Source organism: Syngnathus typhle, linkage group LG8 (genome assembly GCF_033458585.1).
Source record: "Syngnathus typhle isolate RoL2023-S1 ecotype Sweden linkage group LG8, RoL_Styp_1.0, whole genome shotgun sequence".
Taxonomy (NCBI): domain Eukaryota; kingdom Metazoa; phylum Chordata; class Actinopteri; order Syngnathiformes; family Syngnathidae; genus Syngnathus; species Syngnathus typhle.
This window is the reverse complement of record NC_083745.1, coordinates 8,698,299-8,978,160: the sequence shown is the minus strand read 5'-3', so window position 1 is coordinate 8,978,160 and position 279,862 is coordinate 8,698,299. Positions and strand designations below refer to the sequence as shown.

Genomic DNA, 279,862 nt, shown 5'->3' with positions numbered 1-279,862 from the left:
TTATATTTGTATAAGATTATATATAATCTATGAATATAAGTATACATATATATTATAAGATTTTTTACACAGAAGATTATATATATAATCTATAAATAATTATGTAAATACATATATACACTACCGTTCAAAAGTTTGGGGTCACCCAAACAATTTTCTGACCCCAAACTTTTGAACGGTAGTGTATATGTGAAAGAACTTTGAGACTGGCATATAGATTTGAGTCCTTAAAAATGACTCAACGGTGACATCTCACTGGTGACATCGACTTCATCAGTGCTATTGTTGAACAGCACGAGCTCGAATCACAGAGTCGGGCTAAATTACAGTGTATCATCGTGTTCAGTCTTCAGTCCCGGCTGAGGCTCAGTGGTTCAGTCAATGCAGAAAACATTGCTTGAACAATGGAACAAAACAACCGGAGTGCCTCAAGCACATCAGCGATTACTGCAGTGAAGATGCATTCGTGAGCTGACAACATCATGCTGGGACGCTAACAGATGTAATGGTTAGCCACTAAAAATTAGTTATTAGCCACGTCTGGTCGTTCTAGCGCACATGGTGTGTTCTGACACAATTATTGACGCTTTTTCTGCCTTACAAACAATGATGCATTTTAGTAGTATATTGGATATTATAGAGACTGTATATTCAACAGAATATATTCATAAAACCCTTAAACCTTATACAGTAAATGTGAAAAGGTTCATTTTAATTTGCTCATGCAAACCAACAGTTATAATTAAAAAAAGAAGTCGTGCGGGCTGCAGCTACTGTATTCAAATGAGTACTGGCGTAAGTGGCTGCATGTGTTATAAAGCCAACCACTCAGTATGAGTTCTTGGCAGCCATCACTGAGCAATATTGCCAAAAACAATGACACCAACTTGGTAAAAACTCTGCTGATATTCAACACTGATTCCTGTGTGAGACATTTGTCACCTTTTAAGTTTGATTGTTGACCGTGCCAGGAAGTTTTACATCAAGGGGATTATTTCCCACACGCACAAAAAAAAAAAAAAAGAGATCCCATGACAAGAAAACAGATAAGCTTGATTGCATTTCAGCATCTTGGCTGTGAACACTGACTGACGGCACCAAGCATCTGCAGTACTCCAGTGTGACTGAGAATTGTAGCCATAGCAACAGGCTGGATGGTAAATGAGGGCATTCACAATCAGTTGAACGGGTTTTAAAGGATTGCTCATTTTTTACCTCAAGCCACTGTCAACTCTGCTGCTTCTCATCAGTTCTTTTAAAAATAGGAAAATCTAACAATGCATAATTACAGGATAATTGGCTTGGAATCCAAAAGCTAAATCAACCCATTCTGTCTTGTACTGTGACATATTCTTACCTCCAGGCCACCGTACTCACTCCAAAGGGATCCATTATATTCATCCATCACCTTTCCCTTAACAATGAGGAACAATTATCAAGCTTTATTAAATGTGTCGCATTGTATGTGCCATGGACCATAAATATTGTTCGGTGCCTAGGTGTATGTGTTATTCATTCACACGAGTGTTCTGTTCCTTCCCTCCAGGAGTCATTATTTTCTGCAGCCAACTCCTACTGGTTATGTTAATATGTGAAATTTCCGTAAACGAACAGGTCAGGTCAGAGGACCTCCACTAAAGGAGGAATAAAGGTGATCCTCAATAGTATATGATATCCAGTCTTTGGCATCTGTGGCTTTTCGTCACATTGAGTATGAGTTCAAACAATGAATAGTGGAATTATTGGGGTCTACATGGTCGCGAGACGCCTGACGGTGCTTGGAGCAAACAGACAAGCAATATTTCTCAAGTTAGAAGAATGCTCTGGTTTGACAAATGTTCTAATTTAAAATGCAATTAGTATCTTAGATGATTAAAAGTCACAGCAAACTTCACTTCCTGAGAAGTAGCATCATTGCGATGTTGAAGATGAATAACTGCTATCAACCATTGTATAGTTTCTAAAAATGCTATCTTTTCATTTTTGCGCTGTACAAAATATACGCTTCAATGAAAACCCTGAACTTGAAGGGATATAATCAACAGATAAACGATGCGCTAAACAAAATCTTCAAACTTATCGGAAGAATCTTTTACTTGAGCTAAAAAATAGCTGAAATTTATATTGCATTGTAGAGTGACGCTCACAAAGCATCAATATTTTTCACCTATATACCAGCACTTCAATGACTTGACCATTTTCAGTATGATGACTATTTCTACAGTGTAGCAATATATAAGTTCTTCTGTGGTGTCCCATGAAAAGATATAATAATAATAGAGGCACTTTTGTCAGATACTGTACAGTTGTCTTGGTTTACATATATTCTAACCATGGCTTGTGAGATAAAAACATACATTTATACTTAGCACAGCATCTTAAATGCAAATTACAACGTGCAGTTGTATTGGGGGAGCCGAACAAAATCTTAAATAGTTGAAGTAATCCCGCATTCCTCCGACCACTCTGCAGCTTGACCGATTTGTGGAGCAAGATTTAAATAGTAGAGGCCATCCACAGAAAATGAACCGTTTATTTTGCCAAGCTCCTGAGTCCAAAACAGCATTGGAGACCGCAACACAGTGCAGCATCGGTGTGTGTCCAGACATAGGGGTATGTCCCAAACCACTGTTCCCAAAAAGTATGCCCATCAGCTTGGCATGTTTATAGACATGAGAAGCTTCCGATTGTCGCGTGCTGGAGCGTGACACGATTGGAGAGGAAGAGGATGGGAGAACGCAGGGGGTCGCCCAGCTGGCGGCTGCTTCTAATTGGGCTAAGCAGGTTTTCATGGCTCCAAAAAGAGAGAAGGCCACAAGCAAAGTAGCAGTGCAGACCAGGCTGCAGCGAGGGTAAGGGAGGGTGGGGGTGTACTGGAAGGCCGGCAGGCGGCCTAGAGGCTGGTCACACTCCAGCAGCTCTTTGGAACAACGAGAGGCAGAGAGAAGCAGCTGTCACCCCCTGACAGGAGCGCACACTGCCTCCAGCCTCATGGAAAACACAAACAGGCACACAACTTAAAAAAAAAAAAAAACATTAAAGAAATCCACTTAAACAAGAACTAGTTTAATCAAGGCCCTCGCAGAAGGAGGGCGGGGTGGGCAATGTAAATATACACAACGTAAAGGGGACAAGAGGAGCTGATTAAAAGTGCCAGCGGGTATACGTTCAATGCATTATTCTGTCTGGATGTTTATTGTGCGGCGTTGGAAATAATTAGAAGTGATTAAAACTGAGGTAAATTGACTGGGGGTGTGCTGTGAATTCCAGCATCGTCAATGCCCCACAATGGCTTTGTACGATGGGGGTGTCAGTGCATGCCATGCTTCAGGGTTGAATTGATTTACTTTACACTCAGAAACATTAATTAATGATCTGTTGTCTGTATTGTATAATGACTTCTGTTGTCATTTTCTTTCATATAGCTTCATCCTCACATTTCTTTCCTTGAATGACCTTTTTCCCCCCCAAGATTTAATGGCCTATGAGCTGACATGAACAATAAGTGTACCAATAAGGATTATAGAACTGAAACTGAAGATATGTTTACATGGAACATAAATTATTGGTGCTTCATTCACATTGCTTTGTTTTTATTTATCCATTGCCTTTACAACCAACCAGATGTCTGGAGGACATGCCACAATCCTATTATGAAACAAGGAAAGATCACAGAATTGGAGAAAGTAAGGTTATGACCAAGCAGCTCATCGCTGCCCCCTGCCGTCCAAATATCAGTATGCAGCGTTACCCTTCAAGCTTTTAATGTCACAAGAGCAAAAAATGTGCTGTTTTCTTGTAGCCTGGGGTCTTAATTTTGGGTCTAAATGCATCAACACACATCAGTATCATTATGCATTGTCACAAGGCTCTTGGACTTGATAGCCTGTTATTCCTTGAAGCTCATGCTAAGACACAAACAAATGTGTTGTAGAATTACAATCATCACCAATTTGAACTACAAAAAAAAAAAAAAAGCCTCATTCGCATTCTATAAATATCACGTTATGTATATGACATTACAGGCAAGTCCACTCCCATTGCCATGCTCGTGTCGGTCGGTTGTGGAGCGATGAGAGTGACCACGGGAGGCACCCAAGGGGGCTGATAGAGCCTGTAAGCGAAGCCGTGAGAAAAATCAGATCGCCTTGAATTTGCATAAACAGCCTTCAAATAGCTATGCAGAGGGTATAAGTGTGAGCCATCCAAGCCTAAAAATCTCCCAGCCGTGTACTAGTATTGGGTTCATCCAGGTCATTTAACACTTAAAGACAGTCTCCAGGGAGCCTCCTCGTGTTGGACAAATTGTTTTGCCTTAACAGTGGCTCGGTACTGCACGGGAGTGTGTGCTTAGTTCGGAGGAGTAATTTGCCGCCTGTAGTGAGGGAAACTTTGCACTGTGCCCCCTTTCCTTCAGGAGCATGGGCTCTATTAAAATACTAAATGGCAGCAGAAGCAACGTCAGCAGCAATTGGGAGAAAATACGCCCTCTCTGGGTTGAGGTCCCACGGATAGGCTAAAGATATAGAAAGTAATGAGGGAGTTCGCTTCTTTCTTATATTTAAGGCAGTTGTGGCATCTCATAACAATCAGATGCAATATGGAGCACGGGCTATGTCAACCTATGGAAATGCGAAACCCTTTCAAAAGTTCATTATGTTGTCTGAGTTATGAAAGAAATGCGCAAGGTTATAGAGGGAGAGCATGGTATACAGGAAATAGCTTTGGCGGAGCTGTACGGAGCATCCCGGCGGGATTCTCGAGTATTTTGGACTCTCTAACATCACACGTGGGAGCCACTTCCTTGAGTCGGAAGCAGTGATTACAATTCCAACCAGAAACAAACTACAGCATGTAGCTGTATTTGTTGCTGACAGATTCTGTATTTCCCATATAATTTACAGCAAGGCGATGTCTCCTGTTAACACTTAACTTCTAAGTTTTGATTAATAGCACCAATAGGATGCGGTAAGGCCCGACACAGGAGGGGTGGAGAAGGCGCTTGCAATGCCCGCATCAGCAGTCTGATGCTGTCACGGCTCTCCACAACTTCCCATAAAAGTAAAATGCAGCAGGTTTGGGGAAACAGCCTTGTCCTGTTTGTATAGGGATGGTCGTAAATAATATGCCCGCCGGCCTCTTGAGGAGAGCTGTGGAGCGCACTCATCACCGCTGTACACTTCATTTGCTGGAGCCCCTCACGCTGTGCCAGATCAGCATGATTTACTGGTAAGACATATTACTTTTCTATGTGCCATCTATGCTCATTCTTATTTTACAATGCAAAATAGCAATGGCATTTTGCAATGGATTACAATGTTCATGGGCATTTGTTTAATTATTCTTAAAGTCATTAACGAAGATATCTTGTGGAGGATTTAGCCTTTTAGTTGAAGTGATATTGTGAGGCAACATTTGACATTTTAAGCTTTGGCTATTTGACTAAATGAGTTGATTATAGCTCTATGCAGGAACTAAAATGAACTCGTGATACTGTTCATCCACACTTTATTCTGAGCTGATTTTTTGCGTGTGATTTTACTGAGATTGATTTTTGAAATAAGCCTCTGTGAAACGTGATTTGAAGTCACAAGCTTGTAGTTGATTTTGCAACGGACTCTTCATTCACCAGCCAATCATTGCTGTTGCTATTATGATGCAGTATGTCTATTTTTTTTCATAAATCAGACAAGGCATCATTTCTTGTAGAAGAATAATTTCGTTTGTGTTGTGATTTGTTTGTCTGGATGATTGCAATGCTTTTGCTTTTTGACTTTGTTTTCTTTCACAGAAACAGAGGGCCAAAGCTGACAATTATTTTGAGGCCATTTATTTTCAAATCTCTTGGATCCTTATTAAAATCCAAATTCAATCACTACTCGACAACATCTGACGTGTCCCAAATCTTAACACTCGTACAGAACAGCCAATTATTTAAACAACCTGCTGTGCATCAGTTTCATCTCTTCTCTCAAAGTCGCTTGTGATAGCTTGAATGTTTTTCTTGATTCAAAACTCTGAAAAATACAAATGACAATAGAACTAGAGGGGCACACACAAGAGAGCAGTACCAAGGTAGAAGAATTGTTGCCTGCATAATCACCACTCAAGGTTCCAAGCAAAGAAAGCAAATGTGTTTATTCACATTATATATGTATACAATTAAAATTAAGTTCAATGAGAAAAATGAATAAAGGTCTCCTGCAGAGCGTCAAGGGGGGGGTTTGAGTGTGAGTTTGAGTTTATTCACGCAATATCCAAGACATACAACATGATACAAAAAACAGTATTACACAGTCTGATGCGTGAAAGGTCACCCCAAGCAAGCTATTTAAAGCTTTTAATAGAAATTCTACACATTTTTATCTGAGATACACCAACTTTTGTACTTAGAAAAAAATATTGATTGTGTCTACAGACACTCGCTAAAAGGGAGCTTGTTATAAGAGCAACTTTAAAACTGAGTTGCCCAAATCTGCCACATCCATGGCGATGAATGCAAAATGGTGCTCTCTGCGGCTTGTGCGGGAAAAGATGACGTCCAATAAGAAAATGACACCATTAGACAAGTTCATCTTTTTATTGGACAGAAATATATTCCCAAATGAGGCCAGCTCAAGGATGAAAGTGACATTTAAATCACAAGAGCATCTCCTTTGAGATTAATGTTTCCTTTTAGGCTTGGGAAGAATCAGTCGCTGTCAAATTGAACTATTCAAGTTGGGCATTTCACTAGAATTAGTCAAAAGAGGCACAAGTTCCACACTCATTTCAATTTGACCTGAGCTTTGTGATCAGTAGAGGCAATATTTTTTGCAATGGACAGTCAGATTACCATAGCCCTGTGTCTGAATACATTGATTTCTTGATCCTCAACCTAGCCACAATAGGAAATAAACGGCTCATCGGCATTCTGATGCAGCATTGGAATTAACTAGACGTTCATTATCTTTCTCCCAGCATACTTTTACGTGGTTAAAATACCAATGTATTGGTATTTTTGGTGTGATGTTGCACACGACGAATGTGTTAGATCTCCTTAATGTCCAATACAGCTGAAATTTTGATTGCTTCAAAAGTGCCACAAACAAATGTCACGCTAACAATCGCAGCACAATATATATTTGTCCTTGTAATCCAGGGGTGTCAAACACTTTTTTTTCGCGGGCCGCATTGTAGTCATAGCTTCTTTTGGAGGGCCATTATGAGTGAATGTATGCGCACCTCATATTAGAAACAGTAAAAGCTACAAAAGAAACTGACAAATAACACGGATTCAAATCAGACGTGTAAAAACTGGTCAAATATTAAAAAATATTCTTATAAATACATATTAAAAGTGAAGACAGTTTGCAATTCTAGTAATGACACACGAATCTGATGAACAATGTCTTTGCGGGCCACATGAAATGATGTGGCGGGCCGGATCTGGGCCACGGGCCTCGAGTTTGACACCTGTGTTGTAATCCATTAGCAATTCATTTAGCCTGTACAGCAAGTCCATAAATATAGATGAATCACTTTTATTTCTTTTACAGATACAAGCAGAATTTTATTGTTGGATCTGATGACAAAGCCCATAGTGGAGCTGCCGCACGCTATTGGCCATTTACAGTAAATTGCAATACATGGTTGGCACAGTACCTCGTGAGTGTGACATGAGGCTTGACTTCACATGAAGCAAAATACTAGAAAATAATCTCTTAAAACAAAACGCATTATCCACCAAAGAGCTTAGCTTGTATAAACAGCTTTAAACTAGGCAGACACGTTACAATTCAGAAGTTATTCTTAATACAGCACTACATAATTCAAAAGCATGAGGACATCAAACAAAAAGCCACATGCATAAAACACAACAGGGGAGCTGCATGAGAGAGCAACCAGTATAGTCAGTGCGCCATATTATGCAGCCCACTCGGAGATTCACTGCAGCAATAAGAGTGTCAGCGGCACAGTGATTTAAACATCCTCAGCGAGGATAAGCCAGCACATCTTGTCAGAACATGGACCACACTGGTAGGGGATGTACAAACGAGTCCACTTGTTGCCTTCACTACTCCACAATGACATTTAGAACATGACGTCCAAGAGTCACAAATGACATTTCTGGCTTGAAGTATCAGACGTAACAGCGCAAATAGAAATAATACGTAAATACGTTCAAATATTTTAATTAGCCTTTGTTTTCTTTGCTCTTCACATTTGTAAGTCAATACCCTGTAGCATTAATGGGAGGGAATGCAATGTTGGCATTTAGCCTATATTTTATCTATTCGTTTGAATGTAAAAAAAAAAAAAAGCATGCTCAATCACTTGATCACCATTTTGAAACACATGCCAAACCACATTCTAAATAAGCAAACGCTTTGGAAAAGTCTAAAACACCTCTGCTGAAAAAGTAAATCATTAAATCACTTTGGCCATTGCAGGCAGGCAGAAAGATTAAGATTGGCTCAAAAAGATTTATCCCATCAACAACTAAGCAGTGAGAGAACTGTCTGGGTCATGTTCACATGCTTCCAAAGTAGACGGTAAACAAATTATCCTGTTATGGGGTGTCAATGATGGCTTGTCTTGGGACCAGAGAGCCCGTTGGGAAGTCATAAGGTGTGATTAGAAAATCAGTGCCCACCAGTGTCTAGGCGCTGGATCAACCGTCCATCTTAGAACTAACATTTCCTTTTCACAAATGTAAGCCCAGCAAGCGACCAGGGCCACCTCGTGGTCAAACCAGTCGATGAACTCCACTTGAATTTCGGTTAAGTAATGTCTTTAGTACCCTTTTTTATTTGTTAGTCTTGTTCTGGCTGGCTCTAAATGGCCAGGAAACAGGTTGATAGGTTCAACATAAAACATTAAAATGGTGTAAATGCCAAACGCGAACAATGAAAAGGTCAAAGCATTCACAGGCCCAGAACTAAGAGAGATTTTCAGTTGTGATTTAAGAGTTCCCTGCAATAGATTGCTACATTTTTTTTTTTAACAGTACAACATCAGTGAAGTTGTTTTTGTGCGTAAAAGGGTGTTTGGGTTTTTTGCTCTCTGTGTGCATCCTGGTTGAATTCGGCAAAGCTGTGACTGAGAGCAAGTGATTTGGAACATGAATGAGTCGATGATTTGGCATTTTGATGTGCTACCTACTTCAAAATACAAAATTGAGGGTTAGGGGTTTTGCTGCGTAATTGAGTTTCAGACAATTTGTGCCAGCAGTCTAAGATTTTAGACATTTATTTTAGGAAATAAGATAGATTTGCAGTACGTAAGTGGCCATGCACTCCAGATACCCCACTTGGTATACAAGCCATGAAGTTCAGTTTTCCACCAAATTCTTTAAAGCATTCAGAAACTGTTTTTACTGTTTATTTTCTTTAAAATTGTATTAGTAAATTAATGGATCATTAAAATTAAACCTTTAAGATCAGGTTTGGAGTTACATTTACAGTGTGACAATGACAATTTGATCAAATTTGAAATGAATAAAGTTGGAGAAAGTCAAATGAAATGCAAATAAATGTCACATAAGCATGGGGTAACATTTATTGGTAAAGTCAAACATTAAAAATGTGTTCACATAAATAGTATACATAACTTGACAAGTACATAATGACAACATTAACATGTATTTGAAATGATTAAAATACTTAAAATTAGAAAATCTATCAAACTAACTGAACTGGAACACTCAAGTATTTCACCTCAAGCATCACTGCATAATCTGGTAAAACAAGTGGGCGGTGGTAGGTAAAACAAAATGCGGGCTTTAAATTTTTACAAGCTACTAGTCAGGTGGTATAAAATGTCAATTTCATGAAAAGAATAAACCAGACACCAAAAGTGGGTGTAGTGTTCCTTGCAATTCTCCACGTGTCTTCAAGCTGATCAGCTCATTACTGTCTGCCAGTTGTTGATCAGACACTTGACAAATAATTAATCAGGCATGCTGCCTCGGTGGAGCAAGGGAAAGTTAATTTCCACACCTCTGCATGTGGAGATGAATTCAAAGCAATTGCGGACAGGGTGGCTACTTTGGTCACACTTTCAGGGTGACCTCGAGCGCTCATATTCGCAAAGATTAAATCCACACTGACATCTCCATTCTTGTCTTCATGTAACACCACGCAGCGTACATCCGCAAGCTGACGAAGAGTCAAGTTGTGGAATTGACGATGGCAGGGACTAATGGTGACTGAGCACGGGGTTGGATAAAAGACAACATCTTCCTGCACCAGACCAATATGCGTTTCAGTAAGTAAAAGCTGGCACACACTTTCAATGCAACTACTGGAGTTTAAGAAGACCTTTACGCTTGTGTACAATAAAAGCTGCAACTCCCCAATGGTAACGGACGTTCCTTCTTCCATGTTACAATAAAGAAAGTAAATCAGATCTGCAAGACTCTTCTGAAACTGGCAGCAAACCCTCAGACCGGCATCCAACAGAAGGTCAGGTACGACACAAGCCTGTGAGTCCAATGATAATCTGTTCCCGACTGTCGTCCAGTCATCATTAAACAGCAGATACTCAGTGACCCGGCTGTCTCCAGGGCACAGGACTTCGAGTATGGCCCAGCACACCTCTTGGGTAAGAGTCTTGCTGTGAGTGTAAAGACCTAGGATGCTTTCCTCTGTAGCTCCCATCAAACGCAAGCCATGGCCTGAAAAGCTTACGTGTAGCTCCTTCAAATGAGAGTAAGGAAGTTGGTGGAACAATAGTAGCTGCTCAGATTGTGCAGTCAATGTCAAAAATTCCGTTTCCAAGAGGACGAGGAGAGCAGGACAGGGTGTAGGTTGACTAATTTTAGCTACATTTAACCAAAAGAGAGCTAAAATCTTTTCAGAAGCCAACGCTGTGCTGGATAGGACTGACTGTAAAGATGTTTTTAAGTGTTGAAATGAGAGATTTTGAAGGTTCACAAGGGCAGCGGGAAAATCTATCAGCGGTTGACAAAAACTTTTCATCTTATTTCTTTCCAGAATGACAGCCACATCTGGTGTCGGATCCTTGTTTGTTGGTGTATGGGTAATCGTGTCATCCAGTGGGAACATCTCAGCATGTGTTTCTTTCTCCTGTACTAAATCAACATGAACTATTTCTTGCTCATGAAAGTCATCTGGGTTCCACACCGCTTTAATGATTTTCGGTGTAGACAACATGAGTGGTGTGGCATGTTGAGCATTGTAGTCTTTGGCCCAAAGGTGTTCCATTATTTCCATCTGGACCTGTTTTATCAGTGGTAGGTCTTTGACCATTGAATAAATACCACTATTCTTGAAACACGAAAAGACATAGTTACTTTTTACTAGGGAGAGGACTTGGCTATCAATTACAGACATGATCTTGCTTCCATTGACTTTAGAAATGAGATGATTGAACCAGTGGCTCACAAAATGCTTATATCTTTCCTCTTCCAACTGCTGCAATAGCATAGATGGGCTCCAAAGGAATCGCCCTGCATCTTTAACAATCCAACTCACTCTATTGACCAAGGCACTCAGTCTTGAGCTTTGAACTCCATCCCCTACACAGACTTTAGCCTGCGTTAAAGACTTGTCCAAATAGCCACAATCATTTGTGTCTCCAAAGATCAACTGTGCCTCCAAGACCGCTTCCTCAGCTGGACAGCAGAATTCTGGATTCGTAGAGGCATTTTCCTCGAGTTGAAGGGTGTTGGTTTGTTGGGGGACAGACACGGAGCTCGTTTCCCCTGTATGCTGAAGGTGGGACACGTTGCCTAATGAGCTCCCACTAGAGCCAGGTCTCCCCTTGCAGCAGTGAGCCACAACACCTTGGATCTCGTTAGCATTCCCCTCTGGCTTCATGACACATCCATCACCTAGGCCCAGGACACTTGTCTGCTGGAGGCTGGCATCCCCTGACCACACTTGCGCTCTTGTATAACTTGATACTTCAGCAGCGTTCTCAGCTTGCCTCCAAGGGTGCTCAGACATCAGCTCTGGCCGTGATTTATGACACAGAACTATCTCCTGCTCCAGGTCACCCCTGGTGCTTACCCCATTCTGTTGTGTGCCTCCATCCAAATTGAAACTAGAGTGAGGGACGGGACCTTTTCCAGGTATTGCCTAGTTTATATTGCAGGTGGGGGAAAAAAAGAGAAAATCAGACATGGTTCTTTTATTCTACAATCATTTACTTCCAAAGTTGTTCCTCAATACTGCAGACAGTTGGCTGACAAAATGCATTTCATCTCAATGTAATGCATAACATCTGTAGAGGTAAAGAAAAGAAAAAATGTTTTACTTACGGTCATTGTGAAATTATCTGCTGCTGCCAAGGTAGAAGAGCGGGTCATGAGTTTGGAGTCCACAGTCTTTGACGTAAGATCAAACTCACTAAAATTAATTTGAATAGACGCAAATACACAATTAATATTTCACGATGCATGCTTCCATTTTTTTACAATCAGTTGGCTTAAGGCAGAACATACGGTTGCAACACTCTGAACTCTACTATCCAAAAAGCAGCCATTTAGTTTCAAAGGCTGGATAAAATTACAGCCACCCTACTAACTGTGAAATTAGAAAGACATGTTGATATGAGATTTACACATATGCAGCACTCCCTTTGATGTGTATGTTGTCATCGATGTTGGCAAGAGTGAATTTGCTTCGGCCTATCATATTTAATATTTTATTTAGGCAAAGATTATTTATGCTAAATCACAGGGGAACTAAACCTGATCTCAAAACATTTTCAATGTGCATGCAGTGGAACCCCAACTTGCACCAAAGATTTTTGTAAAAAAAAAAAAAAAAAGCTACGAGAGATTCAATGGGAAACAAAAAAGCCCAAGCCTAAATAAGGTTACTAAGACAGTAATTGTCGAATTGTTCTATCTAAAAGTTCTGCCTCAAATACTTGAGTGTGCACTGCATAGTTCTGATGGCAGATCTGAAATGCAATTCATTTTTACAGCGTACATCCTGCAGCCTTTGAGAAGATAAAAGCACAAGACTGAGCTCTGGCTCATAATCATAGTAGCCCTTTCTGACCTCATGTTTACAAATAGCCATGTTGCAAGCTAAAAGCTCAGGGCCAAGCAATAATTTATTTCCTCAAATTGCTAGTCAGGACAGAGTAGTCAAATAAGCAAAAATACATTCCAAATAAGTGAGTAAAAATGTTTACAGAGAGAAATCATTCTACTCAACTTTCAAAGTTTCAATACCACTTATCCCATTCAGGATCGTGGGGTCAACACAACCTTCACATTAATTTAAAAACCGATGAGAGAAAACGCTGGTGGGTTTGAAATTTTTTCAATATGCATTTCAACAATGAAGAAATTCACTCTATTTGCTACTGTAACCAAAAGCTCTAGTTGTTAATGGTTCCTTTATTTTATTTTTTTCCCCCAATATCAAAGATCTGTATATTCAATCAATGTTGCAGCTAGTATGGAGCGTGTCTTGTGGGGCTTTTGGGCAGTGAAAAAATGTTTAAGCAAGCCACACAGTATGCACAGGTCCTTATACTAATTATCAAATGTAATTGGGCAATAGGTTCTGGCTCCTCAAATGAAATACTATAAGCTCTTTACTTTTTTTCTGCCATCACACTTTGTGCTCCCAAATGCAGAAATATCTTCCCTTGTCACAATGCCCTAGCTCATCTCTGATCATCAATGTAACAAAAGATGTTCTCTACATCCGCCCTGAAGTTGCTTGTGCCTGTGCGCATGTTGGAGTGCATATAGTGATTCAGTGAGTTTTTTTATTTATTTTTTTCCTTCTTTTTAGTAAGGACACGGTGGTTCGCTAGCAACTGAAATACGGAAGCCAACCTGCGACAGCCTCTGAGCTGTCTAGACCAGCTGTGATTTACATTGGCAGAGTATAAAATACTTTAGACTGGAATGTCCATTTGCATGATCATAGAGAGTCAAGAACCGGTAAGGAGCTAAGAGATCTTACCTTGGAGGGCCAAGTGTGATCTTGCTCAGATTGTTCACTTTTGATTTTGGTGACAAGGTGATCAATGACAGCGCACTCTGCAGAGAATAAAAGAAAAGAAAACTGAAATGAACAATTCAATAAGAAAATGTTTTATTCGTATCATTTGCTTCATAAAAATAGATAAGGTTTTTTTTTTATTTTGTACATCTAAAATGTATCCTAGTTAAAAATGTGATGTACTGCAATGACCTTTATGAGTTGAGTAGCTACCTATAAAGCTCAAGCTGTTTGTGTATTTGTCAACCAGCCTAGTTTTGCTCGCATAAAAGGGGTTCAGCTTCTTTGAAAGATTAAATATAAACTAGGCATTGGTTAATTTGTGTATTTTAATGAATTTCTTAGCCAATATGTATGGGACAATACAAAACATAATGGTGGGGAGGGCGATGCCTGTATTGTATTAGAAGAAAGCAATTGAGTGAAAGCAATTAAGATAAAGCACAAAGTTGTTGAAAGATGTTTGGCAAAAAGTCATTAGACAGGCAGTACTGTATGTCAGGCTCTACTTCACCTGCTGTTTCACTTTGAGATAGGCCGCTTCAGTGGGGTGGTTAAAGCGTAATATGGTCCTTCTCCCAAGGTGTATGATGGCACCTGGAGGGAAAGTGAGGAAACAGAGCGACAAATTACTGAGATACCTGCAAGGGCAAAGTGTTTGTAGTTAGTAATAATGCAAGTCCTACTAAGACAGACAAGGATTTGACGCTCTCAACAAATGTTATTATAAACAGACCTGGCCAATAGAAACCTCCCTGCCCATGGTTCAAGTATCTTCACTAAAAACCTGCTGACATAAATTGGGAGTTGGCCTGCATTCCACAGACGAGCATAAGGGAATGACTTGCAACCAAGAAAGCAATTTCTAACAAGAATGGCAGTGGCCTTAACCAAGGGATAATCTATGGGAGAAAACGGTCAAGGAAGGCTTGGTAATCCTCAAAAAGTGATAGAATGGAAGTGATATTAGTGTTTATACGTCAGGCTCTGCTGTGCAAGCTCTGGCTCCAACAAATTGTAATCTTGCAACAACAAATGACTTAGAGAAGTGACAAAGGACCTACAAGGGCACCCTCTGATAGATTTCAGCTGCTGTTGGATGGAAAATTGCAAACAATTATTCAAGAAAACGCCTTCAGGTACAGCTGTTTATGAAGGTGATATGGGAAATGGTTATAAAAGAAGGCTAGCAGAATGCTGTTATGCACTGTTGAGTTGTTATCTCGAAAAGCCAAGCCCTGATGAAGAGGCGGCAGTAAGCCGAAAGGCTCCGAGCCCCGGCGAGCAGTGTCTGTTTGGACAAGAGAGGTTAAGAGTCTTAACACTGTTTGACTTTGTTCTTTGAAAGAGTAATGCTTCGCTCCCACTCCAAACCCGCGGGCCCTATCAACTCCATCTACCAATTAAAGAAAATGGACGGAGGCTTTGTCGGCCTCAATGATGTCTAAGAGATCTGTTTTATGAAAAGATTTATTTACAATGCACCCATGCCAAAAAAAGGATGAGCCAAGAACAACATGGATTTCATGAGATGAAACAGCTTAATAACCAAATATGCAAAACAACTCATTGCTTTCGAAAGATTATGAGGCAAGTTTACCCTGAGTCAGCTGGCAGGGATGAGTTACTACGGTGCCATTGACTGAGCACATTGCACCCTCCTGAGGGATGAGCGTCACAGTCCCAGCGTGGTTTTCAAACACACAATGTTCACCGTCGAGCCTGGAATGACCATCTTCTGAGAAACAAAAATACAGTTTAGTCGGTAAATCAACAGATGATGCAACAATGGCCTAGCTAATTTAGTAACCCTGACTCACCAATATTGAAACCATAGGATCCTTTGTTAGTGTTTATCATGGTTCTGCCTTCCTACGGTAGTGATTAATCAGAAGACAATATGTAAGGTATGTTTTATAATAATATTGGCTTTTGCTGGTGATTAATAAACAGAAAATGCCGAATGAATGCAAATTAGGTTATGATAAAGCGTTGCATTTACTTTCAAATAATACAGAACGACGCCAGTGCTGAGCAAGTCTTCATCAATGCCTATGAGATGGGGGAAGTGGCAGTCCAAAACCACAGTGTTTCCTTCCTTTTTCAGAGCCACCGCCTCCTCCTATGGGACACATGAGAACGACAGAGACGGTCTCAATTGCCCGTAGCTGAAATGGCATACAATAATAATGAAAAAAAAGCTGACAGACATTTAATGACAACCAGCAGAAAACTAAATTCTTTATGACTGCTCTTCCTTGCCTGAAGGCCAAGCAGAATAACAGAGTTTTGGCCATGTGTTGCTATGAAGCAGTCGAGTGGCTGACGGGGAGAGAGACGTAATAAATCATTTAGATTACCATGGTGAGAGTCAAACTGTACGCTGTGTTCGCCGAGCGAAAAAGACGCAGAGCCAGCAGACACACACGTGCATTGTCTAACATGCACCATTGCCACCAGTGATATACAGAACCATCAAGGTTAGGGTGCTTTTAACATTCCCAAGCTTGTACATCAGAATAGCAAACTGATTCCACATGATTGAGAATTTGTTTGTATGGAAGGTAAAAAGCCAGACATCGACTTACACTTGAGTCGTAAAGTTTTGAGTACAAAATTCTCAGAAAAAAACTGCCTCAAAGTCACACTAACAAAAAGTAAGCATCCAAAGGATGAAGTTCACAATCGTGTCTTCTGTTTTTTTGCTCCTCCACAGGCGATAAAGAGGTTGCTTGCTGCCATCAAGCCAGTTAATGGTAAATACAAAAGCGTTTACTGGACAGCGGTTGATGATTGAGAAAATCTTCATGAATCAATCTTCAGTGGTCTTCTGCTCACTCAGCCTACGTCAGGAGTCAATGGGTGAGTCATTTTATTTAAGCAATTAATTTTCGAATGATAATTAACTTTCAGTTTAAGGGTGCATCTCAAATAATTAGAGTATAAAAAAAAAAATCAAGAGATTTTTTAAAAAACTACATAGGAAATCATTTCTAATAAAGAAACGGCGTTCTGAAAAATGTGTTCATTCAATACTTGGTGGGAGCACCTTTTGGCATTAATTATTGCTTCAATAAGATGTAGCATGACGAATATCCGCCTGAGACTCTTAAGGTGTTATGGAAGCCCAGGTTGCTATGATAGCAGCCTCCCCCTCGTTTGCTACCATTTCTCAGCTTCCTCTTGGCATTAAGCATTTGGGATTCTTAGTTTATAGCTAAGCGCAAGTGCTCCTCAAAGAGGTATGATCCTTTTAAGGCTGTGGACCCATGCCTCAGATTGTTAGGGTTCATCACGACTACCTCCCCAAGCGGCACAGTGGAAAATCTTGCAGAACTGTATAACCACCACTCTATAAACACCAGCCTTCGCCTACTCACTTTGGCATGGATTGGATGGTGACAAGAAATGTCCACAACCACTGCCTCACTCAGTGGCAGTTGAGAGATTGAAGAAATCCTCCCCACCAACTCTCTAATGAAGCGGGAGAGGTATCGACCAGGGCCTGTGACTTAATTAAAAGGGAATCTTCACAGACTTCATTAGAAGTTGGAAGAGGCCTGGCAGATTAATGCACTGTGTCACATTCTTCTCACATCAGGGACAGATGAAATCCTTTGAGAGTCTCCTCACAGGCACATATGTGGCAGCAGTGAAGGCTGATCTCCATTTCAGCTGATCACTCAGTCAGTGTGCCATGTTGACCAAAGACAAAACTAAAATCGCTTTTCCACTTGACAGATGGTGAACAGACTGTAATTAATGTTGAGATTGGCTAAAGTAGCATTTAATTTTCCAATAAATACCATCATCAGCAAAATTTTGGGGGGGGGGGGGTCTCTGAAATGGCAGATCTATTTTACTCGTATGAATTCCAAATCAGCAAACATATCCCTCTTAACACCCATCAAACATGTCACGTGGACCAATGAGTCAACTGAGCAGATACAGGTTTGCAATTAATTTTGCTGCAGAGGAAAATACATTCTTTCCTAAAACATTCCATATTAATGTGGATTCTCCTGGGGGAAAAAAAAAAAAACATGATTTGATCGCCCATAAAATTGTAATTAGTTTTTTACGCACCACCTAGGGCAAAACCACAATTTGCCATTTGGTATTTTCCTCGTATTACAGCACTAATTGCGCCCTATTTGAACACAAAGATGCAAAAATAAGTACTTGTGTTTTGCATTCAGGTAATTTGCCCAGGATGTGCCAAATTTCAAACGACATTTGGGATGATAAAAAAACTGGTGGTGGTGGTATGAGAGATTCAGCTTTTTAGAAGAACGCAATAGAAATACTCAAATATGCGAGTGGCAGTATTATTAACGTTCTTTCTGAGAAACTGATTGTGATCTACTTAATTAGTTTTTCCTTCCCACATGCCCTGTAACCAACCTGGGGAGCTCATGATTCATAATGCCAATCTAAACTAAAAAAAAAAAAAAAAAGAAAAGTGTTAGTTTACATGACAAAGTATGCCATTTGTGGTGCCCACCTGCTCATTTTGATTTTCTCATATTGTCAGCTTGAATGAATATTGAGTGAATATTTAGAAATATGAATACTGGCGTACATTTATAAAAATGAATAGTGTCGCATAGTGATAAGGTTTCTAATTATTGTGAGAAAGTATTGTGATTTTTATCACTAGTAAATTTGATTAAGAAAATTCGTTATTTCAGACACGTGTATCAAACTGGTTTCCTTTGCATCAATGTAGTAACTCTAGGTTTCAAAAGGTTTGATGACCTCTGGTGTAAAGCACCACTTGGGCATATTGAAGCAGAGTGTTTTGTAAAAACAAAACAAAAAAAACTCGTTCCACAAACGGTACAAAGCTTGACAAGTAATATTCCACTCAAAGTACTAAGCCTAACTCTGTTGTCTCCAAAAGTATTCCATGACAGTATCCCACTTATTTTGTGCCCAGAAAAAAAATGCAAAATGTACTGAGAGACAAATGTCAAATCCGAAAACTTGTTAAAATGCTTCTCGTTTTGGAATCACTAGAGCGCCTGCTGTTCTCCACTACAATGGCCTTTTGCCCAGATGCCATAACGTGTCCACAGGAATAGAAACGGCTATAATACCTATTTGCTTTAGTCAAATGGACAATGTTTACCCCAAAATAGATTAAGACAAAGCAGCCTTATTAATACCGCATGCTCACTTGTGTAAGATTAAAGTGCCATATGTCAATAATCAAGATTTCATCATTAGGAGCTGTGACAGCTGCTAATGAGTTCCAGTAGCATTGTTTTGAATAAAGATCTATTGAAGCTGCAAATGTCATCTGCCAACTAACTTGCAGCATAGAATATTAATACCTCAACATATGTACCTGAATAGCCACTTTAAGATATGAAATATCAACATGTATGATTTGAACCCAAAATCAAATGAATTGTTAAACATTGTCTTGGAATATAAAATATTTCTTTTAATATCAGAAGTAGAGGAGCAACAAAACCTGCAGATATACTCAAGTATATCATCTAGCATGCATTGTTTAGTTATAATTCCACCACTACTTCTTATGACAGGCACGATCTCGCTTCATGCATAATGGAACAGGCGACTTGGCTAACTATGATGAGGGCCCAAAACAATGACATTTGGTGTGATTTGGGATTGTCTGGAAAACATTCAGATAGTAATTGCTCAGCAGTCACTGTAGTGGATTTTTCCTCTCTTTTCAACAACCTTAGGGTTTTGCAAGCTCTCAGTCTCTGCAGCAATATTGTTGCAAGAGAGTGAATGACAGTTTGGTTTCTCTACCCCAGACTCCCAAACGCTGTCACATTCTCACCTGAAGTGTATTTCAACAACTCCGCGTTTGAGGTGCCATTTGAATCTTAATAGATGCAAAGTTATATTTCATGCCAGGTTGACTTTCTTTTTCTCTCCCCCTACCGACTAACCACTGCTAACATGTCTGGATATTTATAGGAGCTGCAGGGACACCAACTGGTGAGATGGTTTCATTGCAAGCACAAGTGTCAAAACCGCTTCTAGGCCGAAATGTAAAAATTCTCAATACAATTGTTTGGTTTAAAATAAATGCAGGAGAAACTGATGACAAAAGTAACACTTGCCATACCTGCAAAATACCTCGAGTCTCCTCCCATTTGCAGGTCCACTCTTTGGTTAGAGTATAAACCTGCAGAAATGGAAAGGATTGCAAGGGATGACAAATACAGTAAGCACCCTCAAGCTATTCATTTGGCAGTAGAAGAGTGACCTTTTCTTCATTTTCATGCAGCTCCTCTTCCATCCTCAGAGAAGAAGACAGCTTTCTATGAGACACCTGTAGCAATACACAGAGAAATACATGCCCATGTTAATGAACTCTGCAAAAAAACATCTTTGAATATTGTGAGACGGGAACAATACAGGACCGGTTTGCATTCCAGTAGCCTTTTCAGCCTGGTAACCTCTGCCTGGAGATCCTTGATCAACTTCACACTGCGGTCTTCATTCACTGTGGGGTTGTTCAGGATGTTTCGAGCGCGGTTGGCATAGCGCAATGTGCTCAAGGTCTCGGCATAGTTCACATTAGCTGGAGAAATGGCTGCAACATCATGGAGAAAGGCCCAAATAAGTGATACAGTACAAAGCGTTGTGCTGCTTTAAGAAGAGATTCAAATGTACAATGCATACTTGCAATCATTGTAGTCTTGGAGTTTCCACCAAGACTGTCTTTAAGCAGCCATGTAAGAACAGAGTCTCTGTAAGGGATGAAGGTCATCTTTTTGGTTGTCGGTTGTCCTACACTGAGCTCAGCTGGAAGGTCAAACAAAAACACACATGCATTTAAAAGGTGCCAATTCTAATCCGTTAGTAATCTGTTGCAAACTGTAATTTGTCACATACCAAAATAGTACCTTGAACTTTCCATACTTGTGGTGAAACTAAATAGTAATAAAATCTATCCAGCCCTCATAAAATTCACTTTCACTCTAGATTTTTTTTTAGAGTGTGAGTAATTTGGTGCTGCAACGGTTGTTTTTCTATCAATGGGCCAATTGGCATAACAGTAAACATGGTGTCCCAGTCTGCTCGTCCTGCTTTGAGCGCCATTTACCCAGAGCTGAGATGACAGTGCCCAGGGTGACGAGTGATTTGTTGATGTTGGCGCCCTCCTTCAGTCGGATGCCTGAAGTCTGCATGATGTCTGCCCTCTCACTGCCAGCCAGGTCCACCAGGTGGATCTTACTCAGCATCTCGCGTGGCGACTCGGCATCAAACCATGTCTGTGGCAAGGTTCGCAGAGGAATACGACTTACGAGCACAACACGGCATGACATTAGATTAGAGCTCCTGAGGCATTCAGTAGCATTTATAAACCTCCCAAAAATGTAAGGCGACTTCAACATGTATACCACACTTTCCTTACCTGAGAAAAGCTGATAGAGAAGATAGCATGCGACCGGCTGCTTAAGTCATTCATCCGTGTGCTGGCAGTGATACGGTTGGCGTTCCCAGCAGCAATCAGCTCTTCCATGTCGCTGTAGCTATGTACCAAATGCTTGGTCAGATCTAAGGACAGAACAAGTTTTGAGTCAGTTTTTTCTTTTAAGAAATATTTATGTCAAGTGTGTTTCAGGGTGGGGTGAGTTCAAATCTCTCACTCTCAACATATGGTCCATGCCTCGGGTGTTCTCGCACTCTTAAGCCTCCACTCTCTGTGACGACAGTCCTCTTTTTAAGAAGGTCATACACACGTTCATTGTAGATTTCCATAAAGCTGGTGCCCAAAAGGATTTCAGTGTTAGTTTTTTGTAAATGACAGCACATCATCAAAAGCCCCCAAACATTATCACGAGTATACTTATACAATCCAAACTGAAGTTGAGCCTGATCTGAGCCCTGACAAAATACACTGAGAAAAAAGGAATGTAACATTGGATTTTCTACAGTAAACCCAACTTGCTTTAAACCCCATATAAATATTGGCTTATAAAAGAGTCCAAGTAGTTCTTAACTCTAAAATTCTAGATAGAGAAAATCAAAACCTGTCCAGACGTAGGTTTACTATAAACAAAACGGTACCATTTTCTTTTCTTTTTTTTTTTTATACATGGCTGTGAGGAAAGGGAAGCAAATAGACACAATACTAAAATGCATTTTTTTCAATCAGTATAAAGTTATCTAAAACATAAATAAATAAGAACACGGTTGAATACAGTCAAAGCAGGAGTTACCAATGCACCCCAAGCACCAAAATGTGGATTCCTCAATTCAGCAGACCACAAAAGAAAATGCTTGTTTTGCAAGTTCTTTCTTTGTCAGCAAAATGGGGGCATGAAGTAGGGCAAGGTGCACTCTAAGGGTAAGCAGCAGGTAGTATGGTGTAAAGTGGAGCAATCTTTTTTTTTTAACAAACAAAAGTAAGACAAACCTTCAGAATATTGTGCTTAACTTGATTAGTGCAGTGCAGAATAAATGGAGGCCATTTAGTAATGCAACTGAGAAGTGTTTTTTTTTTTTTTTTTAGAGGGGGCTTATATTTGCAGGTTTGAGACCAATATTTGGAGGTTAGGAGCAGGGATGCATATTAAATTTAGAAAAATCTAGATTATAAATATAATATCCTGAAGAATAGAGTAACATCACATACCTGACCTCTGTACGAAATGACACTGCATTGCTCGTGTTCCACTCTGAGATTTTGGCGATCAAGCCGTCGCAGATCCGTGGGATTAAGCCTTTTTCTTCCTGGAAAATTAAACACTTAAAAATTCTGAAACGACGTTTTATTGTTTCAATGTGAGTGTCTGTTAACAAAACAACAAGCAGCGACAGTGGAACAAGTGGCGCAAAAAGTTAGTGAAGCATTAAAGCAATCTCTTGATTCCTTGTTTTAATTACACTGCAGTAGATAGCAAGCATTAAAGACGTTATATGTAATTATCAAGTATGTTGAATGGAACAGTGATGGTGTCCTGGTAGACGTTCATTTACCCCTTGGTAGAGTGAAATTTACATTTGAGTGCAAGATGGGAAATGGAAAAGCTACGCGCTGCTGCACTCATCATGTTTTCTGATTAGTGCAGGAAAACGCGGAGACAAATGAAGAGAAAAGGAACGATGCCTGATGAGGTCACATTCTAATTGTAAGATGTGTCAACATTACATTCACGCTGGGTAAGCGCAACTAAAATGTTTTGCTGTCTAAGCTCCTCTGTGCTGATTATTTTGGGGCAGTAGTAGTGTCTTAGGTGAATGACAAATTTCCATTATAGTTTCATCAATTTCTGTCTTTTTTTTTTTTCAAATGGCATGGTTAGAAAAAAGTGTGTGAGCCCTTTAAATTGCCAGAATTTCTGCATAAATTAGTGCAAAATGTGATCTAACTTTCATCTCATCATCAATGTCTGGTAATTCCAAGTGGCTCACATACATTTTGAAACTGCATCTCAGGCCCCACTCATTTTTTTGACTGACAACTTTCATCTGGTGCAAGGCTCTATTGTCAACCCTTCGGTTTACAAATCCACCTAACACTTCATTCTCTTCCTAAATTTCTGAGACTCAAGTCACAAGTTGTTATATTTTGCCTCTCTGAGGTCCTCCACTGGATATTTAAGTTCTCCTCAATTACTTCTACTATAGTAAAAGAGTCAAAACAGAACCTTATCTTTGGAATCATCTCATACAACTCTTGCAGATGCACGTGTTCCCATTATTCTTGGTAAGTGAGTGACTGACACATTTTACATGGATTAAAACGTATTTTAAAGTGCTGGAAAATGTAGAAACCTTACTGCATGACCCATCATGGTGTAGGATTTGCCTGATCCAGTTTGGCCATAGGCAAACACACAGGCATTGAAACCTTCAAATGCAGCTTTTAAGACATCTTGCCCCAGATCATTGAATATCTATAAAATAAAGTAGACCAAGAATGTTTAAAACTATTTAACATACTATAAAGCAATAACGCAAAATCTGCAAATACACAAGAGATTGGATACCTTCTCCTGAGATGCAAACGAGGGACTTTGGTCAATTGAGTCATATGAGAAGTCATAAGTAAATATCTTTGTGTTCTTTTCGTCTCCTCGAACTGATGATGGCTAAAGAATTTCAAAAAGGTCAATCACTGTGCATGAAGCTGGCTCACGGTGCATTGCCGTTATAGACGCTGTACCTTATTTAAATATATATTGTTTCCTTCCAAACGCGTCACCACCTTGGATGATAATCGTTGTTCTCTGTGGAGAAGTAAACAACAGTGTGACTAAATAAACAATGATCAAGTCATGCATTTTGTTTTAATTGTATTTCTTAGTACCTTTTGTTTAGTGGACGGACTCGAACTGCGACGCGTACTGAGGCCATCATGGAGAAACCAACTGCAGCTATTGCGCAGGCCGAGCATGCTGAGCGTCTATTAATACTCAGTCAATTAATTCACCTGTGGTGCCTGAGTGAGTGATTTGCCCCTTTTCTCCAGCAGAGGTCGCTATTTACAAGCGCAGACGGTCCATAACGCAGTTTTGATATCTTTAAATTACTAATTATTTTTTACAGGTAGTTGTCACGGACATCCATAGTTTCTTAATAGGTAACGTACTCAAAATGATTCTTTGAACATGTAGAGATTTGTAGTTGTGTTTTAAATATTCATATGCTGCACATGTTTCCACAGGCTATTTTTAAAACACATTTTATTATTGTTATTGCTCTTCAATTCTATAAAACCGGGGTGCGACAACAGGAAAATGCGGACCCGATGGTGAAGACATTTGATGACCAGACTTCACAAATTGATTTTCAGAATTCCAACGTTTCCGTGAGCGTTTGAATGCATCGTAGGCCATAATTTCCCCATAATGCCTTGGGGTAGTGGAAGTCACTCACTCGGCGGTAACTTTTAAATTTGCGTTTACCCAAACCCGATCAAACTAAAAGCAAAACAGAAAACAATCGCAAGCGTCGAAGGCAATAATGAAGCAGCCAATCCCGTCTTCAAAAAAACTAGCAGACGCTGAAATGATGATCGCACCAAGGTTACTGAATGTTCCCGACGATTCAAATACAGGAGAAAATGTCGGCGCGGCTGATGGCAAACCAGAAGTGGGTGAAAAAGAATGTAAATGTTCTGAAGTCGAAAGCCAGGATCAAGTCAACAGCGCCCAACAGAACGACAACATCACTGTGTCTTCAAGCAACTCGCTTGGTAAGTCCAGATCTGATTTGATTAATTATTTGAATCATTCCATATGTACTGTCGGACGTTTTCTGATCAAAACCTTCCAGAACTTTTCTAATGTTGTGAGCTACAGAGCAAGATTGGTAAATTGGTCAATTATAACATCTACTAAAGTACTACTGTTGGTTATGTCCTGTATTTCTAACCACTGTTCAAAGATGAGTTTGTTTATATCTTCCAAACAAGCAAATTTCATTCACCATGCAACAAGCTCAGATTGACACACTTAGTTAATTGCTTATTCATTTTCTGCTTGCATTGCCAGAAAACACAAAAGTAGGAGTCTGCAGCGTGACAACCGAGAAACATCAATTTAACACAGCCGAGAGTGACGCAGAGATGGCGAGAAGAGCAAAGGAGGAGGGAATTGTCAATGTGGTTTTCCCCGGCACTGTAACTCAAGAAGGCTGTTGCCGTTTTGTCAGCGAAATCCTCAAGTGCATTTTGTATCAGCGGCAACAGCTGCCCATGACCTATGACCAACTCGTGTACTCCCAGAAGAAATGGCAAGACTCAAAAGTGGTAAATGTTCAGTCCCATTGCACAAACATCTTCATCATAGATGTCCAGTATATTTTTATTCTGCTTGAGTCTAAATACACCTTTTCTGGTTGGTTGTTTGCATCTGTAGAATAAAGACGTTTGTGGAAGGAAAGTGAATATGGCAGACGTAAATGGACGTAAACGTCAGAAGACGCTTCAGGACCTGGAGGAGCTGCTGCATCAGCTGGAGGTGATGTTCACTGTTAGCAAGGTACCCCGGGTTCTGCTGCTCATGGGTGGTTCGCTCATCCTCCCCAAAGAGATCTACGAGATCAACCTGGAGGCGCTGGTCATAGAAAGTGGCGAACGATGTCTCCGCATGTCGTCATGTTTACGACAACTCTTCCGCACACTTTTTGTAGCTGACCTTTTGTCTGATAGTAGACCTGGCCGTTTAATGCCCACCACGGTCTTGGCGCTGGCCCACAGAGACTGTGGGGTTGGTTGGTTCCACCCTAAACTCCAGTTTAAAGTGCCAACTTCAGTCAACAAACAAACGATTGCTCTTTGTACTGATCTGTGCAGTTTTAGTAACAAAAGCACAGACGTAGTGGACTGGAAGGAATATGTGTGGTTTCAAGCACCTACGACCATCAAAGGCTTTCGGGATTGAGTGTAATATTTTTTAATTTTTACTTGTATATTTTTAATGAAACATTGCAATATTAATTGTTATTAAAATTAATATGATTTACACAAGCGGGATGTATGATTTTGTTTTTTGTTCTTAATTTTTCCAGGTAGAATACTATGCGCGATTGAAATTTTGCGGCCCAATGGTAGTTAGTTTAACTAAACCGATCCGATTACAAAATTGAGCAACATATAAATTACTTGTTTTTATACTTGTATATGGTTTACAATCAAACAAAGCATTTTTTCCCAGTATTTAACAATATTTGCTATGCCCCAAGGAAGGAGTGAGAAAAATGGGATTTGAAAATAAAATCAATACATACAATACAAGGACAATTAAATACTTAAGTTGCAACATTTTAACGAAGAACTTAAAACTTGCATTGATCTATCAAGTCAAATGTTTGTTTTTACAATGTACTATTTATCTACTTTTAATGAATATGTGAGAATTAAGTTGCAACCTTTTTGTAACATTTTAACGAAGAACTTGTGAAGTCATAATCCCCAGTAAATCTTGTAGTGATAAATGTAATCAATTGTTTGTTTTTACAATATACTATTTCTCTACTTTTTATGAATATGTGAGAATTAAGGATGATTATAGACTCAAGAGATATATTGTGCATAGTATGGGGTATTCAGACTACAGGTGTGTTTTCAAAGCTCCACCCTTCTAACAAACTGGATTAGATCATTGGCCAACAGATGAGGCTCCTCAAAGGCAGCAAAGTGACCACCTCGAGGCATCATTGTGTATGAGACAATGTTTTGAAACCTATTTTGGGCCCACGATTTAGGACAGTGCATCAGCTCTCCAGGGAAGGCAGCCAATCCTGTCGGTACAAATATTCTTGTCCTACAACAAAAGATTATTGTTGTCACGGGGGTCCAAAAACACATGGCCTCAAATAGAGATATTAATTGACATACCTTGAGTCAATCCTGTTTTCAATATTCTCCTTAAGGTTCTCTTTGTAGAAACGCATGGAGGAGACGATGGAGCCTGTGGTCCAGTAGATCATGACATTTGTCAAGAGGTCATCCAGGCTAAATTTCCTGTGCAAATCAACAACAGTTATGAGCAACCCCAGAAATAATGCTGATAGATGGAGAAAAAAAAATACTCTCAGACCTTTCCAGCCCACCATCCTCCAGGTGTATGTTCTCCATGTCAGTCCAGGTGGAGAACTTCTCCAGAATGTAAGCAGCCAAGCCTACCGGGGAGTCATTCATCGCACAACCTGTTGAACCAGTGGAGGCAGAGAGACTGAAATACTTTGGAACACCAAAAGGTAAATGTCTCAAAAGTTGCAAAATGATGTTCCTACCTACCTACAGTGTCTGGTTTGGTAGCCTGAATGTGTAAGTAGCCTGATTCCCTCAAGATGGTCCACACTTGCTTTTTAAAAAATGGGAACAAGCGGCGGACATCTTCCCGACTCAGGCTCACCAAGCAGGGCAGATAGGGGCCAATCAAGAGGGACAACATCACTTTAGACCCTTTTCTTGACATAAAACTGTTTAAGTGGAGACCTTTCACACACCTGTATGAGATTTTTTAAAAAGTTAGTTTGGATCAGCTTTTGGTGTGACAAAAAATGTAAACATGATTTTTACTCAAGACTCTAGTCGTATTGAAATTTACACGGTAATTCTGCATATATGCTCAACTTGTGTGCAGAGTAAAAACATCCTGAAGCATTTATCACTGAATGTGGCTAAATGTCATTCAGATGACTGTCAATAAGATGACACAGCAAGTGCTTAACCCTATTGTGGAATTTGCAGCAATTGCACAATTATTGCACAATGCACTGACACACACTAAGGCTCTGTATTGTTAGCGTGGGAGTAACCAAGTGTGAGGAGACAATTTCAGTATGGTGAGCACCAGATTATCAATTGCTGAATCTTGTTTTTCAGACTGTCTTACTGAGGCTTCATCTGTGCCATATTGGTGGTGATCAAAGAGCCCCAGTCTCCTCCCTGCAGGTAGAACTGCAAGAACCCTAAAAGCTCCATTAATTTCAGGAAAATTCTGGCAGCAGCAAAAGTGTTGAAACCTACAAAGAAGGTCAGGAAGTATGAAGGTAAATACCAACAACATGCCCTGAATCATCTTTCTACCACGGAGAAATATACCTTGTTTATGAGGGGCCTCCGAGAAACCATATCCAGGTATAGACGGGCATATGACCTCGAAGGCGAGATCATTGTGGCTCTCAGTGAGAAGTGGCAAGATCTTGTAGAATTCAAAGAAGGAGCCTGGCCAGCCATGAACAAGCATAAGTGGGACCACTTTTTGATTCTTTTGTGGAGTTGGCCGAACATGGATGAAATGCACATCTAATCCTGTTGAAAAGGACAAAAGTTTGGAGTTGCAATGGAGTTAAAATATGCACATTTTTAGTGCCATGCTGAAAATGTTGGCTCTTCAGTTATATTTTGATAAGGATATTTAGCAAAGAAATCTATCCTACAAAATCATTGGGAAGAAATAATTATGAAAACAATTTCAGTTACAGTTGCATAGACCTTTTGTTGGGAATTTCAACATTACCACATCTAAAACTAATGTAATATTAACTTTACAAATTTTCGTTATAATTTTCGGGGGTGTCTATTTGGGCTCTTTTAATCCATCCTTTGGGGTACTGGTAGATCAAATGAATACCTTCGATTTTTGTTTTGAAGTGTGGATACTTGTTCAGCATTGCCACTTGTTTTTTCCAGTCATACTGGTGTCTCCAATAGGAAACCACTTGCTTGAGATAAGTGGAATTGAATCCATACTCAAATGTGCTATCTTCCAGAGGGTCACTGTAGCGGGTATTGTCAATGCGCTCTTGAAGGACCTGGGGAATTGGCATTTGGTACATGATTGCACATATCTCCACAATAAAGGCCAAGTTTTGATATATTTCTCAAAAAGGGATATTTTCAATTCCATTAAATTGACCATCCAATTCACCTTGATTTCATCATCTGAGGTTTGCACCTCAAAAGAGTAGATCTTGTCATCTTCTGATTGTGGTTTCTCGCCTGCTCCCCACCACCCATCACCTTGGGGAATAGTTTGAACTTTGGAACATCTTCTGTGCTGAACGTACAGCAATGCGACGCCTGCTGCTACCGCTGTGCCGATCACGATCTGCTTGTGGAAAGTATCCAAGTTCAGGAAGCAGTCTCTGCACCATTGAACACATATTAGTTTATTCCTCAGTGAATCAAATGAAACATGAATGCTGACTGTATATACTTACTTCAAAAAATGTACTCTTTGCATTGTGTTCCTCAGGTGAACGTCCACGTATTTCACAATTGTGCACTAAACAAAGGAGGAAAATCACTTAGATGTTGTCAAATAAAAGCAAATATTGTTATAGAGTACCGTTTAGCTAAATACAAAGCGTTAAAAATGTACAGAATACGAATGTTGGACGGGGTTACTCCGGGACAAATCCGTCGCCAGTGGAAGGAGCGACAGAGCAACTTCAACAGACGATTTTGATTGGTCCAGAAATGACCCAATCACATCGCTCGACTTGAACGTGACGTAGTTGTTTTGTTTATATAACAAAGCAAAGGAACGGTGTGGTGGTCTTGACTATAGAAACTGAGCCATGATTTCGAGGGTAGCCTTCGTTTTTCTCGGCGTAGTTTGCGCCGTAGGCTTCGGCGCGTTAATCGGAGGATTCAGCAATGCAGACCCCAACGAGGAAGGGGCGAGGAATGCTCTCAACTTCGCCATTGCTCAACATAATGCGGCCACGAACGACATGTACCGCAGAGTCGGCAAAGAAGTGATCGAGTCTAAAAAACAGGTTAGTGACGACGTCATTGCAGCAAATTGGTGCATATCTGTTCATATGTAATGTTTGTATAACGTAAACTACTTGGTGTGTGTGTTTAAGATTGTCGCCGGCGTCAAGTACGTATTCACTGTTAAAATGGTGAAGACTAACTGCAGGAAGGACGCTTCTGATGAGTGCGCCGTGCCAGCCGACGCCCAGGTAGGATTAGTAGTCATCGATTTTGATTTCAGCACATCCTAGCGGCCACTGGTCAGGGTTGCCTAAATGTTGTACTTTAAAGCGATCTGGTTGCATGTAAGTGACCTTGTAAATAAAAATATAAGTCACAGCATAAATGCGTGCTGATTACTGGACCAAGTTTGTAGTCAAATTTGGGAAAGGCCTGTCAGAGTAATCTTTCCTCCGCGTCTGCTAGAAAAATTGTCAGGGCCAAAAATTAAAAGTCAACCAAGTCATTGACTACAATGAAAATCTATGTAAGTGTGGGTGCCCCCACCACACACACTCATTAAAAATATATATATATATCATTTGGGTGCCATGTCATAATCACACATATGATACATTGTCTTTCATTTTTCCATCTGTTGCAGTTTGTCACATACAGTAACCGTTTAATAAGTATTCTGAACTGTTTCCTCAGCCTTACCAGTGCACTTTCACCGTGTGGAGCCGCCCATGGCTGCCAGACATCCGGCTGGTCGGGGAAACAAATTGCTAGGAAATTGAACACATGGGAAACATCATTGTAAGCATATTATTAACATACATACATACATACCATGTATGCATGCATGCATATTAATAACACCTCAATGTTCTCTATCAGCAGAAAATTATTCATTTCTACTAAGTCAATTGTACACAAAGCATGCAAATAACTACTGATAGAGTGGTTCTGATTGTGGTTGGATGAGAAAAATAACAACAGAATAAATTGTTTATTCCCAGATACTTTGTGTTTAGTCTATTTGAAGCTTCTATTTGTATCATTGACGGTTTTTCATGAAGCGACCTGAATAGTGTCGTCACCCATACTGCTGAGGAATTGGTTAGGTTTTTCCAAAGTGTTCCTGTCATTGACACAAAACACCTCTCAACAATCCAATGAAAAAACAACTTTTTTGCCAAACATTGACATATTGCCTCATCGCCACGCAAACAAATCGCTCACACGCTGTTAATAACCTGTCATATGTTACTCTCGTAACAAACCAAGGACATCCTGTTGAAAAATACACACCACTTTAAAAAGTTGGTTATGTGTTTATTTGTCAGAAAACACATGCACAATTTTCACTTTCATTGGTGTGCACTCATTTTCAGGGGAGGGAGTTTGTCAGTACTAACTTAAGGTCTATCAATCCGTTACTGATGGACCGTTTAGCTGATGACTGATGGAAATACGTGCTGTGTCTCCTGTTTGTTGGCCGGATTGATGAGTGGACGGCATTGACACATTTTCTCAAAAGCAAAAAGTGAAGCCCACTTGACATGAGCAAGCACAATGCCGGTCAATAAAGCCAACATAAGTAAGCAACCTATGCACCTGCAACACAGTCAACAGAGATGAGCTACATTGGACTCACGCATATTTGCATTTCGGCATTCAAGGATTCACCTATGATCGGAATTTTGCGTGGAGGAACACAGCCACTGTTCCCCATTGTTGTTCTGGTACTCAGTCATGACATTTTGAAAAAAAAAAGTTTTTTGGGTGCAATTTAAATTTTGGGTGTAAAGAATGTTGAAACAGCTACAACCCCCCCCCCCCCCCCGCCCCCCCCCCCCCCAAAAAAAACAACAACTTGTGGGCTGGATTTACTACCATAAAGCAGACTGACTTTTTTGACTTTGATAGAATTGCCACACAGGAGAGCTTTTATTTTGAAAACGGTATTGCATTGCTTCAAGCCTCCGACTGGAGATTATTTCCTGCCCCCTCCTTCGTAAGCAAAGAAGACTTTCATGATTTCATCAGAGGGTGAGTTGAAGATACTAAAAACTATTTTTCCTGCAATGTTGCACGACAGAGTGGCGCCGATAAAACAATAGACAACCCAGACGTCGCACATTAACTTATCAAGGACTGTTTTTTCAGAGATTCTTCCTTTTCGTTTTATCTATCGTTTATATCAATCGAATACATTAACGTTCTCGAATAACCGTATGCAATATAGCAAAACGACTAGAAAAACTAAACTGTTTGTATTTACATTGTTACTTCTTTCTGCAGATACTCCTTCAGCATTAGTAGTCAAGTTTGTTTGGTAAGTTAGAATCTATTCAGAGCAAATCCTGCATCTTGTGAGAACTCCAGTGGTACAGCACCCTATGTGACACTAATATTTTAAAACCTGTAGATCACGATTATTACTGGCAATAATGTGTGTGGTGTGTTGGTCAACTCAAGTACACTACATAGAACATGAAGCACACTCTGTTCTTTGTTACTTGTTGGGTGCCTCGAATTTGAAATACCTCGAGATGTGTAGTGTGCTCAGATTAAGATTTTTTTGCAGGATATTTTGTTTTTCTTTTTAGTTATTTTATTTTACCTTCTCCTATCAGCATGCTTAAAAGTGCATGTCTGTGATTTTCACAGGAGTTGGGTAATAACCAGCATAGTCATCCAGCTCAATAATAAAAAATAAAAAAAAAACACATTACCACGTGTCGCTTGCCACGTCTCTCTTGGAAAGATCATATTTTATTTGTTAGAAAATGACAAAACAGTATGAAAATGAGTAGCAATGATGTATTGTCAATGATTAATAACATTTCGACTTTTGAACTCCTTTAAGGAGGAAAGCGCAGTAAAGCTTGCTTTAAAAAACACATTGGAGTCAAGCAAGCAAATATGAAGGTCCTCCAAAGAGATGAGCAAATGACTGCTGAGACTGTTCTGCTGAAACACTTACCCAAGAGTTATCAGGTAGACCTGCAACCTTTTTAACCTTCTCATAAAATCTTAAATCTTGAGTTGAAGTAACTCAAATATTTTTTGGGTGTAACGTTTACAAAGTAAAGTAAACAGTAAACTTGTGCTGAGCCTTTACTGTCTTTGTAGGTCTATGGACTCTTACATGCTTGTAACAGAAACCCAACTTGCATACAGTTCATTGTTGATACTTGGCCCGATTTTAAGGTCATTCTTTGTCGTCCTGACCCGCACGTGAGTTTGTAAACCGATTTAGAGATTTGGTAGTTTTCTTTGCCTACACCTTAACATTTTGTTTTTGTGTCACAGAACAAACAAGCCTCAGACTGGGGAAAAAGGTTAATGTTCTACACCTCAGATGAGAAGGTATTGAGGAAAATGTTATTAGAAGAGGATTTAATCGACTGGAGCAATTATGTTATTATTGGAGGTAATTTAATAGAATTTGCATATGTTGCCTTATTGAAACTGACACACCACATTTCTATTTTTAAAAGTCCGCTAAAAGTCAACAAATTTAAAAAAGTTGCGTGAACTCAAACATTCAAGACAAGAAACTTAGAAAAAAGAAATAAAATATTTTAAGAAATGTTTACTGAACTAATTCTCTTGCATTGTCCTCAAACTGAAAGATATGCGTAAAGACAACTCGATAATTTCTTTTGGAGTAAATAAATTGATTGCTTTGTTGAGCTAATATGTTTAAAGGTTGTTTCAATTTAAATGTTAACTGTTTTAGCCCCAATAAGTTGTGTTTTTTTGCAGTGTGTTGTCATTACACGTTTTTTTTTACCATTGGATGAAAATTATTCTGTGCATATTCATTGCAGGCTTTGAAAGTTCTCACACCTCCATGGTCAAAGAGGTTTTCACACAGAGACGAGTCAACTACGAACTTCTGGCTTGTGCACATCTTTTTTATTTACCGGATAGTAGCCATCTGGTCACACCAGCTTTTGACAGGTTAAAACTTTTTCTTGTAATTTAATATTCTTTTTGCAGTATGGGAATAATACTTCTTCATATGAATCTGGTATGAAACAAAATAACGTAAAAAAAGTCTCTAAACTATTTCTACTTAAAGCCCTGCATTGATGCATTTGTTTTACAGTCACTTTTTAATGGTTTCCCTTTTTTTGTTAACAGTGATATTAAATCAAGGATTTCATCCCTCGATCTTTCTCATGCTCATCTGGTGAATCAAACCTGGAAATTTGGCGGGGGTGAAATAGGCTACAAGAAGATTGTACGACAAATCAGCAACTTCCCTTCTTATTGCATCACTGATGACCAGGCTCAGCCTGTATCGTGGCTGCTTTTGCACGAATACATGGCAATGGGCATGTTGTATACTGCACCTGAGCACAGACGAAAAGGCTACGCCTCTGTCCTGCTCTACACTATGGCCCAGAGACTCCTTGCTGAGGGCCACCCAGTGTTCTGCTATGTAGAGGAAAACAACACAGTCCCATTTAAGCTAGTTAAAAGCCTGGGTTTCATCGAGGATCCCTCTTACAGAGACATATGGGCTAGGTTTGACGCATGATTTTAACAAGCAACTTTCATATGATCAGATAAACAAAACTTGTGATTTCACTTGCTTGTACGCAATGAACCTGTGGCATTTATATGATTTATTTCTGATAAGCTGCTTCGTGAGATGGGCTAACTCACCTGCTTGGCTATTTGATTTGAAAACAAAGACATTTCAGAAACAATGATCTTACATGACCTGCTTACCTGACTGCTTAAGTTACAAGTTATACTTTTACTGTTTAACCACAGACAATGTAAAAAAAACAATCAAAAATATTTCAGCTCTTCATATCAAGAAATATTGTATCCTATTGCCTGTATGTATGCAGAGTTTATAACTGTTCTTGACCAATGTTAAAATACCTTAACTATCTGTATACAAAAACTGTGCATAAATCTTTTAACCAGCCTCTTGTGGCTCACTGAATGTGAATGACAATGACAACATTATTTCCTATCCTGATTTGCATTTATTGAGAAGACAGTGAGTGATGTTCTTCCCAACTGTTCTGTGTCAAGTATATTTTAAGGTCCCATTTGTATGCGCAGCAATTTTCACGAGACTATTCCAACATTACTGTTCTTGAAATCTGGTGCGGAATTCTCCTTGTCCTTCCGTGGGTTTTCTCCAGATATTCTAATGACAAACAAAAATATATCACCTTTCACTGGATCTGAAATGAAAACAACAAATATGAATATAATGGTAAATCATCTTGTATCAATGACATGTTACTAAAGCCTGTAACAGTTAGCAGTTTCCAACCATTTCTGTGACTTTTCACAACTTTTGAACAAGTAGAAACAAGTACATAGTAATAACTCGTTTGAAGACAAAGACAAATGTGTTGGAAAAAAATGTGATGAGTGACAACTTTCTTTCACCTATGTTCTCTGAATTTTTCTAAGCGAATCAGCCACTTTTCCCAATACTCTAACATCAGCTCTTGGTTTAGTTGGTGAGCATGGCCAGGTGAGCCATCCTTGTAAGCTACAACAATAAGGCCGTTCTCCACCTGCAAAAACAAGGAGTTGGTCATGAGCGGTGGTCTTCATGTCACTAAACACGATCATGCATAACTAAATAGAGTACCTGGTATTTGTATCTGCCATCACTGTTCAAAGCCCCAGCGTAGGCCGCTACCTGGATAGGGTTGTCATACGTGTTGCTCAGGAATGGTTTAGGTTTTTCTGAAGTCTTCCAGTCAATAGCACACAGAACACCTCTGGACAATCAAATAAAAAACAGGAAAGAAAAATGCACTTTATTGCTTTTTTTTGCAAATACTAGCACAAGTTGGACATTTTCGCATGAAAATTACAGGCCAACATTTGTGCGAGTAAAATGTTGATTCTGAAAGTAAAGTTTCCAACAAATTAATTAGCATGTACGTATTTATGTTGAGAATTATACTTGCCTGTAGCGGGCCACACAGTCCACGATGCCCAAGTAATTGAGAGTGTCATGCTGCACACTGCTCTCTATTACTTTTACAGCGCTGACATCTTCCAGAATGTAAGCGATGCTCTTCAAGCATCCGATCACTTCAGGTGGATGCGGTTCATGTTCTTCGTCTTGTCTTGTTACCCCTGACATGAGAACTTCCTCCAAGGCTGAATGGAAAAGTTTCCCTTGTCTAAACAAATCTGATGAAGATCAATTGTCATTTAATGAAGAAGATTACTTAATAACATGTGACATGCTGCGAAACCTACTCATTGTGTATTCTTTGAAGCCTTCCTCCCCCAGTTCTGCAATCATCTTCCTCTTCCATCTCTCCAAATAGAAGTGCTGCTCTGGTGAAAGTGTTGCCTGAAGAATTCTGGTCACACTCGGTATAGACGACCGATTTTGCTCCCGGTTGAATACAATCCGGACTGGAGGTTTTGACTCGGGCTCCTCTGTTTCCTCGCGATGTAAAAAGGGATGCATGACTTTGGGGGACATCGTCTCTTGTTTTGACTGAGTATGAGCTTTGACAACTGGTCCAAACATGTGCTCATCCTCAGCTTGAATGGTGTCGGGCGTTTGAGAACTAACTCTCGAAGACATGACAGACTTTACAAGAGACGAGTAGCGCTCACGGTCCACTGAGTTATACAGACTCGCACCTTTGCGGGTGTTTGAACGGTGACAGGCGATGAAAAAGCCGAAGGGGAGGGAGGTGTTTTGAAGCATCCCAACAGAAATACCTCGGGCGAAAGGCAGACTTTTTAAAATCAACATATTTACTTTGCAACAGTATTATAAAACAGCTTGTTTGTTGCTTATTTCGCACACATAATTGAAATACAGACCAAATATTTGCGATTAAGTATAAGAACTTGCCCCGACACCTTCCGTGGCGCTACTACTTATTTCCTCATATCAATTCAAGTTTCTTCTTCTTTAGTTATGCGGATAACAAGCAATGTTTTCCCGATTTGCTGCCACCGTCTGGTAAAGGAGTGCAATCGCTATAGGCGGCACAACTTGCATATCTGGGAATTGAAGTCCTGTGTGTCATCATACCGCGCAATTCACGGAGTGGGGTAACTACATTACCCACAATCCACTGCAGGCGGTGTCGCGTTACAACTACGACTACTTTGCGATCGCAAAATAAGAGTAATGTTTATGCCAATGGATGGAAAATAAATTAATTAGCATCTGTATACACAGACATGACTGTGATATAGTTGAATCTGCGGTAAATATTTGGTCAATCTTGATAGTGCAGAGTAAAATAAATAAGTGACAGCTCGTCAAATCGCTAGCTGCCCACTTCACAGACAGCAGCGCTTCCTTTTCTCACTGCCTCCACACACTTCTGCTCTTTACCCAACTTCGGTCCAGTAATGACAGCTACTTTAGACGAAAGCGACAAGGAAAAGGTAAAGCAAAACAAGCCTAACCTCTACTTTTTTCTTTTTTTTTTTTTTAGCGTTACGGCGAAAACATTCGAGGTGCTAAAATAAGTTCGGCGGTTTAGCTAGTTTGATCGCTAACTTCATTTAACGTTAGCCTCTGGCTATCATCTTGCAAATGTAATGAAGGCGTCGTTTTAATCTACTAATCGACCGTCATTAGAATTTAATAATGGGTAGTGGGTATTCATCAAGGCTGCTCGATGCCAAGTATTCAGTTAGTCAGTCAGCTCGCAATGGCCAATTGATTGATAACCATAGACGTCTGTCTATGTTGTGGCTTTTATTCAATCACTTTGAGCAACGTGCACGTGCAATTTTCATTTTTTGCGAATGTGTGCTTGGTTGTCATTTTTTTAAATCAGTACTACTGAGTCAAATGGGATGTATCACTTCATTCAAATACTAATCTGATTTATCATTGGCTTTAAACTAGTCACTGCCATTCATTTAGTGTTAATATTGAGATTTATTGATGATTTTGACTTTTGTTGAAAGCCACTTCCAAACAAAATGTGTTATTATTGTACCCTTGCTTACACATTATATTACAAGGCAGACCATAATTGTGATTTTTACTGACAAAGTCTGTGAACTACAGGTCCATGAAGTCTTTCAACTTGCAGTCTGTTCTTTCTCCTTAGATGCGCTCTGTGTCTGTTGACCTCAATAATGACACATCTCTGCTTATTGACATTCCTGATGCACTCTGTGAAAGAGACAAAGTCAAGTTTACGGTCCACACAAAGGTAAAACCTTATTTCAGGAAACGTTTTTGTCATAGTGAAATAATTTCCATGACTGACTGACAAATTACTTCATTATTTTCCCAGACTACACTTCATAGTTTCCAGAAGCCAGAAGTCTCTGTTCCCCGGCAGCATGAAGATTTCATTTGGTTACATGACACGCTGGTGGAGACGGAAGACTACGCTGGCCTAATAGTAATAATATATGCTTGTATACTAAATTTGGGGGAGATTGATTCCTCTATACAATCTTCCTGCTTTTGTTTATCATTTCTAGATCCCACCAGCACCCCCAAAGCCTGACTTTGAAAGCCCAAGAGAGAAGATGCACAAATTGGGAGAAGGTGAAGCCACTATGACCAAGGAAGAGTACACTAAAATGAAGCAAGAGCTGGAAGCGTGAGTGTCAAATGAATGGAATCCAAATTAAACCACCAGTGCTTGGTGCAATAGGTTTGTCTTGTTTATTTTCAGTGAGTACCTGGCTGTGTTCAAGAAAACTGTCCAAGTCCATGAGGTTTTCTTGCAGAGACTCTCTTCTCATCCCATTCTAAGCAAAGACAGAAACTTTCAGATTTTCCTCGAGTATGACCAGGATGTGAGTTCTGCATAATGCTGACTTCCTTTCTTTAGTTGTCTGTTGGAAAGAGGGGAAGTATTTTTTTTTTTTTTTAAATGTGGCTTCCATCCTGCTGTGATCAGCAAAACAGTATCATTTTGTGTCAGTGGTGTCTTTATGTTATAATGCCTTCTACATAAATTATTCATGGTTCTTAATTCATATGTTTTGTTATCTTTTGTAGTTTTTTGTTTTCCCCGTCAGTTCACTCTCAAGGTTCAGTGAATTAACAATTTGCATTTTTTAATTTCAGCTCAGTGTCAGAAGAAAGAATGCCAAGGAGATGTTTGGAGGATTCTTTAAGAACATGGTGAAGTCAGCTGATGAAGTCCTTATCTCAGGAATAAAGGTGTTGCTTCCGTGTGATCGTCTTGAATCAATGGAAGCTTTGTAGGCAAAGTCCCTTAACTGCTCTTTTCCCGCCACAGGAAGTCGATGACTTTTTTGAGCAGGAGAAGATGTTCCTTCTCGACTATTACAGCAAGATTAAAGATTCCACTGCCAAAGCAGAAAAAATGACCCGCACGCACAAAAGTAGTTCATATGAACTTGATTGCACATCCCCACATATTTGTTGTGTTTTAGGTTATTTTTTTCTTCATTTGCTTTTTTTGGTCTTTTCAGATATCGCAGAAGATTACATTCAGATCTCATCCACTCTGAATGCTCTTTCAGCAGAAGATAGCACAACTAATAGGAAGTAATTGCAACATTTAATTGTATAGAGAATGAACAAAATATATGAATAAGTATAACTAAAACACCCAGATGTGTGTGTGACAATCATTGGGTCTTTACCTTTAATTTATTTGCTGCCATCATCACAACTAGGGAAGGGGGAGTTTGAGTTTTATGATGCAAGCACCTGTGTATAAGTTGCATGACAAGCCAAAGTATAAAAAAAAGTGCGACTCATAGTCCGAAATACATGGTAAATGATTTCATGTCTATCTGTATTCTGCTGAGCAACAAAATGCATCTAAATTTCATGTCTATTTTGTTTATTTCCTTTCAGGCATATGGAGAAGCTCTCAGATCTCTTTGAGAAGCTCAGAGTGAGTTTTCGTCAACAGAAACAGTTGTCTTTGGGAACGTGAGTTCAATTTTAAACAAACTTTGTTCCCCTGCAGAAAGTGGAGGGAAGAGTAGCATCTGATCAAGAGCTCAAGCTCACCGAGTTGCTAAGATATTACATGCGAGATATCCAGGCAGCAAAGGTGAGTGAGTGCCACCAGTTGTTCTACAGACTGAGATGGGTGGAGTAGCTAAACATTACTGTCAAGTTCTTTTATATATTTTATTTAAATAAGGCCACAATCGTCATATAGGCAAAATGTAATTGTACGAATCAGAATGTTCTCTTTGTGGAATAATATAAATTATGACAGATTCTGCTCCAATAAATGTTTACTTAAATTTCCTTACCACTTTAACTTAACATTGTTGGCTCACAAAGGAGGGATTACATTGAAAAATAGGACCAGAGTTCTAAAATAGATCATTGTGTTAAACATTAATAAAAACAGAATACAATGATAAATGAATACACTACAAAGATGAGATTTTTTATATTGAAATTGATCAATTTTGTTTTTAGCAAATAATCATCAACTTAGAAATTGATGGCTGAAAGAAAAAGCTTAGCCAGGAGGGAAAAAGAAAGACTGACAAAAGTTTAGGAATGCTAATCAAACACCATCAAACAATTGTTGCAATCAACATTCAAATTGTGACATATTTTCTTTCTCTTTTTCATCCCTGGCACTCTCATATTTCAGGATCTTCTCTACCGACGAGCTCGCGCATTAGCTGACTATGAGAACTCCAACAAGGCCTTAGATAAGGCTCGACTGAAAAGCAAGGACATTCCCCAGGCTGAGGAACACCAGCAGCTGTGTCTACAAAAATTTGACAAGCTTTCTGAGTCTGGAAAGAAAGGTTTGTGCATCCATATGGAATGGATTTAAACAATTGCATTTGCTGAATGCCTCTGTTTGTATGTAAACCACCTTGAACTTCTCAACCAAATAATGTAACTCAAATATTCAGTATGGTCCACAGTAACACATTATTGATATTAGGCATACTATTATGAAATGTGTACCCAGATGGTACAACTCTGCATTCATTATCTTTGAAAAATTGGGTGGATAATGAAATAATACTTCATTAGAGTGTGTAGGCAAGTGTAATGTTGTGGCCGGTAAGTGTATGTATATGAATCTTTGCTGCACGTTATATCTCAAAGGGATCGTTGTGTTTCTCCTAGAGCTCACCAGTTTCAAAGGCAGGCGAGTTGTGGCATTTAGAAAGAATCTCATTGAGATGGCCGAACTGGAGATTAAACATGCCAAGGTGAGTAATGCGAGTTTGTGATAGTCCATCTTCCTTTGGCACTCTCAAATTAGCATGAACGAAACTGACAAATACACCAGAGACAAGCCAGGTGGATTTCTGAGTTCTAAGAAAATCACTGCCTAACTTTTTGAGAGACAAAGGCAGTAATGCACTTTTGTATCGCGTTAAAATATTTTTACAGGGACATCCCTATTGTAGCTTGCATGTATTGTTTTGAAATTCAGATTCCATTTCTTTTCCAATGCCATCGCTGCAGAATAAGCAGCCTCCTCTTGCCCAAAGGGAGGAATGCAGCTTACTTGCATCCCTAATGAGCAGCTAGTAATCTAGTATTAAAGGCGAGTAAAAGGCAACCGTACTATCTGTTTTGATTTCAAGAATGACTGTAGTCTTGGGTGGCTAGTTACTCACTCTCAGGATTGTTTACGCACCCTGTAAAAAAAATGTTCTCATTTATTTTCTTCAACTTCCACAGAACAATGTGACACTATTGCAAGGCTGCATTGAGCTGCTTAGGAACTGAGAGGATGGCAAGTATTCTTGACCTGCTTTCAAGTGACTGGTGGCAGCCAATGAAATCCCGATGTCCCTTCCATCTCACACAGAGCCAAGCCACATCGTTGCTTCCACTCACCTATCTGGTGCCTCTTAACCAACAGCTTTGTTAGCACGGTTTTCTTGTATTTGCTCAGTCCACAGCCCATACACCCCCACAATATATGGAAGTCTAACCCATAATTTTTGACTCCACTGGTAAGGTCTATCTTTTGTTTTTCTCGTAACATCTTATTTTCATACTATGCTCACAATAGAAAACCCCAACTTTTTTGGTGTACTTTTCAGCACGATACTTCTTAATCTCCCCAGTGAGTTGAGTTTGCCACTCATCACAGGCTCTATACATGAGATTCTGCTTTACAATACTTAAAAAGATTTTCTATTTCCATTGATACTCTCATTCTTGTGTCTTTTGTGTTGGTATCTGGTTTAAAGCATCAGCACCAAAAGCCAAACATTTATTTTTTTGAAATTACATCACACATCAAGCAACAATTCTTAATGATGCACATACAGTTTGACAATATCGAGATTCAATTAGTTGAGCTAAGACAAATTATGTATAAGAACAAACGTATGGTTTACCTTATACTTTTGTGTGTACAAGTCACTCTATCGCACTACCTCCTCATCAAGTATTATCCCATCGCCTTCCTCCCTACCTCCAATTGACTGCCCTGCATTCTTCTCCTTTCCAATCTATCTGGTATGTTACTTTATTCTGCCCTGAATTGCCTAAATTCTGATCTGATGTGTTACAATAGGCTCACAAGTATCAGAACAATTACAAATATAATGCACTATGATGACAAAAAAGTTTCACAATCATCACCAAGCACAGTGGTGTGTTTAATACAATATAGTTTTCTAAAAGAATGTATTTCTGATTCCAACAGTGTGATTTCCTTTTTACTTTTCTTACACAACAATAGCGTTTTATAAATTTGTAACAATACTGAATAAATCCTACTTTCCCATGTTTGGTCCAATGTCAAAGTCTGTAAACAGATGAAAGTACATTGACATTAACTGCAATTCATTACCGGTCATACCTTAACTAAGCTGCTCTTTGATTTATTTATCAAAATACAATAGTTTACTGTATCACTTTGCACTCGGTTATTCAGCTGTCATCTGGAATACATTCTCCTGTTGTAAAATGAAAACTGGGAAATTCTGCCTATTAATTGAGGGCTGTTTATATCCATAGAATCCAGCAAAACTCCAGTCAGAGTGACCTGAAAGTTTCTGATTGGCTGAAACTGCGGCAATGGAATTTTGCCAACTCATCAATGCAAACAGATAAGTTTGGCAACGAGATTAGAGCAAACAGATAGCTTGGGAGTACGGTCCAAAGACCAGGACTCGTTTTCTCCAATATCCGGAGAATTGTGTTGATAGATTTGCAAGTGTAAAGAAGACCCATTGTGGAAAATTTACTTCTTAATTGTTTGCAAAAACTTTCAGGGGCCTCTCGAGTGGTTGCTCAAATATGAAGCGTAAAATCATACAACAAAGTCAATCTTTATTGTATTGCCTAATGCCTATTTCTAAAGGAGTTTTGAAATTTGATTAATTGTGACGTAAAATGTCTAATTTACATAATTTCCCTGTGATTTACGGCTAAACTGGACAAAGAGTTCAGATCCGCACTGAGGTTCTGTCCTATAGTTCAACAACCTTTTAAAGTAGTTTAGCAAACCACAGGTTTGTGTATTTGTGATAAATTGTGCAGACATTTATAGCAAAACTGCTGTGAAACTAATTGCAAAAAGAATAGTTTTAGTAGAAAAACCTTTGACAGACAGGTGGACTTCAATGGAGATTTGAGTGATAGTTTACCAACCCTCGAGGTGCACAGTATGCAACATTGTCTCTAAAGTACAACCTATGTCTTGCCAAAAATAATACGTTGATGTCTAAAATCAATATTTGACCTTTCCGAATGTCAGTGTGCCCTGGCCAGCCCGGTATTTGCTGTCAAACACAACTAACAAAGCCGCCCACTTTTTGAATGATTCTTATGATAACAAGGCAAATGCTTTCATTGCATAATATTTGTATACCTAGATTATAACTTCATATTTAATACTAGATTGATTTAAGGCCAACCCACATGAGAAATTCTTGAGTAACATGACCAGTGCAATAACAAGTATTTGAAGGAGGAATTGTTGTCTTATTTATTTACAAACATTTCAACACTTTCATGCTCCCATTTGAGCTAAAAAATCTAAGAAAAGCTATTAGGTACGCTTCCCAAGTCCGTCTCAATCCGTTAGTGAGCAATTCTACTTCGCTGATGGAATTGTACTGTCGTGGCATATCAAGATGCAGATTAGACAGCACAATTATTGCACAAGTGTGCCCGAGGCTATCCACAAGGATTTTTTTTCTCTAAAATGCACAGTTTTAAAGTATCGGAGTGGTCAAAAAAGCCCGTCTATCAGGTATGACCATCTTTTGCCTCATGGAATGCAACACATCCTTCAGGTTGATTTGTGGCCTGTGGATTTGGCGGTCCACTCCTACTCAATTTCTGTGATAGTTGATTACGAATATGTGCTGATGTGCCATAAATTCAGTTTCTCTGCGTCATGAAGACAGTTTACCAAAGAGGACATTGCATTCTGTGTTTGAGAGTTGATAATTATTTTCTTTAACTAAAAAAACAAAACAAATCACAGTGTGAAATGTAAATACACTTATTTCAGTAAGCAACGGTACACAATATTAAAATTAGATTTTAAATTGTGCAAATATAAATATATATATATATATATGTTTTTTTTTTTTTGACAGAACCGTCCTTTGACAGGAAAAAATACATATAGAACCCACGGCAAGTAAAGTAAAAACTACAACTCCCGGCCATCCCATTTCCTGTGAGAATGCATTCCAGCCAATCAGAGTTTCCCAGGATTAACGCTAGCTTTCTGGGGCACGGGGCCAGCACGTCTAGCCAGATAGAAGTGCCACGACTTCACACAGTAGTCCAGCGATTGCCCGGCGTAGTAAGGGAGAAGATTTCTGAGAAAACGCAACTAAGCTAAACAGCTGCAAATACAGAGGAACGGCCGATCGCAATTGTTACGTCTACAACTGAAAGCTCTCGGCAGTGCCTCATTTTTTTCTCTGACCCAAGCAGACACAATCTCATCAATAGCGAGGTAAGTAGAGTGGGAATAGGCATTTTCAGATTCATAAAGACAGGAGAGCACTAGCTTGGCAAGCTACCGCCTGCTAAAACCAAATCTGCCTACTCCTGCACATAAACTTCACTGTTAGTTAATTTTGCGTCATTTGCGTTTCGTCTGGACATATTCTAGCGTTTTGGCTGCAGTTCTCTTGACACGTCATTCTAAAAAGTTCACATCGCTAGCCAAGTTCATTGATTCCGACTGTTAGCTTAGGTGCTACCGTGAAAATGAGCGATTTAATGCATAATTATATGCACGAGTAATTTCACAATTATGCCTTACATTTGCTAGTACGCCTGTTTGACAGATAGTTTTTTAATGCCTCTTTGTATTGTAGTATTAGCCGGGGCAGTACACCAGTAATAAAATCGCCCACATCAACTGAATACACGGAAGTTTGTTCAGAGTTATAAATAGATGGAATTGTGCTTTAAAAAGCAATAAAGGTAATGATTTCATAGGTGTGAGTGTTTGAGTGCGTGCTTTCGCACGTACGCGCGCCCTTATGAAACTCTGCTGCTGTGCAATGTACACGTCTTGACTTTACTCGACACCCGTAGAGTTTTACCTGCGTGTTTAACTTTATTTTCCATTGAGCATATTTTTCACTTCATACAGCACATCATCTATCAAAATACTTATTTATGTGAGAGTTTGTGTGTGTGTGGGGGGGGGGGGGTCTATTTTTTGCTGTATAATAGTTAAATAAAACTGTAAATGTTTTTAATCTGTATACAGTAGAATTTCTTTGAGATTATACCATTGGGGTCTTTATTCAAAGGAGTGCAAATCTGCAAGAAATGGGGGACAGTCATCAGAAGAGTGCGAGCGCAGATGTCCTGATGTGTGACGTGACATTCTATCTCTGCCAATTTTTAGACCCTGATACGAAAAGTCTCTTTTCTCTGTGAGCTTTCAGTTTAGTCTAGTTTTTCTGAAAATAGTAAAAATACGAAACGCACTCGTGTTAAAAAAAAGTCCATATGTGTCATGCATTTAAGATTAAAAGTTTAATGTCACAAATATGTAACTATAACAAGTATCACAAGTAAGCACATTTCATTCCAGTGTTGCAAAAATTAAAGATCATGAAAAAGACTGAATTCAAATAAATTTCTTTGCACACTTATTTGGGGAGTTAGATTTACCTGCTTCATGATTTTTAGCCTGAGGCTAGAGTTTTTGAAAGTGCACAACAGTGACATCTTGAGGCAGTTACGGGTATAAAAGACTATCTTGAAAAACTTCGCAATGATTAGGCACAGGAAACTTTTTATAAACTCCAGTCATTCCGCATGTTCACAACAAATATATCGATTTATTTGAGTTTTTTCTGCATTGTTTTAAACAATAGCTTATTTTAAATTTCGGGGGATTCAAGAGAAAATAAAGATACAGTGGAACAAAAAGGCAAGCCCCATACAGTTCTGATTCAGGAAGTAGTGGAAATAAAAAAAAAATCCCTGTTTAAACTGTCATGGTTATAAAACTGCATTGCTTATTTTAAGTAACATGTCACCATGCTTGATCCCCATGTAATACTAAAATGTAACATCCACCAATCCATCCATATTCTGTAATGGCTGTACTCCTTCGGGTTGCAGGTGATCTAAAGCCCAGCTGGCTTTGTTGCGTTCGGCGATGTACATCTTGTACTGGTCTCCAGACAATCACAGGGCATGTAAAGATAGACAGTTAATTCAGAGTCTTCATTTTGTCTTTTGACAGAAGTTTTTTTTGTCAGTTTAGAGCCACTTGACTGGGGGTCCTTAGCACCACAACATAGCTTGAATTTGTACGCAAAGAAACTATTGGCCATAAATGTAAAAAAACAGTAAGTACAGAAGCGCTTTCTTGTGCCACTTGGTGGTATTATGCATACGCTTGCAATCTCTTATGTTTGGACCCCAGGGTCCCCCTTCATTCATTTTGTTTGCACAAATCCATGTTAAAAGATGTGTTTCTCTCTTTTTAGGTGAACTAACATTGAACAATGGATATCTATGACCCCCAGACCCTTGGTATATTGGTTTTTGGTGGATTCATGGTGATCTCTGCAGTTGGGATCGCTCTTGTGTCTACCTTCTCAATGAAGGAGACCTCTTATGAAGAGGCTCTGGCGAAACAACGTAGGGAGTTAGGTAAGACACCGTCAGGTAGCACAGAGAAAAAGAAAAAGGACAAAACAGCTGACAAAAAGAACCGTGGAAAGAAAAAGGAAGAAAAGCCCAATGGAATGATCCCAGAAGCTAAAAAAACCATTGAGAAAGGTCAAGCTGGTCAAGTCCCCGAGCCTGTTGCTTCATCAATTGTGGCTACTGCTCCTGCCTCTAAATCATTACCGCCTAAGCCAAAAGCTGTCAAACAATGCCCAACTCCTGCTGAATCCTCACCTGTGCCCGACTCCTCACCCGTACCTTCGCCTAAAGACAAAAAGAAGAAGAAGTCAGCCAAGATTGAGGAAACCTCCACACAGCCTCAACCGGGCAAATCCTCATCAGTTCCTTCAGTCCAGGCCACGGAACCTGCCAAGGCCAAAACTGTAGCTGCCTCTGCTCCAACCAAAGTAGTTCCCTCAACTTCTGCACCTTCCAAGGCTTCCCCTGCTTCACCGTCAACCAAATCTACTTCTAAGTCTCCTCCGCCCTCGGCTAAATCGGGTTCGCCTTCTACCAAATCTGGTAACGTTGCCCCCGCCTCAGGCAAGTCTACACCAGCTTCACCCAAGTCCGCCCCGGCCAAAGATAAATCCGCCCCGGCCAAAGATAAGTCCGCCCCGGCCAAAGATAAGTCTGCCCCGGCCAAAGATAAGTCCGCCCCGGCCAAAGATAAGTCCGCCCCGGCCAAAGATAAGTCCGCCCCGGCCAAGGATAAGTCCGCCCCGGCCAAGGATAAGTCCGCCCCGGCCAAAGATAAGTCCGCCCCGGCCAAAGACAAGTCCGCCCCGGTCAACGACAAGCCCGCCCCGGCCAACGACAAGCCCGCCCCGGCCAAAGATAAGTCCGCCCCGGCCAAAGACAAGTCCGCCCCGGCCAAAGACAAGTCCGCCCCGGCCAAAGACAAGTTCGCCCCGGCCAAAGACAAATCCGCTCCGGCCAAAGACAAATCCGCTCCGGCCAAAGACAAATCCGCTCCGGCTAAAGACAAATCCGTTCCCGCCAAAGACAAATCTGCTCCGGCCAAAGAGAGGTCCGACCCAGCCAAGGACAAGTCTACCGAGGACAAGTCCGCCCCAGCCAAGGACAAGTCGGCCAAGGAAAAGTCCGCCCCGGCCAAGGAAAAGTCCGCCCCGGCCAAGGAAAAGTCCGCCCCGGCCAAGGAAAAGTCCGCCCCGGCCAAAGACAAGTCCACTCCGTCCACGGACAAGTCCGCCCCGGTTAAAGACAAGTCCGCTGGGGCAAAAGACAAGTCCGCTGGGGCAAAAGACAAGTCCGCTGGGGCAAAAGACAAGTCTGCCGAGGCCAAAGACAATTCCACCGCGTCCACAGAGAAGTCCACCGCTTCCACAGACAAGTCCGCCCCGGCCAAAGACAAGTCAGCCGCCTCAACCAAATCAGGAAAGTCTACCACGGCTGTATCCAAGTCTGCTGCTGCTCCAACCAAGTCTTCAGCGGTACCCGCCAAGTCTGCCCCACTTCTTGAATCTGTCATTAAAGCTGTTCCCGTCATGGCTGTACCTCCAGTTGGGTCTAGTGGACCAAAACCACAGGAGCCCAAGAAGAAGGCCTCCAAGAAAAAATCTGAGAGTGGTAAGTCGAGGAAGACCACTTGTTCTGTTTCCCATCCTGTTTAAACTATTGTTATATTGTATAGTTGACTATAGTTAAAAATTCAAAATTAGTTCAACATTTATGCGGTTTGTTGTCTACCTGCCATAACCTAACATTTTTTAAATCATATTGTGTTAGATTTTAGAGCAAGTTTGTTTGTTTATATTTTTGTCAATTTAGTTTAGTTGTGTTGAGTATGAGGTAAGAAACCCCCAAAAGGTCACCAAATATAGTGTATATCAGTCAACTAAAAGTCTCGAATGAGTTTTTGAAGATTTACAATTTCATAACATCTGGGTTTGGAAAAAATCAATACATTTGATTGGAAAATACAAAAAAAAGTAGCATAAAAACCCTGGTCATTGTGAGTCTGCTTTCTTCTTGTAACTGAGCCATAGACTCGCTTTCTTCAAATGCAATGCTGTGTCAGTGCAGCCTACAGCTCTTGCTGTGGAAAGTAGCGCCAGCAGTGGCACTTGGGAGAGCAGAGAGCATGACAAGTTTGTTTAAACATGACTGTCCTGATTTGCCTCAACAAAGACTATCAGTGCCCTGAACAATAGGTTGGGAGGCGGGTGTGATTCTCAGGTTCCTTGGGCTTCTCTTTGCCCTGGTGCCACAATGCACTCATTTCACCTTGAGCCTCCTTTCAACAGCCATCTGGGAACAGTTAATAATTTCTGCCACTTTATTACTTGTTTGAACTGTACTGTTTCCCCTCTACAGTGGAAGTTGGGGATTCCGCTGACACTCCACTGTATCTACCCTACAAGACTTTGGTGTCCACCATCAGCAGCATGGTCTTCAGTGAGAGAGAAGCTCACAGCCTCATTGAGATGTTGTCCGAGAAAGGCGGCATCATCCAGGACACCTGGCACATAGTATGGAATAAGACCTTGTGTACTCGCTAGAGATGCGAGTGTTAATGTGCTTGCTGTGCATTTACAGGCCACTCAGAAAGGAGACCCAGTGGCCATGCTAAAGAAACAATTGGAGGAGAAGGCGAAACAGCTGGGGGCTCAGCAAGAAGACTCCTCTGCAGCTAAGAACCGTCTGAGAGAGCTGACTAAGGTTAGAACATCTCATTGTCAAACCAAAATCCAGCTGTAGTCCCTGAATCCAGCTGCCGAAATGCAAATCATAAATTTAGCAATATGTTAGGATGGCCTTCAAATGTACTTTTGAATGACTTGAATTCCGCTAATGAATTTTCCATGCAAATTCTTAATTGTTGAGGCTGTGCTGTCATTGAATATATATAATGTAATAATATAATTAATCGACATGATATTTGAACATTATTAGCTTCAATTCAGTCATCAGAAAATATTAACCCAGATGGCAATTATCGTAAAATTGGAAGAATACTGAATGACCCTATGCTCATCTCTGATTAGGAGCTGGCTGCTGAGAAATCCAAGGTGGCTAGTGTTGAGACCAGGCTGAGCTCTCAGCTAAGCAAGAGGGAGCAGGAAATGATTGCTTTGCAAGCGCGCATGCAGGCCAGCTACCAGGACCATGTAGCACAATCCCAGAAGCTCACTGCCAAGGTATTTTAATAGTCAGGATTGGTTTTAGCCTGTGATTCACACCAAGTTTTTCTGCTAAGCAGTTTTGCTTTATCAGCCAGTTGCACACAATACCGTTTCTAATGTGACTCATTTAAAACAAAAATGTGAAACTCTTGTTAGATTGTCAGCCTGCAAGATCAGATAGAAAAAGGTCCCAATGCCCAGCTGGCCCGTCTCCAGCAGGAGAACTCTATCCTCCGTGATGCTCTCAACCAAGCTACCAGTCAGGCTGAGAGCAAGTAAGTTTACATTCAGCACATTGTCAACACGTCTGCTTTTTAAAAGCATGCGTGTTGTCCAAAAATGCTCTTCTCTGACTTTATCCTGTCCTCAGACAAAATGCGGAGCTAGCCAAACTGCGTCAGGAATGTGCAAAGCTAACCAAGGAACTTGGAGAGAAGACTGAAATTCTGCATACTGACGAACATGTGAGGAGAGGGTTGGAGGCCAAGGTCTCTGCCACAGAGAAGCAACTGTCTTTGCTGCAGGTTAGATTGGCCATTTAATTTATTTTTCAACATCTAGTAAGATAAAGTTCATTGATTTTCAACAAACTTAGGTCTTGCCTAATTGAGAAGTTAATTTTGTGACATCACAAACTAAGTTGGTATGTAGGCACACAAAAATGCTAGAGTTTGTATGTTTTAAGTGTCTCTCTCCTCCAACTTTGATTAAAAATAAATAAATAAATAAAATGCAGCAACCAATGACTTTGGTACATATACGTTTTGTATCTTGAGTACTCTGGTCATCTAATTTGTCACTTCTGGCATGCTGTTTCTTTTCTGTTTATGGGTAGCAATTGACTCAGAGTTTCTTGGAAGTCAGCTGTCTAGTTTCTTTAATCATTAACTCAACCTGCTCCAGTTTAAGGTCTAAACCTGACTTAACTGCACACATTAATTGATTTACTAATAAAAAACAATATAAATATGTGGATATAATCACAAACCATCTTTCTAAACCATTTCTTTTAAATGTTAAGTATTTTTGTGGTTGGACTTTGACTTCGGAAAGGATCACATACTTTGTTCTTCCTGCAGTTTGACCTGTGCAAATTATTTTTGACACTGTCAGGCCAACCATGCAGAGAGCCAGCGAGGGTTGCAAAGGAAACTGGAGGAGGTATGTGAGGAGCTGAGAACTACCCAAACTGCAAAAAACACCCTGCAGGACTCTTTGAAGAAGGCCCAGCAGGACACCAGTGCACTCTCAGGTCAGGATTTATTATTATTATTATTATTATTGCTATTATTATATTATTGTTGTAATTATATTATTGTTGTAATTATTATTATATTATTATTTTAGTTATATGTGTATCAAAGATTATAATTGCTGTTTTGAATAGTCTGTACTGACAATGCTGATCCTCTTTGTAGAGTTTCAGGTGCAAATGGGAAATCTTGAAGCTCAGGTCAAGGAACGCGCCGCTCAGGTGGACGCTCTCACTGCTCAGCTCGAGGGAACACAGGTTGAGAAACAACAGCTTGTGCAACAGTTGGCGTCCATCAACTCTTTGCTTGAGGCCAGTAAGAGTGAAAAGCAACAGGCTTCTGAGCAGGTGACTTTTTGTTTTGTCAGCTTGGCTTTTCCGATCATTGACCGCCTATCCTGTTTAACAGTGTATTTTTATTTATTTTTTTACGCAGCAGATGAATGCTGCAGAACTGCAGCAATTAAAGCTCAGGTAAATGTTTATTTTTTAGTATTTAGTGAGCTCAGGTAAATGTTTATTTTTTTTTATAGATATATTTAGGGAGCTCCAGAACTCATTTGAGGAATGCCAGTTTTGTTGTTTTTGTAGTTCCACACAATAACACTAATTCAATCCTACATAATTTTTACTACTTTGAAACACTGTCCAAATATGCCTGAATCAAACTGTATGTGCTTTGTGTAGCTTGCAGGAGAGGGATAACCAGTTGAACACTCTTCAAGAGGAACTGAAGCAATTTCAGATAAAGAAGGCAGCAGCGGTGAGTTTTAAAAACAAGTCAAATCCATTTTGGTTTTCTAGCATAAGTTCACAATCAAAGTTAGGTGTCTTAAAGCTTGGCGAATGGAGGCAAGGAAAAACTACCCTCTAAGGAAGAGACCTCAAACAGAACCCATGCTCTGTGAGCCAACAGTCAGCCTCGATACTCCAGCACCTCCTTCCCCAGCCAGTAGATAAATATGAAGGGGCAATGGCGGCGCCGCTGCCAGTTGCATTTCCAGAAGTAGGGCACGACAGCCGCAGGGAAGAATGAGAGAAAGAAAAAGAAATGCAGGTCAGTAATACTACAAGTGACAAACAAGTTGGGATAAATAGGTAAGAAGGATATAGGAAGGAGAAAGGGAAGCCGAGTGCAGTCTCGGATTCTGGAAGCATAGCTAATAGACATAATCATGCAGTGCTTTGTGTTTTTACATTCACTTAACACATCTACTGTGTTAAATAAAATCTGCTCATTGTGAATGGCCTGGCAATTTACGACCTGCAATTCTTACAGGAGAACACAATTTCTGAGCTAGAACAGAGACTCAAGAGGTATGTAGCTGGTTGACTTGGCACTGTTTATTTTGGTCACATTTACGCTCTTATTGTTTTGACTTAATCCTCGTCTCTTTAGTGAGGATGCCGGCCTCATCGCCTCGCTTCAAGATGAACTTAAAAACCTTAAAGAGATGGTACAAGTGAAGGACACTACAGTGAGTATGCCTCACTTCCATTCCTTGCAGAATAACAGGATTTTTTGTTGTTGTTTATGTCACGCCTTCTGCCTTACAGCAATCAGATGTCTCTGCAGAACAGATAAAGAGCAGGTAAAAGCAGCTTCGGACAAAAGTGCGTTCTATTTTTTGGGCGTGAGAGAATTAAGTTTATCTTTTATGGTTGTGTTTAGTTTGACAGAGAAGGAGGCCCTTGTCGCATCACTACAAGAGCAGCTGAAGGAGTCAAAGCAAGATGAAGTGAGTATGTTTTGAATTTTGAGAACACGTTGTATTCCTATCACTCTGCTGATGGTCTTGTCCATTTTCAGACTGCAATGATCCAGCTAAAAGCTTTTGAAAGTGAAACCAAAGAATCTCTCCAAAAACTCTTCCCACTTGTATCTTTAGAAACACAACAGGTTTGGAAACTGTCCCTAATATGTTTTTAATTCTGATCGCAACGTTCCTTTAAAAGCCATCTGGTGCCTGCTTTTTCTGTGCACTTCAGCCAAATTGGTTGCAGGGTTTTACGATCAAAGCTCAGGACGTTCTTAAACAGCACAACCAACAATCCAAGTCAAGTCAGGAATCACCCCCTGTAAGCAACATTTTTATTTATTTTTTTAAGTTTCACATACTGATTAAACATGAGTCCATACGTCACAAGTGAATTTCTTTTAGGAGTTGTTTGAAAAGCTGAAGGAGGCTGAGGAGAACAACACGACCCTGCAGGCAGAGTGTGAACAGTACAGGACAGTTTTAGCTGAAACGGTAAATGAATGATTGTTTTCTATAGAAGTACACAAACACTTGAAAATGCCTGAAATGTGGAATGAGCATGTCGGCTGAGTGTGTCTTTAAATGGTGCGTTCGGGTTTACTGTTGTCTCATTTTTTTTCTGCAGGAAGGAATGCTGAAACATCTGCAGAAGAGTGTGGAGGAGGAGGAGTCGGTGTGGAGGTCTAAATTGTCGAGCTCCGAGGAGCAATTGAAAGCGGTAAGTGATATCTACCTGTCTTAAATCTTCGTTCAGGCAGCTGCGACACTTAAATCCCTCCGTGCTTTTTCTCTGACATACAGTATTTCTTTTGTCACCAGGCTTTAGAAGAAGTACAAACATTGGAGTCAGAGAAACAAAGTATAAAGCAGGTTTGTTAGTCACCCACCCTTCCACCACAGACCTCCATTTTGAGAATCAAAATAATGTTGAAACTGTTTTATGTTTTGCAGCTGAAAGAGCAGATGATGCTTCTGGAAGCACAGCTGGAGAAGCAGTCAGATAATCATTGCATCGCTGAGGAGATGGAACAGGTAGTTGCAAAAAAAAAAAAAAAAAGCTTCTTTATACATTTTATCCACGCAATGTATTCTGTGTTCAGCTAAGATTGCAGCTGTCTGGCAGTCAGAAGCAGCTGGACTTGGCCCACAAGGAGGTCCAGGCACACAAGGAGGAACTTGCTAAGGTTTGATGGGGGTCAACCCCACTTTCACTGCTGGAATCCTATTTGCTCATTCATGATGTGTTCACATTTGAAATAATTTACTTCCCTGGTTTGGATAAAAGCAAAATATAATACATTTTACACCACACATTTTCCCCTGCTTCATTTAGCTTTTACACTATTTTTAGCGCCTTTCCTGCAACGATTTTGTGACGTAACAACAGACCAAAGAATTTCTCACTGTAAAGCACCTGCACAGGAATCTACCAGGGTGCTGGTATCAGATAAAATTTAAAGAAACTCTCAAGCCCAGTGTGAAGATTTAAAATGCCTCCTGTAAACAAGCAATTGCGGAAGGGTCACTGATGTAAAAGACAAGCAGTGTCACAGTTGTTATTCTGTGTGAGCTTAGTTTTTTTGTGTGTGATTAGCCACAACTTCCCATTTCAGGTCAAAGAGCAGCTGAGCCAAGTCGCGTTGAGCGGCCAGCCCGAACAGAACGGCCCCACAGTGGCTCATCCGAGTCAGGTCAGGGTGCAGCCGGCACAAGGCACCCTTGGGGCACCAGGCACTTCTTGCCAGAGCATACAGGACAATAACTCCCGCCAACAATACTTTTGATCCAGGCTAATAATAATAATAATAATAAAAAAAAAAAAGATATAATATATAAAAAAAAAAAAAAAGAAATATACACACACACACACACACAAAGCGGATACACACCCGGATCACAATAAAACAAGTATTGTTTGCGGTCTGTCCAGTCCTGCTCTGACATTACTAGTGTTTATGCTAACATGTGTTAGTGTATTTTAATGTGCTCTCACAACTAACCACTCGCCTCTTATATGGCATGCAAGCTTACTCTGCACTTGGACCTGAGAATGACTGGGTAGCATTGTTGACTAGAGCCTTATGCCGAAAGACAACTTGCAGGTGGAGTAGCTTCTGTATGCGGATGTGTGGCGCTAGTTTGACACAAGAGTGGTTGCTGAAACGCACACACCTATATTAACAGTGTTTGTGTGTCACCAGGTATTGTCAGAGTTCAATCAGACAAGTGAGGAGACGGCTGCGAGAAAGAAGTTGTCTGAAGAGTTTCAGCAGGTAGAAACCAGTGTCAGTTTATGTCTCACAATAAAATGCTGCAGCGCTCCTGCTATTTGAGGGGGCGAAAAGACCGTTTTGGGGAATTATTTTTTTTTTATTATTAAATAAGATAAAAAAATGACTGTTACTTTTTGCAGATAGTTTATTTTGATGACGTCTTGTGTACTGACACTCCTTGTAGGCCCAGGAAACCATCACAGAGCTTCAAGCTCAACTGGATCTTCTGAGAGATTCAGCAGAGTCACAGCAAGGTGACTCTGAAGATGTTGCTCAGCTCAAGGTATGGTCACGTTCCAGTTTCCAACAATGTCGCCATCTTACTTATTTCACAAAGTTCACTTTGAAATCCAAGGTTCGTACTTTTTCTGCTTTTGAATTATCTGCCAGTTACCGATTGAAAGGTACACAGGTGCAGTGTTAACCCAACATTATCTTTTCAGACAATCTGAAACATTTCAGAGTGGCCTACAATATGCCTGTATAAAATGTAATCTGATATGATGACCACTTGCGAGATGTCATCCTTGACGGCGTTCTTTGGTGTTGCAAAAAAAAAAACTAAAGAAAAATCTAAACACTGCTGCAGTCTCTTAAGCGGTTGCAACTATGAAGTTTATTATATAAAGGCACATATGTCTAGATTTTTTATGGATTCCAAATAGTTTGACCTTTAGGGCATTTGAAATTTTACTTTTGCAGTAAGTTTTCCTTTGGTGTTGGTTCAGGAGCGTCTGGAGAAGGAGAAGAAGTTGTCCAAAGACCTAGGGCAGGCAGCCACCAAGCTCCAGCATCTTCTCAAAGCAACACAGGAGCAGCTGAGTAAAGAACGAGAGACGGTTGTTACACTACAGGAGCACCTAGATACCAAGGTGAACCATCGCAAAGCTTCACACATTTTTACAGTACATGCAATGACACTCTTCTTGGTTTGACTCACTTTTTTTGCGTTCTCTTGTCAAGGGAGAGTATGTGGAATTAAAGGAGGGAACATCCGTCTGAGATGAAGCTCACTGTGTGGACATCAAGCCAAATATGCCTTATGATTACCGTAGTTATGCATTCCAAAATTATTTCTTTTTTGTACTGTAGTGTTTTTTTTTTTTTTTTTAATGAGATGCCAGTAATCAAATGTTTGATATAAGCATTTCAAAGTATAGGAGGAAAACATGCTGCAATCTTGACTTAAAACTCACATTCCATCAACAATTCTGACTATGTCAGATGTGTATCCCTCTGCCTTTTAATCCAAATATTTCCCCATGGTTCAGTGTTAAAAGGGAAACCGGGTGTACGTTAAACGTACATTAACCTGTGCAATTACTTTGTATGTTTTTTTTCTAATGTGCTTGACTGATGGAAACACTTCAATGACAGTACAAGTGCTTTGTGCCTGATTCGCTCCAAAGCAGGCCACCAACTTGTGTTGAATTTGTATTAATGAATAAACTACAGTCTAACTATAATAATTTGGATTATTGTTCTGACTGCTGCACCAACACGACTATTGTAAATATTTTCAAATCAACTAAGGTGGGAACAAGGTTTGCACACTCAAAAATTACTTATTATTCAACAAATAATGTATGAATTGTATTGACAAAACTGTGAAATGCAGGAAGTGGGTATCAATGCATATTAAAGTATTTAGAAACGATTTACTCAGTCCTCCTATGTATTAATCAAGCCCCATTTATCCCCATGTAGAGAAAAAAACAAAGTTTGTTGAGTTGTCATCATTGCAATGGTTAACTGAGTCTTAAACGTGCAACTCCCAAAAAATCTTTATTGAACAAACAGAATTTATGATGGATTATTTTGTAGAACAATCATTCCCTTAACTGACAGATTAAGTAACACACCATATCCAAAGAAATCCAACTGCATTCAAAACAGAGCAAATATTCATTTAAGGGAGGAGTTTGCATTCAAAGAAATCTTGTTCATACTTTAATTTGTCATATTTGTTAACGGTCAGTATAAAGCTGGGAGTAATTAATTATTTAGTAACATGATCTGAAAAACTAAAACATTCCTCCCCATTTTGTAGCTTATTTCAGAAACCACCGCACCTGACAAAGAACAACCAATGACGGAAAGTTTAACCAACAACAAGTCAATCATTTGTTGTGACAACCATGAACAATGAAATCAAGAAGCAGTGAAATGATAATTCAACAAATGGACTCTATTTGCACATCAATGATGGGAAACTCTCCCCGTAGGCTAAACCTAAACTCTGTCGGTCACAATTCACAATAACTGCGAACATGTACTCTTGTGAGGTTTTAATAGTAAAGTAAGGCTACATCTAAATTTTGCATGTGTTTTTTTTAAACTGCAAACTCCCCATTTAAGTGATGATTGTTCTTTTCTTCTTCTTTTAAAGAGTATAAGCAGCCCCTCTATAACATGGACAATTCCAGCCACTGGGAAGAAAAACAAACGGCAAAGCAATGTTATTGTCAAGTATAACTTCATATTTTCACTCCACCTCATACCTGCAAGTAAGTCAACTCAATAACACCAGAACCATTGTCTATGGACTGGAATGCATCTGTTGGGAAGAAAGGTTGCAAATATTTTTTGAAATTTGTTCATACAGTACAAATCAAAAGTTTTGAAACAGCTTCACGTCAATGTTAGACAAACTCACGGAAAAGTGACTCCAAGCGGATAAGGCAGCACACAAAGTTGTCAAAGTCTATGGAGTACTCTGGTTCCCTGTAGCGAGCAACGACTATCTGATGCAACTGGTTGTTGAGTGAGAAACCTGCAAACCAAATTTCAAATAACAAAAAAGTTTCACCCACAGATTACACATGTCCCTAAAGTGAGTCGAAGTCAAATTCTAATCAAAACATCATCTGACATTATTTGAAATGGACTCACCAGCGTCTTCTACTGCTAACCGCATCTCAGAAGAGCTCATGCAGCCACTATTGTCTGCATCTTTGTCTTTGTAAATGTCCTAATGGGAGAACCAAACTGCTCATTATCTGCAATCACCAATCGAACTGAATACGTAAAATAGTCACCGGCCACAGCATTAGTCGGCAAAACAGATTTAAAGCCGTGATCAAAAACTTACCAAAAACTTTTCAATCTTGCTCCACAAAATCTTAAATTCCACCAGTCCTAGTTTGCCGCTTCCATCTTTCTTTGAAGGGATTGTTAAAGGTAATGTAAAGTTCATTTAATGCAGACAAATTCACAACTAATTGGGTGTTAAGTTAACTAATTGTACACACATCAACAATCATATATATATATTTTTTTTTGCAGGGTGGTTTATACCGTGTTTATCTTATGATGTCATATTTTTCTGTAACTGACTTCTAAGAGGTGAAATCAAGCCACATCCAGATATATTTATTTGAACTGCCTTCTGGCAGTGTGTTGGAATCGAGGCTCAAAGGATACGTCAAGCAGGTTGACCATGTTGCGACACGTGGTCAAGCTGAACCCATCAGTTTTGATGTCCCCTCCTGAAAAAGGGACAAGGATCAAGTTATTTGTGGATCAATAACTGTTACTGGAGGTAACTGCTCATATTGAATTAGCTTGATAAATTTTCTCTTACGGTTTTTAACCACTCTGTTGAGGATTCTCTGCAGCTCAAATGCAGAAATCTCCACATCCTAAAAGTCAAATCAAAATGATTACACATTTAAACTTAAATTTAAAAAAAAGTGTTTCAATCAAGTACTTGAAGAGAAAACATTCAAGAATTGATGACTCACATGTCCGGCCAGCTGTCCAAACAGTCTCTTGAACCTGTCATCAATATCGCCTTCATCGATGTCAATCTAAAGAGTAAAAATTGAAGAGAAAAAAAATCTGGATGATTTGCCACTCCACCCGGCTGCATTTTGACCAAGCAAAATGATTTTACCTGTTCAACATGGCAATCAACGAGATCGTCAATTTCACTGACAACAGACAAAGATAATTGCTTTACATTTTAATCAAATCACACTGCTCAATATTACACCCTGTAATACATACTGAAAATCCGCTGGTTTCTCGGAGAACACCCGGATATAAAAGTCTCCATTCTTGTTGGGCTCAAATGTGGAGGGAATGATGAGGTACTCCCCAGGAGGCAGATGGTGACGGCTGCTCACTTCTCGGAGATTGATGAAGGTCTCAGAGCGTGCTGCTGAGCGGTTACGCAAGAAGAAATTTTTCTTCAGGTGCACTTGCGTGGCGCCATAATACTGGAAAATGACACATAGAAAAGTCACATGAGAATATGTCGAAACATTGTGGTGGGAAAATGTAACATCAATGCAGTATTTTAAACATAGATAGCGTGTTCCAGAGAAACAAATGTCTGCTTTTTCCACTCCCACCTCCTCAGGCAGCTGGGGAAAAGAAGACAAAAACAAAACCACAATAAGAAAAGAGGGTCGGTGATATGTAGCGTCAGTATTTTATTTTGACTTCCAGTGTTGTTCACCTCATACATGAGGAAGCCGATGGTCTCCATATCCTCCCCCATGTTTCTCTTGCGACGTTTGTTCTTCTGCATCAATCCTACGATGAATGTGCAGCCGTCTTCTCCATCATAGGGGTCATCATCCACTTGGTCAAGTTTTATGACAAACTGAGGATTCGTCCAGAAGGTTTCTAAGCAAATGAAGAACAACAGCGTTTTGGCAGCAACATATTCAATTCAATTAAAAAAATAAATAAATTCTTACTTTATGAATCATCAACAAAAAAACAAATCAGGAAAAATAAGTTATGTCAAGTACCAGGATAGTTTCTGCAGCCACCAGCAGAAACTCCAGTTCTCCAGGTTTCTTCAAACTCTATCTCCGCCCACTTCCTGTACTCTGATGTTAGGGCATCGGGTGTGAGGTTGCAGATCTCTATACGAGAATATTCTCTCAGGAAGTCAGAAAATGACATCCTATTGGAGAGCAGTGAGAGGATGAGCACAAAAATAATTAATTCTAGTGAAAGAAACAGTATAAACATTCAAATCTACACTTCTTCTTTTACTTGGATTTACTTGGCTCATGACCGTAAACAGCTATAAGGTCTTGCTTCTTTACCATTTTCATGTGTGTGTGAGTATCTGTGCATGTGCATGTGTGCGACTGTGATCAATTACCAGAATTCCCCATCTTCCTGGCGGTTAGTCAGCCTCTGGCGGTCATCATCGCTTACATATCTCCACTCAGAGGAGCTACAAAAATAGATTTCATTCAAATTTTGCAGGGGGGGGGGTGCATGTATATGAATGAACACTACCAACCACACGCCATCGTGAGAGGTGAAGCCACTGGTGGCCATCTTACGTTGCTATTTGCTATTTATAAATTACCGTGCATTGATTTAGCACTGTTTACTACTCACTTGTCACTCCAGGCTCCATTCCACTCCACCTGACCCCATGGATTTCTGATTCTGATCAGCTCCTCCATGCCTCCTCTGTACTCCACCTAACATTTAATACAGAAATGAAACCACTTATCTAGTGGTTATCTAGACAACTTTAGTTGTCTTTGTTGTCATGAGTATAAGCAATCCTGTGAGGCTGACTTTACCCGCTCAGCTGCTGTCACAGAGTAGGCGTGGCCCTTCACCAGCTTGCGATGCGTAATAGCTTCAGAGTCGGCTGCATTGGTGATCTGGGATGAACAGAAGTGTCAGTAACTATGGCGACAGATCGTGACCAATGTAATTATGAGTGCAGCAAGAAGTTCAAACTGACATCAATGGAGCATCCCAGAAGGGAGCCTCTTTCCAGGGCCTTCCTTAAGATATTAAAGAGGTGAGGATCGGGGTTGGATAGGTCATGGCTCTCAGCGATGCCTCCAGTGAAGTCCTCGAACCCTTCGGTGGTGCTTCCTCCTGAGAGAGCCTCGTAGCATCCATTTAACCTGTAGCAGCCAACGGAAGAAGGTGTAGAAGAATTCAGAAGCAACCCAGACTCAGATCAGATGCTTCAGTCATACTTGGCGTAGGCCTTCTCCAGCAGGGCACTCCAAAACTCAGATCCATCCTCTGAGTGGAGAAACAGCAGTTCTCCATCTCTGGTGGGTAAGCGGTCATCAACCACCACGTCCACCCAGTCACCAAACTGCCAGAACTAAAAATGCAAGAAGAAGTGCTGAAGCTAATCATCTAATGTGCAAATTCAGTTCCAGTTAGTCATATGCAAATTCAAGCCAGATTCTTTCAAATTCTCTTGGGTGGCTAGCTCAGCTCACTTAAGGTGGACAAACAGGCTCGCCCACTCTTAACACCATCTCGGGACTGTTCCTCTTTGCTTCACATTATTTAAATTTTGTGTGTGTGTGTGTGTGTGTGTTCAATTTATATATATATATATATATATATAAATATACCTCAAAATGGAAGATTCCAGCATAGTCCTCATCAAAACTTTGGTCATGCGGAACAACACGGGACAAAATCTGCTTGTTGAGTGTCAAGGACGCAATAGCCGCCAGGAGCCAGCAGTCACCTGACCACAAATTTGATTGTTTTACCAGAGAGCAAGAGCCGTTGGAAATTATGCTTCATATATGTACTATGTCATAATTAAACCACAGTAACTTGTCTTGTCTTGTCTGTTACCTAAAGCGCTCACCGCTGAGCCCTACCTATGTTTGGTCCAGACAGGGTGTAGACAGAGAGATCCTTGAAAAGCCAGTTCAACACATTTTGTACAAAGACTGCACGTGTACTATCTTTAGGCATTATACAGACCAGAGGAGTAAAAGCCATAATTTACAAGTATGCAAAGTATTTTTAAAAGAATTTTAGGTGTTGTGTGTGCATGTCTCACCAAGTGCTCCCTGACAAATGTCAGTCCTGGTGGCATCGCTCAGAATAAATTTGGGATTAGAAACAATTTCCTAAAAAAAAAAAAAGTCATTAATGAGTGAAACATGTAACAGTACTTTTTTTTTAGTTCAGACAGAGGAAAATGTACCGCTGCCACATGATTTGAGATTTTGTCAGTATCATTGTGAAGTGCATAGCTTTATTTAGGTAGCATATTATGTCATAATGAGTTAGCATGGTTTAAGATGCAATAGAGCAGGGAGGCAAGGTAGAGTATTTACTCCCGGAAACAAAATAAAAAGACACTTTAAATAAATAAAGATCCATAGGAACAAACAAACACAACGATACAACAAGGACTGGAAGAAACTAAGGAACGAAGCAAACAGGGAAGACAGAGGAACACCTGGGCAAGATGCAAATTGCAGAGGAAGCAATGAGAATGCATAAGGGACAGTTGCAGAATGCAAACAAAAGTGGAAACGCCCCAAGATATATAACACGCAAAACAGGATACAAATGACAAGAAATCAAAACTTTAATTATATATACAGGACTGTCTCAGAAAATTATAATATTGTGATAAAGTTTTTTATTTTCTGTAATGCAATTAAAAAAAAACAAAAATGTCATACGTTCTGGATTCATTACAAATCAGCTGAAATATTGCAAGCCTTTTATTAATTAAATTTTTGTTTTTTAATAGCATTACAGAAAATAAAGAACTTTATCACAATATTCTAATTTTCTGAGAAAGTCCTGTAAATGCAATAGTACCTCCCTTTAAAATACAAACTGTAAAGCCCTAGAAAGTCAGAAAAATTAGTATTTGCGTCATCACTGCTGTACTCACCGTGGGTCTCAACCACTTGATGCCTCGAACTTTATAGGATCCGGGTCCAAGTTCATTGAAGCCCAAGGATGCTGGAAGTGGCTCAAAGCTTTCATCCTCAAATAGGCGTCCTCTTTCCAGGCAGCTTCGCTTCAAAGCCTCATAGTCCTGGTTGAGGTATGGCACTGCCTTATCGTGAGTTCCGGTGCCTTGCAATTTGTCTCGGTTGTGCTGAAGCTTTTGTACAATGCCAGACATTTTCAGCGTCTTCTCAGTGACCCGTGCTGTTTGGTACTCTTCACTTAATGTCTGTGATGTGTTGCTACACAACAATGTTGACTCAGGTGTGACCACGCCTTGTTTCTCAGACTGTTTAACTACGTGGCATTTGTGAGAATGTCAAAATAAAATACATAAGCAGGAAGGTTCCTGAGTCATCAGTACTATTAAATGGTGGTTTCTTACTGCCCCCTGATTTATATATTTAAAACACATTTGCATAGCTTTGTGATATGGGGGTCGGTAGTCCAAAATGTTTATTTAACTCTTCAGTTTTTCCCATCTCACAAATACATTGACACTCTCAATCATTTTCGAAATATCATTCTGTTTCCCTAAAAAACAACACACGTTCCTTGCTTGTGTGGTCCAGTTCTCCCGCTAGTAGAGATTACCAGGCACGGCCGTTGCAGAAAAACAAGACAAAACAATTCAAGAGAATTTAATTTGTACAATATACACATAGTGACAACCAACTCGCAGATGCAGCCGTACTACCTGATGTATATCCACCTAGATTTTTCTGGAGTTTTAAACATTTCTGATTGAGGGAAAAAAAACAGACTAAGAATACACAACTAAGATGAATGTGTATTTGCATGCTTACTGAATAGCATTTCCACTTTAACGAGACAGCCAACAATGCTGTCAAAGTCGATTGCATAGTGAACATCAGCATTGCAATCGAGCAACCTGCAGTATAGCACTGTTGACGTAAAGACCTGTGGACAAACATCACTTGTCATTATTTTTTCAAAGGTACTGAGGTCATTGTCAACGCTTAGGGATTATTTGAGATCCGCCAGGGTGTCGCATAAAACCGGCATTAAATTTCACAGCCTCTCCCATGCTTGTTTTGTTCTTGTGGCGAGTGAATGAAGTTGACACGATCCACCCCCGTTTGACCGGTTTATCCAGTTTACTGTTAACTGCTCCACTGCACAAATGAGTCAGAACACTGTTGAGCCCATCAAATGAAGGGTAAAATAGCATCGACCCACCCACTAACACAATAAAAACGGGTGTGGTGCCTTTTTTAAGTCAGTCAAGATAAAAATAAAAAGTGGTATGGGAATACGATTAGAGATGGCGGCCAGTAAGTAACAGCAAGGTGTGACCTTAGCGTTACTACATTAATGGGAAGGAAACATTCAGTCCATTCAATAGTACAGATAGTTTGTTTGTTTTGGTTTTATTGCGTATAGTCAAATATTACAAATAATACAAAGCCTCCTGTTTGTTTTCAGACAAAAAAGTATTGCATAAAACCATTTGCAGATTAAATTGAAGGAGCAGAATAAACACAAAGAGAGAGAAAAAAGCCATTTGAAAAGAAGTGAAAAGAAACATAGCTTATTAGCTCTCACCCCTTTATTGAAAAGTAATTATATGGACATATAATATATAATATATAGAATAACATAATATACATACTTATCTATTCACAGGCAAAAATATCTATACTCCTATACACATGGCATAAGTATACATATCCATGGCTACATACTCATCCATTCATCCATTCATCCATTCATCCATTCATCCATTCATCCATTCATCCATCCATCCATTCATCCATCCATCCATTCATCCATCCATCCATTCATCCATCCATCCATCCATCCATCCATCCATCTACACGCCCACACGCACTGCAGCAGTATGCACTGAAAGATTAAATCACATAAAATCAATTTTAGTTTTTTGTTTACTTTTAATTCAGCCTCAATTAAACTCTTGCAGTCTTGGTTTGAGAGGAACTTGCTCCAGTGCTGCATCGACTGCACCTTCTAGCCGCTAGAATCTAGCGTGTGTGCGCATGAACGCTCGCTCGTAAATGGGCAGTGTTAGCTACGCTACTGACAGCCGTTCAGATTGTGCTCGGACTATTCACAATCTGAAGAGTAAATGGCCAATCTGTCATTTAAAGAGCGGCTGTCTTCTCTGTTATTTCAGAAGGTGGGCGAGTCATTGAGCAACTAAGAAGGCTATTCCGCTTGGACGTGGGAGAGGAAAACAATATAGCAGGAAAGGAATACGTATGTTAGCTAGCTAATGTTAGCTTGCCAGTGCAATGGTGAGTGAGGTTTTAGCTTCTTGTAAACTAATCTACTTGTCAGTACAACGCGGACTGACACTAGCGATTGTTACGCCGGTATCAGCTATTTGACGTTTGTGTGCGCTGTTGCGAGATGATTTGTTGACCCCACTTGACATGTTGTGGGCCCTCAAGCGAATCCTTAGCAAGAGTCACTCCCCACTTGAAACAGCAAGACACCATTGCTGAGTTTAGGAGTCTGCCAGTTTGGGACTAGTAGTCTCTACCCTACTAGTGCAGCACTTTGCGATGCAGTTACACCTCCAAGCTTTTCTTTATGGGTAACAAATTGAGACAAATCTGTTTTGGTCTTCTTACATACGATAAGCTTAATCTTGAACTTAACCTGCAGAGTTATTTTCGCCAACTGTCCTACTTTCGTGTGTGTTACAATTTAAAAATACACAAGCGAAGCACATTTATTTATACTGTACATACGAGTGGTCGGAAATGTTTTGCACAAGTAATGCATTGGCGGAAACAACCAGTCAACAATCTGTTTATTTTCTTATTTGCATAATATTTGTAAAACACTGTAATTCATTTGAATAATTCATTCTAAATGTTATTATTGAAATTAATCCGGTTAATTATTCCATTTAATTGCTATTAATAATAATTATTATTATCAACGAATCAATTACTAAGTAAATAAAAACTATGCATCTACTGTATATCGTCATCGCCTTCCTAAGGCACAAAAAAGTTGAGTCAGATTGTGAGTGTATAATAATTATTAATCATTTATAGGGGGTAGTGCAATGACCCTTGACGGGGATGACGCTAAAGCTATTCATCACTCAACTCTCGTTTATTTGATTCATATTCATACTTCTCTTTGTAATAACTGTTATATGTATCTGTTTTCTTTAGCCAGTCCCAGATGATGTGAGGCAACTCAGAGTGTAGGCACCACCATGACTGAAGTTCAGGCCACGGTGGAGTTCTCAGTGGAGCTCCACAAGTTTTACAATGTGGACCTGTTCCAAAGAGGGTGAGTTAGACTTGATCGTGTTAAACCTTGGGGTCTCAGCAAGCTAATTATATTGGTGCAATCACCAAGGGATATGCCAAAGGTCGTGGTGCATACATTTGTTCAGTTCACATTGGGTGTAGTGATAAGTGAATGAAATGTTAAATGAACTTTGAGTTTAGTGGCGAGGAACAGCTTTAATGGCTTTTAAAATTAAATATCAGCAACATATTACAAATAGATAAAATCAATAATTTGTCTTTTCCAGAACCAAATGATACAGACAAGTTCAATACTAACAGTTTGAACATGGAAAATTATTGTGCTTTAAAAAGTACATATTTTATTTAGTTGTAGGTAATTTTGAACTCCAGCAAAACACTTCAACTCATGTAGATGAGTGACTGCAAAAGAAAATGGTTATTATTTATTCAGAAAGGGTTTGCTCTCATTTTACAAATCAAGCCACTGGGAGGTAGTGGTGGTTTATTCATTTATTAGTGACACTCGAGACTGCACAAACATTCTGTAAGTCACGTCACATCAGTGTGTGTTTTTCTTTAATATTTTAATTTTCAGGTTCTACCAGATTCGTGCCAGTCTGAAGATTCCTCCTCGGGTGCCGCATAAAATTGAAGCCAGTCTTCTTCACCCAAGCGGTAATTACACATTATTTGTGAGGATGATTAAAATGTTTTTATACACTGAGTTTTATGTAGTTAGGATTGTAAAGAAGACATTCATGTGCATCACTGGGTCCACAAATGGTCTTCTTTGTCTAGGCTCTGATCTCGCATTTCCCGCTTCAGTCCAAGATGACGTCATCTCCAGCAAAACCTTTCAGATTCTGTACAAGAATGAAGAGGTTGTCGTCAACGATGTGCTCATCTTTAAAGTCATGTTGCTTCTGGATGAGAAGAAGGTTTTTGTTTTCAACTGTACTTTTGTGGAATATTGCATTGCATGCTTTTAACTGTTCTCTAAAAACATTGTAAAACAGGTGGAGGATTTCCTCTCTGATTTGGATTTCCAGCTCCTGTTAGATTTGTATTTCACTGATGGTGATTACACGTAAGTGTTGCTTGGTTTCTCACGTCTTAGTGGTAGTCTCAAAATAATTTTATGCGAGTGTGATAAAGCTAATGAATTATGTTTGTTCTTTTTGTTTCATATTTACAGACCAGATGAGCCAAGCTCATTACAGAATATCAGCAGCCGCACACTCCGTTTGCACTTGAGCCTTCAGCGAGGCATCCACCAGCACATTAACGTCATGTTTGACTACTTCCACCTTTCGGTCATGTCCGTCGCTATTCACGCCTCCCTTGTGGCGCTACATCAACCACTTATCAGGTAAAACCGCTTCACACCTCAGCAAAGTCTTCCAGTCACATTTTGGCAAACCTGATATTTGACTTTTATTGCTACACAAACAACTACACACTTCACATTCACAGATTTTACAGTAATATATGCTGAATTTTGTATACTTGTATGTACTTTGCTGCCTAGTTTTCCTCGGCCAGTGAAGACAACATGGCTTAATCGCAATGCCCCGGCACAGAGCAAGGACTCAGTTATCCCGCCTCTAGAGAACGTGGTGTTTGGCAGCAGTTATGTCAAGCAGGTGTCAGCAGATGTAAGTTATCACACTAGTTCAATATTAAATTGAGATTTGTTATTTACAGTAATATTGGAATCATATTTCATGTAAGACTTGAACAGGAAACCTCGTTTTGAAATATTGGGAATACTGGAATACTAAATTTTATTACAATTTTATAATAATGTAAAAAAAAGAAAAATGTAGTAAATTCAGTCATTTATTTATCTCCTCATTTTTTCTCTTCTTAATCCCTCAGGGCAGATCATTCCTGGTATCCGACCACTGTGTGCAGCATGCCCTCACCCTCCACCATAACATGTGCTCCAGTCTCTTACTTGCCTACCAGGGCCTGTTTGACTACTTCACCAATGTCACTAAGGACCTGCCATCTTCCCATCGTATGGAATTAGGTAAACAGCATCCTTGTTCATTCATTCAAAGCAAACTGTACATGCAATAGAATGCATGCTTGTCTGTAGTCTTTATCATTGATATTTCTGAAGCATTACACGCAAGTTATATTTCATATTCTCATGTCATTTCATCCGAATGAAAATGTTGGACCCATCAAAGAATTTCCAAATTAATTTGGAATGATTACATCTATTAGCCCCACACACCAAATCCTAATCATTAGATTGCCCAGGCGCAACTCAATATTATGTTGATGACTTACCAAAACTAATATGCACCGGTGGACAAATACTAAACCATCCCAAAAGGACGAATTAATAAAAAGGTTAAACATGACTATATGTGGAATCCTACTAGCCAAGCCCAGCATGCAAGTCCTATATGAGCGAGTACTAAGAAGACCCTATCCCCGAAGTCAAAGGCACGTCTACATAGGTATGTCCTGCCCCTTACTATGCATACCTCGAATCAGCCTGCCTTTCTCTCCTTTTTCCCCCTCTTCACTCCACTTATCTTGTATCTATACAGAAAATGGCACACTCCTATTGCGACCATGTACTGAGCAGATGCAACTAAACTGCTGCCAACTTTTTCCTCCCTGTCTCTGTTGCACACTTTTGAAGTCGTGGTAGTAGCCACCGACTTGAATAACGTTCATTCTTTTCTGATCTTATCGTCTTGTCCTAGAATAATGATTACTTTCCCCACACGAGTACTCTCTAACACTGCACTGTTGTTCAGTCTTTCTCAGACATATCCATGTAGTCATCAGGTAAAGTACACAAGTAAGTCACAGGGGCAACAATGTTCTCTTTCTTTTCAGAAAAACATGACTTGGAGGCCCGTCTCACTGAGTTATGTGAACAAGTGAAGGTAGGACCTGTTGAATAATACAGCGACGCAAACATGTTCCACTCTCTAATAATGTAATACTTTTGTTCAAAGCAGACTGGCATGCCATCCATCAAAGTTGTTTTGGGACGATAGACTGATAGTAATGTTTATTTTACAACATGAACTATTTGCTTCACTTTCTAGGTTATCTATGTTTCTATTATCATTTTATAATCTTAATATTTTCCTTTTTTTAACATTATGTAATAAGTGTAATAACATTTTAACACTATATGGATAGCCATTTATTCCTTCATTCATCTACTGAACCTCTCTATCCTCGGGGGTTGCGGGCATGCAGCAGCCTTTCTCAGCAGTATTTGAGCAGTAGGCGGGGGATGCCCTTAACTGGTCACCAATCACAGAGCAAACATAGACAAACATTTACACCCATAATCACACCTACACACAATTAATGGTACATGGGCCTCTTTGGAATGTAGGAAAAAACCAGACTACCCAGAAAAAACAGTCAGGCACAGGGGGAACACGCAAAAGCCACATAGGAAGGCTGGAGCCAGAATTGAACCCTGCACCTCTGAACTGTGAGGTGGACGTGCTAACCAGTGCACCAACATACTGACTGATATCCAATGTATTAAAAACAAAATACTGTATACTAATTAGGTTTTAGAGCCAGAGTGAACTTAACTTATAGGTAATAACATGCATTTTACTTAAAAAAAAACAAAAAAAAACGTTTTTTCAAGTATCTCAGTGGAAAATGTCTCTGCAAGTGTTTCTACCGCTTCATGCTCACTAGAGCCCTCTTCTGGTGTTTTTTTCCCCCCTTCAAACTAGCAAAAAGCCGAGTCCCCTGATGAGTTGGCAGAACTGGTTAACATGAATCTTGCCCAACTCTGCTCTCTGTTAATGGCTCTCTGGGGACAGTTTCTCGAGATTGTCTCCCTGCAGGAGCAAGTTGCTGCTCTTCTCGCTGTGGAGCACCACGCATTAAGAGTGAGTTCAAACATCTAATCATTCAACCATGTAATTCTGGAATAACAAGCATTTCTGTCTCATCAAACTACGCTCTGTAGTTGGTAAAGCAAACTTAATCTTGACAATGTACCTGCTGTTACTTCAGGTGAGGAGATTTGCAGAGGCTTTCTTCTGTCTCGAACATCCAAGACAGTCTGCTTTGGCCTATCAGGAGCTATAGTATGTTAGTCTACTGTAAAAGTCTTACTTTTGGTAAGTCGATAGTGTACTTCCATGTGTTAAATGAGTTATTTTCTTCTTTCCTCCCTCTGTCAGTGCCCACAGTCACCAGCAGATGACTAATGCCATCAAAAGTTCCAGCTACTTTCTTGCTCTGCCTCCACTTCCGGTGGAATGTGCAGATTTGGACGGCGACATTAGCTCTCTTCCGATCATTTTTGAGGATCGCTACCTAGATAGTATCACTGAAGGTCAGTGACAAACATTGGTGTACTTTTCGAAGGATCACAGAGTAGTTTTAAGTAACAAATGTGGGTTTTTTGTTTTTGTTTCTGTATTTATCATGGTCATCCTGGTTGGATTTTGAAGATCGCGACGGACCCTGGATGGGCATGCACAACACACGGTCAACGTCAGTGCCAAGTAAATCAGATAAATCTAGTTCTAAAGACTGTGCTGCAGTGGCCAGTCTTCTACCATCCGATTCTCAATGCACTTCTGCAACTAAAACCTGGTCTGACAGCTTTGAGCCACCTCCAAAGTCCAAAGGAAAATCTGTCAAACTGAAGAAGAATTCAAAGATTGAGAATCCAAAGAAGCTAATTAGACATGGCTCCAAGGACTCGGTGATTCTGGTGGGTTATAAGAATCTCAAAGCTCCTTTTGCTGACCCTAACACCAAGCATAAGGAAGGGGGTGCTCCCCTGAACTCAGCGGAGGACCAAGATGCCTTGCAAGTGGACTCGATTAGTTGTTTAAGGACTAATGATGATTCCGTCTCTGACCCCGGTGCCTCGTTGTCACATTTTGTTAAGACTGTGGTTGAGTCCGTCTCTGATGACAGTAGAACTTATACTGCTGCTTGTCATCAGACAGACACTGGAACTGGCGCTATGTGCCAACAACCTCCTAACAAAGACGACCAAGTCGATCGTAGTAACCAAAAGCAGCTGCAGTGGTCTGCTGGACCTAAGCAAATTGATGTTAAACCAAGTCTCAAAAATGAGGGTGGAAAAGTTACAGTTATTACGCCGTGTCGGACTGATGGTGCTAATAACAGCAATATTCCAGAGATTACCCAGACAGAATGTTACTCTAGCCAGTCTGTGGTGAAGACAACACAACATTGCCAGCATCCCTGTCTGGTCTCGGTACAAGTAAAGAGTGATTGTATCAGGCTGCCCGATGGAGCAGCCCTGAGTGCCTCTTCCCGCCTCTCAGACTCCGGCATTGAGAGTGAGCCCAGCTCTTTTGCAGCTCATCTTGTTTCAGGGTCTCAGGGACTCTGTGTGGTTGACTCAACAATGGCTGGCCCCCAGCCAGAGAAGACGACAGTGAGTTCTGCTCTCAGGCCTGCACAGCCAAGCGAAGTGCAACAGTGCTCTGAGGCAGCAGAGTCTCTTCAGCCAGAAGATAGCCGTGCTGCCAGAGGGGTTCAGTCATCGCTCACTTCTATCAATTCCTTGCCTTCAGACGATGAAGGTGAATATTCAAGTGGAGCTGATGTATTTTGCAGAAGGTCTAGTATTGTGGTACAGGAGCAGAGTGTTGTGTTTTCTGGGGAGCACACAAACAAACCCGCCGTTGATGCGGCCTGTCCCTCAGATTCCGCAACAGTAGATTCCCAGCTACTAAAATCTACCTGTGATTTTGAAATAGACCCCAACCTTATTGGGAGTCCTGAGGGCAGACTGGAGGAGGAATCTGGTCTCGAGGCCTTCAAAGAGTCTCGGAGTGAACCCCAAACTGCATGCCACTCAAGTAACTCCGCCACTAGTAGCACTGACCTGGTAAAACGTGGCATGGTAGAGAATTATTTTGGCTCAACTTCCAGCACAGATGTATCTGAGATAAGCCCTATAGAAACCTCCGCTATCACTCTGGGAATCCAAACAGGTCCTCAAGTTGAGGAGGATGAAGATGAAGGTGAGCACGAAATGATCGAGAATGGCTACTACGAGGAAGGAGATGCCTATGCCTTTGTCAATGGGGTTGCCGATGAGGAGCAAACTGGTGCTGCTAGCGCAGCTGCTCAGGACACGCAAGTTCTGTTCGAACAGCTCGTCATCGGCCACACCCACGAAAAGCAGGATTCTTCAAAAGCTCCTGACTGCTCCAACGTCGCCTCTGGTAGTACTGGGCAGAGGACACGGAGACATCATCCTTCTTTCTCCATGTCTTGTAATCTCAAGTGGTATGAATGTGTACCTGCACCGCAGATGAAGGAGTGAGTTGTCATCTGACATTCACAGATTACCGTTAGGCACGCATGAGAACAAAGCATTCATCGATTCAATTGTGATCATGTAGATTCATCAAGGCCAAGGAAGAAATGAAGCAATTGAAGCTTCCGGGCATCTTGTACAGCGAAGTTCCAGAGCTGGCGTCCACAGTACCCTACTTCAGCTTGGAGGAAGAGGAAAGCTGCGACGAGGGCATTCATCTTATTGTTTGCGTGCATGGCCTGGACGGTAAGGCTTCACAGCATGTTCCCCCCCAAGCATTATATGCCATACGTGATGTGGTTGTTCCCCAAATTGCCACAGGCAATAGTGCAGACCTGCGACTAGTGAAGACTTATCTGGAGCTCGGGCTCCCCGGTGCTCGTATAGACTTCCTTATGTCCGAGAGAAACCAGGTGATCTTTCCTGAACATTGTTTCATGATTTTTTTTGTGTGCAGTCAGCCTTATCATATCTTTTGTTTCCCACGCAGAATGACACCTTCGCAGACTTTGAGTCAATGACAGACAGGCTGTTGGATGAAATAATTCAGTATATTCAGCTTTACAACCTTACTCTTTCAAAAATAAGGTAATTGTAACGTAATTTGTTTACTTGTTTTTGTTCATTTCAGTAGGCACAGCTTGTACGTATGTTCAATCCACTGCATTCTATACATACCTTAACCTCTACTTTTCCTTTCAGTTTTGTTGGTCACTCGCTGGGGAATTTAATAGTTCGCTCTGTACTGACCAGGCCCAGGTTCAAATGTTACCTGAGTAGGTTACACACCTTCCTTTCACTTTCTGGTCCTCATTTGGGCACACTGTACAACAGTTCAGCATTGGTCAACACTGGTAGGTGTTGGGTCATGTCAGAGATTCTAATAATGGTGATAGCAGGCGGGATGCTGTTAAGCAACTTGTTGTTTCTAGGGCTTTGGTTCATGCAGAAGTGGAAGAAGTCTGGGTCATTGCTGCAGCTGACTTGCCGTGACCATTCAGATCCTCGACAGACTTTTCTCTATAAGCTCAGCAAGAAATCTGGTTTGTTGTGCCATTTTTGCTTATCTTGCGTTTTAGCTCCAAGTACCTCTAATGATGTTTTGTCTGCAGGTCTTCAGTTCTTCAAGAATGTGGTTCTGGTGGGTTCACTGCAGGATCGCTACGTTCCCTATCATTCTGCTCGGATAGAGATGTGCAAAACGGCATTAAAAGATAAACAAACCGGTAGGATACCTCAGTATTCAACTGCTGAGACGACCTTGTTCTGGTGCTTGTGTTCTGCATTTTTGTAAACATTCATTTCCATGCATTCTGTGTCTGCTAGCTATCTTGGCAGCATTTCTTTCATTAATTAGTTTAAAGTGGAGAAGAATCAGCCAAATAAGCAATATGAACAGCTCATTAAGGATTTGAACCTGTTCAGTGTTTATTTTTCATTTTTTGTCATGGACTCTGGGCAGACCTTTAGCTGTCCTGTTGTAAACCCTTGAGCTATTTGACATGACAAAAATGTTTCCAATATGGTGTTACCAGGTCCCGTGTATGCTGAGATGATTGAAAATCTGCTGCTGCCAGTACTTCAGAACAAAGACTGCAACCTCGTCCGATACGATGTCATCCACGCGCTTCCCAACACAGCCAATTCTCTCATCGGTCGGGCTGCCCACATCGCTGTTCTCGATTCAGAGATCTTCCTGGAGAAATTCTTCCTCGTTGCCGCTCTCAAGTTCTTTCAGTAGAACTGCATGAGGGAAAAGAAAATGTGGAGCTAATACCTCACTTCATTTGAATTTTACTCCAGTAACCATTGTTGGACTACTTATATATACTTTTTAATGAACCAAGTCATGCATCCTAATTATTTTCTCTCTCTCTCTGTTCACAGTAATAATGGAGGTGGGTTTTATTTTTCTACTGCCAATCGTGTTTGCAACATTTCTGCCAAGTTTTCATTCTTCTTTTCATTGTTATTTATGTATGTTCCTATACAACTGTATATTTGATTCATTTTAGCTGTTGAAATGAAACTAGAGCTGCTACATTGTTAAAATGGAAAGTCTGCACAGAGTCACCATTTGAAAACCAGTTTTTAGAGACCTTGCATTCATTTGCACCACAACTACATTTTACAAGCTTTTGTACAGATAAGTCATTTGTACAGGTTGCTTTTGTATTGACTGTTTTCCATCCTTTTTTAAAAGAAATGTTTGGATTTGAAACAACAATGTTATGCTCAGACTTCGAAGCTTTTCATTTGTTTTTAATTCTTTATGCAGCATTGTGCACATTTGCCAACACGGTGTTGGAGAAAATAGAACTGAAGCATAACATTTTCTCACAGGGAGCTTAAGCAATGCCCATTGTTGAACAAAAGCACATTTGATTTATGTCACCTGTTTATTGAGAACGTATTGCCAGTGTTTGGTTGGTGACATTGGGTGATTGTGTCAACTGGAAAGCATTGTTTGGACTAAAACGTGTTTTCTTGGTAAATGTTTATATTATTGTACCTTTAAAATTGACTCTATAAAACTTAATTTCTGATTTAACATTACTGCAGAGTATTTTGTTGCTTTTATGTACACATGTCAAACCCCTCAGTAGATGGCAGTGTTTATTAAACAAAGCATTCTGGCAAATTTGTGTTTCACAGCACATGTATTGCATAAGTAAAGATTTATGGTGGAAATATGTTGAGTGAAGTACATCAAAAGATCTAATTATAGTGGTGGACACACTGTGGTCAGGAACCGCTCCACGCCCTTTCCACCCCCAGGGCAATGTTTGCTGGCAACATTGAAAATACTTTAAAATGTACTTTGAAAGAAATACCCCACTAAGTAAAACAAAAAATCAAATTGAATAATTCCCACTATAAATTTCAAACCCTAATAATTAGAAATGCATTAGATTATTGTCTAATTGTAGTTCTAAATAGATCCCCCACCCCACCCCTAAATCAGGTATCTCCTAAACATCCCATACGTGAGGTAAATATTTAATATATGAATTCGACAACATTTTATTTTTATCCATCCATACATTTAAAAATTTTTGACTTTTCTTCCGGTACGTTTTATGGGGGTTAAAACAAATGCTAATTTGAACATTTCTTCAAATAACGTCTGAACATAAAACAGCAAAACAGTGTAGCACCCCTCAAATCTGTACAATGGTACAGTCCAAATCTGCCCCTTTTGGCTGCGGTTTAAGTGGTTCCATCTACACACGCTATGGTTAGGGGTGTACAGTTCTGATCATCTTAGTGTATGTATTTATCTCACATTTTAAAAAATAATTTAAAAAAACAATGTGTTTTATCTTCATCCGGAGCAAGCTCTGACGAAAAATATGATACTCATCTCCGATATGTGACGCCCGGTGAGTTTCTACTAGTTTATGTCAAGTTAAATAGTTGGCGCACTTGTTGCTCTCTTGCGCTCAATTGGGAGCGTTACTGACCGTTACGGTTTAATCGAAACGGTTTGATGCATCGCATACTATTACTTCTTTTATCGCGTGTCAAATTATGATTAATATAAAACAAAGCATTGTTGCTGTTAGAAGTCTTTACGGTCTGCCAGATTGTTTTTGTTGAAATCTTTAAGCTCCGCATTGGATTTTGATTCACTGCACATAATTTAGCTGTCTAATGTTTTGAAAGGTGCACCCTTTTTTTTTTTTTTTTTAATCCCTTTTCCGAGACGTGCGTGTGTGTTTTGGTCAGTTCAGTTCAGAGTTGACGTCCCAAAAAAAAAAAAAAACCTGGACTGTGCAGTGGGGTTGTTTTTTCCAGCAGTGGGGATTATAACAGTCTTGGAAGGGTATTAAATAAATCTGCAGATGGCAATTGGCACATGTGAAGTCAGCTTTGATCCTGATCATCAACTAGCGGGGGATGTCTCAAACTGTAAACTTACTTCAGATGTTCACAGTCATATGCATTTATCATGTATCCAAGCGAAATTTTTATTTTGCTTTATTGACTACATTTAAATTTATTTTTTAAATGTCTTTATTGTAGGTTGATAGAGGATCTCCCATTTAGTGTTTTCCTATTTTATTAGGGGATCCACATCTTTTGTAGACCCCCTGTAAGACCTCCTGCATCCTTTTTCAGGGGATAAAGTGGGTGTTTTCCCACTCGAGGAATGTTTAGAGCTTCCAAACAACCCTTTCAGCTCTTTTCTTCCTTTCTTTTGCAGCATTCAAATTTGCATCTTGTAAAAGTAATGCTGTCTAATTTCTGACCAAACCCAAACTAGGAAATATTAAATACTGTATTATTATCAAATGCCAGTCTATCCATGAGCACTTGGGTGGGAAAACTTAGCATAGATGCCAAAGAAACAAACACAACATGGATCTGAATTGATATTGGTGACGATAAAGATGGAGGCAAAATAATCGCAGGGTTCAGATCAGTCAGTATGGAATTCCACTTGCAGTGTTTTGTTTTTTTTGTCCCGACTCCCAACCCAATTTATGCAATTTCCTGAGGTGGAAAGAGCCTTTAGTTTAAAGTAATCTGAGATCTTAGAGAACTAATACTGCTCATTATTAAAATAAACGTCCTACCCCCCACCCTGTGATTCTCCTGTTAACCATGAATGTAGACTGATTGTGTTTTTTATTGTTTTCCTCTCACTGAATAATTTCACAGCATTTCAAATGAAAACCTCTGTGTCGCCTGATCATGAACTTCAGATTTAATTGTTTGACTTGTCCCGGTGAGCGAGTCAGATTTTCATGTTACTGGAAGTTCAGGTTTTTGGACGTCTGTTTGTCCTGACACCATGATGTCAGTGAGAATCTGTCTGAACATGTCCATAAGTCAAATTTGACAACACGATGTTCATACCTCCAAGTATAGAACTGTTGCTGTAATTACGTATCTTTTTTTTAATCCTTACTTGCAAGAAGTAGTGGCTCCAGTTTCAAATGAGCTGTTCTGAATTGTTTTTTATTTCCCCTCTTGACTGTTTATTGTCAGGAGCAGGTTTTAAAGGGATCAGCGTCAGCGTACGGCCGTAATTAAACTGATTAATTCATCCTAAGACTTTAATCAGATGAGCCTTGTACCAGTTGGGGCTTGAGGGGGTTAGCATGGAGGGCCAAACCTCAGGTGAGGCTCCATGGCAAACATCCTAATTGTGTACTAGAACCACTGAAAAAGTACTCTACAGCCAATCTGGCATTTTAATATTAGTAGTAGTCACATTTAGCAGAAAAGTTAAGAAAATTTTATTAAGAATTAGTAATTTGAGTTTATCAAGTGTAAAAATGAGTTAACCACAATGTAATGGGCAATCATTAAAACATGATAAGAAATGAACAGTATGTATAATTTTGTGGCCAGCAGTGTGTTTTTTCCTCTTCTCTGGATCTTTCCTGACTAAGGCCTCTGTTCATTCTGGGGAAATAAAATCTCAAAGGCAAACCCAGTTAATCCCCAGATGCTCACTGAACTCAATTAATCAGATGCACTGAATTCTCAGTATGCTTAAGTCTTGTATGATTTCATGTTTGTATGATAGAAGTTTGTTGTAAAAAAATTTTCAAGCAAGCAAATTGCAAATACTATTTTGTTACTCTTTATTATTTTATTCTCAGGCACCATTGTAACCGCACCACTAGAGCAAATATTACATATCGCAATAGCTTTATTTTGCCTCCATCTGTCATGAGCTCAGTTTTAAGACTATTTTCAGGATGAACGTTTTTTTCCAGTGATGATGCACTTATTAGTCATCTGATTAATTGGATCAATAACTACATGTGCCTTCTGTTGGATATGCTTGAGTGAGTGATGTTGAAGTATTCTTTTTTGTCGAGATAATCGTCTTGATGGATCACATACTGATTTTCCTCTGGCTCTCTGGACACAAAATCAATAAAATAACAGAATATCAAAATAACAGAAGACTTTTACTGACATGTCTTGGCCACATAATCTGCCGTACAATTTGTTTTTCTTTTCTGGCGATCATCTCTTATTTGCCATCTCTTTTAAGATCTGACATGGATGAAGTGTCGTGGATCAGCCAAGAGCTTTAAACACGGATAGAGTTGTGATTGTCACAAGGTGCCAAAATGACCTCCTCTGTAAAGCAGCAGAGAAACATTTGTGTTCTTCTCCCCAACAAAAACCAGCTGGAGATCTCTATTGGGGTGAGTTTGCATCTTAGTTATAATTTTCTGCCTCTCAAAATGGTTCTTTTGCCCCCTAAAATGGTGGCAGCATGGTAAACAAAGTTCTCTGTGGTTCTCTGTGGTTCTCTGTGTGCTCCAGCCAAAGGCCACGGGGCAAGACGTTTTCAATGAGGCGGCAGAGTGTCTTGGCATCAAAGAGATGCACTTGTTTGGCCTCACAGTGGTGCGAGGTAAGTCCACTCACTCTTCATTGATTCCTTTAACCACAAAAATCCTTCCATCTTGTGTGATATTGCTTAACTTTTGTTTTGCTGTTTTTAATCACTAAATAAGTACAAATAAACGCAACTAACTGGTGAATATATGGTTAATGCCACTGAGCTCATGTCGATTTTCTCACAAATTTCCCAGAAAGCTTTAGCGCGTCTTTCGCATCTCCATGAGTAAATGTTGTACTGAGTGGCCTCTGAGCCATACCATCATTCTTTCTTGCTTGCTCAAATGCATTGAGATATCTTGGAAATCTTGTGTGGCACACCTCTATAACAAGCAGCCTTTTGTTTTTTTGTGGTGTTGGTTCAGCGATCACTTGGGTCGGGATTCCTGCAATATTAACTTCATTAAGCCTGGAATGCACCCTTGCATTCCTCCCCTTCATGGACGGCAGGGAGGGATTGATGAGCAGGGTGGGAGTCTGGGGGGGAAATGGGGCAGAATAGAGGAGGCGGAGTGGTCGTCTAATGACTCAACTCGAACTCAAGATCTTGAGCCGTGAATGAGTCAGTGGTCCCGAAACTCCTATGAATTGATGGATGTTGACAAGAACAAGTTGTGAAACAGCTCGCTGAACATTATTCAGCTATGCAACAAAAGAGATAAGGTTGACACAAAAAAAAAAAAATGCCCATGTCTTGACTCATAGGACCAAGCAGAGACTGATACCTTCTTTTCAAATTCTGGACTGATTCAGAATTCAAACAACTATCTGCTGCTAAAACGGTAGTAATTGGTAGAAGCTAGATAGCTGCCTCCCTCGCTAACTAAAGCATAAGGCCTCTTTTCTGTCTTTCACCCTAATTAAGCCCATTGTTGGACACATTTTCTGCCTGGTTGCATTATTGTTTTGTTTGCCCGCTAACTGTCCGCTTGTTTCCTGGTTGTCTTTCTTTTGCCTAGACAACGAGCACATATTTTTAGACATGGAGGAGAAGTTGACCAAGTACCTACCCAAAGAATGGAAGCAAGAGTCCGGAAAGGTGAGGAAGCATATGAAAGTTTACCAAACACAGAACATACAACAAAGCATCAACTTTGAGACTGATTCCATTTCATTGGCTTACACCCATAGGGTTTTGAGAAGAGAGCCTTTCCTCTTGTGCTGTGCATCAAAGTCCAGTACTATGTTGAGAATGGCAGACTTATTAGGTATGTACTTTCTTTCATGCATTATTATTATTGCTGTACACCATCCATCTTTGTCCTCCCTACTGACACCTCGTGAAAGCCTCTCATCATGTTTTCCATTTCTTTGTGTTCTGTACCAGCGAACGCAAGGCACGCCATCTCTACTACTCTGACTTGCGCGAGCGGGTGTTGCGCTCCGAATGCCGTCAGCTGGAGGAGGTGTACTTCCAGCTAGCAGGTTACGCCATGCAGGCTGACCTCGGGGACCACCAACTGCCCAAGGGGGGGGAAGAGTGTGTCCCTTACTTCGAACCCAAGGAGTACTTTCCTCCATGGGTATATACGCACACAAGCGTTTTATTTCAAATTCCATTTTTGGTTTGAATTCATCGGACTTTTTAATAGTCAAGTTGGCGAAAGACGTACATTCAGATGATTGTCTAAAATTAGAAATGCCAGTCAAAATGCTTGCTGAGGAGTTATTGCCTTCATGATAAGTGGTGAAGCATACCCGATTTTTGCTATCAACACACCGTGAGAGTTCCCATAATCCGCTCTCTCATACATTGGAACAAAAACAAAAAGCTTGCATTAATACTGAGAATTTTATGCTAATTTAATATTATCTATAATTCCTTCCTTCTATTCCTCTAGATAATAGCCAAGCGGGGACTGAACTATCTCCTCTGCCATGGCCCCAAAGTGCACCAGGACCTGTGGGGCATGTCGTCACGTGATGCCGTCCTCCACTTCATCAGAGAGTCATGTCGACTTGAGGACGTCCCAGTCACATTTTACAGGCTGCAAAAGGTCACGAGTCAAGGGCAAACTTTTTTTAGCTGTTCCCAGCCACCTTTGAGTGTTTAAAAACCACATAAGATGGATGTTTAGCCAGACTCTCAATCTTATCTGTTCTGCTCAAAATCTTGACTGACATCTCATTATTCATGTGTCCAGGACAAGAAGGAAGAGAGGGGAACGGCAGTACTCGGCCTGACCCTGAGAGGAATGCAGGTTTATCAGGTACGTGCATGTGCTCGTACAAATGGGTGGGTAGTCCGCTGCTTGTACATGACGCGCAAACCAGAAGATTTGAGTTTACTCACAGATGCCCTCTTTGGATCCGTGGCCCGTTAAAGCCTTAGCAGATGTGTAAGGAATGTGTGGGTTGCCACCAGCAACGGCGCATCAGCAGATACGAGGCGTCTGCCAAATGCGTCACTTGTTTGATGTGTCCATCAGAGACCATCTGGGGGGGATTAGGGTGTTGGGGTCTGAAAGGTCCGACGGACCGTGAGATACTACAAAACACTCTGAGCCTTCCCATGTGTAAGAGGCCTAAACCAAATACACAAGCAATCTTCATCTTTTAAAATCAGAGAGAAGGCTCTGTTTTCTAATTTTGCTTGTTAGTAGGATTATCCAAAAATTACCACACAAACTTTGTTGGACACAGTCTAAGGAATATATTCTTATTTATATATTTATATCTCTTTTTTGCCAACATTGAGAGAAGGCATATGTACCTACTCATGAATTAGGATTTCTTAGCCATTTGATGGGTGTCTGCCCTCAGTTTAGTGGTGCGATAGTTACTATACGTGTATAACAGAATCTTCAACGATTGTTGTGTTGTGTCTCTAGGAGGCGAACAACATCAGACACCTGCTGTATGACTTCCCCTGGTCCAATGTGGGACGACTCACCTTCTTGGTAATCATTTCTATTCTCGTGTTGTGTTTGAGATTGTGTAGTTGGCGAGACTCTGTGTTTTTTCTCTGCTCAGGGAAAGAAATTTGAGATTCAGCCAGATGGCTTACCATCAGCCAGGAAGCTCGTTTACTACACTGGGTCGTCTTTCCGCTCGCGACACCTTCTCTTGCACCTGAGCCGCAGCCATCGCATTTACCTCAGCCTCCAGCCTGCCCTCAAGCACCTCCGCCAGTTAGAGGAGAATGAAGGTACAAGAAGCACAATTTTCTTTAGCAACTACTAGCATTGCTTTGTTTATGACCGGATTTGTTTTTGTTTACTGTATAAGAAAAAAAGCGTTACAGGGAGTCCTACATCAGCGATGATCTGGATTTGGACCCACCGGGCAGCGAGAGCAGCCCGGGTTTGTCCCGCATTTCCACCGGCAGCTCGGGCATAGAAGCTGACACTCGCCAACACAGCATCTCCACCGAAATGACCTCCATGGAGGAGGAAGCGGAACAGAAGGCAGAGAAATCTTCGTACTCCGCAGCCAGCCAAGTCAGCTCCTCCACGTCTGGCCTGGGCAGCGGCAGGAAAGCTCACACAGAAGATGAGGAGTGGAAAGAGCAAGGTAAGAAATTCACGCACAACCCAGGTGCCTTCAATTCAATGAAAATGTTGGAATTTTTTATTTTTCAAGGATTAAGAATGATGGGGCAAAATACTTGAATTTCACAAGCACTGGCTTTGTAGAAATGCTTTTGTAAAAGGGTTGGAATGTGCAATCAAAAACAGAAAATTAAATTAACTTTGGAAGTTGTGCCTGCATACATTGAGGAAATTGTCTCAATTCCTTTAGCCTTTGGAAAAAGATCCATCTGGAGGTGAAATATGTCATTTGGCTGCCATGCTTAATTTTTGTACTCCAGAAATGAAGGCGGATGTCAGACAGGAAGTTGTCGCGGATTATCCAGATGAGATGTTCCAGATGGCTAATCTTCTCGATGAGCTGTCCGTAGATTGCACACTCTTCTCTGAGACAAAATCGGCAGGTGAGAATATCTATGATGTAAGTGCAATCAGTAATGCAGGTTATATATATATTTTTTTACTTATCTGTAATGCGTATTGTATTACATGTTTGCTACAGAGAACAAAGTGTGCCTCCCAGAACATCTCCTAATAGGAGATAAAAATAGTATCCAGGTATGTTTTTTATTTATTTATTGCTGCCAAGTGTTTTTTGTTGTTTTTTTTTACCGAAAAATTGATCATGTTAGTCTTTAATTTTTTTCCCGTATTTTCTTATGCTACTTATTTAGGTAGTGGAAACTAGATCGTATGCTTCCGTGGACCGGCACAGCCAAAGTCTTGACGATGTCAGTTTGTTCGCACCTCAGTCACCACTAGGGACCACACTGCCGGCCGATTCTTCACACAGCTACACCTTCGGCCTCTCTGAGAACTCAGCGGATGCAAAGACACCCGTGGCTCACGACTATTACCCTTTTTTACATTGCCAAGCCAAACCTTCCTTCTACGGCCACAGGTCTACCAATTGCCTGTCACTGGACCTGTTAGAAGACGAATACTTCCTGGAGTTCATTCTGTGAATTGGTTGTTTACGGAATCTTATTTTATTTTAGTATTTGGCCCAGGTGACAACAGTGGACAGCTCATTTCTCATGTATGTTTATTTTAGTCCTATTACTCTGTGGATGCCACAGTTTTTTTATTCAGAAAAAATCTTTGTGATATATTTATTGATTTTTCTATGTTTTGTACATATTGCTTGCAAATGCATTTCAGCTTCTACATACAAAAAAACCCCTAAGCATTTTGTCCTTTGTGCCGGCAATCTCCTGAGAGGTTGACGTTAAGGGCAAAATAAGTTTATGTTGTGATCTTTTGGTTATTCATCAAATGGAATCTCCATTGGTATTTGTTCACTTGGGCACTATCGGAACATTTGGAATGTGCTTGTTTTATGCTGAAAATATTCAAAAGTCACAGTGCCAACGATAATGCTTCTCTAACATTTTACACTCAGTTTTTCTCCAGTGTGCTTGGTCATCCTTCCAACTATTCTGCCCCAGCAAATGTAGCATGTAGTGTGGGAGGAAAAAAAACTTCTTGACGGCTTGTAAACCATTCATTCATTCCAAAGTCTCCACATGGTCTTCTATTGCTTTCACTTTTTCAACAGCAATGTTTGCAAATCACAATCTATTTCAGTAACAGTGACATTTATAATGAATCTGCAGTATTTTTGTATTATATAACCTTCAAACAAAGAGCCTCTCTGTCAAGTTATTCTTTTGCACAGAGATTTTTTTTCACTGTTTTGTAAATGCTAATTAAAATGCAAAAGAAGCCAGCATGAGCTCACTGGAAAGGAATGCTAGTGCTCAAACGCTAAACTCTATTCCGATAAGGTATGACCAACATGCGGGTTATTCCCAGGGCAATTGGTGTTTTTTTTATAAAGGCAAAAATAAATTTTACTTTCTGAAATCTTTTGTGTAAAATAGTAATTCTAATGCAGAGTATATATAAAGTATGCACAACCCTGGTTCTGCAATAATTTAATTCAAAACATTAGAAATTATTTTATGCCTTTGGATTTTCCCCTGACACTGTCTTAACCGTTCTTAGTTATCACTCCACCCTCCTGGACTACTTTGGGCATGTGAATGCAATAATAGTGGGAGAAGTTTGCCTGGGAGCTTTTCTTTCAGACGGTCTTCCTGGCAAATAACCCCCACCAGAACTTTCATGACAAGCTTGTGTTATTGAGTGTCTACAGTGTAGCTTCTACACTGGTAATTGGTTTGCCCAAGTTCTTTCAAACACATTACTAAGGCAGATAGATATACTATCTACTCACAAAATCTTTCAAAATATTTTCAGTGAAATATTTAGATGAAAATAAAATGCACTAACTAAACTTGCCCCTATCCAACACTGAGATACAGTCTAACCCTTTTGTTTTTTTGTTAAATTGGTAAATAACAGCAAGTTGTGCAAGAAGTACTGAAAAATGTAATAGTTGCACATTAAAGGATTAAGGTCAATTAAGTTGGGTTGCTGCATCAATAGGTTCATTCTGAAAAATTTACCCAACAAATTGTGGGTGGTGTGTGTCTAAAGAAAGATGAAATTTTGGTCTACTTTACAATCTTCAGACAATTGTGGAAGCTACACTTGCACGTTGCAATATTGAATCTAATTCAAAAACTGTTTACTGTAACAGCAATATTGCAGTGTAGACAAAAATTGCATGCGTTACAAAAGAAAAAAATGAAAAGAGAGTTTCCTAATCAATAAATTTTTTGCTATGTTTTAGAATATTATTGTGGCTATTGTTGGTTCTGTTTGTGGAAAAATATAAGTGCGTGTTGTGTTATTGCGCTTCAGCTGGGAAGCTGGCAATGTCTCGCGAGACTTAAGTGGTGACGTTTACGGAAGTTTACAAATAGCAAGCGTATAAACGTGCAGCGAGGAAAGCCGGTTGGTGAAGTCTACTAGACTTGTCAGTACTTTTTTGCCTTTGTGGGGTTATCTACCATGAATTCTATTTTGATCAACGCAATCTTGTCGACTTCTCCTCACTACGATCGTCTGTTTGACTCCCTGTGCTGGCCAGTTGACGTGTGGCCGGAGACGGAGCGCGTTGAGGCGCTGACAGCTTTCATAGAAGGACTCGAGCACATTATTGTTCAATCAGAAACCACGAAAACACAATGCATTCAAGATAAAACAAAGTCTATCATTTGGACGCGTTGCTTGCCTCACCTCTCCAGGATATCAACCGAAACAGACTGTGTGCGATTTAGGGAGAGTACGGCAGCTGTCTGCAGACTTGCGGCCATTTGTGCCCGGTTATGTGACCCGGTTGAGGCGGGTCGATTCGCTCTGGTCATCCTGCCATCGCTTCGCCTGTCAAAGGAGGACCGACCCGGCGTGGAGAAACTCAGTGTGGAGGTTGCCAGTGAAGCCCTAGCTGTCATCCTTCCTTGTTTAAGAGGAGACGAGCAGCTAATGTTGAGCATTTTGTCATGCGTCTTGTCGAGCATTAGAACGATTCCAGACGGATTGCTCTCCCGGGTCACTGTTCGGCTTTTGTTAGCTGTGCTGGGCAATTGCAATGATGCAATGCACGGCAGCATCCTCAACAAGACTTTGAGCGAGCTGTGCACTTGGCACGCATCGGAGCGCACACCTCCCGTAACTGAACGAACGCTCCTATGTTTGACCTCCCTTTCGGACCACCTGCTGGCACCTACTGAGCCAGACCCTAGGTCCTGTCTCCGCTTTTGGTGCGTGGTTCAGGACGGACTTATCCACAGAGACAGCGTGTCCCGTAAGAGGGCACTGTACCTGCTCAAAAGATGTGTGGCATCGTCACAGGATCAGGGAGTGGACTGTCCTTCACAACAAGGTAAAATGCTCACAGATATGGAAAGCCATTTATCTGATATTCAACTCAGTCTTCAAATGGTTTCAATTCATAATAGGCCAAAAGTGGCATGAGTCCACTGAGATGTTTTACTATAGACTTTAAATTGGTATAGGAGATTTTGAATAAATGCTTGTGTGCTTTTTAATAGGCATGGATCAAGAGAATTGTTTACTAATGTAAAGGTTGCATTTTGCTGGTCTTGTAATAAATCTTAGATGGTTTCAGGTATATTCAAGAGTTGTGTGGACTACTTTCTTTCGTAATTGTTATTGAAGGGAATGGTGACGAGATCTTGTTCAAATGGACAGCCAAAAGCAGCGCGATGCTCAGAGAGTTCTGGGAGGATTATGTGCTGGTGATGGAGACGTTGGAGGAAAATCAGGTCCAAAATGCATTCTGATGATGATTATTTAATTCAAGGGTCACTACCACTCGAATGGGACTGCTAACATAAAGATGTTTCTTCTTCATGCAGGTCCATGTGGTCCGCCCAGTGCTGAATAGAATAGACTCTCTTATCCAAACGACAGCAAATGAAGGTATTGTTTGGCTCTTACAATTATCGTATGCTTCCAATTAGTAAAACTATGATGCCACATAAATTGTGTATTCACTAATATACTGTCTTGCATTTGTAGGTGAGGACCTCTTCCACCCATCATGGCTGCTGTGTGTGTACCAGCGAATGTTTCACAGTGAGAATAAAACCTTAATGCGAGCCGGAGTGTGTCACCTGCTTGAACTTAAAGTTCTCCAACAGCCGTCTTTTGCCTCAGCTTTTTCTCAGGTGAACGTCTATCCAGGTCTCCTCAATTGACCTATGATAACTGCTTCATTAAACTGGTCTAACTTGCTCCCCAGTTTGTCGTTGGGCCTTTTATGGACGTTCTGTCAGAAATGTCGCTCTTCTGCAGGTGAGATTCTAAAACCGTGTATGTTTGAATTACTTTACATTGGTTTATCATGTTCAGATCAAATTATTTGTTGTATATTTCTCCAGGGCTGGTGGCCAGCGTGTTGGAGACTGCCCAGAACTGGCAGTTAAACTTCAAATCTTCCTGCAGAACTTCTTCAGCAGCCTACCAAAAGATGACAGAGGTACAAACTTTTTACTGATAAACTTTTTCTTAGCTTAAAAAAAAAGGCAGTTTCCAGTTAAAATTGTGTGTGCTTTTCAGGCCGCGTCTTGCTGCAGATGATCCAGCAACTTGGATCCAAGCATTGGTGCGCCGTTCCCCTCCTCTTCATCTCTCAGGCCCTTTCCAAACTTGCTCCAAACCCAATATTGGCTGTCGATGGGCTCACTGCTCTAAGGTCTGTGCCACGTTATGAAGGAAAATAGTACTTTCATGATTGAAGTGTATGTTAATTGCATGCTTGCTCTGCCACACACAGGGAGGTGCTACGCTGTACCATGATCACACATCAAGTCCTCCTGAGAGGCGCTGCTCAGTGCTTCTTGTTGAAGAGCGCCCTCTGTCTTATAAATGTGGTAAGCAACGCATATTTGGAACAATTCTCATGTGAGTGAGCAAGTCAAGTTCAGCTTGAGTCACATGGATGTTTTTGGAATGTGAGAGGACCCTGCAGTATTTAGAGAAACCCCACTCAAGCATAGGGAAAGCACGATACAAGATTCCACAAAGTCCCAAGATGAGATTTCTTGATGTTCAGTCTAAAGGTTTCTTTCATAGGAACTAAATTGCACTGTAACATTTCTGAGGTGTCACGGATGTAGCCCTGAGTTTATTCACATACTTTCAGAGCACAGTGACCCTCGACGACATATTTACCTTTCTGGGCAATTTCCGGGCAGATGAGTCTCTGTGTGGGGGCACCGCACTTTGGGATGAGGTAAGTTGTATTGTTTTTGTTTTTTGTTGTTGTTCAGTTTATTTATCAAACATGTTGCCTCCGCCATTTGTGTCTTTTGGAGGTGTGTGTCTGGCTCTCAAGCAATGAGGGCCATTTTAAGATAATGCCAAGAGATGGAGATGGTACTGCCTCAAGCAAGGAAACCATAAAAGCTTATGTTCAATTCAAAATACACCAGTTTCTAAGTGTTCCAGCATGCACTGGTAAGGTTGGAAGAAAGCACATTTTTTAAAGTCTTTATTTATTTAAGGTTTAATCTTCAATATACTTTGCAGGTCAGACACAAAGGTTGCCTGACCCCAAAGAGGCAGACAAGTTGGCCAGGTCCATTCTGCTGTGCACTGACATTGAGAGGAAACATCCTGGAGCAAAGATTGGTGACACCCTCCAGGCATTATTGTCTCCTCTGGTGGACACTCTAAACCGGGTCGGACCCAACATCTACATGGCCCTGAAAAAGAGTGACAAGAGTTTGCAACTTGTTCTCCGATTGCTCCAGCTCAGAGAAACACCAAAAGCTCACTGTTTGTATTTTAATAGAGATACATAAAGATATGGCTCTTGAAATATAGATGCAAATAAAAGCTGATGAGTGACTTATATTTCATATCATATTTCTTATCATTTTCTCCAGTAGATGAAATGGCAGCTGCTTTGGAGGGGCTCATTTTTCAGTGTGCGGATTCTATCCAGGAGTTTATCATGAGACGTCTGTGCGGGGAACTGCTGGAGGTAAATAAATCTCCCCACACAACCTACAGTAAAGATTTAGTAATGTATATGATGGATTGTGTTTGTTTTGTTTTGTGCAGCTGTGCGACATGGAGCGGGCAGAACTGTATTTATGTGTCTTGAAGCAACTGTCCATGCACACTTCTACAATTCAACCATCTTGCTTTCCTAGACTCATCAAGTACTCTCTCAGCATCTTGCAAGAACCAACCCAGCAGGTTGGAAGCAAATTCTTATTGCTAGCGTTGAACTTATTCAGATAATCATTCATTCTTCTTTTGGTAGAGCCCCTCAGTGGCGAGCCAGGTGGCACAAGCGGTTGCTATGGCATCTCTTGCCATGGTATGCCGGCTAATTGAGAAGCAAGCGATTGGCCCAGACACTTTTTCTCTTCTAAAGCAACTGAATGAGCATTTCTACAAGCCAGCGCTGTCTCCTTGGCGAAGTCACTCAGCTCTGGGACGCTTCAATGAGAGGCTCCTGAAACCTCACACAGCAGATAGTTTGAGGTCAGTGACTAAGATTCTGAAAATGCCATTGAATACACTTGCCTGTCATATTAAAGTGCCACCGCCATTCTTTCTCAGTAATGAAGGTGGGAAAGGCCCTCTCCTGCAGGACTGGGGTCGCACGGCTGCCCACTTCATGCGGGACCAGTGGGTTTGCCTGAGTTTCCTCACAAGAACACTTAGAGATTCTGAGCTCCTCAGAAACACAAAGACTGCCGTTGCCGCTCTGAGATGCTGCGTGGACGCTTTAGCGCTGCTGCCCAGCGACCTTGTTCTACCTGTGTTCGCCTTCATGGAGACTGTGTTGCCACAAGTGAGTCTCTGCATATTTAAGTGTAGACAAAAAGGTGGTGTCTCGTCTCAAAGCGCGATGCTGTGATCTCAGTTAGTGACTAAGGACGAGGCCCTCTGCGTGGAAGCCGTGAGTCGGACTTGGGAGCTGGTGCATGGGCTCAGCAATAACGCCCATGACTTCTGGCCTGCCCTCAAAGGCTTCATCTCAGTGGCTTTCCACCAAACACTGCTGCTGCTCAGGAACAGTCAGGCCCCAGTCCTGACAGCAACCATGAAACAGGTAATCAGCATGACTACATTGTGTATTGTCGACTGATTCGCTTAGTAATATTGATGTTTTTCTATAGATTGCTGCTGAGATCATGGAGCTGTCTGAATCTAAGAATGGTGTTTTTAGTGTGCTGCTGCAACACTGTTGTCACACATGGTTGCCTGCTAGCGAACGAAGCAGCGATCAAGAAAACGGCATTTTCTCCAGTGTTTTCGATCATATCAACATCGTAGCTGAGGGTTGCATTTATGGCCCGGTGTTCAGGAGAGATCAGCGGTACTAATGACAGTGTATCAATACTTGGTTGCTTTTTTTTTTTTTTTTAGCACTTCATTTACTGTTTTTCTTCCATAGTCTTGTTCAAGATGTCCAGGCATACGTGGAGCAACTTGGTGTGGCGTGCGCCACCAACACTGTGGTCGCCAGGTGAGCTGCTGCCTTTTGATTTTCCAACGTTGCCTCGAGAGGTCTCGCTCCATATCACAGTGAAAAGTGTTTGTCTTTCAGTGACAACAGAGACGACCAGCTACCTCGCATGTGCACCCTGGCTTTCCTCAGTCGGCTGGATGCTTCTAACGGTCTGCATGAAAAACTGATGGAGCAACTTGCTGTCACTCTCTTAGAAAAGGTCATATACGGTTCATCTTGCAAAAATACAACAATACGTTATTGTTGCCCAGTTAATCTGAATTTTATTTGCAACCATTTGAAAGTCACTCAAATAAACACTTTCTGTCCTGTCTTCTGTCAAACTTTCTTTTCAGGACAAGAATGTGTCAAAATCACTGCGTATCTCCAGCAACTCTCTACACCACCGTGTGAAAAATAGAGTATGGCAAACACTGCTAATGATGCTGCCCAAATTGAAAGAGGTAAATCACTGACACCTCAATCATTATACTTGCAATCAGGCAATGAATAACATCTCATCGGTTTTGTGAATCTACACAGGAGTTTGTGGCCTCTATATTGAGCAGTATCTTTGAGGCTGGCTTTTGTAGTAACCAGGCCTCAGTCAAGTACCTCATTGAGTGGACGATGATTCTGATCCTTGTCCGTTATCCACAACAAATAGGTGACTTTTGGGCCTGCTTCAATATGGTGAGTTTACACATTTTTTACACTTACCTCTTTATTTGACCAAAAATCCCACTATTTGCAGTGAGTGGTGACAACCAGTGATTTATGATTTTTAATCCCATTTAACAATGGTAATCTAAATTACAATGTGATGTAAAATAACATTAATGTCTGTGCTTTTGGTGCAGCATCATGAAGGAACCAAGACTGGCATCTGCACCTTTCTGGCAGTCCTAGTGCATTTTGAAATCATCCTCCCCACCCTTAACAATCCAGTGAGACATCGTCAAAATTTCCCTTTAATCATTTCTCTGTTATTGTAATACTTCTTTTCCTTTGTATTTAAGGATATGCATTTGGCAAAAGCACTGGACATCACTCTTCAGTGGTGTTTCCACCACAACTTTAGTGTGCGTCTCTATGCCCTGCTGGCTTTGAAACGGGTTTGGCACCTGGTAGAGGTCAGAGGCGAGGGGACACTTGATGGTTTGAGGGGGCTGTCCACTGTGGTCAAGGCCTGTCTGCACCAGACTGAGGCCCTAAAGAACACTGGGTGGGAATGCGACACTACAGTAGCTACAAAAGCATCAATATAGCATACTGAAAACATGTCTTGCTATTTGTTTTAGGAATTCCAACAAGAACTGGACCAGGATTCAACAGCACTTTTTCTTTGGTGCCTTTCATCCAATCAGGGATTACAGCATTGAGGTAACTTTACAGTACATGAAAAATGGTGTGATAGTAATTATGTATGTAAACGAACATACTTAATTGTTTCTTTTTTTCCCCCCCATAGACGATATTCTACACTTTCCCGAGTCTTTCAGGGTTGGCCGATGATGAGTGGATTCCCCTCTGGAAGTTGGAGAAGCTGTCTTGCGTATTTCAGACACCTCCTTTAAGGAATCCCACTCCTGACCTGAGCCGGCTCCAGCCTGGAGACTGGATTCAGCAGGATAAAAGTACAGTCAGGGATGCAATTGAATCTAATCTGATGTTTTTTGGTGGAAAGGTCATGATTTTGTGTCTCCCAGATGAGGAGGACAAGGAGGAGCGCTGGGCAGAAGTCCAGAAGAAAATAACCCCCTGGTGTTTGGACATCCAGGGCCAGGACTTGGATCTTCAGCTGGTTCCGCAGCAAAGAGCAGCTCGCCTCGGCAAACAGCATGGCGCCCTACTGGTGGTGGCCTCACTCATTGACAAACCCACGAACCTTGGAGGTCATTACACTGTGTTGCTAAGGCAATGCAACTTTATGCATAGTGTTCAGCTGTGAAAGTAACACCACCAAAATGCTTGTTTGTGTTGCTGTAGGTCTGTGCAGGACCTGTGAGATCTTTGGTTCCAGTGCGTTGGTGCTGGACAACCTCCGCCACATCACAGATAAACACTTTCAGTCCCTCAGTGTCTCATCAGAACTTTGGCTTCCTCTCCTGGAGGTGTCGTGCATCACATTTAGTTCCACATTCTACTCCATCGCACTCACCCTCAATTTATAAACTGCATTTGTTTGCTCATTAGGTAAAGCCGTCGGAGCTGGCAGAATTTCTCCAAATGAAGAAAAGTGATGGCTACTGCATTGTTGGTGTGGAGCAGACGTCCAATAGTCAGAGCCTTCAGGACTACCAATTTCCTGAGAAGACTCTGCTACTTCTGGGGTAGGACTCATGACAACTCCATCTAAAGCGCAGTTTCAGATTGGTAGAAGAAGAATCTTCAATTATCCAAACTGGTTTGAGACAGGACCATTTGTGCAACAAAACGTAGGACGTTTGTTATATCTACAAAGCTTTGTGTAGCAATACCGGATTATGCCATTTGATTTAAGTTGCTAATGAGCACAACACAATCCAATTTTACTGTTAAAACTGAACTCGCCTTGTCAAACTATGTTTTTCTGACCATTCCATCGATCTCCTTTACACTCTCCTCTCGGGTTTTACGTGGATAAATCTACGAGCCAAGCGAGGTAATTTAATTTTCACTCACCCATTCAGCCTTTTTCCTCTGTGGGCCCTTCACTCTCGGTGCTTCTGTCAGAACATGCTGCTCTGTAATTGGCTCTCCCTCAGGATAACAGAGCAGAAAATGTTGACTGCAGCAGGGACCTTCATGTACTTATTATGTTGTTTAGAGCATGAGGGATCAGATGGATGCACATTGTCTTCTCAGTCAAGTAATTGCAGCTTCACACCACTTGACATAACTTCAATCCTGCAGTTGTGGAAGAAGCAGTACAATGTCTCTTTAGCCATTTTGTTTTATCGCAGCCTTCTTTTAATCGGAGCAATCTTTTCACCCAATTGCACTCAGGATAAATAGAGATCATTAAGTTGGCAGTTCCTGCTGTGTTGTGCCCTCTGTAGACTCATTGAAGGCTCCCCTCATTACTCCTTTACATTCACCCGGTGCAACTTACTGTAGGTTAAGTAAACCTGCACAATCCTGAGTTTCCGCTATACGGTACAATACAATAATAGTCAGCTTTGATGCGTAATGTAATCTCACTAAAGCACTTCATTACATAAGACCGCCTGCTTGCTTTGATGGCTGCATCCTGGCATATCCAATCAGTGTCTCTTACCATGATCACTTTACTGATTGTCAGCACTTTCAGAAAATTTATTAACTTAGCAACCGACGGCTCATTTATCAAATGAACAGGCAGTACCGGAAGGCATCATCATATCGAATGAAAACTACAAGTGTTGCCATGTTGTTTCTGTCATCGTAGCAACGAACGAGAAGGCATCCCCGCCAACTTGCTTCAGCTGTTGGACGTGTGCGTGGAGATCCCTCAACAAGGTGTCATCCGTTCACTCAACGTGCACGTAAGCGCTGCCCTGCTGATCTGGGAGTACACTCGCCAACGCCTTGTCAGCACCTCCAGTCAAGACAAGTCAACACATGGCTGAAGAACGGAGCCTGACAACATATCCGGTCTTAACAACGGAGGTGTTTTCTTGCTATCAGTCACCACATGAAGCGTTTAAATGCAAACAAAAGTGCAAACACATCATATTGATTCTTCATCATATCAATTTCTTCATGGTCTTTTCACATTTCTGGTACCTTAGTAGGTCATGAAATGGAGATCAACACTTATTCCATCCAAGTATTCCACTGAGCATTGTGCAGAAATATTGATACTACCTACTCCCAGTGCAGCAGAGGAAGAACAGCAATTCAACATTTTTACTGTTATTTGTTGCGGCAATTCCTTTTTGACTCATGGGGACTACAAAAAAACAATGGATAAAACATGCTGCATTCAAAAAAATATTCATCGATAACTTGATATTTTTATGTTGAATGTTGCCACTGGGTAAACTCAGAAACATTGTGATTCAAAGCTATCGTTATTATTTTCTTGTTTCTTTTACTTTGCGCATTTATCCGCCTTGCAGTTATTAATTTGAGATTTTGAATCCGGGCTCCATCCATTCTTTATAAAGTTGGTACGCTCTCCTGTATTTAGAAATGGTTTTATTATGATAAACATTTTTATTGTAATAAACAATTTTATATTATAAATGCTGTATATGTATTTTATGACTGTTTGAATAAGTGTGCCCAAAACGTTTGGGTGTAGCTGAAGTGATGCAACCTGTCTTTCTCTCCCCTTCAATGTGAGGAAGAAGGATGGAGGCGGTTCAACTTGTCACCTGACGCTGGTCCAGAGCAATTGCGAACCATATCAAGTCGGGTTTACTATTGTGACTGACTATATTTGTCATTCTCCACAGTGCATTCAATCAAGGCTGCAAATGGGTGTCCTGGAAAGCAGCGGGTCAGTTCCGAGCTCTTTGCGAGCGGCGGCCGTCAACACAAGCCAAAAGGGTGATTCAGGGGACAACGTGCCCACACGGATAGAGTCGCTGCTGATGGTGCTTGTGGTAGTTATGTGTCTGGGCTCGGTGACAGGTAACACACATTTCTGGGAGTATCTATTCTTTTGTTTCAAGTGTAAAAAAAATGCAATACGTACAACCAAAATTATAATAGTAAATTTGTCTAACTTTGAATTGTCATGGGGAAATAATACATATTTGGCCTGCTCCTCTCAGTGAATGAATAGACATTGTGTACTTGGTTAATAAACATGAAAACATTTTTGCTAAATAGCTGGTGAGGACATCTTTCATCTCAATAAGCTTTTTGCCTACATCTCGATTTTTAATTGATCAATATGCTAACCCTTCCAAAGATAACATTTATTCATTATGGCGTACCCTACTGATGCGGTTAGTTTTTATTTATTTTTTTGTATACTCATAACAAGGAAAGAGATCCTTCTCAACATCACTACGATCTGCAGCCACAATACCCTTAAATGATACTTCTGCAATATTATCAGACAGTTGGAGGTACAAATTTATATTTTTAAGCCTGGAATTTATTTTTCTTACACATGCAATGGAAATCCTCTTTATGTTATGCCTGAACTATTTCCAAACGAGACTATCACGTTTTGAGTTGCAAAAAATTACAGAGCAAAAGCATCCTAACACATGGGTCAGAGTCAGTCTGAAAATTCTGGTATTGACAATGACAATAATGTGCTTGTCCAACCACTGTGATGTTGTTTTCCGTGTATAGGTAACCTTCTTGTCATTATCCTCGTGGCAGCTACTAAGACTCTCCACCAGGTGACATCAGTGTTGATCATGAACTTGGCCATCAGTGACCTCCTGGTGGGCCTCGGTGTCATGCCCTTTGTTGCTTTGTCCATCGTGAAGCCTGGATGGGGCGAGTGTTTTGTGAGCAAATTCTTCTTAACTCCCAACCTTCTTGTGATTTCATTCATTCATTTTTTTTTCCTTTAACAGAACCTGTGTTTATTTGTGGCCTACACCTCCTCTGTCTACTGCACAGTGTCTGTTCTAACACTGGCTGCCATCGCTTTAGACCGCTACCACTCCATCATGGACTGCCTACGTTACAGCTCCCGCTGCACCCTGGGGCGGACGTGCTCGGTGGTCTTGTGGATCTGGCTGCAGGCCATGGCAACCAGTTGCCCCCCACTGCTGGGCTGGAGTTCTATGGCCTATGTAGCTCCCGTGTACAGCTGTGCAGTAGACTGGGCCAGCAGTCCCAGCTACACAGCCACCATGACCAGCCTTTCCTACCTCATTCCCGCCATCATTATCCTGGTCTGCTACGTGAACATCGCCAAGGTGGCCCGCAAACACGCCAAGAGGATTCACAGCTTGCAGGACTCGCTTCAACGCAGTAGAGTTCCAAACTGCATGTTGCTTCCCTCTTTGCACATTCCCTCCACACTGGTCTATCATCTAAGTGGACAGTGTATCTCTAGTGTTGTGTCTGTTCATCCAACTTCCTCCAGGGGAGTCTTCTCCACGTTGTCACCTCCCCTGCAGGACCCCCAGCAGCATCATCAAGGAGTTGGTCGCCTCATTCTGGTCATTTTAACCTTCTTCCTGTGCTGGACCCCTTACATTGGTGTGGTTCTCGTTCAGGCCACCGAAGCAGCAATGTCTGGTGAGACCTCCCTGGTGCCCCCCTCCGCTCTGACCGTTTCCTCTTTTCTGGTGCTGCTCAACTCTGATTTCAACCCTCTGCTGTACGCTCTGCTCAGCAAGCGTTTCCGGGCAGCTCTGCATGGGCTGAGGCAGAAGCTGAGAGCTGGAATGGGAAGTATCGTCAGTTTAGGAGGGGAGTTTGACCCCTGCAGGCTCACTAGTCCCCTTCCAGGGCCAAAGTCTAGACCGGACACCCCCCGCTATTGCTCTCCAGTTTTCACCATCAGCACTGACTACAAGCATCAGTCCAGTGAGAATGTAGGCAAAATGTGTCTCCAAGAAGAGAGCACCACACCCTGCTCCACTTGGCAAGACCCTCATAGTGGCAGGAAGGTGGATTTCCTGCAAGTACCCTGTAGGACGCAAGAGGGCGGCAGACTACCATTTTCTGCTTTGACTGTGGCACCAAGGGCCACTTTTGTCTATGGCCAGATTACAGTGAAAGTAGAGCATGCCTCATCAGACATACATAAAAAAAAAATGACAACAAAATTGGAGTCAATTAGTTGATAATTAATTCAATTGTTATCTGCTGATTATAAGCAAGACGTTTTGGACAACTATCTGCTTCCGGGAGCTGTTTTGGGGATGGCCTTTTCTGATCCAGCTGCTCTTAGGTCCAATATTTATGGCCTCTGATGAAGGGACAACAATTGCCATAGACTGCCCGCTAAATCTTCTACGTAGTCTTTCAAGTGTGAAAGCAGAGGTCTTCAGCGTCTTACTGAAATGCTTTTTCTTAAAATAGTTCCAAAAGCTTCATATTGGCAAGAAGAAACCAAACCTGGACAATAGATGGATTGAAAAGTAATCTTTTTATGAAGTATATGTGAATATACTTGAAGACCCAGCCCCCACCACCGAATCAAATAAACCCATTATTAAATAATCACACCTCCCATACTCCTTTCTCAAATGTGATAATCATACAGTATGTTGCATCTCGGTGTATAAAATCCTCATTCCTTACAAAGGTTTACATTTATGTCAATAGCAATAATTCCAGAGGAATACAATATTCTTATTTATTGTCATTGAGAATGACAATGGGAAACAGTGCTCCTGTATGCTGTGGTGAAAACAGAGAAGGCAGTGAAGTGGACTTGATAACTTTGTGATGTCCCCATCGGCCTGCCCTGTCTCAACAGCAGCCACATGAAAAAAATGATGAAAGGTATGTTATGAAATGTCAAAAAAAAAATGCAGATGAGTACTTGTGTGCAGAAGTCTGTAAAAAGAAGATTGCACATAGTGATGTTTATACATTCACAACAAGGCAGTTTCCAGCTCTTCATTCAAGGTTCATCTCCACTGGTAACTTGCCTCAAGTATCATAAATACAGTCAAACAAAAAGATCTTGTGTCTCCGAGCTACACTCACCAGTCACAGCATGAGGTACACAACATTGAAACAGATCCAATGCAAAAGCTGTCTTCAGTTAAACAAATTCCTCAAATTGTCACTTCCCTGCTAATAAAAATAACAACATTAATACATTTAACCCTAATGATACGTTTAAACAATTCAATCAAACGCATTGCTGAAGATTTTCTATACGTCTTTGGTAATGTCAACCTTTGCTGCAACTCCTGATTGGATCTAATTTTATTGTGCTTTGTGTACTTCATGAAGTGTCCAGTGAGTGGGAAATTTAAAAACTTACCAACTGTTTATAAAAATGGGAGGGTAAATGGACTTAAATAGCGCTTTATCAAGTTGGAATTTGCTTCATATGACTTAACTGTGTATGAGTTAAATGACAGAGACCCGTTGAGGGGGGGGCTCAGTGTAGTTCCATTCACAGTGAATCTAATTGCTTTTAACCACAGGTTACGATACTTAAACTGACAGTAATCTTTAGCAAGTCAACTGAACTGAAAGCAGTCTCTCGTCATGATAAGCCAAGCTAATCAGCTAATCATGCATTGCACATTTTACTTTTCAGAGCTCTCCACTGCCAGAGCGGCGCCACTTCCACTTCGACAGGAGTTCCCGCTTTGCCCCGAGAGAGAGAGAGCACATGAATGCAGGAAGCCAATCAGAAAGGTCCGAAAAAGGCTTTGGATGGAGCGAGGTGCAGTAAAAGCATGTCGAGCTCACACTGAGCCTCGCATGTCCACACGGGCCGGTTCACACCACAGGAGCACATCGGGTCGGCAGGTGTGAACTACAAGCTGTTAACCAGTGCAAAGAAGGAAGAATGACTGAGGGATGCCACTTGGGGCTTCCTGCATTTGTAGGCATTCTTCTTTGGATTTTTAAGCGTGTGTTTTGTTTTAAGACAGCCAAGTCCACATGGTACTGACTTTCTTTTCCAATTAAGTTGGCAAGTCTTCTCAGGTGAAGGTGACCATTGGAAAAATTCATGACAGGTAACGCTTTAACTTTGTCTCATACCTGATTATAGGTTAGGTAAGGAGGGTACATCTGATTTGCATCCATGCATCAACTGAGTGATGGTATAACCTCTCTTCCTGGTCCAAGCCGAGGAGGCTGCGTCAATAGAGGCCCTTAAACATTCCATCCAGCTCAGTGTGAAAATGTTGCCATGGAGGTCCTGGCTCGGCCCCTCCAGTTGAGTCCCGTGGAGGCCCCTGCTTCGACGCTGCCCTCGGCCGGCTCGTCACGTTTGCGTAGTTTGGTGCTGAGGCGGATGATGCACTGGTCCCAGTCCTCCGGAAGGAGCAGCATGAGAAAGCCCAAACAGATGATGGAGACGGCAAAGAGGCGCACCGTGTTGAAATTAATCTCACACGTGAAGAAGTCCACCACTGGTAAGAGGAAAAACACAATGATGAGCAATTTGGATCTGTGTTGACATCAAACTCCTAAGGACCTTTATGCATTTTATGTAATTCTCACTGTACCTATTAAATGATGACATCTTTGATTTATACTAACACACTTACTGGCATTGACAGGAACACTTAGGACGATGCCAAGGGAGATAGACTTTGGATATGTTATGGCGATGCCAAAGTTGACCAGGATGTTGAAAGCTGTTTGAAGAAGCAGAACGAGAGCAAAAGTAATTATGGTAAAACACGATAATAGATCGCAGAGATTCTTTTTTTTTTTACCTAAAAGCAGTGCTGCAACACCACAGAAGTAGCCCCAGGGGATGTCGCCTGCCGATTCAATGTACTCAACTCGGGTAAAATATAGGACGATGGGCACAATGCTGATAAAAACAAAGTTGGCACCTCCCACAATAGTCAGAAAAAGTGCAGCCTCCCCGAATTTGGCACTGCCGAGGACCATCTTGAAGAGAACCTGGCAGGAAGGAGGGGAGTTACTCATGAATGCACAAATTGTGACCTCCTGTGGCGTAGCATACAGGGTGACCTTCATACGCCTGCACTGAGATTGAGTTGCCAACTTTTAGCGATAAATATATAGCTCATTATATTAAGTGTATGTTAAATTCCCTTTACGATATGAGGGGTGATAGATTTTATAACGCGTTAGTTTTTAATGGGGGCTAAAACATTTGGACTGGGAGAAAAAAATGGCAGAAATGTCCATTCAACATATAAGAAGGTTTTTTTTGTGTGTGTGTAGTAATACAAAGCTTTTCACACACAGAATGAAAGAAAATGTACATCAAACTCTTATTACTGTAAAATAGTTCACGTGTTGTTGTAGTTCAGGTGGTAGATTTTTTTTCTATGGAAAAAATAACTGACACGCTTCTTATATTGGAAACGAATTGGCCATTCATTGTATATTGCAATCTGCAAGGGCGAAAGTAATAATGAATGTTTATCACAGAGGTCAATCTTTATTAAGTCCCAATGCAGCCATAAATAAAAATCCTACCTTGTATAGTGCAGACATGGATGCTGAAGTAACAACCAGAGTGATGCCAATCACCGAGTGACTGTGGAAACCATCAGCGTAGGTCATCATGACGATGCCTGCAATGGCCAATATGGCCGCCACTATCTGTAGACAGAGAATGACTATTAACAACATGGTGTTCACAGCGATGTGACTTTTTGACCGCCACTGCAGATGGCCTCCTCCTTTTTGTTGTCCTCTAATTGATGCATGAGCTTCATTTCAAAGTCAGCAGACAAAGCTCCTGCGGTCTTCTAGTAGTTGATTGTTTCGCATTGATTTCCACTGCAAGCCTTCACGCCAGAAGCGGGAAGCACACCGTCCTCCCAAAACCTCAAAGTAGTGCACCATTAATCTGAGATCTACTGTATGTTATCAAGATAGCAGGCAGGCATGCGTCCAGTTTAGTGGATTACGTGTGTCAGGAAGATAAATGATCAGTGTGCTTATACTGGGCCAAAGCCCTCTTAACATCGCTCTCAGGCATGGCACCTTTGACAAAATGGTTCTCTCAGCACTGCAGGCCGCCTGTCAATCAAGACGGAGGGTTGCCGGTAACTACAAGGTCAGCAACCTCATACCTTAATACAGGCCTTTATTGTGTTTTTTAGACATGTCAGCACAGCATTCTAGGGGATCAAGGGAAGGATAGGGTCATGACTCCATCTAAGCATATGAATTTATAGTGTATATTAACTGCATGTATAACCCTCTACAATGTAGCATTTTTTATGCCAACTGGTTTCACACAATTGTATCTAATAGGAATAAAAAACAAGGTTCTTATTGCATCAGCATTTGTGTTGGAGCTATAAATGAAAATAATAAAATAACATAATGAATGAGGGTATACATTAATTTTCAAATATAATGCAGTAGGTACAATACTGTAAATAAATTAAAACTTATTGTATTGTATTGTCTTTACCGTATTTTTCGCACTATAAGGCGCACTTAAAAACCTCCAATTTTCTCAAAAGCCGACAGTGCACCTTATAATCCGGTGCGCCTTATTTATGGAGCAATATTGAGCCACTACAGCAGGCGTGTCCAAATATATGGATTTATATATAGACAAAGTTTTAAAATGGGCCATTCATTGAAGGTGCGCCTTATAATCCGGTGCGTCTTATATATGGACAAAGTTTTAAAATGGTCCATTCATTGAAGCCTTATAATCCGGTGCACCTTATAGTGCGGAAAATATGGTAATTGTAAATATCAATGTGTTGAATTTACCATCCCTCAATATGTCCAAATGACATTGCAATCCACAGTACTACACAAGTGTGCCAATAGGACAAAGCCATCTGCTGTTGCACATAACATCACAGAGGGATGATGTAGCGTCTCTCTGCTCGTGCACATCCCTGCTTGTGCACGCTCATGACAAACTGGTCCAGCATCCCCTGCATTGCTGCAGACATCCAAACTCTGCAATGTGTACCACCAAAGGTAGACAGAAAGACGTATAGATAGGCTGTGAATGGGAGCAGGAGTAGGATTATATCTGACTTTCCTTCTTATGGAGTCCTTTCATCACATATAATGGGAGGATGGTGAGATGTTTGAGTGGGTGTGTGACGAGAACAGAAACAAGGAGGAGCGGGATCCATCCTGCGGCGGGTGGATATATTCCCACAATGTGCTAAATCCTTCCATTGCTCTCTCCATAACACACAGAGACATGCATGGTGTGTTGACTCGGATTATTTTGACTCATTTAAGACACGAAATAATAAAGTGACACTAAATACAGATAGGTTGGACAAAATTCTGATTAAAATTGTTAAATGTTCATTTCTGCGGTTAGCAGCATACGCTCTTATAATATGCTAATAAATAAAAAAAGTGAATTCAGAGATTTGTTTATAAATATATACTCTCCATAGTAATTGCGAACAACTTGCCAAAACTGAGCTAGTCCAATAGTCCGTCGTCACAGCTTGTGGTCAGGGCATTTGCAATGGCTGCATGAACTACACATAGCATAATTATCAATTCATCTTCTGTTTCAGTTTGTTCAATAAAAACTCAAGATGTGAACTATGAACTCACCCTGACGCCCATGAAGCGGTCTCTTAGCACAATCCATGAGAGCAGGAAGACAAAGGCCTTGTTGCAACAAAAGAGCGCTGACACGTCTGTTGTGTTGATCTTCCTGAGGGCCTGCAGGTACAAGTAGTTGGTGAGGATCCACAACAGGCCGAAAGGGGCCACCTTGGTGAAGAACACCTTGGGGGTCAGCCCGTCGTCCCCGAAAAAGCGACAACACTCCCTATGCACACACAAGACAGAATGTCGGAATTGAAGTCAATAAATACAAGAAAGCATTGATTTGGAAGAAAAAAAAAAAGGGTACAGTATTAGATGTTGGTAGGATTTTGTACACTGTTAAAATTGGACTATGATAAATAAATAGCTTATTTTAACAGCAAAAATTCAGCATTTAGCCTCATTAATTTGCAAAAAAACAAGAAGCTGAAAAAAACAAAGATCATCTTAATAATCTCAAATAATTTGTGTATTTTGAAATATTATTAAATCAAATATTTGTATATAACTAAATAGAATAACCTGGGTCATTTCCACTTCATTAGAGAAAATGAAGCTGATCTTTCCGCTACTCAATGTTATAGTTAGCGTTCAATCTGCCGCAGCCCAGCGGAGGTAGATAATTGGCGAGCTGTGGAAAATGCTGACTATCATTCCTGACTGAGCGGGGAGGCCTTTGAGGTTTCCTGGCTCTGATTGTGGAACAACACATTTGGGTAAAGCTCCTGCAAAGCAGCGGTGGAGTCCAGCCAATAAAACAATTGTGTCCTTGAAGAAAGGGCACATGATGTTGTAAAAACTTCCCTTTGAGTTTATCTAATGTGCGTGAGTGCTCATGTCTACTTTATCTGACAGTAGGAGGTAGAAAAGAAGGAGTGAAGGTGTGAAGTGAAAAGTAAGAGGAGTTGTCAATTAGTTTCCTGTGTGTCTTAACAGAAATATCACTGCAATCCTTTGTATGTTCTGCTATGTTTTTTTTCCCCTTCCTCACACATTTTAACAACATGCATGTGAGGTTAATTGACTGTAAATTCTCCATAGGTGTGAATGTGCAGTTGGCTGACAACCAGTCCAGGGTGTACTCCGCTTTGGCAACCCAAGAAAAATGGATTGATGGGTATGTTTTCGTTTCGCTTTCATTTGTCATCTATGTAAATTCTTCCATTTATTTTCAATAATGCTTATCCTGTTTACGGACACAGTTCAATAACTAATCTCACACTTGACTGTTCTTCACCTCTCTTTCACAATTCTTCTCACGTTCTTGAACTACTGGTACCTTTGCAACTTTCTTTTTCTTGTAACCTTTCCATTCCACTGGCCTCTCTTTGATTCACACACGTACGACTAACCTTCATTTCTTATCTCCCTAGTGCAAAAAGAACAATAAATGCTATCATCTATATGCCAGTGCAGTGGTCTGTAAAACAAAAAAGACACGCTACATGAATGCCCAACAACTGCGGAGCAGGAGAGGGACTTGAGCAGATGCTTTGTGAGGAAGGGCACTGAGGGTCAAATACTTTCGTTATGCTGCCTCAGCAATGGTTCTATCAGCTCCAAAGATTCGAATGGCTTGCACTAAGTCCAACATTTAATTACAGACAAGCAGTTCACCAATTAGGCAACAAAGTAAAAAGGATTTAATTGGAGGACAAGATCAAAATTTAAACAGGCACATCATTTTCATGAATTTCAAAATGTAGCTTCTGTTTTTTTTGGTATGTGTTTTGTTCTGTCACCTTAATCTCTGTCTGGCCGTTTGCCTTTCCGGACTCTTGCACAGGTGCCCGACGTAGTAGAGCGGGAAGAAGAGGCAGTTCCAGGTGGTGGCAAACCAAGTGAGGGTGAAGGGGGCATCAAAGTGCTTGAAGGTCAGCTTGGCCAGCTGGGTAGAACCTGCCCACGAGGAGCAGACGCACATCACCATGGCGACTCCCCACAAGGCTTTCCGCACCTGCACCGCCGTGATCCGGATGCAGCAGTGCAGCTTCCGCCTGCTGGAGCTCGATTCCGGACCCGCCGCGCCCGCCGACGACTGCACGTCTGGGCCGCTGTGCGCCACATGCTCCCTTGGCCGCTCTTCCCCTGAAAGTTTCATTGACAGGTACTCAAGTTAACACTACATCTGCTTTTTGGAATCTTCTTTCCCAAACTGTAAACCGTATTTCTTTCGCTGCTCATGTGACAATAGCAATTATGCGTTAATCTAAAGCAAACTGTCATACATATAATATTGATACATTTCCATTTACACAAGCTATACATCACACAAAAGGTGCAAAGCGGTAAAGATGATTTGCGGCTCGTATTTTGGCAATCAAAGGAGTCAGCGGCATCCACCTCTTTTACGGAAGTGTGTGACTGCAGTTCAACATGTCCTGCCCTATACTGTATAAAAATAGCTGCTGTCACACTTTAATTGGCCTTGGAAATCAATCAGACGTCGGAGTTCAAATGGAACTGATCCAAGATGACAGGCTGTAGCCAAACAGAGGGTAGGAGAGGGCAACTTTGATATACTTAGTACACAATACCACTGTGATGTGTGTGATGGTTTGTTACTTAGCAAACCTTTTTATTTGATCATGATAACCTTCATAACATTCATTGAAATGTTTAAAGTTCATGCAGATTTTTACTTCGTGTCTGTCTTTTAGCATCCAAGTATACTTGGATCACCTTGGAAGTCAACACTTAAGTTAAAAGTTCAGTGTCGTGTTCAATTAACTGTCAGGGGGGTATTGTTGTTCTATAATAACCACCCCTGAGATTTTAAAGGTCATCAGAACCAAGTTGGTTGAGGTAGCAAGGCACATTGGAGAAATGAAGAGCTCACGATCCAAAGCATACCACATCATGATTAAAACATGATGGAGAAAGTTATTCTAGCTACAAACAGCAGTCCATTTTAATACATTTTAAAGAACGTATACATCAAGCAGGAAGAGGTCAACAGTGAAATCACATAATTTGGAATTTTTCTGAGATGATGGTACTGCATATAACCAAGACGCCATTCCTTTTCTCTGTTAGTGTACCAAGACCGCATGCGCCAATCTCTTCTGCAACAGTTAGATCTTGCTTTGGAAAAACAGAGCCGTAAAAAGCAACTTTGTAGATAATAAATAATAAACCGCAGCTCCTCTGCTGCAAGTTAAAAATGAAGGCTTCCCCTAGTGTGGTTTTGGAAGGTAATGATGTGTCTTGTGCACACTAATCTGCACTCATCACGGCTGACTGGAATACAAAGCATACATTAAAAAAGCCTCAGTGAGATACTTATGTGGAAAGATTGGAAAATACAACATGCAATCATTTAAAGATTCATTTAACCACATAAGTGCTTGTAAACAGTAGGGAGGAAAGCAACACAAACACTGTAAATCAAACTTTATTTTGTACATGTGAAGATGTGTGTTATCATCTCGTGCGAGAGATCCGCAGCGAATAAGAGACATCACTGAATTTCCTATCTCCTTCCATCCTAATGCTCCAGGCTTCCCCGGCCTCGCCCCACTGAATGAAGACCGGCCCTCTGTTTATCCGTGATGAAAAAAAAACCCACATGTGATGCAATGGAATGAAATTCTATTGTACTTTTTGGGTGGCAGACAATGGTGAACAATAATCCCCTGGACTGCGCTTGGCAGCAATGAAAGCTGATTCCAGGAGAATTAAGTTTCTCTATTCTAAGCTTCGAGAGTGCTTTGTCTCACTCTGAAGGTCACGTCTTGTTTATGTCGGCTGCTTTTCATCCTTCCCGGGGTTCCATAGCGCATCTCATGATCCTACCCGCTGCGGTTTAATCCTTCCAATCCAGCGGAGGCACAAAGCATGCGTTCCTCATGCTTATTTTTTTATCGTAACTTGGTTTGTAGAATTCAACAGCAGTAATTAATAGCCGAGACGTCAGTGTATACTCATGTGTCAGCCCACTGATGCAATGACTCAATTATTGAAGGAGGACACACTGCTTTTACACTTTTACACTTGGCTTGACAGTGACTAATGTTGCCGTAACAACCTCCAGTAGCAGGAGTGAACCATTAGTGAGTGTGTGCGTGCGCGTAGACGAGAGTGAGCCAATGACATTAGGCGCTGTTACCTTTATGACAGACTGTCGACTCTTTTAGCAGCACATTGATGAAGTCAAAGCACTTCACCTTGTCACATTTGTCTCAAAGGCTGTGCTCAAGGTCAATTGAAATACTGCAGTGGTGGGAAATGACTCCATTTTGTCAAAAATGGTAGCAAAAGTATGAATGCATTACAATACATTTCTTCAAGGATATGAAATACTTCAATATGATGTCATCATTGAAATCGTGATACTTTTGATGATCATCGGTCTGCATCTAAACAAGAACACTATTCTATTTCAATCTGTCAATCTGTCATCTAACACCTCTCTGTCATTTCTCAGCTGATCTACTGATCGACCTGTTAAGGATCAATGTCTCACAGTCACATTGATAGAACCCAGTTCATTTTTAATTATCGTCAACACTAATTGAGCTGCGTGTAAAGGTCACTGAAATGATGTCACTCTTCTTTAAAAGGTCCCGGTACTCTGATCTTGATGATTGTACTTTACTTGAGCAAAATTACTTTTTATTTTGAATTTATTTGGCACACCCGTCGACCTTTTGTATGTCTATCAGTCACAATTATTCTCATCTGATCTCATCAGATACAAATAAATAAATAAATAAATAAATAGATACCCTTTTTTTTAAAGGACATAAACTGAGACTGTAATTTGTACAGTGTTGGTACAGTCTGACCATCAAACGTAATATCAGTGAGAGTTTTCCCTATTTGACCTTTGTAGCATAGCAGACACGTTTGTGTTTATTGTGCCCTCTACAGTGAAACACAAGTTGTTAACAGGCCTCTGGGAAGAAGCAGGAAACACGAGGAGAGTGTTTGGCATATTTTTAGACAGGTCCTGAATCCACTTTGACAGCTTCACGGCTTCACACTGTCCCCCTGACAACTTGGATGCATGAAGGCTAAGTAACATTCAAAGGTTATGCTGAGAGACAGAGGAACATATGTGGCTCTTCAATTGAAATGTAGTATTAACTACGGTTTGTCTGCATCTCATATTATAGAAGTAAAAATATTTCAGTAAATAGCTCGCCAGTCTGATAAGCATGTGCTGTGATGTAGATTTATCTGCATTAATGAGCCTATTTCACACTCTTTTCTTTCTCTATTTCACTTCACGCTCCCCTGCTTCTAATTCCCAGGCGTCTCTCTGGCCCACCCTGCAGTGTCTGCAGTGCAGATCTCTCCTGCCGATAGCTGCAAGTCCAACAACGCTCCCACCAGAGGCCTTCCACTTAGAAGTCCCACCGACATCTGTCTCCATCTTTATTCTAGCTTTGTTCCCTCCCAGGAAAAAAGGTGGATATGACTGCAAGGGCGATAATAGAAGTTTCAGCTTTTTGTTCATGCACAAATGAGAGTTGATCGATGCAGGCGTTTGGCTATGGAATAATAAAACTGACATTCAGTCTCAAATTAAACCAAACAAAAATAACAATATTGGAGCAATCTAACTGTCCAATACAGTGTTTGCTTATTCTAACAGCCATCGATTCCTATTTTTTTTTTATAAAAGAAAAAAAGCTCTTCCCTTTTGTAACTTCTCTAACCATCCATGTGATGTTCAAATAGAATTAATAATGTCAGTGAGAAAAGCAGGTGACTCATTCGAAACCAATTTTTCACCAACAAGTCGATATTATGCAACATGAGTTTTGACCTACAGCCCAGGCATCATTTAATGGATAGCTTGTGGTTTAGACAAATGGAGCCCTGTGGGAAGGCTTGATGTAGGGAATTAAGACTGCTCTCCTGAGGGACACGTAATCTCTGTTCAGTTATGAAGCATAAAATGGCTTTTCATGACACTGCAGAGCCTTGAGTGAACCTCTACTGGAATAGGAACCCTAATGCCTCAATTCCCCAAAGACACAAGCTAAGCTGTGCCTGGTTGTATTTGTCACAGGACAACATCAGAATCCAGAAAATACAGTGGAATTAAACGTGGCTTCAGGTGACAACGGTTCAGAGTGAAGTCTGAACATTCACAGTATTTTAGACAGTATTAACCAATAGGAATTAAACCCTAAGTAACAAACCATAGAAGGAACAGAAGTATATTAGACAAGACCAATAATACTAATTATTATTATTACTAGTATAATAATAATAATAACTAATAATAATAATAATCTCAGTACTGGGTCACTCCTGGCACACAATTTGGGGTCACTAAGCACAACCTGTATTGTATTAATTTTATATTTGTTTGCATATATTCAAATGATACCCAGTTACAACAATTGGAATAGAACTACTGTTGCAATATCAAAACAAAGTTTCTAAAGTCATTGTTGCATAAGAGGCGGAATCTCTTGCTCCCGTGTGATTCGCTCTTCAAATTGGCTGCCAACCACTCGTGCTAAATCGTATACAGCCTCCACTTCCTCACTAGCACAATTTACAATGATCCATCAAGCACACATTCAAAGTTCTTTCACTGTTGACCAAATTTGGACGACTGCTGCTGTTAATGATCTTACTGTCTCCGTCAGCCCCCAGAAATTACACCTGCAATTTTATTTTAATGAAGCAGCGTCAATCAAAAAGAACAAGCCTTTTTAAACACCTTACGTTCATAAATAGTTTGTAAAAATGACATACTCAAGCAGTCACTGACTGATAGTATTCGAAACATGGGAGGTTCCAGCACAATGGTAGCCAGAATTACCATGCCAAGGTTATGCTAGGCTGGGTAGTGAGAAAACCTTTACATGAAAACCAAATGCAGAACCACAATCTCAGTAACCCTCTTAATTAATAATAATTAAAAAAAAAAAAAAAACTCAGTAATAATAAGACTTTGAGTGGGTTGATTTTTGTGTATTAAAAAAAAAAGAAATATATTACGAGCACATAATTTGTACATTTTTCTTAGAAAAAAGAACATCATGCACACCCAAACAGTGTCACAAGTTCAGCATCTAATTTACCTCCAATGAACACACAGGCAGCCATAAGTACTTACCTAGCAACCATAAATACACAAAAATCATTGCCTTCATTTTTTCTAATTCTTCTGGGAGATGCAAATGAGTTTGAGATTATTTTAGATCCCCTCGCTTGAAATGTTCTGTGAAATCAGCCGCCTATTCTACTGTGAGTGCATCTTCAATGCAGCACTCTCACTAATGTTACAACACTGGGATATTCCCTCTGTGCTCAAGCCGACAAATACACTGCACACATCACACCTTTTTACAGCAGTTAAGCCTGTGGTAGGATGCCAGGTAGGCAAGACAACATAACTGAACCTTGGGGACATGTTAGATGTTACTTGATGTTACGTGACGCCGTACAACAACAACAACACACCACACGAGAGTCGTGTTGTTGTCCTTACTAATATGAATGTTCCAACTGTGCTCCTGCAGGTACAAAAAAAGCTGTCTGGGAGCGAGTGAACTTGATCAGCTATAAACAATTCTGAGGGGTGCATAACATTTGTTGTTGTCCTGGCTACAGTAGCAGGATGGGGGCTACAGACTGAGAAGGGAATCCCTGCTGCAATAACAATCACACATATGGAGCAGCAGAGGCTCATGTGGCTAATAGCAACAATGTGTACAATGCAGTCAGATCCTGCAGCTTGAGGTGTCAGTGTTGACTTTCTTATTATAACTGAGGACTACCAAGGTGCCCTTGAGCAAAGTCCTGAACCCACCAAACACCTTGCTGCATGCTAAGGGCCCATATGTAATTTGAATTGGTCTGTGTTGATGAAATATATTGAATTACTTTTTATGGTAATTTAGGGCATTATTGTAATTGCTGCAATTGTCAATCAGTAGTGTAATTTGCAGTGGTATAAAACTGCTTAGAGATGTTTCTGTTTACTTTACTAAAAAAAAAAAAAAAAAAAAAGTAATGCATTGTAAGGAATTAAAAAAAAAAAAAAAGAAAATTGTATTAGTATTTGATGTCAATATTTGATACAGCAATAGTGCCGAATTTTTTGGCCGATCAACTTTATCTTATTGCAGTAATATTTTAGGTATTTAATTAGAATTGTAAAAGTTCTCGTTTCCAAAAATTAACCCATCAAATGAGGTCGCATACAACATGATGCACGTCATTCCATGCAAACGTGCAGTGCAAACGTGAATTCGCTCCAAATCGTCATGCACCCTCCCTAGTGCTTACCTTCCACTTTGGTGAGGGTGAGCACCGGACTGTTGCAGGCGGACAGCGGGGCGACCCTGGCCGAGTGTTTCTTCATGATGCCGAGCTCGGGTGGGATGAGCTCCGAAACCGCTTCGACTACATCCCTGAAGCGGATTTAGCCCCGGACTCGGACCTCTTGACGGGACACTTCACATTCCAGAACCCGCTATCCATGCGTGTTCCATCTATCTAACTTCACCCCCTCAGTTGCTTTAGTGATCACTCCTTCCTCCTCCGTGTATAGTCCCCACCACCCATTCCCTCCTCATCCGAGCCCTCCCTCCCCTAAATGAGTGCGGTGGCCCCGTGCAGGTCTCTCCTCACGTACACAGCTGTACCATTTGCTGCAATTCGCCCACGTCAGTGCCGCTACCCTCCCATTCACCCGTGCATGGTTAACCAGACCCCCCCCCCCCCCCCCCCCCCCCGATCCACCCATGGGATGAATATCTGCACTTGAAATTTCCATGATTCATTTTTTTGGTACATTTGTGCACAGAGTTCAAACGTACTGTATCAAAACAAATGAATCACACATGGTCAAGCTCAGTCAAATTTCACATTGTGGGACCGTAAAGGTTTCCCCACATGACCCCGTTCTTGCACAAGAACAGTTGAGTTTTTGAATTTTTCTGCATTACATTGCATACAATTTCGGACACTTGACATACCGCTTCAGCTAGTAAATTTGCCTCACAATCTGAGGGGTTTTCGTTTCTAAATGTATGGATGGTTTTAGATATTAGAATGTGCAGGGACTATTTGAAGTGTGTGTCGTGAGCTTCATGAAGACTCGTGAGTCATGAATGAAAGATGTTGCATTGCTACAAGAATGATCTCATCTTCCAATGGGCAGGTACACCGCAAAATACAATGTGTGCTCATGGACGGAGTTTTCTTTTTTAACTTCCATTAGAAATGGGTGTTTGCACCGTTGTGGGAGTGAACAGATTTCCAGCCAATCACAGTGGCTCCTCTCATTTCAGTCTACAGTCTACATGGCAGAAGCATAAAAGTAGGTAGGAATTCGCAAAGCATGCTTTAAAGAAGTTTGATAAATGAATCGATTAAAAGGTATGTCCCAATACTTTAGCGCCGAAAGTGTTTGTGTGCGTTTCTGAAGTGACTCTGCACTGGTGTATGAAAGCCGCTGAGTGAAAGCACGCCTGAAGGAAGCTCCACTGAATAATTCACTGTGTAGACTCGCCACACTCCAGCACCAATCCCCTAACCCTGTCTAACTAGGACAGGGAGCTCAAAAAAGTCTCTGCCCAGACCAACGTTGACGTCCCTCACCAGCCATTGTATCCCTCACTTCCACCTCCTTCATGGCTTAGCAGAGGGCACGTGCAAACCTGAATGCACAGTGAACTAGCACATTCAGGATGTTTGGTGCTTTTCATCTCAGTTGAAATCCTATTGCTGTGTGGTCACAGTGAGACGTCCCATGAGTGTGCGCGACTTCCACCGGGGGAAAAAGGGGACCATCTGTGTTTTGGAGAGACTGCTGTCAGCTTCTTCCATTAGCGAAATAGTGAGGTGCAAGAAAGGGATGGATGAGATTGTTAAAGGATCCCAGACAGTGACTCATAGACTTTTATGTGTGAGCACGGAGGAGGATGAAACTGTTCTGGAATGCCTCATGACAACACATTCTCTCATACACACACACACAAAGTGTCTGAATAGAGGTGAGTGTGTAGTCAAGGAAGGGCAAACATTTTTTGGGGGAGGACCCTTCAATCTTCAATACGTTTGTATTTGTACCAATCAAACATAGCTAATTAAACAAAAACATACTTGTGATTTTCATGAAATCCTGTAAATGTACAAGAAAATGTGCACGATTAAAGGGAATGATTGCAAACAATCTACTGCTACTGAGCGACATTGCGCTCCATGAATAACAAACACACAAAACCTGCCTGGTGAAGGTGACCATCTTGTAACAAATTCAAATAGAATGATGGAAAGGGTTTGTGTGTGCACATGCATTGAAAATATGCTATTATGTTATGTTTGGACAATCATGTTTATTCTAGTGGTTGCGCAAACAAAGCGCGTTGCTTTGACCTCCAATCTTGTGGTACCGCTTCATCTAGTTTTCAAATTTGATGGTAAGCCCACTGTAATAAATGGCAATGTTTTCATTTCCTTGCTTTCTTAGCCCAAGGCTCCAAAGCTAAATTTCATATCAATATAATGGAAAACACGTACTTCATCACTTGTGACTTCCAGCAAGTCATTTATTCAAACTATTGGGGTACTTGAATGCCACACATTTATCTGTAATCCCTTTGCCTGACTCTAGTGATTAGACCTGTGCTATAGTGATGTGTATTCCAGTTCTTTTAAGCGAGCTGAATCGTTAGAATCAGGCCAGGCGGCTCGATGGCGCACTGGGTAGCACATAACTCGATCGATGCGTGAAGATTTTCATTTGAGCTATTTGAACTCAATGGATTAGACCTAATCAGATTTTGCGATTGAATTGTGATGACAACATTGTGGTCAATTACAAAAAACTGAATCTATTCTAATATGACTATGAATATTAATAGTGTAGTCATTAATATGTAAAATGGAAAAGTGGAGATTGGTTTCTTCAAGGGAAAAAAAGAAGCCCTTTGTCTCATCTTGCAGATAATAATAATATAACGGGTATTTTGGGGGGGGGGGGGGTGTAATAAAACATTGACTCCTCTAACTGCTTGTTTCAAGTTCCATAGAGGTCAAGCAAAATGAACTTTCACACGCTTACCCAGAGAGATATAGTACATTTTTAATTGACACTCAGGTAGCTATGAATAGTTTATGTTTGTGACCGTAAGAGGCCAGGAGGCCAGGACCTTTTTTACACACTTGTAATAGCCTCATGCAATCTTTTATAGCGCATTTTACTACAACAGCAGCTATAACAAAGCAAAACACTAATATAGTACAGTGGCAGAACAGTAAAGTCGCAAGTCAGATGAAAGACAAAAAATAAAAATGGGCCTTCAAATGAGTTTTTAAATGGACAGAGAAGGTGCTTGCCTAACATTTAAATGGAGGTCATTCCAGAGAGAAGGAGCTAATGCGCAACGGCACAACATGACAGAATCGGATGTATTCTTGGATCCAGAAAAAGACTCGAGTGACTTTGAAGGAGGTTAATTGTCAGGCCTCAAATGGCAAAGCTTCTTTTGCAAAAATGTACATTTGAATGTGCATGTATGTGTGAGACCCAAATTGAAATGGGATCACTTGTGTTTGCGGAAGGAACACGAGAGAATTTACTACACTATTGTATGCATATTATTATTTATCTGGCATAAAGTATGAGACTACTATTATTTTGTGGGTATCAAATACGGGAGAAAAGTTCATTTTACATCATCCTTCATTCTGCTGCCTTCCAAAGTAATGTGAGACTTACTCGAAAGTGCAGCCGCTTCTAATGAAGTCCACAGGCGTCTATTTAAATGGTGTCAAGCTGTAATACTTGATGACAGCTCTTGCAGTCACACTCCACATGTTAATAAGAGTGCAGCAGTTCCATTAATACCAGAGGGAACAGCTTGCAGTCTACATCATCTTGACTCTCTGTTTGGAGTTGCATGATAAAAACTTGATAATAAAAAATGTGGAGCCAAATAGCAGAGTAGACATACGAGGCATCGGTGTGACCAATGCACCAATCTAGATACACTAACCCGTGTAGCAAATTCATTGTGCATTAGGTCCGCTACTGCACTAGTCAAAATAAAGTACCACTTTCCAAAAACATGCTACTAGCGCCCTCTGCTGTCGAACCACATCCCAACTCGTCAAGTGAACAAATGCATTTGTCTGCCCTCCGCCGGCAGAGAACGCTGTAGTCACACATATTCAACCATTCATATAGAAATGGATGAAACTCGGTCAAGAAATGGAGCACAAAGTGGGGCAGAGATGACAGGTATGCATTGTGGACCCTCAGAACACAATAAACAATTACCATAAATTTTATCTTCACCCAGATGGACGCAGAGACTGCAATAACCTTTATCTGGGTTCACTGGCTTCCTCCCTCATTTTTAAAACCTGCATAGTTGGTTCATTTAAATAATCTAAATAATAACGCCAAATAATTACTGAATTAAAGAATAACTGATTTAAATGTTCAAACTGAATAATGTTACAGAATAGTAACAGAATATGAAGTTAAAATTATGATATAACATCTTGTACTAATTGTGAATGGAAAATGAAGATTGATGCACTTGAGACTCTGCAACTAGATTAGTTTGAGGCTGACAGACACATGAAATGCTTGCCTTTTGTAATCGATCATTTGAATAAATTCAAACAGGATTCAAGAAGCGCCATTGGCAATTCTTTCTCACTATGGAACACGAACAGTTTCTTACAAAAAGACTGAAAGGATGAATAGGTTAATTTTCTGCATAATCGTGGTATCATTATGCTTCTGGGCTGTTGGTTTGTATCTTTGAAGTGTTCAGATGGGCCGACAGGGTTGCTCCAGTGGGTCGCTTCCAACAGCCAAGCTGCTTTCTCTTCATCCCTCGGCCTAACATTCCAACTACGAGAGCAGCAGGTGCTTTGGACTTGCTTCAAAAAGGTGTGTGCGCGTACGTGTGTGTGAGCAAGAGAGAGAAAGGGAGATCTAAACCTTTTGAATGCATTTTGAATCTCAAATTGTTCTTCTTTCAGTACTTTTCCCTCAACAAGGAGCTGAATGGCAAAATTCACAACAGCCAAAAATTTCACAATATGCATTCTCTGAATCTTCTCTATCTTTGCTGCAACCTGCTGGTGATGCTATGTGAGAACATCTGTTTGGTAGGTTGAGGATTGTCACCTGGCTTATTCTGCATCCCCAAACCCCTTAAATTCTGTCAACTCACATCCATGTTCACGATGCCTTTAATTGTCTGATATCTGGGCCCAAAGGTGAATACCGTGTGTGTTGGTGATAATAACAATGACTTAAAGTGTCATGCTTACACCAGCTGTTTTATTTTCGGCTAGCTTATGATTTAATGAAGAACAACACAACATGAGCTAATGGAAGTTATGCAATATCTGCAACTAGCCCCGCTATGGCAAAACTCCCAGAGCAATATAATTCAATATACTAATGCTTGCAACTCAAAATTAGAGTTCAGAATATTCCATTCATTCCTCTTTATAATGCTCATCCTCATCAGGGTTGTGGGTACAGTAAACTGGAGCCTATCCCAATGGACTGAGCCAGAGGTGGGGTCCACACATAGCAAGTCATAATGGCTTACATAGTTGCTGAGTAAAACAAAACCCAATAATGCACTGGTGTAAAAGAAAAATAATCCATCAAAATATGAAAACTTGCAACTTCACTTTGTAACATACTACACTAAGGCGCTTATAATTGAAGTGAGAGAAAACTCTGCTGTTCCCTTTTTGATAGTGTTCTCCATTCAGTGAGGAGTGAGATCATCTGATACGCTTGTGAGCTTCCCCTAATGCCAATGGACGACTGGTCACACTGTCACTCCTAACAATGACACTCCGAATGCTGCATTCATGTTCCTGCCAGCACATTCATGAAATGATGTTCCTTCAGCTCAACACAATAATGTTTGGAAGAGTAAATCCCAATCTGTTTCCACCCAGGAATGTGTTGCCAAATTGAACAGAGAAAAAGGTCAGTAAACAAACGACAACAATGGAGGCCATCCACCATGTTGTCTTTCTTGGCATGCCTTGTTTATGACAATGAGAAAAAAAATGTTTGATGGAAGTGGGGAAAATATCAAATGCACCATTCCTTATTTTGTGATTCTATGTAATATATTTACTGCTTGTCTATTGTTGGCTCTTTTCCTTGTTTATCAACACTAAGCTTATGTTAATTTTACATGGAGTAGAATCCAGCTCGAATACAGTTTGCTGTCACAAGATCCTTCCCAAGCAACATTTTCTTATCAACATGTTCAGAGTCAAAATTGCTGGAACAACCTCATTTACACTTGGTCTACTTTGTTCCCCGGTTGCTGCTCTTTTATGACCACGTTGTGCTGTGCGTAACCACAGCAGATTAATTACGTCTGGGTGGGGATCATACGTCGCCTCTCCTAATTAACGCTCGATGAAAGAGGTGAAAGGGTGTCTGCAGGACTAGACTGGCATGAAACAGCATTTCCATCAGTAGGAAAGGGTGTAGTAAAAAAACAGTCAGGACAGTTGCATTTTCTAATTTTCTTCTTTGAATTAAATTGGGTAACTAGAATATCACAAAACATAAAGATGCAATCTCTCCCAATGAAATGTCGAAAATATCAAAAAGTGTCAAATTCTGTACAGTAGCCCTCCACCCTCTCACGTCTACAGCAAAAATGAGAAATAAACGCCAGCGAGTTCTCAGCTTCAAAGTCAAAGTCAGCTGAATTTCAATGAGGATGGGCAGGTGTATGATTTGCTATGCATCACTCTATATTATGCATGTCATGTTATGCAACAGGAAGTCCTTCGAGTATACCAGAGATGGGCGAAATGTCCATTTAGGGCATAGTTCAAGCATGTTATTGCCTCAACAGGCAATAAAAAGTGCATTTTTTACCTAAATTGATTGATTCCATTGTAATGGGCATAATAATATAGGTTGGCTGCTTAATTGACCGTCAATAATTCGGCCGGTTAGGGTTATGTGCATGTACAGTATATTGAGGCTTATGGAACATGCATTGGTATAAAATTGCAATGTGTCACATAGACAGCTGTTTAATATTAGTCAAATATTTGGATTCTGTCATGTTGCTAAATGACTAGAAATGACGGTTTGTTCAGTTAAGTATCCTTCATTGTCATGGGCCACATGAGTGGGCCGTTATGACAGTAAACACTCATAAATGTATGATTGCCTCAAACAACGACAACAAAACTGAGACTGGAAGCCAGTCCAAAATTGTATGCTGTTGAGTGGTTACAGTCCTAGAAAAACCTTAATTCAGTCATGTATTATTACACAAATAACCCCAAGTTTAAAAAGAAATGACTCCTTTCCCAATGCCATTTGCATCCAATATTAAATATGCAAATGTGCCAGCCTGCAAGTTCCGTATATTCTGCAGCATAGCACTAAAACATGAAATAGTGTTTTAAATATGTATGCGGAAAAAAAACAGAAGCCCACAGAAAAAATACTGTATGTTGATTAGGGGGGCTTTTTTGTTTCTCTCATTGATTGTTTAGAGAAAAACAATGTGAACATGGATGTATGAGCGTGCTGTCATGGCAATTCTGTTCGTGGGGATGATGTGAGTGAGTACTTTTTTCCACTAAGCACTACGATTTCTCTTCCACTCGGATGCACACAGTGACAGGTTTGCATCACTGGGGAAATAAAGCATAAAATGGTAGTTTAATGCGCTCACTGTACGGTATCAGTCTTTCACAACGGTAACAAATGATCGACACGACAGAGTTTTTTCTCACGTTTTTCTGGCCACCATAATTTTACTCTTGCTGTTTTAATTGGCTCTTTCTGCTTCTGTTTCAGCTTTATGATTGACAGCATTTCCCAGGATGCCTTTCCGCATGCCTGCGCTGTGGGCACAGATTGTGGATGGCAGCAAAGAAAAAGTGTGAGAAAAGGGAACATCGGCTACCAAATTGATGATTAATTATCATTCAACAAGCGCATGGAATCGGCTTACACAAGAAGTTAGTCGAATTTTATATTAAAAGTAAATATGATGTAATTTCTTCTGTCACTTACAGTGCTGTTAGTATATGGAGTATAATAGGTGCCACAAAACAGTTCTTCAAACAAACTACTACAGTGATGCCTTAAGGATACAAGTGATTCAACTTTTTGAGACATAAACTGCACTAACTAGAAATAAAATCAGTGTATGGTAGCAGGTGACTCACATCATAACAAGCAGCAGATTGGCACTCTTAGTAAATCATTTTCCAAAAAGAGGCTTCAAGCTCTTTATTGCCACACTCAACTAAAGGTTATTGTCAACCTAAACTTAAAAAAAAAAAAAAAAATGTGTATTTAAAGCAAGCATAGTCTCCACTTCCTGAATGCTAACATTCATACAAATTATTATAACTTGTTCAAATCATCAGTCTCGCCTTGCGAGACTGTCATGACAGGTGTAAATGACCATCCAAACTCTCCAACCTGTTCCTGCACCTTGGGTCTCATCGTGACAAAAAGCACAGCTGAAAATAGAAGGCAACATTTCCTTTCATTTCATGCCTCACAAACCTCAACTTTTGTACCTGAGGGCGATGCTATCTTTGTTAAAGTAAATTATATTGGGAAGAAAGAAATTTCATTTCTCAATGTGCACACCTGTAGAGACACATTGACGCAATAAGGGAGAAACTATCCATTTTCTACACTGCATATCTTTTTCAGGCATAGGGAAGCTGGAGCATGACGTTTTAAAAATGCATACTGCATGTCCATTGAAAATGAGCCTCAATCTGCAGGTTAGGGGAAAACAGTGGCATCTTTTTTTTCAGTGGTGTGCGTAATCTGGTTACCATAGCAACAAGTACAGCCTATTCCACCAAGGTGATTTTCATACAAATCTAGTTTATAGTCCCCTGCTTCGTATTTCTAATGTAAATGTCCACAAGCATTAGCATACCGACAATTTTGGCGCACACAAAGTTTGGTCGCCGCAGAAAGCAATTTTAGTTTCAATGGTCTAGAGAAGAGGTCCCCAACCACTGGGCCACGGACCGGTACCGGTCGTTTAGTACCAGGCCGCACAGAAAAAAAAACAATAATTGTTGGAGGGTATTTAATTTCTTATATTGATTGTATTAATATCATTATTATTTGTGGTCCGGCCTATGAATTATTTCCATTGTATATGTGAAGCCAGATAGTGCCAGTGCCAGTCAGGTCTCCTCCTCCTTTGCAGCCACCTCCTACCTATAATGTGGGAGTTAGGACAGGTGTGGGTTTTTTTTTGGTGTTTCTTGGTTTTGAAGGAGGAGTAGTGATACAGTTTTTTCAACCACTAAACTCATTACTAGATTGTTTTATTTTTCTTGTATAAAAGTCAACCCGGAGATTTATGTTTAATGTAAATAAATACCTTTTTTGGATTGAAGAACTATCTCCGTGAGTGGTTTTTGGTTTAGTGGGTTTAAGACCTCCTCCTTGCAAGCTATTCTTTTATTTTTGAGGTGACAATTTTTGGAATACAAGAGTAGCCGTAACAATACTTTTTTTTGCAGGTCAAGACGCTCGACCCGGTCACGTAACATGTTTCCCCAGTCGAGCCCGCAAAGCTACGGAGCAGATACTTCATGGTGAGTTTTATTTTTATGCGTTTTTTATTATAAATTTATTATTTATATATTTATCTAAAGGTCGGTCCGTGAAAATATTGTCTGACATGTAACCGGTCCGTGGCGCAAAAAGGTTGGGATTCGGTGGTCCAGAGGTTTCTGAGCCATGCAAGCGACAACAACGTGGCATAAATCATGTGAAATTTAAAGTGCCTGCCTCGTATCAGACAGCTCCACGAGTTGGGGGATTTGTTTTACTAACAAAATTACCTGAAGCTGAAATTGCATAATTATATTTATTTGTCACTTGATGATTTACAGCAATGTTTTCTCTACATCAAATGAGCAATGATGTGCCAAGTGGAGCTTCTGTAATTGAAGCCCTTTTGATGCCATTTTGGTATGTTTACGTCACCTTTCCCCCTTGTTTGAGTAAACAAAAAGTATTTGGGGGGGGAACAAAAAAAAACATTTTGTCTATGACCTTTTCTTTGACATCAAACCCAACAGACACAACAAACAGAGCGGAGGTGTTTTGCTGCTGTGTGCATCAATGCAAGTTGTTGATGAAATAAGAACTTGTTGATCCACTGGCTGCATTTCTGTTTAAATCAACCTCTTATGCTGTCCACAAGAGTAAAATTAGTTGGAGGGTTTCTACTTTAGGCAAAGTAACTCAGTGGCATTTTAAAAAATGAGCAGCAGGTTTAGATGACATTTGGTGCTTTTGTGGAGGCAGCAATGTACTTTGGTGGTTTAAACCTGCATGCCAGTGAGAGAGTTTTCGTTTTGGTTTGCCAGTTAGCGCCAGTAGGTTGGCGGTTAATGGAATAAAATACCAGTGCCACCCACATTGGCCAAATTACCTTGCATACTGTCTCCCAATACATTAACAATTTCGTGTGTGTGTTGTAGGATGTGGATCTTAAGATGTTTTTGTTGTTGGACCAAAATGTAAACTTTAAAAAGTGACCGTCTTTTCCACACAATTGTTCTAATTAACTATGATAAATTACATAAAACAGCCTATAGAGATGTTCTCTTTTAAATGGCTCAGTTTTAATAGCAGTTCCATGGGGAGTGTTTTAATGATGGAACATCCAGCCAGATCTAAAGGGTTAAGTGCTCAGCCCCCCAAAATGATGCAAATCTCCTGAAGTGATGCAGAGATTAAAAGCGAGAGAGAGGATAAAAGCTATGTTAAAAAACAACTCTTCAAAGAATTTACTGCTCAAAGCAAGGTTTCGATTGTCTGATGCCTCAAGCTTCAGTGAAGCTCCCTCTGCTACCTGCGATAATGATGCTTTAAAAACAACTCGTAAAGGATGAGTTGAACGGAAGGATTTGACTTCATTAGTCAAATTGTTCTTGCAACAACTGCGAGTCAGTCAACATACATTATCTGAATGAAATCATTAATGAGCTACTTAATTATTCATGAATACAGTAATTTGTTATGAAGCATATCTAAACACATTGGTCAGGGCAATGCCTTTTTCTGTCCATAAACACATTTAATTTTAATAAATATATATTTTTTAATATACAATATACATAGTGAAATATATTTCATCACATTATGTACCTTAAACTGCATTATCTCCCAAAACTATTTTATAGTTCTTGTTTGCAACCACTTGGTGCACATGCAACGTTCCAACACTATTGAACTCACTTTTGTAGCTGGCATTCCAAGGCTGGTAGCCATAATATCCAGTGATACGCAGTATTCGCTCTTCTATGGAAGCACTGTTGATGTCCTCCACTGAGCGGGAAGACTTGAGGTCTTCTTTGATGGCCTCGTCCACCACAAGGTACTTGAGTTGTCTGAGCTGAGGGCTGATGTCCGAAAGCCTTCTGGGGCTCACTTCGGGCGACTTGCGCATCCCGCTGGCAAGAGAAGGAAGCAAAAGGGTGGAGGTAGTAACGTTGACAGTGCGAGACAAAGAGAAAAAGAGAAAGGGATCCTGTATATTTGGGCTCGTTTTTGACGAGATCAGATCTGTCTCTAGTAAGTGGAGCTTAGTATGGTGCACCAAAAAAAGGCCCCCGCATCTCCTCTCATGTACAGTACAGAAATTATCATCCTTCACTAGTCCTGCCTCAGTTCGGCCATTGTGTGAAAGACATTAAGTGCTAGTGACGGGTGTTGCAACTTGCAAGCATTATAATCGACCTACTATGGCTTTCGAGGCTTATAGAAAATCACAAGTGATTTGCAAAGAGGCAGATAAAATATTCGTGACGGCTCCTGGCTATACGAGCATACATAATGGAGGTCAGTCATTTGAGACTGCACACAGTAGCTTATGTATGTAATTGGCTTTTAAGAAGAAGTGACAATGGTTTTATGTCCAGTAGGTAGCATAACACTAACGCAATAATACTCTAAAATGGTCAAGATATTGCACAAATTAAATTAAAAAGAATCCTATGTCTCATAAAAGAGTGAATCCCTTACTGTTATACAACACAACATTACAGTATGGAAAAACACCACTGGAGTTGTTTTGCCTTTGTAGGACAGAGGAACATATCCATTCAACTATAAACACATGCATGATATAGAAATTGTAAATTATCCCAATTTAATGTAAAATTAGTTAAATTTTAATATGGCACATACAGATAAAAAATTGTTATATATACTATTGATAAAATAAAATGAAATGACAAAGCAGATGGAATTAAATATTTCTGGGTTATTTCTTCACTTGCTATTTTTAACAGCTATTAAAAATAATCTAGAATGTACATCTCTCGTGCAACAGGTCCATTCAATCACAGCCAATCAATCGAACGTCAAGCACGAGAAAGAAGTTAAATAAATTTGCTTACAGAGGCATCAAGTTTGTCGGAGGTCCAAGATAGCACATACAGTCCCGATGGGGCCGCCCGACCCGGTCCCACACGGTGCCCTCCCCATCCCCGTACATTTTGGGGGCCACTGCACGGGGCTGTCACGATCAACAGCGGAGAGGGATTAAGAGAAGTAACATGCTGCAGCCGCAGCTTGGTACCCGCATATGCCTCTCTGATCAGTTTTACTTTTCTAACATGCTCGCTGTCAAGCGACGTGAGCACTGCAACAGCGTCATCTATCGACGTCATGGGCACAATTAAATTTTGGGATATGTGGAGCCCTCTCTGTAAGTGATAGAGAACTTACGATCCTTTTTTTCCATTAAAAAAACCAAACTGATACAGCTATATTTATTGATCAAATTATATTATGCTTGTGTACCCACAACTACCCATGCATTTTCTTAATATCTATTTATTTAATCTACAGTCAAAATAATATAGCAATAATTGTTTGCTGATCTCAGGAAAATCTAGGATATGTTATTGAAAACTTCTACAAAAGGCATTTGATGATGTACAAGAGTAATAAACCAAAACATGCACTCAGATTTTTATGTTTTTTTTTCAACCTGAAAGTGTCAAACCTGGGGTCTTGAAATTGTCCCCACACTAAATTGAGTTGCCAATGTAAACGGTTGTATATTCTGATTCATTTTTCATTACCAAACCAAAAAAAATAATGACTGGCAAATGTCTCTAAATGAATCTCTAAAGTTCAGACTTCCACCTTTGATTGTGAAACGCGTCAGTCATTTCTATTAACTTTATTGCCCAATTCTGTTTTAATAGTGACAGAGGGAAACTCTTTGTAGCTGTTAACTTTTACTCGAAGGTGCTCTTAGGATAGAATCTATTTTTTCACATTTCATTGTAGAGAACATTAAAAATTGAAACATTTTTAGACGGGCCCATCAATCACTGTTTTTTACTGCAGACCAGTGGCAGTTTTATATGACAGACATATTCAGTACATAAAACACCAGACCGGGAAAAATACTGTTCTCTGTTTTACTGCCTGGTCAACTGTAAAGCCGCATCAGCAACAAACAAATCATTTTTGATTGACTATCAAACTTCATAAGTAAAATTACAGCTACAGATAAACAGACAGACTATTTCTTGGTCATGTTACACATTTGGAAAGCCACTTGTTGCTTTTTTTTTCCCAAGTTCACCAATTGTTTTGTTAACAAGCTGATATGTAATATTCATTGTGCTAAACTGTGTCATTTTCAAGACAAAAATGATTTCCTCCGTGACCTCAAAAACTCACAAACACATGTTCGTCAAAGAATCTCAGTATTTCTTTAATCCCCTGGTATCCAGTTTGGTACAACTTAAAGTACAGTCTCGCGTTTCTCCCTATCAATATTTAAACATGTCTCAGCATGGAAACAGTGACAAGCAGCTTCTGATTGGTGCATAGAGGAGGAGTAGTGGTACTGGGAGCCACTAAAAATACCCCCATTGCCTACAGTACGCTGTGCGCCTAAGGGCTCACGCATTGTGCACATTAGCTTTCTAATAGTGTTTGACTCCTTACATTTGCATAAACCAATAGGAGCATCCATATTAGGTTTTCTTGTGTTTGTCACAAAGTCTTTTGGGGGGTGGGGTCCCAAGAGGCTGTGAGACATCTTGAGGCTGTGTTTGTTATTCAACTGCCAATATTGGTAAGGTTGGCACACAGCTGGGGAGAAACAAGCACAATCTCCATGGATGAGGAGGCCTGCTGATGCTGGTTCATGGTGGACTTAGCAAGAAGCCTTGCTGGGGCAAAATCGACTGGCGCAGGGGTGTCGAACTCATTTTTTTCGCGGGCCGCATTGTCGTCATAGCTTCTTTCGGAGGGCCATTATGACTGTCAACCCAAATAAATGTATGAGCACCTCATATTATATACAGTGAAAGCTATAAAACAAACGGACAAATAACTTGTTTTCAAATCAGACGAGTAAAAACTGGTCAAATATTAAAAAGAAAAAAAAAGGATATTATTAAAAGTGAAGACAATTTGCAATTCTAGTAATGACACGAATTTGATGCACGATTTGTCTCCGCGGGCCACATAAAATGATGTGGCGGGCCGTATCTGGGTCCCGGGCCTTGAGTTTGATACGTGTAGACTAGCGTCTCGTCTTCTCTACTGGCCTCGTTTCCAATATTAGACATTCCCATTTTAGTTTTGCTGACTGGTCCAAATATACGATTAAAAGCTTGCAAATGTCTTCAGCGCGTTCTTTGTCACACTGTTTAATAATCAAGCTCCTCCATTTAGATTCATGGTATAGTAGAAAACACCTCTCAACATGAGCTTTGTTCTGTTTGTCCCCAAGACAAAGTGCTCTGTTCTTGTTGAAAAGTACGCTGTGTAATTTATTTCCCGTTTTCCTCAGAATTTTTAATTGGCTCGGTGGTGATGTGAGGCTCAGCTTCGGTGCCCTTAAGCTTGTCTGACGTTCACCTCTTGAGACAATTAAGCTCTTGCTTTCTTTTGAATATTTATGGGCAAATACCTTTGCTTGTAGGGTGTAAACACTTGGTAAGGAGTAGAAAAAAATGTTGGTGTCAAATATACAGCACAAGGCCACTTTATTTTAATGTCATCAATATTTTACACATTATTGCTTTCAGGACAGAAGCAAGACGAAAATCATTTGTTTGTTATTCTGGACTTTATCCATCAGTTCCAGCTTGACGGACATACTGGATCTGCTCTTGACAATTAAATGTGACTGGCAACGAGCCATTATGATGTTCTCACTGCAACGACATTGTAGAGACAACCGCCTACGGTATGTCTGCGGCAGCCAATCCCCATCCACCCTCCTCTTTCCATTTTTTCCACCTTCCCTCCAGTCCTGTCAGTTTGTCTAACACATTCAACTGAGGTTTAACTGGGCCACTTTCTTCGTGAGAGTGATTGCCTTTGCATATATGATACTTTTTGTGTGGACAACATCATTGATTTCCCCCCCCCCCCCCATACTGCATATTGTGCATTTTATTCCATGTTTGTAGAAATAACTTTTGCAGTTTGTGTAAAAGCCCATTGATTGCAAATTGATGTTGCCTACTTTATTTCCTCAACTAGTGGCCAGGAATGGCAGAGACGATCAGGATTTTATTTGAAAGAGCCTCTGTGTCTCTTTTTTTTGTCTGGGACAGCTTCCAAGACCAACAACGCATAACTGATCCGTAGATGAATTCATAAACTCATTACACATTTACATAAACCCACGTACATCGACACTCTCTTAACCTTAGCATATTACATCTTTTTTTTTTTGCAGCGGCAGCAAAAGCTGAGAAATGAGAGCGTTGGCGATGCGAACATTTCTGCTTGAGGCTTCTTTTGTATTTCCATCATCCCAGAATGTGTGACTGAATATAAATAGAGTTGCTTAAGCATCAGAGAGCATTCTAACAGCCCATATAGGACACGGGCCATGTCCCCGGTGACCTCTCACGCCTAAGGGGTTTGTGGGCATTCGAGGAGTACAAGCTGTGTGTGTGGCCATCGTGTAACTGCCTGGTTGTGCGATACAAGCAACACTCTGGAGAAACATAGTTTCAACCGTTATGGAAAAGTCCAATTAAATCCTCACTAATTTTAGGTGCAGGCTTCCATAGTTGAAACTTTATGGAAGATCTATGAGCAGAATTCTTTTAATGTTCACAGCCAGTGCTCAGTCAGGTGGTTGGTTCTCTGAGTGTATATAAAAGAGGCACGGAGATCAAACAGCAATATTCATGACAAAAAGCAGCAGAGGGTTCAGTTCAACCCAGCACGTACAGTACAGCCAAGCCTTCAGGGGCTAGTTTGAGTTCTGCTCTATGTAGCATGTAGTGAGAGTGACTGTTTATTTACAAGTCTTTTGGGCATTTTAAATTATATATGATTAAAAGAGGGAATTACTACAACTGCACACATCGTGGCTGCCAACAAGAATTCATCATGCTGCATCACAAAAAAAACTACCTTGACAAAAATGGCAATACTCAGTTTTAGAACGAGGGTTTTCCTAAAACAAATAATCGCATAAGCAGTGGTTAAGAACTGTAATATATGCGTCAGATCTTTTTCATTCTAAATGACCTAACAGTAAAATAGAAAGGGTGTTGAATACTCTCACAAATTCCAAAACAGAATAGAGTGTTTTAATTGATTAAAATGATTTTTAAAGGGATAACTTGTGAACCCAGGAGAGATAAACAAGCACTTTTAACATGCAGGAGAGAATGTCGCCTCCTAGAGGCACAACCATAAGGTGTTTCTGCTCCGTACTTAATAACACAGTCCCGTCAATTCATTACATGCTTTGAAAAAGCAATTAATAAATAATTGTGGCATATTGTGATCTAGCATACAAATCTTCTAATTGAGATTATTTATCATTTCTCATGACAGCATTATGCAAATGAACAGACGCATTTTTTATTTATACTGCTGCGTCTGAATGTTGCACACAGTTATTTCCAATTAGTCCACATCCTTGGGTAATTGTGTTCTCATGATGTGCAATAAATACTTTGCCAGAGGCTCATCATTAGTCATTTGACTTCAGTTGCTGTACAGCAAGCGAGGCCTGGAATTGCACCATTGATATCGCAAATAATACACTAACATTATGCCATCTCTTTTTGGATGATGTGAGACCTGTCACCAGGGGCCATAAACATAAAATAAAAAGACAGATTAGAATATTAAAAACCAAAAGTAGAGCTGATTTTCATAGCCCGTTAAAGTACAAATATCAAACCTGTCTTTCAGCACCTTATTTGTTGCTCAGCACTAAATCTAATTGCCTTTTGCAATAGTTAAAAGTAAAGCGGCTGCTAACAATGAGAAAATGTGTTTTCATGAGACGAAAGAATGTATTCAAGTAACACCATCATTTTAAAAGGTGTCCTAAAAGCCTGCACGTATGTGGCGTCGTTGTTTTTTGATTGACCTCATTTCAGTTTCAACCTTGTACCACTTTAACCATTGGCTTTGTGCTACAAACAGTACATCTCTTATAGCTCGAAAAGATTAACTACATCTTAAGCAAGTTATGAAACACATGAAGAAATAAAATAAAAAACATCCAGTTACAAAACAGCACTTTATTTGGGAGGCAGAAACATCAATCAAGTACTTTTCCCTTAAAATGAAATGTTTTCAATACACATTATGGACTCAACATGACATTTGCAGATGACTTGTGCCATCAGCATGAGTAAATTGAATCCATCCATGTATATACTTAACTGACCAGTGAAATATCTTACAGCAATAATGACAACAACATCTGAGGACTTTCCCCCGCCCCAGCTGACATATAAAAACAGTTCACAAATAAAAGACATGTCCTACAATGTATCAATTACATTTGTACCTTCAAGATGGGAAAACTGTTGTTATCACATACGCTTGACTGTCAACGTGACCCTACTGCACTTAGTCAGCTGAGCTACGATAGCTGAGTTGTAAACATCATGTACAGTATATCTGATAGCATGTATAGCTTTGCAAAAGGCATTCAGAACACTTGATTAAAATATCAATATGTTTGCCAGAGCATTTTACTTCTGGCTAGTAGTCCCTTTAAAAATACACTCGGTTGTTTTTGTCGAGTATAACTTGACTAACGTTACGTCTGCTACCTGTTCAACTTCTTTCACAATACAGCTGCGATATTTAGAACCACATCTGCCATTTTGGCTGGTTCGTGTACGGTACATGTGCAAAAGTACACTTAGAGGTGAATCTCACATCCTAAATTGTGTGCACATGATATGATATGAGACAAGGTAATAAATCAAAGTGTGTACAAACATACAGGTACAACATAAATTATCGCAAGAACATGATTGTAACTCATACATCCATGAATGACATGGAGGGCAAGCAGGGAAACTTTACACCTTCATTAAAGATTGAAGCAGCAATCACATAGAACCACTATTCTTAAATAAAAAAAATTAAAGGTGTCTGTCAATTTCTTAGTACGGATTTGCCAACTAAAATGATGCCACCAAACTGTTGGGACATTAACCATCTTGACACGTTGCTCTTCGCATTAGATAGGCAACCGAGGCAATGGAAGTCAACACAAGCCTTATAAAGCAACTGTCAATGAACAACATGTTCACTATAGTTTTTTCTGAAATAAGCTATGTGCATCTTAATTCCCAAAAGCCTAGAAGCAACTGATGAATTCTCCTGAATGATATGTTAATTGAAAAACAATTCTTCCTAAGACATTTCAACAAATAATTTAACGAACCGGCGGCTCATAATGAAGCTTTGCTCCCACGAGCAAGAACTACAGCAAAGTTGTATTATGAATTGAAATTGTCTTGGTCTATCACCCTACCACTACTGGATCATGAAGTCGCCACTACGAGAGGACAGACTTGAAACACTAACAAACATGCGGGCCTTGTCGTCGCTAAGTGCACTGTCCTCCACAGAGTTGAAGGAAAGGTGGTCGTGCTCCAGGATGGCCAGACGGTCTCGCGTCTTTTCCTTTTTCAGGTAAAACATCTTCCTCAGTTGCTTCAGCTGCTGCAGCTCGCAGAAAGTCTCCAGGACCACAAGCATGATGATCAGGCCCATGATCAAGTAGACTAAAAACAGAGGCCAGAAAAGGTAAGTGTTAAACCAAATAAAACTCATCATTTGTGTGAATTTGAACAATCATCAATGAACAAAAGAATGATCACAAACCTTGTTTATAGATTTCGACGCAAGGGGGCGATGTTCCTCCACAATTCTTTTTTTTATTATTAATATGTGATGAGTACTAGAAAAACTATGATTATCAAATTACAAGTGAAAATAAGATTAAGTATTCTAACTGGAGCCTGAGATCTTTGCACAACCCTGTAATTTCAAATCATCTGTTAGCTTGCAGCCTATTTGTGAAGTCGGCTCTAAAAATACACTGGACGTTTTGTACATGGCACTGACGTCACAACATACATAAATTTACTGTGCATCCTGCAAGCTGAATGACCGAATGACGCACACAAATGTCACCCACACTGGCGAATTCTCGATGCTTTCTTATCTTTCCTTTCATACAGGATTATTTCAAAAGGATGCATATAACATATAAAGGTGATCAATATATGGTGAGACTTATCTTTTGTAGAAAAATAGCCCTTTATACAGCACTTAACCGTATTTGTAATATGGGTGGAAATGGATGATGCACGGTTATAATGAAAAATGACCATTGAACACATTCAAATTGATTATTTACTACATGAAAAATTTAGAATTCCTATCATGAAACAAATGACTCTTGTAAACGGGTATTGTAAGATACATACTATAACGAATCTCAGGGTTGAAATGTATTAAATGTATCATGTTACAATAACTTTGTGGGTTCAGTTCTATGGTTGAAACGCAACACGTTGAACCCTTTTAATCAGAGATTCTTTCTTTTCCTCCATTTGTAATCTAAATGAGATATTTAAAAGTAAAGAAAATATTTCTTAAGCCATAGACCAATGAGACTGCTCAAAGGAAGTGAGAACCGAAAGTAACCTCTTTTCTTTTCTTGTAATGGGAAGTGAAAGACTTACAAGATACACTAATCGAATACAAGAGTTGTATCAAACATTTGCACACGGAGATGATAATGTTGAGTTTTAACTGGCGGGGGCATTACGTTAAATGGACTATGTCAATATGATTGGTTGTATACCACTGCAAACTACAGCTATTGTGCTCACTATATTTGTAATGCAAGTAGGTAAACATAAAATGGACATTGATATTTTATATAGTTGGCCTACTACTTACGAGTGATTCCAAGTTTGTAGAGCTCCCTGAACTTCTGGTTAGCCGCCTCTCCCGGCACATAATCGCCCAATCCAATGGTGCTGAGTGAGATGAAGCAGAAGTAGAACGACTCCAAGAAGTTCCAGTTTTCCTCCAGTGCCGAGAAGATGGCCGCAGGGATGAGGAAGATGCATGTGATGGCCAAAAAAGCCAGAAGACAAGAGTGGATGATGGCCACCAGAGGTTTGGACACGCCCCAGCGTATGTGGATGTACGAAATAGGTTTCCTTGTGCTGTAAACCATGATCCTTTGCACCACGGCGGTGAGGAAGAGGAGGGTGAACGGTATGCCGAACGCAGAGTAGATAATGCAGAAAGTCTTGCCACCCTCCGACAGTGGGGCTGTGTGACCATAACCTAAGGGCAAAAGCAAGGCAATGTTTATGAAAATTAGATTCGTCACAATATTCAGACAAATTCTACAAACAGTATTTGCCTGACTGAACAGATTTTGAAGACTTCCATTTTCAACACTGAAACTAAGCTACCATCCCCATCATTTTTAAAGACCTGTTTTGGAACCTACGTGACTGTTGTTGTGTAAACAAAGAGCCTACGTGTTACACGCAGGTGAATGAAAAGTCGTTTAACCCTTTAAAAGATAGTTTTATCATAAACTAAAGAAGACTTGAAGCAAACACACAAAATGTTCTGAAATGAACTGTGGTGTACCATGATTAAAGTATGAATATTACAATTTTGCATATTATAATATAATATATAATCTCGTGTGTTACCATGCCGCGCTTTTTTCTCTCTCACTTTTTTTTTTTTTTTTTTTACATTTTTTACACCACACTTTTGAGTCTTCTTAATGTTTAATCGTTTAAACCTCCCTCCCTGTTATGTAATGTCAGCTATATTTGATGGATAGACTCTGCTAAATGGGTGTGTTTTACCAGCAAGCACACAGTACGGTCAAGGACCTAAACACAAGCTGCGTACAATATATATGTTGAAACCTTCTAGATAACTACTGCTGCCATGTTGTCGGACTAAAGTTCCCTCAGGTAGTCTCAATGCATAAATATGTATGCATATTTTTTTTAGTCACTGGGTGACAGTAAAACTGTCTTATTGCCTCAAGACAAACAACATCACTGTTTGTATAAAGGGTTTACTTTAACAAATGTTATCATTTGACTGAATAAAGGGAGATGTTATGTTCCATAAGAAAAGAAGTTGCACTGGAGCAAACTATTCATGCATGGTTAATTATTAAGTTACACTTGTTCTTATTGCTACACTTTTTCTTCTCATTGCATTTGTACGTTTTGTTACTGTGCACAGACTGTATGGATATATGCATATTTTTATACATATTTATATATAACTTGACAGTTGAGAAACAACTTGACAGTTGATAACCACCAACTTGACAGTTGATAACAAACTTGACTATATATTTTAAGATTTTAGGATCTCAAGGACAAAAAACACAACCAGAAATATCGCAAAATATAAAACAAAACAACAGATCTTGAACTCTTGCACATGTTGGAAAGATGTAGGGTGTCGGGAAAGGGAAATTACGACATACACGCTGAGGGGTGACACTTGAGGTGCTGACATACTAGGTGCTTGTATGAGTAACATATGTACATAAATACTTTAAACATGAATAAAAACAATAATTGCACACCTATTCTCATGTGCCTGTGGTACCGCTCAGCTATGCTGATGGCAACAGATCATCCACTTGACCTGATGTAGCATGTAGTAATGTGTGCTGGTATAATAAAAAGATAATTATATAAGCACTGATTGATAAGCCAATGTGTGTTTTCACACCAGACAGTGACCTGTGGAACTGTGAAATATGCCAGTGCCCGTTTTTAGTGAGGCTATAGGCCTCCAGGCACGGAAGGCCTAATAACTAGTGCCATACACGAATGAATTAAACTGAAGAGTGTATCGTGTGTTTGATTGACCACAATTATTTAAAAGATTTGTTTTTAAGGGTAATTTTCTATATCCCATGTAGCAGTTGGGCAAAGTTACAAATAAGCAGCATATAATAATAATAATAATAATAATAATAATAATAATAATAATAATATATAATATAATATAATATAATATAATATAATATAATTAATATAATTAATATAATATAATATAATATAATATAATATAATATAATATAATATAATAATAATAATAATAATAGCACGAAGTAGTCTAATGTTCTTTGTGAGAGCCAGCTCACCTGTGGTGGAGAGCACGGTGCTGGCAAAAAAGAGCGCAGAGGTGAAGTCCCAGTTCCAGTTAGTGGTGTTGTTGAGGATGGACACGCCGTAATTGCTCGCGTCGAGCGCTTCCTTGACAAAGCGCTCCAGGCTCTCCTCTGTGATGCACTCGTGGTCCCGGAGGAAATTCGCTTTCGTTTCCATCAGGTCCTTGCGCAGGGCGGCTTCATATGGCAGCTCGACGGACGAAAAGACGATGGCCCCGAAGATCAGATAAAGGATGTAGCCCAGCACCAGAAACACAAAGTACCACGTCGATTTGTGGGTTTGGATGATCTGCATGCACGAACTACTAGCAACGGACTGGAGCATCTTCAAATTGTGGGATGCTACCACAAACGCAGCTCCTGTAAACTAAAGAAAGGGGTTTGTATCCGGGCAAGGCTGCAATGTTTATTCTCTTCCCTTTCTGTTAAACCTGCTGCCGTTTCAGTGACGTTCAAAGACATCGCGGTGTTAACGGTACTCACTGCGGGTGGACGGAAGAAAACTGAAATTGAGCATGCTCATCACGTTACAAAATGTATATAACATATTGTCCTTTTTAGTATTTATAGATGCTACATACAAACAGAATCCTTAAGTTAAATTGAAAAAGGAATTGATGCAAATTTAAGAATTACTGTGTTTCCAACTGTACTTGAAGACATCAAGTGACTGTAGGAGACAATGTCCGTGTGACGTCACAGGTATCGTTTCTCCTTTCCAGGTAGGGCAACCGCCCTCCGGTCAAGTGAAGTTAATTATACTTTAGAAATAAATACACATAAATAAATGAACAAATAAATAAATAAATAAATCGAAGAAGTAAAACTAAGTCGAATTTCCCAATTTAACATTGAAGATATCAAAAAAATCTATAGACTACTTGTAATTCCATTTCTGAACAGTTGGAATTTTAATTCAAGATACGTTATCTGTCAAAATAACATATTAGCTCTTTGTGTAGTTGTGCCCAGTTAGAATAAATTAAAAACATAATTTCCGCCCACGACAAACTTGAGTTTAAGATATCTTTGACTTGTCATATTAATATTTTACAGATGTATATAATTAAAAATGTTCCTATACCACCCACCTGCAACACAAATTCTCAATGTTAAAAAGATCTTGCTCACCTCCTGCCCTGCCCTGCCCTGCCCTGCCCATTTCGTTATTTTACAACTGTGTAGGTGGCAGGGTGAGGGTTTTGCTCACACAAAGCAATGGGAGATTCATGTAGATAAAAAGTAATGTTTAGGTTTGCATCTTAACTTATTTACATATTAGTACAGTATATTCCACCACAGTGTACTTAACTATAGCCAAACATTTCCTCTTGCTTCTTGGTGATAGTTTGTATGCTGTCTTTCCACCATTACAGAAAAGCACACTGTCAAAAAATATGAATCATTAGTCCATCACATAATTAACATGTGACATACTCAGCTACCACTTTAATCAGGAATTAAAAGTACTTTTTTGGTGGTAAATTGGGTTAGTTGGCATCATCCACCCAAGAAAGGGTTTTCTTTCTACTACGGAAATGTAACATGGTAGAGAATGTTAGGCCTTTTTTAAATCCACTTTTTTTCAGCATGTGAGTAGGCTTGTCCATCTGTCCAGTGTGGGAATACAGAACAGCGGAAGTTGCTTGAGCAGCAGCCAGTATACCAAGTGTCGTGTTCAGAATGAATGAGATGTGGGTGTAGGCAACGTGAGCAAGTGAAACACCGCTATTCTGTACATAGCCTTTGTTTCTCAATTAGAATTGACAACACAAATAATTTGTGGGTTTCACCAAATAATGGATCTGTCATTGCAAATAAAAAGAAGCCAACATTGATGTTTGGAAACTCTGTGGCGCATGAGCCTTAATGGACTCGAAATAACATTTGTTCTAGAATATAACATGAGCTGAACTGCGATAAAATGTCCAAACACATTCGCTCATCAAACATGAACAAATTAGATGTTAAAATTTGTATGGCAAAACAGGGCAAGCAAGGCTGCTTTATTTATCTAGTGAATTTCATACATGAGGTAGATTAAAATGCTTTGTATAATTAAATGTACAATCCTTCAAAAGGTTTATAATCCAATAATTTACCAACATCTGATAGATGGATAAATAAATTTACAGTGATCACTTCTTAGCACATCCTAAATGTTTGACAACATGAAAATCATACATAACTTCTTTTTTTTTTTTTGCAAGCTTTGCAGGTTACTTATTACAGCATACACAAAAGCCTCTTTGAATTAAAGGACTGGACACAACCATTCTTTGCATTCAAGTGCATTCAATTAAATGCATGCAGCTTTATATGGGCTTTAAGATATTTGATTCATTTTTTAATTCCAACAATTGTAGGCCACCTCAGACAAAAGAAAAACAGCTATGGGCAGACTTCATCATGCCATTTGGTGGAATGTGGGAAGACCCATATATCAGATCTGAGGCATTATGGCATGAATTTAACACAAATATTGGGAGAAAAACTAGAAAACCATTAATTGTGGGCGGCGTGGATCAGGAGTTGAGTTGTTGTCTTCTAACCCGGGGGTTTATGGTTTGAACCCCAGCCATTGTGACCATATCGATGTGCAAGACACTGAACCCACAGTTGCTCCTCATCGATTCATCAATAAGTGCATGAGGAAGCAGTGAGAAGCGCTTTGAGTACCAAAATAGAAAAGCGCTACAAAGGAACAGCACGTTAACCATGCAATCCAAGTAGGAAAGAGCACTTATTTTATTTTTATTAATACGATAACACTTTGATAGTTTTTAGAGAGCAAATGAGAACAAAAGTGAGAGGGGTAAAGAACGTGCAAGAGTGGGGGGGGGAGCGACTGCAGCTGAGCTATCCGGGCTTCCGTAGGAACGCAGTAGCCTTGTGAGCTGTGTGAGGCACTCCTCTCGTCAATGAACATTGGAAAGATGGCGGCTGCATATGCACAAGCGAAAGTCCACCTTGCCGGCGGATCGAAAGTGCTTCAAAGAGACTCTTAATCGTCTTTTGTGCAAAAAGCAACCAGTGCAAAGTCCGTCCGCGGTTGCCTGGACATGCTTTAGTCCATGCACGGCGAAGAATAGAACGCCGCTTTCTCGCCATGGAGCCCCCGGATCGCTCCAAGCCGAGCAGGTATGGGAGATCTGCCCATCAGACCACCACACCACTACCAGCGCTTGCCAAATAGAGAGCCGATCGTGACGCTGCACTCGCATTGCGCACAAACTCGCTTCCTGTCAAATTATGAGACGCGTGCAGTTGACTTGCTGCTTTTGCAACTGCAGAGTTGCAAACTTTTTTGTGCAATATTCAATCGCCGAAAGATGTTAGCACGCTTATGCTCTTAAAAAAACGACAATGCATGCAGACTGAGATCGTAATTGTACGATCGGCTGCAGCATGTTAGGGAGTAGGCTAGCCCACCACCACTGTTAGCGTTGTTATTTTATTGTTCATAAGTTTACCTACAGCCTCATCCAAAGTCGTTCCTTTTTTTTTTTAACACGCGCGATCATTGAAAATAAGGCAGAAACTTCCCTGCCTTTAGCTAGCATTTGCGCCAGTTTTCTGTTGTTAATCCTTCAGTTGGATTTGTGCTGTTGTCCTTTTTAGTATTATTGCAAAGTGTGCATGTTTACTTGGTAGTTTAACAGGACATGCATGATCTTTTCTATTTCTGCCGCGTGTCTAACTTAGGCTGAGCCTCGAAAATGTGCAGCAACAAATGTCCCAGCGATTGTGAAGGTTACCGAGCGCCTTATTTCATGCGCGAGAACGCACATCAGCAGATTATAAAATGTTATTGTTATATGTAATCGACATAGCGTAGTTTGCCCCTGACTGCAGGCGGACAGGGCGTCAGGAATTTGTTGTTACGTCTCCTCGATTGTTTCTCACTTCACCAAAAGGAAAAAAACCTAATGCTTTGTGTACAGCTTTTGTCTTTAGTGCGTATTGTCTTGCAGCCAGTCCGATGTGAAGTCGATGATTGTGCAACACTAGCCTTATTAACGTTGCATAAGTACAATGCACAACTTGATGTGACTATGGTGCATGTCCTTACTGGAAGTTGACAAGACATTCCCCCACCCCACCCCACCAGCCTATGTTTGTTTAGTGCGTGGGTGGAGGGTAACACATGCTATAATGACCACAAATCTACACTATGCCCACACACACTTCACAGTATTTCCACATCTTTGATGAAGTCTCACAACTGCTTCTTCGAATTCTTGCAATGTTCTGTCCAACCTCGCAATATGTTTTGGGAGGCTTTGATTTGAAATAAGGTGCATGCATTCCCTGCACTTTGTAAGAGAATGTTTAAAGTAACATTTAAGATTTATTTTGTAAAGTTAAACTAAAATAAAACTGCACGCTCTTTGAGAGATTTGCAAGGAGTAAACAGGAAGGCAGCGTGATGCTGTCACCTAGTTGCATTAAATTCTATATCGGGGGTAATTTCTGCTGCAACACTTCTGAACTGAACAGAAACTGTTTGGGTTTTGAGGCACTTTGTTCTAGAATGTGGTCCTTTGTATTTGCATTTAAGCGGCCTAAAGTTGCCGTTTCCTTGAACGCAACATTGTGTGCGCGTGTGCCTGTGTGTAGTTGTGTTGTACCTGGATTGCTGTGCAATTAAATGCAAATGTATCCAGACATTACAGACCTTAATCTTTATAACAGAGAAAGCTGTGTATGTTGCTCATGTTTGCACTTAATATTGTTGGCCAAAATGAACGCTATCATTGCGCCAACAGAGGTCCTTTTGTGCAAAATGCCTTGTTCCCCGAGAAGACATGGTCACTAGCGAGCATTCCTGAGATTTCAGGATGTGGTTTAGCTGCGCACACGGGTATGGCGCTGCAGACGCTCGTGGCTGCAGCTCATTAAAAGGCTGCGTTTGCCGGGAGCATAGGCGGTGTGAGGAGTGCAGATGGAGCCTCCATGTCTTTTTCCTAACTGTATCCGCTCTCTGACGACACCTGTTCTGGAGAAAAGCTCTCTGTCATCTGCCGCTTCCTTTGAACACTTGATCTTTGCATGGAGTAGAAAAGAGGTGGCATTGTTTCATTGCCTTTGTGGGGCCATGAAAAGAAATTTATTCTTATATCGGACTTTTTATAGAAATATCATGTGCTTTTAAAATTGCATGGCAGGCCAGTTCACTTGCAAGGCCCTATTTGGCACAAGTGCTGCATCAGTCTATTTTAACTGACCAGCACATGCATGCATTGACCTGCTGAAGATTTCTCTCTTGACTCACAGATATTCTTTCAAGTTGGAACAGAGAATTGCTCACTTTGCATTCATGGTGCAAGACGCTATAACAGTATTTGTCTGCAGTACCGTGTGTAAATACAGGCTACATTTTGATACATTTCATCATGTGACCCTTTGGCTACAGTAAGGACTCTTTCATTGACTCTTGTGTGCTTTGTGCATTTGCATACAGGAGAGTCTGGGAGGTCCACTCCTGGCTGTGTGCAACATAGAAGAAAAGGGTGGGGTCAAGTTCTTTGTGTTTTCTGTTTTTTTTCCCCAACTCTGTTAGCTTACAGTACCTAAGTCAGATGGCTCAATCTGTGCAGCGAGTTTCGACAAGGGATGGCAAGAAGTCCAAGATTCCTGCTGCAGAATGTACACATTGCAATTTCCTCGTGATTTGTTTACAGGTAGATTGTACAAAATTGCACAATCAAGCAATGGGGTCCAACTCATTTTTGTTGCGAGCTACACTGCAGTTATGGTTTCCCTTGAAGGGCTGTTATGACTGTGAACCCTTTTAAATGTATGATTGTGTAAATTACTAGCGGGGGTGCATAGAACACGATATTTTTGACTTGATTTCCCCTTTCAGGCTTGACACCTGTGCATCAACGGAAACAGTACTAAATATAATTGGTTTCATTTTCTTTCCGTCTGTTTCGATTGCTTGTGAGCTTGAATGGGAAGCTAAGAGAAGGTGCCTGTGCGTTCCTTGCAGAGGGTCACTTATGCCAGTCCTAATTAGGAGAAAGTGTGCTCTTTCCAAACAGGGCGACTTCTTCTTTCCTCCCCTCATTTGCACTGTCTCGCTTTCTAAAAAAAAAAGCAAAAAGCCCCCTTTAGTTTGGGCTTTGTGAGCAAGCGTGCTCACTAAACAGCTGTGCGCTATTCAGTGGTGGGCCTCACGGGCCACGTGTCAGTACTATACAATAGAGTGCCCCTTCCTGGTACAATAGTATGGAAGGTTTGGTGTCAAAGGTCAACCCCTGCCCCCCTCCCTTCAGCTGAATGCGGCAGGCCTTGGTATCTGTGCTTCAGTCGCTCTGCAGAAAAAGGCTGGGTTTTGTGTTATTATGCACGCAGTGTTCCTGCCCAGGGGCTGCAGCATTCCACCGGCCTATATCGGGGGGCGGGCGAGGGGCTCAGTGCACCATCAGATGAGCCATTGAGAGGCAGCCAGACACCATCTGCAGTCATCATTTACTCTCGGGAGCCGCTTGCACACAGTAGGCCACACGGGGCCGTGACCTTCCCCGTGACCTCCCCCTATGCAAAAAGTATCCCAAAGACAAATTTCAGCGCGAGGGGGCAAGTTACCAAACAAGAAGGCAGTCGCGGCGTCATTGGGGCTGCTGTCATTCCTGAGCTATTCGGTCACGCTGCTGTGTCTTTTAAAAAAAGTGATCTAGTCGCATGCATGGAGTATTTCTGTCTTCGCTGTGCTGCACGCTGATTTGCACACTGCAAGGTCTTCTGAGTTGCTTTCATTTCTCTCATGCACCTGCTTTTTTTACGGACATTCCCCTAATGAATTCCGATAAACACTTTCATTTTTACTCTCGACGTTGCTCGCTGTGCCTTCTCGTGCATGACTAAAGAAAAGATTGCTGTCGTTTCCTGCTCCTGCAGAACAAGCCCCTCCACAGTTTGACTGTCGTACAATGCACTCATAAAGGCGCCACTGTTCTTCTTGGATGCACGCGTGCAAGACTCCTTATGTCATTTGAGAACTGGCTGCAGTGTTCGGTGCTGTGCTTTCAGTTGCATTGCATTATTTCATGCAAGGCTGCAGGGTTTGCAGCAGGTGTCTGTCGGCCATATTGTAGTTTCACAGCAACTCCCGGGGGAACGGAATTGTGATGTAGGGCAGATGGGCTGTAGAAGTCTGCACTCTCACAGGCAAGTGATTTCCAGATAACCCCCCGCACCCCCCATCCAGTTCCTCTTAAACACTCACTCAGCGAAAGTGATACACCACCGCCCCTTTCCACTGTGTCCACACAAACAGGCACGCGTTGGGTGAATAGCATTCAATCCGATGATGGATGAAGGCACACATGGTGAGGAGCATGCAGGATAGCCAGGTTTCAAGCGCCCCCTCCGCTCCACCGCCTCCCCTTCTTTATCCTTTTGTCTTTGCCGGCAGGGTCACACAATCCAACCGTCCCCCTTAATCCTATTGAGGGAAAAAAAAAACTTCAGAAATGATCAGGTGACAAAGGTTGGACTCTGTTGTCTCATAGCGTGTCGCCCACTCACACGCTCTTGCTTCTTGCTTTTGCCCCCCCCCCCCCAGCCCAAAATACAAGGGTTTCAGGTGATTGCTTTCACCGCAAGTATGTTGTTAAGCAAGATCCATGGCCGAATGTTTGACAACAGATAATTGATCCCCTCATTACATGAAAACTGGCATCTTTTGCATCTTTGAGAAAACAACAACAATAATGGCCTGCAGACAGCAGTATTAGGTCTCTTGGATGAGACATGCACACACACCTTGCTAAATGCTATCATTCAATTTTTCTTCTTTGCCACCACTGGAAACATGCAAAAACAAAAAAGGAAAACAGAAAAGCCGTGAAGTTGTGCACGCTGTGGAGTTGTATTTCTTCACGGTATTCTGATTGGATTCCAAATTGTACAATGTCATGGTCATTTAACTTCAGAGGTTCTACTACACGTTGACACGTCTCTTTTGTCTTTGTAGCCCTGAGAGAGAACTGAGAACTGTTTACTACACACACATGGCTGCTATGCAGGCAGAGAGACGCTGCACATTACGCGCACTTTCAGTTTTTGCAACTGTGGCATTGCAAGTGATTTGCTGCACACTCTTTACTGACTGCAAACATTCCAGCCCTCTCCGGCCTTGAGACGTTTCTGTGGTTGGACATGGTGGAAGTTGCTTTCAAAAAAAAAAAAAGGCCAAAGAGCTTCTTTGTTGTTCGCGTCAGCCTTCGGGCGGCTTTGCTTATTATAAAGCTCCCAGTATGAATAGCTCGTTGTGAATAGTTTGTCTATTTTTCACCTTGAATCGTAAATATTCACAGACAGGGCAACCCAGTGGGAGATGAATCCCGGCAGAACTCTCAGACGGAGGAATCCTGGGATTCACCCAGTGAGGAAGAGGAACTTCTGTATGCGACATCACCCCCTTACACATCCCGTCAGATGAAACGAATGTCTGGTAAACACCAGAAAAGCAGCCAGTCCAGGAGTGGTGGACGGTCTCCCAGCAAACGTGAGAGAAATGAGCTTTTCTTGTTTTGGTGTCTCTGTCTGCGTATTGCCGATTAAGCAGTTTTGTATGTGTTTCAGCGGACCTCGGCCCGTTCGTCCCGAAAGAAAATCCCCGAACAGCAGAGACGCCTGAGGAGCACAGCTACAAGCAGGGAAAGAAGCAGAGGGCCACCCTGCGCTGCACTGAGAGAGACCACAAGAAGACCTTTGAGGGTGCCTTCATGCTAGATCCGCTGTCCAAATCAGGGCCTTTTGGCGCCCTCAGCATGGACCCGAGGAAGCACTATCTGAGCTTGGGCTGCAGCAGCTGCAAACTCCCCGTATCCATGCCCCACATGTCCCGCACCCACCGCCAGACCTCTCGGACAGACTGTCCCGCGGACCGCCTCAAGTTCTTTGAGACGCTGCGGCTGTTGCTTAAGCTCACCTCCATGTCGTCGAAGCGTAAGGAGAAAGAGCAGCGAGGCCAGGAGAACATGGCCTTCATGGGCCACAACAACGAAGTCATCTGGCTGGAGCTGCAGGCATGGCACGCCCGCCGCTCCATCAGAGACCAGGATTTCTTCCTTTTCACAGCGCGCCAGGCCATCCCCGACCTGATCAACGAGGTGCTACACTTCAAGGTGAACTACGACAGCCTGAGACAGGCTCACTGTTCAGGGTCCCCAACAATTCACGCGGACTGCCGGACTATTAGGACTGATCCCAATCTGGACTGTAAAGATAAATGCAAGCCTGCTTTGGTGGAGAGCAACCACTGTGGCGTGGACCCTTGGGGCTTTAGCGCTTGCCCCTCCGCTGCCATGAATGCAGCTGAGCCTCTGGGCTCAGGCACCGACTGCAGGGATCACCTTCAGAGGCAGCGGTTGGCCTTTGAGCAGGTGAAGCGTGTTATGGAGCTGCTGGAGTACGTGGAAGCGCTGTACCCCTCTCTGCAGGCCCTGCAAAGGGACTATGAGAAATACGCGGCGCGAGACTTCCAAGGCAGAGTGCAGGCGCTCTGTTTGTGGCTCAACATCACTCAGGACCTCAACCAGAAGCTGCGTGTCATGGCCACCGTCCTGGGCCTCCGGGACCTGTCTCGCATCGGCTGGCCCGTCTTTGAGATCCCGTCCCCTCGCTGCTCTCGCGGCAACGAGGATGACGACAAAGATGAGGATGAGAATGACTCCACCGCCACGTTCACAGCCGAAAGCGACGGGGAGGACAGGGAGGTGGAGGAGGAGACGGTGGGAGGTATCCCATCTGATGGAGAACTTTCTCCCACCTTGACTTCTAAATTTTCCCAACTGTTGTCGGAGGAAGAGTTTCTTCCTACGACAGCATCGAGAAGTCCAGAGGCAGCGGGAGCAGAGGGGGTGTTCTGCCCCACAGCCATTTATAGGCCCTTTGTGGATAAAGCACTGAAGCAGATGGGACTGCGCAAACTCATTCTCAGACTGCACAAACTGATGGACCGCTCCCTCCAAAGGTCTCGGGCGGCCTTGCTGCGCCACACACCTGCACTGGAGGTGAGACGCTCATCTTCTCGTTTTAGAGACAAATATGGTACACAGACGGATTGATCGATTAGGAATGAGACGAGAAGGTGCAATTAAAGAAATGAGATGAGACCAGGCCCCAGACTGACCCTAACATGCATATTTGTATTGTGCCCATCATTGATTGATCGCAACATAATGAATGCTACTGTTGGTATGTCTTTCTCACGGATGATATCAAACTGCCTAACCATAACTTTGTGGAACAATTGAAAACACTGAGATTATTCTAAGCATCTTATCAGTCCACGAAAACATATTTCTCTTAGTTCTGATGACGTTGGCTGTTATTTTAGACACCGCAGTGAGGGTTGGCCTTTTACCTCTTGGGAAGATTAGATGGCATCAGCAACCAGTCTTGGTGAAAAATTTCTTTTCCGTGTTGTGCAACACAAAACAGGCAAACCTTTTGATTTCTCTTTTGGGAGCAGTTTTTCTTTTTGCTGCACACAATGGATTTTTGAAATCACCTTGAACTATAAGGCTGTAGGGTGTAGGAAATAGCCAAAAAGTTACAATCTTAACCAAAATGTACCCCTTCCTACATGGCCACCACTTTTATGTCTGGATTTTATCCTCAGGGTTTCTGAAGGTACAATAAATAGATAGAAACAACAAAAACATTTCCACCCTTGTGACCTATATAGCCTGTACAACTCAATTGAATTTTCAAGATCGGAAGTAAAAAAAACAAATAATAATCTCTCCCCATCATCCTTTGTGCGGTAGGTTGAAGTATTAACCTGTCTTCCCCTTTTGCAGTTTTCAGACTTCCCGGACCCCATTCTGTACAACGACTACCTACCGGAGCTGTCCCGCCACGGCTCGTGTAGTAGTTTGGCTGAGCCAGAACTCGGAGCGGACCAAGTGTCCTGGGAGGATCTGCTGGACATGGACCTCCCATCCTTCCGGCCTGCCTTCCTCGTGCTCTGCAGAGTCCTTCTCAATGTCATCCACGAGTGCCTAAAGTTGCGACTGGAGCAAAGACCTGCTGGAGAACCTTCTCTACTCAGTATCAACCAGGCAAGAAGATACTACCATGTCTGTCCGTCTGCCCATCACTGTTCTTTATTAGTTTATTTACTTCTGAGGGTCAGCTGTTCTAATATGTTATAAGCATGTAGGTTATAGGTCATCTTGATCACAAACAAACCAATACGATAAAGCTTCGTATAGGGTAATTCCTGGCCACTACAGATAACAAATATCCAAACGTCTTTGTGTTTACACTTTGCAGTTGGTGCGTGAGTGTAAGGAGGTTCTGAAAGGGGGTCTCCTCATGAAGCAGTATTATCAGTTCATGCTCCGCGGCGTGGTTACTGATGCTCAGGGCTTGCAGACAGACACCAACATTGATGAGTTTGAGGAGGAACTGCACAAGATGCTTGTGGTACGCAGCGTTGCTTCCTTCCCTTTGTGATTGAGCAGATGTTTGTGATTGCCATTATTGTGACCACTAGCAAATGTATTTCAGGTTTACTTTGAGTACATGCACAGTTGGATCCAAATGTTGCAGCAGCTGCCTCAAGCATCTCACAGCTTAAAGAACCTTCTGGAGAAGGAGTGGCACTTCACCAAAGATATCACCCCCTACATCCGTGGTGGGGAGGCCCAATCCGGGAAGCTTTTCTGGTTAGCGTCCTTGCGTTGCTCTTCCACAGACTCACTCATCTACATGGGATTGACAAGTTACCTTTTTTCTTTTCTTTCTTTAAAGTGACATTGCTGGGATGCTGCTCAAATCCACTGGAGAGTTCCTTGACGCCGGCCTGCAAAAGAGCGGCAATGAGTTCTGGGAAAGTGCCGACGATAGCACCGCCTCAGATGAGATTAGGTAAGGAAGTCACTGGCCACACCGTCGGGTACATTAGCACAATCAAAATCAGATCTAAGATAAGAGATGAGTATGAGCCTTCCGTAACATTGACACACAGGAGGTCAAGAGATTTATTCCCTTTCAGCTCAACTTAGTAACTCATTTCATTTTCGGAGCACTTTAATAAACTGAAACTAAAGAACCGATGGTGCCTGTGGTGCACCCTCACCAGCCGGGAAATAGAGCGGCCGTTTGAGGAAACGCCCCAAATTCCCAATGGTCATCACGTTCATGCCCATAATGACAAAAAGAGGAAAATGTTTCAATCCTTCTATCCCATTCCATTTCTATCCCATTTTGCTTTTTTTTTTTTTGCACAAGTAGAGTCATTTTAAAGAAATGAGCGCTGTTACCATTGCAAAAGTGGCTGCCATAGGCTTGCCAGCTGGTGTTTTTAATTGGGCAATTATTACTATTCACGTTTTGCTCTTTTAAATCCTCCAAGGCGATCGGTGATTGAGACCAGTCGGTCACTTAAAGAGCTGTTTCATGAGGCCAGAGAACGGGCGTCCAAGGCGCTGGGCTTTGCCAAAATGCTGCGCAAGGTAAGATGTGATGTCACCTTAAATCATAGCAGTGACTGTGTGGAATTTGTGAGCGTACGATTTACTCACTCAAAAGATGAGAGTGGGTGTTCTGACTCCATTTTTGCCACAGGACTTGGAGGTTGCCGCAGATTTCAACATTATTAATGGAGTAGCGTCTCTCCTTGAAGCGCTGAAGAAGAGAAATTTTGTGAAGGTGTGTTTTTGTTCACTTAAGATACTTTTCATCGGTCTGTCATGAAAGACAAAGCACATTTCTTTCTCAGGTCCAAATTCCTGGACTGGAGGAGCTGCAGGTTTTCGTTCCGTTTAGCTTGCTGGCTCAGCGGCCGCTCATCCTGCAGTTACTCAATGCCGCTGCGGGAAAAGACTGCTCCAAAGAGCCCGATGAAATGGCGGAGGATGAGGCCTTCCTGCTCATGAGCAAACACCGCACAGGGGACTTGACGACCGATTCGGAATGGGCCCAGTGGGACGGAGAGCTGCTCAAAGTGGTTCCCACAATGGAAATTGTCGACACGCTGCGGGCCATGAAGGTATATGATTCATTATTGAACTCCTCTTGCCAGCGTGACTAAGCATAACCTCAGCATCCCCGACCGCACCCTCAGGTGGAGAACATGCTCATGATCGTGATGCAGTCGGCTCACCTGGTGGCTCAGCGGAAGGCGGTCCAGCAGTCCATGGAGGATGTGCTCACTCTCAGCCGTGAGCAAACGTCCAGTCAGCCTCTTATCGCCAGCGCTCTGCAGGAGCTCAAGGTGCTTACGTAACTACAACCTTTGACATGGGCCCAGTAGGTCATATTTTGCACACTCCTTATGTTCATTTGTTTGGATTTTAAAATGAGAATTTTTTGGGGGATTCTGAATTGTACTACTGCAAAAATATTTGACGATGTCATAGATCAAATAACTTGGCTAAAATCAAAACCCCACATGTAAACGTCTGATATAGAATACATGATATAATTATACTTACAGTACTTACTGCATATACTTACTATTATAAAACATAATTAGTTACTATTTTATTTAAAAATAAAATATTGCTCCCCCTTGTCTGGTTTTTGCACACGTTCACAAAGGATGAAGCGCTGCAACTCTGCATTAAGATCAGCTCAGCCATCGACCGGGTGGAGTACATGTTCACGTCGGAGTTTGAGGCCGAGGTGGACGAGTCCGAGTCGTCCACTTTGCAGCAATACTACAGAGAGGCCATGATCCAAGGCTACAACTTTGCCTTTGAGGTAAAAAGCTAAATTGGGTTGAACTAAAGTTTTTTTTTTTTTTTTTTTTTTTTCAAAATAAAAACCCATCGATGTATGTTATTGTGTCAACTAATGAATTTGGATATCATTTTATGGTGACTATAATAGATGTTGTGTCCTCAGTACCACAAGGAAGTGGTGCGTCTCATGTCAGGGGAGTTCAGGCAGAGGATTGGCGAGCGCTACATAGCTTTTGCTCGCAAGTGGATGACGTACGTCCTGACTAAGTGCGAGAGCGGCCGGGGCACCAAGCCCAGGTAAGGCTCCCCCCTACTAGTGCGATATCATTTCCTCACATACTGTCCTTTCTGGTTTCATCGCATGGTCAGCCTACTTTTGTGTAGCTCTCAGAAACCATTACCGGGTATCAATGTTTCGCTTGAGGTCTCGCAACATACCCAGTCCAATCCACTTCTGTATAAGCCACCCCAGACTATCAAGTGTCACTATCTCCCTTGAACTTTAAACACTTCCAACTCACCATCGACCCTCATAAACTCATTCCTTGTCCTGTTGTGTGGTATGTTTGAATTTTGGACAACAAATCTAACAAAAATGCAATAGCAGATCCATAATAAAAATGGGCTTTTTCAAATATTGTACACAAATGCTCAGATTCCTTTGACACTTTCTAACTTGGAATTACAGTTTGAAAATTCAATCCAAAATATCAAACGCAATTTTGACAAGTTGAAGAAAGTAGTATTCTACACGTTATTTTTATTCCGTAAAAAGACGATCGCTTAGTTATGAGCTTTTGTTTTTAACACGTTTCCACGGCTATGCTTGATATACAATAATGGTGTCGCAAGTTAGAACTGCCTTGAAAGACTGAAATGATCATTCCAGCATCTGAGGACGTTCTCAGAACAAACACAAAGCAATTCCTGATTTGTGTCTACTGCCATATTTAAATAGTGCTACTTTGTTCCACAGGTGGGCCACACAAGGTTTTGACTTTCTTCAAGCTATTGAACCTGGCTTCATATCAGCATTACCAGAGGATGACTTCCTGGTAAAAAAAAAAAAACAATCTCAGCCCACATAAAATGAAGTTGCTCGACTGAATTTGTGGTTGTTGTTTTTTTCCCCTGCAGAATTTACAAGCGCTGATGAACGAATGCATCGGACATGTGATTGGCAAACCTCATAGCCCAGTCACTGGCCTATACATCGGTGAGATCATTTAAATAATCCACTGCAGCTACTTCCATTTATGGATGTGTTTTTATGTTCCGTAATGTGATGTGACATAAAGCAGACCGCCGTGGTCATTAAATAACAAAGCGTTGCCAGAAAACATACAGGTTCCACGCACACAACACAAATGCATACAATTGTCATTTAATTCATAATTATAGTAATATTATAGGTTCACCACTACACAAGATTATTACTAAATATGTGTTATTTTCTAAATATAATCAATACACTAAAATAAAATCAATCATACATTTCCTTCTCATTAGGGACATTAAAGTTGCTTTTTTTTTCTTAAAACGTTTTTCCGTAATGTACTTGCAGCTTTTCTCCGAATGCTGAGTCCTTTCACACATGAGCTCCCAGTGAAACGCTGCATTTGTTTGTATTTCCAGCACCCAGAAATAGCCCTCGACCTGTTAAAGTTCCTCGCTGTCACAGTGACCCACCAAACCCAAATCTTTTCATCCCCAATGCTGAAGGGTTCAGGTTGGTGATTAGCCAGTTACGGAAGAAAACCGCTCTAGCCTTTCCTTCATTGCTTTGCTGCTTCTGGCTCCCTTTGCTTCTAATGACTACTAATGGCGGAAGTGTGTGTGCTCATGTAAGCGTGCGAGAGTGTGTTTGAGTTGAACCACCCAGCCACATATCCTCATTCACGTTCGTGCACATCCGACCCAAGACAACCGGCTGCGCCGAGGCGGAACTCTTCAGTGTCTCTGCTTTTACCACGCAGCTCTCGAAGCCTCCCCTGTGACCTCCGGAATCAGCTTTTCCCCAACGGCCCTCGGCCCATCCCGCAGGGCCCGGGAGAACACGGACACGCCAAAGCGCCTGGCAACACGCCCAATGATGTCAGGTAGCCCCTCGCCCCTGGTCACCTGCGAGAAAGAAAACAAAAGGCTTTGGCATCTTCAACCAAAATGCACTTTGTGTTTCCATACATGAACATAAGACACATTGTGAGCAAACGTTCACACAAAGCTGTTTCAATGGAAGCAACCATCAAATTTTGTGTGGGACTGGAAAGAATGGGCTTTGAATTTCTGCTCTTGAGTGCCACAAGACAAATCCCTTGCTTTTGACGCTGGTGATGTGCCTCCATCAAACCTTTGCCTCTGCTGTTAATCTTCTGATTTTACGCTGAATGCTTAGTAGACTCCTCCGCTGGGTAACATGGACGCGGCTGCTTTCATGCGTCACATGGTTGTAGCTCGTATGCTTGAATCAGTATTTATTTACTGCATTGTCACACTCATTTCTGGAAAACAAATGGACAGATCAAAAGAGAATTATACATTGTGTATTCAAACACCAAAATGTTCATGTTTTTTATCAAAATGAAAGTAAGCTATTTTAATGATGACAGAATGCAAAATACTGATGACAGGGTAAATGAAATTAGCTTCGCTCTTGCAGGAATTTTAAACCTTAAAACAACGGCACTACTTTTAACACACTGCAGCAACACATCCAATCAAAGTACACGACAATCCTCTCAGCCATAGATCCCACAGCACTGTACTCCTGCTCTCTTTTTGAATGACTATTACTAGTAGAGTCAGTAGGAGTCGTTGTCGCCTATACATTCTTGTTAAATAATATGTACTGTGTCCTTGCAGGGGGTCCAGTTTCCACGAGAACGACCGGCTGTCATCAGTGGCAGCAGAGTTGAATTTCAAGTCTCTGAGCCGCCACTCAAGCCCCACAGAGGACAGGGAAGGTGAGCGTGCTCATAGGTTGACAATGGTTGGTGCGTCATACTGCTTTATTCGTTAAATAATGAAACGCTTTTGTTCAACAGAACCCGCTTATCCAAAGGGAGATTCCAATAGCAGCACACGCCGGAGTTGGGAGCTCCACACCTTCATCAGCCAGTCCAAAGGTGAATTAAGTCATAGGATGTGGTTTCTCAAAATCTTTACCTAAAAAAAATACTTAGTCCTTCAAGCAACACCATCATTACCAGTAATAAATCAGTGTAGTGTAGTAGGTCTATGTGTTCATCATAAACAAGACAGAGGTTTTATTCCCTAAAAAGCGAATTCATATTAACGTATTGTAAGCCGCTGTGATGTGCACTTGAAAAGTAATCCACCGACATAGTACATCTTTTCAAATGATTCCCCCCCCTCTACATCAGACTCAGCAGCCCGGCAGAGTCCGTTGGAGGCCGTCCGGCGCTCCATCCGCAAGTTTGAGGAGAAGCGCTATGCCGTTATGAAGCAGCGCAATATCATCGGCCATGTGTGTCACACGCCCAAGTCCTATGACAACGTGATGCACGTCGGCCTTAGGAAGGTCACCTTCAAGTGGCAGAGGGGAAACAAAATCGGTAAGGACGCCTCTCCTTTTGCTACTGTGTTGAAAAACAAGAATGTGGTGTACATTGCATTCCAGAATGGAATACATTTCTCCCTGATATGGTCTACACCCAAAACATGAAATACTTTTTTCTTTCTTCAAATACGTGAACAAACTCATACCTGTTCCACAGGATTTGCTCAATCGTAATTATATTGAATAGTGATGGGAAAATAAATTGTCATTACGATGGATGTCTGATATGTTGATGTCAACAGGTGAAGGCCAGTATGGGAAAGTTTACACCTGCATCAACGTGGACACTGGAGAACTCATGGCCATGAAAGAGGTTTGTAGCTTAGCTCCACTGACACGCAACACAAAAAAATGCAAAATGTAAATCAATGGAAACGTCCTTCGTCTTCATTGTAAATGTATTATGCTTTCTTTTTGATTTTAGATCAGATTCCAGCCAAACGATCACAAAACGATCAAGGAGACCGCGGATGAGCTGAAAATCTTTGAAGGCATCAAGCACCCAAACCTGGTGCGATACTTTGGAGTGGAGCTCCACAGGGTAAGGCTTTGGCTTTGGTTGTTTCTCACTATCCCTCTGTCAGTCAGTGTTTGCTAAAGTTGACTTTGGTGTCGCCCTTCAGGAGGAGATGTACATCTTCATGGAGTACTGTGACGAAGGCACACTGGAGGAGGTGTCCAGACTTGGTCTGCAAGAGCACGTCATAAGGCTCTACAGTAAACAAATCACTACTGCCATCAATGTTCTCCATGAACATGGCATTGTTCACAGAGACATCAAGGGTCAGTGTCCAAAAACCTCTAGTGCACGATATTTGTTTTACTCTTGCCCTAACAACGGCACTTTCATCAGGAGCCAACATTTTTCTGACATCTTCTGGCCTCATCAAACTGGGGGACTTTGGCTGTTCTGTCAAGTTGAGAAATAACACTCATACCATGCCGGGCGAAGTCAACAGCACCCTTGGGACAGCCGGTAAGACCATGTCTTCAGTAAATAATACTAATACTATTAAAACATTTTATTATAAGTGCCTCATGTCACCACATGATTAAAATATTAATTACTTATAAATAACTATAAGCACCTCACAATTGTGTGATGGAGCGTAGGTCTGAACAAATAAAACTTGGTATTAGTACTGTACTTTGTATTTGTAAATTATTACCTCCTTCAATGTCAATCAGAACTGACCATTATCTTCATATGTGGTTTTTGTTTTCTATTTGGTTTTCCCAATTCTGTGGTCAGTGATTATACTTCTGCTAAATGCTGTATTCTGTCAAACCTGTTATTTTTTTCTCTTCCTCACCTCAATCAGCATACATGGCACCCGAGGTCATCACCAGAGCAAAAGGGGAAGGTCATGGGAGAGCGGCAGACATCTGGAGTTTAGGCTGTGTCCTCATTGAGATGGTCACGGGAAAGGTGAGAAGGACCAATCACTATTATGTTATAATGGCTTAATGTAGTTAATGCACTCAGAGCCACTAGAGGGCGTAGTTGTTTTCATCTAGGGAGGCATTAAGGCATGATTCATGAATTGCAATATCTATTTTTTCCCTCATGTGCAGAGACCGTGGCATGAGTATGAGCACAACTTTCAAATCATGTACAAAGTGGGCATGGGTCACAAGCCCCCCATCCCTGAGAAACTGAGCACAGAGGGCAAGGATTTCCTGGGACACTGTCTGGAGAGCGAACCCAAACGACGTTGGACGGCGAGCATGCTGCTGGACCACCCCTTTGTCAAGGTCAGTGGGTCTGGGCTTTAAGAACATCATGATAAAGAAATCATCGGACTTATGTGCAGTGTTTTAACAGTAACATAAAATATCTCATCAAAAAAAGATCTCCTGATTTTCTGCCTTCAGGTGTGTACGGATGAAGAGTGAACACCAGAATGACTTTCCACACAACAGTGGACGAGGTGATATTTTGGCTCAAGGCACATGCAGTTAAAATGAGGAACGTAAATCTTTGATTTGTAAATATATATATATATCATGTCAAGAATGGCATCCACATTCATTCTTGTATAAACAATATTGTAAAAGTTAAAATAATTGTTCTCACTGGCAAAGCGACTGCTGAAAAGGTATTGAGAGCTGTATTTTTATTTTTATTTTATTTTTTAAAGCAAATGGGGGTAGAAGAATCTTATGGCACTTTTAAACTGTTTACCCAAAGGGGCAGTTAGTTGAGTAGAGGAGGGAAGAATCTCAATTCAGTTCAACTTTGAGAGGCAGGGGAAAATGTTTTACCGAATGAAAGGAACTACAGCTTTTATGACATGAACACCATCCAAATATTCTTATTAATTTATCATTTGCTAAGTGTGAGCAACGGGACGGATTATTATTTTTTTGATTTTGCTGAGGAGTAAAGGTCAAGTCATTGGCAAAAAGCTGGTCATATGACAGGGAGCAGCCTAGATGAAGAGGAGACACATGGCCTGCCCCCGCTCGCTGCTGCTGCTGCATACAGTGTCAGTCCTTAGCTGCTCTTAGTGTTTGCTATGTACAAACAATATTAATAAACTAATCATTTTTTTAAGAAGCTTGTGTATCGTTTTCAATACAAAAAGTATCTTAACATTTGTCCACTAGTTTAGGGATACCAAAGTGAAGTATTGCACACCCTAATTCATTGAGTTTTTCCAGCGTGCATCGTTTCTCCTCAAAACTATGTATATGGATGCACGTTAACCAATTTAATTAAGTTTGCCAGATGGGTAGTTTAGATATTTCACCTCAAATGCATCCTTGTATTGTCAAATAATGCCGAGAGGGGGCGCCACTAGAAATGAATATGCTAGTGAGAGGCTAAAAAGACATCTCTCTAGATAACCAAAAATCAGTAAGATGCTGTCAAACGCAATCAGAATAATTTTCATAAATGTATAAATTTATTCATGGAAATGTGGACATTAAGCTTACTTAAAAGCTTTTTCACCTTCTTTGGAAATCATTGGCTCACGCATCAATAGTGGAGATAATACAAGCAACCAATAATGAAGCATTGTGTAAAAGCTATCATTGCACAAATAACAGAACAGTTTTAAATTAATGAACTTGCTGAGCATTTTCCAGCTCAGTCGATATCTTGTTAGAACTTCAAGTGACTTGTGATTAAGTCAAACACTAGAACGGTATGTCAAGTTACAGGAGGAGTTTGCTTGGACGAGTTCCTTAGGGAGCCATTCTGCTCCTCTGCTTCCTCCTCTTTCGACCCTGAAAACACAAAACACGTGATCCACTTTGTGCCAGATGTTGGGCATATCCATGGTGGCTGGACTTACATAATTGTCTGTGCAGGACCAGTTGGGGTGCAGCTGGGTATGGAGGCGTTTTTCAGCATCGGCAAGCTGATAATACTTCTCCTGCTCCTTCTCCGACAGCGATTTCCACTGTAGACATGTCAATACATGCCCACTTTGTACTTTCAGGCTTGTCGCCCAATGACACTCTCACTTTCCCAAAGGGACACCAGACAAGTAGACATGAAGAGCAAGGGTGACAGACTTACCATGTGACCCAGAACTTTATTGGCCACGGCACTGTCGCGAATGTTCCACTGCGCCATAACATTCTCCCTTTGCTCTTTTCGGAATATCATAAATGCATTAGGTGGCTTTTTAATGTACACCTTATCGTCCTCCTCTTGGCATTCACGTTTCCTTTTTCTATAAACAAAAAAAAAATCCAGATCACATTCACAGCTTTAGTTTAAATTTAGAGAAACAGAACATGAAATTAAAATTGATTAGGGATTTGTGCATTTTTTAATTCAATTTTATTCTATTTTTTTTAAACATACTTGGTTGGTGGGACCTTTCTTGAGGGGGAACTCGGATCCGTAAGGCTCCTTTATAAAAAAACAGAAAGCAAAGAGTGTGTTGATGTGTTTGTGTATTACTGTATACATGCTTGTTCAATAGATTTGAATATTTATAGAATTCAAAAAGTCAAATCGATAGCTGTTAAACTGTCTGATTTCACTTTGTATAGTAAATCTATATCACAGATGGACAACCTAAATGATGAAGGTGCTACATTTTTTGTGCATTAAACTACTGAAATAAATTAAGTTTACCTATCCAGTTTTTATAGTGCTTGCCAACTTTCCTTTTATGGATTGGCTGAGGCTTGTCCCATCTAACTGAGTAGACTGGTCCGAAACCAATCGCAGATGAATTACATTAAATTGCGTTTCCCACAGTATTATTGAGTTGTGCATGTACGTGAATGGCGTCACTTACGGCATTTCAGCAGGAGGCAACTTTGCACATTCCGGTAGTATCATCATGGTTTCGTCAAGGAACTGCTTAAGACACGGAACACCCCATGACACAGATCAGATGCAATGATGCCACTTATCCATTGGGTAGCAGTACACAAATTATACAACTTCAGCACTGTGACACATCTGGAACAAGTTTTGTGTATCATTGACGCTTAAACAAACTAAAATAATTGTCTAATTTGTAAACTAAATAATAAATCTGTCTGTAGTGCTGACTTTTAACACAGTTCAGGAATGCAGATGAAATTTCGGAACTGAAGGTGACTGGAACCAATACATGATGACACTTGTCTGCAATACCCTAATGTTGGTGTATGAACTCAAGTACAAAGAAAAAAAAAAAGTATTTTAATTGAAATATGCTCAATTTAGCTAATGCTTGAAATTCGCCTTTAAAATAACAAAAAGAGTGTTAAGGTTTTGGTGGGACTTAAACGCATCAGTAGTTGCAGCACAGCATACACTATGCAGACTCCATGTCTGTACCAATGGAAGAGGAACATTAGTTCTCTGCTTTTCCCAGCCCCGCCCCCCTCCCCAGTGCTATTTGCGACTATGCCCGTCATAGATTTGGGGTGTATGTGTGTGGCAGGGTTCTTACCGGAGGAGTAGGAGCATGTGGGTGATTGACAGGCCACTCGTAGGGTTGGTGCTGATAGTTCATATACTATAGAGTGGAGAGATAAGACTTGCATTTAAAACATGTACAGTATATTATGCTGGGAAAAAACAGCTCTTAACTCTTGTGCTTGGAAGTAGTCGATGGCTGCTATTTGGGGATTATAATTTTAAGTAGAAAATCAAATAATTATTTGCTCCACAAAAGGTGATTTCATTGCCAATGCTCACCTGTTTGGTGACATCACCAGCTGGCCCAATGTTCAGGTGAGCTGGTTGCATGTACTCCATATGGAGTGGAGCTCGGTAGTTCATGTTCATCAGATTGTCTCCCCGGATGTAGCAGTCACCAGACCCTACATAGTGACTTCCTGTAAACATGGGGAGGTTGTCGAGGGGCATGTCGGTGGGGTCGCAGGGAGTGGGGGGTGGTGGGGGGCGAGCGTTGCATAGGTAGCTGAGCTCCTCCAGGGGCTCGTAGAGTGGAGTTAGGAGCTCGTACCATTTGATCTCATCAACACAAGACCCTTTTGGCGCCGGTTCCATTTTAGTGCAAAAAGAGAGATTTCTGAAATGCACACATTTCATTTTCAGGTTTCACTATAAAATAAAATATAAAATTATACAAAGCTGTAATACTAGCAAAAACATTGTACAGTTAGTTTTATATATTACATAGTTTAATCTGGAACATTGATTAATGAATGTTTGAATGTATTTCACAAAAGTCAATGGCAGTGAAAGAAATATTTATAATACAATGTATAATTAAGATAATAAAATATATTGTTTTAAATTATGATCAGTGTCACTGAAAGAACTGGGTTAAGCAATTCAACTGTGTTTTATTGCGGATATATACTAATATTACAGCAACGCATGAATACCTCATTAATACCTCACACACGCACATACGCACACAAGTTCGTAGTACGTACGCACGCACGCAAGTTCGTAGTAAGTACGTACGTACGTACCTACGCACGCCCGCAGGCCCGCACGCGCATCCACAAGATCATTTTGGGAAAACAGCTTTTCTAATACTGCTGATTTTGTAAAATGTCAAATTCCACCAACTTCCGGAATTAATTACCCAGGATTCTACACAGTCAAAATTACTTGTTGCGTTATCCTAAAAATACATTGTTTTGTTAAAAAATAAGTTTGAGGATCCAGGAAGTTTAACATTGCAACGCAGATGGAAAATTCATTTGGTTTCTGTCTATCGCTCAATTATTCCGTATTTCATTCATTCAATTTACATTTCCCATAAGTATAGCTTGGTTTGAGAATCCAGTAAATTTAACACTGCAACGCAAATGGAAAACACAATTAGCTTCTTTATGTATTAATAAGATATTCCATATTTCATTCATTCAATTAACATTTTTTAAGAAGCACTGCTTCGTAGTGACTACCATTTATAAAAAATAAAAATAAAAATTAATACAGTTTATAATTTCAAATGTGTTATATTGTTTCATAAACCTTCTGCTAATAGTGCTGGAGCTGTATACATTATTGTAAAATGTATACATTATGGCCAAATGTATTGCTTTATTATGTATTTTGATTTCGCAAATTTATATAAAGCGTCCATTAATTATTTGACTTAACTAATCATTATTTAAATCTCCAAGATCACGTACATACTCACCAAAAGTGACAACGAGAAATAAAGTGTATGGCTAGTAGCTGAATGCACCTCATGCACATGCAGATGACTAATTCAACAGCAGTAACGGCGAAGAACCAACTTAACAGTGAACGCTGTTTATGTCACGTGTTGTCAAAGCCGTCTTTGTAACGTGTCGGGTTGCCATGGTTACGTTGATGCCCTTTTCCAGCGACTCTGCGTCAATCACGTCCGCACTTTCTTTGATCACTTCTTTTGAGTTAAAAGTAGGCCACTGTTCCAAAGCAATAAAGCCAACTTCCATTGTAAATGTTAATTAAAAAAAGATAAAACAGTATAGAAAGCGTGCTCACGTTAAAGCGCCGTCTTAAACCAGCTAACATCTGCGTTAATTTGCTAAGAGTAGCGAATGCGGATACGTATTAAACACACGAAATAAAGTTATATTTTAGTTTAAACTCACTTACCGGTGCATATTTGATGTTCATCCACGAATTTGGGCAACTGGAGAGAGAAAACCCAAATATCCTAAGTGTATGATGATGAATACTTTGCAAAAGCAGACCCCAAATTCAAGGCATAGTAATAACATCGGTTCAATATTGCCATTCACACAATTGTGAAGTTTACTGGTTAAAACCAAACAGATAAAAGTGACCCTGACCCACAAACATTCATACTAAACCAGAATAGATGTTCTGTACACAACTGTTATGTTGATATCCTTTATTATTTTTATATATGAGAAGTCTTTCAAAACTACAGACACAACAAATTTACAAGGTTAGGCAGTTTTATTGTAAAACCACACATAGAGCATTTTCTCAGTTATAACAGTGACAATTTTGTGACCATCCCCATTCCATTAACCTTTGCTCATATGAATGGTACATGAACTTTGCTGAAAACCAAGAGGAGCTCACTGGCTACAACACAGGAAATGTACCAGGCAGTAATTAAATACAAATGTATTTTAAATTAGGTTTCATAGAGGAAGTGTGCTTGTTCCTGGATGATTGTCACAAATAACACATTTTGACAATATAATTCTCGTAAAAATCCACAGTAGCAGTATATATGATTTTGGAACTTCTTTTACGTGACCATTCAAACGGAAGTATTCTGAGTTTAATCTTGATTTAATGTTTCAATGTATGTCCACCCGAAAAATGACTACAGTTTTCTAAGCGAGTTGAATGCCATGCCACCAGTCACTGTTCATTGTCGGTAGTACACTGGCTGCATTGTGGTTCAGGGCAGATTTCCACTTGTTGCGGCAGGAATCGACAGTGCTGTCAAAGCTAGGAACATTAATGTTCATTTTGCAGTAGCTGTGCTATGACGCATCTCCAACTCAGTTGTTGTTTTGATGAGTCATCTTGCTCCCATACTTTGAAGCTTTGTTAATCTCAGTCTGGCCAATCATCCAACGAACAGCCACTGAAGCTGTGAAATAAATGGTCATTTTAGATTTAATGTTTTACGACGGGAGTAAAAAATAAAGACATACTTGAGAGTACTTCCAGAGAAAGAAAAAGTTAGATTTTCATTATCATTCTCCGTGACAAAGATTTGATAATCTACAGTATATTTATTTAAAAGATTATCTACCAAGTACAAATATTATCATACTTGAAGTATGAGTTTAACAGATAAGAGCAATTTTTTGTTGTGTCAGAGTTGAAAATGAATTTAAACAAAACTGTCTAACTTTATTTAATACCATTTTATTACTCCTGTTTGGCCAATTTCCAGTACTGTTATGTCATTTATGTATTTTTTAATTTATTTTCTTAGTCGTATTAGATTTTAACTTCTATGTGCTGTTATGTAACGCAATGAAATGTAATGTAATTGACAGTATGAACCCACATGTCACATACACACTTTTGGCAAAGGCAGGATATTTTTCTTTAACCAATCAGATTTAAGAATTACTAAACAAGGACAGTTATCAGGCTTATGACATGGGCATTTTTCCCGTGCTTTGATTTGTTGATCACAGATAAAAGTGAATATGAGTTATGAAAGCTTGGTGTCAAACACGAACAAAAATTCATTTCAGAGATGGACCCTCCCTCTCTGTAATGTCGCATATTGGTGTCATGGTTTTGTGTTTTATTTTATAAAATTGTGACCGTTTTTGTGTGTGTGTGTAAAATTGTGACATGATAGTCATGGTATTAAGAAGTGGCTTAGGTCACTTTCAGTCCCCGCTGAAGGCCCAGAACTGCCACTGCAGTTGTGCAATGGTAAAAATAAACCACTGTTAACAATACAACAAGAAAACAATAAAATAATCTCTAAACACATAAAACCTGACTATAAGAAGAAACGCAATTTACATTACAACGTGTGAAATTACTGCTTTGTGAAATGAACAGGAGCAGGTTAAAAGCAGGGAGGGGTGAGTTAAACCCTCAAAACAGGCACCTAGTTTTGAGTGAAACCCACCTGCAGTGCAGAGGACCACCGCAGACAAAATGGTCACCACTGATCTTGAAAGGATGAGCTGTGCGAGGAGTAGGCCCAGTGGGTACAGGAGAAGGCAGGACCAGAACAACCAGTTGATCAGTGACCAGGGCCGCCGCGGTGGGTTCACCATGGGGCCGGGGTACCGCCCCGTCCGCTCGTAGCCCTCTTGAAAACCGTCCTTTATATTCATACATATCAATAAAAGAAGACAGAATTGTTTCAATTAATGACATATTCAACTCAAACAAGATTCCTTCGGATTTTTCTTTCTCCACAATAATAGGTTCTAGGAGGCCCCACTAGTCTAAAAACGGCATTCTGGTTAATATCAAAATAGGGGGGGTTATCACCTTCTCCTGGTAGAGTTTGTGAAGCCAATTAGCGCACTCAGATTCATCTTCTGGGATCAGGTCCAGCGGAATTCTCCTGCAAGTTATCAAGGCGAAGCAAGCTCTCAGATACAGACAGGATGCTCATTTTTATGTAGTCAATACCTCACATATAAATCTGCGTGGTATTTCTTTCCGTGAAGGATTCCCAGCAGGGTTGGCATTTCATTGTTTCTGAAGTTGAGCGTGGAGTCGTAGACTGCTGCGACTGAGTATTAAAAGATACACGATGGTTTGAAGCGTACACTTGATTTGAAAATGACTGGAACTTGACATGATGGTGGCAGCTACCCACCAGTTCCTCTGAGGTTTTGAACAGTGACCCAGAAGCCTTTGGTTCTTGGTAGAAGATGATACTTCAGTTTGGGCAGACCTTTAGTCTCGGCCACCTGCATGCTGATCTGGTGCTTCTTTGCTGTGAAGCGAGTTCCTTCACAGTAAAGCAAAAACTAGCAGCGGAAAATTATTTATCAATGGTTTTATTCCAAAACTTTAATCACGGATAAACCTAAAGTATAACTATACGTACCCAATAGTTTTCAGGATAGTCCCTAAGGTTCCGAAGGCTTTGAGTCACTGTCGTTCTGTCCTCTTCCCACTTCCTCTTGCAGAAAACGATCTCCAGGAAGTACCACATCCAACCGATGACCGGGACGTAGGCCAACTCCTTTTTGGCAAGAACTTTGGAACTCTGAAAAATATTCAGATTGCTTTCAATAAGCACTCGCCTCCCATCAGAGCCACCGAAAGACTTGAACGGAAAGTATGTCAGCTTGAGAATAGTAAAGGTCAGAGGCGTAGCCAGGAATTTTTCCAGTAGGGGCGCACGCCCACAGGAAAAAAAATCTAACATCACCCACGCCGTTCGCTGATCCGGGTCAGGGAGGCAAACGGTGAATGGATAACATCGCGCACATAGAATAGCGCAAGCACATTCGCGCAAGACCGAAAGAAAAAAACGGCATGAAAATGAAGAATCGAAAAAGCTCGATTTTTTTCAACCGGGGCGCAAGGAGTCCGAACCGGGGCGCCGCCCCGGCTCGCCCCGGCTTGGCTACGCCTCTGGTAAAGGTAAATAATTATCAATATGACAAAAGTATTCATATACATTCTTAACATACTTTGTATATTGAAATGTGCTAGTCGCACCTCAGCTAGATTTTGGATGGGGCACAAAACTTTACAGGATCCAGAAAAGAGGACGTAAATTAGAGTTATTTAAATGATCGAATCGCTACTGCCACCTGTGGCCCAAAAAATAAAATTGCATGCTCCTTTCTTCATATCCATGTTTCTCATTTTTTAAGCCTTTCTCGGAGACAATGAGGGTGTCTGAGGCGTACTAGAGGTCGGTCTCTTCTGAGGAGGTGTAGAATCCATTATGCCGAAATAATAGCGTTTGGTCGTTACTGTGAGAAAACAACAAGCTAGCACAAGAACGATCATGACGTCACATCTGCAGGGAGAGTGCGGAAAAAAATCGAGCTTGAATCCAGTATGATTTCTTTTCTTTACACAGGCTTGCATTGTGAACAGTGCCATACATGGTCAAAGGATATTGGCAAAATATTTTGGGGCAAAATCCTGCGTACAGTTTTGTTGAACAGAATACAGTGTTTAAACATTTATTTTTCAACTGATGATTGTAAAGATATTGTACGTTCTTACCCCGAGGACTCCGAATCTCTCACAGAAGGTCCAACCACACAGGAAGTCTATCTCAAAACTGTGGTTGAGAACCACAATTGCATTTTCCTTTCCATACAATGGGTACGATTTTGGATCCGTATACAGGCTGCATTCTGTTCCAGACCACCACTCTAATGTGGCAACCATCTCTAGAAGAGGATATTGACAGTATACTTGAGAGACTGCATGATGAGTCCAAGATGCAGTTTTTACACTTACGGCTATAGATGGAGTAGGCAAATCTGCAGTTGACCTTCCGTGCCAGCTGCTTGTTGAACAGCCACAGAGGAAGAGTGCATAGCTGAAGCAGGTTGATGATGAGGCCGCTGACCAGGAACACATAACAGATGATCAGACTACTCAAGAAGTGGCTTTTCAGCAGCTGGACCAGGCTCATTGCTCTGAAATATTTCAATAACAATTGTTGTGTCAAGTACAACTAACAGTTTTTACAACTCTTGGGCGTGACTCCATGCATTGCCCAACCAGAACCAGCATAATGTATTCATTGCAACATGTCAGTTCATTTGTTCAATGGATTCTTTTATTTGAAGGCACAATAAAGAAGCTATTGAGTTTATTTCTGAAAGTAAGCACTCATGTTGGATTGCATAAAAGTTAGACCCTACACGTATTCGAGCAGAGAAAAACACGCGGTAGCATTTGTACTACAAATAAAAAGTTCTTACCCACAACAGTAAGCCAAGTAAACTGTACCTTGCACCGTGCACCAGAAGACTGCTCCTAATTTCTCCAAGCTAAGGCAAGGTTGGGACATCAACGTTGTGTATTATATTGCACCTGACGATCTTGTTCTGCCTGCTCTTGTTTCAGGTCCGTTTGACGTGGGCGACACAACAGTTCGTCGGTGACAGCGCACAGTTGCTCTTTCTACCACACCCATCTCTTTGTATAGAAACCACTGGGTGGGTGGCGTGCCTTCGATCGTCCAAGCAGAGTCAGCGACCGCCTCCAAGGATCGTCCGCACAGCCGAAGGCTCACGACCACGGCCCTGGTCACAAGCGCATGCAGCACACTGTAGATTTTAAAGTTGTAGTAAAGTTGCAAAGTTATGCTTTCTGTCACAATGTTATGGGTTTTTCCCAGCAGACGTTTTCTATCAAAAACAAACGGAGCCCCTAAGGTGACTTACCAGAGAGAGGAAAAACAAGAAAAATAAACAAACTTTGCTTTCGCTCACAAAGTTTGCAAGATTTTTGGGGGCGGTCGCGGCGACGCAATTTGTTTTCTAATGCGCGTTTGTGTACTTCAGCGTAAAGAAAAACACAATTAGAGGGTATTCTGATTTCCCCATTCGAACTTGATTTGAAAAAAAAAAAAAAAAAAAACGTAATACGTATACTGTTAATGTACTGTTTATTGTTTCTCAAAAAAACTGATAGAATTTTACGAAACTTATACATCGCAATAATTTTATGGGAAAGCAAAGTTTTCATCATGTCTAGGGCAAATTTTATGAAAAGAAATCTAGTTATATATATATAAAATTAGATTCAATACTTTTCCTCATTGCTTCTAACAGGGAAGAAACATAAAACTAACATAGTGCGCACCGCAGGTCTCTGATGCAATACCTGAAATTATTGTGGTTTGCAACACACACAAATATAATTGGATTTTAAGTATTTATAAAAGTATTTCTTACTGTAGGTGGGTGAGGCTTACCGTACTGCATATCAAATTGTTAAACGTGCTGCACTGCATTCCAAACTATGAATTTGTTGTTGGACAACGACCTCTAGTGGTACTTTGTAAATCTGAAGCAAAATAAAATTCACACACTAGTTGGTCCCATGTTACCTCAAAAATACTTCAAAATACTGCTCTCCAAATATCATGACCAATAAAATACAATAACGTAGCAGGACCAAGTGTTGATCAAAAACAAGGCAAATTATTTATTCTTACATAAAAGGTAAACATTACAAGCCATTGTAACAATATTATTAAACAGTATTTGTGCATGCCTAATTGTTAAACGTGCTGCACTGCATTCCAAACTATGAATTTGTTGGCGGACAACGCCCTCTAGTGTTACTTTGTAAATCTGAAGCAAAATAAAATTCACACACTAGTTGGTCCCATGTTACCTCAAAAATACCTCAAAATACTGCTCTCCAAATATCATGACCAATAAAATACAATAACGTAGCAGGACCAAGTGTTGATCAGAAACAAGGCAAATTATTTATTCTTACATAAAACGTAAACATTACAAGCCATTGTAACAATATTATTAAACAGTATTTGTGCATGCCTAATTGTTAAACGTGCTGCACTGCATTCCAAACTATGAATTTGTTGGCGGACAACGACGTCTAGTGGTACTTTGTAAAGCTGAAGCAAAATAAAATTCACACATTAGTTGGTCCCATGTTACCTCAAAAATACCTCAAAATACTGCTCTCTAAATATCATGACCAATAAAATACAATAACGTAGCAGGACCAAGTGTTGATCAGAAACAAGGCAAATTATTTATTCTTACATAAAAGGTAAAAGGTTACATTTGTCCATGGCTAAAAAAGGTATATATTTTTGCAGATATATATTTTTACTTGCATTTACAAGTATGTCGAAACGTACTTGCAAATACGTTGGAATATACGTAGTTGCCCATCAAAATTAAATCTAGCCAGTTCCATGCTTCCATTTTAAAAATGTCTTTAATGAAGCATTTTATAATACATTATAATGATTTTGGATCATTTTATATGGAAAACCATGCATCTAATTCATGAAAGCTGGTGCAATGTCATTACCAATTACAATTTTACACACAATATATATATTTTTTAATCCAGTCAGCACAACTGATTCCTGAATATCAGTGTAAATGTGAGCAAAAATAGTTTTATTTGTACTTTGAACAGGATATATGGCAGAAAATGAATGACTCCTGGTAATGTTTTAAGATGTCTAATGGGGCACATTGATTCAAGTAGTCACTACTTTAATGAAGTCAGTTTATATGTGTTATACAGTGTTATATTGTATGATAAAACATTCACTTACCCTTCTATGATGTTGCAGCACATTGAGAGAAATGTTACAAGTTTTAATGCCGTGCGTGATTTTTGTTCCCGACGCTGTTATTAGTTAAAGTAGAAGGGCTATAAAAAGTGATGTGCAAAAGCTTCCTTACTAAAGAACACATGTTCAGACTACAGAGTACATACGTACTGTACTTCTTTGACGTGTGGGCAAGAAGCATACTTTTATGTTCCGTGCATCACAGTCAAGGTCAATCTTTATTGTTTTTCTTGGGAGACAGTACAGTAAGTCCTCAGATGCACACACATTCAAGAGTCCATGTCCTCTAATGAAGTCATTACATTATTAGCCAAATGGAGACACAGTCTTTAGCCCTGTTCTCTTTTTAAGTGACCGTACCATGTGCTGAAATCTCCATTTTATGTCTTAAAGTCACTTAAGGTCTTAGGTCTTCAGGTCTCGTGAAACATCTGGTGAGAAGATAGAGAAATGCATGACTGAGGTATTATTAAGCCTCTGGTTTGTCACCCTTTTCAGTGTTCAGAGAAAAACGTTTCTACTTAGACATCAAGCCCTCTTTTATTCATTCGCTGAATGGAATGTATAACCCTTGTAAAAATGCTTGCGGCAGACGTTTCTCACCATAATCCTGATGCAATTGCCCTCAGCCAACATTTTAGAGCCAGGAAGATGTATCATTTTGGCTTGACATCACAGGATGGAGTTGGATCAGCCTGATGCAGAAAGAACCCTGGGAGGGTTGAAACGAAGCAACATCACTGCACAAGTATGCGTTAATAGTCTTTATCTACTTTTATCCAATACTGGTCTAACCCCTCTAGATTACCATGAGAATAAAAAGTTCATTCCGAAATGATGACGTTAATTCACAGTTTCATGTCAATCTGTCCCATTCGTCCACCCATCCGTCCGTCCGTTCATCCAACCAACACTTTATCCTTACAAAGGGTCGCTTAAATTAGGGTGGAGGAGGATAGTAATCGATTGATTAATTGATAAAGAGGAACATTGTCGACTGTGTGTAATTGATTGTTAATTTACTGTTGTGAAGCAACTGAAGAAAGAACGCGTGCAGCTCCAGGTGAGGCACTGCTGGTTAATCCTCAAGCAGTTTCTGAAGAAACCATGTTAGGCAGATTGATTGATGAACGACTCACAAAAAGTAAAGCTATTTGTCTTTTTAGTGACATTTCAGGATATACCTAAAACACACTATAACCTTTACAACGGAACTTAATTTGATCTTCAATAAACTTTTGAATTCACATTCCCGACGCGGAGTGTGTTAAAGTGTTTGCAAGAGCCAATGGTTTGGTCAGCACATACATATTGTTTCTGTAGACGGTGCAGTGCAGAACGTGCACGCAAATATAAATGTCAGCCATTTCTAAAAGTCCATTTGGACTTTGAGTGTAGACAGTTGATTTAAACAGTGGAGCTCTCATCGTTAAGAAAAAAACGAAATGTATTTGGAATCGAGCCTTGCCGATCAGATCAAGCTGTTGTTAAGAGGCCTTCACCGCCAATGACTTTGTTTTGTGCAAGGTTATAGCGAGGCCAAGACTTCACAACTTGATTTAATGAGACCAAATATGTCTGGTCTCAATTTCACACAAACCCAAATGGAAACAAGCCTACTTTTGACATCACCTTGACAATCTCTCACGCATATTATCTAATTATTATTACCATTTGTGGTTTTAATAAGCAGTACAGTCCATTAGTAACCACTTTTGTTTGCTTTTGCGGGGGTTATGACTCAATCGACAAAAACTAGCAAAAATCTATAATATGTATATTATTTCCCCACCTAATCTTTCTAATTGCCGAAATTAATATTTTAATCCTTGTACATATTTACTTCATATTATGATTTCGGAACACTTTAACGTAATTTCAAAAGAAATGCTAAACAGCTCCACTCCTAGAAACTCCACTCAGACTACTAAAGCTTAAAAAAAAAAAAAAAAAAAGATGAATTGGAGGTTTTAACCTCAGAAGGCCAACACTGTGGCCAATCTCATCCTGCCAAAGCAACGAATGGAATAGTTGCCCAAGAATTTTGCAGAGCACAGCACAGTGGGTCTTTTTCACACTGTGAGCATGAGCAAGGGTTAAAAAAATGTGATTACTGCTACATGTTGGGAAACTCATCCCCTCATTTGCTTCTCGTCCAACTGAACACCCAACCACTTTACATTATTTGTCATGTCTTAAAAGTTCACTTTCTATTCATTGGCCTTGCGGGAGCTCAGCTCGCAGTCTCAACACTTTGACAACTCTGGTTTGTCGGGCGCCCGGAGACTGGCATAAGGAGTGGATATTTTCCCAGTGACTACAGGGACTCATGCCCTGAAATAAATGACTTACTTGATTCCAAGTGACAGATCCACTTCTTTACTTTGGCAGGCGCAGGAGTCACTTTGTTTGGAGGCGGCAATGGTTGACTCGTTAAAGCAGCCAGTGGGAACAGTAAATTCTGATTTCACTCGGATTCTGTGAAACAGAAAAACGTGGCTTTTCCTGTGAGTGAGTGCTGAGCCTTTTTCATTCAAAGAATTGTCCTGCAGGGGGAAGATGGATGGCAAGCTATGGAAAGCTAGTCATTGATTTACCAAGCAATATTTACATTTGCCAAAACACTTTCATCACTTTTTTTCTGGCAACTGTGTCAGTTAACAGTATTACACAAGATATACTTCATGCATTTTCAGCCATAAGTAAAATACAATGTGTCACGTCTCGTCCCCAGCCGTTCCACTATGTGTCCGTTGTCATGGTCTCTGTCTGTGTGCTCGCCCCTCCCCTCCTGTGTGTCCATGATTAGTTTTCTTATTCTCACCTGCCTCTTGTTACCTGTCGTGTATATAAGTCCTGTCTAACCCCTCACGCCCCCTCGGCTCATTGTTGTCTTCATGTCATTTTGGTTCCTGTCGTTTTCATGTCTGTTTCGGTTAGTCAGTCAGTCATGTTATCGTTTTGTTAAGTCATGTCAGTTTGCCGAGTCTGTCTTTTGAATTCCTCCAATAAACCCTAGTCCAAGATGCATTTGGTCGCCCTGCTCCATCCGATCCCTGACACAATGAGTGAGTTTAGCTCGGCTTACTTTAACGTCTATCTTAAATTAAGTAAAACAAAAGAGGTTTGTGTTACATTTTTGCCTGAGAACGATTTTTGGTTTGGGACGGTTCCTCAGCAGACACTTAAATGGTGAAAAGAAAATGGAAAATTGACATTTAGTTGAGAAAATGTCAGTGGAATATTATTTGAAGCTACTTGAATAGCCGGTTGGTATTTCTCACCTCTCTCAGTGGAAGGGAACATCAAACTTGTGTTTAAATGAGTGTTGCATAGTCACCTTCACTTTTATGATTTTTGTCTTGCTGCTGTTAGAAGTGGCAAGATGGTGCTGAGCGTCATGTCCTCTAAAATAGCTATCATCTGTCTATCTTCTGTTCAGGTCGGATGACAGTGAAGACGTGTTTCTCTCAGATGTTCATCTTATTGAGGTAGTGGTTGGTGTCTCAGCAAAAACTATCAGTTTACCGGGTCACACATTGACATCCTCTGGCAGAGCTCACTAACCCAATATGTCTGGAACTCACTCAACGCAGTACAGGAGCAGTGTAGTGCCAGAAGCCCTAGAAGCCAGTGCTTGGTGCGCATGGGCCACGTGGACTTTTCCAAAAGCCTCAATCCAAATATTCTCTGCATGCCACACTGATTCGAGAGTTGACTTCCCCATTTTCCCCAGACACACGCTATTTTCCTGGCTTGATCTCTACTACTCATCTCCTCTACTGTGCAAGGAGATTGATGGAATTGCACAAAGCTGCAGGAAATAAATCCATCAATGCATTTATCATTTATCATGCGACAAAAGTTTTTTCCGTGAATTCGAAGTAAATATTTTTTGGAATGTTTTTAAAATGATTGTAGGCTGTGACGCATCAAAAGAAGTAGAGGTCTGTGAGGGACCTGGGGCTTTAGTAGGGACTACTTTAATCCACCTCTTAATACCACCGCAGCCACATCACAATTGTAGAAACCATCAATCCTACACAAAAATGCAATAAAACACAAAACAGTGTCATCTGGAGAAGTTCAGGATCAATATTATTTATCTACATGACAAAATATCAAATATTTGAAGAAAATATTTGCCAGCGATGCTGATTTTTAAATGTATTTATGTGTGCAGATGGCTACAGATGTCTTTTGCTGATGGAGCTATGATTGGCTGCAATATGTTTTGCTCTGCCAGCCAATGACAGCATGGAAAGATGGCAACAACTTTGATGAGGGCCACCTGTAAGAATGAATTTGACATTTGATTGGTTCAAAAAAAAAAAAAAAATCCCAGCGCGAATATTGTTTAAATTACTTTGGCTTGCAATCATGATTCTGAAGGCTCCGCACAGACGAGGCAAACACAAAGACGCTAACATCTGATTGGACAAAGAAAAATTAATTGAATAATAATTGAAAATCTTCTTACATCCATTTGTTCTGGAAACAGTGCACCCAAGAGAAACACTACCAAGTGAAACAAACAGACTGCTGGGAATAAATGCATATTTAGGATTTGTAAATGTAAATCAGTGCTTTTCTGCCCCTGACTGGATCCATCCCTCCATTTACCGAAACTCCTCATTTTGCTCTATCTCAGTCATCTTGGGTTCTCAAGGCAGTGTGCACTCTGGACTGGTCATCAGACAGGACATGCACTTCAATTTATGTTGAACAAAGTCTAAATCTCAGGGAGTTGTGACTTTTATTTTGCACTTTTGGATTATCCAGATTTTGTACCAAACAGAAGCTTGTGTGTGTAGTTTATATGTTCTCTATGAATGTTTGTTTTTGTCAGTATAGCTCTCCATCTGTTTTCTGTACCATTTGTCCTTGGAGCCCGACTTTGACTCTTTTAAAATTATTATTATTATTATTTAAAATGCATCTTGATTGATGTTTTGCACATCAATTAAAAGAATCCTATTTATACGATAAAAAGTCCAAACATAGTGGTGTACAAATGATTTATTTATGAAAAAGAACAATCTTACACAACAACAAAAAATTGACATTAACATTTTGTGCAAGGGAATGACCATGCCGCAGATGTATCCTGGAAGAACAGAATTTCTGCCAACTTAGACAAATAAACATTTTAAAGGGTTGGTTACCATACATGAATATTCACTCTGTTAATGAAGCCATTGCACTTGTTGGCATCATGTTAAAGCTCTTGGCCATTAATGTGATAATGTCTCACTGTGTAGCACATACCATAATTAGGATCCAAAGAATTAAAGTGAAAATAAGCCTCCAAAAAGACACATTTTCATTATTTCACTGTTAACGTTACTGGCAAAGTCAACTGCTATAAAAGTGTTTAAGTGGCATGAACTTTGACAATAATGAGAGCAAGATGTAAACATGTGATTATTGACATTTATGATTCCCAATTATGCGCTTTGTCAGTGTGAACAAATAAATAATATGTACAAACCCTAGAAAAGAAAAGCAAAAATACCTAAAACAGAACAAGCATCAAGCATAAATAATTTACAAAAAGAATTATAATACAGACTGAGTATAAACATCTTTGGCATTTGCTGAAATGGCTTCTCAAAACTCAAGTCACGCAAATCCACATTCAAAATTAAAAGAAATGACACGCCACAGTAAAAAGAAGTTTTGGTTACTGATACTGTTATTGTGACATACTGTACAGGAGCCAAGAAAAAAAGAGCCTCAAACAGACCCCAGTTTTGGTCACATTGAAAAGCACACACAGAATCAAAGTGGTTGTACAATGAATCCTTTAAAAATGTAGTCATAAGTACATGAGTTATAATGAAATATTCTGCATAGATTCTGCCAACTCATGTTCGTCCTCCAGCGCACCCTCAAGAAAGGGGAACGTATACAAACAAGTCACCCGCAAAACAGGGAAATCAGAGTCATGGTCTCCTCTCCAGCGTGGAGACATGGAAGAGCACGGAAAGTCTCCTTTACATTAAAATGCATTCAGTGACGATGCGATGCTTACTTTGAGATCCCCCCCCCCCCCGCGCTCGCCAACTTGATTCAGTTATCTGCGGAAACATGGAGGAAATAATGGCTATTACTTGTTTGTAATCAAGACACCGTGGTGAGAGCATCAGAGTCAAAAGCGCTGCAACAAACGTGTGCATGGGCATCATGAATGATTGCAAGAGGTCTGCAGGCTTTTCCACATTTCAATGCTGGACAGAAAGTTGGAAGTCCTTGAAACACACATTATGTGCAAACACAGGCGCGCGCACGCATACTCAAGGTCTTCCACAATGCATCTGGTGCATTGTACACAAAAAAAGCTGACAAGCACAAAATAGAGCATGACATTATCTTTGGAATATTTTGCCACAACACGTAACACACACGAAGTTACCTTGTCAACCTTGTCGGCAAGTCCAGCTCATCTGAATATCAAAAGACAGGTCGAAGGGTTTTACGACTTTAAATACAATTCAAGGGCCGGCGAAACAATTGAAGGCTTCTTGTGCGATAGAGCGTTTTTTTTGGGTTATGCCTGATTTTAAACAAACATTCAACTCACTGCGGTATTGGGCACACGTCAAAGAGTCATGCAGTGTTAACAAGGGGAGAGCAAATTTTGTATTCACTCTGTTATCTGGATCTTCAACGATGGCTGAATTGTCAGTCAACACAAGACCAAGTTCCAGAATTCTGATGATGATTAGGTTCACCCTTGGGTGAATGATATTAATCTTTGTAGTTTAGAATATAGTTTTGCTGCTGAGACATTCATTGGCATGGATTCATTTTTGCAACATGGTCTTGAATAAACTTATGATCTTTATCTTGAGTATTTGTGTGTTCCCGTTGACAAGCCTTATTTGCAACAATTTGTTCACATGTGGGAGTATTTTGTGTATTTTATTTTGAAAACAATTCTTGAAAAGCAACTCAAGGCTAGGCCTTTTATTAACATCTGCTAGCTGTTTATGTTGAACGCTGCACATGATGAATAGAGTTATATATTACTGTACGTGAACCAATTTTTTACTTTTGGGTCTTGACATGCATGATAAGTTTGGAAAATCCCGAGCTTGTGCTTTCCTTTCCTTTTAGAAGTTGCGCAGCTCTGACTCCAACACATTCAATGTATGACAACTACAGTGTAAGTGCCAACGATAAACTATTGGGCTTTTTTCAATTCCGCACTTTCCCTGGAGTTTCTATAGCTGATGTAAAAAAAGACACACAGGCTGCATTGTTCACACGCTCCCTTGCAATAAACACAATATAACACAAAAGAGCATGTTGTCATGAAGCCAGGATGGGCTCATGACACTCAGGATATGAACGCCTACAAGTTCATGAAAATCATGGTCATTCAAGATATTTCAAATGTTTTCTACTAACCTCTGCACTCATATTTGAGGTCCGAGAAGAAGACCAGCTCTTGGGAGAAGACGAACAATCCTAACCTTCCGCCAGCAAACGTCTTGTCATAAACTGGTCCCGAGTCAGCCATGATTTGCTTACCCTCGTATACAACAACTCTGCAAATGTGACAAAACTCATTATAATTCTTCACTGTGTATATTCACAATCTAGCCACACACAATAAGATGTATCAAAAGAAGTATTAATTTAACCCAGTGCTTCTCAATTATTTTCTGTTACGCCCCCCCCTAGCAAGAAGAAATCTATTCGCGCCCCCCCTCCCCACCGTGACTATCCTAACTTGTCTTGTAAGTCGTAAAATGTTGCACTGTCGCAAACGTGACAGAAGTAACAATGAGAGCGCCACTGACCCCTGCTGTAGTAAACCCGCAATTACACTTTATTCTAGTACTGCCCAAAAAAAAGCCTGTTCCCCAGGGTCACACGCGCCCCCCCAGGAATAGCACCGCGCCCCCCAAGGGGGGCGCGCCCCACTATTTGAGAAGCACTGATTTAACCAAACCTCTTCTTGTATGATTTTGAAAACAGAATAACAAAGTGAATATGTTACCTGATGAAACCAGTTTTCGGTCTATGGATGAGGTGCCATCTGTAAGCTGTGTAATCTTTCCATCCAATATTTTTGGGGTCATGCCACAGAGTGCGTACCTATATTAAATTAATCACAGCAGGGCGTTTAAAGCAAGCAAGCAAAAAAAAATAAAAAATCATTTAAAATTGTAGCCTACCTCTCCAGGAGTGTTGCCCGTGTGCCACAAAGCATTCCTGAGGTGTTCTCCACTGCCGGTGGTGGAGTTGACCACTTTGAGTGACACGCCAGAAATGCCGAAGGCCTTGGAGGGCTTGTCCTCCCAGTAAGTTTGCGTGATCTGCTTCCACATTACCACATAGAAGCGCCCGCTCGACTGGTAGCCAAAAACGAAGCCTGCATAGTCATCGTCCCTGTCTGTGTTGACGTACATTGTGCCACTGAAGTCCACAGCACTGAACTCATCGAAGCCTGGCGGTGCGAGGACAAACGCATGATCATTCAAACCTAATTCTGCTTTACCGATTGTAATTTTACAAGCCATGCTCACCTACGGCAATGCCTGGGTCAGAGTTGGCAGTCTGCACTAACTCTTTGCCCTGGTGCCTCACCACCCAGTTGGGATCGATTTGAGTGGTTCCCTTCGGGTCCAAGTGGACCATCTGGAACTTCCTGAAGTCTGTGCTGCTGATGGCGCTGTTCTCCGGACACACGTCGAGGATATCTGGGATATTGTCATTGTCAAAGTCATCTTTGCAAGCATCACCTCTTCCATCACCTGGTAAAGACAAAAAAAGACACAAGAGGACAGGCTTGAACTTATTCAGTTTAGTATATCACAGCGACCCTGCTAATATACAAATGGATACAACATTTGAATCCTAATGAAGTGACCAGTGAGCATAGTTAGGCACATTTTCCACATCACTAAGGATGAAGCAGCCATCTTTTGTCATGGCGTGATAACTATCACTGATGATATCCGAGGTCCACTCGAGCCAGACAGCAGGCTTGGAGCTCCCAGCGGAAAGGTTACCGTGACTCATGAAGGCCGCTGCATGGAAGTAGCTGGCTGCTTTCTGTCATCATGTTTGTTATGGCACACGAGACTACACTCCTGTCAAATACACACTATCTGACAAGCTGTGAAGAGAGTGAACGCATGGGTGACCAGGGCTTTCCTTCGCAGCAGTCTGTTTCCAGTTACACACAGCTGTATAAACTCCAGGTAACCCTGCACAATTTGGGCACAGCAAACTAATCAAGAGCCAAGTTAAAACAAATACAAACTTAACAATCTGGCATGTGCCCTTTTGGGGTGCTCGCTGAAGTCATGTGGAAGGACATCACCGATGCCAACACTCCAATCTTTCCGCTGGCGCGTTTCATGCACGACATTCGAAAAACTCAACAGAGCAAACTTGAATACCAGATGAGGGAGAGTGGCATCATCACAGGTGTTTTTTTGCGTACAGGTACACTCAATTATCAGAAATGTGTATTGCTTCGACAAACCTCACATGTGTCACTGTCAGTGAACGCCACATCCGCAGATACAGAACAGGAACTACATGATCACGGACAACCGTAATTTATTCCATCTATCAAATTTCGCTGCCAATCTAATAATTACTGTTTCTTTGTATGACAAGATTATTTCCGTGGCCTTCGTTATTACATACTTTTTTGAGGCTGATAGCAACCATCTTGTAAAGCCCTTTCTGGCACCTACGCCTGAGCCATCATCTGACCATTTGGCTTTTTGGTTAGAGGTGGTCAATGAATTGGATATATTCCCCTCCGTCGAGTTCAAAGTTAGTCATAATAAATTGTATATCATCGACTATATTGTAATGACGTTGATACTTTTATGTACTTTATGTGGAATGAAAATGATTATAAATGCCAAACAACTTGTGATTCTCACCATCAGAGTCCAGTTGGTCTGCGTTGGGGGTCAGTCTGCAGTTGTCCTTGTCATCGGGCACTCCGTCATCATCATCATCAAAGTCACATGCATCTCCTTTGCCGTCCTTGTCGTGGTCAGCCTGGTTGGCGTTGGCCACGTACGGACAGTTGTCCTGGTTATTCTGATGGCCGTCTTCGTCGATATCCTGGTTGTTGTCACACTGATCTCCAACCAAGTCGTTGTCTATGTCCATCTATTGGGACAATACAAAAGATTAGGAGTATGGAGACGTGATGTGAAGTGTGCTTTACAGTACCTGCAGAGGATTGTGCAGTAGGGGACAATTATCACACTGGTCGCCAACTCCATCCATGTCTGTGTCCTTCTGGTCCGTATTGTAAACGAGAGGGCAGTTGTCATTCTCATTGAGGATTTCTACGGAAACAAAGTTGGATTCCGGGTTAAGAAGACAACAGTGGCTTGGCAATAATTATCCCAGTTTGTGAATTCTTTTACCATCTCCATCAATGTCAATAGCACAGGCATCTCCTTCCCCGTTGTGGTCCGTGTCAATCTGGTTAGGATTGTGCTCATAAGGGCAGTTATCACAACGGTCTCCTACTTCATCCTTGTCAAAGTCAAACTGCCGAGGGTTGTAAAGCAGGGCGCAGTTGTCCTGAGGTGGAAAAAATACACTTGTTAGAGGAATCTGCAAGTCAGCTGTGCAAATGTGTAAAACAAACATCTCACACCCTTTCATCCAAGATTCCATCATTGTCATCGTCTTTATCACAAGCGTCTCCTTGGCCATCTTTGTCAAAGTCTTCTTGTCCAGAGTTGGGTAGGCTGGGGCAGTTATCCTGGAAAAGGAGAACAGGGCTTCTAATTAATTGCTGCTTTGCAAGGGGAGGGGGGTATAACAAGAGGTAATTGAATAACATAGACGACCTTCTTGCAATGGTAGGTGGCATTGGCTCCACAAACAAGGTTCTGATTGGGCCAGCCATCGAGGTCAGAGTCCTCCCCGCAGATATAGCCATCACCAGCATAACCGGTACGACACTCACACTTGAACATTGGATCACTGAAATGGCTGAGGTAAATACATTCAGCAGATCTATGACAGTTGTGTGTCTTGTCCTTGCAGGGATTCTCTGGCTCGCACACCTGCGTGACCCCCAAAAAAAGGATTAGAACGGTGTCAGATTATTGTCATCCGTCAAGATAACATCAGCTCCAAAGTTAGATGGTTAAGCAATACATTTTAGACAAAGTACTTCAGAGCATTACTGATTTGATCAAATCTCACTTAATGCATCAAACATCCCACTGTGGCTCACCACAAAAGGCTGCCACTCATTACGGGCGGACCAAAATATGACTCTGCTTTGAAAGCCACTCCATGAGTGCAAAGAGTAGAGAGTGGCAGTGAAAGCAGGCCTTTGATCAAAAACTCTGAAATGGAATCATTGGCTGGCAACCGGTTCAGGGTGTCCCCCGCCTACTGCCCGATGACGGCTGGGATAGGCTCCAGCACGCCCGCGACCCCAGTGGGGACTAAGCGGTACAGAAAATGGATGGATGGATGGATGGAATCATTTACTGCCAAGCGGTGAGACAATTTCAGTATACCCAAATCAAATAACTGAGTAACTGGGGCATGGCATCATAGGCGAGCATCTGCAAAAGCCAGTAAAGGGGCAAGGAGTAGTTTAGTCAAAGATCCAGTGTATCTTTAATTGTGGAAATAGTGAGCTTCAAAAGATGTTGTTATCCAAATATGTATGTATATTCTCAATCACTCACAGATTTGTTGTGGATACTTTTGTAATTTGATTTTAGAAGACTTAATGCTGCCACTTTTTTCATAACAAAAAATGACCATTGTATGTCAACTTCAGGCAAGACCTATGCCTCACCTGCTTGTTCTTCTTAGCCTCCTCCACGCCCATCCCGAAAGGTTGTGTGCCCTTGTAGCGTTTAGGGCAGGGCAGGCAGTGGAAACCTGGATCGGTGTTGACGCATCGCTGCAATCCACCCGCGTTGAAGCAGATGTCAGACACCATGTCACACTGAAGGAGGCGGGAAAGAAATAAAAAAGCCCATCAGTCTTGAATATCCCTCTTCATTACATGTCATCGGACAAACAAACAAACATTTACCTCATTGATATCCTCACAGTTGGTCCCATTACCACGGTAACCATCTGGGCATGGCCCACACTCCCAGGAGCCATCTGGAGAACTGGTGCAGTCCACCCCCCCAAAGCAGGGGTTAGATAAGCAGCCATCTGCAAATGTAAATAAAATAAACAAATGTCGTGGAGTCATTAAAAGAGAGAAAGAGAGATCTTTAAAGTCTGAAAATGGATCCAGACATTTCAACAGAATCACAATCTAAATCTGTAGTTGCTATCTTACCAACGGGACAATCTTTTTTATTGCAGCTGTCCCTGTCATTGACCTCTCCGATACACTTCCTGCCACCATACTGAGGATGAGGGCTGTTGCATTCCCGCTTGCGACTTTTGATCCCACCACCGCATGATGCTGAGCAGGTTGCCCATGGAGACCAAGGCCCCCAACCTCCATCGACTGATAAAACGGAGATTTTGTGTCAGCAGCACAATAGTAAGCCGTGTTTGCAGATTCTCCCACATGACAAAAAACAGCTCATGAAAACAGTTCATTTCAAGATTACAGGGGGTATATTCACTTAACACGAGAAGAAACTTAATGACATTTAGGTCAAGGCTAGTCCAAAACACCTTGTGAATCATAGCGCTGCTGTGATACTCACTCGGACACGGCTCTGCAGTACAGCGCTGAGTTTCTCTGCCGTTCCCTTCGCAGTCTTTGCCCCCCAGCTGAGGCATGGGGGCATTGCAGTGGCGTATCCTGGTAATCTGGCCCTCTCCACATGTCACCGAGCAGGATGACCAAGGTGACCACAAGCTCCATCCACCATCCTGGCGAACTGAAACATCAGGTATACAAAGCAAGCGGCACAGATGCAAATTATCCTTTAAGATTTAAACACACAAAAAAGCAGTCTAATCTGCCAAGATATAAAAAAATCAGCCACGGGTTCTACAAGTAAATATTATGTGATGTTGGAGGCCATGGCTCACTTTCAAAGATACCCCAAGATTCTTGTGGCAGTGTTTACATCACGCTGCGTAAGCTATCATCCAGCGGTTAGACTTCATTCAGCCACTCACACAGATGGTGTCATGTTAGCCTCTAGCAATAACAGGACAATCCCCCAAGAAGCCAATAAATTAATAATAATATAAATAATAAAATAAATAAATTCATCCAACAATATGTAGCAAAAATCCCCAAACTCTGACATTTTATATAAAATGTGAATGGCCAAAAGTGAGTCACTGGGCTTTGGGACATGAGTTAAGGGTTTATTTGGAAATAAATTCTACTGGGCACACCCTGCAAGCTGACCAGCTCCCTTCACTTTTTGAGGACATTATCAAAATAACAAAAGATCATAAAAATGAGTCGTATTCTTACCGCGACTGTCACATCTTCCTGGGCTGCACTTGCGAGTTTGTATCGAAGGTCCTGTGCAGGGGTTACTGGTTGCGTCACATGACCGTCCCCTCTGTTGAGTTCCAGTCCCGCAGGTGACTGTGCACTCTGTCCACTCAGACCACGGGGACCAGCCATGGTCGCTGCCTTTTGCTAGACAAAATTAAAAGCACAAATATAATTAACAGCAGTTTTAATTGGCGTAGGCGCATTTATAAACTTTTACTCGTTACAAATGCATCGATTGAATATGTGGTAAAAGTTTAGAATCAGAAACTTTTTATTGTCCCTTGAAGGGAAATTAAAATTTAAGAGCACATAAAAGCCAAGGCACAACATAACATGACATAAGACTATAAAAAAAATAATAACCCACACTTGTTAAAAAAATGAATAGATAAATAAATGGAAACATCATAGTTGTACACATAATGGCAAACACATGTACCATCCGTTAGCAATCATACGTACAAGTATGATGTTTCCTTTTATTTTGTTCTTTTTATTGAATTTGTTTTTTTACTTGTTTTTTTTTTTAAAATCATGCCTAATGTCATATATTTATCAAAGTAATAAATGGAAAACGTTAATCTGGTTATACTATGTAACAATCAATCTTGGTCCCGTTTCTTGAGGACCGGTTTACTAGATGTTTTAAATGTTTCCCTGCTGCAACAGACCTGATTCACATGATCGGGATAATCCAGACCTTGGAGCCAGGAGATTTATACAACATCCAGGAAACTGGTCCTCGAGGAACACGATCAAAGTGTGGTAACATTTTTTAGAAGCATTTCTTAAATGAAAGATAAATCCTGCAAATCAAGTGGAGTTGAATGTGTACTATAGTGCTGGTGTAAGCGGGAGGAGGATTCGGAGCAATAGTTGCTGCCACTAAGTACTTACGCAGACACACAGGACAACACTCGCCATCGACGAATGTAGGGCTGGCACAGGCCACTGCGGGGCAGGTAATTTGGTGACACACTACCTTGGACTCCTGTCATCAACAACAATTAAATTCAATTTTGTATAACTCGTCATGTAACAAAAATATATTGTTTTTATTGTTGATGGATAAAACAACCCAATCTCCGTACAAATCTCTCAATATTACGGCAATTTATTTTGCTAGCGGAGTGTGGATTCAATATAATCTGGATATCCATGTGGGGGTTGTGTATGTACTTGGACCTCACAGAGGCAGTCATTCACATATTTCCAGAAAAATAATCCAGCTTCAGCACTTCAGCGCTTAATTCATCAAATTGTTTTGTACCACATCCTGAAGAAATGAAGTTGTTCCATTTGAGTCAGCTCTACCTGGCAGGTACATTTGGTGCAGCTGTCGACAACCCAGTCTTCCTTGTCGTCGAAAAGTCGGCCATCCTGCCAGCACATGTTCTTCTCCTTGGTGTTTTTCATCTTTCCGAGGGCCTCCTTCATAACGGTGTTCTCCTCCGTCTGACATACAAAAAGCACAGATATGTTTGCATTTAGAGGTGTCACAATCGTTCTAATGCAGTAGTTTGCCGTGTTTCATTAAGGTAGGCACCTGTAGGTGTGGATAACAATCAAGAATGAGTAAAAAAAAACGATTATTGCACCAAAATACAGTCCAAATGAAAACATCCACCTATCAATCACTGCTTACTTTGAGGCACAATAGGCTCAGAGTAAATGTAAATAGACCACAAGGAGGAATGATTGATGAGAAAATGTAAATACTTGTAAATGTGGTTCGAATTACTATAAATAACAAACAGTGAAACAGTTCCAAAAATTTCATTGTAACTTCCAACCCAATTGGAGAGCAGTAAAGTCTGTGGCTGGACTCCTGCACACTTGGCAAGTGTCCGTGGATAAACTGCTGCCAAGATTTTGTGTGCTGAAGAAGGAAGGCAGCAGTGTTGCGGCGTTAGATTCTAAGACACCACTCGGTCTGGAAGAGCCTCAGGGACCCTTTTCATCTCGACCATTTTTTTTCCGAGCTCCGTGCCCAGACTCTCTTATTGCTGGGAGGCTCCCTGAGGAAACACATGGGCTGTTTAAACACAGCCAGACATTAGGCTGGACCCCGACGCTGTCACGGGAACACTTCCTATATCCACATGTTGCATGTCATAAAATCTGTCTGACACACAATGCCACATATCACAGGAGTCAAATGCATAGCACTACCTCAGGTACAACACTTGCTGCTTTTCAATAAATCTGGGTTATCCCGTAACCTCTCACCTTCTAAAATGACACGACAAATGACAATGACATTTCCTCCAAGGCGTCTTGCTGAAAATGAATCGATATATCACCCAGAACAGAATCTGGTTACATCATCCCATCATTTGCTACTTACCACTTTTTGCAGGCCGTCAATAAGATTACTGACAACCACTCTGAGACCATTGAGCTCCTGAAACATAGTGCTCAGCTCCTCGCAGGAACGGTCGCACATCTCAGAGCCCACGTCACCTCTTTTCTGCCCAATGATGTTGGTGGTGATGGAAGGACTCACATCCACAATCTCTGAGCTCTCGCTTACAATGTTGGCATCATCTGGAAGACAGGAGACATCAGAGGGATGGAAAACAGAAGTCAGGCAAAGCAGGGATTTCCCAGGCCAAGCACGACAATGTGAGGATTAGAGTGTTTATTGTGTTCCCAAAAGCAGATGCTCCGTCAGCACTCAGGGAGACGGTTAATCTTTCCACGGTTAGCTGAGGGAGAGTGGGAGACTGGGTGGGGGGGAAGGGTGTGGGCGGCAGTAGAGAACTTGCAAATGTGGGTGTTCTCCTCTGAGATGAGAAAACCGTCTATGTCATAAATCTTCATCATCCTTCGGGTAAGTGTACATACACTATATAAACTGACCACATGGATGAACTTATTTCGAGGCTGGCTATTTTGATGTTCTATATGATCACAAAGCAAAAACAATACAACCAATATAGATTAACTTTAGTATCTCTTCTCTCCCTGACCTGACTTCACATTGCATTGAGATGGTGATATCTATAGTTTCAGCCAAATAAATAGCGTCATTACCGTATTTTACGATTATAAGACGCACTGTCGATTTTTGAGTAAATTTATGGATTTTAAGTGCGGTTTATTGTCCGAAAAATACAGTATATCAGTTTAACACAGTTCAATCAATCAATTATACAGAGTTCAGGGTGTCAAGATCCGATCGATATTGGCTGCGATAGCGGGATAGTATCGAAAGTGCAGGAACACATGGTGGGATATATATATATATATCATGATTGTGTATTTCAAATTTCAGAAGCCTTTACAACTTGTGACCGATGAAAATTGTAAAGATATTGCATACTGCCAACAAATATGTAATTCATGGATTCATCCAAAGAAATGAGCAACTGTTTCTAGTAGCTAGCTGTGATCTCAATAGCACAAAGTGGAAAGTCCACAGATGCCACTCATGCATACAGTATGACATCTTTACAGCCCAATAAGCCACATGACATTTTAAGCGTTTGCTTAAACCCTGTTTAAGATTGCTTTTCTTCCTGAAACCACAAAATGGGAGTTATGACATGATGAATTAAGTGAATGCGTGACAGAGAAAGTAAAACTTTGGATCAGGCTTTATAAATAGGCAAAGATTAATGGCAGAACAGGGCACTCTAAATCAACAAGTCGTCCAAAATTGCCTGACAACAAACCGGCTTGAGTTAAAAAGTTGTGTTTTCTTTCCAGCTTGGTCTGCTGGATTCATTCAAATCTCTGGAGGGCTTCATGCTGCGTGTGCATGACAAGTATGAAAGGATTCACACACCATTCACTCCCTGAGACACACTACATTTTTCTCTCAAAATTCCAAAAACGATTACTGGTAGCTTGTCACCCTTTTTCTCCTCACTTTTTGAGCCATTTTTAAGATAAATGCTGGAATTTTAAACCTGTTTGTGGCACGCAAAGCACATCTCATATGGATTCACTTTGTATGCAGACCGGGTAACCAATAACACAATTAGATACATATTTATTTATTCTGAGCACCGCTGAGGATCAGCAGCTACGATTTCTCACGAGAGCATTGATTGAGTTGAGAAAAGCAACCTAATCAGCCAATGTAGTGACTTCACTGAATGTGCGTGCGTATGTGCAGCTGTATGTCGAGGCTCACTCCGCAGTGTGGTATTCGCTTTCCCTTTCGTATTTTCTTTCCCGTGGCTTTACTCGTGGTCCTGTGCAATGGAAATAATAGAGTGTACGTGTATTTTTGCGGTCCACGCCACCTCACAACCTTCAGGCCACTAACTGTTTTTTTCTTGATGGTAATGCTGGGAAATCTTGCCACACATCTAATCTGCAGTTCCTTTGACCCACTTTAAAAACGAAGTTCAAATTGTGAGTCAGCTGAGCGCACGCAGTGAAACTTTTGGTGTGGGAACTTCGTGCGGTTCTGATCTGACTGCACACTCACGCACATCTGCAAATATAATTATGTTTGACATAACCTTTGGCTTCTCGAGGTCGCACAAATAGAAACCACACTGGTTGAACACATTGGGGAACTCTTTGATGGGTGACTGTTGTTTAAGTACCAAAGGACAGAATGTAAAGTCATTTCAGAGGGATAAAAAAACAGAAAAGAAAAAGAGGCTTTACCTTGCTTAGAGACGTCACAGCCTCGACTCAGCAGGATGTCCTCAATTGTGGTATCAAAGATGAAGCGCACATTCTGTAGGAGACCCTGTTTGGTAAGACAAACATAATAAAAGGATCATTATGCTATCAAATCTACATGTGGTTTTGCAGCATATCCATCTATCTATCTATCTATCTATCTATCTATCTATCTATCTATCTATCTATCTATCTATCTATCTATCTATCTATCTATCTATCTATCTATCTATCTATCTATCTATCTATCTATCTATCTATCTATCTATCTATCTATCTATCTATCTATCTATCTATCTATCTATCTATCTATCTATCTATCTATCTATCTATCTATCTATCTATCTATCTATCTATCTATCTATCTATCTATCTATCTATCTATCTATCTATCTATCTATCTATCTATCTATCTATCTATCTATCTATCTATCTATCTATCTATCTATCTATCTATCTATCTATCTATCTATCTATCTATCTATCTATCTATCTATCTATCTATCTATCTATCTATCTATCTATCTATCTATCTATCTATCTATCTATCTATCTATCTATCTATCTATCTATCTATCTATCTATCTATCTATCTATCTATCTATCTATCTATCTATCTATCTATCTATCTATCTATCTATCTATCTATCTATCTATCTATCTATCTATCTATCTATCTATCTATCTATCTATCTATCTATCTATCTATCTATCTATCTATCTATCTATCTATCTATCTATCTATCTATCTATCTATCTATCTATCTATCTATCTATCTATCTATCTATCTATCTATCTATCTATCTATCTATCTATCTATCTATCTATCTATCTATCTATCTATCTATCTATCTATCTATCTATCTATCTATCTATCTATCTATCTATCTATCTATCTATCTATCTATCTATCTATCTATCTATCTATCTATCTATCTATCTATCTATCTATCTATCTATCTATCTATCTATCTATCTATCTATCTATCTATCTATCTATCTATCCATCCAGGGCTAAAGGAAACATTTGTGACTCTTAAGTTCAAAACTTTACATAAAAAAAAAAGTGAGCAAGATTTAGTGTGCATAATTAAGCTCTTAATTTTGGAAAATAAAGTTGGAGGGATCAGTGGACATACTTCCTATGTATCTACTTTCCTATATAGTTAATCTGGAATGTCATGTTTTTTTTTTTTTTTTAAACTGTCCTTGTTAGTTGGTTCTGTATGCATTTCTTTATGCTCTATGCTCGTTTTATTTTTGTGTGGTGATCATTGGAATATTTTTTGATTAAATCTAAAAACTTACAAGTTCCACATTTTTAGAGCCTCCCGTGAAAATAGGAATTGAAATATTTACATCATGCTATTTTCACTCAGCTGCACATTTTTATTGCGTGCAATTCAAGGAGCATGACACCTAATTGATACACAGACGCATAAGCAAGTGAGATTAAGGGAGGGGGAAACCTCCAAGGTGAGATGTTTGTGGTTTCAGCAATTTGCTCAGGGGCACTTGAACAGCTCAAACAGCTCAAATTAAAACTTCAACCAGCCAAGTCCTCTTGGGTTGAGCTACTGACCCATCAAGTTCACAAAGAGTAGATCATGCATTGTTTAAATTCTAGAAGCCCCCCCCCCCTTCTCCTGCTTCTATTCATGCTTGCATATATTAAACAAATAAAGGCTTCATTCTTTCACTCTCCCCCTACATACACATTCACTGGTACTTGGAAAGTTGCAATTTAGTGTCTAAATGTGGAACAATGAGCTGCTGTGGAATGTACAAACTGTTGGTTAAAATGAACTTAACCCATAATTGAAAATCAAAACAGCTTACCCATGCAGCACCAGTGCATGGCAGGCCTGACTCACCCTGAAGTGGTTCTCCCGGATGGATCCCTTGGCCACATACATGCGGCTACCCTCGGCCTGCAGGTGCTCATAGAAAGGCTCGTCCAGGATGACGCTGTCCACCAGGCTGCAACCCACGTACAGGTTGGCATTCTCTCCGTGGACCTGCAGGGTCAGATTCTTCCACTGGGAGTCAGACAGGTCCACGTCCTCGAACGAAACGATGTTTTGAGCCCCTTCCAGCCAGTAGACCAGGTCCAGGGAGTTTGCGCGTCCATTGGACACGATTTCAAACTGGCGCCGTCCCTCGGCATCCTCGAAGCCCAGCAGGGTGCCCCGAGAGCTGCGATCCTGGCGGATGCTGGCCACGAACACGAAGCCCTCGTTGTGTTGGATCTGTCGCATTATTTGCCCGAGGATGGCGGGGCTCACTGGGGGCAGGTGGTCGAAACGGATGAAGCGGTATGCGGGGGCATCAGAATTCTGGCCACGGAATTGCTTAGCCCCCAGCGTCCTGCGGCTGATGTGACTAACTTCGAACAAGTCGAAGGAGGTGTCGTCCTCCTGCTCGCCATCTACGAATTTAACGCACATGCATTTACGATTAAAATATCTCAATTAACGCATTAAATTGCATTAAAAGACTTTTAATTACCTTGAGCGAGCGCGTGGAGGAAGAGGAGTGATGGGAGCAAGTATCTGAGTATCATTTTGCCTTCGAACACAACAGCAATATTAAAAACACTATTAATTAAAACACATTATTTTTTAATCGATGCAATAAAACTGTATTTTGACAAGCTTGTATGTATTATCTCGTATCCGCACGCAACTTTGCAAAAGCAGGAAAACTTACCTAAAAATGAGTAAATCCAGCAATGATGTTGAAAAAGAAAAGTTTAGGCGATATAACAACGGCACCTCCAGTACCGGAGCAGGAGATCCCACTCCTAGTGACTACATCCACAGACTGGAGGACAGAGCCACTCCTCCTGCCTCTTATAGTGGGCCCACGGGGGAGGGAGGGCTGTCAATCAAATCGAGCCACTGTGACCCGCTTGTGATGGGCTGCGAGGAGCCAAAGTTACATCATTACCTTCGGATCGCATCATGAGCTTTACGCACACGCGTGCGCGCTACCCACGCTCACAGAAATGATGCCTTCCCCATGCCCATCCGCCCCATGGCATCCACTCCCCCATTCATTTAAATTTACTTTTACGAGGAAAAAGAGTTTCACTATTTGTCTAGCTGCACTTTCTGATCAGTGTCTGACTTTTTGTTCAATTAGAATCTAGAGTTATTTATTGTGATGTGGATCTAATAGGGCTGACTTGGGGCAAGAAGTGGGATGATTGATATTGTAAGAATTTAAGGTATTAAAAAACAGGAACAGCAGAAACGTCAAAGTACGTCAACCAGCGAGTAGTAACAACGATGACGGAACAGATTCGGAGAAACAAGATATTCCCTATTCATGGTTTATTTGATCAAATTGACATATTCCCCATTCGTGTCTTATTTAATCAAACACATTGATCCCTCGCTACGTCGCGTTTCGTTTATTGCGGCTTCACTACATCGCAGATTTTTTTTCCCAAATTAAAAAAAAAACATTTAAAAGTCAAAATAAAACTTCTAAATTGAGGAAACGTGTCTAACCTTTAGGACAATGTAGTATTGCTCCCAAGGTTTGTTTACATTCCTTTAGAAGTCAGTTTTCGCGTGTTAGCACGATCGCGAATTAGTATCTTTCCGCTAACTCGTTAACCTGCCCAGTACTTCTTGTTGGTGACGGTACTTCGCAGATTTCACTCATCGCGGGTAGTTTTTGGAACCAATCATCCGCGATAAACGAGGGATTACTGTAGTTTGATGTCGTCAGCTACTTGTTTCACTGCAAATGAATTTTCTCCAGGCCTACATTGAATATTGGAGAAGAATAGAAGAACATGGCGTCTTTGATGAGAGTGCACTTGAAGATGTTCCAACTCCAAAGCTATTGGAAGCCTATAAATCCCCCCCCCAAAAGAATTCTTGCTATTTCTGCAATGTGATACTTGACAAAAGAAAAAGAAAAAAATCCAATACAATAGCTACTTATGATGTTTCCACTTTGCTTGCAAACAGCATGTAGCGTCTGGAGATCGTCAAGATTTTGCCAAGGCTTCCCTCTGTGGTGTCAGAGAAATAAAAACTGATATTGCATCTCATTCTTGGAGTCCTGCAGAGGGGCTATAAGGAATGGACATGGGTCTACGCAACGGGTTACATCTTAAGAGCATCAAACGCCACTGCCAATTAAAATTCCATTTCAGGAAAAAAAGAAAGTACGGACAGTTTCTTATTTGTCTTTGAAGCAATAGTGAATAATTAGATGTAGAACGGGTATGCATGATGAAAAACATCCCGCAACAAAGGGTGGGAAAGCTTCAAAAAGGGATTGGAAGAAGAAAAAGTGGTCTCACAACTGTCAATTATACTCTTAAAGCCTGAAATCTTAGAAGCATTTCAGTGAAGTATAAATGCATCATAAGCGGAACGGCGGGTTAGTTGTTGGCACGTCTGCCTCATAGTTCTGAGGTCAGTTCGAATCTCGCTTTCGTGAATTTTCTCATGTACCCGGGCTTCCTCTTACACATACATGGTAGGTTAATTGAAGGTTCCAAATTTTCCATTTCAATCCAGGCTTTAGTACAGAAATAATTGTCCCTTGCCAAACCTAAAGATGAGAGTAAAAACAACTCGTTTTGGAGCAAATAAATTGCTTCTTTTGTTGTGCTAACAAACACTATGGCCATAAATGTTGATCATTTATATTTAAAAGTTGTCCTTACTTAAAGGAATTTTTTAACCGCTTTTTTTTTCCATGTACATGATGGATTGCTAATCAGTCAATCCCAAGCCACATAGACAGATCTTAATTATTGCAAAGATGAATCAGGGTAACATTAGCACTATAGTTCCATTGAAGAGATCATAAAATTGGATAGTTAATCTTAAACAAAATAATACTTCATATAACACTTTTAAACTGTTTCCATATGATCATTTCGCAAATGTTGACTGTGAATCACCAAGATCAACGGGCACTCGCTCTAGAGATGCAAACTGGTGTCACTTAAGGCTGATAAACAACTGCAGATTCCCTGTGTCTTCTCCAAACTGTGACCTCACCGTTGAGGTTTTTAAGTATTTTTAACATTGAAAAAACACAAACACAGAACATTCGGGTACAACTTGAGAACACGCGTCTGGCTTCTGAGAACTTTGAAATACTGCAAGCAGGTGAGACACACACACACGTGTGACGTGAGAGTCGAAAATATAATCGTTTGGGGAATGATGAGAATCATTTATTTCATGAGGATTTACTTCAAACAGACTTTAGGCGAAGATCCTGCCAAAAAAGTGAGCAATACCAATGAACCACATTTGGCTTCAAGGGCTGGCACTATAAAATATTCTTGCACAATCTCCCAAATGGATTTTCGGTTCTTTGTGCATTTTGAAGTCAAATGTTGAATATGTAAACATGAGGAAAAGCAGTCGTCAATGTGAAGACTTTAGTCACGGAAGCTCAGAGTAACTGCTCGTGAGGTCATGTGTCAAAAAAAACGTTTTCCCAATTAGCCTGTAATGAGTGGCATACTCTTAACATTTAGGGGTCTTGTTTGTTTTATTATTTGTTATCTTTTAATTTTCTTGCATGTGCAATCCATGGGTGTAACAGAACACAGTGAGGGTGTGGTTGTACTGTTTTAAAAGTGACAAAATATTGGATCATTTCTGTCCAAATAGTGATGGTTCATTTCACTGTCTAATATGCTTTTTTTGTTTTTTGCCTCACTTTAAACACTTGTTTTTTTTTCAGATAACGCTGGTCAGGATTTATTCTCCTCCCATGATCCCCGCCTTTGGCCTGATGACACAGTTTATTGTTCAGACATGGGAACCGCATTAGCCTAACAACCAATCAAAGCCTCAGAGACTAAGAAAGTACACAACCAACAAAATCGTAACAAGACTTTGAGTGCAAACTGTTCCAGATTTCAAGACAAGCCACTGAATGTGTTTATCTTTTGGCTCGATTCAAAACAAATTACATTTGGACCAAACATCTTGGCTCTCTGAAAAAAGAAACACTTGAATGTTCATCCAACAACTGACTGACAATATAAGCTTCAATTTAGCAAATTTAGAAAGTTGTTATAACATTACAACATTCGCATTTATACCAATGTATAACGAGTCCACATTTTCGGTAGAGTAGGCTGCTGTACCATTCGGTGTTTGGATTCAAACCCAGAACCTCATGGCAATGACACAGTGAGCCACCTTCAATGAGAAACTTCATTGAGAAATGTATACTGCAATGTCTTTCCCACCCTCTAATCCATATTGCAAATGCAGGATGCATATTGTTGTCATAGTAACCTTGCAGCACTGTCCCTAATACGGTTACGGTACATGTAAAATGGGAGGGGAGGGGGGGTCAACGCATAATTTTCTAATTTCAGGTTTACATACAGTATATGTGGGAGAACAACCACCATTTCACTTCTTCTACTCACCCCCACCCCGATTGCATTTTCATTTGTGAGATGCAATCATCCCATAATGACTTCCAGACTTCACATTTCCCTGCTTGTGCTGATGGGTTGCGCGGATTTACTGTAAGGCAGAGCAGCCAGATAAAAGTTTATAAGAGCTTACCAACTTGGAGAAGCTTGGTGTCATTCTACACGTAAAATCTGGAAAAGAACTTTCATCAACAATTATGATTATGTGTGGACAAGACGAGGCTGTACCTGTATTATGTGAGAGAGAAGAAAGTAAGAGTGATCTCCTTATGCGGCAGAGGAGGTGGATGAAGAGGAGGAGGAGCTTTGGCCTTGGGTCCCTGGGCACAGGAGGTGCTGCAGCCTCGCTCAGATCCTTCATAATATCGTCATACTCTATGTGGTCACGGTGCATGGAGGTGAATAATAAAGCAATGTGCTCACTTATAATCCTTAAACTGACTACCTTGGTTACAGCATTACAACTGTATTCAACCGCATTACAACTTAAAGCAACAATGTCTTCTTTATTGACCTTAAAAATCCAGCCTATCGCCATTTGGATGAAACACTGTCACACTTAATGAAATATTAATACATTTTTTCACACAATAACTTTGATTAATATTTACAATGAACATCCATTGTTATATTATTGAGAAAATTGTGTCTTTTGCAAATGTAGGGATTTACTCTGACTTGTGTACGTATGCAACTTGACTTCAGTTTCCGCTCTTTTTTTTTTTTTTAATGGACCCTGTGATTGACTAGCGACCAGTCTCGGGTGTAGTAGATGTGATAGGCTGTATGACACTAAAAAGGATAAGGTGTACAAAGACTAATTGAATGGCTGCAAAATAGTTTTTCCATCAACCGTAAATGTGTGGAGGTTCCAGTGTAATCTTTTGGAATACAAAAAGTTGGGGCCAAAGAACCCAAAAATGATAAGAGTTGATGATAATAATCAATATTGACAGAATGATGTCAAATTAGTTAATCCATTATCCACAGATTTGACTTTTTTTCCATTGCAGTTTTAATCGCTCATCTCCTACGCCAAGGTTCATTGAAGTTCACTTTGGACAAATCATAGATCGAATACAGAATGTTCGAAGTGAGGAATTTCCTGCTTATTATTAACTCCAGGTTTTGCAGTTGGCTTCTGTGGATTCACCGAACCTTTTAAACATTCAAGGTAAATGAGCGTGTGAGTCACATTTGTCATTTGGAGAAATGAGCACAGTGGGAGCTGAAGAAGATTTTCCTTACTTGGAGCTAATTTGAGGGGATTTAAAAGCTGGCGCCAAAAAGAAATAGAGCATCAAGCTGAACTTGTCAAGCAGGTGATAATAACCACGCGACCGGAAAAGAGAAGTTCAAGGACAGAATATGAGACTGAGAAATGCTACTCAATAAGATTCAATTACACCTTCACTTCGAGGTGGTCCGCCAATGAAATCTTTTGTGTCCCAATTCTGGGGATGCGACCGTCGGAACCTGGAATCCAGACAAAGTGCGTCATCAAGTTGTTAAAAAGCCGTCCCATTTTGCAGACTGATGGAAGAGCTTCTTCTTTCTTGAGCCAAAGTATCTTAACACGTTTTTTTTTTCCTTCCCAAAAAGTAAATATGTCAGTATTTTAAAGACGCAATCAAATACCAAAGGATAGAACTAATCAAAAACGTAACCTTTTATTAATAGGCTTCGCCGCCTGATGCTAACCATCATCAACTGAGGCTGTCAAGGTTTCCCGGTAACAGTAGTTGTAAACACACATGCAATTAATCCTTCCAAATACATGCTGAGGAAGCGTTTGGCAAGAACGGGAAGGAATAACTAATAGTCGTACGACAAACGTTCATGGAACACATGATTGGAATGAGAGTTGGAAAAGGAGACATTTTAAAATTGACTGTGTTGAATATTTAATTATTCAAATAGGATTGAAGGGAAAAAAACATCAAGTTGGAGTTTGTGTGGGTTTTCACTCACATTCCAGTAGGATAATAATTATAAAAAAAATTATCTTAAGGCTCAAATTTTTGAGACCTCAGTTCATTCAGTAATGCTTTGAACCACCAATTAATTCAGTGTTTTGTTTTTTTCTTTGGCTTTTTGTAAGACTCATTAAAAAGAGATGAATGTGAGAACACAAGTTACACAAAGCAAGAAGATTCACATCCACAACCATCATTCCATTCATCACATGCTATTAAAGTTAGGAAATACTTTTTTAGTTTTAGGGGTTAACTTGTTTTTTACAATTAAGAATACAATTTACCTTCTCATTCATTAGTGACAATAAGATGGCCGGGGTCACGTAAATTTATCGGGGTGGCACACCAAATCTAAATTGTGACTAACTGGGTGGATTGGATTTGGAATCTGTTTTTTTTTTCTTTTTACACAGTGGTGACAATTAGACGTCTCCCTTTGCTCGTTTGGACTATTATGTCATATCAAATTGCTGAAAGATAGTATCATGCTATTTGACAGCGGTTAGTGCGATCAGAAACAAATTGTGGGTGCAGTCACAAGCCAGTAAAGTCTCGTAAAATAACACAAGAGTAGATGAGATAGCTTGGATGGACCCACTCTCCATTTTAAAATGGACCTTTTGAACAAGTAAGAGACTCCCAAGAAACGTGACAATCTTTGTTGTGGGGCAATGTGACACATACCAACCGAATAAACATCTAATCAAAGTTGATACTTGTTAAATTTGTTCATGAATTTATACGACAATTGGAAAGCTTTGTGTGAGAACAGAATGAGTCACAGTTGTATGACACTGTCTGCAAATATTCCCCCACCCTTCATTTTGACTTCAACTCAAACACTTAAAGAGAATAATCTGAGTTTGAATGGGGACAATGCTACACTGATTTTGTATTCATGGTATGGAAGGGCAGAAGAATTTCCCAAGTCAAATTACCGTATTTTCCGTACTATAAGGTGCACCTAAAAACCTCCAATGTTCCCCAAAGCCGACAGTCCGCTTTATAATCCGGTGCGCTTTATATATGGACCAATATGGATTCGTGGATGAGGACAAATTTATTAAAGTAAGCTTTATGTGTTTATTTTGTGTGTTGTGTGATATTAACGTTTGATCAACGTTGAGGTATTGATATATTGTTATTGTTTTCACGTTTGAGCAACGTTGAGTTATTTAATTCTATGCCCCTTATAATCCGGTGCGCCTTATATATGGACAAAGTTTTTAAATGGGCCATTCATTGAAGGTGCGCCTTATAATCCGGTGCGCTTTATAGTGTGGAAAATACGGTAACTGTTCCTATGGTCCTACAAACTTACAATTTGACAAATCATTACATGTGATGAATTTATCTTTAGACTTGGCAGAGGATTAAAACATTCAACATTGTATGTTCGGTTTATATGAAGATACCAATCTAACACACTGTATTTGTATTGTTTCCTATGAAAAACACAAATTTGAATCTCAGAGTTCAACATTGGAGGTGCAATGTCCTAAACCAGAGTGGTAGCAAACAAACCGAAAGCATCACCGCACAGGATTTATTGCATCTCAAAATGTGGCCGCCCTGTTGTCTTTATCTGTCATACATTAAATCTGTGTCCCATTACTCGGAAAACTGGAGTCAAACAAGAATTTTTCTCATTTCATTGAAAACATTGCAGGAAATCACACTTTAGACCAGATGTTAGAATGTTAGGGTGTGGCGGAAGGATAAACACGTGCTGCTTTTTTGATGACATCAATGGCGAAAGTGCACCCACGATGACCTCACACGGACAAAGAATTCTCTTGTGCGTTGTAATGTAAATATCCTTCACAAGCTCACTGAGTCGCCATCTTACAACTTTAATTCATACAGTAAAAATAGAGTAGGCCTACAATCGCATATACTGACGCACATTCCAACACAATGAAATGGAGAAAAGACCTGGCCACATAAATGGAGACAATTTATGAGTGTTTGTCCCTGCAGAAAGCTGCTGCTGTATGCAGGAACAGTAAAGCTCACTATGACAGGGCAAAGTCAACTTTGCCAGTTCATCTTGTGGCATACACGCACGCACGCAATACGCACGCACACACACACGGTATTAGACAAAACCAAGCGACCTAGTCACTCAATAAATCTTATGTGTCTTCAGATCTACTCTCTTATTTTGGTTACTTACTCAAATAGCACAACATCTGCATGCATTGCTATTAATTATGCACATATTACTCGACGGGAGCACTTTTCTCAAAGCGAGACAAGTGAATGACTTATCACTGTGTTTAGCCTCAAGATCAGATAAAGAGCCAAATAAAATAGAGTATGTCTAATTTATAGACGGTCGATGAGGGTTGCTTGAGTTTGAGCCTGATTGTCTGTTTGGTATCTATAAATAGCTTATAACTGGGGTTTAGCGTAGTAAGACACCACTTAATCCTACTTGAAATAAAATTATATAATCAATAAACTGTCATTAAAATGAATATTAATTGTGAATGTTGGGTTTTCTTTTTGTGGTTGTTAAAAGTAGAGCATGGTCACAGACATTGTTGGAAAGAACTCATTGATTGGCATTCAAAAGTGAAGTACCAACACATTTGTTATTCCATGTTGGACGTTTCTCAAATTCACTTTTACTCTTACTTTGGAATTAAACAATAACCCAAGTTTTGGGAAATTGGGTTCATAGGACCCCTGAAGCCCGAGTCTTCTGCGTACACCTGTATTTAATAATAGTCAGCTTCTTGGCGCAGAAGATGCAGAAAACACCAGGCTATTGTTTATTTGCTACCAACGCCTGTTCTCGGAACCTTTCATAGTTTATCCCCATTGACGTTAGTTGAACTATTTGTTCTTGTTTCCCTAGTTCATTCTTAACTTTTGTAGTTAAGAACATTTTTCCCAAGGTATTAGTTTTTAATCTTCTCAATTTAAGATTTTATTTGTTGTTTAGTGGTGTTTTCCTATCACTGTGGGTCTATTTAGTTGCCTTTGTACTGTTCATGATGAAATAAGTCAACTGTATGTCACTGTTGGGTCTGTTTGTTTGCTTCTCAAGATTACATTCTGTGTTCAATAAAATTGTGACTGGTTTGAAGTCTGAAAAGTGTCTTGACAGATTTATAAAACAATAATCAATTTAAATTTAAGACACAAAAAGTTTCAAAGACAATTGTTATAAGTCATTGCAAGAACTGTAAAATGTTTGAGGCAAAAAAGTAATAATGGTCATGCAATGTTTTATTTATACCCATCAGAAACCATGGCAACACGCTAACTTACATTGTGAGCCCTTGCAGGCAGGTGTGACATTTTGGTTTGGCCTGAGAGAAAAAAAGTTCGAGCCCAATGCGACAAGCAGTAGTAGCAGCATCTGTGGGCCTGGCAGCCTCACAGGTTGCACCCAGTTGACGTCATGGACCTCGTGTGCTAAGTGGTGATCACAGCCAGCCTTTGCACTACTACATCTGTTCTACATCATTTTGATCCTTGACCTGCCCCAATGCTCATTGTGGGTAAAGGGATGGGAGCAACTTGATGGGATTGTCTTTGGCTAATGTAGCTATAATTATGTCTAATTGGAGAAATATTATAGCAAGACATTGTAGTTAAATAAGGCTGGTGAAAACCTCAAATCGTCAGTCAAACTGAGGATTTACAAAAATACAAATCGGGGCAAATTTGGTGGATATTTCTTGTCAACCTGACCACTCCACAAGATCTATCTTTTTATAGGCTATGCACTGTACAAGGGACCACATTGAAATGACCGTAACAATACGTCATAATGCTTGAAATAATAATATTGAACAGGTTGGTCTTCAATGGCCTTTGCAGAAGCATCTTGTGTTTTACATGGACATTCTGGAGATGTTATGTGCAGCAGAGCTGGTGTCATGAGACAGACAGAGCCCGCTGCTGGGATCAAACAGGCTTATCTTCCCATCCAGAGTCCCGGTCAGCAGCTACAGAACAAAACACCAGAAAATATCATTCCATTGATTTCTAGGCAGAATAACAGTTTGCATAGTATATGGCCTATGAGACAACTACACACCCTTGGATAGTTTTGACTGCAACCATTTGAATCATACAATTTTCAGTCCCTTAAAGCACAAACTACTACAACATACCACTGTAAAACAGCCATTTTGTATTCACAATAGTAGTGAAGACGGCCGGGAATTAATCAATGGCCATTAATTATAAAGCTTTAGATAGAAAAAAAAAATGGGTGGCGTATTATTTTTCATTTGCTTATTGACTAGCAAACACAAGCACATGTTTATGCAATCACTGCAATATTTCTTAGTAATAGGAAGCATTACCTCATTTCTAACAGTCAGCTCTCATCTCAGCACTGAGTGAAAGCAGCACTTTGACATTACTGTTATAATACATACAGTCTATAGAATTTACTTATACAAGCCAGGAGGGAATAAAAGCAAATGGTCTGTGCTTATGCAAAAAGAAATACCTTAATATGAGTGTTTATTTATATTATAGCACACTGATTAAAATTCCTGGAAATTTGCCTTTCACAAAATAATCATTCATGATATTTATTTTCTAATTCTCACCACAATATTTTATCATAAAACAGCATAGCGATATTTGTGGGGCCATTATGAATACCAATATCGCTGCCTAATATTATTCATCCAAAAACAGCATAGCGATATTTGTGGGGCCATTATGAATACCAATATCGCTGCCTAATATTATTCATCCAATTAAGGATTAAAGTCTCCAGTTAGCTAGACATCAATATCTGCTGTGGAGGATCTTTTTAAAACATACGAACACCAGGAATGTGCGTGTGAGGGGGGAACTACAGTATCTGCCAATTAGTGATATGAAACACATTTAGCTCAACAACAGACCACCATATTTCTCATGCACGGCCAAATACTTTTTGATGCACACAAATCTTCAGTGAGCAAAGCAGATGCTTTTGCCAGCAGCAGTCTGAGGAGGATTCAAAACATTTGACCCTACTGTAATTCGCTGCTAACCGCACAACCATGTAGTAGTCCAGTTTCTGAACAGCAAGGACATGCAGTCATGTCCACAAGTATTGGGACACTATTCTCATCTTTTTAAACAGCACCACATTGGATTTATAAAATAGAATGCCAAGATGGCTTTACCTGCCACCAATCAGCTTTAATTGAAGGCTATTTACATTCAAATCAGGTGATTTTTTTCAGGAATTGAAAGAAAAGAGATGAATAAACGATTCCAAATGTAACTTTTTTATTCCGTTCTAATAGTCTGTGGTGCTCTGTCAGGCCTCGACTGCTACTGTATTGAGTCCCCGCTTCTCAGAGCCTTCTTTTGACAATAACCTCCAGTCCATTGACCTTAATCCTGAATCTCTTCTATGACTTGTGGCTTTGGGTTTAAAGGGTCAACGAGCAACTATATTACTGAGAACAGCAATAGGCCTGACATACGACTCATTGCATTGAAGCACACATTATGGTGTTGAGATAATTTTTCTATTGTACACTCTCAGCAAGAGTCTGTAATCCGACGCATTCCACCTAAGCGACCTCTAACCTTTGTTCACTGAGGATAACTCAAGCGAAGCTGATGATGACTGGCTTTGGAGGGTCACGGAACAAAGATTTTTTTTTTAGCACTGGTATAATGTAAATGCAGGGATCATGCTCCCGGCTGCGGGACTTCCCTGGATTTAGAATTTTGAAGAAAAAGAAAAAAACCAGCAAGGTCAAAAATACTTGTGCAATAGGTTAAGCCAGATTCATAAATTCTCAAAATGATGGAATCTTATGAAATTTGCTTTTCCCATATGAATGTTTCATAAGACACTGTCTTTTATATTGTCAAGACATACATGCATCTGGGAAGTCGCAACGTTTTTAATAGTTATGCTGAAGTCTCCCTCCAAGTCATAAATCAAAGTGAAAAGTTGCGTGACGTGTCATCTATATTACACAATCGAAGTTATTGTTGGGTAAGCTTCCTGGATACCACAAAAAAAAAACTACATGTGCATAGTTCAAAGTAAGAAATAAAATGTGGGTTTAATTTTCTGATGAGTGCAATCCAAATATTGCCAAACATGTCACCAAATAGTGTTAAATGCTGTCAGTGTGAATCAAACAAAATATCCATCAAGGGGGGGGCTTCGAATGAACAGCATGCAATGTTGACCCTCGCAAATGATTTAAATGCTCACATAGAGACCACAGTCTATGACCAAAATAACAGAATGTTCTGTACAGACGGAAAGCAACATGCACATGAGAGATGGAAGACGGCGCCTTAAGTCATCAACGAGACATGCACTACATCACAGAAAGACATAAGAAGTACTATAACAACTATACATCAGACCACATATACTTACATAGGTTACGCAAAACCAGTAGTTGAATGTCTGTATTTTAATGGCAAATTATTGTAGAACAAAGTATAATGATTATACATCTAGTAGCTGGTTTCTTCCGAAGTTTCCCTCAGGATAGCTGGCACTCGAACTATCCACTTCACCCCCAAATCGCAAAATATAGTCGGCACGTACCTCCGCCGGCGCACAAACGCCGGGGCTTGATGGCGCGGTCGCCGCCGTCCACCGCCGCGCTCCCTGTATTTGATCAACACATACTACTAAGAGTAGAGCACGTTTAGGCTATATTCATAAAGTAGTAAAGTAAATCAGATTTTTTTGCCCTTATCTGATTTTTTTTAATGTAAACAGTACATTTTTTTTTTCCAAGCACAACCCAAGCCTCTTTTGTATACAGATATAAATTGAATATGTATCCAACGTGACTAAAACTCAGGTTGCCCTCATCCAACTAATAAGTACCTTAAAGCACATAGTTTATGTACTTAGAGAGATTCATGGCTTCCTGTTTAATTCAGTTCTATCTCTATGAACACATGCATCTCTCAGAGAAGTTCTGTCTCGGCTCCGTCTGAGTCTCACTCGGATGTGACATTCTGGAGCAGGCGGCATTTGTGTTTGCTGTCTGACCATCCAATGGAGTGCTTCTTAAGGGCAGGAAAATAATAAAAAAAATAGGGGCAAAGTAAAGAGGAAGTGTTCCAAATGCCAATTCACCACAAATGAAAAAAAATACAATGAAAAAAGCTGACAGGGACGCCAGCTGCATTTTTTTTTCCAGGCTGGAAAGAGCAACGATGATACATGTGGACCCTTGGAGACAAGAGCCAATGGGATGATTCACTTGGTCTTCCAAGATGGGGGAGGCTGACAGAACAGCTGCGAGTGTCAGGAAGCGGTCACAGCTCTGGAGTTTTGCAGCTAAAACTACGTACAAATGTTAACTGAATAAGCCAAAATATTCTCACATAATGAAAAACTCAATCAATACTTTTAGTATGGCTGTTGTGTTGATGCATCGAACAACTCCCATCATTCCTGGACTATTGAGCGCTCTTGAACATAAGCATCATCCACTAAATTAAAAAGAAATGAAAGGAAGCATATTTACTGTGTATATAGTCCGAATTTGTTTATAAACTGCAGCGTGTGAAAAATTTAGCAACATATGTCCAGGCTTGTAGTATTTGTTGGCTGTATCAAATATCTGACTTGTAAATGTAACCAGTGCATCATCTAGCCTAGTTCTGGGAACTTTAGTGAATATTGCAATCCATGTATGAGACACGTCTACTGAAGTCTGCCAATGCATAAAAAACACATTTCATTATGTAGCCCTCATTTTTTACATTATGTAGCTGATATAAAAAACAGATTACTACATTGGCTCTTTGTGTGCATTTATCTCACACTCCGATGTGTTAACCTTTTTATTTAGCCAATTTTTTTCCTTCTTTGTATCTGGGAATGGATCAAAAAAGCTCTTTTGCTTCCAATAAGGAGGCAGCAAATTATGAAATGAAGTGTCATTTGACAAGTGCATTAGCATGATTGAAAGCTTGGAGCTCGGACTGGCTCGGGCTTGTCCGGAATCATCCTTCAGTAATGCCGCTGTAGGCCTAGAATGTCTGCGATTTTTTTTTTATAATGCTCTGAGCTCTACTGCTCTGTTCACATTATTATTTGACAGTCCAAACATAGCATCTTGCCACAAAAGAAGTTTTCTGCTTCATCTATTCCGTACAGTGGCATTTTGAAGTCATGTTAATTCATATAGCCACAGATTTTCACACATGCATTTTTAAAATGTTATTCATGAATGTATTGTATGTATAAAAATAATTTCATGTGTATTCTAAAGCACTAATTCATTTGAAAAAAAATCACAATCTAAACCAAGTCTTTACTGTCAAAGTAAGAAATATGGGACACTGCATCAAAGATGACTAAAACCAGACAGCAACGATTTGCACACTTTTCTAACCTATGATATAGATTCCTAATATTTTGTTTTCCATCTCTGGTGTGGAACATTGTGAGAGGAGCTATCAGCAGCTCCGCTTCAAATTAGAAAACACAGCTACGTATCACAGTAACCTAAATTAAGCACAGACTCCCTGATTCTATTTCCCTCTTTTGACCCAGTAACCCGTTTCTCAACGCTGGCTGTTCATTTGCCTCGGGCTAGCTAGTACATATTTTCTTAGCTTTATATGATACTGAAGCAGGTAAATTCCATACGAGGGGGTGAGTGCAGGCGCAGCATTATAACTGCTTATCTAGTAAACCGCGCTCGTGCAAAAAAAAAAAAAAAAGGGAAAAAAGACATAATAAAATAAGCTTAAATAATAAACATAACATTTAATTTACAGTTGTATGCCACCTGAAGTACTGCAGTTAAATAATAAAAGACAAGTGACAGTAAAATGTTGGGATGTCCCGTAAGAGCAGTCAGAAAAGGGTCAACCTGGGGTAATGAACCACAGACTTTGAGGGTCTTTTGAGTATTAGGGTGGAAAACACGAGTGGTAAATGAGTGGAAAATACGCATTGCATTATCTGTCTGGGCCTTGCGGTGGAGAATTCTCATAGCAGTAAATATAGACAACATCTGGCCTCGAGATAGGGCAACAAAAAAAATGCAAGATGAGGACAGGTTGGGCATATAAGCAATTTGACTTGATAGTAGAATATCGTGCAAGTTCCTCTGCAATAGATCTTATTCATGCTATTTCTGTAGTGATCTTTACGCTATGGTTGTCACTAGAAGAATAATACTGACTGGCATCTGACAGTATTTACCGTGCATGCAATTGCGCTAGTGATGGCCTCAAATATTTGATGCTGTATGAGCCACCGGGTTATTTCAATCTAAATCACCTTATCTCTTACCTGTGGAGTAGCAGGGTTGAAGGTCACACTTAGCACCGTCTCAGAGTGTCTCTGAAGCTTGTGAAGGTAGCTGCTGCTTCTTATGTCATAAACATAAGCCTAAAATGAAAATGATGGACTAAATGAACACACAAGGACTATTATTGAATATAAAAATAATATCACAGATAGTATGTGGAAGAGAATATGAATTTGTATCAGAACTTGGACGGCCACCAACCTGGCTGGCCCAGCAACTGCTTATGAATCAAAATATAAACTGCATTATCACTCAGTATTTTTAAACAGTAGCTGAGATTGCGTGGTAATATCAGTAAAGCTGATTTAGACACTGATGTTATACGGTTCATTTTCTAAGTGACTTTCTATCTGTCATTATTTCATGTATGATAGTTTTTTCTGTGAAAGAATATAAAACACAGGTTCTCAAATCTGTTACGATAAATAAATGCACAAAATCCACCAAACCAATTTAGCAAACTATTGGAGTATATTACCTGTGTTATTAAGATATTGAAATACTCATATTTAAAGTCAAATCAGTTCAATGCGTATTGATTAATCATGTCTATATTATGGTCAGACACTGGTTTAGTGGGTTTGCATCCTTGGGGAAGAACTATATTTCTAATTTGAGAGTCCTGGTATTAGTTCAGAAATGAAATACCACAATCTTTCCTTATTGTTGCGGTGTGACATCAGAGTACAAATTGCCTCAAAGGTTAAGGACAGCTCGTTCGGAACTCTTATATTGAAAATGTGATGATGACTCTCAAAGATGTCAACGTGCGTTATCAGTTACACAATTTTTCCTCTCTGGCTGCAATCAAGCTTCAAGAGGCATTTGTTTGCTTCAGTGCCACAAGCAGATAAAAACAGATGTGGAGATCGATGTTCGTTACCAGACGACGACTCATCAGATTCCTGCAGCTGTTTTATATTGGGATTCTCCGAAAAAGGCTCAAGGAAAACTATCCATGGGTAGAGTGTTTCCTCTCCAAGTCATTTCATGTGTGTGGTGTCTAACAGGGCATTACTTGGCTGGGGGGACATTTTGTCAATTCCATGTAACATAAAACCTCCGATGTCCCCATTTACAAGACGTATAGTAAAGCAGCAATTCGGCTTCGTTATTTATATTATTTGGATTTTTTTGTTTCCTATTTTTTTTTTCCCAATTGCCTGTGCCGCTTATCCTCACTAGGATTGCTGACTTTGGACGAGAGGCAGAGTACATTGTGAACTGGTCACCAGCCTGAGTATCAAATTGTTATTACTGTGGGTGTTTGCAAAAGATGGAAATGTATAAATTCTGCTTAGCTTTGTTTTAGTATAAGGATAAGTATGCACTTTGAGATTATTTTCTCTTAATTTTACGCTCTATATATTATATTCCTAGCAGCACTGCACACTTGGCCACAGTATTCTCGTCTTTGTATTGTCCAAATAAATGTTAATAAGTGCATATTTCCTTCCACTGCTTTTCACTCATACAAACAGTGAAAGAAGAAACAGGACATTTTCCAAGACACTTTGAAGGCAAATAAAATTGACTGTCTGGAAAAGCAATTTAAAAACACTATTTCAAAATGATGTTGAGTTGGACTTTGGAAAAAGGTCTGAGTTGAATTAAAAGTGTCTGAGTTAAAGTGCAAAAAAAAGAAAGGAATCCTTGCTGTTAAAATGACCCCTGAACCCATGAAACAGTACAATCTTGTGATTTTTCTCAGGCAATCAGTGAAAAATTAAAATACGGAAAACTATTGTGATGATATATCACTATAATGAAACAGAACTATACAAATAAAATGGACCAAAAATAAAAGCAACTTTTAAAACATTTTGTAAATTTGGGTTTTTAGTTTCCAAGTATTTTAATGATGACATATATAGTTTGAATGTTTTTTTCACAATTAAATCCTGAATTCATATTATCGCAAATAATAAAAATGTCCTATATACATCCATATAACTCAAATTTCGTTTGACTTGATACGGTACATTGGCCATGATTCAGATCTAATTATGCATTAAATTATATGTTGTCAAATTCATAACCACACACTGATGTAAATCAACTTGTTGATCCAGAAGCTGCAGTGACTTCTTTCAGTGGAACTCTTGTGGTTTTGGATTTTTTTTCACTTTGTTAGCTTATTTTCACGCACAATTCATTAGTCACTTTGAAGGGCACACGGAAAACTTCATGTACCAACAAACTTACACATTTGTCCTCTGAGCCGCACGCTATGAATCGACCACACGGCGAAATGGCGGAAGAGCAGGAATGGCAGCGGTTCACATGATTATCGTAACGGCGTACACACCTGCAGAGATGCAGACAAAGGTTAGAAATATAGAGAATCAAATACAAAATATACTAAACATCAAATGAGCCCATTTATAAACGTATAATGTGGAACTATTTGACGGCTGCTAAAAAAAGAGGTTAACTGAAAAAACATCACTTCAGGGATCTCCCAAGGAACATCAATAGCACCGTCAACTCTGCTGGAATGTGGTCAAGCCCAGTTAGACAAAGGTATTTCCCAGCACTACGACCCGGTTAAAAACAGTAAATAGGGAAAACAGACATTTAAAGATAAAAATGAGAAGCACAGTGACATATTATAGCGGTGACAACATGTCAAGTAATTGGCAGCTAGTAAAACCTGATGATATAGGAAAAACAGGAGGAGAGCAGAACTATTGGGAGTAAAAAAAATCTAAATTCTGAATCAGCCTCGTCTTTGACCTCATTGAATAACTTTCCCATTTGGTAAGAGAATGCTAATCTTTATTTTTCACATATCGAATGTCTAATGTGACGCAGCTCTTGTAATATCATCCAATATTAATGATATTATTACAAAGTCATATTGGATCACTAAATGGAAAGAATGTGGAGATGTGGTGAAAGTTCTAACACAAGCTGCCAACACAACACTGACAATAACCAGTTCAAGTGTAAACACTGCTTTGGTTTTCTAGGTCAGAATCAGAGACGGCGCTACACCGAGGCTAGGGAGTGCTGTAGCCCCATCAGAAATCTGTGTAGCACCAGATAAGGAGGGCCTGTATTCAATATCGTACAGTAAAGTATATGTATTTATTATTTTTCTCATCCCCCTCTACATACCAGTCAAGTCCCATTTTAGAACCTGGAGAAAAAAAAATCCTGGAGCTGTGCCTGGTCAGAATGTCGATTGAATATTTCACCTGAAGGAGATGCCCCCCTCCCTCCACACACACGCACGCGCACACTCAGCATTGTGTGTGCAGTAACTGTTCAGTATTTGAACGATGACTAAAAGATTGCACTAGCAGATCTGATCCTTTTTGAAGAGTGACCCTGAGGGTCCTTTCATGCACCTGAGTATTCAGTGTCAGACTGTGCTGAACACTTGATTTAAGATGGCTTTTAAGAACATTCACACAAACCCTGGCCTGCACAACTATTAGATGATTATTATAGTGATTAATAACTGATAACGTCATTACTAACTGATCCTGTGAATAGCTCTTTATTCCCCAAAGAAAACATGTCAAACCTAAGCAGACTGCTGAAACTTGGGTAAGAAATTGGGTTAGAATTGGTAAATGAATTATTTAGTAATGGTAAACCATAATTTTCTGACAAAATGTGTGGTTGGAAAATAATCTTGAGAGATCGTCTTGATGTGTAGTGAGATCAGATGGTACAAAGTCAAGATCTATCGTAATAGAGAAAGGAAGCGCATAACACAATAAGAATATAAGGGAATTTGTGGTAAACAACTGTGTTATCTTAAGAAAACAACATATTGATGCAAATGGGGGAAATTGCTCAATATGGTATTGGGAGAAGAAAAACTGGACTTTGCTTCATGGTCTAATGGTGGCAGTTTTGACCTTGTTACATAGTGATGGGGGCAACCTATAAATGCAACTGCATACTGTTGCAAACATAAAACAATCCATAGCTCCATTAGGAAAAAAATCATCGGAATGCGTGACGCCTTTATTTTTTAGGAAATTCCGCTGAACATTCAGATATAAACTAAAACTGGGGTGTGCCTTACTATGCTGCAAGAAAAACAGTATTTTCTAAAAAATGTGGGTCACTGCAGCTCTTTAAACTCGAGCCACGTGAGTTCATCAGATAGAACATAAAATTAACTCGAGTAGAAAAAGGGCTCCACTTGAGGCAGGCCCACATGCTCATCAGATAGCAAAAGGATTTTAACTCAGTTTGGGACAAAATGGACACAAAGGTTACACAGGAATTCCTTTAGCAAGGCCAAAACAAATATTTTTTATGATCCGCTTTCCATGAACAATATATATTCCAAGATGACAACTATTACGGCTTCATATGTTTAAACATGATAAATAATAAGTTGGGGAAACTTTGAGAATGCATGTTTAGTTGGAATAAAGAAATTGGAGGTAAAGTATTTTTGTAGTTTTCTATGGTTTATTAGTTTTGAGTTAAAAAAAAATAGTCCACTAACCTAAGTGTGCGAAGGTCCCACATCTTCAAGCCATCCGTGATTGCACTCGTGACAAAGAGGTTATACGATTCTGGTGCCTGTGTGCTGAACATTGAGCCCTGTGAAATATACACAAATGGACGAAAATGCTTCGTCGGGACACGCATGACTCAAATAGTTTGCAACTTAGCTTCTTACAAAACCAAGTGCATGGAAAATACTTTTGCAATATAGCCTGTATAAGCAAACGGCTTCCAAATATTTCATTCCACTTCGCACAACAGTGTGCGCCGAGGTAGAATTAAAGCCAATGGTAGTGAAGCTGGAATGTGAGATGTTTTCTTTTCAACAATTTGTTTTCCATCCTTGATCCACCACAGTGAGATAGCACTCGGTTATATATACAGTTTCCACAGCACTCATATGCCAATTCCACATGACAGCTCTACCAACCTATCAGATGATGCATAAAAGTGTGTCTGAAATAGGGAGTTTTTGTTTGGATTTCCATTAGGAGTGTGAGAATGGGAGTCTGAGAGGGCATTTTCAGTTCGGTTTTCCGAGAAGTCCTCCGCTGTGATGAGTTCCAGGTGAGTTTGTACTGAAGAGGCGATGGAAACTTCAATTGGGAAACGTTGCTTCCCATGCTGCAGTTCTCCAGATTTGTCATATTTGAGACGGGATAGCAAGGTAAAAGCCGGGACACTTTGTGTCCAGGCTGAGGAAATCCTTCCTGGTATTATCCCGCCTGAGCTCTGCGGGCCCTCGGGCACCCGTTGACGCACTATCTCAGCTGAAACAACACAGTCAACATTGATGGCGCACAATAGCTGGCGTGACAGTAGAGAGGCACCTGTGAGGGCGGGCCATGAAGTCAGTTGACGCAATCAAGTGTGATCCGTGCCACTAGCTGCTGTTTATCCACCTAATCCAGGCTACCAAACTCACATAGAACAACGTACCCAAGTGAGGGGACGTTAAGCATGGGTCACCAGTTATGGGAAAATTCAAATTTGTTTTATGAACAAGTTGTTTTTTTATTAACTCCTCATGATGTCGTACTTTGTTCAACATTATGCTAGAAGTATAATGCCTCGCCAACCTCTTTATTTGACCAAACAGTGCCTTCGAGAGGAGTCAAAAAATACAATAATTAGTTCATGAAGTTTGAAGCTTCATTTTCACAGAGTGAAGCTTCGTTTTCACCTAGTGACTCACTAGGGCTCACAAGTTTTGGTCAAGATCTTGAGAAGGATCAGTATACTAAATGTCACATTTTCACTTGACAATGCAGGACTCATTGTTATGCTTAAGACGCTTGCTCCAATGAGTGTAAATCCTCATCAGACATTGCCAGTTGAAATCCATCAATGATAGTTTTCATTCTGAGTGATTCACAATTGTATTCTTCAGAGCACAAAAATGGCTATGGATGCAGGCCCAAGCTGTCTACTTGTTAGACAACAGCACATTGGCCCCATGCTGGTCCAAGACAGTAATGTGGGAGTAAGGATGCAGAAACCAAAAATTGAACCATGGAACAGCTTCGTTCCAAGGCAATCATTGTGTGGAATCTCCTTCTGTCTTCTCATATGGCATTTATAATCCCAATAAACCAGGGATTCAAACACAGATAGATGGATGATAATGACCATGAGCTTTTAGCCACTGACTTACCTCATTCACACCACAAGCTAACACGTTTGCTGCTTCACAGATAATGTGCTCCTTATGTAACCAGCCTGACGCTCATGGATGTCTTACGCAACATCATAACATCTGCCAAATAGTCGATCCTTCTCGATGAAGATGGAACTCGCTCTACCCATTGATGCCAAATCAAATACATTTTCCTTTGTGGGGGTCTGAGCTACACGCTGGCTTTGCTTTGCTTTGTCTTTTTCCAATAACAAAGCCAATTATCAACATTGCTATATGCATTTTTTTTTTCTTTCAAAGACAGATGAGAACACTGCGTGCTAAACATTGTATTAACAGTTGGATGACTTTTGGAGAATTTAAATGGGGTACATATTAAACAGTGGAAACAGCGGGATATAAATTAGATATGGGGGATTAGATGGAACCATAACTTTCAAATAGGAATTGCAACATTTTGAAATGAGTACCTTGTTTTGTGTTATACAGTGGACGGCTCTGCTGTGAGCATCGGGCACCTCTGCGGCGACTATCCCTTTGTTCATGTCAAACACTTGAATGGAACGATTGGAAGTACATGCCAGAACAATGTCTGAGCCAGGAAAGTTATGGGAACTATATGGTGGAGTCAAAGCAAGTATGGAATTGGGTTGAATTTGAGGGGAAGAGGTCTACAAGATTTAAAAAAACAATAAGCGTTATCAGTATTTTACTTTGCCTGTACAGACATTCCTGAAAAATGATAAACTAAATAATCCCAATTAAAACCAGCAGTGGTAGCTACAGAGGCAACTATTTACATGGCTCAGATTCAAGGGGCCAGCTAACATGATGAGCAGCTTGATTCAATTTGTCCATCAAAACATTCAGTCTGCACTTCCTGTTACAAGAAAAAAAAAAAGAGAAATGAAAGGATACATGCGAAGAAATCATTGATAGCAGACAAGTCTGTAATATCGGCACCTGCGGATGTTGAAAAGCAGCTTGACAATTTGACAAAACTCCGCTGCTGATATCTGAAATTAAAAACAAAAACAAATGAATACACATCAAAGTTGGGGTATTATTCATTTGTTGTTGTTGCTCGAATAATTAATAATCAACTCAAACGTTCCCGTATAACAATCCATATTGATATAATAGAACTAAAAAAAAAAAAGGCATGATCGGCATCGTTCATTTTTTGTGCAATATTGGGAGAAAATTATCGATGCCCACCAAAAGCCACATTACCTTTTGATATCATCATGCGTGACATCCACATGATACAAATACAGGTGTAGTGAGTCTCCCAATGCAAGTAGCAAAAACTTGTCCAGGTAATAAAACTGGGCAGCTTTGATATGTTTAGAGGACATATTTTTACTCTGAAAGAAAAAAATATACATAAGATATTCACAATCTCAAAATATTCACAGAGTTCTAAAAAAGGGTTGTTTTAATGACATCATTTGACTATTCCTTCTGTTTGCATTACGTTTTAATAGAACGTGAGTGGTCAAGTCTAAATAAAGGTGACATTTGAGAGGAATGACATAGAAGACCACAACTACCAGTGTAGGATGGCAATGCAACATTTACCATGATAACAGCAGGCTCCAGGATGTCATGAGTCCAAAGTCGCAGAGTCTGGTCATGTGATGCACTTAACCAGTACTGCCTGTTGAGGCTCCAGCTCACACTGCTCACTGGCTTGTCGTGCCCTGCAAACAAAGAGAGCCTTTCATAATCGCCTGGAAACACAGTGTGTATTTGCAACATTTACTTTTATGGAACTCTTCTGAGAAGTGGACAGAGTGAGAATTACTGCATCCCTTTGTCACCTGACAGTGGTCATTGTATCTGTGCTGCCCCCTTTTGGTGCGTTTGATATAGGACAGATTGTGCCTAAATCCCACTTAATAGCTTCAGCATTAAACATCTGCAGTACAGAAATCTTCACCTACAAGTTTGACAGTTATAGTTGAGGCAGTAAATATTAGTGCAGTGTTTCATCTCATGCCAAAGATCCATTTCAAAGTTATTTACAGTAGCCCAAATAAGGCTCGACTCTTGATTCGTTTCGTAACAAATCAAATTCTCCAGTCTTTTTTTTCAAATCAAGTTCGCAAAATACTAAAAAGGACCCTGCCCATGTACCTGTATAGACAGCTGGATTGCCAGTAAGGGAAGACTTGTACATAAACACAGAGTTGTCACCTAGGCCACACAGGATTTGCTTTCCATCGCCTTGGAGAAATGAAATACTCATTAACAACATGTATATTTTACATTAAACAATTGTTCATAAAAGCGGTGTACATTATTAAAATTTCAGATAACAGAATTTGATACTCACCTGAGTACTGCAGGCAATACACTGGCTTGCTTGAAATACTTAAATTGACATGAAGAACTGTAGGTGCGGCAGTGTCTTCTGGGTAATCCTTGAGGAATGAACCTCTGATTGAAAAGGAATATGATTTCAAACAAATCCAAGAAGAACTGTAATTTAAATTAGGATAATAAATCGCACTTACTTGTTTTTATTAGTCTTCACTGAGGACTTACTTTTCGCAGCAGTTGTTTTGGGTGAATAAAGAAGCTTTCTGTAACAGAAGCAGAAATGATAGTAGTGGTGGAAGGACATGCCACATAATTTGAGGTGGGATTCAGATTTGCTGTTGTGAACCACTAACAAATGTTTCCACCATCACAATTTTAAGTCAAAGCGGTGCATTTCAATTTCAACTAATATTTTTTCTTATATATCTAGGATGCTACCTTGGGGAGCTTGTGTATCCAGATGATTTCACCTTTGAGTGAAAGACAAGCGGCTGTTCCTTTAAACCACCTGGAGAAAAAACACCCCAAACAAACATTGTGAAGTATATTAGACAAGTGCGTCCGTGTTCATTTGTCGTGTATGAGACACACGCACACAGTTATATAGAGTTACTATAGAGTCAAAATGACCACCATTAGCCACAACATCAGTCTTTGAATTTACAAGGCTCATATGGAGGACTGGAAGCAAAAATAAATAAATCCATCAGTGTTATTTCAAAGACAGTTCTTTCTTGGAAAACGCACTCAGTTCCCCAAACAATCATCTGTGGGACTAAAAGTCATGAGTCATTAAGATCTTTGGACCCACATAAGTACATTAGATTGTAGGATATTTTTTAAAGAAGTGACACTGATTGATTTAACAGTGACTCCGTCTATCTCAGGAGACATTTTCTTAGACAAAGCCCAGGAGGAAAATTACAGGGTAAAAGAAGTCCAACAAAAATACACAGATAATAATTCAGGCTTCTAAAAAAATTGAAAATTCTACATCTATACGTTTTACGTGTCCAATGTTTAGCAAAACTAATGGGTGTAAGAGAGACTGAAAGTTAGGGATCATGGTATATACATTAGAGTAAAAATTAAATTATGAAACTTATTATATGATGAATGCATGAGCCATTAACAGGGGTAATTTCCTTAGCATGTATCTATGTTAGCAACTCTGTCTTTTCTCTTTGCAGTATGAAGCAACAGTCATCTGTCCCCATTTCTCAATGAAGGAAAGGAAATGACATCATAAACTAATTATACAATTATGACGTTTAATATAGAATGACATTGTGACTAGCAGTAGGAAGAATATAATGGAATTTGAGCTGTTCCTCCAGAAACCCATCTTTTTGAAACAAAATGAATGACTAAACTTTGAGTCATCCCATTCATCAGGTTAACATCATAACTGTGAAATGAGTTGTCACATCCTATCTCACTCAGCTCTTTAAAAAGAACTCCTGTAGATATGTTCCAGACTTACAATGGAATAATGTTTTCTTTTCCAAGAGCCTGAGAGGTTTATGGTTTAACATGTTTAAATTCTGCACATAGTGTACACTTAATAACGCAGCATGATTATGGCCGAATTAGTCAGTAAATGCTTGTGGCTTTGGGTCTGACATAGCAGCGGTGCAGTACATCTCGCCGACATCACCACCGTGTGGCTCAGCAGCTTTCCTCAATACAGCTGTGGGGAGTCGGGATAATGTTGCCCTTTTCCACCGACCGCTACCTCTCCGTGAGAGCAACATAAAAACCGCAGCAAACCACTGACCTCCCTTGAGAAGAGAAGTAAGATGCTGCCAAAGCCTAATTATACACCCGGGTCACAAATAGGCTTATTTGACCACGGAACACATGACTGCACAAAGCAACCCCATTTGGATAATTAACACCCACATATTGCCTGCGATGTGTTTGTGTCTGCGATTATATTTCTAGTACCTGTTAAAATGCTGAATGCGCTCAAATTGAAGGGAGTTAAATAAGTAATTACCAGTCCCGGGGTGTCTGAAGGAAATAATGTTTTCCATTCTCTCACATATGTGGAAGTTTTGTCAAATAGACTTCCAACAATTATTTTCTTTTAAAGCAGATATGCTTCTGTGTTTTGTTTTTCCTCAGGGGTTTTCCTACGGATTTGTGAAATATAATTCAGTTTTAGCGTAAGTATAAACTAAGAGTGGAAAATATCTTGTCAGAAGCTTATGAGTTTAACATCATGGACAGGATAGCATCAATTATCCATTCTTATTAATGTTCAGGTCTAATCAATTGGGAGTGTAACAATAGACAACATGAGGAGTCCTTTTTAGGGTCGCTGTGGTTATGACAGAAATGTGGGTATTTTTTATTACTAGCCAGTGTACCATCAAGATTGTCATAAATTGTTTCTTTAACAACATGCAATCATTTTGTAACCGCAAGATGGCAACACATCCTGACCTTTTTTCTTCAAATGATTGGGCTCCTTCTTCTTCAACTCAGCATTGAGAGGTGACTCCAGCAATGGGGGGGAACTGGAAACAAGAGAGGGGTGAGTCGGCGAAAAAGAGTAAGTGGAATTGAATGCTCATAAACTTTTCCATTGCTGGATTATTAGTCGCTCTAACGTTGTTGACTCTTCAAAAATCAAATCCCGCAGCCGCAATCAAGGCTGCAGCTTGTCCATTATAATTTTCCACTGCGTCAAAATTTCAGGGGTTAAACACAGATCGTTCCATTTTCAACTCTTTAACACTATACTTTTGCCTCAATAAACAACCATTACCACTCACATTCACAACCTACATTTAGATTTTAAATTGGACTGAACGAGTGTGAAGAGTTGTTTGTCTCACTCTCCCTCTGTATATATTTTATACATATATTTTAGGAAATGTAAAATGACTTGCGTGTTAAATTTCAAGATTACCTTGGAAATATTGAAAAGCCTTGACTTCCCGCCTGGATTCTTTTTACGTCACCCAAACAGAACTCCAACAGGGCCACACATGGAGTAAACAAAGAGCTCACTAAAAACAGCATCTGTGTGGCAATAATTCAACAATTGTCAAGGTAATGGTTTTCATCTGCTGCTATGTAGAATGTGAAATTTATTTGCGGACATTAACATCATTAAATATGGCAAAGAGTCCAACAGTGGGTTGTAAACATAACGCTCTACTTGCAAAGTTGCCAAAATGCCATTCTTAAGTGCAATGGCCATTAACACATTAAAACGTATCAGGAAAAAAATGGATGAAAACATCCCTTATTCCATTTATCAATGATAGACTTTAAGTAGTAAAGCAAGAAAAGCACGTATTTAATGTTTATCGTAGATGTGCGCAGCGTGTAGTCAACACAATTACCCTAATAATGACCTAGGAAAGGTTTTGACAAGAGCACAGTGTGGATATAAAAAATATGAACCATCTGAAGTACAGAGAGAAATCCAACAAAAGCTTTAATCAAGGTGAGGAAAAATGTCTAGTTTCTTTGAGGTATACTCACAGAGTTGTTATGTTTGTCAGAGAAGACCCAAGACCCAGCCATCGAGATGCTCAAATTGGGGTAATCTAGAATCAGTTGAAATGCAATTGGCCAATAGCATCACAGTCATACTAAAGAGGATATTTTTGCAATTGTTTGATGTAAAATTGTCAATGGTTACCACGATGCATCAAAAGCAACAATTTTTGCCCTATTTTTAGCGCCATGTTTTCAACAAAATACTGACTTATCGGTTTTTTTTGCCGATTGGGCTTTTTAGGCAGCACAACAGGAGCAACATGAGTACCATACCTCTGAAATGTAAAACAGTTACTAGCTCTGATGTAGCCAGGTTGACTACATACAGACCATCAGTACTTCCAACACATAACCAGCTCCCGTCCCTAGAAAGGTAAGCAAACTATAACACAACTTACAAAAGTGCATCTAGTTATTTGAGAGAACAACTTAGCATTGTTGGTTCGATAATTTTTCTACTTACCTTTTCTCTGTATCTGTGTTGCCATTACATGAGCCAAAAGAAACTATTTTGAGGACAGGTACTAAAATTTCTACTTCTGATGACTTTTCCCCAACACCTAAAAGAAGTCATGAGAAGCAATATTAAAGTAAATTAGCTCATCAAAGTATAAATGCAATAACCCGTACTCCATGTCTCGGTTGTCACCTGCTTGATGTCGTTGGTCATTTTTGTGAAGGTCTATTTTGGTCACGAGCTGACAAGAAAAGTCAGCCTGGAGAGAAAAGCACCAAACCTACAGCAAACAGAAAAGAATTGCTTGACCACAGCAAGGATTTTTTTTTTTTTTTTTTTTTTTTTTTAGTAAAGGTCATTTTGCTGCTAAGACTGAAGGTAGCAACCTGTCCATTTGTGGAGCCGGTGATTATGTGTCCATTTTCCTTCATGAAGAACACACTGAGCAGAGGAGAAGCTTAAAAACAGAGTTTTGGTAAATGTATTAAACAATCAAAAATAATCCGATCTGTTTTATTCTTAGATGTCATACCTGACAGTACAAAAGACTGGTAGAAAACTGATTCGGTTTGTAGATCCCATACCTGCAAGATAGTTATGTACAGTTCTGGTCCAATATGTTTAATAATACATCAATCAGAATTCTAACTCAGTACCTTAAATGTTCGGTCCTCTGATGTGGTGACAAGAATGTTTTCATCCCACGAGCAAAACTCTGCTGACGTTACAGGACCCAAATGGCCAGTTAACGTTGAGATTGTTTCCTGTTTCTGATGAGAAAAACAATCATAATGGCTTACCATCTGTATCTACAGTGTATTAGCATTTGCATCTCCAGGTCAGAGTTCAAATCTTAAAAATGCATTTGAAGTTGTCCGAATACCTGTGAGCTGAAAACATATGCAGTGGCTCCAGAGCATGCAGCCACTCTTTCATCAGACGAACAGAAGGAAATATGGACCACTTCACCTGGTAGGCTTCCAATAATTGTCCCGGCTGCAATTTGACCTTTGGTAAAAATTCAGTGAATTAAATAAGACCATTATGCAAACTCAATGACAAAAACAATGCGTGAGCTGTTAAATGAAATACCTTTCTGTAAGTATTGTTCAGAATTTAAGATTATTATTGTTATAAAAGCACATTAATTCATTTCACTTGTCACTTAATGCCTGGTTTGTGCAGATTTGCACGAAGCAACTTTCTCTTTCCGTACCTTGGCTCACTCTTCTCTGGCACACTTCTACATTCCAGACGATTATATAATCAGCAGATGCAGAACAGAAAAGGACAGGTGAGTTCTTTTTCCCAAAAGTCATAGAGGTGATTTCACCATGATGGCCAGTGAGCAGTAAGGCCTGTATAGATGCAATAAACATTAGCGATCTTCATGCCAGTGTCTTTACTGTACCATTCTTCCATTTTCTTCCCCTTTGTGCAACATCAATTTCAAAATGCCATTTTTCCCCTCTCCTTATGGAAAGGACCGGCCTGCAGAATATGGCTGAGCAGTAGTAAATAGAAAGCTAAAAATAAATTGTGACAAAGGCAGCTCAATGATCTGTCACACAGTTGTGTGGTTTTGCGTTGCAGTTTTGGTTCCCAACCAAATGTGTATGTCCAAAACCGTGCATGTTAAGTTTCAATTTATTTTGGGCAAAAATACAGACAATCACTTCTGACATACAAAACTGACAGATTACTCACACTATTCCACTTGTGTTATGGCAGTAATGAACAAGAGTGTGACAACTAGCAAGCAAATTAATTACAAACCCTTTTCCCAATGTAAATAAAAACATTGCTTTCAGCATCATGTTTCCAAGGTTTCACAAAAAAAAAAAAAAAAACATACAAATAAACTCACATTAATAAAAAAATATTACTTAATCCTTGCACACTTGTCAAGATGCTATCCAATGAACAAATACCAAAGATATGAATTATATTCCATTCTGGACATAGAACCTTACTAAAATAAATATTGGATGACTAACCTTTTGCTCCACGTCCACATTACTGTAAATGAGAATGTCCTTGCTATTCAGAGGGATACCAGTGTAATCGCAACTACAAGCCAGCCGCTGGTACGATACAAGTCTGTCACAAGTCAATTTGAACCTTTCAACTATCATTTTCCTTCTCCACGGAAAACCACAAACCCACTTGATCCTTAACCTGTTAGCAAAACATGATAGCAATTCAAACAATTGCCACTAAGCATTCGTTACTCCACGTTTTCTTAAAAGAACACATTTGATTAAACTTAATGAGTAATTTAAACATTACAAGTGATAATGCGGGCAAACGTTTGCGGTTGCTAGGAGACCTGTGGGTACGCTTAGCAAAAGATTGTCTATTGAACACGATTTTTTTTTATCCTTCATTATGACGTAGGCAGCGCTGAATCTCGTTTCAGAGTGGGACGTCTGTAATGATGAAAGAGTATTTGTACCACCACCTATAGCCACCAGATGGCAGGCAATTACAAAATTGTGATTGCAAACCACTCAATTGTGATCAAGGTACATACAAATTGCGAAATAAAAGAATTACAAATTACAGAATGAGGTTGTAATGACACTCAGATAATTTGTACGATATTTACAGTAAATAACTAGAGCCACAGTAAACAACGGCAGCCCTTATGCTGGTCTTTAATATGATACTTATGGTGATAGGTGGTGTATTGCAGTAATAAAAAAGGGAATTAAAAAAAAAGGATTTCAATTGCCCAAAACGATGCATATTGCCCAAATATTTAAAGAGGTGACGTTGAAATTACAAAACCAGATAAACGAAATCTTGGGAAATGTAGTCTTTGATATTAACCGGATATGACGACAGAAATGCGTCGGTCGGCTGGGTGTCGTCTGCCCTTGCGCTGCACTGTAGTTGGATGAATCAGTCGACGTTGAACGGTCTTTGGGAAAGAACTGAGCCTTTGTAATAGAACGCTAACTTTAGCTAGGCTGCTAGCTGCTTGTCATATTTAACGATTCCGTTTGCCGATGAGAATTGTTCGAGTGCCAACGTTTTATTCCCCGGCCTTAACATATTAAGATCGGTTCATGCTAACGTTTCTGTGAAGAGAGGCGATCTCAACTTGGGATAAATGGCTACTGAGCTTGTCATCAACTTGTGACTCTCTTATTTAGTCACATCGTGGTCCAACAACTGGACAAGCTAGCGCAGAAATCGTTTTATTTGTTGATGTCTTATAGCTACCACAACAACTAAGTAATATCCATTTAAACTTGTCGTTTTGAATTTGATAATATGAACGAGGCACAGCTGGATGGATTGGGATTTCTTCCTCAAAAGGACATCGTATACAACAAACTTCTGCCTTATGCGGATAGGCTCGATGAAGAATCTAATGATATTTTGAGTAAAATTAAGGGAAACTTGACCCGGGCTGTTCAGTTCAGAGAAATATGGCCCGGTGGGCTCTTTTGGACGAGGAAACTTTCCACGTGAGTATTTAAAAAAATGATCTTCTCTGATTATCCCCAATAGTGAGACCAAGAAGTGAGCTAGAAACAGTTGCTAACCTTGCTCCCCCCCTAATACGTCAACAAGTACAGTTACGAAAGTTATGCTAATACCTTGAGGTTCTTAGTTTACAGATTCGCTTGTTATTGTGTAACAAGTATCAGGAAAGAAAACTGTTTTTAAATGAGTGGATGCGTAGTTATGTGTCAATACGATCGTTTTGGTTTGTGTTTGCTCCAGCTGCATAATGTATCCGATTTTATATGAAATTATTTATTGGAGCATTGAATAATTTCATTGATTGTAATTTTTGTGCCAAAAGTTTGAAATTACAGAACGTACAACCCAAGAAATCGAAATGTATTATTATATTATTGTTTATTAACACAAGACTAATATTAATTTTGACGTCAGGTCTCCACTTTTTCAACATGTGTTGTTTGTTTACTTAGTAATGAATCACCTGATACTGGCATCTTTCAACACGACATTGGATTATTTAGAGTGCTGTTTCAATTTGTACTTTGTTGCTGGGCTGATTAATCCGTTTCTGTCCCCATGTTGGCACATTGCTCTAGCCCAGAGTGAGGCACTACCGGCTCAGAGAGATGGAAAGTTCACAATGGGGTTTGACCCAGATTCTGCTCGCTGCTATTAAGGCATACAAGTGGTGACACAACCATTTCAAAACAGTCAATTTCACAGCTCCGCAGGCATTTTATGGGACTCAAAGTCACGTTTATGAAACAAGCGATTAAAAAAAAATAGATGAATCTGTGCAATGTCATGACTTGTTTTTGTCACACTGAAAATCATAACAATATAATGTTTTTTTATCCAATGTAGGTATTTACGACTATACGGCCGGAAGTTCAGCAAAGAAGACCACGTGCTATTTATTAAATTGCTCTATGAGCTAGTTACCATCCCTCGCCTAGAGATCAGCATGATGCAAGGCCTGGCGCGTCTCCTCATCAACCTGCTCAAGTAAGAGTTACATGGTCTGAAGAAGCAAACCTGTTTACACATGAGCCTGACTCTGTGTCTTGTCCTTCTAAGGAAAAAAGAGCTTCTCTCAAGGGAGGACCTGGAATTGCCTTGGAGACCTCTGTATGAACTGCATTACAGGATCCTTTTCTCAAAGACGGAGCATCTGGGACTCAATTGGTTTCCCAAGTAGGCTTTTGTTACTGCTTATGCTGTGACGTGAACTAAAACACACTGCCAACTTTATTTGACACATTTCAGGATCTCCATTTGCTTTTGCAGATACCACTTACGGCTATAGCTCACCTGCCAACTATTGCCTGAATGATAGTATAACCTCAAAACTTGAACACTCAATTTTTTTGGACTAAGCTATTTTCTACTGAACACTGCAGCTTGGACTGAAATACATATGCAAAAAAAGTAAACTTAGTTGTCTACCGCTCGCTAAGCCTGTGTCACTAGATTCACTGATGCTGGTTTGACCTCATGTTTTTGTCATACTTAGGCTGGTCAGTTTGAGCAAATATTTTGGGCGCTTCCAAATTGAATGACCTTTGTTTGGGGTGTTCATGTTTGGAGGTGGTGACGCCATTGCACTATATGTGCTTTCTCTCTGTACGTCTGCCTACATTCCCAAATAATGTCTTGCTATGTAGCCTTTTCCAAGTCACACCATACTGCTATGCACAATTCTTATTTCTAAACTCACTTGTGTTCTGATCCAGCTTGATTTGTAAAAGTTGGCATGCGCAAAAACGAGCACAGACTTGATTGGGTCTGGAAAATTATCAGTATTGTTGCGTGCTCAGGATAGTTATGTGCAAATAGATTAAGTGAATTGAGAGAGGGCCACTGGGGAGAATTTGTAAACTTTTCTGGATTTCCAGAAACATAAAAACAATGTTTCAACATCATCTACTGAGCGATGCAATTTTATAGCTTCTGATCGATCTAAGCTTTGGATTAAATTTAAGGGCTGACTTGGAGCCAGTCACAAGTAGTCATCATGCCATATTGCCAGTGATAAGAAGTCATTTAAACTGTACATTTTCTACCGTCGTGTCATTTCACCATACTGTTTCAATTGGAGCTGCCCTCTTCCAGAGCAGTTTGTGTTGTTGTGCTGTGACCTATCCCAAGTTTTAAATGCAGTGTTACCCAGGATGTGCAGATACGTCCAGTGCACATGCATTTGGGGCAAGTGAAACAAACAAAACATGGCTTTTTATGGGGTAGTTAGCTTCCCTCAAAGGACGTATTGTCAAACTTATTTCACTCGTACAGAGCTCTTCCAAAAGTTCCACGATGAAAACCATTAAAGTTACCCTAAGTGCAAAACCCTCTTAAATATTTAATAATCCAGATGCATGAGTGAGCACACACCTCAGTGCCCACTTTTTGGAATCTTCGTAAAAGATCACAATTGTTCAAGGCCATCCACAGTATTTTGACCAACAGCCCGTGCAAGTCATAATATTACCTTATATTTGAATTGCTTTTACAATGACATGCACATCTCACGCAACTTTTGGGAGGCATTACAATGTCTCTCATCCATTGTGTTCTTAACGCAAAGTGCTCTTATATGGTGCTAAGGGAACGTTGTGTGTTTCTGACGCTTTGCAAGCATATCTGTTATCACCGCCGATGTGAACTAGCTGCTTTGGCTGACAAGCCAGCTCACCTTTTTCAAACTGACACAAATGCACGAATATACTAGTCGTATACAGTATTCATATTCTGCGTGATTGACTCTTTGCCTGGTGCTGAGTGTGTTCTTTGTCCCCTTTCCACATTCAGTTCTCCAAGGCCCCGTTCATCCGCTAAACTCATTATGATAAAATTGATTCAGAGGTGGTAAGGACAACATCGTTCCTCTTTTGTGTTTTACTTTTGAATTCAACCCCCACCCCCACATTGCATGTGTCAAGTGGAGAGACCATGTGTAACTTGGTATCAGAAGATAAATCAATGTTAACATTTCAATCATACACATTAGAATACTGTCACACCGCAGCTAACATGGTTTCCCCTTCCACCATTCTCATTGAGATCATTCTTAAAATTCCTCTTTCTTCCAAAACCTGTAATGAGGGCTTATCCTACTGGCATATGGACAGCATTGTCATACTAGTAAAAGGCAACACTGCTCAGTAGTTCAACTGGAATTAGAGCAACATGAACTCCTGTCACGTTTCTTCCCGACCTGGAATGCGTCCGGGGAAACGTGAAGGTTCATTCCTAACCTGTTAGGGTTAGGGTTCTCCTTCCTTGAGTCTCTAGGGCCCATAAATATTCCCCTTATTACTGGCTCATGATTGACTGATTTAAGACTCATGTCTATTTATTTTGTTAGCTGAAAGTGCTATACATTTAGGGAAGACTACTACCGTACAAGTGTGAGAGCTCTAAAAAGCATTGAGCGATCGGAATTGAGATGTGTTGTGCAGTTGGTGATTGGGTTTGGCAGGCCATTTCCAACAAGGCATGGCTTCAGCGCGCATGTGAGCACAGTTGTAGGATTGTGGGCGAGGCCACTCCAAAGCTCTGGTTATATTGGTCTAGAGCTTTCAACACTCTTATATGACTCAGTATTCTTATTTTTACATTGAACGCCAACGTTATCATGCCAGGAATGTGTAAAGTTATTAATACAAATGCAAATACAGTACCACATCTTATAAAGAAGTGATATGATTTGTGTGTGTGGTTATTATTATTTTTTTTAGATGATTACAGCCACAATAGCATTCTCATAGTGTTAATAAATATTCAAACCTATGCAAGGCTTCTGTATGCATGGGGTCCGATTCAAACGACATTGCTGTGAAGGAATCCTTTTTACATATATGATTCTGCAATTTAGACATAACCATGATACCATTTTTTGTGTTTTTATTTCAACAGCTCCGTAGAAGGTGTGCTGAAGACACTAGTGAGAAACTGCAGGCCGTAAGTATACCTTGATATCCCGATGCAGTCAATATATATTTAAAAAAAAAGACGATGCAGCAATTGTAAAATCCAAAGGTTTCTAAATCCAAACAATTTTAGATCATTGTTTTTATGAATGCGGCATTTGTATCTTGATAGGAGGCCTTTTTGTAATTTACAGATGTCATATGCTTACACTACTACAGTTTCAAAATGTGAAAGAAAGGTAATGAACATAAATCATCAAATCACTTTAGGGATTTTAATTAAATGGAAACTGCTAGAAAGGGTCTTGAAGCTGATTGAACAATTGTGCTAGCTGGATCAACAATGGAGAAAAAGCTTCCTTAATGCTCTGGCATATTGGGGACTGCAAAAGACTAGCAGTATGATCCCGGTGTCCATAAATAAGTTGCTCCTTGACTTTGTGCACCACAGTTATATGTGCACCCAACTTAGGCAAGCAGTAGGATGTCCCTCACTTCGCACTTAGTCAGATAATCCCATTATCTCATCTAATTCCATCTCTTGTGTGAGAGTTGTAATTTGTGGTCAGATGGTACAGCAGTAGGAGGCAGGGCCAAATGGCCTTTGGCTGCAAGTGGCTGTGTTTGCTGTTCCCCAAAGGAGGCTAGTGGCCTGAGATAACCTGCCGAGTTTACGCGCGCTTAATGAACCATAGCAAAACCCCCGGTGGGATTATGGGTCCATTAGAACCACTGGATTGATGCTAACAGACAGAATGTGCCAGGTGTGTGATTTATCATCTCCTCGCTCATAGATTTTAGTGCTGCAGGTTCTGGTTTCAGTTATTGCAATCATTTTGCCAATACAGCACGTGTTCCAAACATGCTGGTTTATAAAAAAAATATTTGATCTCCAATTATGTTTCTCTAATACAGTGGTATGTAAGAGAATGGTATTTATTTTTCAGATGAGGCTAAGATGCTTTTTTTTTTTTAATACAAAATGACATCTATATGTGACTCTCTGTTCTTTTATACAGTTATTTCCCAGAGTCAGCAACCCAGGAGATGCTGGATGAGTGGAGACCGCTATTTTGTCCGTTTGACGTCACCATGCAGAGAGCAGTCTGCTACTTTGAACTCTTTCTACCCACAACTCTACCACCGGAGCTGCACCATAAGGGTTTTAAGTAAGTGTGCCTTAAATTGACAGACATAACTTGTTTTCTCCATTGAGTTTGTAAGGTCAGTGACTTTCCACCAGGCTCAGTGTTTTTATTTTTTATTTTTCGCACATCAAAACCAATTTGCGTCACAACAGACCACTTTTATTCATGTGAGAACATTTGATATGCAGAGTAGTGTTGCCCGATGAGGCGTTTATTTGAGAGAAAGAAAAAAAGCAAACCTGTTGCAATCAAACATACTAACTGTATATTTTGTAAACTGCAAATGTTCAGTAATATCAATCTTACCTTCACAAGACTATAATTGCCAAGTATTCAAATGTTTTGCACCACATTCATTTTCTTTATGTACCAAATTGATTTTCTTACAGGTTGTGGTTTGAAGAGTTGATCAACTTGTGGGTATCCGTTCAGAATCTTCCAAGTTGGGAATTGGTGAGCACTGTAGATGTTTGTTTTCATGGCCCGTAACAACAATGCCTGTTCTTGTCTTGCTTATGTGTAAATGCACTCTTTTTGTAGAATCTGGTGAATCTCTTTGCTCGCTTGGCCAAAGACAATATCGGATACATTGACTGGGATCCTTATATTCCGAAGGTACGTGTTTTGCAAGTTTAGGGGCTCATGAATGTGTTCTCTCGTGCATCATGACCAGTGTGTTTGTGACTCAAGGTGTGTGTTTCACACCCACCGCTGCTTGTGGGGAAACAAACTATCAAATTTCTTTGTTGATCCAGTTTGTCATAGATTTCAAGTAACGAGTTATGTTCCAAGTGCTTGACTCTTCTCTGGGAAAAACACAAAAAATAAGCAAAGTTTACTTTTACGAAATCACAAGCAAATTGTTTTATATGTACATATATAGTTGTTAATAAGTCAGCTTTACTCTTTCCACTTTTTAGATATTCACAAGAGTCCTGAGGAGCTTCAATCTTCCCGTGGGATCCAGCCAGATGATGTTCCCACGATACTTGACCAATGCCTACGATATCGGCCATGTGGCGATATGGCTAGCATGTCTTCTGGTTAGTCCTTACTCCAGGCATAGTGGCAACCTCTATCAAAATATCCAGAAGAAAAGACTGTCATCACTTACTGTCAATTTCAGGGTGGACCAAGTAAACAAGCTCAAGCCCAACTCACTGGCCTTTTCAACAGCATCACATCTTTCTTTCACCCATCAAATCATGGCCGCTGGTTGGTGAGTGCTTTTTTTTTTTCATTTTTACTTCTTCAAGACTTTTTCAAAATGTATGCGCGCTATTATTCCACATTATTTGGAAAGTCAGTCAATTATAGTTTTGTTTCAGAGACACTGTGCACTCGAGGTGTGTATCATCAACTTCCAGTCTTTGGTGGACATGTTGATATTTTCGGCTATCATTCTTTCCTATTTGTGTCAGCAATATGAACTGCGTCAGAATGAACACTCGTCATTGCCTCTTGAATCCCATTGGCTGTAGCTTTGCGTGTCTAGTGCAGAAATAACAAGAAAACATGTGAGTGAGATTGCTGCAATAGTATTAAATGTCCGCATGAGCAGGCGCACATGCCATTCTGTTTGAGGAAGCCCCTCTTGCCGACATGACACAAGCGGCGACGTGCTACTTTTATTTTTAGAGAAGGGGCGAGTTGTGTGGCACAGTGGGCCAGTGTGCAAGGATGTCGCAATAAGGTTCTTAGGTTCAAACTTGGCCCTTGCTTTTCACATGCACAATTATACGGATTGTTTTTTCATTTCAATGTTTTTATGTAATTTGAGCATTTCTTTTCATTCGTCGTCACTACAATATTTTATGTGATATTAGAAATATCACAGAATGTCTTCTGATATGAACCTTTATCACCTACGTACTCATGCAGTAGTCGTGCATATTTATGTACTGAATGAGAAGTGATCAAAGTGGCCTCACATTTACAATTAGGTTCAACCCACAGATAACCTGTACCATGTGTCTGTGTTCTGTCGTACTCAGATGAAGCTCATGAAGTTGCTGCAGCGTCTTCCTGCCATTGTAGTTAGCCGGCTGCATGCAGAGCGCTACAGAAAGCCGTCGTGGCTAACACCCGTCCCCAACACGCACAAGCTCACTGAGGACGATATCACGCAGTTTGTGGAGAGTATGATGCAGCTAGTTCTGCTGGCCATGTTCAGCAAAACAGGCAGTCTTGATGCCGCTCGGGCTCTGCAGAACCTCGCTTTGATGAGGCCTGAGTTGGTCATTCCTCCCGTTCTTGAGAGGTGAGTACAAATATTTTTTTCCAACTACTAAATGGGTGCATTTTCTAGCGTCTGTCAGATTGCTGCCAGTTTTCCACATTGATCCAGAAACAGGCACACTCTTTGTAATTAACATAAAAGGCTAATTGTTGTCTTTTCTGTAGAACATACCCCGCACTGGAAACTCTAACAGAGCCCCACCAGCTGACAGCCACCCTAAGTTGCATGATCGGTGTAGCACGGAGTTTAGTGTCTGGTGGGAAGTACCTTCCTGAGGGGCCTACTCACATGTTGCCCCTACTCATGAGGTCCTTGCCTGGAGTTGATCCAAATGACTTCAGCAAGTGCATGGTGGGGTTCTTTCTTTCGCATCTTTCAATCATTTCTGATATTGTTATAAATGAATAAATGTTGACATATTGTTCCTTCATACATGATATTGTTATAAATGAATAAATGTTCATATATTGCTTCTTCATACAGATCACCTTCCAGTTTATTGCAACATTTGTGACGCTTGTGCCTTTGGTGGACTGTTCGTCTGCTCAACATGAAAGAACAGACCTGACAGAGGTGAATTGCTGTTCACTCAGTTTTGTCAGTTGGAGTAATGCAGCATAAGTACTCGTATTGATTTGTTTTGAACTTTGCCTAACTAAGGTGGAAAGGGAAATGTGCTCAGCCTCTGCCGAATTTGAAGACTTTGTGCTTCAATTTATGGACAGGTACGCTAAAGAATGATGTTGAATGAATGTTTGAATTGTGATATTGGCCAATAATGTTTGCTGACTATAGCCTTGCTACAGTTCAAATATAAATATTAATCTAAGATCAATTTATTTGTAAACCAATGTGCATTTGGCCTGATTCCATTTTCATTGTGTAAAAATGAGAAAGTGGATTGAAGGAAGATCTTCTCTGTTGCTTTTTAGTTTGAAGTTACATGACTGCCAATGGAGTAAAGTGCAACATATACATGTGTGCTATTTTGCTTCTCCGAGCAAGCTGCTTTGTTTCACCATCCTAAAAAGGTATTTGCATATTTGATCATATCTGCAGGTGCTTTGCTTTGATCGACAGCAGCACACTCGAACAAACGCGTGAGGAAACAGAAACTGAGAAAATGACCCACTTGGAGAGTTTGGTAGAGCTGGGCTTGTCTTCTACTTTCAGCACTATCCTCACTCAGTGCTCTTTGGACATCTTCATGGTACAAACAGGAGAAAATGTAGATGTCTGGAAACCAAGCTGTCACACTCAATTACGATCATGTCTGTTATTGTACAGGTGGCTTTGGAAAAGGTTTTCAACTTTGCAACTACCAACATTTTTGAGACTCGTGTAGCTGGAAGGATGGTGGCGGACATGTGCCGGGCTGCTGCCAAGGTAACGCACAAATAATGAACAATAACAGTATGGTTTTCATAATCCTGTTAGCTTTATTATGACTGATATCCCCCCCCAAATAATCCATTACCCTTAATTGATTGATCACCCAACGCATGAGTTAAGTAGTTATGTTGGAGCTTGCTGCTGAATCCACACTTTTTTTTCTTTCAGTGTCACCCTGCAGAGTCTCTTAAAATGTTTGTGCCTCACTGCTGCAGTCAAATACAACAAATTGCTGCCAGTAAGTGCACCGCTGGCCCGAATGAAGGAGTTCTTCGCAAGGTTTTATACTTGACTGATCTACACTTTGATTTCATTAAAACAGATGAGGAAGTGTTACATGAAGAGGAACTTGACAAGGAGTTTTTATGGAATCTTCAGCTTCTGTCTGAGGTGAACTAAGCTCCTTTTTTTTTTTTTCCTCCTCCCTTTGCCATCATTGGCTCTTCTCTCCTTGTGCCCTCGACAGGTTACTCGAGTCGATGGTCAGAAGCTCCTGGCCTATTCCTCTGACTTGGTCCAGATTTTGCAGTTGACACTTCACCTCAAGTGTAAGCAGGGATACGTCCTAGCGTGCAACTTGCTGCATCACATCCTCCGCTCCACGGCCCTCATCTATCCGACGGAGTACTGCAGTGTGCCAAGTGGCTTCTGCCAACCAATCAAAGACTACCTACCCATCAAGGTGGTGACTCGTCGCTTAAAGCAGTTAAAGTTTTATATATATTTATGCACCCACGCACACACACAGACACGTGCGTGGAGATAGGCAATAGACGGGGCTATACATAAGTATGTATAGAGAAGCAAAAAAGGTTTTCTGCAGTTTGAGCCCAATTGGATTTGTTGTGTTCCCCTCACCATGTAAAATGCTCTGCTTTGATTCTTGTTGGACGGGTCTTCAGTAGAAAGACGAAGTCTCTCTTGCTGTTTTGACTCTTGTTGCCAGGGGTACTGCAGGTCTGAATGAGTGTTTTATGGCTGAGTCAAGTAAATCCAGTTTCTTTGAAATGCACTGCCCCCACTCTTGTGTAAAGATAGCCTTATAAAATGTGAAATATGGGTATACCTGAAACATTGACTATGTTGACACATTGTTTTCTCCCAGTTTATTTGATTCGATCTTGTTGTTCACTATGACCCACAAACTGTAATCAAAGGTGAGGAAAATGTATCTTTTGTTGAAAACCTTTTGGAAACTTCTGTTGTTTTAAATTGGCCCATGCAGGATTGGGGTCGTCCAGGTGACTTGTGGAACTTGAACATCCGGTGGCATGTGCCCAGTGCTGAAGAGACCACCTTTACCTTTTATTTACTGGACCTGATCCTTAAGCCAGAACTGAAGAGGCTTCAAAGTTTTGTGGAAGGACAGCAAGAAATGAGCAGGTAATGCCAGGTATACTGTAGTACAATTTTGGAATCAAAGTGCAACAGTGAAGTTAAGATTTCCTTCTTTCTTTTTGGTCTCTTCTCTGTACAGGGATGATGTCCTACAGAGTCTCACTATTATTCAGCACTGCCTCTTGGGGGCTGGTGGTCTTATGCCTCCTTTGAAGGGAGAACCTATACCTGAATTGTGAGAAGTTTTGCTTTTTTTTGTTGGAAAACATTTGACATTGGTCTTTATTATGACAATGTCCTGATCTTGATGATTGCATTATATTTTCTTTGGGGGTTTCATCTTGTTGTAATTGTAGTTTTGTCATTGTTTTACTTTCAGCTCATTTTGATACACAAATGCTTCATAACTTTGTGCTTTTTGAAACAGGGTCCATAGTATGGTGAATCTAGATGAAACCACTCTGTATACTGGAACAGAGTATGGTATGAGCAAAACTTTTATTTCAGATAGTGATGATGAGAAATGAGAAATTGTTTCAGATAAGTCAGTATCTCCTACAATGTAATGTCATTTGATTTTGTTTTGCAGATGAGACCAAAGAGAACTACAGAGTATCAATTTGTGATGTGATGAGACAGTTGCTTCGTAAGTATTAAGCCCACACTATGTCACTATTTCTTAGTCTTAATTGTTAATGTTGTTTTAACAGTTTTTTTTCCCCCCAGATTATATACTGGAACACTCTGAAGATGACACAAAGTCTCTCTTCTCCATCATAAAGGTATATAGACCAGGAATCATGTTGTTTAAACATTGCAAACATTTTGACAAATATCTGAGTGTCATAGTTGGGCTCAACTTGTTGTACATCACCTGATTCCAAAAAAAAAAAGCGTAAATAATGTGATTTGTTGATAAAAAGGAGAGTATTAGTAATCATATGCAAGCATTTTGAATTAATTTGTCACATTTAAGTAACATCTTATCCAACACAAGATGGTTGTTGTCTCGATTCTTTCAGATTATCAGTGATTTGCTGCACTTTAAAGGTTCCCACAAGCATGAGTTTGACTCTCGCTGGAAGAGCTTCAACCTTGTGAAAAAATCCATGGAAAACAGGGTGAGACATCTGATTTGTACGGTTTAAATCCATGAAAATAAGGAACTCACTGTAAAACAATTTAAACTTTGTATTTTTTTTGCAGCTTAATGGCAGAAAACAGCATATTAGAGCTCTGCTCATAGATAGAGTCATGCTCCAGCATGAAGTAAGTTGGTCACATTTGCAAGTCATGTCATCGTGGCGGTGCATTTTTTAACTTGGTGGGTTACCAGATGCGCAAGCTGACGGTTGAAGGGTGCCAGTACCGGAGCATTCACCAAGAGCTGATGAGGGACCTCTTGCGGCTGTCCACAAGCACCTACAGCCAAGTGAGCACACTGCAAAGTCATTTGTTTTATTGTCATTTGTCCGATTCACCATACTCTTGTCTAATGTTTTATATTAGACTTTAGATCTGAAATATTTTGTTTCCTTTGCAGGTACGTAGTAAAGCCCAAAGTGCATTGTTCACTGCACTTGGCACATACAATTTCTGCTGTAGAGATGTGATCCCCCATGTCCTTGAGTTTCTCAACCCCGACAACAGTAGCGTCACACAGCAGCAATTCAAAGTATGACATTCCTAAACTATTACGTTTCCCTATCATGTCTATTTTGGATTTGTATCAGAGTAGGCGTTAGATGCTGCCACATAATTGCCACTGCCTTTCCAGGGTGCCTTGTATTGTCTCCTCGGAAATCACAGTGGCGTGTGCCTGGCCAATTTGCATGACTGGGAGTGCATTGCCCTGACATGGCCTGCTATTGTTCGATCTGGCCTCAGTTCGGCCATGTCTTTGGAGAAGCCCTCCATCGTGCGGCTTTTTGACGACCTTGCCGACAAAATCCACCGACAGTATGAGACCATCGGCATCGACTTCTCTGTAAGAGTTACTCAATAAAAATGGGAATATATGTTTGATTTTGGTGTACAGAACAGAACCCGGCAAATAAAATTGAAGATATTTACTTTGACTATTGTTCCCTTTCATCATTCAGATTCCTGAAGAGATCTGTGGTGTGGCTAAACAACTTATGGTCACTGGAAATCCCCTTCCTAAAGAGCCAGTTCCTTCAGAAGAAGAAACATTAAGAGGTGTTAGGAAACAGGAAGACAAAAATTTGGAGTCTGGCGAGTAAGTTGCTTCTAATGATATATCTGCTATTCCTTTTGTATTACGTTTTTGGGTGGTAGTATTAATTTGATCTATTTCTACCTGTTTTAGGAAGTACCAGCAACTCATTGGTGATTTATTGAGTTGCCTTGACAACAGAAACTTGTAGGTTACTTTGATATTCCCCACATTGCAGTTCAGTGTTCAATCTTTATTTAATTTTTGAACGTTACAGGCCTTGGAAATTTGAACATATCGCTATTGGCTTCTTGTCATTGCTCTTGAGAGATGACCACCAACTCCCGCCAGCAGCTGTTTTGTTCTTCGTCAAAACCCTCAACCACGACTCCCTCTACGTCCGCAAGGTAAGTGGGCCTTGTTCACGTCTCACGACCGTGCACAAATTATGGCCAGACATTAATGGATGAAGTTTTATATTTCCTCCAATAGGTGGCGATATCAGCCGTGGCAGGCATCATGAAACAAATAAAACGGCCTCATAAAAAAGTCCCAGTCAGCCCATCTGAGCTTTGTAAGCATCACTAAGTTTTGCCCATTCATATTGTTTGATTTTCCTAACTTTTTTTTTTTTTTTTTTTTTTTTTTGAAATCAAACAAATTGGAAAATATTTTTTGGTGTTTGTAAAAGGCACACTAGATGAGATGAGTGGTATAGTGGCCGGTGACCGCCCAGACAACAAGTGGCTGCAGTATAATAGCAAGAGCCTGCCAAGGACTCAGCAGGACTGGGATCTCTGTGTCTTTGTAGAAAAGACTCATTGGGGTTACTACAGTTGGCCAAGGTTCGTTTTTAAAACTTTTCCATCTTTTTGTATTCTTCGTGGGGCTGGTTTTGTTGTATTTAGTTTTATTTTTGGTCACATTATTTTCTAGGAAACTGATGATGTATGCTCCTGAGAAAGAGCAGCCCAAACAGAACCGAGCAAGAGAAGAAATGACTGAGGTTTGTGTAGATTAATAAATATAATTAGTATATATTTATTCTATTAAGCCTATTTTATTCATCTTTATCAAATGTTTTCTGTTATTTTTTTCCCCAGCCGGAGCAGATCATCTACGACCATTTCTCAGACCCAGTATTTATCAATCAGTTCATTGAGTTTCTCTCTCTCGAGGATCGAAAGGGCAAAGACAAATTTAGTACGCGCAGATTCTGTTTGTTCAAGGTGAGCACAATTCTTTGGTGCTTTCAGTTTTAAGAGAGAGATGATGAAACCCACTTTGTCCTTTTTGTTTCCAGGGTTTGTTCCGCAATTTCGGTGATACCTTCCTGCCTCTGCTGGAGCCTCACATGGAGCGCTTGGTAGCAGACACCCATGAGAGTAAGCAGCGTTGTGTTGCAGAGATCATATCTGGCCTAATCAGAGGATGCAAACACTGGAGTTACTCCAAGGTGCAGTTTCACTCAGGATCCATACTTTTCTATCTCTTGAACTTCTGCTGCACAACATTGTTTGGATTGAACTTTAATTTAAATGCTAAATTTGCAGGTTGAAAGCCTTTGGGAAGTGTTGTGTCCACTCATTCGTACAGCCTTGTCCAACATCACTGTAGAAACATATGCAGACTGGGGCACCTGCATCGCAACAGCCTGCGTAAGAATTCCTACTCTATGTTTATTACAAGTTTTTTTTAAATAAATAAATCTACTAATGTCTGTTCTTTCCCATCGACAGGAGAGTAGAGACCCTCGCAAACTTCACTGGCTGTTTGAGATGCTCATGGAGTCTCCAGTCAATGGGGAGGGCGGCTCATTTGTTGATGCTTGGTCAGTAAAAAGATTGCCTGCTCAAAACAAAATGCTGATTTTTATTTTATTTTTGTAGTAATATATTTTACCTTCACTCCAGTCGACTCTACGTGCTGCAGGGAGGCCTCGCTCAGCAGGAGTGGCGTGTGCCAGAGCTCCTCCACAGATTGTTGCAGTACCTGGAGCCCAAACTGACTCAGGTTTACAAGAATGTACGAGAGCGGATTGGGAGGTGAGCATGGATATTCTTAAAATGGTTACTTATCATGCCCTCTGTTATTTAATTTTTCACTTCATCAACGTTTCAAATTATTGCCATAACCAGTGGCTGTCACCTTTTCTTCTGTTTTTTTAATATATATTTTATGTCATTTTTTTTTCAACATGAAATAGTTATTTTGAAAGTAAGGATAAATATAATCTTCTTGAAAGATTCAAAAAAAAAAATAATAACTTGGATCTGACCTTTCACTTCCCTTCAGCGTGCTGACCTACATCTTCATGATAGATGTCAACCTGCCTTACACTCAGCCAACCACCTCACCTCGCATCTCGGACTTCACCGATAGAATTTTATTACAATTAAAGCCACTCACCGAGGGTGATGAGGAGATCCAGAACCATGTGGTTGAGGAGAATGAAGTGGGGGAGCAGGATGAGAGAACACAAGCGATCAAACTCCTCAAAACAGGTGTGTGAAAGATTAGTGACCCATGTAAAACAATTTACATCACTAACCTCCTCCCCGTTCACTTGTTTGTAGTGTTAAAGTGGCTAATTGCAAGTGCCGGCCGCTCCTACTCTACTGCTGTCCCGGACCATCTGCGCTTGTTGCCTCTACTCTTCAAGGTCGCTTCTTCACTTATATGCTATATCTACCTAAATGAGCTCCAACTGACCAATTCTGACATTTCTGTGTGCGGTTTCAGATTGCTCCAGTTGAGAATGATGACAGTTATGATGAGCTAAAGAGGGATGCAAAGACCTGCTTGTCTCTCATGTCCCAGGGGCTTCTTTACACAGAGCAGATCCCCATGGTGCTCAATGCCCTGCAAGAGGTAACTAGATTTTCCCTAATTTATTCTTTTATTTTCCTAATGAGCAAAATTTGTTTGAGGAATACTAGTGGTGGTATAGTCATTGTACTATGGAGATTTTAATTTTTTAAAGGACACAGTTATTTGTTCAAATTATTACAATGTAGCTTTCTGGTCGAAAATGATATGTCCAAATGTGCTCAATTCATATTTTCCTGTCGTTCCTGATTTATTTTTCTGGGGATTCATGCTATAGTGCTGGTAGTATTTCGGAAATTCATTTGATTCGTTTTTCCCACCACCAGTACAAAGCTGTGCCTAAGTGGAAACACTGCTAAAGAAAACTACCTGGATAGTGAATGAAATAAAAAGTAGACAATTGACGCAGCAATAGCTATAACTGAGGAATAACAGCGAGTACCATATTTAAAAGCATGGTATTAGATAACATCTATGAATGCGGCTGTCGTCATTATATATCTATCTATGTATGTGTATAATAACAACCGCTAAATCGTGCACTTTGTTCCACTAGTGCGACAAAAGTGATGACTCCGTCATGTGTTCACAGATTGCAGGCAGCAGCTCCTGGCACGCACGCTACACAGTGCTGACGTACCTCCAGATCATGGCCTTTTACAACCTCTTCACCTTCATGAGTGACCAGAAAGCAGTGAATGACGTACGGGCACTGGTTATAAGACTGCTGGAGGATGAGCAGCTGGAGGTAAAACAAAAAACAAAACAAACACTCATTCACACTACTTCAAGTAAAACAAAAAATGGTTCATGCTATTCCGCCAACCTAAGAGTGTCAGTCAGGACATTACATTAAATACACGCTTGTTTGTGTTGGTGGCCTCTTGTCATCTTTTAGCTCCACAGTAGTGATTCAGCAATCACCTCCTATCTCTCCACTCGCATCCCCCAACATCCCTCCCTCTGTTCCTCTAACTGTTGCTATGGAAACCACAGGCTGCAGTAATCTGTTGCTATGGAGATAACTTTCGGATTGAAAGAGGAAGAGAGGAATAGCGTAGACAAAGAGGGGGGGGGGGGGGTAGCTGGAAGTCATTTTTTTTAGTCTCCTGCATTATACGATATGATGGCTTTGTAGATTAGCCTGTCCGAATTGGTGATCAATAGTAATTGCATGTTTTTTAATTGAGCTTCATCACAGATTTAAGATTTACAAATATCATGAGCCCTATATGTTTACACTTAAGCGCAAAGTAAAAAGGTTGAGCGTGTCTTTGGCCACTAACTGTTATTAATTGTATTTTTCTAAGTAAGCATCCATCTTGTTTCAAATTTCATTACATAGTGTAAAGTGTACCAAAATATATCTACTTCCTCTCCAGGTGAGAGAAATGGCTGCCACCACACTCAGTGGCTTCCTCCAGTGCAATTTCTTGCACATGGATGCCCCCATGCAAGCTCACTTTGAGGCCCTGTGCAAAACCTGCCTGCCTAAAAAGAGAAAGAGGGGTGTCGAATCAATAGTGGACACTATACCCTCTGGAGGTGAGTCATGAACGTTTCTTGGGAGTGCCGCTCTCCTCACCCAAAACGTAAACCATGTCGATTTGAAATACAAATGAATTTGAGTTCCGAGCTTGTTTTCGCAGACCTGGTGCGGCGCCATGCTGGTGTTCTTGGGCTGAGCGCTTGCATCCTCTCCAGCCCTTACGATGTGCCCACCTGGATGCCCCAGCTATTAATGGACCTCAGTGCCCACCTCAATGATACCCAACCCATTGAAGTATGTCCTGTATGTCAATTTATTAAATGAACTGTAATGTTGCAACTTGGATGCGTTTGCCTCCAGATGACTGTGAAGAAAACCCTGTCCAACTTTCGGCGGACGCATCACGACAACTGGCAGGAGCATAAGCAGCAATTCACAGATGACCAGTTGTTGGTGCTTACTGACCTACTGGTGTCCCCTTGCTACTATGCCTAAAAGCTGGTAAAGCATTTTTGGGAAGCCCAATCAAAGCAAGATTCTATGCATTTTCAGACACTTGGATTAATATTTGTACTGGGATTTTCGGGAGATGAGTGACAATAATTTCATCCGTTTCTTCTTTTGTATACTTCACTTTTGTGTTTTTTTTTCCCTCTTTTGCTTGGATTCCCCAGCCTGCATGGAGGAGGTGGCTGCAGTCCCAAGACATCCAGAAGTGGCACACAAAACTATTTGAAATGTTGTGTTATGTCTATGTAGCTCATTTACATTTCTTCTATACTTAATATTTAAGGATCAATCATGGCAGGGATGAATGACCTGCAGTGTGTAACATTTCTGTACAGTTTTTTTGTTTTGTTTGTTTTAGTTGTTTGATTGCGTATGTGCACGCTTAAAAAGGTGTGGCGTGTCGGACACATTTCTCAGGATTACGTCCCAAGAATCAACTCTGAGCCAACGGGCGTAGGACATGTTGTTTTATCATTTTCCTCTAATGACGCGTGTGTTTGGAAGTGTTTGTTGTGACCTGCAGAAAGTTGTCTACGGAACTCTTTGGATTAGGCTGCCACACAAGTTTGTGTGGGTGTTTGCTCAAGATAAGAAAGTTAGGCATTGTGTGTTTGTGTGTACATCGTGCTTCAGCAAATATGCACAGACTATTTATTTATAAGTTCTTGAAGTGCTGCATTTATTATTTTCCCTAGCAAGTGTTTCTGCAGATTAAGTAGGTGGGCTTTATTATTGTTTTTTATTTATATAATTTTGGGGGCAAGCACTAGAGCCTATTTTCATCTACTGGTACTCTTGCAAAGAAAAGGGAGAGAGTGCACTCCCCAATGCGGTGCTTTGTTTTGTGAAGACCTGAGCGATTCATGGTTCTCCAGTGCATAACGCCATCCACTATACCAATCCATAATTTCAATGAATCCCTGTCCTAGAATTTGCAGAAATATTTTGCTCATCACGTATTCATTTGACGACTTGAAGAGTCCAAACATTGAAGCATTTAGTACCTCACCTTTGTATAGTGTAGTGCCAAAATTGCAATGACCCTATTGTATGATATTATGTATGAATAAATTGTTTATAAAACGGTAGCATGCAAGCGTGTCCTCTGCAGAATTTGCTTCAGACTTTAAATTGGCCAGAGGTGCGAATCTATGTAGGTTTGATTTGATACTCTTATGAGCTTTTCTAGAGGAGATGATAAATAGGTAAAATATTTAGTATCTCTAATATTCCAAGATATGCTTGAAGTAGTGGGTTTGTACGCTCCAAAGCCAACTAAAATATTATCATTATATATTAATATATTTATAAATTAATACAAATAAAATTCAGCACGAATTTATTTTTAAATAAAATATAGTGACTAGTTGAATGCGCCTCTATTCCTCTGTTCGCATGCGTCGCTGTGACTTCATCCTCGTTTTTTTTTTTTTTTTTTTTTTTTTTTTTTTAACCAGCTCACGTCCGGTAGTTTCTGGGTAAAAAGAACGGATACATCGCCAAGAGGAGGAATCCACCCGCGACAAATGCACAATAAACAAAGAGGCCTGTGCTCGCACACCTCAAATTGCAACGAGGAAGACTATGCGTTAATTGTCCGCATCTCTAAAAGGCGTTTAAATGGAAATTCATTTTTCGAAGCTGCGGTCCGAGAGAGAGCTGCTTGAAAACAAACGAATATGGGCTTTGTTAAATAATGATGGTCTGCGAAGGCTTGACGAATAACGGTAAGATTTAGACACATTTTCGCTGTCTGGATAAAGTGACGCGCTATGTGCACAGCAAACAAAAACGACTGCTGTGTGTGCATGCACATCGTCATTTTGGTGTACGTATTACTAATCAGCATAAAATATCATTTTCATGGCGTAAACAATTGTTTTTTTTATTTCAGGTGGCAACAATGGTGACACGCGTGCCCTCCTTTTCAGGGGATAATGTTTGCTTTTTCATCAGTGGGTGGCTAATAAAATGATGAACAGCACGGAGGTGCCATCAGAGCTGCCGGATTTGCACAAGCAAGTGAACTTCAATGGCACACAGGCGTCACACAGCCCCCCTATTTGGGCAGTCGTCCACACGGCCACCTTGACCTTTTGCTCCCTCCTTCTCATCTTCATCTTCTGCCTGGGCTCCTATGGAAACCTTGTGGTGTTCCTGTCCTTCTTCGACCCGGCCTTCCGCAAGTTCCGTACCAACTTTGATTTCATGATCCTCAACTTATCCTTCTGTGATTTGTTTATTTGCTGTGTGACGGCTCCCATGTTCGCGTTAGTGCTTTACCTGGATGCTGGTGGCGTGGATGGCGTGTCCAAGAGCTTCTGCTTCGTCTTCCACCTGACCAGCTCGGGCTTTATCATCATGTCACTGGAGACGGTGGCGGTCATCGCCCTGCATCGGCTGCGCATGGTCTTGGGCCAGCAGCCCAACCGTACCGCCTCGTTCCCCTGCACCCTGGCGCTCACAGCCCTGTTGTGGACATCCAGCTTCACCATGGCGGCCCTGCTCACCATGCGGGTGTATCCACGCAGGGACGGTCCCTGCTTGCCCCATTTTGGTCTAGGAGGGGGTCAGGCCGGGTTGGTGCTGTACGCGTACCTTGCTGACTTTGCCTTTTGCGTGGCTGTTGTGTCTGTGTCTTATCTGATGATTGCCCAGACCTTGAGGAAAAACGCTCAAGTGAGGAAGTGTCCCATTATCACCGTTGCGGCCACATGCACCCCGCCCCTGCCACCTCTGCCAGCCACCGGCTTCGAGGCGGTGCAGTGTAGTGCCCAAGGCCCCTTGTACCGTAATCAGATGTATAACAAGTTACAAAACGTTCAGACGCACTCTTACGCTACCAGGACCAAGCCACCGGTGGTCCCAGGGGCGGCCCAAGGAGCCACGTGTTGCCAGCTGGTCTCCACAGTCAACCTGGCTACAGCCAAGGACTCCAAAGCGGTTGTCACTTGTGTTGTTATCGTGTTCTCAGTACTACTGTGCTGCCTGCCAATGGCGATCTCCTTAGCGCAGGACGTTCTCACGCCAGAAAGCAGCTTCGCACATTACCAGTTTGAACTGTGCGGCTTTGTCCTCATCTTTCTCAAGTCGGGCATCAATCCCTTTGTGTATTCGCGTAACAGTGCCGGTCTACGGCGCCGTGTGCTCTGCTGCGTGCACTGGGCCGCGCTTGGACTGCTGTGCTGCAAACACAAAACCCGCTTGCACGCCATGGGAAAGGGCAGCCTGGAAGTCAACCGGAATAAATCTTCGCACCATGAGACCAACTCGGCGTACGTGCTCTCGCCCAAGGCACAGAGGAGGCTGGTGGACCAGGCGTGCGGGCCGAGTCAGTCCCGAGAGTGCGCCGCTAGTCCCAGGGGTGCACGGAGGCCTCGCCCCGCCAGCACCTCCACGCCCATCAACACGCGCATCGAGCCCTACTACAGTATATACAACAGCAGTCCTTCTGCCGGACCTAGCTCGCCCACCAGCCTCCAGCCTGCCGGGTCGCAGACGTTCGCCTTCGCCAAGTCATACGTAGCCATGCACTACCACACTCACCAGGACACCCTGCAGGACTTTGAGAGTACCTCTGTGCAACAGATTCCTGTCCCTTCTGTCTGAACCCATCTCGGATCAGTGTTGTGTTCTGCAGTCAGAGTACTCAAGGCTACAGTTGCAGGTCGAGGTCAAATTGTCTCAAATTGTCAAAACTCCCAAATCTACAGAGATGGTTTGTGAGCTACTTATTTCCAAAAAAATGTCTGAATTTTGCTTATGTGCCCACTGCATGCACCAGTAATTGACAACCTTAAGTGGACAGCTTGGTGTGGAAGTGCTATCTCTGAGGTAAAATGCAACGCTTTTACTTTCATCATGGGGGCTAATTTTTTTTACTTCATACTCTGGGCTGGGCTGATTGGGTAGAGGAGATAAGGCAGCCACTGTTGAGCATTGCAAATGTGATCATTCCTACATCTGCTCCTACCAACTATATACCAACTTTCTTTAAATTCTGAAAATCTAACAAACACTCATATTTGATTTGACTTTTTTCATTAATGTTATGAATCCCACAGGTCTGTGTGTCACCCTGTGATTGACAGTCCAGATTCCTCACAAACGTATTTGATGAGTGGCATAGAAAATGGATGTTAAAAGACAGACTTATAATTGAAAGGTTTTTCCACTGATTATGATTTTTTGACTTAGTAATGTTTCTATAAATCTACCTGCTGTGTTGCACATGCTGCTACAACCTGGGACAGGTGACTGGCCCACTTAGTTTTCGAGGTTCAATATGTGATCACATGCACACTTTTTGACCCAATAAATGTTTGGCAAATGCTGTGCGTCTCTACTCTTTGATTTAAAACAATGTAATTGAAATTTTGGAGACAAGTATACTTATCTACAAAAATTCAATCACATTACAGTTAAACTAGTTTAACTAGACTTTTTGTTGAATAACGAGCGTTTAATTTATAGTAGAAAAAAATAGGGGAGTTAAAGAAGATTAAGCATTGTTTAGTATTTTTATAAATCACAACGTTCGCCATTCGCAGTATTAAAGTTGCAACAACAGCACCCCCTTGTGGTTAAAAGTGTTACTGGATCACCGCAGGGATATCGTGTAACTTTGTTCAATCCAAGCAATCCTAGAGTTGTGCATCTTAACAAAATACTCTTTGAACAAAATTCAGAATACTTCATAAAGTTAAAAACAAGTTTTAATCGATTGTATTAGCGATTTAAAAACACCCACCGATGCATAAGTTACACTCACCCTTTGTAACATTTATAAAGCACACCTCCTCACTATTGCAAAAAAAATTAAGACTACAAGTGCAAAGTATCCGGCAACCATTTGCAATCTCTCTCCCACACAGTGAATCATGATCTTGTACATTATAAAATCATTCTGGTAGAGATATGTAATATGGACAGTAAATCCGCATTGTCCTTGAGCAATTTATTTAAGCTACAACCCAGTTGGGTGAGGCAGTGCTGTGGTTTGTTCCACCGCTCAGATCATGACATCTGGATTGTCCCTGGAGCTCCTCAGCAACCTCAAGTCCAGCTTCAAAATCACCACAGTTTGAACCTTTGTTGGTCTTAAGCGTTGCATTATGACCATTTGTATGCTTGGCCCTTCACTACTTGGCCTTCTCCTCCTCTTTGGACCGTTTAGCTGGAAATGGACAGAATCCCGTGTTCATCTGCCGAGTCAAGAACCCCGCATATGACTGAAGATTCAACCTGAGACAAGAAAATGAATTTAATGTGGCAAAGACAAACCATCAAAGTGTTCAAACCATATCATTTTGTCTGACAAATGTCCGCTAGCTTAATGGCAGCATGCTAAGTAATGTTTGTTAAGTGAAAGTTCATAGAATATTAAAAAAAAAAAAAAATCATTTGACTGTCTGCACAAAAGCAATTAACTGTTTGACGAGCACAATTACCCCGAGGACGTATTGGCAAGTCTGAGGTTCCAGCATATAGACGGTGACTGCATGGGGAGACTCGGACTCTTTGCATCTGACGCAAGAACCAGAAGAGGGAGTCAGTAAAGAAAAACCTGGTTCTAAGTCAACTCGGATAACTCTTAACACTCTTCACATACTTTAATTTGACAATAACTTGACGCGGCTTTCCTGTCAGATCGCACAAATCGCCATGGCCGTAGAAATGGGAGACCATCCTGCAGAGAGGCATTAAAAAAAAAAAAAGTCAACATGGACAATAGGGCATTGATTTTGATTGAGGAGCAGTGTCGACTGCATACTTGACTTTCGCCATTCCACTGTCTTTTAGCTGGTAAGATCGAGCCACGTTCTTCTTGGACCACTCAATGTGTTCCTTGGCATTCCAGCTACCAACCACCACAATGTTCTTGGCTTGCTCTTTGTCCTGAAACACCAGAGCAACAGGATCTCAATGCATCAACGATTTACATGCTTCCCCAACAGACACACAAGTAAAAGCAGTCTCACCTCATGGTACTGATGAACGTGTTTTCCATAACAGAATTCATATTTCCACCATCCGACCCCCTGAAAAACACATCACCCTGACATCAGCGTGGTGACTGAATGGCCTCCGGCTCAACTGACGATGCCTCACCCCGTGTAAACAGTAGGAGCCGCTAAGGAACTCCCTGACCAGCTGCTCGTCTGTCAGGCGCGATATGTGAGTGGGTTTGTGTGTGAAGGCTTTCTCTCTTGTTGGTGGCGCTGCTACCTTCTGTTATTAAGTAGAACAAATATAACCTTTTACTTAAGTTTAACTTCTACACTGACTTTTTTTTTTCTACCAGAGTTTCTATTAAGATACTTTTGCCCTTTCAGGCACTGTATACGAGACTGTTAGATCACTGACCTCTCTGTGCTCTGCAGTGGTGCTGAAAGGAGGCTTAAGCTGCGCCTCCTGCTCCTTGTTCAGCTGGGCAAGACGCTGTGGCCGCAGCGGCGAGCCAGCCAGCGCCTGGCACAAGATGGCGTTAACCGGAGATGACTTAAACCTGCACGTCACATAAAAAGAGGAGTGGGTATGTTTAATCTGCTTTACCTGTGGTGTAAGCTCATGAAAAGCATTTTTGAGAGTTTCTACCTGTATTTAGGGTGCGCACAGAGCAAAGGGGTCAGCACCACCACCTCATACTCGCATGAGGTGACCTCAGCGATGGACAGAATCTCATGTTTGGCCTCCGGGTGACACACGTACTGGACGGACGTGGAGCGCGGCTTGTCCTCTTTCAGCGCACAGGGTGTCCCGTTTCTCATTTCCAGTGAGTAATATGGAGTCAGCTGACCTTCGATGTTCTTAGACTGCACCTTTAAGAGAACATGTATGATATATGTCCTATTTATAGCGGCAACTATAGTGCGCTGTTCAATTTGTGAAGCTTACTTCGGTTTCGGGTGCTGACTGAGCCATGTCTGTCGCTTCTACTTTGGCTGATATAAGAAATGCATTGCAATATATTATCAGATAAAAAGAAAATGATGCATTGATTAATAAGAATACACAGATAGTTCAGACTATTACCAAGGTTTAAACATTTTGAAATTAGACAGCATAGAGAGAAGTGAGTTACCCATCAGAAAAAGTAAAAATAGCACAAGTGAAATCTGATTAAGATACAGAATTTTGTCCGGTTGGATTTTCAAATTGCAGTAAATGCTAATGATCTAGGTTATTTTTTTTCAATATACACATTTTCAAAGATTGTTGGAGGATGAAAATACAACATACCCATTTCTTTTGCTTTTCTCTTCCATGATAAATTTCCCAAGAAATACTCCTGAACATTTACTTTCTGTGGATACACACATCTATGAGGATTATTATCAGTGTACTATCAAAACAGTGGTAGCTTTTAATTTCATCGAGGTTCTTCTCAGAACACCAACCTGTCCCATCTCCTTCTCTTCATGATACTGCCTGACATGTTTTCCGTGACATACCTCATACGTCCAGTAGGATTCGATCTGCCAGCCAATGAAGAAAAGTCTTTTGGTTACACTCCACCAACCAGCAGTAGTACACACTATGCGTGTGCAGGCAAAAGTGAGACGATCAGCAAGCTTACTCTGTATGAGCAGCTGCTTCGTTTGAACAGAGGCTCCAGAAGTTCAGATGGACTTGGCCCGCTGTATTCCTTCTCATCGTCCTGAAATTTAAAAACAAACGCAAATGAGGTCCCAAGAAGATGAACGATCCTAACCCTCCACACAGGCGACCTTAACTGGGCTGAGGCTGTGCCATTACCTCTTCTCCAGAGGTCACTGAAGGTAGGAGGCATTTGTACTTCTCCTTCTCTATCGTGGTCATGATGACAAAGTTGTCTTCCTTGTAAAGTGCCCCCGACGTGGGCTGATGTACACAGACATTGATCTCTGGTTGAGCACATTTTTCAAGTTAACAACGCTTTAAGAAGCGAAAGCGAAGGATGCATACCGGTGTGATTTCAGCCCCGGGCCATGTGATTTTAAAAGGAATTTCATCGGTGAAGAAGGGCTGATCGTCACCGTGTGCTAAAACGCTGAGGCACAGCTCCAGAAGCCCACCGGTCATCACCAACACAAGCCTGGCCATCATCTCTGTCTCCGGCCACTGAGCGCCAATCAGGCGCTCCTTATGTACCACTTCCGCGTGTTCCTCACTTAGACTCCAACCTGCGAGATGAATTCAGAACTGGCCCCAAAAGATCCGGGTTGATATCCGTTTGGTAATGAATTAGATCATTTGTGATGTCAACACGCCAGCAAAACACAGGAAGTGAGCGCTTTACTTGCCACGTCCTTTTCCGGGTGCTTATTACGTGATCAAATAACAACAGCGACACGCGCTGGTAGTATTCGGCCAAGACACTCACCCAGTGTGTCGCCTGACCACTTTATCAAAATATACAGATACATATCTTAAATTGGAGTATGGACAATAACATTAGCTAAACTGACGCGTTGATATCTGTATAAAACAATAATCCCTTCAAAAATATAATGCTGATGTTTGTTCGACGCGTTATAAAGGTGTTATTTCAACAATATTTGTTATTGTAAGTGAGATTTGTAGAATTAATTAAATAAATAAATAAATAAATAAATAAATAAATAAATAAATAAATAAATAAATAAATAAATAAATAAATAAATAAAAATACATTACCTCATCTGCCTTGACATATGTATTTAGGTGTATTTAGTTGATAGTACTTTAGTTGTCTTACTCACTAGCAATAATAATACTCTATAAGGCACTTTACATTGCATGGGAATTTCAAAGTGCAAAGTAGTAGTAATTATTGTCTTAATTGAACATCATTTAGGACGCATACGTGCAGTTTTTTTTTTTTGAAAAGTTGGAAGTCTCCACAATATCATTTTGTTTCACCTGGTGGTGGAGCTGTTGATATGGGAATGGATCGTGCAAACACTGACTGCGATACAAAGAAAAAGGACTGGGAGGGGGAATTTTGGACTGTAAGAGAGGATTCAAGCAAGACAAACGTCCCATAAGATCTTACTTCCTCTAACACACCCACGTTTCCCTCATAGCTCTGACTCACCTCTGTCGACTATGTCGACATTACATATTGATTGATATCTGCATGCAACTTTCATGGATGAATCGACGGCAAGATACTCGATGAATTCAGCTCGTTCCCATGTAAACTATTATAATATTGAAATGCACCAATAGAGTCCGTAAACTCCAGAATTTTGAAAGCTCCTTATGAACTGAAACATAAAGGCCTCGTTCCCCAAGGTGCAAGACTTGGAAACTCGTCAAGTTATGACGTAATTGGCGGATTGCGCGGCGACGTCATTCTACGCGCGTGCCTTCACGAAAATTAAAGAAATAAACAATATGTAATAAACAGTTTTGGTGTATTATTTAAACCACAACACAATATGTCACTGGCGTCATGGTCCATCAACAGCCGAGCTAATATTGCCAATACCATTAAGTGCGTGTTTTGCGCTCTTTTTTTTTTTGTACCTTCAAGAGAGTCAGTAAGGACGTTGTACGGTCGCACACCACGCTTGTTGTTTTTCTACGCGCACAGAATGCTTTATTGTTGAGTTTTTTCACTTAAATCCCAAGTTTATAATTTGAGCAATTTCTTTTTAGGAGAACCAGCCAGGATGTCGCAGTCGCACGTTGTGCTCGTTTCTGCTCTATGCAACATATTTGGGATAAAATATTTTTCTCCATGAGTGTACGCAAATTCCTTTACAATATCGGATTAGAAACGTATCATCATTGTCATTCTGTGTGATTCCATAGCTGCCTGAACTAAATATTCCCAATGACGCCCTTCATGCATACCCCACTCTATATATAATTGATACAACTGTCATTCCGCCAAGTGTATCACAGAAACATAAATCTGAGAGGAAAGCAGAGAAATGCATCTTGACACTTGATGTTCTGCAACAAGATTAAGAGATCTTGACCCATCACCTAAAAATACACACCAACTGTGTCAGATCATCTGACTCAGATGACAGATCAATATTGTCATTTTTTGAATGCTTTCTTAATGACATTTGGTATTGACTAATGTGCAGCTTCTCTACATGTCGGGTTTTATATTCTGTTGTCTCCCTTGGCAAATATGACACTATTTACATGTCATATTGATCATTCTTGATGGATCTGTCAATGTAGAATACAGAAGGTAGAAAAGCTCCGTATTAAAGAAGCCAATTTATGATTTATTGCAGAGCTACAGCCTATCTGCTAGTTCTCATTTTATGGCCACAATGTAAACAGGTAAAACATTTTAGTTTGCGGTAAATAACTGAGTTTGTAGCCAATCATATTCATCATAGGATTTTTAAAGTGCTATGGCTCCCTGCAGGGCATCCAAAAAGTCTTCATAGCGCTTCACGTTTCCCAACTTTTTTTAATGTCATAGCTTCATTCCAAAATACAATACATTTGCCGATTTACCTTGTGAACTACAAACGTCATACACTATTATGGCTCATATTGAGTTAAAGTCCAACTTGATTGACACTGGCTAATTTTATTCAAAGAAAATAACCTTTATTTGTAAGCGTGGCTTCACCAATTAAACGCGTGTACTGCATGTAAAATGAAGAATGGGTCAATGATGTCAAAACGGAAAGCTACTATAGAGACAAGTCTGTATCAAAGAAACAGAACAGGCTTGTGGATCTTAAGAAAGATGAATGTTAAGCATGCCAGTAGTTTTCTAAGTCCCCACAGAGAAGATAATGAGAGAATATTGATGCGTGCCCAAATCTGGATGAGCTCCACATATTAGCAGCTCGTACTTGCTGTAATAATATGAACAAAGAGATTAGAAGTGAAAGGCTCTGGATGCTGTGGGGCTGTCCTTGTGGAACTCGTGTACCTGCCTTATTATTTGCTGCTTTATAATGTCAAAAAGACTGTTAGAGACATTTTTGTGAGTTAGTGGGGACTTTTGCACAAGACAGGAATTTGTGGTGTTGATGATGTTAAATTTAAATCTTCCACAGTGCAGATCTGCTAAGGTAAACACCCAGATGTGCTGTTAGGAAGAACTAATTTGATCAGCATAGCTCTCCAATCTGCAGTAGAGCACCTGGCGTCTGGTCTCAAACCACTGCTGCAGCGTGCTAATGATATGGAGATGGCTCAAAGCAGCCCCACAACAGCTGACAGGATTGGTTCCTCAGATACGAGTCAACACGCACATACACATGAAACCTTTGCTGGGATTTTCACACTGTCCTTTTAACAGCACAGCCTTGATGCTGGTCCAATGCATTTTGCTCCTCATATATTAAATTCCAGGAAGAAAAAATAAATCACGTGGTGTATTATCATGTGAGGAAATGCGATTTGCACTGGCAGGAATCTTGAGATAGGGAAAACAACTTGGGAATACTTTGGGGTATTTTCCAAATTGGAAACAATTTCAAGTGATATTTCCTCATACATATTTATTTACACAGCTACCTGAGAGACAGGATATTGCAATAAATGAATAAAAAAGAAAAACAAGAACCAAGTCAATCCGCTAAGGACTACCATTCAGGCAAATCAATAGAGAAACTGAAATTAATTGAACACATTTTTTACATTTTAGTTTCTGGCAGGAGTGTTAGTATGATGTCAGAGTAACATTGCTATGGAAACATGACTTTCGTCTTAAAATTAAGCCTGTCTCATGCTGGATTTAAGTTCCACTGACTATTTGTACAGTTGTGTTACATGTGACAATATACTTACTATTTTAATCATGTTTATGTCTTTAGACTTGGTGAAGCAGCATGTGACTTATTGCCCAAGGTCATCAAAACAATGTCTTGGCCTACTACTTTTGGAATGTTGGAGGAAGTTGAAGAAAACCCATGCAAGCAAATCTCGCATGCCTGAGATGAGATTGGATCCGACAACTCGGAAACTCAAGCAAACATGCTAACCAACACGTCTACCATGCTGCCCATCTTCTGGCATTGTATAACATGGTCACTGTGAACCTTTTGGCAAACAAAGTGTGGTTTTAACACAGTGATGTAAAAGACAAGCAGGAAGCGTATTGGCAGCTTGGCATCACGTTGCCTCTTTTCCAAATGGCACAAGGAGTCTGACCTTTTGGTGATTTGGGCACTGTCAGTAGATGACCTTTGTGTACACGGATCAGTGCGTTCACATTTAGCACCTTTAGACAAGGTGCAAGGCAACGTACTTGTCAATCTGAAAATCGTGAGCAAAATAGAAACTAAAATGATCTGGGATAACTTGGCAAACAATACATCATGTCAGGTCAATAAATAATGGGATGGTCAAACAAAACATATCATGCATAGCACATATTGCTCTTTTAAATTCCCACTCCAACTTAAATGACGTCAAAAGCAGAATGCCAGTGCTCATTTCAGTGAATATCAAAAGCATAGAAATTCGTTTCAAAGTCTGACACAAAATTGGAGAAGTGTCCTGGAGTGTATTGTGTTCCACCCGAGGTTACACTAGATGTAAAAGTTTTTCAGCACTTCTTCACATATTTACGTTTTGGAACTCTGTTTCATCAGTGATGGATGGTTAAACTTGTTTCAAGGTATGACCTGAGGTACCATGTGGCTTTCCCGCTGAGTCAAGGTGATTCCTATTGCCACCTGGACATTATCACAGAATGGCCCGCATATGCCACTTGGTTCTGTAAGAACTGCTCGCCTTCATTACTGTGTTTTGAATTACTTTTACTATTCTATTCTCAAACTATCAGCTGTTTGGAGCCAAAGGGTGACACAAGGCAAAAAAAAAAAAAATCCCTCCTTTTTGCCACTATTTAAACTTGCCCAAATTAATGATGCATCTGCAGTTTTGACCCGAGCTTCGCTCACAGCAGACTGTTTGGCCTCTTGCCCTCAGCGCTGCCGGGATGCTGACGTATGCTGCCAAACTACTGTGCTAATTTCATCAGGCACTTCATCCTCCATCAGTGTCTCACTTTAGTTAGTTGCCTAATGTTTTTACTTGGGAAGGGATGCTCGTTATTCTTCCACTTCTTCTTATCTTGAGGGAAAAAATAATAATAATAGTTCAAGGTTCTGCATTTGGCCCTTAAACAAAGACAACAATTATTTTCCAATAGTCCTTACATCAGTTTGCTACTGGTAACCAAGAAACATAAGCTGAATTCATGCTGTGTTCAAATCTACATACCTATTGGATTTAGGATTTTTCCATAAATATTTACTGTAATTACGATTACCATTGCATTAGCATAGGTTTGCGATACTTATTATTACATTAATTGCTTTTTGAGACCGTGTGTTCCCATTCATGAACAAACTCAGGTGAAGTAGGAACAGAGTCACAGAGTGGAGGTTTTGTCATTTTTTTCCCCACAATTCCCCATATTAGTGGGTTCATTTGATTGTTCTATTATTATGGCCTCGAAATTAAACTAATTTTGGCTTTACACAACAATGCCATCAATTAATCATACAATACCTCTTGAAATGTGATGCCCATTAGGATTGTTGTTGTTTGTAATTTTTGGTTTTGGCATTGAGTTTATAATATGCATTTTCAAAGATAATTTGGTCTTTTTTTCTTGAGTTTTCATGTTGCAAATCTTGGGCTTGGTTGCACTTGCACATATAGTGGATGATCATTTAGAGTGAGAAGGCTTAACAAAGGGCTCAAACGCCGAGGCGTGACGAGAAAAGGGCCGCACGCAGTGACAAGAAAAGGGCCGTACGCTGCACGCAGTGACTAATTATCATCTGACTGCGGAGTTCCTCGTCTTTAGGCTCAATATTTTCATTTTACAGCCTGCAGTTTACTGCTTTGGTTCACTAGTCTCATCAACTTCATGTAGAATTGAGCTAGAGGAGCTTGGATGAAGCCTATGTACACAACTCAGCAAGCAAGCTTGGCATTTGGAAGTTTCAAAGGGCTAAAAGCAGCTCTCACCAGGGATAATAAAAAATCTTAGTGCTACTATATTGCTTATTTTCTCTAACAGACAATTGTCTTCAGAAAACAGGAATCATTTTCCTCTTCCTGCTTTTTTCCATGCTGTAACATATCGCGCTATGATGGTATTTGTTAAACGACGTTTCTGAAACTTCCTCCTTGACCCATTTTGAACCCGTGACCTCAGTCATGTTCGTAAATAGCTGCAAGGGCAAACTGCTCCTCCCCTCCTTCTGTTGTTGTTGTTTTTTTCTCCATATTCTTGGATGCATTCTGCGATTCTTATGTTGTCCTGCAGGGCTAGCACAACACCACAAGAGGCTTGGCTCTATATCCAGTCCCTGTTCTAGAAAAGAGAACCACGACTGCGGGAGGCACACCCTCTAACCTGCTCGTACCCCTGGCAACCAAAACGGAGCAGCTGGTACTGTCAGCCGCTCTGAAGGATGACCTGCTGCGTAGATACTTTTAGCTCGTGATTCACTTATCGTGATCCTTGCACAAATACGTATACAGTAATGTATTGAAACTCAGCTTTCTTGTCACATTCTCTACATTTGCTCATCAAATTAAACCTGGTTAATTCTTTTAATAATGTTCTACACACAGCTTGCAGGTTAATCAATGTAAACTCCCTAAGCCCGACTTGATTTTAATGAATATTTTTTAAATGACTGATTATTCTGCCTTGTGGATGTGATGTGTTTATTTTTTTTTGTATGTACATAAGAATTTATCTGGCTAACAGCAAGTAGATACATTTCATTCACAAAGCTGAGGCAAAAATAACTGAACAAAAATAGAGTCACTTTTATGTAGCAGTGGCTTTTTATTCATTTCACATTCAGATTTCCTCCATTAAGACCGAGTCTTAAACAGGAAACACCTGGACGGAGGAGTGAGTGGATCACAGCTGGTTCCTTCAAGGCTGCCAACAGTATTCTCAACTTCAGCCGCCAAGTGGCACCCAGCCCTGTTCTTCTCAGCAAATGAACACATTTTTATAAATGAAAGAAACCCAAATTGCATTTGTGGCAGTTAACACTCCAACTGAATACTCTGTTAACTGAGAGCAATGAATGCACGTGGACCATCTGAGGCAGAGCACTCGAAAGATTGTAATTTGTCAAAATGGATGTCCTTTGGACAGATGCAACAAAAGTGAAGGATTTTAGCAAACGTTAGCTCTGTGTTTAAAAACCTAAAAAAAAAAGAAACAACTGGAAAAAAACGTACATCATCGAACAGTTAACTTACCGTGATATTTTTGTTTTGCGTTTTGTGTTTTTAAATGTAAAATATTCTTAATGTCTTGCCTCAATATATATTGTGATTATTTGAGGGCACACGTATGCCAAAGATACTTGACTTTTGGGGCTCTAATTAAATTGACAGCAACTGTTTACACCGCCAACACCATTAATAGCCCAAATTAGTTACGCTCACTTGCCTGTGTCTACGATCTTAAAAACACCAAGTCCAACCCGCTTCCATGTAGATTAACACAGTTGCCCCTCAGTAAAAAAAAAAAACTTGGTGTCAACTGGCGCTGACCCACAAGCCTCGTGCGAGTATTCTGAATGTGGGAGTGAGAATACCTATAAAAATGTATTTTTTTTTGTAAAATGAATTTAATCTAAAGGCCCCACCGAAGAAACACAAAGACTTCCAAGAGCCGACTGACTTTATTCTGTGGAATACACACAGAAAGAAGTTCCCTACTTTGAAAAGCGCAAAAATGGGAAACGGTTACCTTGAAAAACCGAAGCCAAGACTGGATAAGAGAATTATTAAACACAGTCAGGGATGGTTCTTTGAGCTTGCCAACACCCTGAGGAACATTTCTGAAGTGCTAATTTGATCACAGTTGTGCAGAACCCAAGTGAATGTCAGCAACATGAAAGCAACTGTAGGGGGAAAAGAAAGATAGCGCACCGAGGCTTGGGCATACAGTTTATCAATGTGGACGTACTTCTCTGTGTATCTACTACATGTGGAGGCACTTGTCTTTTATGGCGTAGTGGTTTGACAATGTGCTCAATACATATTAAAAAAAAACATACACACTTAGCCCGACTCAAATATCAGATAATAAAGTTCATATTGAATTATTGGCTTTCAAAATACAAAAACATACACACAAATATGATATGCAGAAACACATATTGTTTCAATGCAATAAGTATACCAACAATGGTATACCAAATCCAAACCAGGATTCTATCAGTTGAGAAACAGACGGACGGAAAAAAGCTGAATGTCGGAAAAAATTATAAAAAGAAGGAACTTTGGAAATAAATGAGATATACCAGTGAAAGATCACTGCTGAGAAACACACATCTTCTCATGGTGCTCCTTTCTGACATTAAAGGAAGAATAAATAATAAATCATATTCGCGGGGTTGTGTAAATTCTAGCAACATGGCTGCATTTGCCCTCAATGCTCCCTCTCTGTTGACAATTGCTCTCCACTTTGCTAGTACAAAAAAAAAACAAATTGTGAGGAAACTCACGATCGTCTGTGGACACAAGCTTGTCAAGTGTGCTTCTTAACCACTCAATACAAGCTTACACATGCCCATTTTTTCCATCCTCTTGTGGAGTTTCCTGATTTAAAAAAAAAACATGTTAACATGTTCAAAATCTTTATGTGGACCCTTCTTAGGATACCTAGGTAATCGAAAATTTCAGACTCTGACACGTCACTCAAATATTCATAAAGTCTATCTCACAGTAATGTGCTTTGAACTCTATCCAAATTAATTTAGGGCAAAAAAAGAATGAAACATTTTGGTGACAAGACAGTTGGGAGTGAAAATGCCACTTCACAAGGAAAAACAAATACTACTGAATTAAATTCGCCACCCCTGTTGTTTGTTTATACGAAAAACTGCTTTGAGGTTGGACCTCATAGGCTCCAAGTCCGTTTATTTCCCAACAGTCCTGAATCCAACAACACAGGCATGGTGAAGAAGGACTTTAGGAGTCCTATTAATATATTCAGTATTGACAGAATGTCAGGCTTCTAAATAAGTTATCATAATTAGAAGACTTCAAATAAAGTAATTAATAGGTTTACAAACAAAACAGACATTACATTATGTCTTTGTTAGGCAAAGATAAATAACTTGAACATAATCTAACTAATATTGGTCAAAACATGTAATTTGAGATTCATTTAACCTTCGCAGGGCATGCAACCAACAACATGAGTTGGATAGTAAAAATTTAAGTAACAATTTCTGAAGCAAAGTGAAGAATGTTACATTGAGTGGAGCAGCATAAAGCTACAGATGCTTTGAATCTGTAAAAAGATGTTTACTAGTTCTCGCTGCAGGGCTGTTGCTGTGTGGAGAATATTGAATAACAATTTACATTTCTGGAGTTTCATCACCTTAAGCAGATTGAGTGATCTTATTTGATGTAGTTACAGTTCTGCTTAAAAAGCACGGTCACAAACAGCTTTAACAAGGTTCGGTCTCACCTATTTTTGGCCTGTTATGACTTTATGAGTAAAGTTAAGTAAAACGCTTTACGCATGAATAAGCCAATGCTCTTCAAGCCTCTTTCTTTTTCACATCTATCTCTTCCAATTGGCCAACTTCTGGAACCAGTGGCAGGGGCCAGCACACCACTTGGTCTTCTGTTAACATCACAAAAATGCAGCTGTGAAGCCCGTTTAATATACTTGACGGGAGTGAAAAGAGCATCCTCCTCACTGGTGCCTTTTCGAGTTGGCAGGTTGGATCCAGCCGAGTTGAAAGCCTAACAGATTTAATTGATGGAGACCCTCTAGAATCAATGAGGCTTGCAAAGCAGGGCAGCCCCTCTCTTTACAAAGCAGCAGGCCATCAGCAGGGGAGGCGGTCGAGGTCTGCGTGTGATGTTCATGCGTGACTGTGGAATGTCAAAGAAATGGTGTGTGTCTGCCCGGGTAGCACGCCACATAAACTTACAAGACACACCATCTAAAATGCTTATTTGTTACCGCATTAGGAAGACGCCAGAAAAATGTGTAGAAATATGTGAATGTGAGGTTATTCTTCCTTGATAAATACAGTAATTACCTTTTTGTGTTTTTGGCATGATGAGAAAGGGTGCTTGAGCAGGGCAGATCTGAAAACCAATCGGATGGATTATTGTTTGGATTTTATGGTTACCTACCTATTAATTTACCAACCAACCATTCAAACCAAACCAAATCAAACAACCCCATCTATGTCTCGTGCTGATGAAAAAAAAAAGAAATCAGATCCATCTCCTTCATTTTCATTCATTTACTCATTTTTCAATCTGAATCACATTTCCGTCAACCTGTAATGTCTGAAACCTTCCATGACCCCCGAGTGGGTAAACCACTACACAGTACCAAGCCTCTGGATTGCCAGAGGGGCTGCTCAGGTTGAGTTTAATGTATAAAGATGGGAAATGTGGACAGCATGTAGGATGAGACGTTCCTGTGCTGTACACAGCACATAAATAAGGGAGCAGCACAAAGCTATCCCCCAGGAGTGCTGTCAGTTGGCATTTTAACATGCAGGAGACTAATGAGAAACAGTGCGGCATCACGCACCTTATGCAACATGCAACACAAATGGATCAGATTTTCTTTTTGTAATTTTTACCGGATTACGTGATGATGAAGGTCTGCATGATGATTTCAACATGTTTGTAGATTGAGCAAAGCAATACAGAGGTGCATTCTTCACCAAGCCCCGTTGTCCAGCTTTATATCATGTGAAAATATGCAACTAGCACAACAACAAAAAATGATATGCTGTATCTCTGAATATATTTGCAAAACAATCAGACATGTCCTTTGTTTACTCGTCAAATTACATTAGTTAACCCAAGAAACAGATTGCAGTGACAAAAGGAATCTGTGACATAAGGTACTGGATATGACTTTTTTTTTTTTACTCAGCACGCTTAATCAAGGCTCTGACAGAATAATACATAGAAAAATGACCACATAAGTACAGAAGTATTGTTACCACACAGTGTACTGAGAAAATTACGCTGAATCTGTTATGTAAAGGTCAAGCTGTCACATATTGTTGCGACAATATTTTAGTATCCAACTACACCCAGCAATATTAAAAATAGAGATTTGGCTTTTTTTGTAGACGTCACGGATGCAAGTGACCTATATAGTGACCCCAGACTGACTCTGAGTATGTCTAATGCATCCACAATGATGTGGAATGTTTGCTCAGATCAGTAGCAGACAGCAGTGGCAGCAGACACCCACTTAATAGGACTTTGTGGTGCCCGTCAAAGTGGTTTCCTGCAGTCTGCCAACTTGTACCAGTAAGTAAATGACACAGCAATTAGGAAGGCACACGATCAAATAGAATGTCCCTAACCCTCAGTGATGAATTTAACTTATTCAAATGAGATAAAAGCCAAATTCAAATGAGATGCTCAGCAAGAAGCCAAACACTAACTAACAAAAGCCATTCTTACCTTGGCGTTCCCAACGGTAGAGAAGCGAATGGCTCAAAAAAATTGGCATGTGTTTTGATCCTCGGAGAATTTTGGCTTCCAAAAGAATGTCAAAGACACAAGATACCTTGGAACTATTGTGAAAGCAAAAATGCAATTCATCATACATTTTGTAGGCAGCTCAGCTGCAGTTTAGCATAAAAAGTGGCAGACGGAGACCGTTTTCTTTGACAAGCTCTGATAACCTCAAACCCACAATGGGGAAAACCATTTGTTTCTAATAGTGGGAACCCCCCCCCACCCCCCCCCCCACTTGCGCTGTCCATGAATTTAGATGCCTAGGCATTCATAAAAGTTAACCAAATAGGTATGCATAGAAAAAATTGGTTGGACACTTATAAAGTGCTAACCTTTATGTGTTTGAAAGCGTGGTTGCACACACAGAGACGGAGCCAGTGGCAAAGACCAGCCTGTGCAGATGGAGTGCTACGGCAGTGTGAGCTGCAGTGAGGGAGCACCAAGGCTACATGTGCGCTCGTGCGTAATAAAGACGTGTCAGAATAAATTATAAGTCACATCTGATCATGGGCCTCTGACACTAATGTTGTTTTACTAATTACAGATTTCCTTTGCAGCACGTCGGAGGGTTTGAAGGCTACACCAGACAGCCATTTGAACCTTACATCCATTTTGATGATCAATACCACCTGGGATCATTTGGTTAGACCAGGAAAAGCATTTTTAACCAGCTTTCCTGAATGTAGGCACGTGAGTCTCCATATTCATTCAACACAATTTGCAAGGATGTGGAATCAACTACAATTATGTTACCAGGTAAGATAACCGTAAACTTGTTTTTGTTTGTTTAAACCTTTTTCATTTCTGCTACTATTACCACAGTTTTTTTCCCTGCATTGCCCTTTGGCACCGCGTTGCCTCTCAAAGGGTGGTCTTAGCAAAAATCTGCTTTAGGAAAGATGACTAATGTCTTTCAGTGGAAATGTCATTATGTGTGTGGAGTGTTCTCTTGGTCATCTCGGGTACACAAAACACTGAAAGGGCAGAACGCACACCCTTGTGAAAGGTACGTTATCTAAAATTGCTTGTGTGTGAGAAAAGTCATAACTCAGTGTCTTTGAATGGATTGTGTTCAAACTTAGAGCCTCCATGCTATAGGACCCAAGATATCAAATCACTGCCCTATGACAGAAAGGCGAGCAGAAATAGAATACAATATGATATTTATATATTCATACCCTGGGCTTAAACCCACACTGAAAAAATGTGCTCACCGTGCCAGAACAGAACTACATAAACCTGCCCTCAGTGCAGTGATCGGCGGTGTATTTTTTTTTTTTAACCACGCTTTCTCATTTTAAATTCAATATAGATGTGCCATCAAGTAAGACAATTGTGAAATTCCATCACCTCAGTACCCCATTTTGATTTGACCAAGAGAAACATCAAGATTTGAATATCTTACAAGATACACTTACCCTATTTATGCCGTGCAAACATAGACTCTTCAACTGTATTTCAAACCGGAGTTTGAATCACCTCAACTCGACTATTTCAGTTCATTACTCATTCATTTATTCATGCAGGGAAATTTCTTTGTCATGTATCAGGACATTGAGTTTATTTTTAAGAATAAACAGAAAAGATAGAAATCTAACCAATTGCAGAATACCATGGACAAAAAAAAGGACATTGCTGTATACTGTAGAAATGTCCCAAGCCGAAAGAATCTGTATAAAATTACAAACTGTAACCAAGCAAGGTGTATTTTGTGAATAGACAAAGTAGCTGGTAAGACGTCAATAGACGTAAAGCAAAAATGAAAAAAATGTTTGTGCTTAGGTAATAATTAGCAGTGCATAGGTATACTCCGAGCAGGTCTAACCAATATAAATAACCAGTCAAATACAGGATTCCTTTATAATAATAATAATACATTTTATTTATAAGGCGCCTTTCAAGGCACTCAAGGTCGCCGTACAAATATAAAATAGCATACACAATTTGTACAGGAATCTCTAATACCAATGTCCTGTACATCAAGAGATTACGATGCAATATATTTTATAACGTTGATACTGTGATGGTAGTCCAATTCATTTTACACTTGGAATTTGACCCTTGCAGTATGATGATATCTTGGAAAATGATAAATCACAAAAGTCCAACATGTTAATCCAACACTGATGAAATAATCATGGCTTTTTCTGATCAGTAGTCAGAGTGTACCATCTCGCAAACGAAGATGTGACACCTGTCACTAGCGATGCTAGACCTGATGTCTTATGTGGGCAGCCGAACCGCTATGTTCCAGGGGTCTTTGATCAGTCTGCATAGCCAGCAAGTCGGATGAGCGGACGCCAAGGCAGAACAGCCTTTGAAGACTTCAATCAAATGTTACTGATAAGATTATGTTTCTGCTCTTTGACTTCAAGGCCCTAATCAATTGTGACAGAGACTGTCCTGCTGCAGCCCGGGCTGGCAATGAGGTGAAGCAATTTTAAATAGCTCATGGTAGGGACATCCACAGAATTATTACATCTTCTCATCTTGGAGGCAAAAACGGGGCAACTTGTGATAGTAGCCGTCAGCGTTGTCAGAGTCAGCAGGCAAAAAGAGCAAAACGTCAACACGTAATATCTGAGTTAATCTACAACGAGAAGAAATCGTATCTACAATCTATGGGGTCACGTGGAGACTGGAATGTATAGCAGAAGATTTAGAGTTGGATATCTATTACCCAAACCTGTATAGTATATTTTCTTAAATCTTACCCAGTAGAAACAACCAGTTGTATAGCATTTTAAGTCGAGCTGCATATCTGCTTACAATTCTGACGACATCATGCACCCACACTGAGTGATATCACGATCAATCGGTGTCACGTGTTGTGCCTATAATGTGCAATGACTGACAAGTCAGACTGTCAAAATAATCACAGAAACAGTGACCGAAAAGCAAGAAGAAATAGTTGGGAGTAAGAAAAGCAAGAAGAAATAGTTGGGAGTAAGAATACTTTGCTGGCATAAATGTTATCATGGGAAAAAGTGTAGCCTGAAAACGCAGATAAAAATAGGCATCACCCTAATAGTACCCGAGAAGCATTTCCACTCACCGTCATCCTTATGGACTATTAGAGTCTTTGTTTGATACACATGTAAATATTTGTGGAGTGGAAGGAAGCTTGAAAAGAGGATCAGACAAACTCTGTTCCCTTCTTGTCCGTGATAGAATTTTATTAAAAGCATGAATGAGTCAAAGAATTATCTCCATCTTTGAGGAAATTTCTTTCGGGCTATACTAAAGGATTTAGGAGGATGTCTTTATACAGTGATGCTGAATTATGTCCAAATAATGTGTGTGCTGTGAGTGTATGGTATTAAAATGTCACTCAGATGTGCTCAAAGTCAGCTTACTAGTATTCAATTTCTGCTGCACTAAATTAACGTCAATCAACTGCTTCCAATTTTTTTGTCACCTGTTGCTTTCTCCTCCAAGCTTTGAAATTTATTCCTCCCGATATCTGTCCTTCAAGAGAATGAGGACCGTCTGCGGAAAATATACCTTAAATAAATCATGAACTCCTGGTAATAAAAATGCCAGACAAGAGTTGGAAACCTTGCCCAATTTCCGACCTGCTGAGAGACAATGCTACTCTAGTCAAAGTTGTATCCAGACTGTAATAACTATTATTCTTAAAAATAACATTTAACAAGAATTTGATTCATATATTGGGCAAATTAATTTACTTGGTGAATTTCACCTTAACACAAGTAGCAGAAAATCCATAAAGGGTTGTGATAAGATATACTACACATATTCAACTTTTTTTTTTTTTTTTTATAGTTTATCAAAAATTCTACACATTTTCACTGCAGGCATAGTCAGTGTATAGTTGATTAAAATGTTTGCAAGATTATGATGACGTTACAAGGGTTTTCTTTTTTTCTAAAAATTCTCCAATAAATTTATTGGAATCACTTTTTTTCATCTCTTGCATCTCTTTTGCTGTGTCATAGCCAGAAGGTAATAAAGCTGATTCAAAAATATTGAAAGTCATTTGAACTTAAAATGTCTCTCGAATAAAGCATTTTATGTGCATTATGATTCTGACATCCCAGTGGTTTATGAGTCAAGAAAATTAAGAACAGTTTTGCCATTTATCTTCTCAATCGCAGCCCTAAAATCCAATGGATTAGGCCCAGCTCATCTGAGCTCACGATTATAGTGGATAGTGGAGGCCATTGGGGCATGAACTATTACTTATCACTTTGATTTCATTTCTAACACTCAGGGAAAGCTCACTTTGCCAGGGAAATGAATAAATCAATGCTTAAATAAAAATAAGAAATGGTAGAAACGGACAAAAAAAAACCCCATCATAGCTAGCATGGCAATACATGAGCATCAGGAATGAGAAAAAAGCCTTCTGAGGTAGAGGAGAAGTTGACCAAACCCCTGATCATCACTCACGAGCCGGTTAATGGAAAAAGAAAAGGCCAATAAAGCAAGGAATCCGTGGCAGTTGAAAAAGGGATCTAAGCCTGGTCTAATCAGTTTTACTCACTAATGCTGCAATATCGAACAGGGCCAGTCGCCACCTTGCTTCATTTACAACGAAAAGAAATACACATAAAAACTCAATACAAACAACTATATATACTTAAAATGTTCGTCTGTCTTCAACAACGTTTGATGTAGTTATAATAATCATGCTGTCTAATCAGTAATTAATATGCCACAAGTATGGTGAATGGATTATTTAATCAAAGAAGTGATGACGAACACAGATTTAGACACTTTTGAGAACAATAATGGAGAAAAATAGGCCATATCCTGTACGTCGAAAAAAAGTGCTAGATCTTTGAGTTTGGTTCATGAGAAATAGAAGCATAAGCAAAAGTGTTGCGTTTATATATTTGTTCATTATATTTCAGGCCTGTTTCTCAGCCTTTGTGTCTTACTGCTCCTGGAGGCAATGACCTTTGCTGTAATATTTCCATAGACATGCTGTTAATAGACAGCACTGACCTATAAGTGTGGTAACGGCTGACATAAAAAATTACATAAGAACTACCATCACTGACTGTGTGCATGACAGAAAAACAACAGCAACTTTTTGTTCCTTTAAAACATTTTTGTTCAAGGGCACTTGTTTATATATATAAAGTGGATAGGGAGTAATTCGATGAGGTCCTTCCAGTTAAGCATGGGAAGAAATACAGTGTTGGCCAATGGTTACACAAAAAATATATTTTCCCTAAGAAAAAAAAACCAAGAAAAAAAGTGATTTGCAAGTAACCTCCATAGTTCTTGAAGTTCTTTCTGTGAGATTCTTAAAACTTGCATAACAACCACCATCACTGACCATGTGCATAACACATTTTTGTTCCAGGGCAGTTGTTTATTTATATAAAGTGGATAAGGAGTAATTAGATGAGGTCATTCAAGTTAAGCTTGGGAAGAAATACAGTGTTGGCCACTAGTTACACAACACATATATTTTCGCTGAAAAAAAAAGCAAGAAAAAAAGTGATTTGCACGTAACCTCCATAGTTCTTGAAATGTTTTTTTCCCCAGTACTCTTTCTGTGAGATTCCTAAAACTTGCATAACAACCACCATCACTGACCATGTGCATAACACATTTTTGTTCCAGGGCAGTTGTTTATTTATATAAAGTGAATAAGGGTTAGGGTCTATCCAGTTAAGCTTGGGAAGGAATACAGTGTTGGCCAATAGCTACACAAAAAGTCTGTTTTGCTGAGACAAAAAAAAAACAAGAGAAAAAGTGATTCGCACGTAACCTCCATAGTTCTTGAAATGTTTTTTTTTCTTCAGTACTCATTCTCTATGATTCCTCAGACATGCATCTTAGGTTCATCAAAGACTCTCAGTTGTCAATAGGTGTGAATATAGTAAGTGTGAATCGTTGTTTGTCTATATATGTATATATGGCGACCAGTCCAGGGTGTATCAACACAAACACTATAGTAAGTTGATGGATGGCCATCTTGAACTAGAAAGGAACCTGTTTATAATTAAAAAAAGTTTTTTTGTTACTATCGTTCTTTTAAATGAAGTATATTTTCATGTATTTAATTAATTGGATTAATCAAAAGTTGCCACACACACACACAGTGATTAATGGCTAATCAATATTTGCACCAACTGTTAATAAGGCACATTAACTGTAATCTCACATTGGTTTGGATGAAAGAGCAGCTTAAATTGCAGTTAGAGCATTTTTCACAATAATTTCGAGTTGCTATTGTGCACCTTTAAAATTAATACTTGTTATATTCTTGTATGTGTTGTTGTTGTTGTTATACAACTGCATCTGTTGGGATACGTCGTAAAATTTTGGCCATGAGGTAAAAGATTGGTTTGGTTTTTGGTTTTAATTTTTTATTTCGGCAAATGCACATTTGTTACAGTTCCATCTCACATTTGATATAACTTGTCGAAAAGGGAAGAGGGTTGAAGCAATTTGCTTATCTAGTCCCGTTCCGACTTCAACCAGGGTTTCAATGTCTGACACACGATCTACGATGCTATAGTTTTATCTATGCTGATAATATTAAACATGAGCATTAAAAAACAAAGAAAGAGTCCCACTTATGGTGAAATGAAATGCATGAAATCTCTTAATGTATCCTCCATTCATGAAAAGTTAGTTACTGTTGAGTACCAAAAGGTCTTCAACATCATTTCTATGAGGATGCATGATTTCCATTAGGCATGAAAGCCTGATTGCCAAAAAACATGGAAACTTAATGGTACTCTACTCATTATTATGCACTGTCACTTCAGCCAACATGCTGCTGAATATCAAGAAGGTCCAGATGTGACCTAAATACTCAGAAGATAGCAAAGGAAATTTCTCAATGTCACACACCAAGGTTACTAAAATCTAAATCCCATCAAGCTCTAGCATAAGCTTAATTAAAACAAAATGAAAGTGGATTAATCAGACCACTGGAAATAGGAATTGGAAACTATTAGTTTCAAATGGTTAATTTTTGTGTATTTTTGTCCAAATTGCCTCAGTACTAAAAACTAACTTTTTCCCAAATATGCATGATCTTAATTTTATCCAGACATATAAGCGGTTCAGATATTGGATGGATCTTTAATCATGATAGCTTACCAAACTAGAACAATAAAAGTCAAAGACAATCTCTCCTGGGATGCTAGCTGACCTACACTTTGTTTGATTCGATTGAAAATTTGGAAAGATAACAATTTTCTGGGTAATGATCATAAAGATTCTAGATTTGAATATCATTGTATAGAGCAGATGTTTTAGCATTTCTACCTCACAGTTGAGAAGGTCTGGGTTAAAATTGTGTCTTTTCACTACGTCTAATCTTTTAACAATCTTACAAACCATCTCGTCCTATCATTCTACCGACTTGACACACATAATTCCAACCTGCTTGCATCTATTTCTTCACCTCCTTCCCACACTCACCAGTGCTCTGGACCAACCTCAAGCATTTAAAGTCCTCCATCCTTGCTCTCTCATCCCCCTGTAGCATCATTCTCCCCCTCTGAAGCTTTCGCATTCATGCAGAGCTTCATTGCTCCTCTTTCCTGTGCATGCCTCCACCTTTGTAAATGTTCCTTCACCTTCTTCCTGCTGTCACTGTAGATCACAATATCATCTGCAAACATCATGGGCCATGGGATTTCCAGTCTAACCACATCTGTCAACCTATCCATCACCATTGCAAATAGGATGTTGCTCAGAGCTGATCTCTGATGCAGTCGGCCTTTACTCTAAAATTCTCCGTAAGACCCACAGTTTGTCTCTCCACTCTCTGCATCTCTGATTTGTACTAATCTGACATACTTCTCTACCACTACAGACTCTCCTACACAGTGCAACAGTTCCTATATGCTTACCAAGCCATGGTTTCTCTTGCTATACAAAGATATACAGTAAGTCACTTTTTCTGGCCTTGTCTTGACTTGACTCCAAAGTTCTACAGCCACCTTCTCTGGGTAATTGCATACTTTACAGGAATGCCAGCAGGAACAAGGATTTTTCTTTTTTCATCTTCTTCAGTGACTTCCCCCTCCCCCATTAATAATTGCTATTTCCTGGTCCACAATAGCAACTTCTCTTCCCTTTCTCTTATTCATTCATCAGTTCCTCAAAGTATTCTTTCCATATTCTCCATCACACTGCTGACACCAGTCCCACTACATCTCCATCCTTCTAATCCGATGCCTGGTGAACCTCTAGAAATCCTTCTCTATTTCTTTCTATATCCAAGTGATGCCATATGCATTATATAGCAAGTTTTTGTATTATTTTAAAGGCATATGTTTGTAAGCAACGTAATGCTGTATTTCGAATGTACTTTTTCGACAAACAAATGTGAAATATTATTAGCGTTGTCCTTCCTACTCTGTGCCACTGCATAGTCCACTTGGGTGAGAATATATCGGGGATAATGCAGACCATGAGAGAAGTCGTTAGGTCTTCGGGCCAATGGTCCATGAGCTCTTTAATGAGGACTTTTCCCTCTGCAGCTCAAAGGGCCATCTGGCTAACAGCAGCTGCTCGCTATGGCTGCTGATAGCATGTGGCACTCCTAGCTCAGGGCAATTGTAAGTGTAGCACTACTTTATGGTAGCTATATGATTCAACTCTCCCAGGATATGCAATGCAGTTACATTAGGAAGTCTCAGCCCAATTCACCCAACTTTCTTCCTCTTCATCCCACACGGAAACTGTTTTGTTCCTCATGTTTTCATTATATACGATTGCCCGTTTTAAATGGGGGTGGGAATAATCAAATTACACGGAAGAAGTTCCATGGCTGGCTGTTATGAGATTTTCTCCCACTCGTTTTGCTCAAAAGATGCAGCATATGGTCATCAGGTTTTTGATATACGTATTTCCCAGTACGTTGTAACGGTTGTTAATGTTTCTTCCTGTACAACACGGCACTCAAACAATAGACATGATATAAATATGCTATCATGGAGCTATGACATCAAACCATGAGGTAAAGTGCAAATGTATGACATCATCGCGAAAAGAAAAAAACAAAACAAGATACAGATTTTTAATATAATGCATTCTCTATTTTTAATTGTGTGATTTGTCTTAATAGTGAAACCTCAAAAGTTCAGTTTTACAATTTACAATTCTATCCACTGGACATAATAGAACGAGAAAAAAAACAACTGTTCTGGGGTCAAACTTGTTATCATAAAACATTTGAGCGAATACTGTAGAGTCAGTTTTTTATCGATATATCAAAATACGATTTTAGACTTAACGAGTACAAGTTGGTGCAGAAGTCAACGAGCTAAAAAGGAATCCTCAAAAATGTGTCTTGCAGATGGCTCTTGCACATCTCACTTCTTATGTTTTGCATTTTTAATCATTTCATTTTTTTTGAAGTAATACATAAAAACAATTTATTTAATACAATTTCAAACTTTAATAATGTGCAGGATGACAACTTGCATTGTTGACTGTTTATTTGGACTCGTGATTTTGTTTTATGTGTAGTTTTTACTTATGTACTCAACTTGAGTCTACTTTATAGAGCACAAACAACCACAGATGCATACAAAGTGCTGTTGTACATAAAGAAAAAAAATCTGACATAAAAATACAAATAGAAATAAAACAACGCATTAATAACATAAAAACAGCAAACGTAATAAAACACCAGAACAATGCCGAGTCGATGAATATGCGACACTTTGTATCAGCTGCAGTTTCTCTTTCAAATAAATCAAGTGGAGTTGAGATGAGTTCAAAGTCATCAGAGCAAAACACAGGATCAATTCCAGGCACCATTCATCACCGTTATGATTGGAATGCCAATGGTTACGTGCAAAAACGTCACACATTAGGGTGACCTAACATTTGTATCCCTCAAAACTTTTGGCATCCTTTAGAACATTGAACTAAAATGAACTGCAGTGCTTGGTGAATGTCGCAATATATACTTAAGCAGGGCAGTCTGCTCTACAGTATAATAGGAGAATGTCAAGACAAAAAGAGCAAAGTGCCCCAGTTCCTTTCAACTCTGAAATAGCAAGATATGAAATGAAAAGCCCTGCATCAATATACTATAATTATGGCCGATAGACACGTTTCTCTTGCAACTCGGCGTTCCATACTTCTCTCAATTGCAATCAAACACTCAAAGGAGAGTGCTACTACATCCTCACACAGACTTTGTCTATTTAACGGGGCAAAACCACACAAATTCCATTTCAGGACAAGCAATCTTCACAACTTTTTCATCATTTTTTTTTCTCTATTATGGTAGAGAGGAAGTAGCGCATAAAAAGTCTCCTCTTTTCACGCCTTTATATAAACTAGACACCAGAGTGTGCTGAAGTTGAGACTTGATCAACATTTGCCTGAGTGTGAAATGGAGCAGAGCTAAGCATCTGGAAAGAGCAAAGAATGGTTCCCTCAAGGTGGATCAGCAGAACCACTGGAAAGTTAAGCCAGGTTGCCCTTCGCCTCTCCGGGATCGTAACTGTGATTAATGTCCGCCGTTTCAGTAAGTGTTTGTTTAGACACAAGAAGACACCAATGCGACTGCACACATCTTTTTTTAAAGACCATTTATTCATCTGGATATCCATACCTTTAACTTTCAGACACTTAATGTAGTATAAACTCAACTCCATTCAGCAATGGAGAATTAATCAAGAACAATTATTTATTTAACTCAATGGTTTACCTGGGAAATCTAGTTGAAGAAATTGATGTGGTACTCAGTGTCATCTATAAATGAACAATGATGTCAAGAGGTTCAATGTTTCACATATGCTTTGATTTCTGATGAATGGGAATGATAACAAGCCCTTCTTTCATCCTGCACTCCCTTAACTCTGACCCACGAACAAGATGGCTATCATTTTTTGGATGCAATCATTCTTTTTAGATTTTAAAGACAGCACATTTAGTCGTTGTTCTTCATTGCTATTTAATGCTAGTTGGAATAGTGGAAAGCATTTGCTTCAAATATTGCTGCAGTCCCAAAGGGGATTTCTTTTCTTAAGCTTCCACATCAATTTTATTTCCTTCAAGATACTTTGGGTCGCTTTGGATCGTGGTAAGGCTGTCATTATAATGCAAGCACTGAAAGCACTTTAGAAACAAATATAATTTAGACACACTTGCATCGCTTGTCGTTTGTCTTGCTGTATCTATTGCACTACATCAATGGAGAACACTTAACCCTCTTCATGCCACATACAGGGAAAATAACAGTTGAGTTAAATGTTTTGTCATTTCTGAGCACTTATGACTTCTCCTGGCCAGTTTTTTCTTCTGCAGCTACAAGTTAGTTTTGCTGCACTTAAAAAATATATTTTCTACATATACAATTTACTTTTGCATCAAATCTTAAACAAACTAGTTTTGCAACTACTACAATAGTTACAATTACAATTTGAAAGTCTGCCATAGGTTCAAATCCCATGTTCAGCCAAGAAGAGCGTACTTCTGTCAGAATAGTTTGTTCTGTGGATGGCAAACCATGTGAATAAAAAAAAGAGGCAGCGTATTGAGGGTGAACTTTGCAAACAGTTGAAAGTAGGTCTGGTGTGAGACAAGTGTCTGGCAGCAGTAGTCAAGAACAGACTTGCCTCCTTAGAAAGTGGGGGAAATGCCTGCAGAAGATGAGATTGTGAGGTCACAACACAAGTGCATTTAAGTGTTAATTATTCATTTTTCTTCTGACATGAATTTTAACTGCTAGTCTTTGTGATTAAGACAAAATAACTCCATTAGAATATCCTTTGGGAGTTGGCATCCTTTAAGCGCTTTAAAGAATTGTGAATAATGATGATGCTCTCATAAAAACAATCCCTAAAGGACGAGAGGATCTTGTCTATTTTTACCCTTGCCTGTTTCTCTCAGATGAGCTGTTGTGTTCTTAAGCGGAGGCCATTTGAGTCCAGAAAGAACCAACAACAACAATGAGCAGCTGTGAGAAATAAACAGCCATAAAATATGTTACAACCTCCCGGAGCTATAATTGCCCGATGTTCAAGTTAATGTACATTATGCGCTCTTTATGAGGTGCTGGTGTATAGACAGGAGCCGATGGTTATTTACATCGACCGTTCTTTCACACGGCTCGTCTCGAAACATCCTGGATGACTCTCAAACGAGACTCAATCAAGGACAAAACATCGTTATACATATTCACTTGTTTATTTCATTTTCCTTTTATGGCAATGGGGGAGTCATTGTGCTCCAGTTAGCAATGAACATGTGCTAACTGGGCACACCAGGTAGTTTGTTTCAATAATCCATCTGGATACGAGCCGGGATGTTTATTTTGTTTAAAATTGTATCATCCTATTCGTCACATCTATTCACCAGCAGATGCCTGAAGACAGTATTAATTTGACAAGTGACATTGCTGGAAAAGCTTTCTTTGCTATTCCTTTGATGAAGAAATTGTGACCTGCTCTCATAAAACTGTCTCAATAGAATAATCCATATTAATCCAGTTAACGTGTCCCGCTCGTTGGTGTCACATCAGTCATGTCAAAAGATGCTGATTGGTCGGTTCTGTTTTAAGATGGAAGTGATATTCACATACCTGTATTCATAATAATAAATGTACTTGTCACCTACTAGCGGCAGATGGATTAGCATTCCATCCAAGATGACGTTAAGTGTGATCAGCAAAAAGTATTTGAAAAATCCTTATCTGTGTTGGTGCCTCTGCTAAATTCTCAGCTGTGAGCCTCTGTATGGAATCTGCAATTTTCTTTATGTCTGTGTCGTTTATCAAATTATTTTAAACAGTAAGCGTATAATTCCTTTATTTTCTGTTATGTAGTCCAACTAAAGCCATAAAGAGCAAGTTGAGTCTGCTTCAAGCCAAATTCCAAACTGGCAGACTCACATTTGAGTTTTGGCCAATTTCTAGTGTCATTGGACCTCGTTACTCATGCAGTGTACTGCGAGAAACGGGAGGCAATTGGCTGCTCCCAACAGGTCGTACAACCATCAGACAAATTTCTGGCAGGTCAGAAATGTGGTTGTCCTCAACGCCAATTTATCAGAGTTTACGAGTTTTCCCTTTTTGCATCTGCGCAAAGTCGATAAACAGCCAGCTAAAAAAGAAATGTGAACTTGTATTGTGTGCTCCGTATCCGTCTATCAATCCATGTTCTATACCAGTGGTCCTCAACCTGTCTTACAGTATGAAGCACTGCCTAAATTTGAGGAAGCCTTTACTAGATTGAGATGGATGAATTGTAATATGCCTAAGAACACTTTCATGTGTCCTGTGTTTTTGTTCTGAATTCAGTTGCATGGCCCAAGGCATTACAATTGCACCCAGTAGTTTTTAACGATTGATGGAGAGGGTCATGGGGAGAATCTGTCTGAAGGAAATACTGGTGTTTCTAGCTGATATTGTGCTCTCTCAAATATTAGAGGGGTAAGAAACCAGGCTTAAATATGTCATCCAGCAGCTGAGAGAGAATGGCCTGAAACTCTCACCGACTAAATGCAATTTATTCCAAAGCTCAGTGTGGTCACATTGTTTGAGCAGAGAAGTAGAGACTGACCTTGAAAAGATCAGTGCTCTCCCTACCTGGCCTCGACTCCAAACCTTTGGTGAGTTTAAGTCCTTCTTAGGCTTTGCAGTGTCTTAACACCACTTTGTTTGAGACCTTTTCAAAAATAGACAAACCCTTGAAAGATGTCATCAGAGGCCACACAAGAAGGTCTGGCACTTCAACGAGTGATGGATGCCTGAATGCCAATGAGATGATTGAAAGACTCATGTCCTCTGCGGATTCAAAATGTCCGTGAACTACAGATCTTGGTTCTACCTTTAAGCTATATGATTGTCTTTGGTGAAAACACATCGACATTCAAACATTTCTCCGCTGCGCTGTCCCAAACAAACCGAGGTAGATTCCAAAGCACTGAAGACCACAAATGATTGCTGAGCAATGAGGTGACGCCTTGTTGATTAGCCTTGAATGTGTAATTCTTGCCCAAAAGGATTTCAGTTGCACTGTGCTGAATTCCATTTGAACATTTCTGCTGCTTTTAGAACTTGGTCACATTTCCATAACTTTTATTTTCCATGCCTGTGCTTGGGTTTGCACTGACCCTGCACATCCTCTGGGATATTTGATTATGCGGCAGCTGAATGCAAAAACACCTTCTTTTTTGATTGCGCTCCTGCACAGAACGAGATTGGAGGCAGTATTGGCAGTTTCAAGGTCCGGTTTGCAGGAAGATGTTGATGACCTCAACATCTATTCAGGAGATTCAGACGGATGCTGATGGCTTTGTGGATGCGACCACTGCTGGATAGAAGTCTCAAATATTTCAGTCATGACATGAATACATGCACTGGTCCAGGGTGAAAAATTGTCTAAATACAGAACATTGTCATGTACAATGTGTGTCCTCGTTTGAAGGTCGGGCGGCATGCACAGCATACAGAGATGTGTCTTTGTGTGATGAAAAGAACCCAGCACGTGCAAGACACATGATGGTAACCTCATTTTGATTTTCTCTTTTGTTGCTGGAGTCTGTGTCAGGAACTTGTGGCAAAGAGGACAAACGTATTCCGAATATTTTAATATAATAACTGTAACTCTGTGATTGTTTCATTTGTTTGTAGACAGATTTTTTTTATTCACCTTGTATGCTTTTCAATGTGTAGTCCTTTATAAGGCAAGCAATCATATATAGTAACTTAATGCAAGTCAAAATGAACATGACACTCCTATTTACACATATAAGGAAGCAGAATTAAATTTCAGAAATACGCCCAAAAATAATAATAATAGACATTTATATCTTGGTAAGATGAAGAATTAATATTCGGTTGAAGGGCCTTAGCCAGGCCTGATTTGTTTTTGGTATACAATGCAAGTGTACTTGGTGATTCCACTGATTCCATACCAGAGTGTCTAATTACTTCTGCAGTACTTTTGAATTAAAAACAAAAGCATCTACTAATAAAAACAAACTAACTGGAGATTGATGTCGATGCTGACATCAAGGGGTTACGGTAGACACCTAAGTAAGGTTACCGACGTACTTGATAGTTCCTTCACATCATCTGAAAAGCTGCAATTATATTAGTCGAAAGAAACATGTTTTCATGTGCACACGTCTTTGTTTCCCTTACTATGCCTGAATACCAATTGGCGGATTTTTGAAAGTCATTGAAGCACCAAGCACTTTCTTTCAACTCGTCTCGTCGCAGTGAGAGCTTTCCTGTGTAAGTCATGGGTTAGAAATGTTGTCGAGTATCTTTGAGTGCCATCAAATAAGTTATTTATTAAAAAAGAAATAGCTGGAGTGGTGGACTTGTCATGTGCTCATTGAAATCAGGCAAGCTGTCTCTGTTGTTTTTTTTAATTGTTAATTCATGTTTTCACAGTTGTATGCCTCATGCTACATTTCCTTTCTAGTATTTCTCTATTTCATCATTTTAGCTTGCATCACTGGCATCCTTTTTACCGTGAAAATGAAGTAAAACAACACCTGGTCTTAAAACAGAGCTGTCAGTCAGTTTGATACTTGTGAGTCTCTTAAAAAGAGAGTTCATGAACTAGCGTGGCCCCTCAGGTCCCCCGGTGACAGTTTGTTCCAGAAGTGCACGACTAAAAGGTTTGGGGAGGCAGCTTTAAGCTTTTATGGTCAGCCTAGTCTGGATGAGCCCGCCTGAGGATCTTGGAGTGGTGTGAAATCTAAGGACATAAAGTCTAAATCTCTGTTTTTATGACGGAACATAAAGTTAAAAACAAGCTTTCCATCTTGGCACCTGATTAACAATCATCCAGAGCCATTTCTACATTCATCACACGTTTTTGGTAAAACCTGATTGGGTGTGTTATTTTTACCTTGTTTTTTTACTCATATTAATATTTATATGACATTTTCGTATTATATTTGACAAATTCACAAATATATTGCATGGGAGACACATACGGTATGCAATTTGAGACTCAATAAAAGACAATTAGGACATTTTGTAATCTTCTGGATCTATGTCAGTCCCAAAGTATTGCTCATGTGTTTAAATTCTTATGCTATTAATCAGGCTATGCAGATAATGAATTATGACTTTATCAAATTACAGTTGTCTCTCTTTCACAGGGCTCCTGTATTTTCCATGATATAGCATTTTAAATTGACCTGAGTGAATAGTAAATGAACTCCATCCATCTTTGACACTGCTCCAAACTACTTTCCTCCACATTCTTTTCTGGGTGACCTTGCCATGTCAAGTTTGCTCATCAACTGTTCATTTAATGACTTTATAATAAATCTAAAAACAATGATGATGCAATGTGAAGCGTCTAAACGTTTTGAAAGGAGATTAGGAATTGTATAACTTTGAATTTTGCATACACACACACTCACTTGCAAAATAAAGCAAAGCTGAAAATGGATGAATATGCTTTAATAATCCTCACACTCATTTCCATGAAGTTGCATTTGGAGGTTTGTTGGTCTTCCTTTGTTCTATGCAGTACTTTTCCAGTACCTGGGCCAGGTAGATGGGCGGAGCCTCCAGCACACTACTGTTTAGGAGCCCAATTAGCTGGCTATTTAAGTGCTGTGGACGCCTGTTGCTGCTTCTTGCCAGTTGTCCTCGTGGAGCCTGTGCCTGGTGTTTCTCACTTCTCCAAATTCTCGTAAGTAATTCTGTTTCTCTGCTTTTGCCTGCAGTTAAATGTAGTTTTTCCTTTCTTGTGGAGTTAGGATTTATTTTTCATTTGCGTAGTTCTTTTTAACACATTTGAGGTTGAGTTATGTTTGCATTTTGCAATTGTTAGGTTTATTTTTGCACAAGTGTTTTGCTTTAATTAGGTTTTGGTTCATATTATTTTGTCAGCTCATGTCCTCCATCCTGTTATTTCATCAGCGGAGTTCTGGTATATCTCCTAAAGGGATGTGAAACACTTGGAGTTGCAGAGGTTCAATTGGGAGTGCAATTATTTTCTAATAAACAGCTACAGTATGTATATGTATATACCACATACATATTCATGCTGTTGATAAGAAATATCCCCTTTTGAGCAGCTTGCAAATTATGAGTTATCTGCTAATTTCTAAAATGCCTCAAAGTGCTTTTGCTTATCCAGAAAATAAGAGTTTTCCCACCAGCGATGCTTGTCCCAGAGGGCCCAAAAAAAATCACATTTCCCTCTCGATAATTGCTATACTTGTCTTAGTTGAGTTTATCAGCTGCACAAATGCGGTCACGAGAAGGCATTTATTTTTTAAACATTTGTTTCCCTAAATTGCTTTTTTAAATGAGTTACATTGTTTGTAAAATACCACACTAGTTGGGAAATAAGCAGAGAGACAGAGTAAATATCAGGAAATTTGATTTAGATCTCACCAAATATTAATAACCACCAGTTCTGTATGTTTATACATTTTTGGAAACAATATTCATCTAGTCTTTCTTTACAGCCCTCTTGTTCTCAAAGGAGTATCAAAGAAGCTGAATAACTTGGCTGAACTTACTGCTGTCCGCTATAAACACTAAAACACATTCCTAAACCAAAACAGTCCTCCGTATTGCTCAGATGTATTAAAGCATATTCGGCATCTGTTTTAATATTTGACATGGCACAATGTATTCAAATGTACTTATTGCGTACACGACATCATCCAGCCATGAATTAATTAAGGCGCTCTGCTCTGATAAGTGCCAGCCACGAAGAGTGTGCGCTTTGTTTCATCCTACTGCAGCGTGTACAGTTGTTAAATGAGCACTGGAGGGAATTTCACTCTTGGCAATGGCCTTCGCCCTTTCACTGGCTCTGGAATGCTGCTACACTTCACAAATTAAGCATACTTGAGTGTGAATTTGTCCTTTGTTGTGTATGCATCAATAACGCACATGGTTGAATAAAACGGAAAAACTTTATGAATGATTTCTACTATGCAGCTAGATACGGTTTATAAAAAGACTGAAAAGAAATCCTCATATTTTAATGGAATTAGCAAAAATTGACATTTTTCCTATAATTGTTTTCACTTTTCATTAGTGCAGTAAAAGTAAACCGTAGTTTCAGTTATCTTTTTTGAAAGCACACTTGTTTTTAATTCCTTGATAAAAATGGTTTTGTTTTTCAATTGAGTTTTTTGCCGTTTCATTCTTTGTTAGCCATAATCACATTCCTTGGCACACGTAAATGAAAAATCCACAACTATTCTTCACATATGATTGATCATAGCAGCCTCCCTTTTCCTCTTTTCCTCACTGAGCAGCCAGCATTGTCTTGTTACGCACTGTGTTGGCATAAACATGATCTTATGTTTACAATTGTGTTCATTGTATAGGCTTATTCACTGTGTAATAAATCATTTGCCCCTTTTGTGTAACAGGTGAGAACTTGTATTGTTTTTGTTTTTTTTTAAAATGTGGAGGCATTTATTTTGTCAGATGGATCTGGCAGGCATACAAGACATGACCATTGGCACATTTATATTTTGCAAATTAAGAAAACCAGATTGGCCAGCAGCCAGTCTATGGCATGCGACTTTATTTTCTTTTTCCTTTGTCACCCTCAAAACACAAAAATCCACATTTTATCACCAGAAACCTCTTCAGCCCTAACACTCAAATAATGATTTTCAAAGGGTGTATGTGAATTTGCTTGCATATTTAATAAAGGGAAGAGGTGAGGGTGTGTTACTTGGAGAGAAACTATTTTCAATCTTTGTCCTTGAGAATAATCTTGCCTGTGTTCACAAAGACTCACTTTATCAACGTAGTGGCAGGCTGCCCTGCCTGGAGTCTGAAGGCGGCAACACCAGCGCTGCTTTTCATTGCGTCAGGTGAAAGCAGACTTCACCTTCTTCTTGAACGCCACAAGAGCACCAAAGAGATGTGCTCTTGCCCAAATGTGTACTTTCCTAGTCTTATTTAGCACTTCATCCATACTCCTCAAAGGAGATGCTGATTAGACATCCACTAGTTTTTGCAGATTTTTTTAAAATCAAAGTTGAAAGTCAGGCCGTTAAAGTACAAAGACTCGCTTTTCTTTTGTCATTTGAATTTCTCATGTTTTTATTTCTGGGTACAATAAAAGATAGAACTGGATGAATTTCAAAAATGTTGGAAAAATCAGGGTGTTCCAAAACTTCAGCCCGTTTGTATGCATAAATATATTTAATAATCAAGCAGCTAGTCATTAAACTCATATCAATTTGTCTGTCTAGTGTAATTTGCAAGTTGCTCGAGGAACACTGACTCACAGAACCAGGTTTAAGAAGAGTGCAATGCGGCCTTTAAATCAGGTCACAATGCCTTTGGAGTAGATGGGGCTCTGCTAGCCTTTATCCCATAACAAGCACATTTCAAAGATAAGTGAGCACAGCATGGACAGCCATGTGGTCACCCTTCATGTCCCCCTCGTGATGGTTAGGAAAAAAAGTCTTCGATCAAGGCAGCTACCTCCACCCCTTAACCTTGTGGTCAAATGGACACTGGCAGGCTTCTCCATGTCCAAAGGCTCCAGTTTGAAGACTGACCCAATTATAGAGCAGTGAAGCTGCAAAGATGGATAGCAGCTCCGCCTGAGATCAAATTGTTCTTGTTGAGCCTGATTGCAGCCAGGTTGAAGTGTGGAACATCAAGCAAACGATTTCTCCATGAAAACAGTGACTCCTTTACATTTAACGGCAACCCCCTCAAGATAGGGCCGAGCTGTAATTACAGTAAAATAATCCTAGCAATGTGCTTGCAATCAGTAAATGTCACATTGAATCTCAAATACCATCTAAAGACCAAAGAGGCTTCAGAGAATCAATTTGACATTCACCTGATGTTTGTTTTGCTGTTGCTCTCTGCTGCTTTCATACTTGTGTGTACATGCAGAAGAGCATCTGAGATCTGTTGTCAACATATCTAAAGTTTGTGTTTCTGCACACCAATGGGCCTCATTCACTAACGTACATTCCATAATCAGAATAAATCTGCCAACATGCGGCTGAAAGAAATGCAAAATAATCAAATTAACTCTTCTGAAGTTTAATGTAAAAAAATAAACAAAATACCCTTAAACTGCGGGGTTTAGATTCAGAAAATTAGAGTACCACCCCACCACCACCATTCCTCCCCCTTCACCTACGCCATGCATAGCCCTTCACTCACTAACGGCATAAATAACCCGAAAAATCACAAGTGGTTCAACAAGTGACTCATTTCCAACACTTGAGCAAGCCAAGCGGCAAAACTAACGTGCACGCCGGCTCCGCATTAAACGCTAATCAAGCTGTTTGCTCCCAGCTAACAGCAATGCTCAGAGTGAGCCACAATCCTGGCACACTGTATTCTGTTAGAATATGCTAATGAGTGACAAACATTTTGTACGCTTGTAGGAGAAATTCTCACCTGCGCAATAATGAAGCTTTATATTCCAATACATTATTCAGCTATTAATCAGCACATTTCCATCTCTTTAGCTGAGAGTGTAAAGGTCACTGAGCTAGTTTGAGACAAAATGATCATCTATATTTTGTCTGGTGCAATATTGTCACGTCGACTTTTAGAAGGGCTTGCAGCTCGTTCACAATATTGTTGCAGAAAAGCGATTTTGGAATAAAGAGTGCATGTTTTAAAAATATATATGAGCTGTGGTAAAGTGAGGAAATGAGGTCAAACCTTTTAAAGATGTCTCAAAAGCAGCAGTCATCAGTCCATTCCCCCCACTGCTCATGCTTATTTGAAAATTTGTGAGGAATTGTCGTATTTTCTGGAGAGATTCATGTTACATCATACCCTATTGGCAAAAAAATGAATCTGTTTGTACTGTCAGTGGGTCTTAGCGAGCAGCGCGTCTCCTATACTAACAGCTGAGCTTTTGTAAATGATGTGCAGACAAGCAGGGTTATTTCCTCATACTGTATTTTATGTGCTCACACTTCAGCCTTGGCGAGAACATGACAGCTGAACCAATGGTAGCAATGCCTTCCATCTGTTCATTGTCTATACTGCTTTCTTTAATTGTTCATGAACCAGTATGTAGTAGGGAGTTAAATTTAACATATGCTAAAACATTGATTGATTAAGATGTTCCCTTCCCTTTATTTCCTTGCATCCATGAACAAAATAAATAAATTGAGGGTTGACTATGTTAGATTCATTTAAGACTCCTCAGAGAATCAAAGTACCGTATTTTCCGGACTATGAGGCGCACCTGACTATAAGGCGCACCTTCAATGATTGGCCCATTTTAAAACTTTGTCCTTATATAAGGCGCACCGGACTATAAGGCGCACCATTAATGCATCATGTCAGATTTTTAATCCAAATCAAATCTTTCTCCATTTTACCTTTTTTTATTTTAACTTCAGACTCAACAAATTACTTTATAATCACAAAATAATGATCCGTACTACGGATTTTGTAGTCTTTCTGATTCATGATTAACAGTCTTCAGCGGGCCACTTATGATTGATTTCATGACACAATGCTTCGGGCCAGTTTAAATTTAGGAATTTGGTCCATATATAAGGCGCATTGTCTGCTTTTGAGAAGATTTTAGGTTTTTAGATGCGCCTTATAGTCCGGAAAATGCGGTAGGTCTTTTCAAATTTTGATATGAAAAAATTGAGTGGAAAATAATGAAAGGCTGTTTTATTACCGGAAATGATAGTTAGCTGAAATGTTTTTCAAGATAGGAGAATCAAACACATGCCCTCTTTCTATAGGCAAAACAATTGTCCCAGTCTTGACTGTCAAACTCAAGTAGCAGCAGCGAAGAGGCCATGGCTATGACACAGCAGCTTGCTGCTGCCACTACACACTTTTCTTGCTTGGGTGATCAATGTCAAATGATCTGTAATGGAGCGCCCTGCACTCGAACAGTGGGAATAACATGGATTACAGGCCAGTCTCCAGAATGGAAGGATGGCATCAGACTTTGAATTCAGTCATATCTTATTTGCAAATGTTACCTTCTTAAAGCTGGAAAAATGCATCAAGTTTAATTTTGAACTTAATCTACAAAAGTCGAACAGGGGGCATGCAAGAAATGATGCCCTCTTACTCAACACAAAGAGAAAGATTAGAAGTAATTAGCTTCCCCCTTCATTATTCACAATGTTTACAATGAGAAGGCCTCCACCAAAGCCCCAAGGGTGACACATGGGGGGAGGACGATGCAGATGCGCAAGGTCTGAGGGAACAATTAACCCCAATTCCCTGTAACACCATTATAATGCATTTAATCAGTGATGGCAGTTTTACAGAAACTACAGGAAGTACAAAAGTGCGATGAGGTGAAGAATTATTTTTTTTTGGGAGTGTTCAATCCAGAGCATTATCTCATACCATATCCCTTCCGGCTGTCAGCATGAATAATCACACTGCTTATCAAATATGAGATCTATCAGTTTTATTTTGGAGCAAGGCAAAGCAATAAAAATTCAGCTTTTTAATATGTGCATGCAATGAGGCTCGTTCGGGTGTTTTTGGCACTGTATATGTACATCTCAAGGACACTTGTCATCGCTGATTTATGATACAGACTTACACGCGCTACTGTGTAAGTCAATTGTAATCATGTACAAAGCACATCTTTGCCTATGTGCTATTGCCTTGCCACTGTCCTTTCATGCAGAGAGCTGAACACTCTGACCTTTCATTTGCTCTGCTGTTGCCAGCCAACAAAGCCCAGCTAGCCTCCAAGGCCAACTTTCAATGTAGATAAGGCAGACCAATTAAAATGCAGGCAAATATCTGCTTTGACTGCCCTAGTGTTTCATCATCATCATCATCACATAATATGAAAAACTGATCACAGCACAGTGTAATTTGTCAAACACAAGCCAGTTGTAGTGCAGTTGCTGTCCTAACTAATGGATGGGACTTCATTGGAGTTTGTCCAAAACTTATTTTTCATCTGAGAACATTTTGTGTTAAAACAAATGACCAGTATCTCAAAAAAGTTTTAATTAATCAAGAAGACAGAATATAGCCATTATGGATAAGAGGGAAAGTCAAAATTTGATTTGATATACACACAAAAACGATTGTAATTGAAATGTATAAGTAAATTAGAAATTTATTTTGTGTGCAATATATGTAGTTGCTACCAATCTCCATTTGACCTCTACAGTCTTGTTGCTGCCCCAAAATTAAACCAAGATCATCTGGTTGCATGTCATTTTGTGTAAGCGTAGAGAAAAAATAAAGGCTATTTGTGTGCACGGGGTGAATTGACCCTTGAAATTCATTTATTCATGCATTTGTGAGAGAGAGGCTCATGTTTTCCAGTTACAAACCTCTCCAGTGTCATTCCTCGATTTCTGGCTCTTGGGGCTGTAATACGACTTTGAGCACACACCGGTTTTAACACTGGAGCTGGGCCAAATGAGCAAGGGCTGAACTAATAGCTGCCCTAGGTCTATTTCCATGTACAGTAGCCTCTCAAGGTCAAGCAGAAAGTGGCTGCTTATCTCCTCCTCCAGCATGACTGACTCCCTCCATTAATCAAGCAGTGTTAGTTACAGGGGCCCGGCTCAAGTCAAGGTTTGCGTTTGCATACAAACATATGCACATATATTTTAGCACTTGAGACTTCAAGGTCTGCATATAGCGTTAGGTGAGTATTTAAAATAAAAGATGTTGTGGCAATGCACAACAACCAGAAGGGCGCTTCAGCTTTAGAAATTCTCGATACCCTTAACGGCATCTAGCTGAAAGCTCACAATGACAAAACTATATAAAAAATCATAAGACAAATTGAGCATGGAGGAGAAGAATAAACAAGCATTTAGTTGGTGGCACGGTTACATTTTGGTGCATTTCAGAATAAAAATGGGGATGGTGAAATATCCCTGCGCTATTTGCTCTCAATTGAACCCTTAAAAATTCACGGTCTTCCTGTATCTTTGCTACCTAGGGCAAAATGATCACTATCAATTTGCCAGGGTTAGAGGTGTGGCCAGATTTTTTTATTTTGTACAATTTAAATTTCACAGTACAGAGGATTGTTTGCGGGGTAAGGACCGGCCTACGAATGACAACAATTAGCATATGAAATAATTGTTTATATCGATCAGTGTTGTTTTATGTTTGTCATGGATTGTTTTATTGAATGACTTCCTTGTCCTAGAATATGTGATGGCAGTCTAGGCCATCTAGTGTATGATAAATCAGCAGGATTTAGTATCCCCTGCTGTTGTGCGCTCTCTCACTGTAAAGTAGCAGTGAAGGTTTCCTGCTAGTATGGTGCACTGGAGCCTTGTGCAAACTCCTTTGATCGCATCTTCACAATGGCTGTCTTGTGATACTACTTTAAGCTGGCAGTGCAAATCTTGGGCTTGTCTGGATACAGAGAAAGAGGATGAGGTTTGAATCAGCATGGATTAGTGCAATGGCTGACTACAACGAAGGGGCATTCGCTTGGACAGGAAATGTGATTCTGAATTATATATGTGACTTAGAGCTGCATGTGTACTGAAGCTCTCGTGCACTGAAATCTATGAAAAGCGGTGCACAGTGTAGAAATGAGACATTTGGTTTGGGAGGGAAGCACAACTGACTGACCTTGGGTGTCCTTCAGGGATGTCATGGCCTTTCCTTAATGGAGTGGAGATGTCCCTGTAAAAGCTTTGCTCCACAGAGGGACAGATGGCTTATGCAGAGCGGTCACTGTTTTGTTGGTGATGCTCACTAAAGTGATGCCTTACACAAGGAAAACTTTGAGCCACACAAATCCATACATCAATCAACTACTGACGAATAATTTATCACCGAAATACCCACAGTGTTGAGCATTTGTCATGTACACACATTAAGAAATAAACAGTGTGTCAGCAAAGTGCATAATTGATTAAAAAAAAATAGTGGACATGTATCTGGTTAAATTATTTTTCTGTGACTATCACATGAGAAAGTTCAATGTCAATTTTTTGGGGGGGTTAGTCACTGTAATTGCGTTACTTTTGTGGTATGTTACTCCTAATGCTGCTTTCTCTAAAGTTTTGACCCTTTGTCCAATCATGCGTGGCCTTTTAGCTGCCTCTGAGAACAAAAAAACGTGCATCAGGGCACATCCTCAGTTGAGAGGATGAGACCAGCTAATCTGTTCTAACACACTCTTGAAGTGCCCATGATGGACTTAATGTCTTTTTGTTTACAACGCTTATGCACATTCAGGAAGCGAGAGTGCATGTAGCTTGAGATAGGATAGCGAGACTTCCTCTTTTCCACTTTCTAGGAAGGAGTCTGGTCAGGACCGGGATTTCCTTACCTCACTGAGCATGTATTCTCCCGTTGGTTTTCGGATTGGTTCTCTCGTTACATAATACGATTTTGCATGGGCTGACTGGCGTTTTAGTCTGTGTTTGAACAATCTTTGGGTAATCTCACATGTCAATCAGGCAGACTTATTCCACAGTTTACGTATTGCCACGTATCAGTTTATAGCCCACAGTAGCTCTGAGGACTGAAACATTCAAACAGTAAACACGGCTCATAAATGAAAGCAGCTCACATATACACACACCAAATTTTGTACCAACCCTTGCCATTGGTTGTTAAAGGTTTGAAATTCAACAATATTGCAATATGCGATGATGGCAAATTTTAATCATCCATGCCACTAGGACAACGGTTTAACAATCAACCTTAGCCATCTGTTGGGAGTTATCGTCTGTTGCATAATGACCTCTCGTTTCTTGTGCACATTTTATTATTGTTTTTTTGGTTTAGTTTTGTTTAGTCTCTCCCTTGCGTGATAATGGTCTTGGCTCTTTTGTTGAGTTCAGCAAAAAAGATCCCTGCTTCTCCTTGATACTCAGCTCGCTCTTTTCATTCGTTCAGTGCTCTCGGAACACTTTGGGTTCATTCTGTTGTGTTGTTGTCCTTGATTAATTCCTTGCTCCTTTACTTTGGCCTTACGGTCTTTGTTTAGTTTGTTTTGAAAGAGATTTTGTAATAAATTACGGTAAAAAAAACAAAACACAATTGCTGATTCTCAGAAAACAGTACTTTTCAGAACATGTGAGCACTTCAAGGTTCAGTAAAACCTTCAAATTAGAAAACTATATCTTATTTTTGCTCCATAGTTGTTGTAAAAATGTCACACTGTAAACTTGTTAGCGCTTGAATGCCTTGTGATAAAACGCTTCTTCAAACCATGCATGTACAATTAAGATTTTATTATGGTGACCTTGGATTTTAATAGAAATAACACATTATATGAAAACATTTATTTTGAAAGGTCCTCATGTTGCACCAACATCAGCTCACCTTATATATCGTATGCTCAAACTTATTAATCATGGTCATTAGAGTCCTGGAGTCTGGTGACGGTCGGACTGCTGGTAACTTGCATTTGCTCTCACCTCTTTTGTATTGATCTGTGTTTTACACTTCTCTTTGGCTCAGTTCATTAAATTATCCTGCATTTAGCCAGCGATGCCTTCCAGTCATTTTCTAAGTGGAGACCTGCGCAAAATTGTACCTATATGCTTTGCATTTGATTTAGTAGGAGCAAACGAGAGTTACTCATGATTAGATTCACAGCGGGCAGTGCTGCAATGCAATTCGTTTGTGAGTTCAGATGAGGAATCTCCAGGCAAATGTTTTGATATAAATGGCGTCTAATTACACAAGCAATTGAAGTTACCCGTTGAACACAAATCAGAGCAACGCACTGAACCCTAGAGCTTGTGCTGAATGCTATTTACCACATTATGCATTAATGTAACGGTGCATTAAGAATCAATATATAATGTATTTTGCATTTCCTTCCTATATGCACAGTACCATATTTTAAAGAGAGATGGCATTTTGGAATGAGGCCACAGTTAAGCATTAGAACTGCAAATAGAATTTAGTATTTTGCCAAGCAAGGGCAATTATGCTAAGTGTTTGCGTGATTTCTTTGCGTTTTCAAT

General features: G+C 40.3%; 23 protein-coding genes and 2 long non-coding RNA genes across 43 annotated transcripts; 13 read left to right on the top strand and 12 right to left on the bottom strand.

Moving 5' to 3' along the window:
• Nucleotides 1-9,685: 9,685 nt before the first annotated feature.
• On the bottom strand, nt 9,686-24,366 carry kif16bb (kinesin family member 16Bb). The gene is made up of 18 exons (XM_061285638.1): nt 24,280-24,366; nt 23,960-24,061; nt 23,750-23,866; nt 22,603-22,700; nt 21,614-21,729; nt 21,379-21,521; nt 21,067-21,235; nt 20,643-20,765; nt 20,417-20,553; nt 20,224-20,289; nt 20,083-20,142; nt 15,976-16,095; nt 15,794-15,845; nt 15,574-15,711; nt 14,488-14,570; nt 13,935-14,011; nt 12,266-12,353; nt 9,686-12,083 (listed from the first exon to the last, which is right to left on the bottom strand). The coding sequence occupies exons 1-18, from the start codon at nt 24,364-24,366 to the stop codon at nt 9,912-9,914; spliced, it is 3,948 nt and encodes a 1,315-aa protein (XP_061141622.1). The 3' UTR covers nt 9,686-9,911.
• Nucleotides 24,367-24,711: 345 nt separating this feature from the next.
• Nucleotides 24,712-26,442, top strand: mad2l1bp (MAD2L1 binding protein). Its single transcript, XM_061285123.1, has 3 exons — nt 24,712-25,167; nt 25,466-25,722; nt 25,832-26,442. Exons 1-3 carry the CDS (start codon nt 24,936-24,938, stop codon nt 26,354-26,356), a joined length of 1,014 nt encoding a protein of 337 aa, XP_061141107.1. The 5' UTR covers nt 24,712-24,935; the 3' UTR covers nt 26,357-26,442.
• A 127-nt stretch (nt 26,443-26,569) lies between these two features.
• On the bottom strand, nt 26,570-29,883 carry ephx5 (epoxide hydrolase 5). Its single transcript, XM_061285122.1, has 9 exons — nt 29,646-29,883; nt 29,354-29,570; nt 29,057-29,237; nt 28,525-28,734; nt 28,316-28,445; nt 27,715-27,926; nt 27,515-27,623; nt 27,313-27,438; nt 26,570-27,238 (listed from the first exon to the last, which is right to left on the bottom strand). The coding sequence occupies exons 1-9, from the start codon at nt 29,666-29,668 to the stop codon at nt 27,040-27,042; spliced, it is 1,407 nt and encodes a 468-aa protein (XP_061141106.1). The 5' UTR covers nt 29,669-29,883; the 3' UTR covers nt 26,570-27,039.
• Nucleotides 29,884-29,933: 50 nt separating this feature from the next.
• cst3 (cystatin C (amyloid angiopathy and cerebral hemorrhage)) lies at nt 29,934-31,149 on the top strand. Its single transcript, XM_061285124.1, has 3 exons — nt 29,934-30,206; nt 30,297-30,395; nt 30,841-31,149. The coding sequence occupies exons 1-3, from the start codon at nt 30,006-30,008 to the stop codon at nt 30,916-30,918; spliced, it is 378 nt and encodes a 125-aa protein (XP_061141108.1). The 5' UTR covers nt 29,934-30,005; the 3' UTR covers nt 30,919-31,149.
• Nucleotides 31,150-33,000: 1,851 nt separating this feature from the next.
• On the bottom strand, nt 33,001-37,080 carry mgme1 (mitochondrial genome maintenance exonuclease 1). 2 transcript variants are annotated; one of them, XM_061284903.1, is made up of 5 exons: nt 36,391-37,080; nt 36,093-36,321; nt 35,768-35,900; nt 35,560-35,690; nt 33,001-35,348 (listed from the first exon to the last, which is right to left on the bottom strand). In XM_061284903.1, the coding sequence occupies exons 1-5, from the start codon at nt 36,899-36,901 to the stop codon at nt 35,333-35,335; spliced, it is 1,020 nt and encodes a 339-aa protein (XP_061140887.1). In that variant the 5' UTR covers nt 36,902-37,080; the 3' UTR covers nt 33,001-35,332. The 2 variants fall into 2 exon arrangements, with proteins under 2 accessions (XP_061140887.1, XP_061140886.1); XM_061284902.1 differs by having other exon boundaries at nt 33,001-35,311.
• Nucleotides 33,008-35,083, top strand: LOC133158066 (glycine N-acyltransferase-like protein 3). Its single transcript, XM_061284904.1, has 5 exons — nt 33,008-33,132; nt 33,268-33,372; nt 33,448-33,568; nt 33,969-34,101; nt 34,285-35,083. The coding sequence occupies exons 1-5, from the start codon at nt 33,058-33,060 to the stop codon at nt 34,682-34,684; spliced, it is 834 nt and encodes a 277-aa protein (XP_061140888.1). The 5' UTR covers nt 33,008-33,057; the 3' UTR covers nt 34,685-35,083.
• A 144-nt stretch (nt 37,081-37,224) lies between the features above and the next one.
• On the top strand, nt 37,225-42,844 carry snx5 (sorting nexin 5). The gene is made up of 13 exons (XM_061284901.1): nt 37,225-37,548; nt 38,226-38,330; nt 38,415-38,525; nt 38,608-38,729; nt 38,805-38,928; nt 39,203-39,298; nt 39,378-39,483; nt 39,574-39,649; nt 39,965-40,004; nt 40,080-40,166; nt 40,728-40,887; nt 41,219-41,304; nt 41,783-42,844. The coding sequence occupies exons 1-13, from the start codon at nt 37,513-37,515 to the stop codon at nt 41,828-41,830; spliced, it is 1,197 nt and encodes a 398-aa protein (XP_061140885.1). The 5' UTR covers nt 37,225-37,512; the 3' UTR covers nt 41,831-42,844.
• Nucleotides 42,845-44,784: 1,940 nt separating this feature from the next.
• Nucleotides 44,785-57,124, top strand: rrbp1a (ribosome binding protein 1a). 4 transcript variants are annotated; one of them, XM_061285334.1, is made up of 27 exons: nt 44,785-45,035; nt 47,041-48,814; nt 49,562-49,716; nt 49,784-49,906; nt 50,233-50,385; nt 50,527-50,645; nt 50,741-50,894; nt 51,484-51,622; nt 51,789-51,970; nt 52,062-52,096; nt 52,310-52,385; nt 52,902-52,939; nt 53,022-53,100; nt 53,180-53,214; nt 53,295-53,361; nt 53,433-53,522; nt 53,612-53,701; nt 53,785-53,874; nt 54,008-54,100; nt 54,202-54,252; nt 54,334-54,414; nt 54,483-54,566; nt 54,996-55,073; nt 55,584-55,655; nt 55,840-55,938; nt 56,384-56,527; nt 56,619-57,124. In XM_061285334.1, the coding sequence occupies exons 2-27, from the start codon at nt 47,059-47,061 to the stop codon at nt 56,655-56,657; spliced, it is 4,122 nt and encodes a 1,373-aa protein (XP_061141318.1). In that variant the 5' UTR covers nt 44,785-45,035; nt 47,041-47,058; the 3' UTR covers nt 56,658-57,124. The 4 variants fall into 4 exon arrangements, with proteins under 4 accessions (XP_061141318.1, XP_061141319.1, XP_061141317.1 ...); XM_061285333.1 differs by having other exon boundaries at nt 44,786-45,035; nt 52,059-52,096; nt 53,788-53,874; XM_061285332.1 differs by having other exon boundaries at nt 44,786-45,035; nt 52,059-52,096.
• Nucleotides 57,125-57,427: 303 nt separating this feature from the next.
• Nucleotides 57,428-63,616, bottom strand: LOC133158260 (calpain-2 catalytic subunit-like). Of its 2 annotated transcripts, XM_061285346.1 has the most exons (21): nt 63,313-63,616; nt 62,461-62,530; nt 62,018-62,136; nt 61,625-61,758; nt 61,381-61,549; nt 61,214-61,297; nt 61,023-61,108; nt 60,778-60,852; nt 60,416-60,573; nt 60,118-60,287; nt 60,011-60,022; nt 59,664-59,875; nt 59,551-59,587; nt 59,399-59,464; nt 59,239-59,296; nt 59,079-59,143; nt 58,747-58,815; nt 58,548-58,626; nt 58,312-58,428; nt 58,157-58,212; nt 57,428-58,084 (listed from the first exon to the last, which is right to left on the bottom strand). In XM_061285346.1, the coding sequence occupies exons 1-21, from the start codon at nt 63,547-63,549 to the stop codon at nt 58,061-58,063; spliced, it is 2,097 nt and encodes a 698-aa protein (XP_061141330.1). In that variant the 5' UTR covers nt 63,550-63,616; the 3' UTR covers nt 57,428-58,060. The 2 variants fall into 2 exon arrangements, with proteins under 2 accessions (XP_061141330.1, XP_061141329.1); XM_061285345.1 differs by having other exon boundaries at nt 59,664-60,022.
• A 1,689-nt stretch (nt 63,617-65,305) lies between these two features.
• Nucleotides 65,306-75,497, top strand: fam135a (family with sequence similarity 135 member A). Of its 4 annotated transcripts, XM_061285331.1 has the most exons (22): nt 65,308-65,647; nt 66,542-66,662; nt 67,221-67,300; nt 67,424-67,563; nt 67,642-67,712; nt 67,821-67,994; nt 68,154-68,280; nt 68,504-68,657; nt 69,019-69,096; nt 69,485-69,534; nt 70,357-70,515; nt 70,643-70,716; nt 70,813-70,967; nt 71,086-72,198; nt 72,613-72,943; nt 73,027-73,187; nt 73,263-73,354; nt 73,432-73,529; nt 73,644-73,795; nt 73,874-73,984; nt 74,054-74,167; nt 74,477-75,497. In XM_061285331.1, exons 2-22 carry the CDS (start codon nt 66,586-66,588, stop codon nt 74,680-74,682), a joined length of 3,717 nt encoding a protein of 1,238 aa, XP_061141315.1. In that variant the 5' UTR covers nt 65,308-65,647; nt 66,542-66,585; the 3' UTR covers nt 74,683-75,497. The 4 variants fall into 4 exon arrangements, with proteins under 4 accessions (XP_061141313.1, XP_061141314.1, XP_061141315.1 ...); XM_061285329.1 differs by having other exon boundaries at nt 65,306-65,529; nt 71,086-72,943; XM_061285328.1 differs by having other exon boundaries at nt 71,086-72,943.
• A 658-nt stretch (nt 75,498-76,155) lies between these two features.
• zgc:172136 (uncharacterized protein LOC566376 homolog) lies at nt 76,156-84,489 on the top strand. Of its 2 annotated transcripts, none has more exons than XM_061285350.1 (14): nt 76,156-76,324; nt 78,958-79,114; nt 79,236-79,326; nt 80,273-80,352; nt 80,445-80,521; nt 80,641-80,836; nt 81,155-81,310; nt 81,458-81,523; nt 82,145-82,213; nt 82,287-82,461; nt 82,542-82,826; nt 83,125-83,247; nt 83,346-83,401; nt 83,518-84,489. In XM_061285350.1, the coding sequence occupies exons 2-14, from the start codon at nt 79,037-79,039 to the stop codon at nt 83,806-83,808; spliced, it is 1,743 nt and encodes a 580-aa protein (XP_061141334.1). In that variant the 5' UTR covers nt 76,156-76,324; nt 78,958-79,036; the 3' UTR covers nt 83,809-84,489. The 2 variants fall into 2 exon arrangements, with proteins under 2 accessions (XP_061141334.1, XP_061141335.1); XM_061285351.1 differs by having other exon boundaries at nt 83,125-83,264; nt 83,518-83,658.
• Nucleotides 84,490-85,646: 1,157 nt separating this feature from the next.
• tarbp1 (TAR (HIV-1) RNA binding protein 1) lies at nt 85,647-94,955 on the top strand. Of its 2 annotated transcripts, none has more exons than XM_061285308.1 (29): nt 85,647-86,636; nt 86,933-87,039; nt 87,133-87,196; nt 87,296-87,444; nt 87,519-87,571; nt 87,658-87,755; nt 87,836-87,971; nt 88,053-88,149; nt 88,422-88,511; nt 88,594-88,735; nt 88,808-89,056; nt 89,170-89,264; nt 89,345-89,482; nt 89,550-89,773; nt 89,852-90,086; nt 90,159-90,347; nt 90,415-90,614; nt 90,693-90,764; nt 90,846-90,966; nt 91,103-91,210; nt 91,290-91,439; nt 91,607-91,693; nt 91,766-91,971; nt 92,048-92,129; nt 92,218-92,383; nt 92,456-92,641; nt 92,736-92,860; nt 92,943-93,079; nt 94,156-94,955. In XM_061285308.1, the coding sequence occupies exons 1-29, from the start codon at nt 85,763-85,765 to the stop codon at nt 94,334-94,336; spliced, it is 4,761 nt and encodes a 1,586-aa protein (XP_061141292.1). In that variant the 5' UTR covers nt 85,647-85,762; the 3' UTR covers nt 94,337-94,955. The 2 variants fall into 2 exon arrangements, with proteins under 2 accessions (XP_061141292.1, XP_061141291.1); XM_061285307.1 differs by having other exon boundaries at nt 85,648-86,636; nt 89,167-89,264.
• Nucleotides 94,956-95,091: 136 nt separating this feature from the next.
• Nucleotides 95,092-98,031, top strand: LOC133158265 (5-hydroxytryptamine receptor 1D). The gene is made up of 3 exons (XM_061285353.1): nt 95,092-95,345; nt 96,021-96,181; nt 96,251-98,031. Exons 1-3 carry the CDS (start codon nt 95,189-95,191, stop codon nt 97,472-97,474), a joined length of 1,542 nt encoding a protein of 513 aa, XP_061141337.1. The 5' UTR covers nt 95,092-95,188; the 3' UTR covers nt 97,475-98,031.
• Nucleotides 98,032-99,097: 1,066 nt separating this feature from the next.
• On the top strand, nt 99,098-100,071 carry LOC133158275 (uncharacterized). The gene is made up of 3 exons (XR_009715180.1): nt 99,098-99,201; nt 99,373-99,739; nt 99,887-100,071. It is a non-coding gene; the product is annotated as an uncharacterized LOC133158275 (long non-coding RNA).
• Nucleotides 99,476-111,390, bottom strand: slc35f3b (solute carrier family 35 member F3b). The gene is made up of 7 exons (XM_061285358.1): nt 111,117-111,390; nt 104,603-104,948; nt 102,864-103,083; nt 100,785-100,910; nt 100,046-100,238; nt 99,875-99,964; nt 99,476-99,736 (listed from the first exon to the last, which is right to left on the bottom strand). Exons 1-7 carry the CDS (start codon nt 111,190-111,192, stop codon nt 99,495-99,497), a joined length of 1,293 nt encoding a protein of 430 aa, XP_061141342.1. The 5' UTR covers nt 111,193-111,390; the 3' UTR covers nt 99,476-99,494.
• Nucleotides 111,391-128,373: 16,983 nt separating this feature from the next.
• On the bottom strand, nt 128,374-133,813 carry kcnk1b (potassium channel, subfamily K, member 1b). The gene is made up of 3 exons (XM_061285369.1): nt 133,334-133,813; nt 131,086-131,481; nt 128,374-129,899 (listed from the first exon to the last, which is right to left on the bottom strand). The coding sequence occupies exons 1-3, from the start codon at nt 133,683-133,685 to the stop codon at nt 129,649-129,651; spliced, it is 999 nt and encodes a 332-aa protein (XP_061141353.1). The 5' UTR covers nt 133,686-133,813; the 3' UTR covers nt 128,374-129,648.
• Nucleotides 133,814-136,220: 2,407 nt separating this feature from the next.
• On the top strand, nt 136,221-154,735 carry map3k4 (mitogen-activated protein kinase kinase kinase 4). Of its 3 annotated transcripts, none has more exons than XM_061285310.1 (27): nt 136,221-136,501; nt 141,688-141,878; nt 141,956-143,388; nt 144,181-144,441; nt 144,656-144,808; nt 144,893-145,050; nt 145,136-145,252; nt 145,740-145,839; nt 145,952-146,035; nt 146,106-146,375; nt 146,451-146,600; nt 146,927-147,088; nt 147,233-147,366; nt 148,046-148,124; nt 148,207-148,285; nt 148,705-148,798; nt 149,932-150,032; nt 150,114-150,194; nt 150,453-150,644; nt 150,892-150,962; nt 151,074-151,190; nt 151,273-151,432; nt 151,503-151,625; nt 151,972-152,078; nt 152,225-152,404; nt 152,525-152,580; nt 153,968-154,735. In XM_061285310.1, exons 1-26 carry the CDS (start codon nt 136,470-136,472, stop codon nt 152,543-152,545), a joined length of 4,650 nt encoding a protein of 1,549 aa, XP_061141294.1. In that variant the 5' UTR covers nt 136,221-136,469; the 3' UTR covers nt 152,546-152,580; nt 153,968-154,735. The 3 variants fall into 3 exon arrangements, with proteins under 3 accessions (XP_061141294.1, XP_061141295.1, XP_061141293.1); XM_061285311.1 differs by lacking the exon at nt 153,968-154,735 and adding an exon at nt 149,046-149,168 and having other exon boundaries at nt 152,525-153,209; XM_061285309.1 differs by lacking the exon at nt 153,968-154,735 and having other exon boundaries at nt 152,525-153,209.
• LOC133158273 (transcription factor 7-like 1-C) lies at nt 153,537-157,842 on the bottom strand. Its single transcript, XM_061285370.1, has 8 exons — nt 157,677-157,842; nt 155,805-156,141; nt 155,557-155,622; nt 154,912-154,976; nt 154,470-154,517; nt 154,179-154,335; nt 153,952-154,059; nt 153,537-153,883 (listed from the first exon to the last, which is right to left on the bottom strand). The coding sequence occupies exons 1-8, from the start codon at nt 157,682-157,684 to the stop codon at nt 153,842-153,844; spliced, it is 831 nt and encodes a 276-aa protein (XP_061141354.1). The 5' UTR covers nt 157,685-157,842; the 3' UTR covers nt 153,537-153,841.
• Nucleotides 157,843-157,920: 78 nt separating this feature from the next.
• On the bottom strand, nt 157,921-162,768 carry agpat4 (1-acylglycerol-3-phosphate O-acyltransferase 4 (lysophosphatidic acid acyltransferase, delta)). 4 transcript variants are annotated; one of them, XM_061285362.1, is made up of 9 exons: nt 162,452-162,768; nt 161,982-162,163; nt 161,742-161,911; nt 160,603-160,764; nt 160,369-160,522; nt 160,179-160,281; nt 160,035-160,110; nt 159,664-159,862; nt 157,921-158,655 (listed from the first exon to the last, which is right to left on the bottom strand). In XM_061285362.1, exons 1-9 carry the CDS (start codon nt 162,538-162,540, stop codon nt 158,564-158,566), a joined length of 1,227 nt encoding a protein of 408 aa, XP_061141346.1. In that variant the 5' UTR covers nt 162,541-162,768; the 3' UTR covers nt 157,921-158,563. The 4 variants fall into 4 exon arrangements, with proteins under 4 accessions (XP_061141346.1, XP_061141347.1, XP_061141348.1 ...); XM_061285363.1 differs by having other exon boundaries at nt 161,982-162,088; nt 162,452-162,767; XM_061285364.1 differs by having other exon boundaries at nt 162,480-162,765.
• An 8,090-nt stretch (nt 162,769-170,858) lies between these two features.
• Nucleotides 170,859-185,848, bottom strand: thbs2a (thrombospondin 2a). Its single transcript, XM_061285337.1, has 22 exons — nt 185,622-185,848; nt 185,421-185,480; nt 184,787-185,340; nt 182,894-182,978; nt 180,615-180,814; nt 179,582-179,722; nt 179,165-179,258; nt 178,241-178,411; nt 177,513-177,689; nt 177,134-177,307; nt 176,876-177,003; nt 176,633-176,785; nt 175,662-175,880; nt 175,466-175,573; nt 175,230-175,389; nt 175,030-175,148; nt 174,732-174,966; nt 173,355-173,582; nt 173,004-173,275; nt 172,826-172,923; nt 172,231-172,370; nt 170,859-171,263 (listed from the first exon to the last, which is right to left on the bottom strand). The coding sequence occupies exons 2-22, from the start codon at nt 185,473-185,475 to the stop codon at nt 171,229-171,231; spliced, it is 3,546 nt and encodes a 1,181-aa protein (XP_061141321.1). The 5' UTR covers nt 185,476-185,480; nt 185,622-185,848; the 3' UTR covers nt 170,859-171,228.
• A 566-nt stretch (nt 185,849-186,414) lies between these two features.
• On the bottom strand, nt 186,415-189,663 carry LOC133158276 (uncharacterized). The gene is made up of 3 exons (XR_009715181.1): nt 189,577-189,663; nt 189,482-189,519; nt 186,415-186,939 (listed from the first exon to the last, which is right to left on the bottom strand). It is a non-coding gene; the product is annotated as an uncharacterized LOC133158276 (long non-coding RNA).
• Nucleotides 189,664-200,568: 10,905 nt separating this feature from the next.
• wdr27 (WD repeat domain 27) lies at nt 200,569-215,153 on the bottom strand. The gene is made up of 23 exons (XM_061285347.1): nt 215,016-215,153; nt 214,235-214,376; nt 213,902-214,026; nt 213,675-213,788; nt 213,551-213,602; nt 213,405-213,475; nt 213,211-213,298; nt 213,025-213,121; nt 212,835-212,926; nt 212,544-212,608; nt 211,963-212,075; nt 211,494-211,567; nt 209,484-209,553; nt 209,240-209,308; nt 209,059-209,162; nt 208,860-208,949; nt 208,302-208,423; nt 207,954-208,087; nt 207,639-207,736; nt 207,191-207,312; nt 205,083-205,180; nt 202,814-202,916; nt 200,569-200,688 (listed from the first exon to the last, which is right to left on the bottom strand). The coding sequence occupies exons 1-23, from the start codon at nt 215,151-215,153 to the stop codon at nt 200,569-200,571; spliced, it is 2,301 nt and encodes a 766-aa protein (XP_061141331.1).
• Nucleotides 215,154-215,887: 734 nt separating this feature from the next.
• Nucleotides 215,888-234,633, top strand: psme4a (proteasome activator subunit 4a). 2 transcript variants are annotated; one of them, XM_061285305.1, is made up of 48 exons: nt 215,888-216,494; nt 217,360-217,500; nt 217,573-217,689; nt 219,304-219,360; nt 220,411-220,455; nt 221,444-221,593; nt 221,962-222,025; nt 222,113-222,187; nt 222,493-222,615; nt 222,699-222,791; nt 223,567-223,832; nt 223,976-224,162; nt 224,295-224,384; nt 224,472-224,536; nt 224,871-225,021; nt 225,099-225,197; nt 225,372-225,441; nt 225,526-225,593; nt 225,670-225,885; nt 226,429-226,586; nt 226,681-226,776; nt 226,969-227,024; nt 227,131-227,187; nt 227,268-227,323; nt 227,564-227,662; nt 227,748-227,810; nt 227,878-227,973; nt 228,085-228,216; nt 228,319-228,528; nt 228,644-228,780; nt 228,871-228,924; nt 228,995-229,124; nt 229,210-229,291; nt 229,409-229,562; nt 229,654-229,723; nt 229,821-229,946; nt 230,021-230,173; nt 230,271-230,375; nt 230,457-230,548; nt 230,631-230,762; nt 231,013-231,221; nt 231,294-231,379; nt 231,460-231,588; nt 232,139-232,294; nt 232,929-233,091; nt 233,196-233,329; nt 233,396-233,536; nt 233,710-234,633. In XM_061285305.1, exons 1-47 carry the CDS (start codon nt 216,298-216,300, stop codon nt 233,528-233,530), a joined length of 5,544 nt encoding a protein of 1,847 aa, XP_061141289.1. In that variant the 5' UTR covers nt 215,888-216,297; the 3' UTR covers nt 233,531-233,536; nt 233,710-234,633. The 2 variants fall into 2 exon arrangements, with proteins under 2 accessions (XP_061141289.1, XP_061141290.1); XM_061285306.1 differs by lacking the exon at nt 219,304-219,360 and having other exon boundaries at nt 215,889-216,494.
• Nucleotides 234,634-235,008: 375 nt separating this feature from the next.
• On the top strand, nt 235,009-237,870 carry gpr75 (G protein-coupled receptor 75). The gene is made up of 2 exons (XM_061285352.1): nt 235,009-235,272; nt 235,440-237,870. Exon 2 carries the CDS (start codon nt 235,517-235,519, stop codon nt 237,152-237,154), a length of 1,638 nt encoding a protein of 545 aa, XP_061141336.1. The 5' UTR covers nt 235,009-235,272; nt 235,440-235,516; the 3' UTR covers nt 237,155-237,870.
• A 372-nt stretch (nt 237,871-238,242) lies between these two features.
• Nucleotides 238,243-241,853, bottom strand: erlec1 (endoplasmic reticulum lectin 1). 3 transcript variants are annotated; one of them, XM_061285355.1, is made up of 14 exons: nt 241,564-241,853; nt 241,304-241,431; nt 241,125-241,205; nt 240,946-241,023; nt 240,788-240,851; nt 240,443-240,489; nt 240,143-240,366; nt 239,912-240,053; nt 239,657-239,776; nt 239,527-239,586; nt 239,319-239,443; nt 239,157-239,234; nt 238,996-239,071; nt 238,243-238,789 (listed from the first exon to the last, which is right to left on the bottom strand). In XM_061285355.1, exons 1-14 carry the CDS (start codon nt 241,631-241,633, stop codon nt 238,718-238,720), a joined length of 1,365 nt encoding a protein of 454 aa, XP_061141339.1. In that variant the 5' UTR covers nt 241,634-241,853; the 3' UTR covers nt 238,243-238,717. The 3 variants fall into 3 exon arrangements, with proteins under 3 accessions (XP_061141339.1, XP_061141338.1, XP_061141340.1); XM_061285354.1 differs by having other exon boundaries at nt 241,304-241,408; nt 241,493-241,852; XM_061285356.1 differs by having other exon boundaries at nt 241,493-241,634.
• Between the last annotated feature and the right edge of the window lie 38,009 nt (nt 241,854-279,862).

What these genes read in the sequence shown, in the direction of transcription:
- erlec1 (XM_061285354.1), bottom strand. Translation starts at nt 241,633, where the DNA reads ATGATGGCCAGGCTTGTGTTGGTGATGACCGGTGGGCTTCTGGAGCTG. An exon ending in CCACTGCAGAGCACAGAGAG is followed by an intron (nt 239,777 to 239,911) that starts GTCAGTGATCTA and finishes ACTTAATAACAG; the next exon opens with AAGGTAGCAGCGCCACCAAC. An exon ending in CAAGTTATTGTCAAATTAAA is followed by an intron (nt 239,072 to 239,156) that starts GTATGTGAAGAG and finishes TTCTTGCGTCAG; the next exon opens with ATGCAAAGAGTCCGAGTCTC.
- slc35f3b (XM_061285358.1), bottom strand. Translation starts at nt 111,192, where the DNA reads ATGAAGAAACACTCGGCCAGGGTCGCCCCGCTGTCCGCCTGCAACAGT. An exon ending in ACGGCCAGACAGAGATTAAG is followed by an intron (nt 103,084 to 104,602) that starts GTGACAGAACAA and finishes GTGTGTGCATAG; the next exon opens with GGAGTGTTGTCGCTTTTTCG. An exon ending in AAGTGTTCCTGTCAATGCCA is followed by an intron (nt 99,737 to 99,874) that starts GTAAGTGTGTTA and finishes TCCTCTTACCAG; the next exon opens with TGGTGGACTTCTTCACGTGT.
- psme4a (XM_061285305.1), top strand. Translation starts at nt 216,298, where the DNA reads ATGAACGAGGCACAGCTGGATGGATTGGGATTTCTTCCTCAAAAGGAC. An exon ending in AACACTGGAGTTACTCCAAG is followed by an intron (nt 230,174 to 230,270) that starts GTGCAGTTTCAC and finishes CTAAATTTGCAG; the next exon opens with GTTGAAAGCCTTTGGGAAGT. An exon ending in TGTTGCCTCTACTCTTCAAG is followed by an intron (nt 231,380 to 231,459) that starts GTCGCTTCTTCA and finishes GTGCGGTTTCAG; the next exon opens with ATTGCTCCAGTTGAGAATGA.
- wdr27 (XM_061285347.1), bottom strand. Translation starts at nt 215,153, where the DNA reads ATGATAGTTGAAAGGTTCAAATTGACTTGTGACAGACTTGTATCGTAC. An exon ending in CAATCATTTGAAGAAAAAAG is followed by an intron (nt 209,554 to 211,493) that starts GTCAGGATGTGT and finishes TTTTTTCTCCAG; the next exon opens with GTGGTTTAAAGGAACAGCCG. An exon ending in GTATTGCCTGCAGTACTCAG is followed by an intron (nt 208,950 to 209,058) that starts GTGAGTATCAAA and finishes CATTTCTCCAAG; the next exon opens with GCGATGGAAAGCAAATCCTG.
- fam135a (XM_061285329.1), top strand. Translation starts at nt 66,586, where the DNA reads ATGACTGAAGTTCAGGCCACGGTGGAGTTCTCAGTGGAGCTCCACAAG. An exon ending in AGTTATGTGAACAAGTGAAG is followed by an intron (nt 69,535 to 70,356) that starts GTAGGACCTGTT and finishes CCTTCAAACTAG; the next exon opens with CAAAAAGCCGAGTCCCCTGA. An exon ending in TTGGCCTATCAGGAGCTATA is followed by an intron (nt 70,717 to 70,812) that starts GTATGTTAGTCT and finishes TCCCTCTGTCAG; the next exon opens with TGCCCACAGTCACCAGCAGA.
- kcnk1b (XM_061285369.1), bottom strand. Translation starts at nt 133,685, where the DNA reads ATGCTCCAGTCCGTTGCTAGTAGTTCGTGCATGCAGATCATCCAAACC. An exon ending in CACCGTGCTCTCCACCACAG is followed by an intron (nt 131,482 to 133,333) that starts GTGAGCTGGCTC and finishes TTTTGCCCTTAG; the next exon opens with GTTATGGTCACACAGCCCCA. An exon ending in CTACAAACTTGGAATCACTC is followed by an intron (nt 129,900 to 131,085) that starts GTAAGTAGTAGG and finishes CTCTGTTTTTAG; the next exon opens with TCTACTTGATCATGGGCCTG.
- zgc:172136 (XM_061285350.1), top strand. Translation starts at nt 79,037, where the DNA reads ATGACCTCCTCTGTAAAGCAGCAGAGAAACATTTGTGTTCTTCTCCCC. An exon ending in CATTTTACAGGCTGCAAAAG is followed by an intron (nt 81,311 to 81,457) that starts GTCACGAGTCAA and finishes TCATGTGTCCAG; the next exon opens with GACAAGAAGGAAGAGAGGGG. An exon ending in CTCTGAGACAAAATCGGCAG is followed by an intron (nt 83,248 to 83,345) that starts GTGAGAATATCT and finishes TGTTTGCTACAG; the next exon opens with AGAACAAAGTGTGCCTCCCA.
- snx5 (XM_061284901.1), top strand. Translation starts at nt 37,513, where the DNA reads ATGACAGCTACTTTAGACGAAAGCGACAAGGAAAAG. An exon ending in GAGATATCCAGGCAGCAAAG is followed by an intron (nt 40,167 to 40,727) that starts GTGAGTGAGTGC and finishes CTCATATTTCAG; the next exon opens with GATCTTCTCTACCGACGAGC. An exon ending in TTCTGAGTCTGGAAAGAAAG is followed by an intron (nt 40,888 to 41,218) that starts GTTTGTGCATCC and finishes TGTTTCTCCTAG; the next exon opens with AGCTCACCAGTTTCAAAGGC.
- rrbp1a (XM_061285332.1), top strand. Translation starts at nt 47,059, where the DNA reads ATGGATATCTATGACCCCCAGACCCTTGGTATATTGGTTTTTGGTGGA. An exon ending in GTCTGAGAGAGCTGACTAAG is followed by an intron (nt 49,907 to 50,232) that starts GTTAGAACATCT and finishes ATCTCTGATTAG; the next exon opens with GAGCTGGCTGCTGAGAAATC. An exon ending in GGACACCAGTGCACTCTCAG is followed by an intron (nt 51,623 to 51,788) that starts GTCAGGATTTAT and finishes TCCTCTTTGTAG; the next exon opens with AGTTTCAGGTGCAAATGGGA.
- LOC133158260 (XM_061285345.1), bottom strand. Translation starts at nt 63,549, where the DNA reads ATGTCTGGCATTGTACAAAAGCTTCAGCACAACCGAGACAAATTGCAA. An exon ending in CTGGAGAAGGCCTACGCCAA is followed by an intron (nt 61,550 to 61,624) that starts GTATGACTGAAG and finishes TGGCTGCTACAG; the next exon opens with GTTAAATGGATGCTACGAGG. An exon ending in TTGAGTTGACTTACTTGCAG is followed by an intron (nt 58,085 to 58,156) that starts GTATGAGGTGGA and finishes TTTTCTTCCCAG; the next exon opens with TGGCTGGAATTGTCCATGTT.
- agpat4 (XM_061285362.1), bottom strand. Translation starts at nt 162,540, where the DNA reads ATGTCCCAACCTTGCCTTAGCTTGGAGAAATTAGGAGCAGTCTTCTGG. An exon ending in TGCCTACTCCATCTATAGCC is followed by an intron (nt 161,912 to 161,981) that starts GTAAGTGTAAAA and finishes ATCCTCTTCTAG; the next exon opens with AGATGGTTGCCACATTAGAG. An exon ending in AGAGATTCGGAGTCCTCGGG is followed by an intron (nt 160,765 to 161,741) that starts GTAAGAACGTAC and finishes AATATTTTTCAG; the next exon opens with AGTTCCAAAGTTCTTGCCAA.
- ephx5 (XM_061285122.1), bottom strand. Translation starts at nt 29,668, where the DNA reads ATGCAAAGAGTACATTTTTTGAA. An exon ending in TACCAAACCAGACACTGTAG is followed by an intron (nt 27,624 to 27,714) that starts GTAGGTAGGAAC and finishes CTGGTTCAACAG; the next exon opens with GTTGTGCGATGAATGACTCC. An exon ending in GAGGATGGTGGGCTGGAAAG is followed by an intron (nt 27,439 to 27,514) that starts GTCTGAGAGTAT and finishes TGATTTGCACAG; the next exon opens with GAAATTTAGCCTGGATGACC.
- mad2l1bp (XM_061285123.1), top strand. Translation starts at nt 24,936, where the DNA reads ATGAAGCAGCCAATCCCGTCTTCAAAAAAACTAGCAGACGCTGAAATG. An exon ending in GTCTTCAAGCAACTCGCTTG is followed by an intron (nt 25,168 to 25,465) that starts GTAAGTCCAGAT and finishes TTGCATTGCCAG; the next exon opens with AAAACACAAAAGTAGGAGTC. An exon ending in AATGGCAAGACTCAAAAGTG is followed by an intron (nt 25,723 to 25,831) that starts GTAAATGTTCAG and finishes TTGCATCTGTAG; the next exon opens with AATAAAGACGTTTGTGGAAG.
- LOC133158273 (XM_061285370.1), bottom strand. An exon ending in CTGGTGATGTCACCAAACAG is followed by an intron (nt 155,623 to 155,804) that starts GTGAGCATTGGC and finishes TCCACTCTATAG; the next exon opens with TATATGAACTATCAGCACCA. An exon ending in ATAAAGTTCTGGGTCACATG is followed by an intron (nt 154,060 to 154,178) that starts GTAAGTCTGTCA and finishes ACATGTCTACAG; the next exon opens with TGGAAATCGCTGTCGGAGAA.
- thbs2a (XM_061285337.1), bottom strand. Translation starts at nt 185,475, where the DNA reads ATGATACTCAGATACTTGCTCCCATCACTCCTCTTCCTCCACGCGCTC. An exon ending in CCTCCACGCGCTCGCTCAAG is followed by an intron (nt 185,341 to 185,420) that starts GTAATTAAAAGT and finishes TTAAATTCGTAG; the next exon opens with ATGGCGAGCAGGAGGACGAC. An exon ending in TACTGCACAATCCTCTGCAG is followed by an intron (nt 174,967 to 175,029) that starts GTACTGTAAAGC and finishes TTGTCCCAATAG; the next exon opens with ATGGACATAGACAACGACTT.
- mgme1 (XM_061284902.1), bottom strand. Translation starts at nt 36,901, where the DNA reads ATGTTGATTTTAAAAAGTCTGCCTTTCGCCCGAGGTATTTCTGTTGGG. An exon ending in CTTCAAAGAATACACAATGA is followed by an intron (nt 36,322 to 36,390) that starts GTAGGTTTCGCA and finishes GATCTTCATCAG; the next exon opens with ATTTGTTTAGACAAGGGAAA. An exon ending in ATGGCAGATACAAATACCAG is followed by an intron (nt 35,691 to 35,767) that starts GTACTCTATTTA and finishes TTGTTTTTGCAG; the next exon opens with GTGGAGAACGGCCTTATTGT.
- gpr75 (XM_061285352.1), top strand. Translation starts at nt 235,517, where the DNA reads ATGATGAACAGCACGGAGGTGCCATCAGAGCTGCCGGATTTGCACAAG.
- LOC133158066 (XM_061284904.1), top strand. Translation starts at nt 33,058, where the DNA reads ATGAAGGTCCTCCAAAGAGATGAGCAAATGACTGCTGAGACTGTTCTG. An exon ending in TTTGTCGTCCTGACCCGCAC is followed by an intron (nt 33,373 to 33,447) that starts GTGAGTTTGTAA and finishes TTTGTGTCACAG; the next exon opens with AACAAACAAGCCTCAGACTG. An exon ending in CAATTATGTTATTATTGGAG is followed by an intron (nt 33,569 to 33,968) that starts GTAATTTAATAG and finishes TATTCATTGCAG; the next exon opens with GCTTTGAAAGTTCTCACACC.
- cst3 (XM_061285124.1), top strand. Translation starts at nt 30,006, where the DNA reads ATGATTTCGAGGGTAGCCTTCGTTTTTCTCGGCGTAGTTTGCGCCGTA. An exon ending in TGATCGAGTCTAAAAAACAG is followed by an intron (nt 30,207 to 30,296) that starts GTTAGTGACGAC and finishes TGTGTGTTTAAG; the next exon opens with ATTGTCGCCGGCGTCAAGTA. An exon ending in CCGTGCCAGCCGACGCCCAG is followed by an intron (nt 30,396 to 30,840) that starts GTAGGATTAGTA and finishes CTGTTTCCTCAG; the next exon opens with CCTTACCAGTGCACTTTCAC.
- map3k4 (XM_061285311.1), top strand. Translation starts at nt 136,470, where the DNA reads ATGGAGCCCCCGGATCGCTCCAAGCCGAGCAG. An exon ending in GATCGCTCCAAGCCGAGCAG is followed by an intron (nt 136,502 to 141,687) that starts GTATGGGAGATC and finishes AAATATTCACAG; the next exon opens with ACAGGGCAACCCAGTGGGAG. An exon ending in GCTACAACTTTGCCTTTGAG is followed by an intron (nt 147,089 to 147,232) that starts GTAAAAAGCTAA and finishes TTGTGTCCTCAG; the next exon opens with TACCACAAGGAAGTGGTGCG.
- kif16bb (XM_061285638.1), bottom strand. Translation starts at nt 24,366, where the DNA reads ATGCTCGGCCTGCGCAATAGCTGCAGTTGGTTTCTCCATGATGGCCTC. An exon ending in GTCCGTCCACTAAACAAAAG is followed by an intron (nt 24,062 to 24,279) that starts GTACTAAGAAAT and finishes GAAATTCTTTAG; the next exon opens with CCATCATCAGTTCGAGGAGA. An exon ending in ATCTCAAAGTGAAACAGCAG is followed by an intron (nt 14,012 to 14,487) that starts GTGAAGTAGAGC and finishes TATTCTCTGCAG; the next exon opens with AGTGCGCTGTCATTGATCAC.
- LOC133158265 (XM_061285353.1), top strand. Translation starts at nt 95,189, where the DNA reads ATGGGTGTCCTGGAAAGCAGCGGGTCAGTTCCGAGCTCTTTGCGAGCG. An exon ending in GTGTCTGGGCTCGGTGACAG is followed by an intron (nt 95,346 to 96,020) that starts GTAACACACATT and finishes TTCCGTGTATAG; the next exon opens with GTAACCTTCTTGTCATTATC. An exon ending in CTGGATGGGGCGAGTGTTTT is followed by an intron (nt 96,182 to 96,250) that starts GTGAGCAAATTC and finishes TTCCTTTAACAG; the next exon opens with AACCTGTGTTTATTTGTGGC.
- tarbp1 (XM_061285307.1), top strand. Translation starts at nt 85,763, where the DNA reads ATGAATTCTATTTTGATCAACGCAATCTTGTCGACTTCTCCTCACTAC. An exon ending in GCACCGCACTTTGGGATGAG is followed by an intron (nt 88,512 to 88,593) that starts GTAAGTTGTATT and finishes TGTCTTTTGGAG; the next exon opens with GTGTGTGTCTGGCTCTCAAG. An exon ending in TGTGCGGGGAACTGCTGGAG is followed by an intron (nt 89,265 to 89,344) that starts GTAAATAAATCT and finishes TGTTTTGTGCAG; the next exon opens with CTGTGCGACATGGAGCGGGC.